The following is a 288,358-nucleotide window of genomic DNA, read 5'->3' on the forward strand; positions in this document are numbered from 1 at the left end:
AAAACTGATTCCTGTCGGGAAAGGATAATCATGGTGCTACCTGCACTTGGGAGGTGAAAATCTTTTGTATTTCTTTTTAGTTATTCCAGAGAGAGGGGTGGTACTTTTGTGCAACTCTCTGGTGGCTGGTCATCTCCTTTGAAGATGACCTGGACAAGAAAGGAACATACATGGCGGCCCCGACTTTCTCTGGTAGGAGAGATGACGGTATAAGTTTGTTGCTGTGAAGTGTATTTTGAAGGGTATGAAATGCATTTATTTATGGAAACAGAACTACAGCTATGACTTCTGACCTAAAGCCAACCCATGCACAGAGATATGAGTCTATATACACACAAATTTATTCCACCTATTCCTGCCTGCCCCGGGTCACAACTGATGGTATTTGTAAAGCAGTTTCCTCTCTGTCGGCTTGGTCTTGAATTTCAGTTGTTGCCAGGACCTGATGCATACACTGGGCTTGTTGGACAAGGCAGCTATTCCACACTTCACCATCTGCTGGTCATCTTAGAACCTGACACAACCATCCTCCTTTCCTGTCTCCCTTTCATGGTTAACCTCACCTCTTTTTCTTTTCTTTTTTTTTTTTTTTTTTAAATTATACTCAGTCTTCTATCAGCTACTTCATTTTCCTTCCTTCTCTCTCTGGCACCAGCTTGGATCCACATTCTCCCTGAGCTTTAGATAAATACTTGCCTCCAACCCTTCATCTGTTCTTATTCTCTGTGGTTCACCTAGTAGTCCTTACTGCAACAGCTGTTGTTCTTACCTGACATTTCTAACTTCATGGTTATTTCTCCTCCTGTGCTGTGCCTGGAACCACCACTCCTCTTTTGAAAACATCCGCAGCCTTTTTATGTCTTTCTGACACAGGGTGTGAAGGTTGAAAAGCTATAAGAATGAATATGCAGGCAGAGGATTTGATGATGGAAGTAAGACTTGTTTGGCAAGGAGGTTCACACTAACAAAGAAAATGATTAAAATGTAACAAATGCAAACATGGCCACAGGATTCCCAGGAATGCTCCACAGCTTAAGAGTAAGAGTAGAAGGTGTAAGTTTACATTGTGCCAGTTCAAGTCATGGCATGGGAGTACTCCTGAATTTCTTATCAATGATAACCTTTTGTGCATTTGTGCAAACATAAGTAGTTCTTTTTCTTATCTCCCACAGAATAGGAGACTGTGACTTATTTTGGTGTTATGCATCTGAAGCCATGACATTCTTTTCTTTTTACATTTACACACCTGCCTGCTCCCTCTGGACTATACCCACTCTTTGCACTTAGACATGAAGCCTTCAGCTCATAGGAAATACCATGAAGTGCAGAATACAAAGTGCACGTTCCCAAGGTAACATGGAATACTATAAACACGTTTGTGGTTTGTTCTCTCCTTTGTCTTCCACAAACTATTTTTAAATGCAAGATCTCAGTTCTTGCCCTCCAAGTGCACTGTTGCTTGTTCTTGAAGATCTAAATAAATGCCTAAACAACCAAGGTAAACATCTTCCCATAACAGAGGAAGTAGAACACCCTTTTGGAAGAGCAAGCTTCCCTGTGTAGGAGACAAAATTTTCCACCTTGTTTTGTCTGAGACTGAGAAACAAATAGTCATGGTATGGGAACACTAAGGAAGACCTCACTGCCTTCTGCTCTAACAGCAATATATGTTACCTCAACCTTTTTTCTCTAACCTAAACACAGCTGTGAGCATATTAGCCCGAAGCTGCACTAAATCAAAACAGACTTGAGCAAGAATAAACGTGGTACTAAACTTGTGACTAGAAGATACCCAGATGCAACAGCGATTAAGGTGCTGTAAGAATTTACATACAGGAAAACATACACTTGGAGCCTCTGAGTCAATATTTATGAGCATTTCAAAGGTTGGCAAGGACCTTTAAGATCACTGAGTCCAATCGCTGACCTAACACTGCCAAGGCCAGCACCAAACCATGTCCCTAAGTGCCACGTCTACACATCTTTTAAATATCTCTGAGGATGGTGACTAAACCACTACTCTGGGCAGCCTGTTCCAGTGCTTGATAACTCTTTCGGTGACAAATGTTTTCCTAATATCCAGTATGAACCTCTCCTAGTGCAACGTGAGGTAATTTCCTCTTGTCCTATTGCTTGTTACTTGGGAGAAGAGACTGACTCCCATCTCACTACAACCTCCAGTCAGGTACTTGTAGAGAGATATAAGATTTCCCCTGAGCCTCCTTTTCTCCAGACAAAATTCTTTGTAGTATTTGGGCTTAAATTTACCATTTTAAAGTAAACAAAGACAGATTTTAGCACAAATACAGTACAATAATTACATCACAAATTTTATAAAATTCTGACTCACAAGATCCATGTGATTCAGAAAGGCTTCCTATATCCTTGGTATGTAGTCTACCCATGCTTGCAAAATTCCAGACAGGCATCAGGCTGCCAAGAAAGAACAGAAAGAATTAAGGAAGAAGAGCCTTGCCCAGTAGTGTGTGGATATGTGAGGAGGCTAAGAACATGTGGACAAAAAAATTGCCTTTTGGGAGCTCTGTGTTGGCAGGTAACTCACGGTCTGCTGACAGCTGTGCCCAGAAGTGTCAGAGAAACTTCTGTTTCTTCTCAAACTGTGGGTGCCCCATGAAAAGGTGGAAATTCTGTGTGACCCAGCCAAAAAGTCAGGCTGTATGTCAGCACCTATATGTGCTAGACCCTGGTGAAGCAGCCAAGAGCTAAGGAAGGCCAAGTGATAACAGTGTTGACAGACTGTGTTGGCCACAGCTGACAGTAACTATGTGTGCAGTCATTTTATGTGGTTTGTGTTCTGAGTTGACTATCTATACTTGCTGGTAAGTGCCTCATACTCAGATCAGTTGTGATATAATTTGAAGATGGCTCTGCTGGCCTTACCTTATTTCCATTAAAACAGAATTGCCTTTTCCCCTTTCCATGAGTCACTAGTTTTCCAGGAAATTATTGAAAACTGAGTAAACCATCCTCTCCTTTGTCACCAGAAAAATAAAGAACAATTGTAAATTTTTGAAATTATGCCTGGTCCCTTTCTGTGCCTTCTGGTTTCCAAAGCTAAGTTAGAAATCAAGTTTGCAGTGTGCAGTGCGAATGTGTTTCATTTCCTATTAAAACGTGATTTTATGATCTCTAAATATTATTAATCTAACAGCATTCTAACCCTTTTCCATCTTCATCCATGATACTGGATGACATTAGTCTTTTGGTTAGTCCATTGATGGTAGCAAATACTAGGCATTTCAGAAGGAGTGAAAATCAGTTATCATATTTTTTATGTTCATTCTTATTTGAAGAAAGTATATAGACTGAAGATCTCTACTGTCAACATGTGCAGTTTCTATTTTGAGGTCAGAAGTACTGTCTTATAAAAAGAGAAGTTATTTTAATTTTGTCCAACATCCCATCATAGTTGGTAACCCTCAGTAGGGCAAAAGCTACACTGTGCCACTCAATTTAAGTAAGGTTTTCTGTGGTTTTATGTTACAGAAAGAAAAAAGATCTATGGACTAACTTACGAATTTGTCTGTGTTGCCTTCTGTCCCCTTGCTGTTGCAAAAAAAACTTTCTTAAACTTCAGTCTGGCAATGCCAAATGAAATACAATTAGGATCCAGATGACCTCGAAGGTGATATTTCTTTCAGAAAGTGACTTATGTGTTTTTTCTTCTGGAGCTTGTTGATTACTTGTGTTATTACTAAAGGGAAAAGAATTCTTCTGGAAAGAAAGGAAGTTTTGTTTGACCATCTGTACAACGTCTATTTTCCTGATTTTAGCACGGAAGCACAGTGGCTTCAAGAATAACCAGAAATGTCTGGGCTATAACGGTGGACCTGCTGACTGAGTTGCTCTGTGGCTTGTAAATCTGTGAGTGCTCACCATTTGCCTTTTCCATTCTTTATTCCTTAGGTAAGGGAGAGCTTCCATGCATCCACTTCTGATTTCTCTCCCCTCCCTTTTGCCTATTTAGGTTGACATCAAATGAAAGAGATCATGCAATGGAAACTGTATTCACATAAATAAATGTGGAAAATGCAAAAGAATACTCTAATTAATAAAAGCTTTGAAAGAAGCACAGGTTTTACTAACTAGAGTGGAAGAGTGTTATTTGCTGTTAGTTTGTTACATCTTCATAGTAACTTTTGAAAACAGAGTTTTCTTACCAAAGCCATTTGAATTCTATGTTCTTCAGTGCTGTATGTCCTAAATTTTGCTTCAGAAAATCAAGAAAAAACTTAGGCATAACATCCTCGTACATATAGCAAGAGCACAGTAACACTGGAATCAGATCTACACAAACCAAAGTGAACTAGTCACCCCCAGGCTTTGAGATGACGTTTTAAAAAGGAATTTCTCCCTCTGTTTTCTAGAAGTCATGGCAACACCCTGGCAATCTTGCCTAGTCAAATCAGTCCATAGACACTGGCATTCACAGAAATTGCAGAAGTCAGGAGGTCAGCTAATCCACTTCCTACCCTTGGACTAGGTTGCCTATGTTGAGCAAACATCATGACAGAGATTACAGAATCAATGAATCATAGAATATCTCAAGTTGGAAGATACCCATAAGGATCATCGAATCCAACTCCCTGCTCCTCACAGAAGCAATCTGTTTTACAAATGTCAGGGATGGGAAGTCTTCATTTCCCTAGGTCATCAGTCACAGTCTGCACAACACTTGCAGTAGTTTGTTTTCTGTTTGCTGACTCACCTTTGCCCTGAAACTAGTTCAATTTAATTTTTCTGTTACTGTAATTCACCATTGCTTGGAGATTATCCTGGGCAGTGCACTAGTATTAAGGTAGAAAAGCAAGAGATGAGAATAGGAAGAAGGCAAATAAAGTGTAAGATTTATTGCAACATACCAATTGATAGAGAATTTAACAAAAGGCTTTGCTCCTCTGAAACCGTATTATCAATATTAGAAATGTGGTTTAAAAAATGGAAGACTTGAAACTGTAATGAATAGAAGCAAGAAGTTTAATGTCTATTACCTTGTGAGAGCAGAACAATGAAATGAGCTCTTAGCTGCTTAGGAATGGAGAAGAGAGGACTATGTAGCTCAAGATAGCAATATTGTAAATACACAAGTCAGTGTTTTAACTAATAGCACAGGGAGCTGATGCTGAAGGCCTGCTGCTAGCTTATCCAAATCATCCTACAGAAATATCAATCTCTAAGGATCTGTGCATGAAGTACAAGAGATGAAATTGTTACTGACTCAGGTCAGTAACAGGTGGTAGGTGAGTCAGTTTTAACTTTAGTACAACCTTTTCCGATATTTTTCTAATGAGTCAAATACTTATGAATAATTTTCTATTATAAACAGAAAGGAACTGGCTTGAATTTATCTTAGCAGATAATCAATAGAAACTATTTTCTATGGATAAATGATTTTAACATAGTTTTTGTGTAAAGCAAATGAGGTCAAATATCAAAAGAACTAAACTATGAAAGTTAGCAAAAATATTGTGTGTGCATGTATGTGTGTGTGTGTGTGTGACATTTAGGCAGAAAAATTTGAATGGAAAATAAAATTTATTTAGGAAGAATCACATTGGCCAAATAAACTTAATGTGACAGTCAAAGATGGAGAGCACTCTGGCTTAAAACCCAGACTGATTAGGTAGAGAAGATGGTAAGGGTGAGATTCAGTTGTTTAAATATAGACAACTACAGTCATCTATCAGGCATCAGAGACATCACCATGGGATAGGCAGGTACAGCACAGTTAAAGGAAGACCTGAAACCTTCTGGAGTGGTAAATTGTGTCTGTGTAGAATACCCTACTGCATTTAAAATGTAAGAAGGCGTCTATACTTAGAAACCTGAATTGCACCATCCTTTAAGGAGAGTGAATATATACGTCAATTAGTACAAATGAAAAACTACATTATGTAGAAAAAGATACAGGTAAAATAGGGATGGCTCGTGGGTAACAAGGATAAATAGGAAAAGCATCTGAGAAAGACTGTTGCCATTATGTACTGATGAGCAGACTGAAATAGAAAAACTACAGATCGCTTCTGGAGCACTGACATTTCTGTTCTGCAGCTGAACAAGAACAGGCCAATATGTCTGTATTGCAGAAGGATGAGAAACTATTCCCCAGTGGATACATCAGCCAGATGATGAGTCAGGCCACAGGATAGTGACAAGCTGGGCTCTCAGCCAGCGGGACAGTCTGCTTTCTTGCCAGCAGTGTGGTGGGATACAACACTGTCTGTTTGGTTTGTCAGGCAGGCATAGGGTCTGCCTTTCTGCCTGGCTTCAATCAAAAACATTACACTCAAACAATATACGGTAGCAAAGCCTTGACATTCTGCTATCATAGCTTGTCTTTGGAAGACAAATTCCTCCAATGTCTTTCAAACAGCTTTGTATTTGATTGTCCCTCTAATACTGCCTCAGAGACACCACGTAGTGCTCAGCAAATCTTTTATAGAGAATTTTCAGACACACTCATCCATGTCTTCTTGATTTTGTAGGTTTCTGTCTCAAGGGCCTGGGATATGATATGGAGAAACTGTTCAGCCCTGAAATCAATGGCTGCTGGCCTGAAAGGATAGAGGTATATTCTCTGAAAGACTAAGCTTTAGGGTCCTATTGCATAATCGGGATCAGTGCCTATATTTCGTCTTAAGATCCACATGCTTTTATTCACCATCTGGAAATCAGTTGAAACTCCTCAATTGTCTTCGAAGGATTTTGAGAAAAGCAGATGTTTGTGAACTCTTCATACTCTAGTGATAAGTGCTACAGAAAATGCATGTGAAGAAATGTTTCAGTTTGACTGTATTCAGAATGAGAAGAGAGTAGAGCAAAGAAAGTATAAGGCCATACATCATAAAGATGCTTATTTAGTGACTGTTGTCTTGTGCACTGACTAAATTTGAAATCTTGTGTGTTTGCAGGTTTCTGACATTCTCTGTGATCTGAATTTATTTCCCTAGAACAATGTATATGCATAACAGATTTAATTCAGATGCCACTGTCTTAAGTTGGCTATTACCTTATTTGAGTAGTTGGCTTTGCTAGACCATTATCCATATTACTACGACAATTTAGATTTATGAAGTCACAATGATTAGTTTGTCACATATCTTTCTCTTTCCATGTGAGTATACTGTTGCCATAGCAAAATATTCAGTGGATAAATTAGCAGTTATTTTTCTTGATTCCTAAAATAGAAAGATCATTAATTTAATTACTGTGCTTTTTTCCCTTCCTCTCCATGGGCAGCTTCACGCTTTCTTGAGTAACTCTTTTGCCAATACCTTCACACCTTTTTACTGCATCAGCTCCTAACTGTTGCTTGCACACTTGGCAGATAGAGTTACAGGTTAATTAGGCTTTCAGGATATTCTTTTTTTTGGTGGAATTTTATTTTCCCCTTCACGTGTAGTTTTTCCTTCTCCAAAACTTTGTAGAGTGTTTTCCTTTTGGAGTTAGAAGATTTTGCTAGATTTTGCTATTTATTTTAAAATTAAGTACTGTCAACATTCATCACTGATAATGCTGGCAAAGGAAAAACGTACCTCTTCAGGTTTTCCCTTTTCCCATCATTACAATATATTGAAAAAAGTTATTGTAGTATTTTTAATACTTTTAGCTGTACTCTGAAAATATACTACTTGTTCATGACTAGTCTACTATTTCCTTGCCCAAACTAAGAAATGTTTCTATAATCTTTCATTGCACTACTTCACTACTGCAGTTTTAAGATTTACATCTTCCTTTCCCCTACTGCTTGCCTCAAACTTAATTACATTTTGGGACTTGCATTGGGCTGTCATATCTTTTAATTCTCTTATAAGTACCTAGTCAGACAAATTTGCTTCACAGAAACCTAAACCTGTCAGATTTTGCTGAGGGGCAGAGCTTTTCCTCAAATATTTTGGGAGATTATTTAAATTGATTATTCAGGTTCTGGAATACATAAGCACTACTTTGTTAAAGCCTGCCCTTTCAAACCACTGCATCATTTCCATACCTTTTTTTCCTTGTTTTAATCTGGAAGGATCTACAGGCAGTTGTTGACAGGTGTTATTGCTCACAAAATTCTGTGGCACACCATCTGTGCACAAGCAGAGCATGCTGTTTCTAGCCCCATCGGTGTTCACTGAGAGCAAGATTAAGCTTGATTTGTCTGACTTATGGTTATGATGACACTCTTGCAAGCACGAACTGATGCTGTTTCTTCAATAGTATATAGCCCCTACCCTCCTTTATCTCAATAACATGTCAACTCCGATGCCTGTCATGAAAGTCAGATGCCAGCCCTGTCAATTGTTTCACTGGCAATGTATTTTAGCAGGAAGGCTGGTTGCTACTGGGAGCATGAAACGAATACATGGAACATAAGGATGGTCTGTCTTGCAGCTGGTTCAGTTGGACTGGTAAGGAGATCAGGGGCATGATTAGTTGTTCGAAGTCTTAACGGAAGTCAGTAACTAGGGCTATACATCAGGTGTCAACATTAGCCCCAAAACTGTCTGACATCTTCATAAATGATCTGGATAATGAGGCAGAGGGCACCCTCAGCAAGTTTACTGATGATCACAGAGTCATGGAATCACAGAATCAACTAGGTTGGAAAAGACCTTTGAAATCTTCAAGTCCAACCTATGACCTAACGCCACCATGTTAACTAGACCATGGCACTAAGTGCCACATCCAGTCTGTCTTTAAATACCTCCATGGACAGTGACGCAGAACTGGAAGGAGCGGCTCATAAAACTCCAGAGTTCTGCTGCCATCCAGAAGGACCTTAACAGGCTGGAGAAATGGGCTGACAAGAACCTCATAAAGTTCAAAAAAGGGAATCACGAAGTCCTGCACCTGGGGAGAAAAAACCCCAGGCACCAGTATAGGCTAGGGGCCATCCAGCTGGAAAGGAGCTACTTGGGGGCTCTGGTGGACACCAAGTTGAACACAAGCCAGCAATATGTCCTTGTGGCAAAGAAGACTAAAGGTATGCTGGGATGCATGAGGATGTGTTACCAGCAGGTCAAAAGAGGTGATCCTTCTCCTCTACTCAGAAGTGAGGCCACCCCTGGAGTCCTGTGTTGAGTTCTGGGCTCCCCAGTGCAAGAGAGAAATGGATGCACTGGAGATACTGCAGTGAAAGGCCATAAGCATGATGAAGGGACTTTAGTTATCTTTCTTATGAGGAAAGACTGATAGAGCTGGGACTGTTCAACCTGGAGAAGAGAAGGCTCAGGTGGGATCGCATTATTGTGTATAGTGGATGAAAAGAGGACAAAGCCAGGCTCTGCTCTGTGATGTCCAGTGACAAGACCAGAAACAATTGGCACAAACTGAAAAACAGGAGGTTCCTGTGGGAGATGAGGAACAAGAAAAAGAAGCATACCGGAAATGGATTGCACCATTAAAAGAATCGTCAGAGGAAGAAGACTTTGTTTAAGGACTACAGACTTGACTTATAAACAAAGGATTTTATGAATTGAACTAGAGTTTAATGTTAAATTAAAGTTGCCATGTTGTATGGTAAAATCCTACCCCCGTTTCAGCCCTTTTACAATGGTTGGTTCCCTGACAAGAGTGTTGCTCCTCCTTTCTTATGCATATTCAATAGTAATCCCTCCCCTTTTGTTTTGTATCCAATTGCAATCCTTCCTACGGCAAACTCCTCCTTCTGTTAGTAATACTCCAGAAAGTTCTCCAGGCTCCCATATATAAGGGGGAACCATTTTAATAAAATGTTCACTCCTGTTCCACCTGTAACCTGTTTTGGACCTCCCTGTCTCCCTTAGCCGAGCTGTGTTAGATTCCCTCTGAACATCAGGAAACACCTCTCCATTGTAGAGGTGACTGAGCACTGGCAGAGGTTGCCCAGAGAGGTTGTGGAGTCTCCATCCTTGGAGATCTTCAAAAGCTGTCTGGACATGACACATGAGCAGTGGGAGTTGGACCAGCAGACCTTCAGAGGTCTCTTCCAACCTCAGCCGTCCTGTGCTTCAGAGGGTGCAGAGAAATAATGGCATGGCAGGGAACCATTCTGCCGTGGAGATTCGCAGGTCTTTGGTTACTTTATGTACATGTCCTGCATTCCTATTTTCTTAAGTCCCTTGCAGTTCCCTGTACTTTCCTTCAGGCCACAGGTGACATGACTGGAGAGAAGTGTGGTGATCATTTGCTGAACTTCTGAGAATTGCGGATTTCAGTGATGAAATACCTCCTGGAATTAATTAGCCACTTTACGTTGTACCGCCAAGATCGCCTAAACATTGTTAAACGACGAGTTGCATATTGGTTTTTGTTTTTCAATAGAAGAATCTACAACATATGATAAGACGCAGTGACAGCAAGCGTTTCTGCTGGTGTTTGGTCCTGGTTAGCCGGACTCGCCTCTGATTCGCGACGTGATTTTTCGTCCAAAGAAAGGCGGGTGGGCGCCTCGATTGGCGCTGCCTGCGCTGAAGACATGCTTTTCATCAGCAAGGGACACGCACGGGCGCTAAACCAGCGGGAGAGCCGCGTACCGCGACCGGAGGCGACACTCGCCCTGGGCGGCTCCCGGCGCTGCCCGGCGCCTCCTCAGCCTCCGCGGGGGAGCCGCGCCGGCAGGAGGCGTCCTGCGGCGGCGGGAGGAGGAGGAGGAGGAGGAGGGAGGGCCGAGGCGGGGGTGCCGGCTTTCCCGGAAACAGCGCCGGCCGGCGGCAGAGCGGTGGCGGCTGCGACGGTGGGAAGTCGCTCGTGATCCTGCGCCCTCGCCGCACGCCGCGTGGGTCGGGGCGGCGTGGCGGGCGGCATGGAAGCTGTGCCCCGCGAGGAGAAGCCCAACCCGCTGCAGGATGCCAACTTCTGCTCCCGGCTGTTCTTCTGGTGAGCGCCCGCGGAGGGCAGGGGAAGGGCAGCGCCGGAGGTGCGGCGCCGTGGTGCCCGCCGGCTGGGAAGGCGCCGCGTCGGGGCTGAGTCCCGCTGGCTTCACCTGGCCCGGCCGCTCGGGAATGCTGAGCCCTGCCTGAGGGCCGCCCGGCTTTCTCTTGAGCACGGCTCCCGGCAGGGTCCGGGCGCGCCAGCGGCGGGAAGGAGGGAGCGGGGAAGGGAAGCGGCGGCCGGCGCTCCCCGCGCACCACCGGGCGCTACCGGCGGTGACTGTGCAGCCACGGCTCGGGCGCGACCTGCCGCCCGCCCCCGCGGGCCCGCAGGGTCAGCCCCGCCGGCCGGGGCAGCCCCGCGCTCGCAGATGGGGCGAGGTCTCTTGAGGTGAACCCGGTGGCCCGCGACTACCGGGCTATAATCCCTGGCTGCGCCGGCCCCAGACCGCAGGCGGGGTCCTGCCCACCTCGGGTAGGGCAGCGTTCAGCCGGCCGGGCGGCGCCGAGCGCGGCCCCATCGCCCCCTTCCAGCACGTGTTTGGTTCCTTCGGGAGATGTGCGGAGGACGGGAGCTTCATCTGCCTCTTGGCCCGGGCGTCCCGGCCCGGGACTGGGTACAGGGCTGCTCCCAGCCATTGTTCTGCTTCCCCGCTTGCATAACGGGTCGCGGGCAGGGATTGCTCATCCTGTCAAGGCGTGCTGGGCTCGCTCGCGGCGAGGGCTTTCCCCTCCGTGTGTGAGGTGGTTTCTGAGCCCCAGAGCTGCGTGAGAGCTTCCCGGTGTAAAGGATCGCTGGGCAGCAGCCTGGCTGCTCCCACCCACGCTTCGGCTGTCTTCTCTCTGCAGGGGCCTGAGGTGTCACGGAGCGAAGGCTGGGGGTTGTGGCGGTGTTGTCGCAAACTTTACGGGACCAAGTGACTACTAGTTCAAAGTTAATGCTTGTTCTCTTATTAGTGGGGACCTCAGCATGAGTATTTGTCTGTACTCAAAGTGGTGAGGAATTGCAGCTCAACAGTTTAGTTGCTTTGAAATATAATAGGAAAAGATGTGCACACTGAAACGGAAGAGCATCAAACTTCTTTGTTTTACCAGGTGCCATTTGGAAGAGGGCACTTACGGAGGTAGCGCTTATCCTACTTCACCTTCTGTAGCCTCAACCAGGGTGCACATGCTGTGTTGTGTAGTGTGATGGAGGAGGGGGAAGGAAGAGACTCTGGCTGGTGAGGCTCTTTTTTTGGAAGCCTCTGAAAGACAAGTAAAAAACTCTTTGATCCAATAAGCAGCTCTGAGCAGGTGCAGAAGTCCCTTTTGGAAGGTAGGGGGATTTTAAAAGCCCTGATAAATTTTAGCTAAACATATTTTTTAATCAAGGATATGTCTTCAGAGGTACCATGTGCAAAATGAGTAAAATAAATAAGTATGTAAAACCCCCAAAACCCAGCTTGTATGCTTGTGCAAAGCTCCCTGTGTTCAGCATTTTGACTTTTAATTTCTTCTTTGACAGCAGGGGTGCCCATGTTGGAAACAGCTTTGCTGGGAAATCCAGGCAGAATGGTATGAATCTCAGTTGACCATGTAGCATTCCAAAGCTGCTTCTTGTCTTTTCCCTTTCCCTTGCTGGGATCTTGTGGTGTTACTGGTAGTTCTGCCAAAACCAATCCAGCTAGATGTGAAAAAGGAAGTGTGCAGTGCTTGTAGCTGGTTTTCTGACTGCTCCTGTTGTTCTTTTTTAGGATTTTTGCATTGCTCTGCATGTATTGCAGAGAAGTGTTCAGCAGCAACAATGAAGTACCTTAAATTTCCAAAGTTTTAGGCCAGCACCTGAAAGATTGCTTTTACCCTAGACATGTTTGGAGGTTCTTATTGTGAAAAGGGAAAAGTAGGTGAAAGTCTGTGCTTGTGGGATGATAGGGCAGCTAAAAGTCCAGAGATTAATTGGGATGTCATGCTTTGCAGTCAGATGCTAGTGTACAGCTGTACACTAAACCCTTTGAAAAAAGGGTTTAGTGGGATATGCAAAGCTTTAGAAGTTGCCTAATGTACTGGTTTTTATGTTTTATAGCAGTATAATTCACAGCAGTGAAAAGACCCTTTCAAAGTCTCTTACCTATGCTGCATGTGATCATGACTACCACCAGTATATTCTTGTTATTTACTAGTCAGCTAGCATTAGTATTTTTGTGGTGAAAATTTTGAGCTGAAATTATATCTGCAGTGGGTTAAATTGAGTAAGCAGAGGCTGTCACTTTTCTGCAATTTCATAGTGTTTTACATAAAATTAAAGGAAGTGTTAAAACATCCCTTCATTTAGCTATAAAGCTAACTTTACGGGTAGCTTTAAGAAATGTTCTTCCTTTCTACAAAGAGTGTAGCAATCTGATAGCTTTGTGAGTACTGCTTCATTTCAGCTGCTGTTTCACACAGGACGTTATGAGATCTTTTCATCTGGAGAACTGGAAAAACAGTGCTTGAGGAGGGCCATCCTCTGAGTAGCCGCAGCCACCACCATGTGGTTGCTCAAGTGTGCCTGCTTTGCTCTCCAAATCCCAGGTGTTGGCTGCTGGTTGTCAATAGGGATAAAAAGTAGGGTATTGCACATAGAAAGGCAAGAGTCCTTCGTATTTTAATTTTGCTTATCTTTTGCTCCAGGTTCAGTTTTGCCATTCTAAGGAGTCATTGATTTTTTGCCAGTGGTACAGAATAAAAGCTTAAATTATTGCCTGGTGCAAACAGGATCAAGCTCACAGGAGAAAGGAAGTCATGTTTTCATTGAGTTATAAAACTCAGATAATGAGTGTGTAGGCTGAAGATGCATTCTTCTCCCATTGTTCAAAGCTTGTCTTCTTGCTTTTGGATTGTGACTTTGGCAAGTATGAGCATGATGAACATTAAACACTCTAGTAGTACATCCATGGGAAAGAGGAGCATCTGGATTGTGTGTTAATACTGTTATTTTTATAATACATGCCTTGTGTAATGTTTGTCTGGATGTTAGTGGAATTAAAACTATTTATGACAGAAGTTTGAAGGTCAGGGCAGTTGCAAAATATTCTCATTTTCTATGTCTCTCACTGAATTATCCATATTAAGATAAGGTTATCGAAGCCCATATCGATGTTCTGGATGTTTCCGATGTTACTCTGTAACCCCAACTTTCAGTCACAAGTTTCTATGCTCACCAAACTTTTTAAAGCTCTGACTGGTATTTCACTTATAGTTTGGGTGTATTTCTGATTTACTTCATCTCTGTTCTTGGGTTGGTTTTGTTTTTGTTGCTGGCTCAACTTGCTGGTGAGAATGAGAGTTCTAAAGGATGAATAGGAGGATTTGCTTTCTTTTTTTATCCAAGGAAGAGAGAATTCAGTCCAGTGTTTTTCATGTTTAAACAGTTACTCGTTATAGAAAGTGTTTAAAAAGCCTTATAGTCCGTGCTTTCTGCAGTTGAGAATAACACTCTTCACATTTTGTTTCTGCTGTGGGTAGTGGGGATTATTAAATTAATAACTGTACATAGTAAGAATTGCATGTTCATTAATTAGAAAGTGTATCTTTATTTGCTTATAGCATTTGTTCCCTTGACTTATTAAAGATGCTCTTCCTATACAGCAGTTGGATATTTATGCATTCTGTTGTTCAGGCATCGAATCCACTTTAGTGGAAAGTTACAAAACGCAGGCTGTGATTAAATTTTTTAAAAACTGGGTAACTTTTATCATGTTAATAACATGAGAAGGAGGGCAAGCTGGAACACCTTGGAAAGAGTATCCTGCATTTTTGTTCAGAGAAGTAAAATAAGTTAAAGTCCTTCTAAATTTCATATAAATTTATAATTTATTTTTAATAATAATAATAATAATTACTTAATCGTCACAGACTCACCACGACTATGACAAGTTCTTGGCTTCTTTGGAGCACCAGACACTTTCAGCATCCTCAGGCTGGATGCCTTTTTACATCATCACTTGACATGTGGCAATTGCCATTACAGTAACAGCATTAAAACATGAATTGAAAACTTGCTCCAAGGCATCCACACAGTTACGATTCCAAGGAATAAACCAATGATTGTTTACCATTATCTCTTGGTGTTTGACAGCATTCTTCTTGGCTTACTAAGTGTGTGCTTGTGGGAAAATGACAAAACCACTAAGTCTTTTTCATGGCTCTGACTTTGAGTGCAGTGGGAGAAGAGTAAACCAAAAATCTTTATCTTTGGTTTTAAGTGTGAATTGAATGGGGTACGCATAGACGTGTAAATCCCAAGATTTTCAGTGGTGACTGCACAGTACGTAGCAGCTCGTCTGATCAAATGCAGTCATGTCACACACCTCTCTTGTAGCAGTGTAAATAGCTTCTTCCTCTTTCACCCTATGACTTATAATTGGAAGGACCACTGACTGATTTTGTTGGATTTCTGAGTAAGCCTAAGTACTGCATTTTAGTCCTCTAACTTAGCTGTCTCAAAAGCATTTCTTGCCCTTCACTGAAAGAACTTATGGAAAGAATTCATCATTCTTCTTGGCTATTCCAGCTGACTCCAGCAGTGCCACCAGTAAAATTGATCTCTCTTCTTTATTATATCAGTGAATGGATTTGACTGTGATGAAGATTTTACATTTATTTCACATGAAAATATCAGGCAGCATCAAGCTTTGCGACTTGCCTGGGATTTTGCCTGGTAAATAGTTAATTCCCACTGTCAGTGCCTGAAATTGGTGATGGTGATGTATCTTTATAAAGATCTCTGAGGTAGCTAGCATTAAGTTAATTTACTGACTTACTGGTGGAGGACAATTTGGTACTGTAAGAAACTCAGAAGAAATGTGTGTCTTCAGTATAGATAAACAGAAAACACATTTTCAGTATTCAAAGACTGAAATCATGCTTCTTTTTTTCTCCTCATTGAAAGAAGACTGAAGATCACACATGCAACTTTTTTTTAAACATAATGCCATGTTTTTTCATTTGTCACATATTTAGTGTCCTGTAGTCAAATTTCAATCATTTGGTTTCTTGAACTACAGCATTCATTTTTAACTTTTGTTTGTTTATTTTTAAGAAAGCTGTATTATGCAAAAGAAAATTTTATTTGAAAATCATTGTTTATGAGCTAGTAAAGTTGAAATATGTTGGTAAGGAGTGCTAGATTATATCCACTGTGACGAGTGTGTATAAACGTTTGGAATGTTAGCATTTGCTATCTACTGTAAATATCTGTGCTTAGATACGCAATTAGATGAACTGAGTATAGTGAAACACAGACAATTTGCCTTTGGAATGCTTATGTAAAGCCCACTCTATCATTTGTGAGGGAAAATGTCTCTCTTCTAATTTCTGCAGAACTTCAAAATTAGGAGTATGTCACACTGTTGTTTTTTTCTTTTTTCCAAAAATAATTTCTCCACCCTGCTTCTTGAAAATTCACAAGACCTTATGCAGAGAGGAGGAGGGAGATAGCCCCATTAGATTTTGGGAGTGGAAGGTGAGAAAGACCAGTCATCTCTTTTATTTTGTTTGTTTTGTATCCCTGGCACCCAACTGCTTGTAATATCAGTGTGAACTCACAGGGGATTTTAATTCTTCCTATTTCCATTGCTTACCAGAAAGCACCTTAATACAGAAATTGCCACTGTTAGGTCCTACTTTAATAAATATCTTGTACTAAAATTTATTATTCTTAAGAACAATCTTCAGACCTTTGCATCAAATCTTTGGTGTTTTGGATATTTTTCTTGGCATTTGGATGCTGGGTTTGGAACTAATATTTTAGTGATAGTCAGGTACAGGTGATGCTATTCCTCCATTCCCTGCTTCTAGACCTTGCAGAAAATGTTAGTTGCAGTATGTTTCCCCCTCTCCTTTCTTGCCCAATTTTTTCTTCTTCTTGCCCCCTGGAATATCAGGAAGTATGTTAGATTAATAAGGTAATTTCATACCTGGCTGATGTGGAGTAGATGAACAGCATGAAAACAGCCTGCAATAAATGCAGTCAAATACCATATGAGTTACTGTCAGCACCAGAAAGTGGGTGTTCAGCAGCTTAGCTGCTTACACTGTGCTGTGGATAAGCAACAGTTTGGAAGATGAGATGGAGCCGAGTATCAAAGGTTAATACATTTTGGTATTGAAACTGAAAGCCTGAAGGGTGTTTTTGAGTTAATACGGCTTTGAAGTAATTTCATTGTATTCTTATTTTTTTCCTTCTGTAAGCAATGAGAAAATCTGCTGTTTAAGCCACAGTAAGCCAGGGAGGGAAGTTGCAACCAAAACATTAGTTGAAAAGCATCTGAAGAAATACCAGAACTTATTCTGTTTACTTTATTGCTTGTGGACAACTGCCTTCATAAGGGGAAGTGGGAAAAGGCAGCTTACTGATGAGAATGGGTGAGCATGTGTAATAGAAGTTTAAAAAAAATAATCACATGATGACTATAAACCGTTGCCAAGAGTATTTATGAATTCTTGGAAAATAACACTGGAGGCTGTCAGTGTGTGTCCATTTTGTAAGTCCCATCCCAGCAGTGATCTTCTGGACTGAGGGCAAGCACATAGCAGTGTTGGAATTGTGCTGCTGCTGTAGAACTTCAAGTCATGAAGGTGAGTAGTGAACAGTACAGAGAAGCAGGTAGACACCTGAGGTAAGCCAGGGGGATAAGCAAAGTGGATTTATAATCCAGAGGGCCTGTGAGGAAACACCTTTTACTTTACCAAAAAACCCCATGTCCAAAGTAGGTGATTAAAGAGAAAGAAATATGTGTTACTTTGCAGCTTAGTAGTTGAAGTAGTGCTTCCAAGCTGCTCAACAAGACGAAATCCTAGTGTTACGGAAGAATTTGAGTAAACAAAGACTCTTCTGTGCAGTTGTTGAAAAATAACTAGACACTGAGTGTAAACAGATGATGCTTGTAATGTAATGCACAAATAAGCTTAAGAAGAATGGGGAAAATGCAGTTCATAAACCACCTCCTTAAGGCATTGGTTTATGAGAGTATACTGGATGTGGCTTTGATTGGGTGCTGTAAAATTTCCCAGAAATTAAACTTCTGCGTATAATTACAAATAAAGACAAAAAGAAAAGATTTTGCTAGTTAGAAAAGTAGTCTGTGTAGTGTAATTTTTCTGATTTGTCCAGTAATAAGGCAGGGGCTACTGTAATACTGGTGAGAGCCAAATTTTTTACTTGTACAGAGGAAGGTACCGTAATATGTGAGTGCCTGACTGTGGGGTGACTGTTGTGGGGCTTATCAAGGCAACCAAGGCTTGTGGGTGCGCCCAGGGCCCTGACAGACACATCTGTTGATCTTAGGACATTTTTTATTTGTGTCAGCTTTGTAATGTAATTGCAGATGCTTCTTGGCTGATGTTATTTTACAGACTTTCTCAGTTCATGAAGAACTTGCTTGGGTTTCTAGAAAGATCTGCAAGTCTGCTCTGCAGTGCAAGAATGGTACTGTTTAAGCGTTTACAAGCTGGACACGATAGAAATCCAGAGGCACAGCAGGTCCCATCCCTGGGTTAATGAACCAGTTGAACTGGACACTGCTATTAGTTTAATGTACCTATCTGTAACGTATTTCTTCCTCGTCTGATAGGAATTTATTCTGGGACAATGACAAACCTAATTTAAAAGCTTCCTTGTTTAGGAAATTTTATTTCATGTATGAAACAGAATAGCATGACTAGTCTGATGCTTGATGACCCTACCTTTTGGATAGCTGGGCCTGTCTCTCTTACATGCTGTCTATGTGAAGAAGGGGATGACTTGAGATGTCCCCTTGAGGTCTCACTTCTCTTAGGAGGGTTAGAAAACATTCTCTTAGCTTTTTCTGCAGATCTTAGAGGCTTTCCAAAATCTTGGTGGAGTTGCTCTAATTACAGGTGGTAAAAACTGGACTTTCCCAAGCAACCAAATAAATTGTAGCTGGTTGACTGTGTTGTAATCTGAAAGGGTGTGTAATGTCAGGGCCCAGGAGTAGGGAAATGCAGGAAGTGAATGTTTATATTGTGATCTTTGTGTATTTGCTGTTTCAGAAATGAATCACTTTCTTTTTTGGTCAATACCCAAGATACTGCTGCAGAGGTGAAAAGCTTTTTAGGGTCAGTGTAGTGAGTTACATTTTGCAGTTGTCTATCTCTTTGGTTTGCACCAGGTTACAGAGTGATTTTTTTAATGTATTTTTTTAATCTTTATTCCTAGTGACATCAGTATTCTGGCAGTAACAGGGACAAATTCTGGGCATCTTTCCAGGCTGATGTCTTTGATCAGCTAATCGCCTTGATAGAACAGAGACATTCCCAGCAGAACGGAAGGTACTCAGGAGTCTTACAGATACTCACATTTTTATGTGTAGTTCATGCTAGGAAAAATTTGGCTAAGCTCTTTGAAAGGCATCGTGTGAACCCTGTGTTTTGAAAGAGTAATAAGATACAGCGATGTTTAAGAAACAAATATTCAAAATACTTAGCAAACAGTAAATTTGGGAAAAGTGAAGACAGTGACTAAGGGGTCCTAGTTTTATTTAAGTTGAACTGCTTCTTTGGAAAGAAATACAGAAATGTAGGACTGAGGTGTTAGTCTTTCTTCCCCACTTCATTGCTTCTGCCTTTCTTCAGGTGAAATAGATTAGTAGTCCATTTTATGTCCATCCTTGGGGAAAGAGGAGTAGTTTGCGTCACTATCTGTATATTCCCTCCATTTCTCTAGGTCATCTTTAATTTTGTTTATTATTTAACCCCTTTTTATGAAAGAATAATGCAGTTTGCACAGTTTTTGGTTTCATAAATCCTATTTTTCTGTTACCTTTTTTTTATACCCCTGGAAGAAGTTGGTGTTAGCTGATCTCTGTTTGGACAAAAGCCATACCACTCTAAAAGAGTAGTCTTCCTTTATGGCTAGATTGAGGTTTCAGGGATATTCCTCATGTAGGCCATTGCTTTATTTGCCAGCTTCCTCTAACAGTACTCTTAACAGCACTCTCTAATTTAACTAAGCCTTCAGGCAAGAGAAGGGCTTGGTTGATTTGCTTGGTACCAGCCTGTGACTTGAGTAACACCAGGCTGTGTGAAGTAGGTTGGTCTCAGTTCTGCTCTAAGTGCTGGGGATTCCACAGGGCATCATCTGCATGTGGTATCGTGGTGGAAACTTCAGTGAGTATGAACATGTGCTAAGCATTCTGTCTGAAAGTAGGCCTTCCAGCATAAAGTTCAGGATGCATCAGTGATGTGGTGAGGCTCGAACTCTTCTCTCTTCTGAGAGTTTACAAAGACCTCATTCTTGGGATAAAAGCTGTTGAAGGACTAAGTGTAATTTGAAATGAAAAAATTTTAACTTTCTTCTAAAGATCTTCAAGTATACTCTACAGTGACACAACATACTGCTAAGCAGCTTTTGTACTCCTAAGGACCTCCATAGCAATAGCTCTTGAAGATGAGTATTTTGGGGAAGACTAGTCAGAAAGCTCAAAAATGGGTGATTTTTTAAATTTTTGGGGCTTTTTAATGCATTTTTTTCCTAACTGTATAGAAGTGTGGACTTGTGCCGAGTCTTTCTCATGTTGTCCTTTATAGTAAATGAGTCACAGAATTAATTACCACAGTTTTCTGTGTATTCTGGCTTGGTTTTCCTTGCTTTCTTTAATGTTAATGTAGAGGTTGTAGTGTAATATATTACTGTTTTCAAAATTATGGTTCTAATTAGCAGAAAAATGTGAAAGGTTTTGGAGTTGCACTAGGTCTCACTGGAACTAGTAATCTGAAAACCATGCACTGTCATCTCGTATCTGCTGCTTAATTTTCAAATTCAGTCACTTAGTGTATACAGCGATTGGTGTGGAGAAGGGGGGACAGAAGGGATTTACTGCAAACCATAAGAACTCAGTGGAGGTGGGTGTATCATCAGTAAGTTGTTTTGAGAGTTTAAGGACAAAGAGTAAACTAGATGGCTCTAACAACCCTGGATACTTGATACCATTGTCCTTCAGCTGCTTGCTTTGCATGGGGACTGCCCTATGTCTGTGGCTAGCACTGTCTGCTGCAGGTGGCTGCAGTGCAGAATCAAACTGCCATCAGGGTAGAGCAGTTGCGTTCAACAGAAGCATTGTTCTATTATTCTTCCTCTTGCCTGCCTGTGGCTTTTCACAGTGTTTCAAAAAGTATAAGTAGAAGAGCGGTGTTCTACGGAGCAACATTAAGAGCATAGTTTTGTTTTCTAAAAGTGTATGTTTTAGTATATTTCTAAAGTGTCTTTTATTTTCCTCTGTCCATTGTGTTATGTGCCAATAATGGCATGTAGCAGTATGCACTGTTCAGCACTGATAAGCCCACAACTGGAGTCCTGAGTCTGGTTTTGGTCCCCAGTAAAAGAGAGATAGGGACATACTGGAAAGAGTGCAGCAAAGGGTCACAAGAATGATGAAGGGTTCTTCCTGTGAGGAAAGGCTGATAGAGCTGGAGCTGTTGAGCCCGGAGAGGAAAAGAACAGGGGGAGATCATCAATATATATAAATACCTGAGGGGAGGGTGTAAGGTGGACAGAGCCAGACTCTTCTCAGTGGTGCCCAGTGTCAGGTCAAAAGGCAAGGAGCACAAATTGAAACACAGGAGATTCCCTCTAAACATCAGGAAACACTTTTTCACTATGAGGGTGATTGAGCACGGGAACAGGATGCTTAGGGAGGTTATGAAGTCTCCCAATTTGGAGATCTTCAAAAACTGTCTAGACATTGTCCTGTATAACCAGCTCTAGGTGGCCCTGCTTGAGCAGCAGGGGTTGGATCAGCTGACCTCCAGATGTCCCTTTTTAAACAACCCTAGCCATTCTGTGGTTCTGTAATAATTATCCTATTTATGTTCCTTGTTAAATGTCAGAATGATTTTTGTTTTCACCACCTCTGGCAGCAATAGCCAGTTGAATCTCATAACCATTTCCATAGATGGGAGAAGGATTTATCCCTGTGTTTTCCTGAAAAGGCTCATCCTGATTCTCATGCTAGAACAGTTGGGAAAGATAACTTTCACTCTAGCCTCTGTGTCTGAAAGGAGACCTGTGGCTTGTTTTTGGAGTACACCGTCGGCTAATGCTGATGTTGCAAGAACCGGAACACTTGGTATCGGTCTCATGAGTCAACTGAAGTCTGCAGATCTTTCCCATAACCTTCTGTCCTGGAGCAAACAGAGTCTCTCTCATCCAGCGGGCAGCAATTATTTGAATGGCCTTGAGGTTATTTGCCTCAATTCTGCTTTTTACCTGTGGTCAGCTGCAAGAATGGAGGCCAGAGAAGAAATGTTTCAACTGAGCAGATTCCTTGTGTCAAAGCAGGCAGAAGTTGTTCTTCTTTGAGACCTGTTGTCAGAGGCCGCAGGGAAGTGTTATGGTGACTTGGGTGCTGATGTATTGCTATACAATCCAGGTAACAGACTTGTCTGACAAGTACTTTCTAATTGTACTTTTAACATACATTGAGGAGTTAACAGCTCACATAAATAGTATTCACTCGAAGAGTTTAAAAAAGGGCTGTTAGGCATCAAAGTGCTACTCTGAAGATAGAGACCTAATTTTTTGAATGAGTCACAGAAACACTGTGCTAGCATGCTAAGTAGTGAAGGAAAAACACCTTTAATCTCGTTTGTTACGTGGAGTTTTGCCATGGAGCCTGGGAAAAAGGTTTTTGCAACAAAAGTTGCAAAAAAGTTTTCTTCAAAGTTTCTTTGAAGAAACTCTCTGAGCCCCCTCTTTAGGGTTCAGCCTGGTCCTCCACCCACTCTAGTCAACAAACTGCTTATAAGCCAGTGTATACAAAATGTAGTTGGAACATGCCTGAGCAAGAAATGTAAAGCTAGTTGGTAAGTGTTCATAACCACCATTGTGGTCATGAATAAATAAATGCCCTTGTTGTAAACCGTCCCAGTTTTGAATTCTCATATGTAGGCCTTCCAGAAAATAATACACTTCACCTAGTGCACCAGATGCTTGTGTAAGAGCTGTGTTGGTGAAGCTGGGGAATAATTATCAGAAACTAAGCAGCAATTAAGAACTTTCACAGGCAAATGAGATCGAACAGCTTGCCTTGAGTACAAGAGTATTTTTTCCAAAACAGATCCGTCTCTGACTTCATGGTTTTGATAGTGTTGACCAATTGAGAAAGTACTTGTAGGAAATAAGCCTGAGTGCCAAAATCCACATTTCTTCTGGAAACCAATACCGTGGATTCAATAGAGAGACAGACAAAGTGGAAAACTGCAAGTTCCCTAACTCCCCTGTTCCCACTAAGCCATGCCTGTTTCAGATGTGTCATTTTATTTTGCTCCATCTCATGAGCTACTTGGTCACTTTGGTGCTTTCTGCCATGCATCTCTGTGCTCTGTGAATCACAGCTGAAACTGTTTGGACCTCCTTGACCTGTGTTTCGGGTTTAAAGAAGGATCTGGATGCATAAAAGCCAATCTTGCTATTCTCTGATAGTGTTATTTGATCTAACAACATAGTGTTTTTCAACAAACCTACGGTATCACCATTATAATTTGTCTTCACAGTGCTCTCATAAAATACAGAGCTTTTAAAAATCTGTCCACTAAGGAAATTAAACTGTTAGACAGTACTTTCCTTTTTTGAATCTCCACATTGTGTCAGCGTGCTTCTGTTTATATTTCCAGACATAGCTGAGATCTAGTAATAATGCATTATTTACCCATTTTTACATTTGAGTGGTTGTCTTTAAATTACTGACCTTTAATACTTGTCAAGATGGCAGTTGAACAGCAGCTGGTTTTCTTGTCAAGTAAATGTTTCAAAAAATGTCTTTTATTATGTATTACAATTTTATTTTTGTCAATATTTTAATGGTTAGATTAAGTTCGGGGGTTTTTTGAGTATAAGGAAACACTGTAAGAAAACAGTTGCCTTAAGGCCAAGAAGAGTTGTGCTGGCTGTCTGGATGCCTCGGAGTAAGGTGCTCTGGGGCATAAGCAGCTTTAGGAAATAGGAAATGCTTTCCCATTTGTAAAATAGGGATTGACTTAATTCTTAAATAAAGGTGCAGTAAAATAAATGGGTCTTGAGTGATTCAGAAGGAGGAAGGAAAGGGGTAAATGAATTAAATTAATATGTAAAGTAATTATTCTTTTGGTCTGCTGATCAGTTTATTAATAATTTGTATTTAACTAGGTGGTTGAATCCCTTATTTATTACTGGCCATAAACGGAAGCTTGAAGAAGATGATATGTATAAAGTACTGCCAGAAGATTCATCGAAGAAACTTGGAGAGGAATTGCAGTGGTAAGGAGAAAAATCATAGAATAGTTTGGGTTGGAAGGGGACAATTGTTCTCTTTCACTGTATTTTTTCTGGTGAAGGTGAGAGTCTTACTTCTAAAATTAAAAGAGGTTGTTGTAAAATTTAACAAGGTTAAAAATTCTGAAGAATTAAGAGTAATAAGAAGTAAGAGAACTTGTTTGCCATAGAAGCTTTTCAGTTTTTTTCAAGTTACACATAATGGAAGTGTATTAGAGTATTTCCATTATGTCATTTATAATTAATTTGATACTTTGCAGAATGCTTGGAAAAGAAGACTTTTCATCAACTGTTACTGCAGTAATTCTTAATAAGTTAGTGTGAGTCTTCTTGCCTGTGCTAAAATACCTGTGGAAACTTTTTAAATTGCTCTGTATAAAAGTGGGTAAAAAGAGTTTTAGGGGTTTTTTTCTTTGTTGTTTTTGGGTTTGAGGGCAAACTGAATTAAGTGACAACTGTGTACCCTGTATATATGTGTGCATATAAATATATTTATATTGAAAATACGCCACTCACTGGTAAAGTGGATAAAATGCCTTGAACAGCTAAAAGCTTGCATTTCAGAGATGTCTTTATTTTGTTATAAATACTTTTTCATGGACTGCATACTAATTCATGTTGGTACAGACCCAGGAGGTTCTACCTTTTTATTTTAAGTGAAATATCTTCAAAGGGTAGCTGTTTATGCAAGTTGAACTATGCAACAGAGAAGGTTTTTGTCTTCAGATAATGTTTAGTTAAATATCAGAGGAAGAGGTGTCTGCTAATAAAAGGTGACCTGTGTATTAGGAAAGTGTGGCCTTGTTGTTTCTTGCCTTTATACTGAAAACAAAGTAAATCAGCTTTCCTGATAATTTGATGGGGTTGGGACATTCTTCAAAAAGTAAAAAGAATCCAGAAATGAAAGGTTTTGACCGGGTCTTACATCGTCCTGTTCTGGATGAGTTAACTGAAGAAAGAGGGTAGGTGATAAACTTGTAGGAGTTGCTGTTTTTAAAGTCTTTGTAGCTGGAGAGCTTTGTCAAATTCCTTATTTGTGTCTTCAGGGAGTTTGCTGTAGGGGAAGATGAACTCTTTGCAATGATTCTTGCAGTAAAAGCACACACTTCCTATGAGTCAGCAAATGGTAGAAAATACAGCATGTAGGAAAAAAAAAAAAGGGTGTACTTGGCCAAGAAGCAGAGAATATAATTCATAAATTTCTCTTGAGCCAGTAAACCCCATAGAATCTACAGAGTTTCATTTCTGATTCTGAAGCCTATAGACAATAACTCTGTAATCCTTGTAACAAAAAATAAGAGGGTAAAAATAAAAAAAAGTTTTCTGATCTGTATGCTTTGAACTTGTGTGCTTTGTTGCAAATAATTGGCTTCACGCCTTAGACTCATTTCAGCCCTCAAACTATCAAGGTCAGAGGGTTGGCTGAAAATATTTAGCCTTCAGAGGAAAGGGGGAGTATCATGTCTGAGAGCAGTGTGTTTTAAGAAATGTGCATAAATTCTGATACTTTCTTGTTAATATCATGCTTTTTATTACTGTCTTTGACTTTTGATTTTTGTGCGAACAGATTGTGTCCTACTTGTGAGCAGATGTGGTAATTCAGAGGTCTTTGCCACTCTGCTGATGTAATCCTTACCTTCAGAGGGATGTGTGGAGTGTTAGGTGACAGAATTCCATATCTATACCTCCTTATTGAATCACGTGGTAGAAAAAAAAAAGGGACAGATATGAGAAAGGGTTGGGCATCACAACCTTTCTGGGAAAGGTCAGAGCTTATAGGAAGATTAAGACACTCTATACTGCCTTGGTTTAGTCCATAATCAGAAGATCATATAACATAGGCTCTTAAGTAATGTGAGTGACTTCTGAACTGAGAGAAGAAGTAAAGAAAGGTCTCCTCATCAGCAAATGTGTCCAGAGTGATAACAGTCAACAGTGGTGAATTGCTTGTGATTAACCAAGAGCAAATAGACCTATAATACTAAGTACTAAGCGTTTATGTGAATAAGACATGACTGTTAACTCTTTTTTTATTTGATTGTATAAAGCTGACCATGGCAATCTGGCTTTAAGTCAGAAAATATTTTATTCTAGGTAATTGCCTTTTGATTTCCATTCTGTCCTCCAATATGTTTGTGCTTTGTTTGCCAGGTACTGGGATAAAGAGGTGCAAAAAGCAAAGAAGAGAGGGAAAACGCCACATTTAACAAAAGCCATTATTCTTTGTTTCTGGAAGTCCTATTTAGTTCTTGGAGTTTTCACAATGATTGAGGTAAGTGGTGTAAAATGCCATGGAACATACTTCATGGCTAACAGTAATTTAAAACTTGACATCATAGATTGGGTGGTATGAACTGGTGACTTAATGCTGTACTATTTAGAAAACCTGGTAATGCTTATGAACTCTCTCAGAGAGGTAAAACAGAGCTATACCCCTGTAGAGACTGAAATAATGAGTCATAACTGCAGGGTTGTGGATACAGCTGATTTCAGTGCATTATTTTTGAGTCATTGCAAGCTACTGACTTCCTTTGTAAGACTTAATTGCATTTTATGTAACTGAGGGAGGTGCCCAATAGAAAGAGGGTTTTTTGCTCTATGTAAATGGCTGTAAAGGACACACTGTCATCTTTAAAAATGGAATTGTAATACACAGTCGTGCAATTTTTATAACATCAAAGGTTTTTTTGGTAATTGAGATAGTTCTCTTTAAGGTTGCAGCTAAATTGATTGATTTCTTTTGAATTATGTGTTGATAAAATTTGGCGTGACACTTTAGAGCACAATGAAGACAAAATAATAAGGGATATGACTTGCGGCAGTATTTGGCACTTGTTTGCCTGCTTACAAAAACTTGGGTAGCATGATTTAATATGAAGTTATTAATACTTTCCCCCCTTCTTTTTCTTTCAGGAAACCATCAAAATAGTTCAACCAGTTATTTTGGGAAAAATTATTAATTTTTTTGAAACCTATGATTCCTCAGATGAGGTAGCTTTGAATTTTGCATATTGTTATGCAGCTGCTCTGTCTGTGTGCACACTTATTCTAGCTATAATGCACCACTTGTACTTCTACCACGTTCAGCGGGCTGGCATGAAGCTGAGGGTAGCCATGTGTCATATGATTTATCGGAAGGTAAGCAAACCTGTTTAGACATATATTTGGTATTTGACAGCTATTTCATCAGGGGAGCCAAAAAATGCAGTTATTTGTTGTATTGACGGTTGCAATTCTATTGAAGTTGCTCATTTGTAGAAATGTAAGGCATGCTAACATGTGTCAGGCCTTACACTCTCTTTGGTAACATGGTGTCTGAACGACATCTTCAGTCTTGCTAGTGAAGGTGGTGAATTAAATAGCACTAAACTCTTGGAGGAGGTGCTTTTTTTATGCCTGCTGGTGCTGTTGAAGAGGAGCCCCCCAGTTACTTGTGGAAGGGTTGTATACTGGAGCTCTAAGAGGCATCAGCATATAGCAGGAGAGGGGCAGAGCTCCCAGGGAGTGCTGGCAGTTACACAGCCTTGCAGTTTGATCCTGAGGGGGATGTTATGCTTGGATGTCATCATCTGCTACAGCACTCTCAGTTGCCTGAGAATTGCTTCACTCTCCAGTTTTCCCCCCACCCCTGTTTTGGTTAATACTGGGATTTATTTATATTGTATTCCATCAGTGCAGTAGAATTAGTAAGTTGCCTCCTTTGCAGATCAGAGGCTGCCCCTCTCCCTTGGGGCATCCATCAGGTTTGCAGCGGCAGCAGTTCTGTGGAAATGCTGCTTCACCCTCCAGGCTGGCAGGAATGCTCGGCATCTTCACCTTTAGTATCCCTCCTGTTTGGGGGAAAAGGGAGAGAGAAGCAGGTAGAGGAGACATGGTTAAGATTTAAGCTGAATCCTAAAGGCAGGGTAGAGCCATTTTTTAGTATAATTTACTGATTTTACTGTGGGAGTACTGCAGGCCTCCATTAAAACCAACGAAGTGTGAGAAGGGATGTATGTTCAGTGAGTAGTGATTTCTTTGCTGTCTGTGTCCTGATCAAGAAATAGTTTTTCTCAACTACAGAGGGAGTCAAGGCTGCTGTCAGAGGGAAAGTGGAACAAGGGAAGTTATGAGTATTACCTTCAGGAAGGAGTTGAGCGATATGCAGTATGAAATGCTCTCCTTGGTGAGAGAGCAAAAATCTCAGCTGACAATGCTGAAAGGGGTAATGCCCTGTGTTTCCAGCTTTAGTGCTGCTAAAACAGTGGCCTGCAAGTTCTTACTTCAGCAAAAAGCTTAATTGAAGGGATCAGGACTGTACAGTTTCTTTGGAATGTGAAGAAATCCACATCATTTTAACCACTAAGCATAGGTACCATCCGCTTAAGACAAACACTTGTACTATTTGTACAGGTCATGTGAAGTTTTTGGGCAAAGCAATAGAGTGAGGAGAGAGAAAATGTCTGCATTGTAAGTGGCGATTGCTTTTCATGCACACATTTATTCTCCTCCCCCTTCTGATACCTTGGAAATGATCTTCTGGGAACTTGGCTCTAACATGGCACACTGATTTCTTGTACATAAACATCTCTCTAAGGTATTAATTTACTAAACTGATTATCAAAATGCAATTTGAAATTCATGAAAATATATATATAGTGATGTTGATTGTTATGTAGATACTAGCTTAGAAGCTTGGAAAAGAAATATTTCTAATATACACCCTTATTTCTAGAGATGGGATTCAATGGAAAATTTATCTCCCCTCATCTCATTAATGTTTGCTCCTGAGGGTGAAGGCCGAGGTCACAGCAGAACATTGAGAAATCTTTCTAATAATTTGTCTTTGTTATCCACAGCTTATAGATAAGTAATACTTTCACTGTATCCTCCTATAGGCTTTTGAAGTAACTTGGATGCCAATTTACCAGCACTTTTGCTGAGTTGGTTAATTGCTGTAGCAAATAAAATCTTGGATTTGCAAGAATGAATAGGCTAGATAAGAGAGCATCCTTAATGGAGAATTCCAAATGCTCATAATTCTTACGTTTTAGACCCATTTTTTTGTTTCCTGGAAAGTTAAAATCTAATTTGCAAAAGCCCTGTATTCAAACTCTTAAGATGTTTTGTGACTGATAAGAAGTATTAGTGATGGACGTAGGGAGCTTGTAACAAAAATTAAAATGAAATCTGTCCCATGACTCACAATCTTAAGTTTTGAAACCAAAGCCGACTTACGGGAAGCTGGGTTTTGTTGCGCTTTTTTTTTTTTTAAGACTTAACTTTTAGAAGTTCTTTGAGGTCAGTGTACTGACTTTGGCTGGGATAGAGTTAATTTTCCTCAGCTCATGTGGGGCTGTATTTTGAATGTTGTAGAAAGGGGAAGGTACCAAAACAGGACTGTTTGGTAGAAATTGGTTATGTAAGTAAAACTGCTGCTTTGTGTTCAGTGTTTCCATTTCTTTCTGTATACTTTACAGTCTAGACAGGTTCATTCAGCCAGGAAAATGTAACGCTTATTTCACTTGAAAAAAAAGAAAGAAACATCAAAAACAAGAAAGAAGACAAGGAGAGACTCAAATTGCATTGCCGCTGACAATGGGAATGGCTGTCTCTTCCTTGAGAAGACAAGTGGGTCACAGATGAGCACCCTCCTTTTGGCTCAGATGCTTGCATGGTTCCTCCTGAGACCATCTTTGTCAAAAGGAACTGGACTCATAGAGTCATACTGAAACTGTTTTTGCTGCCTGTGTCTGAAATAGCTAGGAAGAAGTCAGAAAGGTGATTTGGGTGGCAGGTCCAACACAGACCCAGGCCATGAGCCTCTAGCAAGACACCAACAGTCTTTCCTGATGGCTTAGGTGAACCTCAGCACTTCATTTGAAATGATGCTTTGTATAGTACTTTGATGGCTGATGTTCTTCCACCTATTTCAAAATTCTGGAACAGTATTTTTGAAACAATTAGTCCTTTTCAGGTTTGATTATTGATCAAAAAGGAATCCTAATAATAACTGTTTAGAGAGGGAGAAGTAGATGTGCACTGCCTAAAAATGCAGTGTCTTTTTGAGGAGGAAACTACACCTGTAGAGAAAACCATATGTTTTGTATATTTTTTAATTTGTGCTACAAACCTGTGTTTTCCTTCTAGCAGAAAGCACTGTTTGCAGTGTTAGCAAGAACTGATAGTGTAAAATGAATTACTTGGGTGTTTGTTTTTTGCCTTCTCTCAGATCTTGTTCAAAACAGAATTCTTGCAATTGGCCAAACATTGTTCTGATTTTTATTTGGCCTTCAGGTGGAGTTTTCTGTTCCTGTTTTGTACAGATACTCATGCTGAGGAGGAAAACAATGCACACAAAGAGTTAGACACTCTTTTGCATAGTTTTAGTGACTTGCTATGTCGGTATTTTCCCATTTTCAGTCACTTCAGACATGAAGGTAGTTATAGCACTTCTCACAGTCATTTTCCTAACACTCTTTTCTTCAGGACTTTGTTCAGAATACGTAAACGTAACCCATGGGTTGTCTAAGGTTCCTACTATGCCTCAATACTTTCAGGCAAAAGCTGAGATGTGCCTTCAGCTTTTGCCCCGGAATTGTATTTGTGTATTGAGTTTTCTGTGTATAGATGTACAGTGCTCTATATGCTGTGACAATTTGAAACTGTTCTGACTTTTTTAGGCACTTCGTCTTAGTAATGTAGCTATGGCAAAAACTACCACCGGTCAAATAGTAAATCTTCTGTCAAATGATGTGAACAAATTTGATCAGGTAAGAAGTATTACAGATCTTTCCAATGGGCTGAAGAAATTGTGAGGTTGGAGTTGAGGAATTTTTGTTTACAACTGATGCTTAAATGTTTCTAATGAACATTTCTAGTTGTGTCTTGAACGTAGAATGTTTTGGGTTGGAAGGGACCTTAAAGATCATCTAGTTCCAGCCTTGCTGCTGTGGGCAGGGACATCTTCCACTAGACAGGTTGCTCAAAGGCCCATCCAGCCTGGCCTTCAACACTGCCAGGATTGGGATATCCACAGCTTCACGGGGCAACCTGTTCCATGCCTCACCACCCCCTCAGTGAAGAACTTTTCTAATCTAAACCTACCCTCCTTGAGTTTAAAGCCATTCCCCTTTGTCCTATCACTACATACCCTTTTAAAAAGTCCCTCTCCAGCTCTCCTGTAGGCCTCCTTTAGGTACTGGAAGGCTGATATAAGGTCTCCCTGGAGCCTTCTGTATTCCAGGCTGAACAACCCTAACTCTCAGCCTGTCTTCACAGGAGAGGTGTTCCCACCCTCTGTTTATCTTTGTGGCCCTCCTCTGGACTTGCTCCAGCAGGCTCATGTCCATCAGTGCTGGATGCAGTACTCCAGGTAGGGAGAATCATCTCCCTTGACCTGTTGGCAGTGCTTCTTCTGATGCAGCCCAGGACATGCTTGGCTTTCTGGGTTGCAGGCACACACTGCCAGCCTGTGTTGATCTTCTCATCCACCAGCAGCCCAGGTCCTTCTACCCAGGCCTGCTCTCAATATGTTTTCCTCCCAGCCTGTATTTATGTTTGAGATTACCCCAATCCAGGTGTAGGACCTTGCACTTGCCTTGTTGAATTTCAAGGTTTGCATGGGCCCACCTCTCAAGACTCTTCTGGATGGCATCATAAGAAGAGATATATTCCCTTAAAATATAGGAGCAAAACATATCTTTTTTTTCCCCTTAAATATTTTCCTACTGTTTTTCTAAACTCAGAGAAGTTTTGGTGATGAACATAAAACAAAATCAGCATTTGTTTACTTTCTGTACAGCTAAATGTACATTTAGCTCTCTGGTGCAGAATTCTCACTGAATGCAAAAATGCTTCCTCAATGTTATTAGGGTTAAATTTCTTAGCTAAGACCAAAAGCTGACAGTTGATTCTTAACTATTTGTCTAGGTAACAATTTTCTTGCACTTCTTGTGGGCTGGACCAATTCAAGCTGTAGCAGTAACAGTACTTCTCTGGATGGAAATAGGCCCATCGTGTCTTGCAGGAATGGCAGTTCTGATTATTCTTCTTCCTGTCCAGACCTGCATTGGGAGGCTTTTTTCTTCCCTCAGGTAAGGCTGCACATCTTGGGTTGTATGTATTTTCTGTTACAGGTTTAAAAATATTCATGCTGGATGGAGGTAGAGTACTGCGAGTACTGCTCTGAAATTGGTTTGTGACTGGTGATGATTTTTGCATTGTCTTTTATCTTTGCCAGTGTTTTTTTATAGTTGATAATGCGAGATATCTGAATTCCTGTTTATGGACTTGAAATGGTCTGTCTGGCAAACATGCAGAGAATATCTGCTACTCATTAGATGTCCATTACATTAAAAGAGTTGGGCTATTTTTGTAGCTACCTTGCTGTAGGTCTTGGCATAGAATTGTGTAACTCCTTCCTGCAGTGGTGCATAGGGAGTGGTTACTTGCAAAAGCGATACTATCAGCCCTGCTCTAAGTTTGACTTACTGGGATGACATAGGAGTTGCAGCAGAAAGCTCTGAAAGTTTTGTGTTCAAAGGTCTTGCTGTCTCTCCTTCGTGACAAAGGTGCTGAGAGAAAAATGGGGAAGGAACTGAGAGAGAAAGGAAGAAAAAAATTATGATGGTGGTTTTGATGCCAGTATGAGGCTTCCGAGTGTAAGGTTCTAGGCTGTGAAGAGTTTGCAGTAATTTTCCATTATCAGACAAATTTAATTTGTTTTTCTGTGACTTTGTCCTAAAAAAAAAAACAACAAACCAAACTTGCCTGAGATGGGACTGTTGAGGCAAATTCTTGCTTCCAGGTTTTCTGTTTCTTTTCTGTTTCTTATGTAATTAATCGTGCTATACTTACATAATGAGTTTATAAGTGGCCTTTGCATCTTAATGGAAATATTTTTGTGTTCCTTTACTTGTAAGCATATGTGTACACATATGCTTACAAGTGTTATGCATCTTTGTTTGCATCTTTTGTTGAATGGGTTCCTTCTAGCTCTTTTGATAAGTAAAGCTTATTTTAGTGAGTTAGTGTTGTTTTCTAGTTGTATTTCATGACAAGTTTCCCACACCTGTTGAGTATGGCATTGCCATTGCATGGCTGGGTACGAAGAGACAGCTGAGAATTACAAAATGAAACCAACTTGTAGAATTCCTTCTATTTGCACCGAGTGTGGTAGTCTTCAGTCATTATGTTCATGTGCTATTTCTAAAATAATGTTCACGTGCTGTTTCTCAAATAATGATTCATTCAGTGTTCTCTGTCAAATTCTTAGGTTTTTTAGATGATAAAACCTGTTTGTAGAGCACTTGCAGTATATTCTTAGATGTGCATTTTCACTGCATGTGCAATATGCATGCATAAGTATCAAGCTACTTCACTGTTGATGGTTTTTTTAGTTTAAGTTTTTGAGGTTTTGAGGCTTGAGTCAATAGTTAAAATACTTAGTGCTTAACTAGTGTTGCTTATCCATGGCAGTAAGCATTAATAGCCCCAATCTACAGATGGGAAACTGAGGCACAGCGAGAGTAAGGGACTTGTTCAGGGTCAGGCAACAAGGTGACAAAAATCTCTTTCTTGAAGGTATGTATTTTAAAAATGAATCAGTGGCAATATAATGTTATTTTGGTTTTTTTTTACCCATGGCCACTTGTTTGGATGCAGTACAAGGAAAAGAATTTGTTAACCTGAAAAACTTTCACTGGTCTCCATGTGCACAGATCTTTGTGAGTGTGCAGTGAACAGAAGGAGTTAATGGTAAAACTGGAATAGATTTCAGCTCTGTCTAATGATGAGTGTTTTCACATGGCAGTTGCTGGGAATCTGCATGGATTTAAGGAAATCAGCCTATGAAGAAGTAATTTAAGGATTAAAGCTTTTGCTAAAATCCAAGCACGCTCGGTGTGGCAGCTAATTTGCGCTATTATTCAGCATTGTACTTGTGACTCAGTCTTGTAAGCACATATGCATACCAGTTCATGATGCAGTCATTGGCTGCAGTGCTGTAGGAGTTTGCAGAGATGGACTAAGTATCCTGTGGAATGGTGTACACTGTAGTCTGCAGGATTGCTTTTACTTGCACAAGTACTGGAAGTTTTGCAAAATACACATGACCTAATAATATATTATTTGAGAAATAGTTCAATTATTGGACTGAAGACAACTTAGATATATTTATTCCCAAGAGCACAACCCTTTTACTGCTTAGCCATGCAACTGTAAAAGTCTCATTTAAAGCCCTTATAATTTTTAAGAGAAACACTATATGTAACTGTTGTGTCAGGCATGATTAAAACCCACCAAATATGCCTCATGAAAACAAAAAGGAATTTTGCAGCTTGCTTAATGTAGAATGGTTATAAGTATTATAGAGGGGACTTCTCAGAGAGTTGAAGAATTTTTAGGTTCTTTCCTATTACACTCTTATAATGCTGTGTGAGCATGGGTTTTGCAGTCAGACTGATCTGCATGTACTCTGAACTTAATATTTTTAAAACCGGGGACATGTCTTTCTCTGCTGTAAGTTAATTGTCAATGCACTGGATGTCTGTGTACTTGAAGCCATTATATAATATTACTGATGCTGTGGCTTCTGGTATGTATGTACAAAATATGCTTATTGAGGTGTAGGAGAGTGTAACTTAAAAAAAAAATAGCACTCCTGCCCCAACCTCGTGAACATTTTAAAGGAATCTGAAAGAGGATTGTTAAATTATGATAACATTTCAGCAGGAAAACTGAGAAATTGGTTTATGAGAACTATAGTCTTTTTGATTAAGAAACTTCTGTTAACTTTATTATTTTGAATCATCTTCAACCTTCTGTTATCTGAACACCGAGCCTGGAAGTTAAGTGACTTCCAATAGACTGTAGGTGATAATTTTTGTTTGCTGCTGCAGAGACATGAACAATATGTTGCTAAATTTTGCCCTTTACAGTGGTGGTGTGTGTATGGGGAAGAAATATTGAGCTGTTACGTTCTTTGAGGAATTGTTTTTTCTACTGTTTATTTTTGAAAGAGCAAAAGATGAAGTAGCAAAGATAATCTTGTTCCATCTCAGTAGGGTTGATTTAGGCTAAGTAATCTTTCTCAGTGTTATAAGAGTCCCTGATTGTATTAGAGCTAAGTTTCTACATTCCTTTTGTCAGCTTTCTTGAATAAATATTTTTTAATACCCTGCTTCAGCCATCCTAACATTTATGGAACGCTGGTGCTGAGAAATTTTTTTAATATGACGAGTAGGTGCTTGAAATTCCATCTAGTTATGTTCTTTAAATATGGCTATTTCTTCCAGAGATTTCTATCTGAGAAATCTTACAGGGGGCAGGTTAAGCTGGCAAAGTCCAGTCACTCTTTGTAAAGAGACTTTTTTTTAAATGCTCTTTGAATCTTAATTTTCATTGGTATATGCAAAAATAAGTAATTTAGCAGGTAAAGGTATGTGTTATCAAAATAAGGTCTGCCATAGCTCGCTATGTACAAAGTATGTTTGTCTACATGAATGAATTCAGAATTGTAATAGGCTCCATTAGCATAATTAATGCATTCATTACGTGGCTTCTAAGTTTCAGTGCTTTTTTTCCTAATTAAAACTGTGACTTTATTATTTAATTATATATATTTTCCAGTTTGCTCATCAGCGCAAACATAATGTGGCACTTAAATAGGCATATTTACATTAGTGTTAATTACAGTTAATGATTAAATAATATTTATTTGTTAAACAAAATCATATTTAGATTATCTGTAATAAATTGTAGCTCATGTACTAAGTAATCTCTGCTTCAACTAGAGTTAATCCTAGAAAGACACAAATGAGGCCAGTTTATTTAACAACATCAAAAGAGCCTTATGAGAAGGGTGGTTGTTTTGGCATTTTGAAATCTTCTGTTTTAAAGTAATCTTCTGATTTTTGTTTAGTTCTCATAGTTGCGAATGTTTTAATTTGAGGGTTTTTTGGTAGACAGAGATGTTGTTTAAGGAATGCCATGTCTTTGCACAAGTTAACATGTAATTCTGAACATAGAATCACTTCACAGTTTCCTGAGAACAAGTAATACCAGGAATACAGACATTCCAAGTCTGTCTGCTGTGTGTCAGCTTTAAGATACTGTTTTAGGAAGACTCTTTAGTGCAATTACAATTATGTGAATCATCTTTACATGTAAAAGCAAAAGCTTCATGTATATGAGTATGTTATATGATCATAAATTGTCTTTTTTAGAGAATCTGAAATTTTTTTCCTTTGTGCTGTTTACAGAAGCAAGACAGCTGCCTTAACAGATGTCAGGATTAGGACCATGAATGAAGTGATAAGTGGTATGAAGATAATAAAGATGTATGCTTGGGAAAAGTCATTTGCGGAACTTGTGAATGGTTTAAGAAGGTAATCCTGGAAAGATACAGCTTGGTATATGACTAGTATCAGTTGCCTTTTTTTTTACATTTGAATAAGTGTGTTATTTTGTGCTTTAAAATGCAGTTTAGTTAAATGTCTTGGGATTTACTTTTTTTTAATATACAGCAAGAGTGGAGGAATGAAAATACATTCTAAGGCGATTAAAAAGTGAATAAAACCCTCCAAACTTTGATATTTATAAATTCTGGCTTTTTTATACTTCATTTTATGGTTGTGTTTAAAAACAGCAACTAATAAAATGTAGTTGTTGTATTGCAACAATTTCATCCTCACAGTTCTGTAAACTGATAGCAAGGAACCTATACAGAGACATCTCCCTTCTCAGAAATATATGGAATCCGACTTTCTGTCCTGGATGATAGCATCCTAATGTACTACTCTGCTTCCTTTTCTGTGTTTATGTACTGCTCAAGCCATCTGGGAAAGGTGGAGGAAAGTAAGGCAGCAGATCAGAAATTCCTTAGGTGTTCAGCTGGGAAAGCCAGCTGAGTTTAGTATCCTATGACATTTCATTTCAGAGGTCCACTGGCATCAAATTAAAACATATTAATAAATTGGATTTGCAATCAATATTTGCCTTTTTTCTTGACACTGTAAGAGCATTCAGTGCTAAAGGATAACTGTAGGAGTTTGAGTCCATATTTCTCATAATTTAATTTTCACGTTGTGTCCCTCTCCAGCATGTAAATAGAAGGTTGTTAATTTGCTATAGATTATCTGATTTTTTTTTTTAAATTTGTTTTATTTGGAATTCATTTACTTTAAAGGATTTTTTTTCCTTTCCGTCCATTTGCAGGCTTGCAAACTTGCAGATGTTCCCTGAGATGTTTCTTCTCATGCACGTAATCTTTTCCCCTATTAGATCATAGGATATTGTGCTGATTGAATGGAAAGCTTTGCTGTCTTGCATGGAGCCAGAGAGGCTTATTTCTTTATTGGAAGCTTCCTCAGTGGGCATTGTCGTCCCATCACTAAACTTCAGACTTCCAAGTTTAACACCTCGTTAGGATTACAGGCTTCTTTTTTAGTGATAGAGAGAAATAAGCTCTTGCAGAACACATCTTGAGCCATCTTTCTTTTCTTCAACTGTGCTGTGGAAAACTGTAGTTAAAAGTCTTGAATTTAGCCTGGTGATTTGTTGCTCAGTATTTCCACAGTGCGTCTTGACAGTGGCTAGGATGACCCCTGAACTCCTCCTTTGCTCTTTTTTCCTATGTCTGTTCATACTAATTTCCTTTTATATAACTTTGCCCCTTAAGACAGTGTAATATATTATATGCAGCCTGTGAGTAGGCTATAATTTATCTGATATTTATCGAGAGTAGCACAAAAAACTTGCCAATTGTCCATAGATAATGAGAGGATTATTAAGGATTATTAAAGGGTGGGAAAAAAGAGTTTCATCCAGGGTTGTAGAAGTAATTGAATTAGACCCAATTCAAATAGTTTACATACACATGTTCTTTCTCTGTACTCTGGAGATCAGAGATTGTGAACTCTTAAGCTGAAAAAGTAAGTCTTTGAAACTCTTTGAAAGTCTGTCAGTTCAGCCAATTTGGCAAGTGTAGTGGGAAAATTGCTTTAACTAGTTTTCCAGTAACCCATCCTGCATCCTTTTCTTCATCAAGTGAGCACTTAATTTCCTTCAAATTGTATAATCCCAATTTGAGTTTCTAATCTCAATCTATACTTCCAAGTGGAAGGTGATCAAAATTATGAAGATTTTCCCTGAGAATAGTCAGATTATTTGGAAAGAGAAATTAAGGAATTGTTTTGGGACTTGGATATTTTTTCAGGCAGACAAAAATAAAATATATGGGGAAGGAATAAGTTGTTATGCTCTCTTGATAAAGAAAAATGATTATTTTAATAAGGACTTAAGCCTGATAGCATCATGTTGTAGTGGATGATAGTGCAGTAACATCTTGAGGGTTGGACTTGATGAGTCATTTAGAAATAGAAACTGCAATTTAACTGAAGTGGAAATTGAGAACATATGCATCAACAGCTTTTCAGTTGCTGGAGGGAGATTTATGTGTCTGAGCAGTACTTCAGTCACTGCTTAGCTTGGGCAATGACTGGCAGAACAATTGCCTCACAGATCAGTATTTTCTTAATTTATGAACCACAGTTCCTAGAGCAGAAGAAGCTAGGAGCAGGGTCCAAACTGGGAAGGATTTAGACTGAGATGAAAGGAAATACTCTAAATTCTGTGATCAAGTTCGAGGATCAGCAGCTGAATAATGGCAGATACTTGGGTTATGGGCAAAACTGTTGATCTCTTGGAAGTTGCCCTTTTTTTTTCAGCTGGAGAGTATGTGTTAGTCTTGTCATGAGTTTTGTGACTGAACTCTATTGGATTTTGGTATTGGAAGGATAAGAAGTTTGTGGGTGCTTGGCCTTTTATACAGGGGTTTTTTTCCTCTTTGCTATTGCATGCAACCCAGAAATATTTGAAGCAGATTAGAATCTGAACTAAAATACTAGTTTGACTAAAGCACAAAAAAGCAGTACACCGGTTTTCTGTCTCTGAAAAATAATTATTTTCTATAGCTGCTAAAATATTAAATATAGTAAATTTCCTCACTAAATTTCTAAGCCTCTTGAATTCCTTTTTTTTTGTTATTGTTTACCATATAACGTGGTTTCTTCACAGTTCTTTACGTATGAGTTGGGGTGATGTAAGGGGAGGAGAAAGGATATGAAAGTAAAATCCTAAGAGGGCGTTTACCTCATCTGGTTGTTGAGGGCAACAGTAATGAGAGAGATTGATGTGATTTTTTTTATATTTTTAGGAAGGAAATCTCCATGGTTATGAAAAGCTCCTACCTTCGCGGACTGAACCTGGCCTCTTTTTTTGTGGCAAGCAAAATAACAGTGTTCATGACTTTCATGGCATATGTACTGCTTGGAAATTTTATCTCTGCAAGTCGGGTGTTTGTTGCAGTGTCCCTGTACGGTGCAGTGAGACTGACAGTAACTCTGTTCTTCCCTTCGGCTGTTGAAAGAGTATCTGAGGCAGTGATTAGCATCCGACGAATCAAGGTACGGTTATTGATCTGAAGGGTATTTCTTTTCTTACTCTAACTTTGTTTTAACACCACTGACAAATGCAGCCTTGTTTTAGTTTTGCCGTTTGGGATTTTTAATGAAATAACCTGTTTTGGAAGCTGTGTTGCTGTGTATGCATGTGTAAAAACATGTGCACTGTAGAGCAGGCCAAAATGTAGAAGAGTGTACATGGCAAAGAGGTATTGTAGACATTTCTGAAGTAAGAGGAACGTGTGGACAGATACACATATATGTGGAGGCTTGAAGAACAAAGCAGGCAGATGGGAGCTGTAGGATTCATATTTCTTGTACGCTGCACTACCCTATCATCTGTGGAGGCCAGATGTGAGCCCTAGCTCATGTCCTGTTTCAGTACTGGAGTGAAAACTCAGCTTCAATAAGGATAAACATCAGTAATGCTGATATCTAGTATTAACGGAACAAGAGTGTGTCGTACACCTAGGAGTGCTGCATTAAAATGCTTGACTTCTCATTGTTCCCTGTAACAATACCGCTGGAGTTTGAGCAGTACCTCTGTGCCTGTTAACACCTAGCAGTATTCCTCCTGCCCTTCCGTGGCTCCTGCCATCCTCCTACTGGTTCCTGTTAGTTACTGACTGCTGTTAAGTCTTCAGCAGCTATCTCTCACCTGCAAACTGTTAGCTAAGTACTTGTTAACTAATCTTGGCTTCTAAGATCAAGACCTTCATTATCTTCTGAAAATATTGTGTACTGATGCCTATTTAAGATCTTTATATTCTGTGATTCAGAGCATGTTAGAATTTTTGAGATTTTGTCTTAAAATTGTGGTAACTGTTATCCTTGAAATTTTTCTCTGGAATTTGCCTCTTTCCTTTCTAAATTTGTTTGACCTATTTATAATCTAGCATCAGGCAAGGTGTGCTAGAAATGTGGCTGTGGTACAAAGTGCATACTTGAAGGAAAGGTTCTCTGATTGGGATATAATGCAGAATTTCAATAGTGAAAGTATAATAAACCAGTAATGCAGATATAAGCAATTTTTTTTATTAATGCCCAGGAATTTGAAAGGAGGAGAGGTTCAGATAGTGTTCTGTCTTCTTTTTGTCACATGAAGAATGCTTAATAGGGACAGTGGACAGCTGCTTACTGTGTCCTTATCATTCTTCGGATGAAATAACAAGTATTTGCTATCAGAGCAGTGGAATGATAAGGTGTTGCAGTGGGGATTTTACCTCTTCTGATTGGAAAGGGAAATTAAACAATCTTAAGACTTGTCAGTGTTTCAAGGGAAAGACAGGACAGGTTCTTAAAGTCTATTTCCTTCTGGAATTCTTTACTGAGCAGGTGGTTGTTCTAATAAATGTGCACTTTTGGAGTTTTTTTTGGGGGGGAGCTAGATAGTTAGAGGTACACTGTTACAGTTGTGCATTGCTTTGGAAATGTAATTCCTTGATCAGTTTGTGGTTGTTTTTTCCAACGCTATAATTAATGTTCTGTATGCTGCTATCAAAAAACGTGATTGGGTTCCTTTCCCATTCTTGGTCTCACATTATGCAATTATCCTGTGCTTTTATTGCAGAACTTTCTGATGCTTGATGAGGTCTCACACTTCAAGCCACAACTGCATGGTGATAATGAGAATATCATTCTTCATGTTCAGGATTTGACTTGCTATTGGGACAAGGTAAATCTACTTGTAGTAAATGTAAAGTATACTCGTGCTACAGGCGTTTGAAATCTGAAGTGCAGCGTCTGTGTGTAGTGTGCCGATGTTTTGTATCCTCTCCTTTGAGTACAAGAATCTTTTCAGTACATTGAGCTAACTGTAGATTAGTACTGAAAACACTATGAAGTGCATCTTTAAAGTAGCTATTCCTGACTGTTACACTAAATGAAAAACTGTGTGTTTCTATGTGAGAATATCTCTTGTTATTAAAGAGCACTGTATTTTGGCAAGATACTAAAATTGGAATCAAGGACAGACAGCAAAGTAAGGTGGACCTTATCATGTGGGGTTTTTTTCTGTGAACTGAATGCTTAATCAGTCCATTAGTCTAGAACCAGTACAATATACTTCTCATAACAAATTTGAAAGCTTTGTATACGGGTCAGCATGTATTTGTTACTCTGTATTTTAATTGAGACTGTTCAGCTACAAATTTTTCTCTCCTTAAAACGCGCCAAACCCACCAAAATTACTAGAAAAACAGATGATACATGGGCAATAAATTTATTATGCATCTTTATTGTGTAAGAAAGGTGGAGGTTGTCTGTATCAAAACTGCAATTCCTATGGTAAGCAGCAATTTGTGATAATTGTTGGAGCTATTACAACCTGCCAGCATCCTTGCAAATGGGAGGGTTCAGTCTCCATTACAAATGCTGGAAACTCTAAAACTGAGTTTTGCATATAAAAGTAATGGAAATAAGACATGTCACATATTTCCCTTTTTATACCCTCTTCCCCGACCTCTGCTGTGTCCCAAGGATGACCAGGTGTGAAAACATATCTGAGAATCTACCTACTGCTACTCAGCTGCAAATGGAAATTGCTACATTATTTACTTTCTCAGAGTTCTCTGTGACATCAATATTTATGAGACGTTGACCAAATTCTTAAAAATTACTTGATATGAAAGACTTGATTGTGAATACATTCTAATGCAAAATGGAATGCATTTCTTAATCTTTATTCTCTTCCCAAACTGACTTTGGTACCACTGTTAACAGTTTCTAGGAAATGGTTGCATAATGTGCCCATAAAACATGTTGTTTGTTTTTTTTTTTTATGAGTTGCTTATGTTGCGTAAAGCAGGACAGCATGACTGGAATTACTGGTTTCCTTTCAATTTAAAAAAACCCCAAACCATCAAACCATCCACAAAACTGCTAATGTAATTTTCATTATGATATTTAATTGCAGTGTGCATGGGAGAAAAATAGTTCTCCCAGAACTGTTCAGATCTGCTCAGGAAGTTTATCTTCTGTACTCTTACAGTGATACAAAATAATTTTATAGAACTGCCCACTGAAAAGACGATAAATTCCAATCTAGATGAGTTATGAAAGGAATAATAGGAATGGCCTATCGCATATCAAGTAACTGGCTTAGCTTGTTACCCTGACAAGGTTTCTCTAGACACTTGAGAAACAAGTACAGACACTGTACAGATGGATGATAATTTATTTTTAAAGATTGTGTGCCAGAAGAGCACTACTAAAAACCCCCAAACCAACAACCAATCCACAAATCCAAAATCATGTGAAGTACAAAAAAGGGTTATTGGCAAGACTTTTAGGAAAACAACCTAACATAGTGTATTACAATTTCTCGAGAGATAAACAAAACCAGTTAATTCCTGTTCACACTCTTGCTTTACTAAGGCAAGTATTATCTTGAGTACCACAGGCTAGGATGTGCCTTGAGTTTACAGAACAGTCTGTCTGCTCAACTGAGCAACTTCAGATTTAAATTTCCAGCATTTGAACAGAGGCCAAATTTATCCCATGTAATTTTAGTCCTTATGTGAGGAGCCTAAATAGTGTAATACTTCTGTGCAGTATCCCTGAGATGGGCAGAAGTATTTCATTCCCTTGGCTGTCGGACATGTAAGGTCTGCCCAAACTCACCTGAGGAGCTACAACCCCTGAAGGGATCATTCTTGTGATCTTTTGTCCTCCACTGTGCAGGTTGTTATGTATGACCTTGTGGTGAACCAGGTCGGAGGGATAAAGCAATAGAAAATGAATCACTTTTAATGAGATCTGTTTTCTGATAGCTGAGTCCCATGAACAATCCATATTCAAGGTTAGGCAAAAACAAATGGCAGAAGAAGGAAAGTTAAAGACACAGCAAGCTGACAGGGCGCAGGGGAGCTGGGGCATTTGTGGTAAGGAGCTGTCAGGTAAACTTAGCTGTAATATTAGTCTGTGCTCTAATTTAAGTGCCTCAGTTTAGTGCCTAAAAATAGGTGTGATTAATTCAAGACAAATTGTCTTCAATTATAAAGAATGCTATTTTGCAAAAATACCATTCCCCTTCGGTGTGTTTGGCTGTGCTGTTTGCTTGCATTACTACTTTCGTGTAGGCTCTGTGAAATCTTGCAATACTGCTTTAATATACAGTATGTTGGTAATAGTTTAAAAACTTTGTTAAAATTTTCTGTAATGGTTTTAGGCTCTTATGACACATTTTTTAAAAATCTGAAATTGGAAGGGAGTCTCTTTGCACTTTTGTGAATTCAGAAGCACAGCCTCAAGGGATCTGAAGAAAGGCCTGTGTGTCTGAAAGCTTATTTACTTTTTCCATATAGACGCTCATTTAATAAGAGATACTTCCTACAAACTCTGTATTTAAAAAAAAAAAGAAATCCTTGACTGCCATAAGTTGGTAGAGTTCCCCTGATCTTAGCACTAGCTGAGCATCTTGGCTATGTCCTCTGGACCGGGGAATCAAATTCGGGGTCAAATGCTGATTGGGGGAGTGGGGTTGTGTGGAGAAGAGGAAAAAAGTCCCGCTGATGCCACCTTGTGGAAGTTTATAATGGCAACGAAAGGAGTTTTGCAGAGTTGCACAACACACATGAGTTCAGGTTCTCACAGTCTGACTGATTTTATGTGAACCCTGTCGTGCTTCTGTGAGGTGGGTATTGTGAGCTCTGGGTGCGGTGCTGCCTGGCTGAGTATTTCTCCTGGCATGAGTGAGAACGTGTGTGCTAGCCCAGTTCTCCCAGCTGTCATAGATGTGGATGGATGCTGTACTTCTGTCTCTCCCAAATAATTTGAAACGAATTTCAGGCTTCTTCTTTTTGCACTCCTAGTACTTGGTCTTGTCACATCTTTTGTGCAGGGTTAGGTGGTGGCCTCTTCTTTCACTTGAACTTCAAAGGTGGCTGGAGATTTTAAGTTATTCTTCACCTCGCTCTTTCATTTTTGCAGCTTAAGACTGAGTTTTCATTTGATCCTTTGATAGAAGTATTAGTTTGGGTTTTTTTAAATGCATATATTTTACTGTTTGCATTTTGGTGTCAGTCATGCTTAGTGAAGACTAAGATGTGTATAAAGACAGATTCTGTTATGAGGCTGTTTTGCTTTATTGAGAGGGAGCTGCACCAGGTCCTTAGAAATTGCAGTTTAGCATAGCTATTAAAGACATGAGCATCCTTTCTCTTCACAAGTAGACGTTTTTACAACCTCGATAGAAGAGGTGCAAAATATGTTAGGAAATAAGCTCTTATCAGTAGTGTAACATAAAGGATAGGCATACTAAAAAGGAACATTAAACAAACAATCCTAGGGTAGGATATTTTCATACAAATAGCCCATTACGTTGTCCATGAAAAGTCTGTGAGAATACACAGTATACAAGATGAAGTTCTGTAAAATCAAATGGCATTTTTCTGTTTTCACTTTGGATAGAGCCTTGACTAGAGGAAACACAAACCTGGCTTTCCTGAGGCTCTGAGAGAGCTCCAGCCCTCCCTTTTTCCACCGTTTGTCTTTCTACTTGGAGTTGCTGAGTATGTCGTGCTGTGGCCGTGAATGCCATTGTGGTGGCCAGCGGAGAGAGCTCCTATTTCCGAGGCTGCCACTCCAGCCTTGTGCTGAGCTGCAGCGAGGATACCTGGGCTCTGAGGAAGCACTGCTTCTGCTGCCTTTGGATTCCTTGTTCCTTGAAAGCTGTTTTATCTGTTTCTTGTTTGTGGTGAAAGATGAGGGGCTTTCAGAAATGTTAATGAATTACCAAAGAGACCAACTGTATGCTTGAAATTATGGTGGTCATATGGGTTGCTAGTTTATAGTGATTTATGTACATGATTTTCTATTTCTAAATATTTATTTTGATGGTGTAAATTTCACTACTAAGGAAGCCAAACTTTTTCTCAAATTCACAGAGTTCAGAAACACCAGCACTTCAACAACTTTCGTTTACTGTCCGACGAGGGGAACTATTGGCTGTGATTGGACCCGTAGGAGCTGGAAAAGTAAGTCTTAGTGTTTATCCCATTTCATAACGCTTTTATGAGTCTTTTAAATGTGAAAACTAGAAACTTAAAACTGTAAACTTCCTTTCTGTGTATAAAAACACACTTCACATCAAGATACTGGCATTCAAGAAAGGCTGATGTCCTTCTGGGTGTGGTTTGGAGTTAGACAGTACTTTGTATGTTGGTTCTAGACTGCATCTAGAGGTTACTAGTGGTTTTCTACTGTTAGCAGTAGTTTGAGTGGCAGAGTGAAATATGCCATCGTGCCAGTAAACACTGCTCAGTCTCTGTAATGTCTTTAATGCAACCAAACTTTTTAATTATTTTTTGTTTTAATATTTTCCAGTCTTCTCTCTTAAGTGCCGTGCTTGGTGAGCTGCCTAAAGACAAAGGTTTGATAAATGTTACAGGAAGAATTGCTTATGTTTCTCAGCAGCCTTGGGTGTTTTCTGGCACAGTAAGAAGTAATATACTGTTTGACAAGGAATATGAGAAAGAAAAATATGAAAAAGTTTTAAAAGTCTGTGCTCTTAAAAAGGTAAGGCTTTTTCTGTGTGTTTTATTTCCATGTTCGTTATTTTTATCGTAGTGTTCTTTTAGGCTTGTGGTACATGCTGCAATATGTAATATATGGAATTGATTATTATTAGTAGTATATGAAATAAGCCCTGTTGCTTAACAGAAATACGTGTAATTATTTTTGCCATCCCTTTGTAAGCACCTTCTTGTAATTCTTAAAACTTCCACTAGGGGGAGACGTAGCTTTTGTGAAGCACAGACACGTTTTTGAAAAAGCTATTCCCTATTATTTAATTTCATAATTGCATTTTAGCCCTTTTCACGGATATTTTGGTAGGGGTGTGTGCAAATGCAATAAGAGGCGGAAAACAAATGATCAAGCTAGCACTATTTGTGACTTCCATTTTGTAAATATTCTGGATGGTTTTCTTTAAAGTAAATGTCATGTGTATCATGTGTTATGTGTTACTAACAGCTATCAAAAGAACCCTAGGCTATATATTGGAGAACTTGCTGAACCTAAGTAGTTTTATGAAAAAATATTTTTGAAAGGTCTGTGTGCAAAGGAGTTTGTGACATGAGATATAGAAGAGGATTAAGCCAGATTTGTCAAGAAACAGACGTTTTGCTTGGCAGCTAAAAAGGTTTTATGCAGCATGTTACGATATTCCTGTCAGCAGCGACACAGGTGAAAAGCAGATGGTTGCTGTAATGAACATTTTTTGCAAGGTTTTTACACATGGCAGATAGTTTTAATATCGCCTGCTGAGATCAGTCATATGCTGTTATATAAACTTAAAGTTTTAATGATTTTAAAAGACAGCAAACTGCATTAAAAAAATCCACACTTCATATTTGATGGTAGATTTACTTTCATATTTTTCTTGCAAATTTATGTATCTTATAAAAGCTGTGAAAAAACTTTTAAGAATATGTGTTATAGCTTAATATAAAACTTCTGTATTTCCTGGATAGTGATTTGATATGGAACACCATATAATTTTTTTGTCTTATTCATAGTCCCTACCCCAAAATTAACCAAATCTGTGATGAATGTTGTTTCTGTTGAATACATTGCAGTAAGAATAAAAGTAATGCAGTTTTTATTGACATTGGCAAGCTAATTTACTGATAATAATTCAATTTTTATTTCTTGTGACAGCTAATTTTTTTCAAATAAAAATGAATTAATTTACTGCTAGACATTTTAGTATTTTGTTTGATTTTCTGAATCCCCAAATATTCCTTGTAAGACTAAGAATAGTAGTGCACTTTCCTCTGAAGAAAACATGAACTTCAGGATCTCATCTATTTTTTCAGCTTTCTTAGTTACCTTTTCCTGAAAGTGCAGTCATAAAGTAACTGCAGGTATTTCATTTAGTATGAAACCTTGTATTTTAAAGTGAGATGTTAATACTTTTTAAATAAGAAAATGTTATGTTGATGCAGCTTTGTCGGTCTTTGAAGTTAAAATGATTTAAAAAAAAAAATATTGCTCTCTGTTCTTTCATGTTTACAGGACTTGGAATTATTAGCAAATGGTGACCTAACAGTAATAGGAGATCGTGGAGCTACTCTGAGTGGGGGACAGAAGGCCCGTGTAAACCTGGCCAGGCTAGTGGTTTTTTATTGTTTCTAAAAATTTCCAGACTTCAGTGACTAAAGTAAACTAATGTAAGACTGTGATACTGACATTTCTTTATACCTTTTAGAGCTGTGTATCAAGATGCAGACATCTATCTTTTGGATGATCCACTGAGTGCAGTAGATGCCGAAGTCGGAAGACATTTGTTTGAAAAGTATGTTACCGCTTTATTTTCATTTACAGTGCAAATGTTATACTGTAATTCCTTATAGAAAAACTTGAGAAAGCATTTCTGAGGAGATGGATTTCTTCACAAAACTTAATACCTTCGCTTCCTGCGTTTGTTTTTCCTCTATTTTATGTAATTGAAAGATTTTCCCCAACTGTGTGTCTTTGGTTTTGTTCTTTATTTTTAAAAACCCTCTAAAAATCTGTTTTGTAGATACTATATCTAGAATTATTCTTAAGGGAATTTATGGCATTTTCTTAAGGAAAATGTCAGATTTCATACGTGAGTATTGGGGTTTATGAATAATGTGTTTTATTAATATTAGTACTGAGTGAAGAATAATATGGGGTGGGATTTTAAATCACTTCTTAGTTTCCTGCACTTAATTTGCTAGTAATAAGCACTTAATTCAAGTGGCTAAAGGAAAGGACAGAACTGTCTTAGATTCTTGAATGATTTTTTGTTTTGGTTCTTGAATGGTTGAAATTTCTCTTGATAGGTGAAACAGGGAACATGGTCTGCAGAGTAGATTGCAGAGAGCAGAAATAGAAGGGATTGGTCTCTTTTCCCAGGCAACTATCAGCAAGACAAGAGGGCATGGTCTCAAGTTGTGCCAGGGGAGGTTTAGGTTAGATATTTGAAAGAATTTCTTTACAGAGAGGGTGATCAAACGTTGGAATGGGCTGCCCAGGGAAGTAGTGGATTCTCTGTCCCTGGAGATTTTTAAGAAGAGACTGGATGTGTCACTTAGTGCCATGGTCTAGTAACCGCAGCGGTGTTGGATCAAGGGTTGGACTTGATGATCTCAGAGGTACCTTCAAACCCAGCTGATTCTATGATTCGATGAAAAGAAAATGCATAACTTTGCCATGTAAGAGAGGGATATTGGACCTTCCTCCATTCCCCAAAAAATAGGAGAGTGTTCATTAATGTCAGGTTCCCTTCTCAATGAATTTCCTCTTCTCCGTCTCTCTGTTTGAAACTCCCTAATCTACGGCTCATAATGAGTGTGAGAGTAATTCAGTTACTTCCAGCCAGTGTTTTGTCCTTGCTTCTTCATAGGCTATAACTCTCTGTATTAAAAGGCATAATCTAGAATTTATTAGAAATAGAATTAAAAAATTCCATTGATGGAATTCACTGGGTTTTGGTTGAGGCCTTCAATGAGAACGTTTTCTTAATCATACTTGCATCCTTGGAATTCCATGCTCCAAATACATGAATTAATTTGGTTTTACTGTTGTTCCCTCCTGTCCACCCCTAGACAATCATAAAAATTTATCTTGCAGAAATGGGCATAGAAATTGCCTTGAGTAGCATCGGCATATATGTTCTTTTGTCCCCATAAGTGGAAGCTTTTAGTATCTAAATTTGAAAATTGTGCATCCTATTGATGTTTTCAGTTTCTAATCTGGACTCTCTGAAACTCCATCAACATTTTGTTTTATTTTATTGATTTCTTCAAATGTTTGTTTCCATCAGCTAGTATGGAGTAAGAGATTTATGATGCATAGGCTTTATGTTAATTTTTTACCTGCCATGACTGGTAGATGGAGTTCATTACTTCTGTAGTTCACGTATGCTATTCAGTTCCTTTAATGCCTATTGAAGCTCTCTAGGCTTTAGCTGCTGGTTTTCTGTTTCTGCACAAGATCTCTCTGCAACTCCAGCATCTGACCGTATCGGTGGTTGAGTTCTGAAAGTGCACCCACCTGAGCTGTTAACCTGAAGTCTTAAGGTCTTTTCATGAAGAGGATAACAGGAAAGTACAGTGGTGCCTTGTGAAGGAGTTCAGGCTGCCTCTTGACTTATTCTGTATTTTACGTGAGCTGCGACATTGGCAGCACTACATCCTACTGCAAAACTGGAAGCTAGAAGCCATTGCTCTGTGAGCACAGTGTGTGTTTTGCTGATAAATGTGTGGAGGTGAGGAGGAATAAGGAGGTTATCTCAAAGAATTTGAAACTCAGAGAACCAGCTGAGGTTGTTCTGTACTTTCTTTTATTTTCGTCAGCTGTAGATCGGTTGGAGCAAAACACATAAAAGTAGAATGAAAGCGTTTTTTAGAAAATGGACTGGGTGGAGTAGTAGTGGGAAGGAAAACTGAGCAATGCCTCGCTGTGCAAGATTTTAAAGGAGGGTTTTTTCACAAACAGAAGTTGTCTTCTGAGGCCTTCATGGAAGCTGTAAAAGGTGCTGGGGGTAGTGGGGAGAGTGTTATGTTCAGTAGCTTGCTTTGTAAAACAACTCAAAGCATGTTCTTTAATGCTTCCTGAATAGTGCTAGAAATGTGGAGAAGACAAAGCGCTTGGGCAGGAATGATTTCTTAGAACATGGTGCTAAGGAATGTCTCAGACATCACTTCATGCAGGCTACCCCCCAGGAGTCCAAACCACAAGGCTTAAAACAATGGACAAGATGGAAGAAGCAGGATTTTTTTAATGAGAATCTGAAGTGGATATTGTTCAGTTCACTCGCTCTTTTTTTTTCTTGTAATTTTATATTAATGTTTAATTCCTTTACAAGCGTCTAGTCTGTGTTTACATCAAAGATAGGTATGTTCCTAGTAATTCCCTAGAGCTATGGTCTGTGGACAGCTGGTTTATTACATTTGCTGCTTTCCCTCATTCTGTTTGGCTTCTGTAGTAAACAGTTTAAAATATATAAATATTTTTCAAACGAGAAAGAATGCAAGTAGCACATCTCCAGTGGGAAAACAGTCCATGATATTATTAATAAGGGATTGTGGCTCTTAAGAATTTCTTCGTGATACAGTCAGGTTGTTCTATGGCTGATGGAGCAGATAAAGCCAGTTTTTCAATGCATTCCTCTTTCCTGATCAGGTTCCCTGGGGACTAGGAAGGTATAAGCTGAAGATTTTCTGTTTTCATGTTTTTCTATTTTTATGTTATTTGTAACCTTTTTCCTGTGAGTTGTTTTGATATTTAACAGTAGGCCTTTTTCCAGTAGGGGGGTGCCAGTATTGTTTTATGGTTTGTCACATATTTGTAGGTATATATGAAAGTATGCCTTTATAGATGTATTTAAATAAAAATAGCTTTTAATAACTTTTAAGAAATGCAGTATTTTGAGACCTCTAGTTTTGAAATGAAGGACAGCCATTATAGATGCAGTAGAACATTTCCTTGTATGATGAAGCTCGGAATAGCATGTGATTTCTGAGAAAATCATTCAGTTGCACTTAGATCCCAAGAAATTTTCTACTCTGCCTGTTTATCTTTATAAACATACTTCTATAGATTATATGGTTTCAGATCATGTTTAGATAGAAATTAAATTGTGTCCCATCAGTGGTATTGACTCAGAAATCATGTTCTTAGGAGTGAGATTTATATTTCATTCCTTATTGAAACATGCTCTTTTCTAAGTATTATTCCTTCCCTTGTATCTTTCCCAGTGACAGGAGCCAGTCTCACTTGATGATCAGCCTGATTTCTTTCTGTTCCTCCTCTGTGCTTATGAGAGTGGACAGAGTTACAGGACAGTTTGGGAATCTTTTAAAATCAGATCTAAAGTTCTGATTCTCTGGAACTAGATAAAAGCTGCAGAAGACGTGACTGCATTTATCACAGTATGGTAATGAACTTCAGCATCTATTCAGATGGAATACTTTGGAACTAGGTAGTGGCCTTCAGTAGGAACTCAGTGGACATGCAGCTGGGTAGTGGGGCATGGAATAAACATATGTTGAGGCTGACCGGAGAGTCACCTGGCAAGTTGACTAGATGTCCTGAAAGATAAAAGTCTCTCTATTGCTGTCTGAGGTAACTGTGTGTTCCTCTTCAGGGGGGGAAGGGAGCAGGCATGATTTTGTAGCGAGTGTCCTTCATAATTGCGGGAAAAGGTGAGGAAGAATTGAACTGACAGCAAAGAAGAGCAGAAAATTCCATCATGCAAAGTGCATGGATTAAGAGATCCTAACTTACTCATTGCATTCTTACCTAAGCCCCAGAAGTGCTTGAGGGGAGGAGCAAAATGAAGTAGGGAAAATGAGTAAAAGGATTTATTTTTTTTTAACTAGATATACAGATCGAGTATTTCCTTACTCTATTTAATTTCATTTTTGGAACCCTTAGGAGTCCATGAATGCTTCCAGTGTCATATCTCTCTCTCTAAGTGGGCTGTGCTTGTAAATCTCATGTAACATTTGAACTTGGAGGAAAAAGTGCTGTTATGTTGGTGTAGGTAATTAGAAGCAAGTGAAGCTCATCAGTCCTGTAAAACTAGCAGATAAAAGCTAGCATGTCTCACTTCTGTAGAGGGATTACGGGTACAATCAGTGTGTCAGGGGAACCAAGCAATGATAGCCCTGGCATGTACTTGCCAGTGCTGTGTTTAAGGGCATATACATATTACGTGCTTTGTCCACTGACGACAGATGTATTGGGGAGGTAGTATCTAATTTCAGGGATTTCACTCTACTTCCTTTCAACTGGGATCTCTGTAAACCAAGAATCTCTTCAAGACTTCTCAGTTTGTGTTTCACACCTGGTCTATGCTCGTTATTGTTTCTGGTACCATTGCAGTTGTTACAGCCCCAATGAGAATTTCTGGGCAAATTTGAATGCCCGTACTTCTATTTTTGTATTATAGGTGTTGCTCTTAAAAATGTATTAGTTATATCTTTCAGTTTAGATGATACAGTTGAAATTCCATGAGCTTTGTAGTGTTTATGGTAGGGAATATGTTTAAAATGTATGAACATATTGTAGTAATGTTGGTTAGGGTTTGGGGGTTTTGTTTTTGTTTTTTTCACAGAAAGTGAAATGCACAAGTGTGATCTCTGTACATTGTATGTTTTCAAAAAACTTTAAAATTTTAAGTTTATAATATCACAAAAATGTACTTTTTGTTTGGTTTTTTTTTTTAAATCACACAATATGAAAAAAAAACCCCAAAACACAACACTTGCAGAACCCCAGTGTAGTTGAGTGCTTTAGTGGTCTGTGGGGGCAGTTGCAAATCAATATTATGAATTCTAAATCAGAAATGGGTTCGGGGGGGAAATAGGCAAATTTGCATAGGAACGGTTCACGAAGAGCTACTTAAATACCAAAAATCTCTGGCTCAAAAAGTTCCTAATACTTTGTAAGCTGGAAATCTGTGCCAGAGGAAGCATCAGACTGTGTTTGCTTATATGCTTTCTCCAGCCATCCAGTGCTACCTCGTGCCCAGAACAGGGTGATGGATTTTGTGGACCAGTTATACTTGTGCATTAGTTCAGGGGAGGCTGGGACTTGTCATGAGATGGAGATAAATGATTGTCAAGGTAAACATAGAAATAGAAGCAGTGTAGTAGAAATAGAGACAGCATAGTAGAAGTAGGAGATTGGGAGTTTTGTCTCTGGCAAACATTTCACACTTTTTTTTTTTTTTACTTTTCTAAATTTTGAAATGTACGAAAACAACCGGGGGGATTGTTCTCCCTAATCCACTGAAATGGAAAGGGAAGGGAGAGGAAAGCAAATTTAGGAAGTAAATGAGTATAACAAAGGCTTTATGCCTGTGAGCACTTTCTGCATGTGCTTTAATTTCATTTCAGTGGTTATTTTCATTGAAATGAATATAAGTATTACTAGAGTAAAGTTAAACTGGCATGTGAACTTGCAAAAAGGAGTGGGAAAAAGAATGGTAAGGAAGAAAGTAGAATCATTAAAGAGACACTTTGCAGAGGTGAAAGAAAGCTGGTTCTTGAAGATAAAAACTTAAAAAAGATTAAAGAACAACTTGTCTCAAAGAAAAGCAAACCTGATAGCGAAGGGAGAATAAATCAGGATTCAAAAGCACAAAGACTGCCTTTGCACTGAGGAGTCCTGTGTTGCTGTAGGCCTCCTTCTCAGTGTCTCCTACTTCATGCTCTGCATTATCAAAGCTCAAGCTAATTTTTTTAACTGTATACCAGTTTGCTGTTAAAGTGCAGTTGGCTTTTTAAATGGGCAATAGTATACTGTTACTTAGGTTTATTAACTTAGAATATTGTTTGTTTGCTTCTTTGTTTGTTTTTGTTGAATTGGAAGAATGTAATTTCTAGAAGGGTCTGTCCTGATTCTGGTATTCCTGATGATGTATGAAGGTCATTGGTGCTATATTTTTGGGGGTAGAAAACTAAGCAATGCTAAAGGCAGTTCTGGAGGGATCTGGGAGGTCTTGGTTGCAGGATGTGAATTAATAGACGCGTGCGTGCAGCGGGGATAAGTGCGAAGCGTTGAGTCCACAAACACACAATGACAAGGGATCAGTACTGTGGTAGTTTTATGGAAAAGGAGGTGTAGAGTGTGATAGGTCACAAATCATCAACATCATGCTCATGTTAAGGAAACTGTGCCCTGGGATTTATGACCAGTAGTGTATCTGGCAGTACAAGTAAAGTAATCCTCCTGTTATGTTTTGTAGGTGTAAGGTCTCAGCTGAAATAAAGTTTCGGTTTTGGGCACCTCCAAAAAATGCAGACCAGCTTCACACATCAGTGCAGGTGGTCAAGAACATTCAGGTGTCCAGGGTGGGGAGGAATAGAAGAACAAAACATCAGAAAACTACTTGTCAGTTTAAAAAAAATGTATTTGGAGAGGGTTTTTTTGGTAATTTTTTTTTTGTTTGCTTTTCTTTTGTTTCTGGACGGGAAAGACTTAATGTGTAAACTCATCTACAGACCTTCAGGAAATAGTGGATTGAAATGGCACCGAAGGATGCAAACTTGGACTTCAGAGTAGGATTTTGTAATGGCAAAGGTAGCATGCGTCTGGAATACATTTTCAAGGATGTTGAAATTTTTGTTGAGCTTAAACATGCAACCCATTTAACATCTGCCAGGAATACTTTTAAGTTTAAATTGCTTCTTATTTGGGGAGGAGGATGCAACTGTCATAGTCCCTTCATTTCCCTTTTTCTTGTACTCAAGAAAGGCTGAAGAGCCTTTGGGTCTTCTCTGACAGGATCTTTTCTGACTGTGCACTTGTGTGTGCATTTGTGTGTTTAATAAAGTTGGCAGTGGCGACTGGAGTTTGTGCAGTAATTTTTCATGTTGTTACGCATTAAATGTGCTCACAGACTAACTAACAGAGTATGCCTCTTGAGAGTAATAGAGAAGGACAAGAAAGGTGAATTTTGTAGGGTTTTAAACAGCAAGTAAAAAGGTGGTAGCAGTTCTTGGTGTGCTCCAGCAAATGTCTGAAGCCTTGGACCAGTTATGTCAGCTGCTACGGCAGACCTTCCCTGAATTCTCATATCAACAGTAAGAAAGGGAAACACTGTCAGATGGTGATTCAACTAGAATTGCGTTTCTCACCTAGAACTGATGGTTGTTTTTCTTCAGCTATAAGAGCAGTATCTTTAGCAGTAGATGGATGATGAAACTAAGCCTTAGTGAATCAGATAGAAAAATAAACACTTATGGACTATTTTGGAGTGGGTTTTTTTCAGTTCTAAGACAAGACCAAGTTTTCACTAATAAGGAGTTCAGTGAGCTCTCTGATTTTTGTGCCAGCCCTTTTATGACATTCGATTTTGCTGAGCCTCTCTTTTAACTCCAGGGTTGAACTTTGGCTTTGCTGTTCTGTGGTAGCCAAGGCACTGTATAAAGTTAATGCTCAGGCTAAGCTGCAGAGTGAATGTTGTCGAATAGGAGAGAGAATATTGGGAAAAAAATTAAAAACCGGTTTTGAACATAGAACTCAAGTAGTTTGATGTTTTGAAACAGATGTTAAGTATTTACTTAGTGTTTTAACTAGTTTTTCAACTTCTGTGCTTCATCATGACACAGTATATTAATTGGCAGAATTTTCTATTGCACTATCTGAGCAGTGAGTTGTTTAATAGATCTAAGCATATACTCTTGATTGTGATTTTTCATGCCTGTGCTCATGCCAGTGGATTGTGGCAAGAGTGAACTGATATGTCAGTGGAAATATGAATTTCCACAAAGGTTATTTTTTGCTTACTCTCTTGAGATCAAGATGACCCAGGATACTGTACTTACAGCTCTCACAGTTCTAATTGGTTTGCTCCGATGCTGTGATAATCCGCTTTTTTTCCTCTTCTTCCCCACCCTCTTTCAAATGCAGACATAAAGTACAGTGGGCTCACTGTGGCTCAGGATCAAGATTTCAAGGTTTTTGAGCCATTGGATTTTCTAATGACTGGGTTGTCCCAGTAAGCTGTTAGGCGTACACTTGGCACAAAGAAAATTCAGTGATTGGAGTGGTATAGGGGCTGTGGGACTTAGGTAAGGGAAAAGATAGATAACTTCTCAGTGAATACTTGATATATTCTCTTTTGGCAACTTTCCTGCTAGGCCTTTCCTGTAGCCTCTCTGATGTTTGTCCAGTTCTTTCTGTAGGTTTTGTGGAACGTTATGTTTTGCTGGATGTCTTCAGCTGGTGCTGTTCTTACCTTGTGGTTTGTTTCAGTGACTGCTCAGAGGGTGGACAGTAACTACGTCAGAGTAATGCTCCCATGAAGAACTTGATGTATAAATAATTGCAGCTGCTCAAGTAGTCATGCTGCTGCAAATGCCTTGATTAATTTTTATCTTGGCCATCTAAGAATATTGTGGTTTTATAGTTCCATCTTGAATGCTGCATATCAACCATACAACTTTCTCAGGAAGAGTGTTGCTTTTAACTTAATTTTATTGCCCAGTTTATTTGGAAAACTATAATATACTTTCTGCATGTAATTATGCTAATTAGTAGTATTAACCATGTACTTCCTATAGTCTTTGTAGGAGAGACAAAATAGATGTTAAAAGCTGCATGGGGAGTTAATTGAATGAATGAAACACAGTAAGCAATGTGATATCGCTGCTGTTAAGGTCATGTTCTTTTTCCACCTTACTCTCTTTTCTGCTTATTTGCATTTCTGCATTGAATTTTTACTACTGAATTGCTGTAGTTTTGGTTGGGGTTTGTTTAGGAGAAGAGGGAGAGAGAATTTGTGTGTGTGTGCACTTTTGTTTGTTTTTCTTTTGTGGTAAGTGCCACACTCCTGTGTCAAGTTAGCAAATGGGAGTTAGTATGTTAGCAAAAATGAGCCAGCCGGAGTGGATCTGTGGAGAAAAAGGTGTGGTGCCAAGGTCCCTTTGCAGTTCAGAAAGTTCTGCTCTGAGCAGGCTGCAGCCTGGCCCTTCAGGCTTCATGCCTCATCAGCTGAATACTGAAGAGGGATTTTGCCCAAGTGTGTCTTCCTGCTTGATTTTGTCTAGAAATGCAGTTCATGGGTGCCAGTACCGCTCAACAGCATGAGAAACAACTCAATGGAGTCTCTCTCACTGGAGATACTCAAGAACTGTCTGTATGCAGTCCTGTGCCATGTGCTCTAGGACAACCCTGCGTGGGCGGGAATGTTGGACCAGATGGCCCACTGTGGTCCCTTCCAACCTAACCTATTCCGTGATTCTGTAAACTGGGAGATGATCTTCAAAAAGGCATTCATAATACAAACAAAGATGCTGGTGTGTTGCTCAACACTTCAGTCCTAGACAGTATCGGTTTTCCTTGTTTTTTTAAGTGAGTAGCTGAGAAAGGGCTGTCTGCTCAGAGGGCTTGTCTCTCTGCTTTGTTACTGTGAGGATGAAGGCAATGAGCGCTGGTAGTGTTGGATCTCAGCTGTATCTGCTCTCCCTGTTGTATATGAAGAATGTGCTTACAGATCTCCCCACTTGTAAACCATTTCTAAATGGTTCATGAAACTACTTCTGTGGTTTTGTGTTGTGTTTTGTTTTTATTTTGTGGAATTGGTGTCCTTTCAAGGCTCTACTGAAAAGACACCAGGTATATATATATTCTACTAAAACTACATGGGTTTCACCTACACTTGCTGATGGTTCTAGTGTGTCCAGTCCCTTCTTCACCTCTGTCTCCAAATCCGAAACTTCTGGTAAGGTAGTGGATAGGAAGGTAAGCTCTGAATCCATGAGAAAAGGTCATAGGTGGTTCAAGAATCTCACTTCTTTACCTCAATGCGTACCTGGATGTAGCTTAAATCAGTAGTACTGTTTACTTCTCCAGAACTCTCTGTGGCTCAGTGTTACAGCTGCTATGAAACTCCTCTTGAAGAAGTTACTGTTATTGTCTGTATATGTCCATAATTTTACACAGTATCTTGCCTTGCTTTCTCTTGCCTTTAGTTTAGGCTTTTTTTTAAATGCTCTCTTTGCAATTCACGTTATGACATGTACATTGATGATGAGAATGTTTAAGACAATTTTAATGAAACATCTTATTTCCTCCTCTGTTATTCCAGATCAGAAATATGTAATTTGTTCTCCTTACCTTGAAAACTTAAAAAGTTAAATAAGAAACATGTTTGTTAAGTATAGCTTTTATAAATCTAGTAACAATGCATGGCCATCTTCTTATTTTAAAAACTTCGTAATTCAATAGAAGATGTTTTCCAGAAATAATAAAAATATTTTAGGACTTTTTTTTTTTTAAATTAATTTTTACATCTCTTTGCAGATGTATTTGTCAGGCCTTACATCAGAAGATCTCTGTTTTGGTCACTCACCAGTTGCAATATCTCCGTGCTGCAAATCAGATTCTAATTTTAAAAGATGTAAGTGATTTCAGTGTCTGTACTTATACTTGGAAATTATCCTTTTTAATCTAAGAATTTTTAGTCAGATTTTTATTTTTAGTTTGTAAATATGTTTTCTGTCTAATGACTCTATATGTTTTTAAAGATTTAATAGTTATTAATAAAATAGGTTGATTTTTCTTGGAATATCTTCCCTGAAAAATCTGTTTTGGAATTTTATCATGCATAACAATAATCTGACGTCCTGATTTTTATGTGAATTAAGAACTATTATTTCTTCAAACATTTTGTCTGGTTTTGAAATAGAGTTTTAAATTTCCTTTGCTTCAAGTTTAATATATTGTGAGGGAATTTTGAGACTGTGTTAATGCTTGCTTTTATTCTTGTTTCTTACAATTACATGTGAATTAAGAAGTACGTTAATTTTGCAACAAATTCATTTTTAAATTAAGGCTGAGAAATGGTCCCAGATGCCTTTAAGAATGAGCAGGTCTTCACTGTGATAGTTCTTTCCAAAGTTTGTTGTACTAGATATTCAGAGGTAGAGGGGAAACGGAAGAACTGCAGTTGGGTTTTTTTTTCACTTTCTTTTTAAAGGTTGGTAGTGAAATATGTGAAATTACTTTTGAGGCATTGCAAGAGTGCAGTAAAGGACACTACCATCTTTTTCCTCCCATTGAGATCTCTTTAAAAGTTACAGTAGCCCTTTAGAAATGAGTTTGTCATAGAGCTGTAAGCAGTGTGGAAATGATCTGTGTTGCACCTTGTAGGACTCTGCGAGGACCAGGAAATTAAGGTGTTTACCCCTAGACTGGAGTAATATAAAAGACCAATGCTTATGTATGTAGTGCAATAGATTGACCTAAGGCTGCATGGCTTGGCTGTCACCCACAGCTTCTCCAAGGAGGTGATTCTCCCCTGGCTGCAACTGGAGATTTTGTCATGCTGTTTGTGTGCTGCTTGGCCCGGTTAGCTGCCAGGAGGGAACTGGTTAGAGCATAAAGAGCTTCTAAGTGAGAAATCAACAGAGCTTTCAGCTCAGTTACCGCAGTAGAACGTATGCTCAGCAACTGCAGAACCCCAGAGACAGCAAGGACAGATAGGAAAAATTGTCCTTTATAGAAAGTGTATAATGAAGATAATCAAAGTTTATATTAATTATAGGGTAAAATGGTGGGGAAAGGTACCTATGCAGAGTTCCTGAGATCTGGCATCGACTTTGCTTCCCTTTTGAAAAAAGATGAGGAGATAGAACCTCCATCAGTTCCAGGAACCCCCAACCTGAAGTCTTCCCGGAACCGAACCTTCTCGGAGTCCTCTGTCTGGTCCCAGGATTCATCTGTGCACTCACAGAAAGATGGAGCAGTGGAACAACCACCTGTGAGTGCTCAAAGGATAGACGTGTCTCAACTCTTGTCTGGCTGGTTTTTAGCTTAAATTTTGATGTGGGCTTTCCCTGCAGCATTGGAATATCAGGGGTTATTGAATTACATTATCAAGTGAGAGCTCACCCACAGTGGACCTACCCAGCTGTGCTTGGCTGGCAGCCCACAGCTCTGTACCGTTCTGTTCCAACCCAGCGGAGTCAGTTTGTGCAGTTCATCAGCTCTGCTGGATGCCAGAAGCATTCACTGTTGGTGTCCAAAGACACTACACCGGGCTTCCTTCAGCCTGTCCTCTGACAGTGGTGCTTTAAAGGGCCAGTCTTGCTGTATTTGGTGGGTTCTGTGTGTTGGTTCAGTGTTGAACTGAAATTAACACTTTCTTTGAAATCCTGAGTTCTGGGAAGTGTATGCAGAAGCCTTACCTTTATGCAAAGTCTATATTTGCATGGCTGGCATTAATGTATGCATAAACATACCCACATGATCTTGAGCTGGCCCTGAAGGGGTAACCCTGGGACACCACTGCCTTGCTCTCCCCAGCCCTTTTGTTGCTGAAAACAGAAGGTGTCAGTATGACTTCCAGGTGACTTGTTATCTTTTGGGTCTGCACAGTGCAAAGCAGCCCTAAAATTTCTGTACCAGAGATGGCCTTCTGCTCGTTTGTTTGCATTCACATAGAACAGTGCAGGATCCCTGTAACCCTGCTAGGCTTGGGTTAGCGCTGCATCTATGGAACAAGTCATCCCTGTATATCTGTGATGATTGTCACCTTTATGCTATGGGTATATATTATTTCTTTATAATGAAAAGCAATGAGATTTAAAAAAAAAAAAAAAAAACAAACAACAAAAAAAGCTACAGACTTTTTCATATTTTTTGGAGGAATGATTTTATGCTCAAAAGCATTAAACTTACCTGATATTAATGTCCCAGTGGCAACTCCTCTCTTAAATTCTCTTAAATTTGCAAAGGTGTTCCAGACTTTTTAGCAGCATTAGAACTGTTGGGTGTGGGTGGAGGAAAGTGGGAAGGGGGAGTGTGTGGAGATACAAAAAAAGACCAAGATAGCTTTCTCACCTTATATGGGCAGGTAGGTGGGATTTTTCTTTTCACATCTGAGTCAGATCTGTTGATTCCACTGCTCATTGTTCCCCATCCATTGTTTGCTTAGTATGATTTCTCATTTGCCATTTTACTTGTTTTCCCTATTAACAGATGCTTTGTTGGTACATACAAGGAGATGATTAGACCTTTATTGTTAATTTTTAAGTCCTGGCATATGTTGATTGATCTTGGTACATACTTGTAGAAGAGTATTTGCTTTAAATACTTTTCTGGAAAGTAAGGGTTGCACGTACTTGCGTTCTGAAAACAGAATTTTCCCCAAGTAAAGGCCTTAGTTTCTGGAGCTGTTGTGAGTGAAGGTAGTGTATAAGAAAAAACTGGTTTAGTGATCAGGATACGTATTTCTGGCTAGATCTGAAGCTTTGTTATATTTGGTGATGCAGTGCCAAATAAAATCCTCACAGTGTCGCTTTGCAGAATAGTTTCAGTATTACTGCACTGAGACTAATTTTTTTTTTTTGTCAAAGCTGTAGTTCGATATTTAAAGATTTTAGTGCATAATCACTTTATCTCCTTGTTTAATTGTTTGATAATTCTGAACCATGACTTTCAAGTGGCTTAGTCTGAATCTGTAACTGCAATGTTGATGGGTTTTATTCTGTGGTTTGTTTTTTTTTTCAGGCTGAAAATACAGTGGCTACAGTGCCAGAGGAGAGTCGCCATGAGGGAAAAATTAGCTTTAAAATTTACAGAAAATATTTCACTGCAGGAGCAAACTACTTTGTGATTTTTATACTCATAGTATTCAATATTCTGGCACAGGTAAGTTGTGGAGGGCCACAAATAATATTAAATGTATTTTGGCTTTGCCTTTTTTCCCCCCTTTTTTTTCTTTAATTTTCTTTAATTTTCTTTTTGACATAATGTATACTTTTTACTATGATGTTTCATTTAAAATGTTTGGGAATGTTGCGTTCTTTAATAATTTTGTAGTGTACTCAGTCAAATTTTATGTGTCAGCATAGAATATTGGTACAGCATTGAGAAGTTTTGCACTGATCCTTACTTCAACAATTTTAATATTTCAGTAAAATAATGATTTTGATGACAACATGGCACAGAAATTATAAACCAGTCTGGTTTTTTGAAACAGAGAAGAAAATAGTAAGGTATATAAAGTAGTGTTCAACAAACCTGAACAGTCATCATCTTTCCAGTTCAGGAGGGTAAAGAGGTTTATTGGGTATGGGAGTACAGACTCTGACAGAAGTGTTCAAAGAACAGCTTGTCTGCAGATTACGAGAAGAGCTAGAAGGAGGGTCACTGTTTAGCAAAATAAGAAAGCGAGGAAGGGGATAGGCAAATATTTTGTGTAACACAGACTGGAAAAGGTATGTAAAAGAATTTTTAAACAAGGAAAACTATTTTGATACTTACTGAAAGAAATGGTGAGTTGAGGAAGCTGCATGAAGGTACCTTATTGCCTTTTTCTTCATTTCCTGCTGAGAAAAACTCAAATTCATTGCATGGAAATGATTTGGCTGGGTTGTAAAAGAAAGTCTATATATTTTAACATGTTACTTAATTTTTACTTGTCCTTGATTCGAGTCTGTTGGAAAGATAGCAAAACAAGATCAGATCTCTGTAGTAGAACACCCACAACTTCAAATTCACGTGAACAGGGGTGTATGTTGAGATAAATAACCCATTTACAAGTTTGAAGTCACTTCTTGTCAGAGAAGGAAGGTGGCAGTAGGAGTTTTTCCCTCCCTCTTCTCTCTCATCCTCCTTCAACCCTGTTTCTGGTCATTATCTCCCGTAAACACAAATTTCTGGACTGGTGACATCAGAAAGTTTGTTAATCAAAAAGCATTTTCGAATATCTCTAGTAGCAAATTTAGGAACTGAAAAAATGAGTTCTTTAATGTGCAATTAACATACATGAGGAAGAGCTACTATATTTTGTTTGCTAAAGTATATTGCTTTCCTTTAGTTTGCTATCATGTAAGGTAATTTAAGGTAACTTCTTTCTTTGTAGAGCACCTTCTAATGTGCTTGTCAAATTACTGCTGGTCTTGAAAGACTGGATGGCATACTTTCCTGAATATGTGATGTTTTCCCAGAGAGCTTGAAAGAATAGCAAGGAAATTTAATTTTCTAATTTTTTTTTTCATTTTGTAAGATGGTTCTTGTGTTTGTCTCTTTTGGTCAAGGTGGCCTATGTGCTCCAGGACTGGTGGCTTTCTTACTGGTAAGTTGATGATAATAACTGACCAGTCATTTCTGCCAGTCAAGTGCTGTTTGTTTAATAGAAATCAGTGTTGTATAGGTTTTTGGGGTAAGAGAACCTGTTCTAGGAAACTTCAAATTACACTTCATCTTCCTCTGCCTTCCACTTGTTCTGGGGGGAAGGGGGGAATTAAACCTTATGCTAAGTGCAGACTGTGATTGCATCTACTCGTGATGCATGACAGCATCAATACATGAGATCTTTTGAAGATTTTGACAGAGTTGAATCTAGAAACAACTAAACATACTTATTTGATGATAGTTATCTTCTGTATGCATTTCCACAGGGCAAATCGTCAAGGAAAGCTGAATCTCACAACAAATGGAAATAATGGAACAAATGGGACAGAACATCTGGACCTTAACTTTTATTTGGGAATTTATGCAGGTATTTACACATACATCTGTGTGTGTGTCTAAGAACTATTTATTGTCTGATTTATTGTAATAGAGAGTTTTGAGAGGTGCTAAGCAATGGCAGTGTGGGAAAATGTGATTTCTAGCAGCAACTGAGCAATATCTTAACAGATTAGGAGCCTGAGTGTTGCTTCCTGATAAAAATAATTGCAGTAAAAGTTTAAAAATCTAAAAATCTAACAGAAGAAATAGCTTACATGCAGGCTCTTAATTTGCTTTGCCTGGATTTTAGAAAGTAAACTAAGAATTGAGTATTCAGAGAGTCAGTCACCATAAGGTTGTGGCTATTGTCTGTACTAATTGAGGTAAATCTTCAGTCATTATATGGATGGGCAAGAGACATTAGAAATAGATCTTCATTCTGTGCTGTTCTAAAACTTGACATGGCTACATTCTTTCTGAAGTGCCATAGCAAAAGAACCGGTTTTTAAAAAACATTCTAGGTGGGTATGCAAACCAGATTGTTAAAAAACATTTCAATGTATTTCAATAGGTAGCCATATATGCTTCTGAATATTCAGAAAAGGGTGTTGATCCTTGTATTCAGGCATCCAAACATCTTGAAATACTGCTCTGAAATATAGTAAAAATTGCTACAGAAAAATCATGTGCATGCTCTCAGACTCTGCTGTTTAGCACTCCTAGTGATGTATGGTTTTGTACGGGATAGTAATTTCTTGATGGAGTTGTAAATGATTGGTGTGAGCAAACAGGTGGAATGCCAGAAGGATATGCTTTGAATGTACTCAGAAACATCTCCATGGGCGAGAGAATATGTGGAGGATTTTTTGTTTGGTTTGTTTTATGGAATCCACATGATCTAAGTGCTTGACAGAAAACACTATACTTGGCCTGGGAAGCAACAATTTAGGAGCCAGATAAACTGGGCTCTTATTTTCTCTGTGTAATGTCTTATTTCGTGAACTGTTCCAGTGGACTGCACAGTGTGATTGAATGTGGCAAATGTGACTTTCTCTGACCATATAATCTAAACCACATTACAGAAAATTTTATCCTTTAAGGCATATTTTGTTCTAGATAGCAGAACAACAGAAAGTACCTTTATATTGAAATGTTCAAGTGACTTACTTGCAATACTTGAAGAGGCAGCATTGACTGACACAAAATTGTAAGTGAAGTTGACAAAGTTATAAAAAGATAGTACATCTCATATGAAGTACATAATAATCCAACTTACCTTTTTCTATAACTTCTGAAACAGTATAAAAAAATTTAACATTTTTATTTCTGATTCCCAGTGTTTGGAAAAAGAAAAAACTCGCCACGGTAGTTCCTTCCAAGTCTTTGTTTTTATTATGAGACAAAGATTTGGAAGAGTAAAATTTCTGTTAATGGGAAACCCTGTTGGCCAGAACTGAGGGACCAGTTCCATGCCTTTTTTATAAAGCGAATGTTCGAAGGGCCCTTGTCCCTTTCCTGCAGAGGTTCTAAACTCCTGAACAGTGAAAGCAAAAACCTTTGGCTTAAGACAGATCAGGTGAAGGACTTGAAAGTATGTCTCATTTGTCGAAAGTATGTCTCCCCAGCCATTAGCTCTCTTAAGGTGTTTTGTTTTGTGTGGATCATGCCAACATGTTCCAGTGGCTTCCAAGCCTGAGTAACGTTGTACAGAAATGTGGGGTTCCCAGGATGTGGTCCCTCTCCTCCAGTTGCTCCCACAGACAGCTTTTAGGAATGGGCTGTGCCACAGCCTCGTGCTTAGTACCTTTCCTTCTCCCTTTTTGCATGACCCAGCTTTCCTGTTTCGGTACATTACTTTCGGAAAAGTTGTCTTTTACCTTCTTTTACTAGAATAGCAGTTGAGACAAGGCACAGAAGCTCCCATCACAGCCATGTACTTTTTTCTTAAAGACAGAACCTTACAGAATGTAAGCAATAAACTGCAAGCAGACAAATGAAATAGTGACACTTTTTCTTGCTCCTTGGGAGCATACAGAAGGAAGCAGGATGGAATAACTTAACCACATCATGTAGCTTAAACCTCCCTCTTTCCCACTGTTACTATAGCTATTCTTGAATTTTGTTCAGTTTTAATCTGCCCTTAGAATGGGACATGTTTTCTGTTGATAGGGTCTAACTTCAGGGTGTCCTCAAGGCCTGAGCATATGGGCTTGTGGTAGCTATGCTTATTTTCTGAAGCAGATCACCTGGAGCCTGGAAGCACTGCCAAATGTAAGGTTGACACCTTCCCTGTTCACCTATATTGATAGGGAATTTGGGCAGCCACACTGGAGATTATGCACAGCAAACAAAGCAGCAGCAATCTCATTCTTTGTTTCCATTTTTTGCCCTGTAGCACCACTGTCTTGTAAGTGGAGTTGTGCCCAGAAGAGAGACAAACAATCTGCAGACCAGTTCCCCAGAAGGGCTCTCTTTCACATGGCATAAACAGTGCATCTTGTTAAAAGAAATACACATAATTTAAATGAATTGGTGTGGTTTACAAGAGGGAGAATGGCATGAGTGGTTTGGGCTGACTGGGAGTAACTCAAGGTTGTCTCTAAATAGCCATGTGTATATTACTTGGTTAGTACCTGCTGGCAAATGTTGAATCTTCACAGTGACCTCTGCAAGCCACAATTATACACGGCACTGTGAAATGAATTTCTTAGTAAGTCTGTTATGCAGAGGGTTTTAATACAGATTTATTTCATGGGTTAACAGACATTTGCTATATTTCTATAAAGTGTCAATTCTTTTAAACCAAAAAAGAGAAATTGATTAAACTGATTCTGTGATAGTAACTGAAGCTAGTGACAAGTATATCTTATGTTCTGCATTCAGTCTGAGTCCCCCTAGGCGTAAGTTTGGATTCTTGCTATATGCAAAAGGCAAGAGAATTTGGTTTTAGTTCAGTTTTATGTTTAAGGTTTTTTTTCTCCTGAAAGATTCCTATCTTTATGTATGCTCTGTTTATGTTTTTTTTATTTCAGTTTTAACAGTGGCGACAATACTATTTGGCATAATCAGAAGTCTTCTGGTATTTCAAGTTCTTGTCAATTCTGGTCAGAATTTGCACAACAGAATGTTTCAATCCATTTTGAAAGCTCCTGTCTTGTTTTTTGACAGAAATCCTATAGGTAAGTTTTATAGTAAAAAATACCTCAATATTTAATGTATCCCTGTGATTACAGTTTCTGGGCAATGACAGTTTGATAGTGTTTTTGCACATTTATTGGGTTCTTTTTCTTCTCTTTAAATTTTTACTTAAACACTCTAAATTTAACAGTATAGTCTTTTTAAATTTACAAGTCAGACTGCTTATTGATGGTTCACCTTATTGTCTCCAAATACAGCCTACAGAACAATGAATTATCTGTAACTTTGGTGATGTACATTGACCTGTGTTTGCGTTGCTGTTCTGATTCAGTTACACGAGGTGTCTTCAATACATTTTGAATGTGTATGCCTTGGCTTTTTGGGCATGCCTTTCGTGGGCTTTTCTTTGAAAGCTTAACCCCATGAATTATTTGCCCTTTTAAAAAATAATTTTAAACATGTGTGGCAATGCACAGTTTTGAGAAACTGCCTAGCTTACTGTCCTTCCAGAATGCACAAAATGGTAAATAAAGTATGCAATTTAAAACTATAATCCAAATCCTTATGTTCTTCAAAAGAAATGAGAGAGAAGCTGGAGCAGAGTGAAGAGAGTTGGAAGTGGTACTGATTGATCAAGCCACTGGTTTCTCTCTTAGATGAGAAACAGAAACCTGATGGTCTTGAGTCCCTTGGAAAAAAAAGGACATAGGCTTGTTCTCATAGCTCCAGGAGGCATTTAATGATTGTAAGGATATATAGGAATGGCTTCATTGTTTCAGAGAAATTAGTAATATTTTCAGGAAAAAAATACTCATGTGAGAAAAAGGTTCATGACAATGACATGATGAATGAAATAAGTACAGTTTAATCTTAAAAAAACCCTACAACTGCAGAAGTTTAAGCCTGTGTTACATGGCCTACTAGCACTGGGAGTCTGTGGCAATGTAAATTCAAGGCCACTGCAAAGGATTAGAAGGGAAACCATAAGCTCAAGTGACAGGTTAGTGGAGAGCTACTGAGAGCCCATACATCAGAAGAAATCATAGTGCTGATGTGGGCTGTTGTCAGATAGGCAAGGATTTTCCTCTTCTCTCTCTCATGTGTATGTGTGCAGCATATGCAGTAACTGTATTTTTGAGGGAATAGTCATCATGTAAGAATGCCCATAAACCTGGCTCATCATAACAAAGTAAAAACTACAGAGTAAACATCAGCAACAACGTAGAGTAATACCAGTTTGCTTTATAACATACTGTGAAGCTCAGATTAGCAGTGCACTGTAAAACTGACATTGATAAAACCTGCCTATTGCTGGTATTTCACACACTGTTGTGACTTACAGATGTATGTTTCTATAAATCAGCAGATATTTTATAATAGAAGATTAACTTCAGGATACGTATATTTCTTTCACTTCATCTTTCTTTTAGTCATGATTGCATGTGAAGGTTCTGATGTAAACATCTTTTGAAAAAGAAAAAAATAAAAGGGAAAAGATGACGTGAGACAGTGCTCTTGTTCAGAACTGCAGCACGTAGCAATTCTGAAATCCTGTTTGTAACATTGCATTTCATTGTCTGATTTATATGGGTTTTTTAGTGCATAGTTGTTTTTTAGAACTTCACGTGCTGTTTTTTGCATTGAGATGAGATGTATTTTTTGTGGTTTTTCCCATTTTTTAATATGCCTGACTATGAAAGACATACTAAAAAGAAATTGAAATAATTAAATGCTCCTTTTTCTAGGTTTGTGTTTGTAATAGTCAAGCCAAACTATTAGTTATCATATCCCATATTGCAATGTCAGATCTGTCATTTAAGCATCCAGCATGTTCTCAGCATTTGTGTGAGGTCTCAAAGACCTTAGCAAAAGCAATTGCCGAACTGATTTTGCTGTTTTATTTATCAAAAAATAATCAGCAATTAAAAAAATGCCATGACTAGTATTTTGAACACACAGTGATCTGTGTTCCAAAGTCGAGGAAGGAAACTTAAATAAATAGATATCTCAAGCTCTTGGTAGTTCTTACTGGGGAAACATAGTAATGAGCAGCATCAGGGAGTCGACATTAGGAAATGGAAATATGTGGTGAATCATGACATGTCTGTCAGCTCCCAACAGTGTAGATCCAATCAGTCTTGGTGAATAAATGAGATGATTTATTTCTTAAAAAATTATGTTTTCTGAAGCAGTTTAGGCATGAGCCCAAGATATCTCTTTACAGATTGCATTAGCAGTATATAGGGAGGGGAAGGTTGTAAAGGGAATAGTTACCCAGATGATAGAATAATTTCAATGTATTTTTGGAACCTGAATTACATAGCAGAGAGAGAAGAGGAATATTAGGACCCCTGTCTTTTCTCCCTTCCCACCCCAAAATATTTGTGTGTACACCAATTTCACGTTTCTGTAATTTGGCATAGGTCTAAAAATAGTTAAACATTACTGCATGTTTTGCATCAGAAGAACCTTATTAATAAATGACTGTCAATTTCTTTCTTTCTTAAACGTTTAACCTAACCCTATTGATCTGATAATCCTAAGTGACTACAGTGTATTGTCTTACCCAGCATTCAGAAAAAATTACCAGGTATTTCTGACTAAAATTCAAATTTATCACCAGATATCTATACAGCATCAGCTATAGTGAAAAACAGCTAAAGCTATAGTAAAAGCTTGATGGGTAGTTTGAGATTAACGTTAGTGTTTTGGGCTTTATCACATCTGACTCATCTGCATTTGCTGACAGAACTTATTTTTTTTTGAGTGTAGAGTCTGGCTCTCTTGCAACTTGTTTGCTCTTCTGTCCATATGCCAGTAAGGGAGTGGCATGCATGTCAAAGTATCTGTAAGGCAGGAAGATGTGGACGTTTTCTCTTTCGTAGTGAATACTTTATATATTCCTCTTCACATGTCACTTGCAGGAATAAAGGGGTTGATTTCTGTGCATGTCTAGCACAAGAGGGCAGCATGATCTGTTTTATCCCAGTCGAGCATTACAATGGCTTGTTAGAAGGATAACAAAATTCATCTGTTACGTTCTTAGAGATGATATTTGAAGAGTGAATTTTCAACCTCTCTGCTGAGCAATAGTAATGTAGTTCAATTCAGTTGTCTTTATTATTTGCAAGTATGGTATTTTCTTCTGGTGTTTTACACCATAAGCTTTTCAGCTTCGTGTAGTGCTGAGTTCAGGAACTTCCTTGGTTTTTGGAATTAGTGGCCAAAAGTCAGATAGCCCTGTAGAGTCGGATGAGTCCCGTCGGGGAGACCTTCTTCAGCCATTAATCAGGGAGACCTTTTCAGCCATTATTCCTTTTAATTTCTTTTTCAAGATGTTTGGAAAATTTCAAAACTAATTTGTTATAAAGCTAGGTAAAAGGGGCCAGGACTTCAGCAGCAATGACTCAGTTTGGGACTTCCCTCTTTTGAAATTAGTTTCTTATTGATAGTTTAGGAGATCCTAGTTCTGACAAGCTTCAGGATTTGATTCAAGATTACTTAGCTTGTAAATGAATTGTTCTTTTCTGGGATTTAGGGACAGAGATTAGAGAAGGATGCTAATGCATAACTGCATCACTTTCAGTAATGGTAATTTTAGTGGAGGTTGTGTGTAATTTTGAATTGCATTGAGTTTTGGAAGATGAAACCTACTGTTATTTTGCTGATGGGTGCTGTAAGAAATAATGAATGATATGCATTAATTTGTTCAGATAAAATAGGAATCCCTTCCCCTTCTAGAAATCTGTCTAAAATTTAAATTGAACCAGAATCACTACACAAATACATATGAAAATACAGCTTTTTTCTTTTTTTTTTTAAGTTGTATCACTCCAAACTCTTGGTTCTGACAGGAAAAAGAAATATTTTGGCAGACTTTGCAGCATTTCTGGCCTTCTTAGAAACTAGAAACATTGAATTGTGTGATGTTGTCCTCCACCTGTTATATTAACAGATTTTCCCCCTCCCCTCCACCCCCCTCAAATGCTTTGTGGAAGCTTTAAATAAACACTGATCCCTTTGGGTGAGTACCTAGACTTGGAGATTTGAGCAGGTTATAAAGAGAAATGTTCTTTTTTGGTTTGGGCAGTCAGAAATTACATTCTGAACTGATAGCTAATAGCAGCGCATAAAAGCAAACTCCAAATATAAAAAGATAAAAACGTGAAAGAAAGCTGTTGTTATAACGAAGAGTTTGTTTTTCTTTAAGGCACAAGGATTTTAATTATGGTGTTCATAAATCAAGTGTTGAAATGTCTATAATTTGACAGAGAAAGTTTCTTTATAGGATTAAAAGCATGTTCATCAATGCGCAAGTGCATTTTATCTGACAGAAGTGTCAAATGGGCAATGTTGTTTAAAGTGTTTCAACCATATAATAGTTGCAACGAATATGATATTTCAGCAATCTGAAAATTACAATGCTGATAATGAGGTTGTTAAATTATACTTTATCAGTTGGATAGTGAAACTGTGCTAGTTAGCCTACATTAATGTATGCTTGTTCGCACAAGTGATTCTGCTGAACAAGTAGCATGTTTAAACAAGAAATACTGGTCTTAAACTGTGTGATTTACAGTAGGTGGTGTTTTGGCATATCATGCAGTTAACAAGGCAGAGCTTCATGTTAAGATATTTCGTTTGTAGTCTCATTCGTCACTGATATAAATATTCAGTAGCAATGCCAGGAAATGTATTGTATTCCTATTTGACTCAATGACTCAATTGCTTTCTTATTTTTTTTTTTTTTTTGGAAATGAGATCTCTGCTATCTTTCTGATGCAGTTTTCAGATATATCCTTGTGGTCAAGATGAATTCTACAGGATTGTGAAAAACTACACCAACTCTTTTGACAGCTTTCATGTTCTCTTAAGCTAATACAAAAAAATACATTGTCCTTAAAGCAGCAGAGGCTTTGTTTTTGACTCTCTGTGCCAAGCGCTAAGGCACGTTCACATATGCGCAGGTTTGTTAGTTTATGTTGAAAAGAAGTCCCTGTAGGACAGCCTTTTGTTGTAAAATAAAAACACAGATTCTCTCTTCTGTGTTGGTAATCACTTGCATTTGTTGTTATTAAGATGGCAACACAATGGGTTCCATCAATCATCAAGATCCTTAACAATCACACAATGTTGTAAATATTATGTTTGGGTGTTTGAGTGGAACAGCTCGTCACTGAAGTAGGTGTGGTAATTAAAACCTGTTAGGTTGCTACATGTGTTAAAGAAAAACCCTTTAATGTTTTTTTCTTATAACAATGGTGATATGTACTTTGAATCTTATCAGGGTGTGATTATTAAATGATATTTTGTGGGAGTTGCTCATTTACTGTTAGTATTATCATGGCTTTGTTAGGAGTTTAAATAGCCTTATGCTTCCATGTGTTTTATCACCATTATGATTCTGTCAGGAGTCTTATAAAGTTGATTGCTATAGGAGTAGTCTTTAAAGTTAGTAAATAGCACTCTGGAGTTATGTTTACATTTATTATCTATTAGCATAATTCAACTCTATCTTATTCTTTTCTGCAACAATAATTGAATGAAACTTGGCCGTAAACTGATGAGACAAGCCCATTACATTTTCAGTTCACCGAGTCAGTGCTCACCCTATTTATGCTTAATATGGGAGATAAAATTAAAAGGTTTACAGAAAAGCTGTTTGTAGGAGGGGATGGGACATTATTTGATAGGGAAATAACGTGAAGCTTGTACTGACAACCACTTCCAAGTGCAGTCTCCTGCTTTCCTGGCACAAGATTTCACGTCCCTGCACAGAGATTTTCTGTCTTCTTCACATTAAGATTCCCTGGTGGGGAAAATGGCCTGCTGCAAAACTCATTTCTGACCATATGCTGACCTGCCCAGATACTGTGAAGTCTAGTGTTTTCATTTGCTAAAACAGCTACAGAGAGAGCTGCTCTCACCCTCCTCAGCTGAGCAAAAAGGAGGCACAGAATGTTGACCAAGGTGGAGAAGCCTAATTAAAAATAATGGCTTTAGAAGACCGTATGCTTCTTCTGAATAGAAGAAGCTATTCAGAGACATCCCTTTCCTGCAAGTGTAGTGGGAAAACAAAATGGAAGTTTTGGTTTAGTCTTTCATAGATGGCAGGCTGTTTTGATCAGATTGTGGCAAGGAGGAAGGAAATGTTGGTTGGAGGCACTTGAAAACAGAGGGAGAGACTGCTATAATATTGATGGAAAACTGCAAGGGGCTTAAAAAGAGGGCCTAGCTGAGGTGGTAAAGCTACCAATAAGCTTTTAGAGGTAATCCAAAATGGTCTATTTTTTTGTTTTGATAATAACTATTTTAAATATATACTTTTTATTTGCTATTTATAATCCACTTTAAAATTGCAGGTTACTGCTATGACTGCTGTTGGTAGTGGGGATTGGATGCGCCACATGGATAGAGAGAATCTCCTTTCTTGCTCTTCATGGATGCCTGTTCTGAATGGGAATTGAACATTTTTGGGAAATTAGAAAAAAGCCAAAACTCACTTTCATTCCACCTTGGAACAAGGCATGAGCATTTAAAAAAAAAAATTCTTTTGGAGAAGAGCAGAATAGGGGTAATGAATAGCCAGGTAGTGAGACCATGTATGTGGAACGTGGGGAAGGCAGGCCAGATCTTCTCTCTCTCTGATATAATACAGGCCTCGAACAAGTGACTCCGCCATCCCAGGGGAAAGCCATGCGCATCAGACTCTTGGCTCTCCTGGGCTTTTTGCTGTACCATAACCTTTCATGACTGTCTCTTACGGACACAGCTATGGTGTTTGCAGAGAAACCAGCTTGTTTTGGTGGGATATTTGTGTTTTAGTTTTTTTGTGTGTTTTGTCTGAGTAACCAGAAATTAAGATAAAACAAATACTGTCACAGTGCAAACTCATTTAATCAGTACTGTTCTGCTTTATACTGCACAGAATTCTTTCTCCCAGATGATCCTAGGTAATCTACACTGCAGCATCTGGGTGAATTAATTACTTGGGGTTTGGTTATTTTTTTTCAGATTGCCAACATCTTGCAGATTATGCAACAAGTGAAGATTAGTTTGTGCCCGTGGTGATCTTGTAGAGTGTTTGGAACAAAAGGCGCTTCTCCATCCAAAATTAAAATTTTAGTGTGGAAAAGAATGGATGTTGTATGTGAGTCTGCTGGCTTTGGCAATCCAGAATAAAACCCAAAGAATAGAAATAATAGTGGATACAGAGGTATTGAATTGAACTAGACATCATTGTGATGTTCAGTTTAAAAAATACAAACTTGATAGAGTTCATTACTTAAGTTATTTACAAAAGTACAATACAGCATTAGTTGCTTGCTTCCACCCTGCCTTCCCCAGATATTATTTTTTTTTCTCTGTCAAAATCATTAGTACTTTGTCAGAGGCTTTTTGTTATGTATTCAGGTTAATACATATGCAGGACCTCCTTCAGATGTTGATTTTTGATGTAATTTTGTGGAAGATAATGTTATATTTGGAGGAGGCAACATTATGACAAGCTGTATTTGTTGACAGCTACCAGTCTTACAAGACCTTTTCAAAGTGTTTTAAAATAGCATCTAGCATATGAAGAACATTTTTTTGTTTGATTTATTAGTTTCTGGATGGTAGTCCTGTAAGTAGAGTGCCAGTATGTCATGGACATTAAATGACTGCTTATGACAATACCAGCCTTGAGGTAGGTACCTTGAAACTGGAAACTGCAGGTTAATGGAGGTTTCTTTTAATGTTCATTTAAATTTGGGCTCTTGCTGAACATTTTTCTAGGTGATTCTTATTTGCACGTTTTGTTACCCATAGCTTTTGATTTCGTCTTGAGTAGAATAGTTAGTTGTTACGATCCCAAAAGGAGGCTGTGGAGTGAGGAGATTTATGAAAAGTCTGGAGAAGCTGGGGCTGCTTTAGCTGTTACTCACCTAATGTTGAGTAGGAAATTGTATTCACAGAGCCAGCATGCAAAGCAAGCGGTCTGTCTACTGTGTGGCAGAAAGGTGTCAAAGTCTTAATTCTCAGCTGTTTGGTTCAGAGTAGAAGGCCTTTTTTGCTCAGGAGGTGATTTTGCTTTTGTGTTGGACTTTTCAGTGTTAGAGAAGACTAACAAATGACTACTGACCTGTTTGCCTTCTAGTTGTAGGATCCCCTCATCCCTCCTCATTTGCCAGTTAAAAAAATAAAAAGATTATAGAGGTCACTACTATTTCTTGAACTTGAGCTTTTATCATGTGCTATTTGTGCAACATTTATCATATTAGTAAACTCAGGAAGTTTAAACTCCTCATAAGTTCATGAGGTTTTTCTGTCCACTGGCATGGTCCTTGCCAATTTTCATCTGCTGTGTACCCGAATTCATCCTCTGCTTTCTGTGTCTGAGAATGCTGCTTTTCCATCTCTCCCACCCCCTTTACACTGTCTTCTGTGAATGTCCTGCCGTCTTTCAAGCATAGATCTTCATTAGCCTGAGTTAGTGTTGAGGCAGAGAGTGCAAAATAATCTGAGAGTGCTTGGAAATTGGAGAAGGTGAAGATTTGGAACATGGACATTCTTGCTGGCAATTATAAGGTATAATAGGTGGAGGATAGATGGCCTAACTTTTCTTTTCCTCAGTATTCTTTTTATCAGATGTGATGAGATTTCTGTGTGTGGTAAACCTCTTTTTTTCTTAATGAAGTTATTGACTGTTTAATATGCAAATGATGCAATGCAGAATATTTTAATTCGTGTGTAGGCAAGAAAAACCCCTCTGCTTTGTGGTAAGCTTCCCTTCATTGGGAATACATATTCCTTTGTCCCTGTGTGTATTCATTTCTCTTCATAGTTTCATGTTCTTGAGTTTGAATGTTCACAACCCAAAATAAATACACTTGAGTCTAAATTTTAGGCAAAAATCCTGTGTGTGTTCCTAAGATGTCATAATAAATTTCTCATATAGAAATAGTGTTCCTACCCCATCCTTTCTAGGACATTCCCGGAGGACAGTAGGTGATTAGATGCCAGGAGCATTTTCTCAGTAGTTTTTCTCTTCCCCTCTCTCTCTCCTTTTCATTATGAACAGTTAAAGCTGTAAACTTTACAGTATCTCATTCATCTCTTCTTCCAGAGCACTTATTTTTTGTTTAGAATCTGTCATGCTGATCTTTAGAGAAAAGGTGATGTCTGTCTTCAGTTAGAGAGATTTGGTTTAGAATGTTAAATGTTTTATGTACAGCAATCTTCTCATTACATAGAGTAATGAACAGTTTCAGAAGTACTGTTGCTGTCTGTCACTGGTGTTTGCTTTCTCTTCCCTCTCAGGGAAATAGGGGAATATATCTTTAATACTGGGAAACTTAGTGAAGAACCTTCTATTTTTGGTATGACCTGTAAACATGAGTAAATCTGTGCATCACCTAACAAGATGGTAACCTAACGTTCTTTGAGTTTACAGAAGGAGAAACTAAAGGCAAAATGAAGTGCTGAAGTTCTTGTCCCTGTTCAGATCAGATTTGTTGTATGGTGCTTACTTGGTTAATTTGTTTTTAAGTATAAAGTACAAATGACATCTTTGTTATGGTGAGATTATCCTATCAGTAATAGAAGTTAAGGGTTTGGTGAGAAAAATACACAATTTTCTGGCATGAAATAATAGTACTTCTTCAAATCCATTTTCTATACATTTTCCAAATCTATTTTCTATACATTTAGGATTCCAGTTTGACAAGCATGTGTAATGGGGAACGGCCAGGCAAAGAACGCTATTCACAAAGGTGAACATTAGCCTAGGTTTACCAGGTATGTGATAGAGAGGTAGGCTCTTCCAGGGCATTGTTTAGAACAGCAATGTTAGTTTTTTCCTCTAAATCTTGCTGGAGAGGATCTATCTTTCCTACCCGCTACAGTGGGGGGGTTCAAGGTACCTAGCTGACTGTATGCTTAAGGATGGGTATCTTAAAATCTTCAAGATTCTGAAAGTACCACTAAATTTAAGAGAAAATGAGAATGAACCATATTTTTAATATTTATCTATGTACACACACATATATATTAAATATATATATATATATACACACACATCCATATGCTTTGCTGGAGGTTAGTATAATGCTTCTTTCTTTTCTCCCTTGGTTCCCAGTCTCCTCTTAAAAGAACAAATCTCCTCTCTCCTGTCTAAATGCCCAGCCAAAAGTAAACAATTACTGTTAGCTTTCCAGAATATTTCTGGTATTTCCTGACTGAAAAATGGTAAAATGGTTTAAGGAAGAGTTGGTAGTAGTTACCTTTAATCCACTGATGTTCCCTTACCATTGGGGAAAAAAACAATTATTTGGTGCTCATTTAAGACAAAAGATACCTGCAGAAACCTCTGCAAATTGAAAACCCCAGAATTGTGAACTATAGATGACTTTAGCTTTAGAAGTGTCATCTTTTTTTTCTATTAAACTAACAATATATAGAGAACATTTTTTTTTCTTCAATATTTTCAACAGAAAACTAGTTATGCTAGACTTATTCTGATATTCAGAAATCTTATCTAAGTAGCGCTTTCAAAATAAAGCCAAATTTGAGAGAAAAAAGTGCCTTAAGGTTTTTATAAAGCTGACAAGTTTTAATATTCCAAATATGTAGTGACAATGATCTTTTTTCATAATTAAGCTGCAAGTATGGTTTAATATTGAATTCAAAGCCATTCTCTAAACGCTGCTTACATTTAAACCCTCAAGAATCCCCAAGAGAAAAAAATGGAAAAAACAATCCAAACACTTTTTTTTTAATTCAGATAAGAAAAAATAAACTCTGCTGCACCTCAATTTAATAACCAGTGTGGCTCAGCTACTACTGAAGGCTTAAGGACAGTGTCTAGAAGTGATTGTTCAGAAATAAGTGTTTCTCAAAGATTATGAGGGCTTATACAGATGATTTTGTGCACCTGCTGAGTGTTTGAGAGTGCAAATGTCCAATCTGACGCTTTGCAGAAGTGTTTATTTGCTCGAAAATAGAAACATTCCTGTGGAAAAATAGGATTTAATTAATTGTTGTCCCAACTTAGCCACACAATAAAGCAATATTGTTACATACTATTAATAGAGACACGAATGTTTAGTGACATGCAAAATGCCAAGTTTGTGAAATGATGTTACCAGCTTAAAATGTAGTGCTGTGAGCACTGCTTAATTTGTTAATACCTTCATACTCTGCTTCTGTTGTTTGTGCTTCTTATGAGATGCAAGATGGTCAAATGCTTATTGCGTGGTTTTTATTAGTTTTTAAATAGTCACGGAGGTATTTTGAATAGAAATCTTCAATTAAATGGGCAGAAGAAGAAGAAGTTAGTACAACTGAAAGACAGTAGGTTTAGATTAGATATTAGGAGAAAACCCCTTTGCTTTGAGGGTGGTGAGGCACTGGAACAGGTTGCCCAGAGAGGCTGTGGTTGCCTCACCCCTGAAAATGTTTAAGGTCAGGTTGGATGGGGCACTGAGCAACCTGGTCTAGTGGAAGATGTCCCTGCTCATGGCAGGGGGTTTGGAATTTGATGGTCTTTAAGGTCCTTTCAACCCAAACCATTCTATGTTTCTGTGATTCTGCGGGTCTTGAGAAGAATACATTCATTCTTTTACTCTATGAGGAGGAGATGCAAAAGTACAATTCCAGCTAGTGACCTGCAGCACATTGTAAACGTTGGGTTGCATCTGAATTACTTGACTTTCAGCATGGAAGATAAAGGCTTTAGACCTTTCACGCCTCTCAAGATTTGTTGTAAAGCAGGGATTTGAGCTTGTCTTTCATCTCATTTTTAAGGGGATGGTGGCTCTTCATAATGGAGCTTGACCAGCAGGGTAGACAGAGTATGCTGCTGGTGTAAGAGGAAGCGTGGTGGGTGTAGCATTTGGTCCTTAGACCAAATTTTCCTCTTGCTGTATGCCTTTCTGCTATAATACCAAAGCAACTCAGAGGAAACAGAGCAAGGAAGGCAATTATTTTAATTAGTGAATTTTGTCCTTGAAGACTCTTAGATCTAATTCGGTCTTCTGATTTTCTGTTGATTCTTCCAAATGCTTCAGACTTACTCAGACAAAAGCCTTTTTCTTCACAATTGTCAAATTTCATTGAATCTCAAGTCTTGGTGATAGAGCTTAATTGTCAGCAAAATAAGTCTTGGTTTCTGTAAATTGTTTGATCCTCAATTGGTTTAGAAGTGACAATATACTTTCATTTGCAGGGTTTAGATACTGTTTCTGTCTGGCATATGGAGCAAAGTTGGACCAACTGAAGACATTATTTCAGTTGTTTTCTGTCAGGAAGGCTTAGACAAAGAGCTTAGTCTCAGATCCTTTAAAGTTCAAGCATCTGCCACTAGGGGCAAAAATTATTTTCCTGTAGGCATTTATCTTTTATTGTAGATTTACTGTGCTGCTTCACTTGGTTGATAATCTAATTTAAACCTTGAAGATGAGTCATACCTCCTCAAGGGGATTCACAGCTAGTTTAAATTCTCTGATGTCAGAACCTTTCAGTTCTTCTAGGATCTGAACATAAGGATCCTTTGGGTGTCAGAATGCACCGAGAAGGAAAGAATATGACCCATTCAAGTTCTAACACTTGAGAGAGAGTTTTACAACATACCTCAGATTGTTTTTCAGTGCTTATTTGGATTTATAGTTCAGGTAATTAGTGATGTCTTGACTTAATTTAGTTTGTAATTGTGCTAAGTGGTCCGTTGTGGACAGACATCTGCAGGTATGAGTGTGGTACCCTGTTGAAGTAAGGTACCTTCTGGAAGGTAGAATAGACCATATGCTGTACTAGAGACTTTAGTTTCATAAGAGCAGCATTTTGTATACCAACTGTGATGTGATAGATTTCCAGAAAAACACTGGATTATGAAAGGTTACAAAACCTTGTTGTCAAGAGGTATTTCAGTCACCTTCCTTCAGAAAACCAAAAGAAACAAACACACACAATCTCAGTTGTGCAGAAAGCCCTAAAAGGTTTTATTGTGATCCAAACACTTAAGCTTGTTCTTGACCTCTTCCTGAAAGCATGACCACTGTATAGTTGACCACTAAGAAATTTAGGAATTGAATGTTCATATTTGGAATGTGAATTGCTATATAAGAACTTCTTCAGAGTTAGGGAAGGACAACATAGACATTCAGAAAGCTAAGAGACATTGTAAGTACCATTCAACTGTGATGAAAAGTTTATTGGCTGCTTTTCATATGCGTTCAAAGTTACGCTACATTTTTAAAACTGTCAGAACCAACATTTGTACTCCAGATATTGTAATTAAATAACTACAATGCTAAGTTGTTACTATAATATTTATAGTGGTTGGTTTCTTGACACAGTTTTGCCTCTCATTTTTTTTTTTGCTTGGAGGTATACTTTTGTTTCCTATATTTTAGTGATGTATCTGCAAATTGATCCAGAATCAAGTTCTGTACTGTTTTGTGAAGAGGGAAACAAAAACACAAGATCTTTTTCTGTCATTTACTTTCATTATTATATGTGTATTTTTCCATTTTAATCCTGCTTTAGCAGAAATTTGGGTAGTGTCTTTTTCCGTGCAGAATAATGGCAAAGTAGGTTTTTTAAAACAACCTTTCCTAAAATGTCTCGGGTCAGACTGTGTTCAGTGATTATTTGCAAAACTTGTATATTACAAAATGTAACTTGTGCTTTAGGTCCCTGAGAAGATTTAGTAGTGGTTTATATATTGAATATAGATACTTGAATGATAGGTATTTTTGTCATAGTCTTTACATGGCTCCTCAGGTGTCCAGGTCATTGCAGTCCTGGAACATCTTTCATCCTAATATATCTGATGTAGTTTCAGCAGAGAAGCTGTTGGTTTAAAAAATGAACAAAACCAAATTGTGGTGAAAATGAGTGTCAGGAAAACAAATGAATGCATAAATAAATGAACTGTTAGGACTCAATGACAGACATGCTTATTTTGAAGGAAGAAAGAAAACTTTTACAGATAATTCTTTTGCCTGAAATCTTAATTGGTCTTGTGAAATCTTAAGACCCTATGTGAGTGAAATTAAACAAACTAATCAGAGTTATACTCTAAAGGCTAATGAGACATAACCCAGTTGTTGCCCCTGCAGTTCTGTAGCTAGCAGAGTGAAATATGCTCCTGTAAGAGCAGTTTAAAGCAAGAAGTAACTAAAATCCTCTGAATACTTTTCTAAAGGTATCTCTTTAAATAGGTAGTAAGTGTTTCCTCGTCTGTCAGAGTATAACCTTGTGAATAGTCTGTATGTGTCCAGTGCTTATGTTTATATGCAGTATATCCTGGATACACTTTACCATCTTCCTTCAGGTGACAGTGGCTTTTTGGCTTCCACAGTTTTAGTTTGGGAACTATTTCAGAACTTGATTGCTCACTTGCTGTAAATATTTCTCATGTTTTTCTGTTGCCTTTACAGCTCATTTGGTGGTGTTGTAGTTACCCTATCTGGCTCTTTTTGTCACGCTGCATTTCCAAAACATCGGTTCAACCACTCTCCTGGTTTAAGTGTTGCAATCCTCTTCTGTTCACCTTCTATTCTCACTTTCTTTGTCCCCAGCTCTTCCACACTTCCTAGCCTCTGCTTTGCTGTGTTGGGCTTCATGTCTTAGTTATGCGTGGGATGTTGTTCTCCCCTCTTTTTCAAGTGTACCTATTTGCACCTAGAGCTTGTGCCATTCCGTGGTGAAGGGGAATGGAAGAAGCAATGTTGAAAAAAGAGGGAGGAGAGGAAACAGGGAGTGGATATGCAGGGAATGAAGCTGAGGGTGAAGGAGAGGACATGTGCAAGCAGCCAGTCTGCACAGGGCAAAAATTTAAGTCAGTATGTACACAAAGCTCTCTCGGTATCCAAACATCCCAAATTCGGCAACTTCTGTGACTGTCACTACCAGCTAGTCTCTTGACAGTTCTGACTTGCAGCTACTCCCCAGGGCCAGATGGAGAGAAGACTTTTTATGGCCCCAATGTACTGTGAGGGAGTCTAATAGGAGCTGTAGAGAGACGTGTGACTTGGTTTGAGCATTAACCCCCTTCCCATGCAAAGCTTTTACTGTTTCTGGTAACCGGAACTTTTGGCACATTCCAGTGTTTTTAACTCCTTCCCTCATCATTTCGCTTCCTTATCTTTCATGCTTACATCTTTGTAACTTCCTGCATTCTGTGCAGTAAAGTTCATCCACAAACTGGCTCTTCTTCATCTTAGAATCATCCCTCAAGATACATCAGTATCATTGTAACCGCAGTATATACACTGACAGTAGTTAAACATATGGGTGGAGAAACTCATTAATTCCATGACCCCTTTGTGTTTTTGTACTTAAAAAAAAAAAGGCAGAAAGGCACACATCTTGTCCTGCAACTTTCTGTTCCAGCTTAATGTTGCATCTTCTCTTTGCTTGTTGTTCCTTTTATAGTCAATTGTGTTGGTTTCTCTTAACTGACACAACAGACTCTTCAGGGCAGGGCTACGTGATGGTCCAGTATGCATCCTAGTGAGGCTCTGCCTCCCACTTCATATGTATTAATCCTCTTTTGGGTGTTTCTGTCATGCAAATAACAAATGGCAGTGTTCTCAGGAGTCCCTGGCTGCGAATGGCACTCTTCTATTTTAGTCTGTTTATTTATTGAGGAGTTCATAGTGTAAATCAGAGCTTCACAGTGAAGTCTGTCTTTGATCTTAACAAAGACAAAAGAGTTTGTGAATTTTATTCACTTCTGCTTGAATGACTGTTCAATGAAGTAATTTTTTTCCTCCTTGATGTTTGAATTTTTTTCTCTGTTTAAAGAGAAGTGAAGAAATGTTGCTGTTAACTTATTTATCATTCTAAGTTTCTTTCTTATTATTTAAAAACCATGAAAAATTAGAAAATTATACGATTACTTTTCTCTTTAATTTTAAGTGACATATGTAAGTATATGCTTTTAAAATAATTTAACCACTAGCATTCAGCTGTCAGAAGATCTAGAGGGATGAATTTAAGGTATATTTATAAATGAACATTAAAGGTTCTTTGGTTTTGATTTATGCACTACTAATGTTTTAGTATGGTCAGCAGCTACTTACTCGTCATTTGCAGCTGCTTATTCCTAGTATATTTTTAATTGTTTCTGAGATGAAACCTTCTAATAGTTGCCCAGCAGAGGAGTACAGTAGAGTCATAGGCAGTGCAATATAACTTTACAAAATGCTTAGCATTTAATAATTTAATTATTAAAACGTGATTCTTTTAATGCAATGAATAGAATATACAGTAGAGAAGGGGTCATATTTGGGGGTTTTTTTCAGTGTTGTTAATTATAGTTTAGGTTTATAGTGATATCTTTTCCCCCCAGAAGCTGATGGCACAAAGAAATGCATTGTCAGACTATCTCTATATTCTTTTGGACAACACTTTTTGCCAGAATAAAACACTTGGCATGTGGTTGCCTTCAGCTTTTCTGAGACAAAGGATTTTTGATTGTTTCTCAGGCGAGATTTGCAACTGGAATTCTGTGCCAGTCTGAAAACAGAAGAGGAGGTGAAGTCATCCCTCCTTACACTCTACATCTTACTCCACTGGAAAGGATCCACTGCATGCCCTAAATTAGCCCCCCCTCAAAAAAGAAGGATTTGATTCCAGCTGTAGTCCCTCCCATGCTGATTGCTTTAGCCTTCAGGCACACGCTCATTTGCCTTTTTCCTATGCCATACACATTTACTGACAAATCCAAAGCATGAGCAGCTTCAAGAGCAGGCACTGAAGGAGGCCTACAGCAGAAGTGCCTCTAGTAGGACAACTGACACATTCACTGGATAGGTGAGCTACCCGCCTTCATGCATTCTCCATGACTGGTAAAAATAACACATTCCCTTGCATCTCTGCCCAGCCTTTGGCTCTCATATAAGTGCCCAGACCCCTGGGCTTGGCTGTACCTTTATAAACAAGATGCCAGGTTTCCCAATATCCTTTTCTTTTATGGTTTTGTGAATGGTACCTAAGTTGTGAACATAGTTGGTTCCAAATTTTATGTGACTTTTCTCTAACATGTGGTTTAAAATGTCCTACACTGAAGCAAAATTTTTATGTTCATGGGGGATGGGGGTGTGGGGTGTCTTTAACACACAGCAAATTTTCCAAGCAAATGCTTTGATTATATGCACAGCAGACTAAATGGGACACAGTTCTAATTTTCTGATAGCAATACCAGAATTTCTTTTGAGTTCTGTAGTAATGACATTTCATGTGAGACAGGAAAAAATCTATTGAAAATTATCCATTGTGAATTCTGGATAGCCAAACCCATGTTGCGGTAGCTTTTTTATAGTAGGAGTGGTTAAAAAGGAAAAGGTATTTCAGGAATCATTACATGGGTAAATAATGAATGGAGTTTAGAGAGAGACTCTCCTTTTCAAACAATTCACATTTTCCAGAAGAGGAGAGAAAGAAAAAGAAAGCGAAGCTAAAAAAAAAAAAAAGAATGATCAAACCAAATGAACATGCCAAGCAGAAGACAAGGATTTACAAAGTCATATGAAGATGTGAAATGCCTTTGCTGTTTGGTGTGTCCAGAGGCTTTATCCTCAGAATGGATGGGCTAGGTAGAGGCCAGAAGTCCTGGCTTGGCTTTCACAGCAACAGTCTCTAAAGAATTCCCTTTCATGGTTCCAAAAAAGGAAGAAGATGGATGGGCTACATCAGAATCATTATCTTCTGTATGCAGAAGGGGATCTGTATATGTATGTATGATTGTTAAAATACAGGATAATATTTGGTTTTGGAATGATAACTGCATTGCCAGATAGCAGTTTCAACTTATATTTCAGGAGTCAAATGCTTAATATTCAGTTATGTCTTATTTGGACTGGAGTGATGATTGAGCCCTTCTGACTTCAGCACCAGTTAAAAAGTGGGGGAGAGAAAAACATTGAAAAGAAGCAAATTAAGATTCTTTTTATTAGAATTATCTTCAGGAGATGGTAAGAAAAATGACAGATATGAGCAGATTTGCAGGAGCTATGTGAGATCCCCACGATATTTTCTGAAATGCAGTATTTGAAGCCTATTATGAATCTAATCTCGATGGTATGAATAGCAAAGGAAAACTTCTTTTTGTTGTTGGAAAAAGCTTACCAGAAAGGTGACATATATTTCAATGTTTATTTTAATTCCTGCATTGATGTATATTTATATATAGCCCCCAAATATGAAAATAGCTCTAAAAGCTGTTTTTTCTCCTCTCGTGTAAAAAGTTCCAGTAACAAAATACTCTTCAAATATTTCAGTTCATCCTGGTTTGTAGTATTCAGTTTAATTCCTTGTAAGCCCCTCCTCCAGCAAAACAGCACTTGGGACATATTTTCAACCCAAATTGGATTTGTAGCAGAAAGGAAAACTAGACTGCACAAATGCTCTTTCAGAAGTGGCTGCATTTGTGGCTAAATATTTTAGCGAAGAATTAAATTCATAATCTTGCTAGTAAAAAGTCAGTACAGGACTACATTGTTTACATAATGTTTCAGCTTTCTATTATAATGATGCTTTGTATTGTGTTGAGAAGCTGAAGTAGGTAACTTTACTTACATCTGGAATAGAAAAAAAAAGGTGGTGTAAATTAACAGAAAATTCTGTCAATAGTATATGATTTGACATCTTTTTAAAGGTCAATTGATAAGAACTTGCAAGTGGCTATGATTTTTAATTTTCTTTTTCCCTTTAGGAAGGGGAAGGAGGCCAGTTGTAACTCTTCCTCTACCCCACTCCTCTGTAGAAATACTTTTTTTGTTGTTTTTGTTCAGTTGGACTGTGTCTCTTAAAAATGTCATGTTGCTTATATTGTAGTATACAGCAGAAATTAAGTTCTGCTGTATTTTGGCAGTACATTAGATTTGGTGGCTTTGTTTTAAGTTGTTTGGGTTTTTCTGTTTCATTATATTTAAATATAAAATTTATTCCTTAAACTCAGGATAACTTAAAATAGCTTCAGTGAATAAGAATGAGTTTAAAAAGAAACAGAGAGGATATCCAGAGCTTAACTTTTAGAATTGTTAGAACCTTTCTAAGGCTATAATCATCACAGAATTATATATAAAAAGTTTAATATTATGAAGGAGATATGTAGCTTTGTACTCAGGTTATAGGATAAAACTTTTATATATTGCCAGAAGTTTGTACTTTTGAATGATTTCAGAACTTCCTTTCACAGTAAGTTGCAACAGAAAAAATCAGTTAATATTAATTATTGGGATAGGGGTATCATTGCAGGGATCAATAATTTGGAAGTTGGCAATGAATATATTCTCTCAGCTCTAGCATGCTTTTCTTAAAAGTGATCATTTTGTTAGCAAGTAATGAGTAGTAATAACAGCACCAAAGTTAAATTCTGTTTGGCAAATTCTGTTACAGCTGGAATTGTAACCAGCTTGGTTAATTGGTAATGAAATACAGTATGAAAGGCAGTTACAATGCAGAAGGTATTTTGAGATTTGTCATGAAAGCAACTTCAGAAAGAAGGAAAGTTATACTCTCCCTATCCCCCTGCATAATCAAGATGTTTTTCCTTTGTGTGCTTCTGTTTTTAATGGAGACTTTATACATAATTTCTGCATTGTATCTTAAGTGAGGAGACTTTGGCTGGTGATTACTGATGTTAATACGCATGCTCTTCTGAGCACACTCAGGAAAATAAACAAACCAACTGTACCACATAAATTAGCAAAGGGATAAGTCAAATTGTATGGAGCATTGACATCTATTTTGATTTTCCTCAGCAGGGTAATTCTAATCAGTAGACTGTTAAAATAGTATATGTATGGACTAGAAGGCTCAAGAAACAGCTGTACAGTTAGGATCAATGTATTCATACTAGGTAATGTGGATGTCTCCATCAGCAGTAAAAATAGAAATTCATTTCTGAAGAAGCCTGTTTTCCATTCTTGTCTTTATCATAGTTATCCTCATTTCTTTAAATCCTGCACTTAAAAATAAGATTAAACACAGTGTTCATGTTTTCTTCTCATTTCCTAACTGTTTTCTTGTTTGACAGCATTTGTGTAAAAAGTCCTTTTCAAGGAGTAAATTATTTTGGATAGAAAGCATCCCACCTGCATTCATTACATGCTGGCAGTTTAGATAAATGGATATTATGATTTCAGCATATTTTGGCCCAGCACCACTGTGCCTCTTTGCAAATGTCTAAGAAAGTGATAATATTCCTATCAGTTTCAGGCTGCTAAAGAAAAAAAATGGGGTAGAATTTCTTATTTATATTTATAGGATGCCTGTGGGGAAGACAGCAATGCTGTATATGGCAATTTGTGTGGACATGTGGTGCTAAACATATATTAAAAAAAGATAACAGACCTTTTGACGTTTCTTTGTAGAAATGTGGAAGAAAAGCCAGAGTAAATCAGTAATTGACAACTATGCAGGAGATGCATTTCCAGATTTCTTTCTAAAGAAATATTTCACAAACTTACAATTCCTTTCAAAGTTGGTAATCCATCTTTAATTATTTTGTTGATTTCATAGTTGTATTTTACAAGGTTGATGTAATGTCTGCTTGCTGCCAACGTTTGATATGGACAATCCACTTTGTCATTGCTTTGATGAAACAGCAAGCTGCTTGTAGTTGCAGTACATTTTTTTTCTTTTTTTGGTATATGTACGTGAACTGAGCATAGGTAAAGGCTTATCAGTTGCTGAATGCTGTAGCTTACCAGCAAGATATGTGGGGAGCTGCCAGTTTGTACCACTGAAAGAATGGGAAGCATGTTCAATATAGTTAAATTGATGGGCGTTTAAAGGTGCCCAGTTCTGTGCAGCTATTTCTTTTCCTACCTTTTGAGTAGGCTTTTATTACCACACATACACTGGAGAGCATTATTTTGCTACCATGCGTTCATTTAAAATGATTTTGGTTTTGCAAGCTGCAGTTCGGCCTGTGGAGTGCCTGGTTTCTCTCTTCAGGGTAAGCTAGGACAAGCTGCTCCGTAGTCTTGCAGGGTCCGAGCACAGTGATGACACCCCGCTGTGGTGACCAGCCACCCTCACAGCAGTGCTATACCCCCCTCGCTCAGGCGGTGCCACCATGCGTGGTGTCCAGAAGGTGGGATGCATGAGGGACTTCTCCTCGCTGAGCGAAGTCAGTGGCTGTGAAGTCTGCACTTTGGGCTGTCTAACATGGATTCATCTATATTAAAGCTGTCCTAGCCTGGACAGGCTTCTCTGTGGCATGACTGCCCTCAAGCATCTGTGTCATCCCAGTCAAGATTGCTTATGTTTAGTTATGTGGAGAATCACAGAATATTCTAAGTTGGAAGGGATCCACGAGGATCATTGAGTCCAACTCTTATGTGAATGGCCCATGCATGGATTGAACCCATGATCTTGGTGTTCTTAGCGTGATGCTCTAAGCAACTGAGGTGATCTCAGGGTATCATACATGATTACCTTCTTGAATCCATTCCTAGCACTAAAGGTTGCCTTCAGACAGGTTTCTGCCAGTTTGCAGTGAGGAAAGGGAGATAATAATGTTTAATTTGTTACCTTTTCTTTATGGAGGCGGGGCAGTGGGGAAGTGTTCCAACTTCACTGTTGCAGAGCAGATAAAGAGATTTTGATTTTTTTTTTCCCCCACTGGTAAATGCAGTACGTGGAAATTGTTATTTAGGCCAGTTGCTGTGGAGGAGTTTAAGTTACTATGCAAAGCAGTATTTATTAATGCCATTTGCATATTGAACTAAAAAGTGTGATGCAATTAAAATTCCCAACATTGAGGACTAGCCTAATCTCGGAGGGGAAAAAAAATCCAGGAGTGTGCACCCGTGCACACACATGCAGACACAAGTGGCAAAATCTTTCTATCTGTAGAAGGTCCTTCTCTTAAACCCTTTTTCTTTTCCAGAGGCAAATCAGTGAACTAGAGAAGTAGCGACAAAGTATTTCTACGATGTGTGATGAAGCAAGTGGGTATAAAGGTTTTGTAAACACTTTGCAAGGTATAGAAGTTCAGTCTACCTACTCTATTGTGTTACACAGAAGTATTTCAATGAATGGCCTGGCCAACAAAGTATACTAGAAATGCCAAAAACATTTAGAAATAATGTACTGCTGCTCTTAGGGTCCTTGGAATTTAGGTTGCACAACACTGAATGATATGGGTGGCATTTGACTGTTCCAATGGAGGATCCTACTTTCGTGTTTAAAAAAAAGAAATCCTTTTCTGGTGTTTACATCTTTAGTGTTGATTCAGTTTGGATTATATTTCTTTCATGATAAAGTATGTATAAACATTTTAAGTAGGTGTGGCACACTGTCAAGTGTTTTCATTATTTGGATGATAGGTTTGAACATCTATTCCAAAGTATCAGTAGGCACCTGCAGAAGCAAAGTGGGTATGTAGCACCTGAACACATTCCGATTTGTGCAATTAAAGCAGTTTACAGAGTGAGAAAGAAAAGAATATCACATACTGAGGTTTGATGTCTTTTTCATGGTGAACAAAAGAGGTTTGATTCTTTCACTTCAAGTTTAGCCTAACTATTGTGTAGGGGAGGAGGTTTAATGAATCATTGTTTAACTTTGATACTGCCAAGTATTTGACCATTAAATAGTCTGAAATGTGTACATAGCACTTCGGTGACAGACCCTTATTTAGCTGTGATTAATTGGCATTAAATAGTTATTTAATTACTTCGGAAGAAATCTAACTACAGTTTGTGTTCTGATTAAGTTATTTGATGTAAAAACAAACATAGGACTGCTGAAGAGAGCACGTCCCCTTTTTCAGCTTGCTACTGACACTGCACACCAAGTGGAAGTCTGTGATTAAAATAGCAGATACTGTTCACCAGTTTGCTGATATTGACATACTTTGTTCTTGATTTTGTAGAAGACTTTTTTTTGTTAGTGGTTTCATGAAATAGATTTAGTATTTTCTTTTTAATTTTTGAAACTGGGATAAGTAAAGGATGTAGGTCTTAAGTGAGCATAAAAATTTTTGCGAATTTGAAAGACTGGACTAGATCTAAGAATTACTGTTTCCTGGCAGGTATCTGTTTCAGAGATGCTTACTTGAGGAATTTGAGGTTTTTGGAAATGTGAAGTATTGTGAGAAGATGATGCTGATAGTCTGTAAGTTTAGGAGAGAAGGGTATTTAATGTTTTGGAGAGAAAAATAATTTTTGGGGTGAGGGGGCAGGTAAATTGTGCAGCTTCTGCCCTTCTGGGATAGCACATGCAACAGTTTCTGTAGTATGAAGAACCATCCTCGAAAGTTAGGTTTGCAAATGCTGGTAGAAACTGTAGTCATAACTCTAAGCATTTTGAGTCCTGACTTTTGTGTCTGGAATGTTTTCTCTTGCATGCTTAATAATGCATGAGCAAGCCACTAATTTACTGTGCTTCCAGTAAGTGGAAACAGTTGTTTCTCCATACCTTGCGAAATAAACCTCGTGTACCTGTAGACATCCTTATAAAGTAACAACTGCTCTGGATGCAATACCGTAATGGCTATGGGGCATTTTGTGGATATTTCCAAAGCATAGCACATTTTCTTGGAGATGCATTTCTGTCTCTGCTTTATGGTGACGGAACTTGCTTGCTTTAGTGGGTTACCATGGCTTCCTTCTATGTACAACATGCTAAGTAAAAATGCCCTTTCGGTTATATCCATGTGAACAGGATCTGAAATATAACTCCAGACTTCTGTTTTCTCTTGTACGGTCACTGAGGTAATAGAATTGAAAAACAGCAATGACAAAAGTAAGCTAAGGGTTGTGGCTTTGTATCTTGATTTTAGCTGTAGAAAAGCATTGATGATCACTGGATAAACATTACAGGAGGGAGATGTGGACCTGTTAGCAAGAAGCAAAGTATTTTCCTAGCCTTAATGTCTTAAGGTGTCGTGTTCCAGAATTTCTGTGTGCAAACACTAAATAGATTAGTTTTTCAGTATGTAGAAAATTTTTTAAAAATTATGTTCTGCTACCAGAGATTCACTTGTATGTTTTTTTGGGAAGGAGATGATTATTGTTGCCACCATTTAAATTGCTTTAGTTGTATCAGGTGGACAGTTTTCAAGGTTTGCCTTTTTCATATATCATTTCTATTGTTCACTCAAATTTTAGTCAACGTCATTTTGTAGAATTACTGTATTTACGTTTTGAAGAGGATTAGGCAGATTAAAAGATGTTTTCATGTTTTATTGATAACATGAGATTAATTTCCACTTTCCTAGTGGCAGCTCATAGCTCTGTCAAAACAGAGATGCTAGAAACACTGTTATACTTAACAATTCCATAGGACCATTGCAAAAAAATATAGTTTTGGTAATTAATTGGCAGTGTGATTACCAGTGGGAACTGGAGCAGTTGGTGGTTAGTGGATACATGGAAGAAGTAGTATACCCAAGGATTACCAAGGACCACTCAGGTGGGCTAAGTTTTCTTTCATGGCCACGTTCCTAAAGAACTTCACTGGAAAAGATACTGCTGTGGAGGAGAACATTGCCACAGTCACTCGTAGTGTGCAGTCTGAAGGCAAGTATTCTGCAGCTCTTATTTATAATCTATGCCAGCTTTTGGGGTTAGATAGCATCAGGACATATATGTATCATGCTTGCAGCCTAGAGCTCTCCCTGTTGCAATGAAGGATTGGACATGCCCTTAATAACATGCTGTCACTTTTGGTCAACCCTGAAGTGGTCCGGCAGTTGGACTAGATGATCGGTGTACGTCTCTTCTTACATTCTGTTCTATCAATTGCTGAAAAAATCCAGAACCAAACCCCATACTCAAAATCTGCAAATTTCTCTATGAGCAACCTAAACAGCTAAATCTTCACTGGAATTCTCAGGGGAGGGAAATGACTGCTGAACTCAAAGATACTGCTGAAACTGAAATGACCAACAAGTTAAATCTCTTTTGACACCAAGCCCGTAAGGCCTTGTCCATATTGTACAAAATGAAAGTAAGCACGGTGCTTTTACAGGAACAAGTTTGGATGCACTTTTCCACTTGGAGGAGGAGGGAGATGGTGAAGGCATTGCTTGATTCCTCGAGGTGCCAGCATTGGTGTCACCTATGCTATGGTCGTGGAAAGTAGCCAGCCTGAGTGACCTTGCTACCTCCTGGCAGTGTCACATGGGATGACCTTCCTGCAATACCTTCTTATAGAAGTCTGAAACCACTACAAATAAAACTTGGGGTTAAGAGGCAAAGGGTGATTCCCATGCTGAGTTAAGGTAGGGTTTGCTTGCTGTGGGAATAATCCTTTACCCTTGCATACGACTTGTCATTGGTGGGACTCACAGCTTTTCATGGAGGGGCTTAGCACTGTCACCTCTCCTTGCTGTGCTCCTTGCTCTGTAAAATAAGGTGAAGTCACTCAGAAGACAAGTGACAAAGCTGTGAATAGATTTCTAATACCCTGAGCCCAATCCGTTATGCAGTCTAGTTTCCCTTATCTGCCCCTCCTGGACAGCCCACTAAGGAAAACCCTGTCAGAAGGAAGCATTTAACCTCTTTGAATGGCTTTCTTTTTGTCAGTGAAGTATTGGTTCATTTGAAAATAACCTGGAATGTGATATTTAGGGATATTAAGAAGTCTTAGAGCATGTATGCAGCATGTGCTAGATCAGTCTTCTATGGCCAGTCTCTATGTAGGGGAATCATGGGAAAAAGAAACTAAAAAACAAAAATTGCCATGGACTTCCTTCTGATATATCTACCCCAATATGAAATACGTGAAAGGGAACATGCCCACATGCCATTCCCTGTAGAAACAGATGAAAGAGATTTGTCTAAGTCTTGTGTTGCTGTATTCCCTTCCTCTCTACGTACAAAGCCTAAAATAGGATGAATTCTGCTGCTGTCTACCTTAAGTAACTGCCTTTCGTAGTAGTAAGGTACTGCAGAACAAACTGTTTGCCACCGGTATCTCTTTGGAGTCATGTCCCAGACCCGAGGAGAGGATTTTTTGTGTATTGTTTGGTGTAGAACAGAAATTCCCTTAAAAAAGAAATTAATACTGCGCATCAAAATTTGTAATTCCAAGAGAGCTGTGAGCAGAAAACTAGCATAATGGTTGCTACAGAATTGATTTCAGTATCTCTTATCTCTAAATTATGTCTCCCCTGCACTCCATGGAAACTTTAAACTTAGCTGCTTTCAGTTTAATGAGCTCCTTTGAAAAGGAGAAAAAAAAAAGTCTTTTGTTGCCAGTGCAGTGAATGTGTTTGTACCAGTTAGAAGTAATAATTGAATCAAGATATATGCAGATAAAAAAAGCAGTGTGAATACATGTATGGGCATTACACACCTTAGAAAAGGCCAGATTCCCATCCTTGCCTTAGTTTCTTTCTTGGTGAGTAGAGATATTGATTAATAGAGAAAGATACTAATCCACTTATGGCTGGCAGCGTTGTGACTTTAATTATTAAAGAAGTCTTGATATAACTGATTTTTTTCACTCAAGTAGAACTTGGGAAAATAGAGAAATGTAAATGCTTCACTGACAGCAGATTAAAAATCGTTTTATTAGCTTTAATAAAGATCAGTATTGTCAAGGTTTTGAATAAGTATAAATGTAAGGCTACATGAATGCAAATCTATCTCAAATTTTATTTTAGAAAAAACTACAATTGGAATCCACATATAATGGTTGAGGGGTGAGAAAGAAATGCTGAAAAAGATCAGTTAGATCAAGTATGATCTGTCTAAGACGTGCATGCATTAGCGAGTTTCAGTCAAGGACAGGAGCAGATTCTGGCTGATGTTACTTGATGAAACTTGCATTGTTGTCTGAACTGTAACCTTTACCTGCACATGTTGAGCATAAAAAAAGTATGTGTTTCACCTGTTAAATTGTGGTGACATCTTATCTTCAAAGCCCATTTTAATTTTTTTCTAGCTATTTAAGTAAAGGTTTTATATTTGGGTAAAAGGCATTTGTAAAAAGGTATTCTTCTTCAAAATATATTGTAGTGGTTTTAAGAGATTCCCTTCATGGTGATTTCAAAAATTGTCTTCTTATCTTTAGATTCCAGCTGTTTTCTTTTAACTGTTCCTGAAATGGTAAAACACTGTATGTTTAAGATGTTTCGATCTTTTCAAGTATTATATTTACTTCCCTTTTTTTTTCTTCTCCAACCCTGTTTCTGTAGGAAGAATCTTAAATCGTTTCTCCAAAGATATTGGTCACCTGGATGACTTGCTTCCCTTGACGTTTTTGGACTTCGTGCAGGTAATTCAGTTGCTAATGTCAAAAGACTTTGGCACTGCATTCTGAATTTAGATTCCTGTACGCTTTGCTGAATATCAGCTATTTGTCACAGATGTAGCTGAGCTGAATGAAAGTACTTGTTTGTGAAAGAAAGGTGTGGTTGAAATTTAACATGTCAGTAAAAAGCTAACATGAGTAATAACTGACAGGTAGGGGTGGCTATATGCAGGTTGCTATTATGTCAAGATTTCAGTTCATAGTAGCTACATGCTTGGTAAATTGCTTCTGATTTGCCTCCAAGCATTCTGGCAGGCTTATGGCTGTTACAAGAAATATGTCCATAGTAAAGAAACAATCAACTCACTTAAAAAGATAGCACAGATTAACCTAATTACATGTCTACTTCCACAAAGAATCAAATGCTTACCACACCATTTTGGATTAAAATAGGTGTGGCTATTTACAAAGAAAAGATTAGTAGTAATAGGGTGACTATAATAGCCTTAATAGGAACAAGTGAAATAAGTTGCTGTAGAAAAGAACGATGGACAAAGCGTTGAGATTTTGATGATGATGAAATTATAAAGGATTATATATGATATCAAGGTAATGTTTCTGTTGCAGTTGCTATTAATCCTCCTTGTAAAAAATCACAGAAGGATAAATCTGCAAAAAATGATCGTAGTTTGAAAATAACATATGTCACAGAATACACAGAATCGTGGAGACTAGATAAAAAAAAAGACAATGGGTTATTTGGATCCACTTAGTTGATCACTGTCATGCTCTCAAGTCAAAAATGTTTCTTAAGGTGCTATTGCTAATGGTGCTTCATCTCTCAGAGATAGCTTATTCAGGATCTAAACCTTGTTTTGACTTGTTTAAAAAATAAACAAAAGACATTTCAGGTTGAGCAGTTTAATCATGTTGTCCTTGCTGACCTCTTGAAAATAGGGGAAAAAAATTATTCCAGTATATTATTCCCGTAAAAACACTTCTTAAGATAAAGTCTCTTTTCATAGTTTAATAAAGTTGTTGAAATTTTCAAAGCATTGCACTACCACATGTCACTTTGGGGAAGAGGGGAACGTGTTGTATTTTACCTATCAATTAAAGCAATTGTGGTTTTTTGTGAGTTAGGGAGTTGCTTATAGTGAATATTAAAATTTTTAATTCATAGGCATTTAAGACCTTGCCAAATTCTTCCTGAAAGTGCAGTATAAACATCTTTCTATAGAAACTACTAATTTTTTACTACTTGTACAGATTGCAGATTTTCTTCAGTCTGTTTTATTAGGCAGAATATCTTACTTTATTTCAACTCTCTTGAGACTATACATATGTACCTTTCTTTTTGACTGGAAGCTCAAGTTATCCTGTGATCCTTATCCTCTTCTCTTAGGATAGGGTTTCCATCCACAACTTAGAATAGGGTTAACATCCACAAAGTCACACCCATTTCTTCTGCATAATGTCCTTGCCCATTGGACTAGAGGGGTTTGTATGTGCATAGGTTTGTCCCCTTTGAGGCAGACTGCACTGTGTATGTTTGTACTATGTTCGACTCATGACCAGAGCGTTCCCTGGGTCCTGTGATCTGGAGATAAAATGATTAACTGTTTTCCTTAGTTCCGTGCACTTACAACAATGTGAGAATTGTGTTGCAAGACCACTTGCATGGTGTTTTTATAGCAAGAAACTGAGTGGGTGTTTTGCATGCCCCGGCATGTGGTTTAAAGGCATGCAGGGTTGTCTGAGGATGCAAAATTTCCTGGGAAAATGTTACAGAAGTCTGCGAAAGCAGAGGGAGCCAAAATTGGTGTGATCTTGTCCATACTTCCTTTGGGACCCTGAAGCAAACTGTCTTGAGAACTGTACTGTCTTATTTTTGACAGAACAAACTGATTTGCTTCAAAAGAAAGCTCAGAAAGTATCTAACCTGTATGCATGTCACATACAAAGGACTGAATCTCCTACTAGCAGATTGGAAAACCTAGTTATTTTACCAGTGTGAGATACTTCAGGCAGGGTGTGCTTTCCAGAACGTAACTGGTTTGGAATGAAAGAGTGAAGGCTGTTTCTGTAGATGTGATTGTTTTCTTCTTTCAAACTCCTACTTTAAACTGCATTTTGTAAACATATTCCTTCATGTTAATTAATATATGCATTTCTTTTAAATTGGCTATTGAATTATTTGTCAAATTCTGAAGTTTGTTTTTAAGTGAAAAGTTTTTCTTTTCCAAAAGGTAAAGGAGATTTTAGAAGTCCAGTACACTATTAAAAAGATACTATGTTTTAGAGCTTGCTTGTTCTATTTGGTATCAGAAAAGAAAACTTGCAGTCTTACTGTTGATTAATAATGCATTGCTATACATAAGAAAAAAGGACTTCCGTCTTCACAGGTTTTCTAAAACTTTCTGTTCTTGACCAGCAGGCTTGTTGGTTAGTGAATGCCTTTTGAAATTCAATAGCAAAGGTGTATTTATTTCTGACGAAGCACAGGTTTTTACAAAGGATAACTGTTACCAATTATGATAGAGATCTTTTGTCACTTGTTTTGTTTGCAGGTGTCTTTTATAAGGCTTCTTATAATCCCTTCAGGAAGAAATATTTTCTCCTTTCTAAAAACAGTATTAGCTGAATATGAAAGCTCTGATCCCAGCCACTATTGTTGATTCTTTGAGAGACATTTCCCAACATTCATTGTTTAAATGGTTGTCAGGAGGAATCAAGTGAAACTTAATAAACAATGCAGTAACTGGTTCATCTTACTTTTTGTGTAGAGGCTTTTCTTGAGCGGATTTGCACTGAAGAAGTGGTCGTTTTTCAGAGTTATTGCTAGGATCATTGTGCAGCATTCCACCCTTTTACTGTATTGGCAAGTGAGTGTATAATTTCAGCACAAATAAACACAATGTGATTGGACACCCAAAAACTACAGTTATAAGACCATTTAAATACCGATAAATAAATAATACAATCTTCTAGTTTCAAGAACTTCATAATTACACTGAGTACAGATTTTTAAGCAATGCTAAAAATCGATAATATTCTTTTTAGAGTGCCTAATAAGATTTATACACTGCACTACAGCCGTAATGAGCATTATTAGTCTAGACAGCTATACTGGATGAAAATTAATTCCTAGAACTGAAAGACTTGAATTTTTTACATCTTCCATTGAGTCGAAGGAGTCAGTTTTCTTCAAGATGGTGGATAGTCACTGTACATGTATTTGTTGAAGCAAAAATAAAAGGTATGTGGCAAGCACAGAAGCACATCCTAGACCTTGTGTATTCTTTTGAAAACCTGGTTAGATTTTACAGAACTGTTGCTTTTCAATACCTCCTGAAGCAACAACTCTCACCGTGTTTAAGGTTTCCTGCCATCTTTTCTTTCTTTGGTTTGAAGTGGACCAAAATATGGCACAACTATCTTGAGACTGGAGGCCGGAGGGGCAGTCTTCACCTGAAGGAGACAGCAATTTTTTTTCTTCTTACAAATTTTAACAGCATGTCAGACATTTTATATTAGTGCAGTTGACTTGTCTCTTTGTGGAAATTACTGCTGTATCCACAAGGTTTATAAATTAAAAATAAGTCTCTTATATGAAAACATATTTACAGCTAAGTTTGACTACGGCTGTTGAACAGAACTCTGTGGGTAGATGTAAAAAGAAACCAAATGTTCGACTATCAAGATATCTTTAATTTTATATTTACAGACCAGTTCAAAACTCATTAAAGTAGAAAATAAACTTTACAGTCTGTAGTCTAAGCCTGGGCCTTATCTTCTGTAGTGGATTCTGACTGACCATGAGGTTCTATACCTGCTCTCCTAATAAATAAAATAGGAAGCAATGCTGTGTTCACTATGTCACTTGTCATTTCTACCAAATATGGCACTAAATATTTTTGTAAAATAAAGTAGTAATTAATGTTTGTAGGTTGATTGAGGTAGTAAAAAACTGAATGTACTTGTTTGGTGAAGATGGTGGGGGGGGTTTTGTGATCTTGAATGTTTTTAGTTAGTTAGCCTCCTTAGCCTCAGTTCTGCATCGTGCTTTCTTTTTCTTAACCCAAGTTATGGATTCTGGCAGGTGTTTTCCACCTAAGTTACAATCTCCTCAGGTAAAGGATGACTTGTGTGAAGGCCATTACAGTGCTTTAAAACTTTCAAAGAAGGTTTAAACATCTACTTTCTTTAGATATATATGCTTCATTTATTTATCTGTTAGTTGAATCAGTGACAGTCCTGACAGGAACCTCAAAGAGCTAACCAAATGCAAATGATTGCAGAAATGCTTTCTTTAGTTGGTACAAACTTGGTCATCCTACAACCAAGTCAGAAGGGACTTAAGGAAGTCAGGTGCTATTTAGGATGACAGGGATTTTAGTACTTAATTTTCTTAGGCTCCTCTGAAAATACCAGCTGATTTTCTCAGTGTTATAATCAACTATTGTTCCTCCTCCTGCCTTAAACTCTGTGGGAGTACAAGGTTCTGTTGAGGTGGACTTCGCTGGTAGGTGTGGGATTTGTAGTTTAGAATCATAGAATGGTTTGGGTTGGAAGGGACCATCTAGTTCCAACCTCCCCCGCCATGGGCAGGGTCACCTTCAACTAGACCAGATTGCGTAAAGCCTCGTCCAGCCTGGCCTTACTTACAAGGATGGGACATCCACAACTTCCCTGGGCAAAAAATATCATGAGTAAAATGCACAGCAGTGTTTAACTCAATGCAGCACAAATAAAACACAATGCACTAATTGGGGAAAAGGTCAGCCAAGGAATAGAATAAAACAATTTAACGATGGGAGTTAAAATTCCAATACATTTAATAGTGTTTTATGCACATTAGCCCAGGTATTCCTAAGTGGCTAGTATTTTGGATGCTATATTTTTGAGAGCTCATCAAAGGCTTCTTTTTTAGTATCTGAATCTCAGTTTGATTTAAGATAAATCTGCAGTATTAACATCTTTAAACTGTGGTCTCAGATGATGCAGGATGGGTACCCAAGCTGATAAACTATGGCTTGAAAATTGTATCTATAAACTGATTGAATACATAGGATGGTGAAATATATTTCAGAGTTTTGATTTTGTAAATTATTCTGATGAATTTTAAAGAGATGGTTTTCTCTGTAGTTCCTTGCCCTTTTAATTCTTTGATGATCTTATTACTTGTTAACAGAGTTGATTTGCTGCTTTAGTTTCTAGTGAATTTGAGTAATTAATGTGATGGCCCCTTCGTTTTGATTTCTTGCCCTATGTTAGATTGAGGGGGGGTAAAAAAATCATGATCTGTTTTGTTTTTAGAGAACGCTGTGAACATGTGAACTATCTGCATCTGCCCTTGAAAAAGGGCAGTGATTTATTGAGGAAAACTGAATTGCAAAACCTTTTCCTCCCCAAAATCAACAGCTTGACTGAGTTTAAATAACTGACTTTTCATATCCTTTCATCACACACAAAGACCTAATCCTGAGACTACTTGAGCCACCAATGTAGGCTGTGGCTGAGACCACCACTGAATGTGCCATTCCCTTCTCACTACACACAAAACACATTGACTGCAGCTTTATGAAGTGAAAATACTGAAGAATAGGAAAATGTGAAGGAGGTGTCCACAGTCATTTCTTTAAAAAAAAAAAGAAAGGAAAGGAAAAAAAAAAGCTGCTGCATCTGGATATTAGGAACAAAAAGTGCCTCAGACTGGAATAATAGCTTGGGTCACTTGCTTTCGTATGTGCACAAGAGTGGAACTGCCATTCCTTGTTTCAGTACCACTGACCCCTGCATTTTATTGTGTGAAGATGTCAGGGAAAGCGTGTAGAAGGAATTCCAGGATCTTTTAGTTTAACAATGACATTGTTATTTTGTGGTTTCTGTGAGAGGTGGGATTCCTGAGGTGTTTGTTGTGTTGTTTTGTCCAGTTTAGCCAAGTTTTGGATGTATGCATGTGTGAGTTTCAAGAGACATTTTTATTTGTTAAAGAACGGTTCTTTGTGCATGTTTGCATGTGTATTTAAAATATGATCCTAAATACATTGTGAGAAAATAACCAGTGATGGGGTCTATGTTAAATGTCAACCTATTCTCTTTAGCCTGGTACATAGAGCAGACCTGTGTCTTGGAGACACCTTTTGGCTTATCTTCTGCTGAATCATGGTAGTTTTGCTGTGCTGAGGTTTAAATGAAAAATAAATAAATTAAAGAAAATCACAACAGTTGCCTGTTGACACTTGAGTACTGAAACCTTACAGAACCTTTCCTCTGTTGAACTGATGTTCTAACTGTACCTTTCCAAGTACTGCATACTACAGTGCATCTGGCTAGTGCATAATGAAAGACAAGTTAAAACCTAAAGAAAAATAATAGGGATATATTTTTTTTCATTGGTTACTTTTGAGCTCTAATTTCAGGAAAGGTTAAAATGATCATTACAGTAAAACCCTAAATTATGCTATGGTCATATGATATATGTATGTGCTTTCAGTTTTGCTATTTTCTTTGAAATAAACCCCACTGTTTTGTTAAAAACAAACAAGCAAACCAAAAAAAAAGGGTGGGAGGTAGTGGAGGAAGAGGAGGCTTGGGTTGCATTTGTTTCTCCAAGACCAACATGCAGGAGCTGTGAGTTTAGCACAGACACTTGTCTAAATAATGCAGTTTTTTATTGACCTTTTGTTCCCCTGTCCTTGAATGCCTTGATTGTTAAATCTCAGTAGCCAATTAGTCTTGTTGATGGTGACCAGCAGTGGGAGATAATCTGTGCGAAAGCTATTGCTGTTCTTTACTTTGTACCTGTCATCCCATTCCTTTGAATGTGAGTGTCTTGCATCATACAGACTGCATATTTACTCAGATTGGTGATACGTGTATAGGATAAAATGTGTAAAGTCTGGAGTCACCGCTAATGGGTGAATTCCCATTTATATATGGAGCTCAATTTTCTAGGGAAGGCTAAAGGGTTGTTCTTACTATAGTGGTTATATATACCCAGCCCAGTCCTTTCCATCACTCCACTTTTTTTCTTTTCTATTTACATTTGTATGTAGAATTTTTATAGGAACTGGTGTGCATGCCATTCTCCACACATTAGTGTCAAGGCGACTGAGATCACTACAGTAGCAAAACTAATTTGTATAGAAACACAGTGTAACTGTTTTAATACTTTGGGGGGGTGTATTTACTTAGTGTTAATAAAATTTGAATATATAACCCCTTATCTGACATAGGAAAGAAGATAAAATAATACTGAAGATGTGATTTCATTGCCTTTTTGTCATCTTGCCTCCTTTACCACTTTTCTTGTTTTTCTTAACTCCTTTTTTTTCCTTTTAGTTTTTGCACTTCTCCATTTATATGGTAAATGTAGATAATACTTTTGTACTGGGCTGTTCTTTCATTTTCTCATTTAAATGTGGCATATGAGTGTTTTGAATTTAGAGCTCTGAAAAATAAAGCTAGTTTTCACTTAGTGGAATTCTGTCTTTTCTTGTTCTAGAGCACATGAACATTGTGAGATGCAGTCTTTCTCTTACTTTATCTAACATTTTGAGTAGATTGAGGCTTAGTGGTAGTTGTTCTTGCAGTATTTTGGTATGTTGGACTAGAACCTGTAAATAAAAAATTACAGTCAGGTTTAAGTCATCTCTTCTCCAAATTGGCTTCTCTGTTTTCTTTATCTTTTCTTTATTACTTTCAATACACTTTCAGCTACTAGAAAACAGGATAGTTTCATGGAAGTCCAGTGATATGCCCCTTGTTCAGTGTGATTTAGCAATTTCCCCCCTTTTGGTTAAGGTAAAAGTTCCAGAAGGAGATTCCGTTTATCTGGGGCTCTTCATATCTTTTGGAAGGTATTTTCTTGTTTGCTTTTCTTACTGTGAAAGAGGGCAAAGAAATATTCTGATGTAAGTGAACTTATGTTCTGCAATTTTCTCCTTTTCCTTTTGGTCTGTCTTTCTATATATACTACTGCTGTTTTTAGTGCCAAAGTGGGATTTTTTATTGTTATTGTTTATAGGTATTTCCCTGACCTTTTAAGTATTATTGCAAGGTATCACATCTGTAGCTCAAACTGATGATTAGTTTTAGGACCTGAAAATCATTACCATTTCTAACACTTCACAGTAGCTAGAAATATTTTAATTCTCCTGTCAGTCATAGAGTATAACAATCCTGTTCCAAATGGTGATAAGTACAAATCTTCTAGATTGCCTTAAACTACTGATATACTATAGATAGGACAGTGTCTGCTTACAAACAAATTATGATTTCACTGTTCGGCAAAAGGACTGGAGATTTCACTTTTGATTCAAGAAGGAAGGACAAACTTGGAGTAATTTGAATTACTAAACCATGTAGCTGACGTGTGTGTATGTGTTAAATCATTATGCATACTTATGCCCAAACAAACATGTGGGACAAGGAATTATCTTTAGCAAAATAAGACTCCATTTCACAGAAATGTACTGCCAGAGTTATGTGTGCATCTGCACAACATGAGAAGTTTTTTCTTGCTGAAGCCAATACTGTGGGTTCTTGGTGAACTCTTCAGCTGATTTGAAAATTCCGGGCAATTTTGTTCATTAAAAGGTAGATACTGCTGTATGGGCAGTTTTATACAACAAAAGATGAGAGTTCAGCTCTGGTAGCTGAATCTCATATGTCTCTGGGAAGCTTATACCTCTTTGTGTTACATCTGTGTTACAGGACATTTATCATTTTTAAAAACTTGATTCATTTGGATTGCACTCGTGGAATACAAAAATCTGTGTATGTAGAAAGGCTCTTTCAAGGGCTTAATAATATCTATTCCTGCACTGCAGAAGAATAGGATGCTGAGTGATTGCATTTTTTCCACAATCACATCCCTAAATCTTTTCCTTTCTGTTTTTCTTAATGGGTTTTGAAATCAGTCTAATGTTTAAATAAGCAGAGCTCTCTTACTATGAAAGTCACTTGTATGCTAAAATAATGGGTTGAGATTCTTCCCTTCTAAAACTGCTGGCTTTGGTACCTAATTCAGTTGTCCACCCTTCTGTCAAACACAACATAATACGTAGAAAAATAATTTTTCATTTTTCTCACTGATAGAAAGTCTGGATTTTGGTATCAGACGTGGTATCAATTACTTACATTAGTAAGTGTTCCTTTGTTGATGGTTTGTGATAAATAAACTTCTAAAAAGTCTTCCTGATTGTTTGCTGCACATTTGTAACAAATTAAGAATGAGCACACGCTTACCATAGTAAATAATGTTTAATCTCTGCCAAGGAGGTTTCTTTTTACTCACAGGGTTCTGTACATGCAGAGAACGGCTGAACTGGGTTAAACCTGGTGGTGGTGGTGAGAGACTGGTGCTGATTTGTTAAAATATGGTTGCTGAAAGCATCAGACAACTGTTAAGTTTCCTGGAGCTGAGTGATTATTTGACATAATGTAATACTGAAAAATTAGGAGTCAAGAGTTTACTTTGAATGGGAAAGTAGTATTTTATAGTCCTATCAGAGTGGAAAAGCTCTGGGGAAGTTAGGAAAAATAAAATGAGGATAGGTTAAAAAGCATTTTTTGCATGTCTGCTATGAAAGAGTGTGACCAGAAAGAAAGAGAAGGTAGTTTTATTTCTTAGGATAGCTGATGCTGTAGTCCTTGATATTTTTCATAGTTTGCATTTAGCTGGGGCAGAGGGGCTGCTGTGGTGTTTACTGAAATATGAGTAGTACTTGTTTCCACCTAAAAATAAATACATGAATAGTGTATTCTTAAATAGCACGAACAAAAAGTAAGATGCTTAAAAGCTTGTACTTGCTGTAAGGCTGAACAGCTGTGGTATGGAAGAATTGATACTCTCTTTAACAGAAAAGTCCACAGTTCAAATGTAGCACAAAGCTTTTAAAATTGTTGAAAGACCCAGAATTGACTTCTGGTGAAACAATTAGACTTGGCTGAGCAGAAAAGGTCATGGAGTTGAAGATGAGTTATTCTTGGGGAAGGTGCTGTGGCATTATGGCCATGAGGGAAAGAGACCTGAGGCAGGAAAGTACGCAGAGCTCAAAGACAGAGTTTGCAAAACAGTGACGTATGTGGCAGCAGCATCTGTGGTAAGTAAAATTTTGCTAGAAGTTTATAAGAATTGCAAAAAAATGTGCACAGCATGCGTGAAAAGGTGGTGTCATCATTGGCTCAGATGAATTCCTCATGGGAACAGTGGATAGTATTTTAGCAAATAAATTAATGGACCAGACCTTAAGAACATGAAATAATTCCATGCAGGGTCACAGCAGTGGTCTGTCTAGGCCAGTGGTCTTTCTCCAGCAGTGGCAATAGGAGATGCCATTCGGGGAGAGTATGAGAACCTGACTACAGGTGATACAATGAGATATTTGCTGATGTTTTTAATATTGTCCTATGTATATATTGTCCATAATTATCACTGAAATAAAATCTGCTTTTAGAAAGGTTGTAAGTGAGATAAGACTGACGACAAATATCGGTGAATCAGCCTCTGCTGGTAAAGTGCTAAACATGGGAGTAAATAACAAAGTAGGAAATAGACCATTTTTGGCAGTGCTAAGGAAAAAAATACCCATTGTTGAATCAAATGTTTTGATTTCATAAGACTCTGTGCTCAGTGGGAGCACAGAGTGTCTTGGGCTTATATAGCTGGGGAAGCATTATGGAAATGACTTCTAAGAGATAGAAGAGGAGAGTTGTCAAGACATTCTTTTTTTTCTTTAAAAAGACAGCAAGGCCTGATATAGGAGATAAAAGAATGCATTGCTGTGGGAATCTTGAAGCAAGTTGAACAACCAGCAAAGCGACCACACTTGGCAATGATGGTGGATATTGGAGTCACAACCCCCCTAAATTAATATGATGGAAAAGGGGTGCTTTCTGTTACCTGAGGAGTAACTCTGGAAGTGTTGAGTGATGCCAGACATTTTTCTGCATTGTTTCAGGCAGGTTCTGGCAAGAGCTGTCAAGAAAGCAAAGCATGTGTGTGTGCGTGTTCTGCACTTGCTGATTAATGCTGTTTCCTCAAGCTGCCATGTAAAATTGTGCTTGGCATCTGAGGTGTTCCACAGGAACATATTCGTCATGGTAGTATAGTTTTTGTGTGTGTACCTTTTTTTCCTTGAGAAAAGAACGGTGTAAGAGTATAGCCAGGGACTATTTACAGGAGAAGTGCACTGCTGAACAGTAAAACATATTAACTGTTTATATTATTTGTACAGGGAGATCACAGTAAAGTTATAAGTAACTCCCTGTAACTTGAGGAAGAAGACCTCTCACTTATCTGTAAATCCTCTTTGCAAAGTTGTGCCTTGCCGCCCAAGTCACTGAGAACACTTCAGTGCAGAAGGGCCGAGGGGGCACAAGGTGCAATAAAAAAGAGCACTTGAGAAAATCAGAGGTCCTACTCAAGTTTTTACTGCTTATAAATAGAAAAATACATTGTCCACAGCCATTTTACAAGAACAGATGTTGGCACTGTCGTTCTGTGTGTGACTGTATTGGTTTCCATGTATAGTGGATATGAACAGGAGCTGCTTGGAGAGATGCACAAGTAGAGCCTTTGGCTCTGATAAAAGCTTGTTTTTTCTTGGAAAACCTGTATTAGGTGGAAGTAACTTATTACTGTTGCTGAGGGCCCCTGGCAACTGACTTCTTACATGAGTGAAGATAATTTATTATTTAAAGGAAAATAACCTCTGTATGTTGTAGGAATGTAAGATGGAGTCTTAAAGGATGAGTATTTTGAGTGTCTGTCAGAATCACCAAGTCCAGAGCTTGATTACATGCTTGTTTCTAAAGCATCGATATCTGGAAGTCCCAGGCAACACATGAACTGTGATTTTTGAAAACTGCTATTGGGATCAAGTTCTGCATAAGACAGTTAAGCCTCTTGGCCCAGTGTGCCCAGAGAGCCTATTTCTATCCCTTGTTGTAGGGTAAGAGATTACTGATAATAGGATGCTGTTTAAATACAACAGAATGGTGGCAGTGCCAATGTATTAAAGAAAACACCCTTTTTATTATAAGGTCACTTGTTAAAGAACAATTGCACACAGTTCGCCATGACCTCAAACAAATATTAAGACTTCTCACTTAATGACAAAATGTATGCCAAGTCGAATGAATGAGCATGTTGGTGGCATAGAAAACATCTGCCCTGAGGAGCTAAGTACATACTTGTTTGCTTGGAAAAACCACGATCCAGAAGGACTTTCTTATGGAGATGAGAACAAATGGAAGGTGCTAGCATTAAGGATGTGATTGGAAATTTTGAATACATTTCTGTGGTGCACCTGACAGATGTGTTCAGCCCATTGACAGTGACATAGTGGTTTAGTTAGGTAACCTCTTATCAACTAATTGCAAATAACAGGATTCATTGGAGAAGAGAGCATCTTGCAGAAGTCGAGGTTGCTGGTTTTGAGGCTTTTAGAGCTGGCAGTATTTAGTTCTTTTTGCTTTCACTCAGTTTATCTGAAATTGCAATTTTCATTTCTTCTTCAACTATACCTTTTCTTTACCTTTTCAGTGAATTGGTTCTCTTGTCTTTAAATTCCAAACTTTCAAGTGGATGCACATTTTCCTGAAGCTGAATTAAGACTGACAGAGTGCTGTCATTCCTGTCAAAGATCGCTGTCCCTGGTTGCTTCAGAAAAGGACAATGTCTGAGATGTCTTTTAAATATTGTATGTACCTCACTTTCTCTTCTGTACTCATAAGTCTTCATTGCATTTTCGCTGAAGACAAATGTGTTCCTGACAGTTTGATGCAAACAATAGTATAAACAGCCATATGTACTTTTTTAACTAGTTTCAAAAGAAAACCCATAATTTTTTTTTAGAAAGTAGTTTGAAGACACGACTACTCACCTCAACTTGGCTGCCTTAAGTGAGTAAAATTAAGTGGCGTTGTTTATGTACTAGGATTACAGTACAAAGATAAAGGGTTTCTCTTTGGATGTTTCCTCTGGTTTTTTGTAATGAAGGAGAAAAACTGCAGAAAATCTACAATGTGGTTCAGTATACTCCTCTGGGTGGAGTTGGCCTGAGTGAAATGTTTATCGCTCTGATCTTCTCATTGCAGTGTCATCTCTCCAGGGAAGCTCGTCCGCTGATGTGCCAGTGTAACCAGCCGCCTGTGTAGTTGTGCTTTAACAGAGCTGCAGGACAGTCAGTCCAAACAATCTGGTTTGAAAAAGTGTGTTAAAGGAAAAAGCATTCAAGGATAAATAAAGTGTCAGAACTGGATTAGGGATTGATTGTGCATGCAGTTATTTAGCAGGCTCAATGAGAAAAGAATTTTAATCAGGAGTAAGGGAGGAAGAGTAAGGGTGATGCCGAGCAAGTGTGAACAGAGTGGGGTTTTGTAGTTTCTTGACCTGGCTTTACTTCAGACAACATAGCCTGACTGAGAATGGCCTAAGTTAATGCAGTGAAGGTTCAAACTTGACATCCAGGACATGCACCATTGCTATTATTAAAATAATATGGCTTTGTGGCAGTTCCATGGGCTAATATAATCCTCGGGAGTGCATATTAGGGTCCATGAAGTAGCAGGTGGGAATGGGGTTTGGGTAGCTGTATTTGACTTCTGCTTAAATGTTGGTAAAACCGGTCCTGGAACACTGCAGTTCTTGGGTGGGATTTGAATGCAGATTCAGCCATCAAAATTTAGATATCTGCTTGATGGGCTTTAGATGTTTACTTTCTTGTAGTCAGAGGGCATCTAGTAAATACAGTTAGGGGACTGTAGAGAAATATTCTACCATATGGTCACTAGGTACGCACTTACAGGTTAGATGAAGTCACCATCCCTGGAGGTATTTAAAAGATGTGCAGATGTGGTGCTTAAGGACATGATTTAGTGGTGGTCTTGGCAGTGCTCTGTTAATGGTTGGACTCAATGATATTAAGAGGTCTTTTCCAATCTAAACAATTTTATTACTCTATTCATCACTTTTTAAACTTGTAAGCTAGGACAGGAGTTTTGCTATGTAGGTCACATGTAGACTCCCACATTCAGGTTTCCAAGTCTCAAATCCCATCCCCTGGGCTCCATTCATTCATTTGAGATCCTACCAGGTCAGCAGCTGCAAGTCCAGAAGAGTGTGGTTCCTATGGTAGTAGGTCCTATACCATTGCTGTCAAACCCATGTGGATGACTTGGCATTGAAAGCCAGAGAGACACACACGACTGCTTAGTACCCCTTGTTTTTCTCTTATGGAAGAAGGTGGAAGACCTCAAATATCTGATACTTTTGAGCTTATCAGAAGGCAGAAAGGTATTTTATAGATACTTTCAAGAGAAGATAAAGGACTCTTAAGTTCTCACTAGAGCAATGTGCCAGCAGATCTAAGGGGTTCAAAATGGGGTGCTACATGAAGGTGTGGTGCCTTTTTATAGAAGTACTTAAGCCAAACATGAAATATTGATCTCAGCATATAACTTATACCAAAGAGCAGTGATCTATGGGGTGGAAAGATATACATTTTTATGAGACGTCTTGAACTTTAAATTTTGCTTTGCATTTTTGTTTTGTCAACTTTACTAAATTACTTTGAATAGCTTACAATTTGTCATAAGATTTCTAACCTTATATAAATGGTATAATTTCTGTAACAAAGTGTAAGACTTACAGCTTGTGATAGGTGTATGGCATTTGGCTTGTAATGGCCATGTTTTTTTCAGATTTTTAGGGGGGTTTTTTCTTATGGTTTCTTTATCTGGCATTAAATGCTTTTCTGTTCTGTGATTGTGGTACAGAAATACCTGTTATTCCTAGATCAAGACCTGTTAGAGATAAAAATTTCAGGATATCACTCTTAGCACCTATAAGAATTATGAATATGTAGGTTGTCAAACGATAAAAGGAAAGAATGTTTTGCAAGTGAATGTCCTATCAGAACATTAATTTCCCCAGAGGGTTGTAGGAAAATCTCTCAGGACTCTTGCAAGAGCATGACTCAACAGAAACAGCATGTGCTGTTCTGCATTCTAGGGATAGACTGTGTGCCGACTGTGTGTGGGAGATTCATCTTTCTCCAGGGAAATGGAAATAAGTTTGAAGGTGGACATTGGACAATGTGTCTCCATTTGGAAGCCATGGTCTTTTCCTGGAACCATCCAGATCTTTTTAGTCTCAGTAGCTTGTGCACCTGTTGTCTTTTGTGTAAGATGACCTTGTTTCAAATACTGTGCAGATAGCTGTAAAATGTAATTCATCGGCTCCTGTTTTTTGGTTTTGGTTGGTTTTTGTTTTTTTGGTGTTTGGTTTTTTTTAATTTAATTTGACTGTTATTTTCTGTGCAGTCATTACATTTTGAATACTAAAATTAAGAAAACAATAAGAAGCCCTAACAGTAAAAGATACTGGCTGTGTAGACCATATTTCTTCAAAGTAGGAAAATCTTGCCTGCTTAGCCTTGTGATGCAATTTTCAATTGTAAGCTGATTCTGCTAGGCGAAGTCTAGATACTCAGTCCTGAGCATTTCTTGCTACACAAACTGAATACCTACCTCACTACTTGTCTCTGGAAGGAGAGATGTCAGATTACTCATTAATATTGTCAGCCTGGTGATGATCTTGGGTCCTCCAGCTTGCATGCAGTGAATCTACTAGAAGTTGGGGCAGGCTCCAGCCACAGAGGTTGGTTGTCTCTTGTGAAACTCAGGAGCTAGAACCTTCGCCTTACCTCACGCAGTAACTACATGATTACAGTCTACAAATAGTTGTGTCTGGCTTTTGGACTACTTCATTAAGAGTTAATTTATATGCAATTTTGGTTTTCAAAAAAAACCAACACACATGACTGATCCACCCTATCATAAATTTTTATAATGATAAGGTGGTGCAGGCTCATCTAAAATTCCTTCCAAAGGCGGTGTCAGATTTTTACTTTAGTCATCCTAACCATCTTTTCCTTCCCTGTATTTTTGCCATAGCAAGGCTTTGTTTACATAGGCTGGATCTTAATAGTTTTACTCCCACTCCCACCCCCACCGGCACTTTGCAACATATTGTAGGTTATCATCACTAAAACTTCAGTTTAGCTTTTTCATTTTTTATTAAGAAGCATGTGTTTTCCTCAGAATTCTTTTTCTTAAGACAGCTTTCCTCAACATTCCATTTCAGATTTGTGGCTGATGGTATGAGGAGACTATGTACTTCAGAAACAACTTTTTTGTGACTGTGTAGGAAGTGACGGAGTGAGAAGGAGAAGGCAGCAGTTGTATAATGCAGATTTGGGAGTGAGTTTGTCAGAAGGAAGGAATGGACTTCAGCCTCTGCTGATAAGGATGGAGGTGAGGGAGCCTTTAGAAATTAGCCAGCATGTGGATGGCTGACAGACTTGGAAGAGATAATGAGTAGTACAGAGGAACATGGGAATCTAGACAGGAGCAAATTTGTAGGTCTGGAATCTTTATTTCCTTTCTCCTCACCCCACAGTAAAAAGGAAATATGCTTACGGGGTTCTGAAGAATGCCAGAGAAGTGGAAGGTAGAGAAGGGCTGGCAGTGCTGGTGAGGAGTCAGGGTGCTTTGTTTTGCTTTGTGCTGACATAGCCATGTGCATAATTGATCTAGGTGACATACCATGCACTCTCATTGCCACCTTACCTCCTCCTGATGAAATCTAGGTAAAATGTTTGTGATCTACTGTATGTATCTAGAAGGTCAAACAACATAATGCTGTCAACACCTTAACCCACAGATGAGCAGTGTAGTGGTAATGCAGCTTCCTTCAGAGCTCCTACCCTATAGCTATTTTCCTTAATTGAGTTATGAGACCCTAAAATGTGCTTTCAAGATCTATGAGATTGCAAGGCTGTTACAGTCTTAAATCTTCTATCATAAGCTAAGACCTTGTCTAGAGCTGAACTTAAATTGTGCTGACTCATGCAGTCATAATATATAAGGTGTGTGGGTTTGCTGTTTGGTCAAGTGAAATTAGGATAAAGTCAGAGAAGCCCGAAGAGAAAAAAAACAGATTTAGGGGTACAGGTTGTGCTCAGTTTTGACTTCAGAGCATGTGTGGGGGGGCTACCAGAAGTGCAACAGGAAATGCAATGTTTCGTAAGCATTTCCATTGAAAGTGTTTGAAGACCCAGGTGGCTCTCTGGTATCTGATCTCAGCTGATGTGTTTCTGTGTTGCTTAACTTTTCCAACTCGATGCACGGATAAAGGAATGGAAGCATTTTTGCTGCAAGACATGCATTTTCAGCACCCAGTAGTCACCAATGGGATCTAAAAATCAGGCAGCCACAAAATTCAACTGGAATCCACGTATGCATTGTATGTGATGATGAAGAGGTGGCTCCTCTACAGTCCATGAAATGGAAAATTTCTTAGAAAAAATTTCTAATTAATTTGTTAATGAGAGTAATACAGGAATTTAGTCCTGAGCTAGGATTTCAGTTGTCTTGTTTTTGTACAGGGTGGGTTTATTCTTTTATGGGTTTTTTGCCCGCTTTTTAAGGAGCAAATGAGCACACCTTAATTACAATATACAAGGATCCTACCAAACATACATGCACAGCTAGTGTTCTGAAATAAATTTATGTGCAGATGATGGTTTTGATTGTGTGTTCAAACTGAAAGTTTGATGAAGGATATGAAAGGGTCTGCAGGAAATGTGGGATTGAATTCAGAAAATTGGGCCAGGATCCACTGTCGTAAGCAACAGAGCTTTTTTCCACATTATATCTAGTTTTCTAAGAGTTAAGTCAGGTTTACCCCAGCTATTCACATCATACTGTTTAGTAAACCTGGTAAAACTAGCCTTTAATGATACTTTTTGCAGTGTGTAACAATTTGGGTTCAATTAAGGTTAGTTGTCTGTTACATTAATCATCTATTACTCTGTTACAGCAGTCACAAAATAGTTTACAAAGAAAGGCAGTAACGTTCAGTCAACTAGTTTTGAAAAGACATTTCTTAAAGAAAAAATAATGCAGAAAAAACCCATAAACTGCACAGTTAGTCAATTTAGGTATTACTGTAAATTTTCCAAGTTACTTAAAAGTAGATGTTGCTCATATGTTATACAGTGCATCCACTCTTGAATTTGGTAATTATGTTTAAATATTTAAGTGTTTGAATAGCATGTTAAATGGTTTTATACTTGTTCTAAATTAAATTCTTCTGGCAAAGAGTTTTTTATTTTGTTTCTGTTGTGCTCCAGACTCTCCTACAGATTTTTGGTGTGGTGGCTGTGGCTGTGGCAGTGATTCCTTGGATACTCATCCCCTTAATTCCACTATTTATTCTTTTCATTTTTCTTCGACGATATTTCTTAGACACTTCAAGAGATATTAAACGTCTAGAATCCACAAGTATGTAGTTTGACGGGACTTAATGTTAGTTTGAACCCTGCTTATTATTATGTGAAATGCTACTATTTTATAGACAGTCCATCAAAGTTTTTTTTCTTTTACTATGCAAATAACTTCCTTATTGCCTTGGTTCTCAACTAGTGAATCACATGCTTAACTCCTGTTTTGCATAATGATAAACCTTGTGTATGTTAGTTTACCTATCTGTAAATAAAGAACATGCTAAGCTGCTGGTCTTTGGGACCTTGCATGAACATACTAATGATGTTTCTGACCTTATCTGACTCTTGTGCCTGACTTTAGCTTGACTACGATATGAAATACTAAGCATTTTGAATAACAAACATGGGTACCTGATGTCATTAATAAAGCTTAGGGAATTTCTTCAGTGACAGCAATTGTTAAAAATGTAAGGCATTTTTGTATAAATTAATCTGCCTGGCTGTCTGACTGATTCTAATTGAGTAAGAGGACATTAGTTAAAGATACTGCATATTTATTCTAAAAGGATGCAGTAGAGTAACTTGTATGGTTAAATATAAAGTAGTAGGATTAAAGATTAGTGTGGTACAAAAAGAATTAAATGTTGTCCTTCAGCTATTGTTAAGGTACTCTTATTTCCCTTTGTAGCTCGAAGTCCAGTGTTCTCCCACTTGTCGTCATCCCTCCAGGGTCTGTGGACTATTCGGGCTTTGAAAGCAGAGGAAAGATTTCAAAAACTATTTGATGCACACCAAGACCTCCACTCAGGTTTGTGATGAATTGACATGAAAAAGCAAATACTTTGCACTGTAGGAGGCAAATATCTTATGCCCTCAGCGACATGTGTATAATGTGCATTAAAATCAGTAGGAGCCGTGCGTTTGTCTCTTTAGGGTAAAATTTCTCTATTAGAACAAAAACGTTATTATCTGTCTAGATTTAGGGAGTTTACTTTGGGCTGTAATGTAATTTGAGATACGCACGCGTATGTCTTAACAATGTATAAGATAAACATTTGAAAGTATGCCTGCTAAGAATACTTAAAGAATAATTTTTCACTTTTTCCTGGATTCCATCTTTAAAAAGGGAGGGGGTGAAACAAGCTATATTATGAAGCATTTAATATTTAGTAGTGCTAGGAGTGGGCAGAGATTATTATTATAAATCACCTTGGAAGAGTTTTATGGATCTCACTTATTTTTTCACTTTGAGCAGCTTTCAGGGCTTAAATCTAATATATGGTATTAACATGACCAGAAGGTGTAAAATATTAGTATTCTGCAAGCATAAGTAATGTAATTCAGGCTTGCACTGTGATTCTTTACCTTCTGTCAACTAAATGTTCTCTATTACAGTGTTTTTTAAGATGCAGCAGAGTGCAAGAGTGCAATTTTGTGTTTGGTAGGTAAGATTGTGAATTTTCTCTGTCGTAACATGTATACAAATATGTTCTCTGGCTTTTTTGTAAATTATAGATGTAAAAGGTAAGACCAGTTGATCTTTTCTGTGATAAAGTAGTTTATCACAGGTTGTAGAATTGTGCACACTGACCTCCTTGTTGAGCCCAGTTACCTGTGATGGGTGTATCTTCCAGGGAGGCACCTCTGGCTTTGAATTTCCCATTTCTTAATATTTTTGAGTTGCCAGTTATCTGACCAAATCAATGTAACAGTAGCTGATAGTGAGGGAAGACAAAGTTGTTTTTGAGCTTTGTATTAGAAGACATCTTTAGTCAATAAACTGCACATACAAGCTTCACTATACAAAAAAGAGGACCGTGACCTTTAGAGGAAATACTTTTCGTGTATTTTAAGGTGAGATCTAAGGAACACAAACACACTATTTTCCAGTCAATTTTATGCATCTCCCTATCAAAACTGTCGATAACACCCCTCCCGACCAGATCAGGAACCTGCTTTTGAGATCAAGCTTCAATGCTTATTATCATACTCTTTTGCATACCTACACGCTTTGTCTTGGTGTCTTTCCCAGCAGAGTATTTGGGGTACACCAACTTGCTTAGTGTGTGTGAAGTTTTTGGTCCTCACAGGGAATATGAACCAGCAATGTGCCTGGGCAGCAAAGAAAGCCAGCAACATCTGGGCTGTATTAACAGGAGCATAGCCAGGGAAGGAGGAAAGTCATCCCTCTCAGCACTTGTTAGCCCTCAGTGGAGGTGCCAATAGGATAATGTACTAACGGAAGAGATCTCTCTGTGGAGAGAGGCTGAGGAAACTGGACTTGTTCAACCTGCCAAAGAGGCACCTTACAGATGATTTAATAGCTGCCTTCCATTACCTGCAAGGATGTTGACAAAAAGATAGGCTCTTCACCATGGTACATAGTGGTAAGAGCAACAAATGGGTATAAGTTGTAATAAGAGAGGTTTAACCTGAACACAAGAAAAACTTTTTCACCATGAGCGGTCAGGCATAGCAACAGATTTCCCAGAGATGTTGTGCAGGCTTCATCCATGTCAGTTTTCAAGACTTAAGCTGCATAAAGCATGTAACAACATAGTCTGGCTTCAGAGCTGACTGTGCTTGAGCAGAGGTTGAACTAGAGATCTCCTGAAGTTGTTTTCACACCCTGCGATACTAAATGTGAGCAAGCAGTAGCTGATATAAGAGGATACCTTTCATGCTAGCTCATAAAGTTGGAGTCTCCTAAAGAGTTTTAAATTCTTTACTGAATTGCAGAAGGCTCTCCCAACCAGCAAGGGTTTTGTTTAGCACTTGTGGCTGGAGTAGTGTCCTCCTTTATTTAGGCCTGAGCCTAGGACACAGGACACTTGCTTTGAACCACTTTCATGCATGCCTATGAATTCAGTATTAAATAAATTTTAGGTAACGAACATCTAAAGGGCATCCTGAGATTTGATCAAACTCGGCTTTCCTTCCTGCCAGTGTCCATCTCTATAAGCAGGCTCATGAATCTTCAGAAGTTATACCATGATGAGTCTTTGTTAGTCCCCATGATTGTCATATTCCTTCCTTTATGCACGGTGACCCCACTTACATAGGGATGTTGCAAAATGACCCATCTCAAGTTTAGGGTACCTTCCCAGACAACAGGGTCAATGGAGCAAAACCTCGGAGATGAAAAATCTACAACCCAAGCGTCATCCCATTTCCTGGCCTTACAACTACACTGTTGTGCCAAAAATGACCTTTAATGTCACCAGGAAGCTGCTGTGGATTGTTTCCAGGGCCACTTGGTTTCTGGGTTTCAGAGAGGTAACTAAATTATGGTGAATTCAATTTGAGATTTGGTGCAGCACTCCCTCCTGCCTGTGTCATTCTGTGTGCCCAGGTGTATGACCATGTCAAATGTCTTGTTTAATGCGACCAGCTGCTAAATGTGTGGTCAGCCTTATTGCAGTTAGGGTTGATGAAAATGGGACTAAGAAGTTACCAGCTCTGTACCTTAGCTGGATGCCTCTTGTCATCCTCACTCTTACCCTCTGCTGCTCTCTAGAAGTTACATGGAGGTTTCTGTTGGCTGAATTGATTTGATCACTCCATAATCTGGCTATCCAAGATGATCAGGCTTAAAAGCCGGACTTGCCTACTCTTTATTTTATAAAAGGGAGATTTTTTTTATTTGAATCTTTCCCAGCACTAGGCTAAGGAACATTGAAACAGTTGAAACTGAGTTGATCTTTAACATGGAATAATGACAAGCAATACAGAAAGGGTTGGAATGGTAACCTTCTGCTGTGACTTGGTAGCAGCTGGAACAATTCATCTGACTGTAGCCTAAGCAATAAATAATGTCATACTTTGTTATGGCTACTTGACTTCTGGTTTTGGCCCTGAATGCAAACATTGTCTTCTGGATTGCAGTGTCTTTTCCTCTGTCTCCTGTATCTTGTACTGTAGCATATCTATATGGGGTGGAATTTGGCACCAAATTGTGAATACCTGGATGTGAGTGCCCAGTGGAGATGTACACCTGTGAGCTTCCCCAAAAGTAAATATGTACACCTAGTCATTTGAATAGCTCTGTAGCTAAACTGGCTGTACTGAGTAGCTCTTACAGGAGCTTAATCAGCTGTAGCTGCCCTCTAAAGACTTGGCTCTGACAGTTGTGTTGTGATACGGTCTAGCTAAAAGCCTGTAGACTCTAGTACACCTATGGTAAATGTAGTTGTGCTTAGGCACCCTAAGACTCCTGAGTCCACTAGAGTTCAGAAGAAGCTTCAATTTTAAAATAAATGGACCATGCTTGACCATGACTTGACACCTTGACTGTTTTTGTTCCTATTACTGTATGTTATACTAGCTGTGGTTGCCATTGTGGTTGCTATTCGTGTGAAAACAAAGTTAGACCATTTCAGGAAAATTGATCAATATCTTGATCATTATGAGTCCATACAGACATGCACTTGAAGATGGCAATTTTTTTTTTTTTAATCAACTTGTAATATTATCATGAATTAATTTAGTAATAATTATACAGCTTACTGTTCTAACAATCCGCTGTCTTATGTCTTTGTAAAATACACTTTAGAGGCCTGGTTTCTGTTTTTGACAACTTCAAGGTGGTTTGCTGTGCGTCTGGATGCCATCTGTGCCATTTTTGTTATAGTTGTTGCTTTTGGTTCCCTGCTTCTCGCCAACAGTAAGTACAGATGTTAGAAAAAGTTCACCTAGTAATTACCATGTATAGTATTGTCTAATTCTTTTTCACAGATTTCTGTTTCTAATTGTTTAAAGGCTGTAATTAAGTTAAATGTTCCTTTCTAGATCATGATCTCTTCCTCAGTCTAGGGCATTGGGGCTGTATCTGCTTTCCTGCAAATACATCTTCCGAACTGAGGCATGCATCTGTCATCATCCCCAAATGTGCAAACAAACCTGAAGATCTCTAGTCTTCACTTCTGAGATTCTGGCTTTCAGAGCGATAACAACAAATAAATCCTTTTCATTTTCCCCACCTTCGTCTATCTTTTTTGGGTCTACAGGGCTTTGCTTTTCATACTGAAACACTCATGGAGCTGCCTCTTAACAACTTGCTTTCCTTTCTACACGTGGTACAGTAGGTCAAAAGGCAAGCTAAAGTTCCTAGGGATGCTCTTCTCCTATCTTGGATCAGTGGAATAGGCCAGTTTCAGAAAGAAAATTGCCTCGTAATAATACATTTTATGTTCACTGTCACTCATGAACTGTCATTAGAGCATGCATCATCCAGGATGTAATTGGGTTACATGTACTAGAATGAGATAGTAATCTAAAACATATAGGAAGAAACAATTATCTTGGACATGAAAATTAATGCTAATTTGCTGGTTTTGTTTCTTTTCTTTTTTCTTTGGATAAGTTCTGTATATGCACGTGTGTTATAAAATTTGAATGCCATACTGCACAACACTGCAAATTTTGAGCTAGGTTTGATGTTAGTAGAATGCAAAAAGACAAGTCAAAACAATGGTCCGGAATTTTTTCCTTGCCTCTGGATAAGGAGTAGCTCTCTTGAAGTCAATAGGACTATGTTAGGATAAAGTTCAAGTAAGTCAGAGGACAATCATGCTTAATATCGGGGCAGACAGAATCCATATATTTTGTGAGAGTAGACCCACTGAGCACAGTAAATGCTTTTATAAAAAGGGGAAGAAATACTCTACCCTGTTATTTTTATCTGATCACTTACAAGAGTACAAAGTTGATGTGAGTGTTCGTAACTAATTTTGAAATAATTTTATGCTAATTTTTTGCTTAGGTTTAGGGGCTTATCTAATTCCCTTAGAAAAAAAGTGAAGAGTTAACTAGTGCTCAGCCAGATAGGGATGACCCTAACAGGCTATGTAAGTCTGGTCTTGAGACTGAACCTCAGATAAAATGCTAGGCCAAGGAGAATTGGGATTATCTTCTCAAATAGATGGTTTCCAAAATGTATGAAAGAAATGCAACAAGTTGCTGTTCTGCCTGGAGCTGGTCATTGTACAGATAGCAAGTACTACATAACCAACTAAAATTCTGTCTGTGATGCTTCCGTCATGTAAGGAACCTCATGAAAGTGAACTTAACTGGGATTTTGTGTAGTTACCAGTGTACCTATCTGAGTCTCTTTTTCCTCTCTTCTGCAGCTCTGAATGCTGGGCAGGTTGGTTTGGCGCTATCCTATGCAATCACCCTCATGGGAACATTCCAGTGGGGTGTTAGACAAAGTGCTGAAGTTGAAAACCTGGTAATGTTTGTTTATTCCTTTTCTCCTGGTTACTTTTCGTCCTTGTGACACGATGCTTAAGGATGAGATTCTTCTTATTTAACTTAGGGTAATAATATGTTAGCAGGCAGTTGAGGCGCTACTCTACAGCCCATAAAGAAAAATAGCTTATCTTAGGGCATAATTTGTCTGACTGATTTTGAATATTTTTCAAGAGGAATTGTGTCCAGGGACTGTCCTTCTCCATTCACAGTAAGGGAGGCTTTATAATCTCTCTTTACAGCAAAAAGAAGACTGTCTAGTTATAGTGTAGACAATTGCATTGCAACTTGCTAAAATTACAATAAATGAATTCCTCTCTATAAGGAAGATTTAATTTTTTTTTCATATTTGATATTTGTAATTTATTATTATTTATGATTGCAATTTAGAATTTATATTCCTCATGGTATTTTTAGAGTCCTGTGATTTTGTTGTAAAGGCTCATATCTTCTTAATTTGTTTTAGGTTAACACATCTTTGAAAGTATTTGTTTATATTCACCTGAGAAGGTTGTGTGTTTTCCAAATATATAACATAAAACACCTTCTACCAATTCACAATATTTACTAGCATTTTCTAGTTTGCCTGTTTACTTTCTAAAGTTAATATATAAGAAAAATAGACTGTGAAAAGAACATGCTGAGCATAAACCTGGGATTTTTTGTGTTGTGTTGACAACTGAAGGTTACTTTGAATTACAATTTACTGTCCATAGTCTAGGAAATATGTGTAGTCCTTCTGTAGAAGTTACAAAGCCATGTTTAATAACTAGTAGTGACAGACTTTGATGAGAAATGGGAAGAAAGCTTTCAGTTTGTTTCATACCAGTTGGGAAGTTTTGGAAGTGTCTGTGGAACTGTCTTATATACTGAGTTGCTCTCTTGGAGGCTGTGATTCAGGAATACTTTGGAGGAGAAAGGCTTAACATTCACTAAGCTGGCTTTGATGTGGAATGGTGATCATTTTATAGAGCTGTGATTAGCATCAACTTCTTTGACAAGTGGACATCTATCAAAAATCTCTTGTTATTAAAGGAGTCAAGAACGTTTCCTCTCTATTCTGTTGGGAGCCGGTCAAGGGAAGTGATTGTCCCACTCTACTCTGTGCTAGTGCACCCTCACCTTGAGTTCTGTGTGCAGTTTTGAGAGCCACAACATGAGAAAGATATAAAGCTGTTAGAGAGCATCCAAAGGAAACCTACAAATATGGTGAAGGGCCTTGAGGGGAAGCCGAAGTCACTTGGTCAGTTCAGCCAGAAGAGGAGACTGAGGGGAGACGTCATTGCAGTCTACAACTTCCTTGTGAGGGAAAGAGGAGGGGCAGGCACTGATCTCTGTGACAGGACCTGAGAGAATGGCATGAAGCTGTGCCAGGGGAGGTTTAGGTTGGATATTAGAAAAAAGTTCTTCAACGTGAGGGTGGTTGGGCACTGGAACAGGCTCTCCAGGGAAGTGGTCACGGCACCAAGCCTGCCAGCTCAAAAAGTGTTTGGCCAATGCTCTCAGGAATTTAGATTTGTAATTAATCCCACTGATTAGAAATGAATGTTTATGTATGATTTTATGTATCATGGTAGATCTGGATCTGTAGTAGGACATGAGATGCATTCTTTCCACTTTTTCAGTTTAATAAAGAGAGCATAGAATGGCACAAAATACTCTCATCTGTGATTAAAAGAAACACGGTGGAATAATTTGCATTGAACCTATGTAGTCAAAATACATTTATATGTGTGCAATATCTGCTATATATGCAATAGGATGAAGTTCATGTATATATGTGTTCTTTCCTCCCTGTAGATGATATCAGTAGAACGAGTAATGGAATACACAGAACTTGAGAAGGAAGCTCCGTGGGAGACCAACAAACATCCTCCACCGGAATGGCCTAACCAAGGAATGATAGCATTTGAAAATGTTAACTTCACTTACAGTCTAGATGGACCTTTGGTCTTAAGACATTTGTCTGTTTTAATTAAACCAAGAGAAAAGGTATGTATATGGCCGTCTTCAGATATTCACAGAAATTAAGCAAAGATGGTAAATTGACAGGAAGCTGTGTGCTAGAAATACATTATAAAATACATGGATGTTTGGAAAATAGTAAGTGTTCTTTTAAAAAATAAGTTTTAGTCATATTTAATAACAGAAGTTAGAGCCTGTTTATTTCCTGTAAGTGTAGCATAAATGAATCCAGGAGCATGGTATTTCTGTCTGTTAAAACAAAGGATTAAATGTATCTGATAATTTTCTAAAAAAATCTGGGATTCTTCAGAAAGTGACAGACATTGAAAATATCAGCTGAGCCCAAAATATTTGTTCAAATCCAAAGCAAATGGAGCTGCATTAGGAAATTTGGGATTCAGTAGAGATAACAAAATTGTAACAAACAGACAAGGTGAGCAAAACCAATTGAAAATAAGGAATATACCTGCCCTTACACTGAGCCCCAAATGGAAGAGAGAAGAAATACAAATCAGTTGCATAACTTTAGAATTTGGAATTTTATTTCAGTTCCTTTCGGCTACCAATCTAATTAACTATTGCCATTAATTAGATTGGTAGCCAAAAGAAACATAGAAATAAAACTCTTCCTCCTCTGCAAATTTGACTCTTCCTCCCCAATTTAGTAGAAAGAGTGCTGCAGGGAAGGTCTCCCCCACAGACAACGTTAAATTAGAGCCCTGCAGTGTTAATTTGTGCTTTGCTACATTTCAAATGCACATGTACTTTTTGATTAGGATGTCTTCCCTAGGAGACTGGTTCAACTCTGGCCTCATTTCCCTGGCCTCATTTGTGACATGCATTTCCATTCACAGCCAACCCTGTTTCTTTCCTCAAGTGGACCTGTTAATAACATGCATGTTACAAAAATTCAACCCAGCCTTGCTGCATGGAGTTGATCTCCTGAAATAATGTAGGAGTTAAAAATGGTATCTGAGAAGAGCCATATGGGTCATCTCCTTAGCTGTTATATGTAATTCCAATGTAATAACAGACAAAAAGTTTTACGTTTCTTAGAGAGAGACAGAAATAAAATAAAAAATGGAAGCAAGGGATATTAGCAATGTATGACTCAGTCCTTGGTGGAGGCAGGAGAGGGAGGGATGACAGGGGGTATTTATTTTTACTGAGCAGTTATGCTGTGGTTTTGTCATCCTGAGGTGAATTTACCCAGCTTGAAACTATAGCCAAGACCTTTGTGTTGTTTTCTGTGATGTCTTGCACAATACTGCAGTAGACTACCACTGTATAAATCTCGCAAGCGTCTGTCCTTATATTGGTTTTATTTATGGAGAAGCATCTTCTTCACAACCGGGTTTACAGATCTGCTAGAAATTCTGCCCATGGTGCTGTCAGTGAGAGCTCTTATGCTTATTCAGGCCCCCAGCTTATAGAGAATTCTGGTAGGTGCAATGCTACTGGCAGGATGAATGAATTTTAGCTTCTACTGTGCTTGTAGTTTTTCTTGTTGGCATCCCAGTGCCCAGCTTGGGAAGCTGTAGGTACAGCAGGAATGAAGGAGGTGATTGCTAGCAGATCACTCATGGGTTAAGGTCACTTTTGATCTGCTTGTGTCAGCATTCAGCATTTCCCTACAGTGAAAGCAGGCTAGGAAGGACTCTCTGTTTTAACCATCTTTGCTAATGTAGTGTAGTCTGACAGAGAAAGACCAGTGAGAAGCAAAGAGCTGTGCCATCAGCTGGCAGTGATTAACCTCTTTTGCTACTATAGCTGCAACCGGAGAAGGTCAACATGTGTAACACTGGGTTTTAAACACTACTGTCTTTGTTTAAGGGTGCTTATTTGCTAATATACTGTTAAATGTACCTTTTCCTGACAGATCCTAATTCTATGGGCTACATGAAAAAGTTAGGAGGGTGAGGGTCCAAATTTACAGCATGGCAGCTGTTCACGTAAATACTCTCACAGCATAGCACAAAAGGGAGGTTGCCTGAGGGGCAATAAAGACATGAGCATTTTCAATGGAGTAGCTGACCTACTGTAAATCTCACTTTTTTTTTTGCAGCTCTAGTTTGAAGTATGGGTGACACTTGAGTAATAATGAGCCCAGCATAGCAGGTGTACTCCTGTGCATGCACATGGCTTATATCAGGCAACAAAATCCTGGCCATGTGATTCCTGCCAGGTGGGTGGGACTTCCATTTGCAGACTGTCACTGCGTTTGCACTGGCTGTGAACATGGGCCTCTGAAGAATAAAATGTTTTAAAAAAAAATAAATGTGTATACCAAGAGCTGTTTCAAATTCATGTCAATTTTCAGCAGCGTGTAGTCAGTTGGACCAAAGATACAAATGCATTCTTCTAAACGCTGAAGAGCATAGCCCTTTCATTTGATGCCAAACTGAAAGTGGGATTTTGACAATATGCAGAGCAGCTGCATTTTTATTTTAAGTATCAATGTATTTTTATGTTTTTTTTCTTTATATCCTTAATACAATACTTTATATCACTGACATTTGCAAAGAAACAATTGAACTTTTGTTTTCACAACTCTGTCTGTGTTCTTCATTCAGCATTTTCTTTCTGAGCTGCAGTTTATCTGTTCAGAACTGTTTTTCTATTGTTTCACTGATATAATTTAGAATACTAGACATTTTATCATTTATTGTAACAGATTTGCTTAAATCAGTCTGTTTCTTTAATAATAAGCACTGTAGAAATGTTAATTAGTTTATATACAATAGTAAAATAACGAATAGCTGGCTGAAATTGTTGACTCGGAAGATAGAAGTAGAAAATGCGTTTTAGATTATGTGGCATAAGTTGCTCCTCAAAGTATACTTTTTTAGTGTCTTGTGTATTTTTATCAAATGTAGGCACTGCTGTTTTGTCGGAACTTAAGTGTCTCTGACTGTTCAAAAGTTTCTCCTTGCTCTTTGATGCAGTTTCCTGTGCTTAATTTCATTTCAGCAGTCATTGCTGCATACATCTGAGTCTCTGGCAATGGGTAATTGCCCTCTGGTGTCTGTATGTATACTCATGAAGGTTTTCATGTTTCTTCCTCCTTTTTGCACCCCAATCACTTTGCCAGGCCATATTATACATGTTTAATCATCATAAATCCTTCTTCATCAAATCAGTATCTCCAATCCATATTAACTTTAAGTTGCTTTGCTCTGAACTCTTTCCAGTGTGTTGATTTCTTTCTGGAAATATAGCAGTTATAACAGGAAATACCAAATTCTACCAGATCAGATCTGTGTAGAGGGTTAAACCCATTATCTTCCCTGATACAATTGATTACTGTACGTTGTTTGCTCTAAGAATCCTTTACCGAAGACAACGTTAAAAAAGAAGAAATATTTGCAGGTCTTAGCCCCTTGTCATTAAAGTTATCAATCCCATATTTTGCATCGTTTCTTTTTTCTGAAAGCTTTGATTTTTTTCAGATTACATATGTCTTCCAGTTTTTCTTTGGGAACAAATAGAAGCCTGTGTCTCTGTGATGTTATTATTCACTATTTGTCTTGTTTGGAAAGGAATTTCAGCTTGCTCACATGGCCTTGTAGTTTCAACACATGTTGAAGATTTAAGAAGTATGAATATGGTTTATAATCCTGCTACTTTAAAGTACTTCACCTTGACCACGCTAACCAAAATCAGTCTCAATTATTTAAATTGGGAATACATTTTTCCCAGAGTGCTTTATGGGAGTCCTTTTTTGGGTTGAGAAGTAGATGCATGCCTGAAATGATTTGCCTAACATCACCTAGCAAATCAGGTTTAGTATAAAAATCAGCAGCCTTGAACACATTACTATGCATTGAGCCACTTTATCTTGTTTACACAACAAGACACCACACATTAAGGGAAAATCTTTCACCTTTGAATATGATCCAAGAGATTGTTGTGTATCCACATGTCACCTGAATCCAAACTGATTTAGGGGAGAGAGGGTTTTTCCTCTTGAAAGAATGTTAATTATGAAAAAGTTTTATTTGGTGCTTGTTCTACTCTAAATCCTGTGATGTTGTTAAAATGTTGCTTGACATATTAATTTATCCTGAAAAGCTCACAGTTTAATTCTGCAGGCTTGGCTTGCTCTGTAGGTTGGAATAGTGGGAAGAACTGGAGCTGGGAAAAGCTCTCTGATAGCAGCCCTCTTTCGCTTGGCGGAACCTGAAGGAAGGATTTGGATTGATAAGTACTTGACATCAGAGCTAGGACTCCATGACTTGCGGAAGAAAATTTCAATTATACCTCAGGTAAGAGAGTGACTTGGTCTGCCGTAAACATTTTCAGAATAATACCGTAGTATTTAAAGTGCTTTGCTGAGATATGTTCCCCCTGCATCCCTGTATGCAGTAGACATAAAAACTGTAGCGAGGCATTATTCTTACTTGAGTCAGGTCTTGATTATTTTAAGATAAATAGAATCAATTTTGGGGACTGGAGCATTTTCTTTCTAGTTTTGTACTGTCTGTTCATCTGAAATACCTGTGTGTAGGTGTTTGCAGTATGCTGTCCTCCTATAGTCTGGGAAAGGCAGAGAAATCTGATAAGTCTATACCAATCTTCAGCAGTCCTCTGAAGTCACTTGAACCTTTCACAGCAATTCCTGCCTGATGCGTTGCCTGAAGCTTCCTTAATAAGGAACTCTGAAGGACCACTTTCATCTCTGTAGTCAAGCCAGTACAAACTGACTGATGCTATATCTAGAAATAGCAAATGTGCCACCTAGAAGTGAGCTATCAGCTTTTGCATTATTGGGAGAAAGTTGGACAGGAGAAGACTGGGGAAACAGACAAAAGAGTGGGTCGTTATTACCCATAAACAGAAACTTGAATTTTAGAAGCTGAATGCAGGAAAGGCTGCAGTACAGGAGTAAAAACCAACTAAGACCATGTTGGGAATAGCCTCATCTCTCATGCTGGTGTAGAAGAAAGGATCTTCAAAGAAGTCCAGAAGGTCACAGGTCTTCTCTTTATGGTCTTACGTTCAAATAAGTCATTGAATCAGAGATGGGTTATGTATAACCTTAAAACATCAGAAGGCAAAGTCTGTGCAGGTTACTGTTTCATGAGGGCTCTGGTCTCTTCTGTGATCATTTGCTGTCCACTGGAGAGGGAGGAAGAGGGAAAACTCACAAACTGCAAATGTGAAGTCATGTTTTTGGAAAATAATTAATTTGGTCTGTACTGTCAGGTAGACTGAACAGTAGGCTGGAAACCAGAGGAATTTTTTTGCCATGTTCAGCATTATTTCTCAGATCTTTGTGTCTTATTATGGAAACTGTATTTAAGAGTCCTTACACCAACTTTATGTCTGAAGCTGTGCTAGCTCGTTTTCAGAATGGCATTTAGAGTGTTATTTTCTTTAAATTGAGAATCTAATACAAATTATAATGAACAGTGGTTCTACACCTCTCTTGATTACCTTCCTTTTGCTACCCCACCCCCCAAGAATAAGGGTCAAAGAAAAGAAACAGATATGCTATTTTAAAATTAAATAAATTAAAAAATAGGTACTTGCGCAGCAATTACATTGTTGCCTAATGTTGCAGGATGTCTTTCGTTTGTGCATGCTGAAGGCTTATTTATTGCACAGTGGAAGTGCTCACTGGAACTAGTCATCTTTTGTATGTAAAGAACAGTTTACATAGATTTAAGTTCTTTTGTTTGTTTTTTTGTGTGAAGTGTTCCTTTCTTCTGAAAGCAGATGATCATCAGTTCATTCAAGCTCTACAGCTTTTTGAAAGCCTTGCCCTTAGTTATTGTGGGTGATCTTTATGTTTTGAAGAATTCAACTAAATTTGAACAAAATAGTGTACTGAGAGAGGAAAACTGCAGGTCAAATACAGTTTCTACATGTTGAGTGATATAGATGCTCAAAGTTCACTGCGTTTGATTATACATGAGGGGTTTTTTCATGCACAGGTCTATTGGCATAGTTTTAAAACTGTTTTAATCCAGTGGAATTCTGTAATTTTTATCAAAGTTTATATCATAGTCCCGAAAGGTTTTAGGTGTCCTAAGGCTAGTAAGTGGCATTTGTTTTCAACGTAAGGGCAGACTTGTTTCTACTTAAAATGTGCAAAACTATGAAGTGGTGGTAGTAAGAAGAGGAGAAGGGTTTGGAATAAGGTTTCTACTATAGTAAACTGAGTGATAGGCATTGTCTTGTGTTAATAGTAGTGCCAATAATAAAAATAGCCAATAAAAAACAACATCAGGTAGTTGTTTTCCTGCAGATATTTTCATAATTATGTGGGAAGCTAAGAAACCAGAGGGAGAGATGCTTATTAGAATTGCTACATTAAACATGCTAAACAGAACCATTCCTAGAGAGTGATGAGGCAAGACTGAAGTTTTCTTGTGTGTAAGTTTAAATACCTACCTGGAGAAATAAAAATGTGCTTAGGCTTCTAATTGCTTGCTTGGATGGAGCTGTGTAAAGGTTGTGTTTGTAAATCTTTTCTATGCAAATGTTGTCTGCCTCTCTGACTGCAAGCATTTTTACAACAATTATTTACAGGTTTGTCTTATTACTTTCTTCTCATAAACCAGCCTGTTTTAAATAATAATCTGTGTCAGAAGTGATAATTAAAAAATATCCTTATCTTCTGTTGCAGTGCATGTCTGTTGTTAGGACTTTTATAGTAGTTATGAACACTTTATAGATTCAGCTCTCATTTTGCCAACCTATAAAAATGGATTGAAAAGGAAAATAAATGTAACAATACCTTCAAAACACACCAAATGGTGTATTAAAATGTGTATTATAAAACAAATTATTTTCTAGATGTTTTTGAAGAAAACTTTTTTTAACCTGGAAATATTTTGTTTTAATTCCTTTTGTTCATTCAACAGGTTTTTAGTGATATGTTGCTGTTGCAGCAGATGCTTTCAAATAATTGGCATGTTACATGTCTTTGTTAATTCTTTTATAGCACTCAAATGATTTAGAAATGAAGAGACAATAAAAGGCTTAAGGTCTGAATTCTGTTCTGATTTGCTGCAGGCTTTTGGAGTGGGCATCCCTAGGGTTAGATGGGGCGTAAGTCACGACAGAGGTTAATCTCAGAGTAAGCTGAAATTATCCAGTGTAAGTTAGACTTTATTTCTTAGTGGAGGAAAAAAAAAAGAAAACATTTTGCCTAAAATGTTTAAAGTTTAAAGAAGGCTGACAACATGATGAATGCTCTCCGTTTTTGATTAGCACTGTTACGGCTTTTGACTTGTCTTTATGTGTGGTATTAAGATGAGTTTAACCCTAAAGTCATGTCACTGCATGACTCAGGTCTGGCAACTCATATTGCTTAAGGAGTTCTGAACCAAAAGTTATCTTCTCACTTCTTAAATACTACATTTTTCAGTGTAAATTAATTTGTGACAGTTTGATTAATTATCTGTTATTTATTTGACCGGGAACTGAAGTAGAACAAAACTTGCTTCGACCACAGGTAAACCCATATTGGTACCTGAGTGGGAGGAGGTACTGATTTGACTCGCTGGTGTATTTTGAGTGAGAGCTTTGCCCAGCAGTGCTCCAGTTCTAAGTAAGTTTGTTCTGATGCTGTGGCAATATAGATTAACTTCAGTGGGTATAGATTTTAAATGGTGAAAGCTGTTCCTCATAGCCCTAATGGTAAAATGGAAGGGCTTTTATGGCATGAAATAAAACAAAAAACAAAAAAACCAAAAACCCACACCCAAAAAAACCACACCCAAAAAAACAAGCAAAAACCCAACCAAACAAAAAAACTCCACAAAAAAACCAAAACACAGCCAAATAGAGAAGGAAAACCAGAAAGTCATTGTGAGCTCTTTGATTCATCTTTGGTTTGTGTACTTCAAAAACAGGTTTTCAAAACTGCCCAAATGTAATTTAGGAGTGTGAGCTCATTGACAGTGCTAGCTGTTGGTTTTCGTTAACAATACCAGAAGAATAGCAGCGATTTCATGTAAGTATATATATAGCTTGTGGCATCAGGACAGTGGCATGTAAATGCCCATTTAAGTACTGACATAACTGTGTACAGCCATTTGCAAACAGACCTGTCCTGTTTGGTAAATTATCTTCATACAGAGTAGTTGAGCATTTACCTCCCCCCATATCCCCCTTAAGCACGCTATTGTAAAATACGTTTTTGCATTTCAAAAATGATAGCTGCTTGTTACGTGTTCTGTGCTATTGTTGATATAGGTTAGCTCTGATTATCATTAAATTACCTATTGCATTATAAACCCTGTATTTATAATGGAATGCTCATTTTCCTGGGTTTTAGGAGCCTGTTTTATTCACTGGAACTATGAGGAAAAACTTAGATCCTTTCAATGAATACACTGATGAAGAGCTGTGGAATGCCTTGGAAGAGGTAACTTAATAAATCTAATTATGTACATCTGATATTTACAATCCAAATAACAACAACATTACGGTGCTTGCGTGTGTTAGGTTTTAGATGTTTTCATCAAGTTTGATAAGGGTATAGCTGTTGATGGAAAAAGGTACACTGTTGTATGTGCATTTGTATATGTGCGTGTTTGTGCGTGTGTGTGTAGACAGGTATATTGTTATATAAGTCTCTTATGAAAAAATTATCCTTTGGGATGATGCTTTGGTTATATTTTGATTCATATCTTAGTTTTAATGAACATTAATAGATTCTTAACAATGTGCTTTAATGTTTTTAGAATTCTAATAACTGACACACTGTGTAATCCAACTTGGCGCTTGCTCATTTTGTGTCAGAATATAAAAGGCAAACCTTGCATACTTACTGTTGTGTCATCAGATTCACAACAGGTGATTTAAAAGGGAGTTACTCATCCTACAATATGTTGACATGTCAACAGGTGCAACTGAAGGAGGTTGTGGAAGATCTACCTAATAAAATGGAGACGCAGCTGGCAGAATCTGGGTCTAATTTTAGTGTTGGTCAGAGACAGCTGGTGTGTCTTGCCAGAGCAGTTCTAAAAAAAAATCGTATTCTTATCATCGATGAAGCAACAGCAAATGTGGACCCAAGGTAAAACCGAAATCTGTCATGTTAAAGTGAGCTGGATTTTCTTCTAATATGTTCACCTGTACTTGTATTACATGAAGTTTGTATTGCTGTTTTTAGGTTTTTAATGATACCATCATATTTGTGTATTCAAAGTGTGGCCATTGAGCTTTGGCTATGGAGCAGATGCTATAAACTAAGTGCTGAAAATATACCTAATTTCAGTGCCTTCTCTAGAATAGGGAAATTAATATTCAAAGTTCATTTGTCCTGCAGCCATAGATTAGAAGACAAGAATGTTCTTGGAAATGCATCTCTGTAACTTCAGAATAGCCATGAAACAAGTTTCTGGAAGAAATGTCTGTTGGAAGTAAATAACTAAAAAATAATTAATTAATCTCAAACTCCCCAACCCCCCTAAAACTAGAAGGGTGAAAAATGGCTAAGCAAAACTGGATGGATACTTTTGGTTATGAGATGCTATCCTTTCAGATGGCTCAGATGTTGGTGTATTAAGTTAGAAATAAAATAGGGGCAGGGGTAGAAGATAAGCTGTCTTAAACACCATAGGAATTGCAAAACAGATTTGGAGATGTTTAAATCTATAGGAGGGACTAATTTGTCATTCGTTATTTTGTCTTGTATAACTCAGGCCAGCAGAATTTTCCTGAATTCATTCCTGTTTGAACTACAGTGTACTTCTAGAAGAACATCCAACCTCAATAGAAAAAAATTCAATGACAACCCTTGTTAAATTGTTCCAATAGCTAAGTACCCCACTGTTAATTTTTGAAACATTTGAAACGCTGATGGAAATATTTTGGAAACAATACTGCAAACGTACTGCATCAATTAGTCTGAGCTGAATATATAGTTCCAACAAACTATGGCTTGAGGGAGAACTCAGAGTCCAAGGAGGACAATAACACAGCAAGTCCCTCAAACAGATGCATTAAGGATTTTGTATGTCATCTGGGCGTGACTCATTTTTATAACATCTTCTTGGGGGAGAAGCGGTGCCACTAGGGTAGCTTTGCAGTTCAGCTAACAGCGTATTTCTAAAACCTTCCCAGAGGTTCTCTTTTTTTTCTTTTCCTTTTCTTTTTTATTTTTTTTAGTATTAGTTTATTTTTGGCTAAGCTCTGATAGATTAACTCTGATTAATCATAGTTGCGGAAATTTAATACCATCTTACTCATCCTCCCTATTTAGGCATCTCACATGTGTGTTCTCAACTTGCACTATACATTTAATTGATCTTGATTAATGTGTACTGCAATATATATTATAATAAGGTAAATGTTTGTTTGTATGAACTCTAAGCATAACAATACAAATAATAACTTGGAACTTCTTCTTTGAATTCAGTTTGCATTACAGTCATTATTACCTTTTCCTTAATGTGTTGATATAATTAGAGCCAAGTATTTTTTAGCTGTGCAATCTGATAGGACCATCATCAGGAAATGCTGATGTGGGTTGCTTTACTGAGCAGTTAAGGGAGGCATTTTTGGCATGTAAGGAAAACCTCCTCCTCTTCTGATGCACAACCCCCATACCTGGCACCCTTGTCTCTAGCCTGGCGGCAAGCAGACATCGTATCAGGCACCTGAGATAGGAAACCACGGGGAGCTGCTGTTAGCTCTGGAGATATTGTTTCTTTTTTTGTTTGTTTTTCTGGCTCTTGATCTCTTTGCCTCAGCTACTGCTGCCACCGTGTCCCTTCTGCAGCTCCACCTGGAAGCAAGTGTGAGAAGGCAGGGTTTAGGGGTGGGAAGAAGAGAAGGAAGGTGATGTGAGGCAGTGGATGGGACAGCAGGGTGAGAGGAGAGGTGGGCACTTTACCCCCCAGGGCTGAGACTACTCCCCACCGTGTTTGTCCAGCTCAGCTAGGCCATTCTTATCTGCTATTGGGAGTGAAGGGAAGGAATTTGGAATTCATCCTTCTCCCTCCTTCTTACATGTTCCAGATCCCATATATACCCGTATTATCCTCCTTGCTCCTCATAGCTACCACCTGCTCTGCATGCTGCAGGGGTGTCAGCACTTTTATGAGGGGGAGGAGGAGCTTACCATAGAGAAGGTTGCCCTAAGTCAGACTACTTGAATGTTTTATGTGATGACTGACAGACATATAATTTGATTTTGTCTTCTTGGTCCATTCTCACTCTGAAGAATAGGGTCATTGTAAAGCAGTTGAAGTGTTCTGGAAAGTTGCATGAGATCTGGAGTGAAAATGCTGAAAATCTTTCTGTAGTCGCTTTGGTGATACACTAAAACAAGATCTTTAGTAACTGAGACTTCTTTAAAATACTAACTTTGTTTAACTTAATGAGCTTTCTGCTCACTGACTGCAGTATTATGCATTAACTTGTATTTTTGCTGCTTACAGAGGACAAAACTCTTTGGGACCAGACCACTGCCATGTTTTTACGTTGATTGTTCATTGAGTCTGGTAAAAACAGACATTGCACATAGTTCAGTTCATTAGCCAACTTAACCTTGTAAGGTTTAACCTTTTGTTACATCTAACTGCTATCTGTAACTCTTTCTCTTTTGGAGAAATTATCTGAAGTCACTCAGGAGTTGTGTAGTGTGAGATACATTTCCAGGACAATCCACGGGAGAATATTAGGCAGAAGATAATGACTTATCTAGTGTTCTTTCAGCAGCTTGGTTGCTTCTCATTTAGATCATATTTATTCTTGCTCTTTAGATAGTTTTCTTTTTACACAGTCAACTAATTCAGGTTACACCAGATCTTGGGTTGCTGTGAAACTTGGTGTTAGATCCTCAACCTGTGGTGCCTGTGGGAAGCTATACCACCATTTTGTGCTTTCTTATGGTACTGTTCCTTGCAATAGGGAGTATCGTGGTTCCCATTTTTATATAATCAGATTAGGGTTGAGCTTTTGTCATCCAGCAGCCCTGGTTTTGGTATTCGGGTTGCATCTTTGGTTTTTAATGTGCTTGAAAGATGATGGGGTTTGATCTACTTAGATGGGTGATGAAATCACTTGACATATGCCTGGCCATTTGCTCAGTGTGGGCAGGCACCACAAAGAGTCCATTTATGCCCTGAAAAAGGAACAGAAATTATGCTTCCTTTGGTACTTTTCTAGCTCTTGTTGGTATATGATATAGTCTCCACTCTGTCAGCACATAATTCTGTATACAGATACTTTTCTTGGTCTTCTAGATTTTCGTGCCTTTTCCCATCTTCTTGCCGAGATTCTCTTGGAGCTTACTAATGGTGCTTCTACCTGCTGTCCCAAAAACTATGCTCCAAGATCTACCATGAGCCTTAGAGAGGATCCAGCCAAGTGCCAGTCAGCAGACACATCTGCATGAGATTTCATATGGTGATATTTGAAGATGGAGCTATTAAGTCTGTTTCTGTTTACTTTGTAGTCTCATTTTAGAACATTCGTCACACCCACAATATGGCCAGCAGTTTCTTATTAGTGATAAGCTTATATTCAAGAAATATCTGTTTAAGATAATAGTTGGATAGTATCTATCTAAGAAAGAGAAATGTTTTTTTGTTGTAAATGTAGGAAGAGGTAGTGCTTTAAACAATACATGTAATACAAGGAGCTATAGTAAATTAATGCAGAGGACAGGGATGTTCAAGGCTGTTCAAGGCATTCTCAGAAAATAGTAAGAATAACCTGAGTTACAAATAATTTTGAGCCCTTTAAAAAGTTGTTTTCAAAGTTTTGAGCAAGCTGTGATTCTCTGTGCTGTGTAGTAGTTCTGCAGGAAACTTCACCTTGAGCTTGACTATAAGGAAAGAAAAACGCCTCTTTTGCACAATTCTAGCGAGTATTAAACCTTTTGTTTCTATTTTGCTATGTTAACTGTTGCAGAGAAAACATCCTGCTGTCTTTATAAGGTTCTTCCATAGTGAGTGTTTCCATGTATGCCCCTGGGTTTTTTTTCTTCTTTTGAAGGTAAGAGTAGTCAGGTAATTGAAGCGTTGCTGAGAAGACAGCAAAAAAATATACATGCATTAACATGGGGGTGAAAGCACTGCTATTGCTGTGATGTGGAACATGATGAACAACTTCCTTTTTAAGGAGATAACACACAGAACTAAAGAGCCTGGGTCTATCCTGACTTCTCCTCCCATCTCTTTCCCTGATTGCATACTGGCCTTGGTTCAAAAGGAGTTGAGGAACACCTGCTTCGCACCTTTTTCTTTCACTTCTTTTAGGAAGTAGGAGCAGAAGGACCAAGCCTTCTCAGATTGTGGCCCAGAACAAGCTCATGACAGAACTTAAATGTTTCTGTCCCCAGATGAAGATAGCAGTCAGCATACATGGGAATTCTTACTAAACTTGTTTATATCTTCCTCTTCTCTGATGATTCGTCCTGTCATCAGCAAGGATCTGTCTATTCCTTTGTCATGCCGATTGCTTCTACTAAGTTTGTAACAGAAGTTACATTTAGTCCTTCAGAGCATGAGCTCCTATTCCTGTTCTTCCAAAGTTGTCTGTCCGCTTTTTATTGCAGGTGCCCCTTGACATGGTGACATCAAAACAATTATTTGTGTGTAATTCATGAAGTGATACCAAATATTTATTATGTGCAGACAGATTCAATGTGGAGCGCTACTTCTGTCTAAAAAAATAATACTTAGAGGAAGACATGCTGCATGAATATTTTATGTATTTTATTTTCCTATTTTTAACAATATGAAGAATTAAGGCTTTACAAGCAACTGGTTGTAGCCAGCAGGTCTGCCTAAGTATACTAGTTTATCCAGATACCTCCTTTGTCCTGTTTTAACTGCATCTGCAGCATTTTATTATTCTTCAGTCATATGTAAAAGAACAAATTCATGTTTTAATAGAAATCCTGGAAATTAGTCCCATGCCTTCAAGTGCCTGACTTGTAGGCTGGAGATTCCTTAGTCCAACTAACCCCAGTATATTTTGAGTTCTTTGTGGCATCCTTCCATCTTGGATTGGAATTTTGGTTTCTGTACGTTTTTCTCCATTGTTACTACTCATTAGGGTTTTTTGAAGGCTCATGGGAAATATGTGAGTATTCACATGGCCTGGCTTTGTGCCCAGATTGGGAGCCAAGGCTACCTATGCAGTGTGGGCTGTCAGGTGCCTCTAGAGGGCATTCATCACCTGATGGCTGCCTAATTCAGGTTCTGTGACTCACCCTCCAGCCATGCCTCTCCCCTTTCACTGATAAAGAGAGGACTGTCACGTCTACAGGACTATAGACATTAACACCTGACTGGTGTTCTCTAAGTTAGGCGGTGTCAATGCTTCTCTAATACAGTTAGTTAATTGAATAAGCTCCACTTCTTTTACCTTAATGCTTATTTATACAACTTAAGAACATCTTAGTGTATTAAGTATCTTTCCATATAATTTTATTTCCTTTTCACTTTCTCAGCTTGATTTATGACAGGTATCACTTCAGCCTTGTACTTGTGTCTATGTTTTAGCTTCGTTTGTATTCTTTACGAGTCTTATGTATCCTTCTGGTATCCTTTTCTTAGGTGGTTAATTCATATAGTAGGCTTGAGACTCTTAACTTGAAATCTTTTATCCCTTTCCTTGGGTTGTGTGTTCCAGTTAACTCTTTTGATTTACAGAGTATGCCAAGTTTTCTTTTTTCTGTATTCAAGTTCTTGAGCTATTCCAGTCCTAGTTTAGTTTACCAGCCCTCTCCTTTAATTAATCCCCTTTTGCAGTTGAAATCAAGAACCTTAGTTCTAGGCTGTCTTGTGTTTGTTCTTCAGTTGATTTGCAATGAAGGTTATTTACTTTCACCAACTTTTCTTCACTGCTTGCACAAACTAAAGCTCCAAAGAGAATAACAAATTTTTTGGTGTAGAAATCTTTAGGACTATCTGAATCTACAGAATTTTCCTCTTTCTGTGTTCAAAGCCTGGGAAATTAGTCTTCTGAAATGAAACCTATTGCTCTGCTTGCAAGAAGAAACTCCTTCCTCATAAAGCATTAGATGATAGATTTTGGAGTATGTTTATGATAACCTCAAAGTCATCTAATATAACAAGAGGAAGAGGCACTGTAATAACTTTATTAGCATATTTCCTGCTATACAGTCATGTTTGTTAAAGTCATAAAACCTACCTGCCATTCAGTTATCCATGCAAATATCTTATTCTTGTCTGCATTGCTCTTGCTGTGTTTCAGAACAGATGAGTTCATTCAAAAGACGATCCGTGAAACCTTTGCTCACTGCACAGTGCTGACCATTGCACACCGCTTGAACACCATTATTGACAGTGATAGAATTATGGTAAGACAGTTAACAGCTTAATTTTTTTTTTCTTTCCTGAAGAAGAATAATGTTATTGACTCTTCTTAATTTTGATACAAAAGTGGGTAGGTGTTTAAGTCATCCTTTAGGCTTAACCTAGTTAACCTAGTTATCCTCATTGCTGTGATTAGCAAGTCACAAAACTCTAGACATAATGACCTGAAAAGACTTCTTACATTCTTTGGCTTTCCAGCCCACAAGACATGAACCCATTGCAGGTGAGGTGCAGCAGCAGACCAAATAAACTCTGCCTGTACTAGGAGCCTGCGAAGACACACCCAAGAGGTTCTGGACAGAGTCAGCTGGATTCGGCCAGGCTTATTAATTCAGTCTCGGTGGGCTGAGGACGGCAGTGACAATAGTTGCTGTGGGATGTGTGAGGAGGAAGTGGTAGAGGTTCTGGGGCAGGAGACATGGAGGTAAGGAGACAGCAGCTGCCCTGGGGCAAAGGTAGTGATGGGAGGAGTGGAACTAGGCTGGTGAGGTAATGAACATGGCCAGCTTTCTAAAGCAAGGTTCAAACAGAAAAGGTGAAGCACTACCAATTCAGCAGCCTCTGCCATCTTTGTTCCAAACAGACCAGTGATATACTCGTATCTGCCATCTTGTCTGCCACACAGTGTGTTGCACACGCATAGAAATTAGGAAATACTTGCTGACTATTTTCATAAAGGCAATGGTGTTTCCTAGGCTCTCAGGAAATCAGGCTGGTTTATGTCCTTGAAATGATGTGCAGCCTGCAGTTTTACCATTTTCTGTAATAAGAACATGAGCCCTTTGCAAGTATTTTCTTCACAACTAGTCAGTGAAATAACTGACGTAGTGGGCAAACTGTGTTCATAAGTGGAGCTCAGATTTAGCTGACCTTCAAGCAGAAATTACCTTTCACCTCCTGGTGGTAACCTTAAAATATACCCTCTTCAGCTTTTTTTTTGTTTGTTTTATGAAAGTGAAGCCTGGTAAATCTTTCCATGTTTGTTTTTTTTTTTTACTGGCTGCTCAAAAGATTTTAAAATCTTTGATAAGAGTTACAATGGTTGTCTGAAGTACATAAAATGAAACAGTTTCATCTGCTGAGCTGAATGGTGTTCTGAGGAGTAGAATAGATTGTGAGCTGAGTGATTATAGTTTACTTACAAAGAGAGAAACCAGCAGAACTGCCATAAGTAATCATATAATTGCAAGCATTTAACGTATAATAAATAAATATTTTCTTCACTGGTGAATGCCTCCCTACAGGTTTAATGGATATGTTGGTGTTTTCTACAACTAACATGAACAAAAGATTTGTGAGGAAACAACTGTGACCTAATTAATAGCTGTATGTGTTTGTTAGCTGTCCAAAGGGGTTTCTGTGGGTTTTGGTTCATTAGCCACCATTAACATGTTATGCACAGAATGCTCTTTCCATGAAGATATTTTCCTAGTTTTACCTTTATTATCATGAAGTGCAATGAAAACTAGATGTTTATTTACAATTTTTTTGCCAAAAATCATTGGAGCAAAGCATAGAAATTCCCCTTTTCTCCAAACTTCTCAGGATAATTGCCAGCTACATAGCTACTCTACTGCATTTTTAGAGTCTGTACATTATTCTTACCCTTATGTTGTTTCAGTTTAGCCACTATTAAGATTTTTAGTTTCCTATTTGTCTAATAGTCTTTTTTTAATTCCTTTGGTCTCTTTAGAGTAGTAAGAAATAGATTGGCAAGAAGATATGTCTGAGTCTGCAAACAGTAAACATTTTTCATCTCTTTACTTTGCTGCATATTGATCTTCTTACAGATTTCTGTAATTTCTTGAGAGAGGAGGTTGAGAAGCATAGGATAGAAAAAAGGGGAAAACTGATGTGACTTCGTAACAAACCTGTTTTCTTGACATCCTTAGTTAGTGATTCTGTTTATGGACAAATCAGAAATATGATCACATATTTAGAATGATCAGAGTTATGGCAGGTGTGCTTTTGTTACACTTTAATTACTTGGTTTACTCAGGCATGTAACTTCTAATGAGGATATAGCAGAATTTTGGAAGAATAACATGTTAAAAATGCCAGGAAAAAGAATATTCCTCTAGAAGACTAACAATTAATGAGAGTTATTAATAAAAACAGCATTCATGGAAAATTAATCATTTACTTCAATATCACAAAAATCGAGAAGACTCAACTAAAGAAAGCTTTCAGTGTGTTATATAATTTGGTTAGTCAATAATGTGTTTTAGTAATTCACGAAATTTAACTTGATACGGATTCTTTTTTAAGAGTCAGAAATGCACAAACAAAGTGCATTGTTATTCCATTACCTGGTATTATTAAAAATCCTGGTTTTGTTTCTACTTTAACTGAGACCTCTAGGTACTATGATGCCTTCATTTATAAGGCATCCCAAATCTCTGTTTTTTGCTATCGTGGTAAGTTTCAGAGAATGGAGGAGAAAGAACAAAGATAGACCCTAGCAGTCAGAATATTAACCATTGTCTTTTGACAAATAATGAGTAAAGCTTTTGAAACAAATTTTGAGCAGACTTGTTCAACACTTAATTCGATCACAAAAGTCCAAGCCCATTCCTGAACAAGTATATATAACCTAGGGCTTTGCTCCCTTCCCACTGAATCAGACTGAAAAGAACCTCCTGCTCAAAGCAGGGTCAGCACTAATTTCAGATCAGGTTACTCAGGGCTTTTTCCATTTGGGTCTTGAAAAACCTTGAAAAATGGAAATTCCACAGTCTCTCTGAGCAACCTGTCCCATCTGCCATGAAATCTTTTTTTTCTTATATCCAGTGAAAGCTTCCTTTTCATTTATGGCAATTGTTTCTTGTTTTCCCACTCATTAAAGAGCCTGCTTCTGTCTTCTCAGTAACTCCTCTGTAGCAATGGGAAGGTTGCTGCTAAATCCCCCGAAACCATCAGTTCCCCAGGGTGAACATGCGCTGCTCCATCAGCTTCTCCTCACAGGTCAAGTGCTCCAGTGCACTGGACACCCTGGTAACCCTATTTCAAACTTGCTCGAATTTGCCTTCCTCTTTCTTGTACCGAGGGTCGCCATATTCCAGATTTGTGCTGATGAGCACTGAATAAAGCAGTTCCTTTGGTCTGCACTCTTGTTGGCACCCATGGCACACTGCTTGACTCCTGTTCAGCTTACTGAACACCAGGACACCACCTCCTTTTCAGCACAGCTGATGCCCAGGCAGTTACTCACCAGCTGGTACTGATGCAAGAAGTTGATCCATTCCAGATTCAGGACTTTACATTTGTCATTCTTGAGTGTCATGAAGTTCATGCTGACTTATTCCTTTCGCCTGTCTAGACCTTAATAGGTCTGAATATCAGCTTTGTCTTGAATGTGTTGACTGCAGTCTCCAGCCTGGTGTTGTCCACAAGGTTTTGATTTAATTCAGTTTAATTGCTGGTTAAAGTAGAACTTCCAAAAAAAACCTGTATGCCCTTAGGGTTAATCTAAACATTAAAAAAAAAAATAAAATAAAAAAAATTGAATACAGAAAATGATTTTGTGAAAGTCATGAGAAAATGTCAAGTTGGATGAGTATGGAAATAGGAACTGAATGTGAACTGTTGCATGTCTGCTCACACCCACCATAATAACCGGTTCTATTTTAGAAGAGAAGAAAAGCCTACTGGAAGAGGGTAAAAAGGAAGAACAGAATCTATTTTATACAACTGTAGACAAATCTGGCCTCAGGAGTTGTTTTAATTCTCGTTTGTTCCATTCCCAAAACCATACCTTAGCTTTCATAATCCAGGTCACGCCTTAAGAGTATTTCCATTATATCTGTCTTAGTGATAAACACATTTTATCAGAACTTCAAATGCTTAAAATCATTGAGGGAAGAGCTGTATTGTGTAATGTGATACTCTCTAACCCAATCACCTCGATGAGTAATACTACATTGCACTTGCATAGGACCTTTCATCTGGAAATTGTAACACTCTTTATAAACATTAATTAATTAAACTTCAAACACCTGGGTGAGATAGGGAACTATCCATACAATCTTTGGAACCAAAGTTGGAAAGACTTGTTAAGTCAGACCATCAAATAATACTACCATAAAATTATAATCCAGTGGTTTTCAAGCTCCTTTTTTTTTTCCCTCTGTGCTGCTCCAGCATATAATAGGACACTTTCTCATTCCTTTTTCTTCATTACTTTGAGAAACCAAGTTGTAACTCCTTTCATCAGGTGCTAGCAGTACCTTTGGCACAGCAGGCACTCTGCTCCCTGGCAGAAGGGGAGGATAGGATAAATGCTGCAGTTACCTCTTCCATGATGGCAAATCCTGGCAGAAACTCAGCTCAGGCTTGATTCATTGGCCCCTCACTCCAGGTAGCTTCCCCACCACCACAACAGCTGCTTGCCTGTCCTGTACTCACCCTCTGTAGAGGGCAAGGACATTTTATGTAAATTGCATCTGCACCCTGGGGCACCCAAGAGGCACCACTCCCAAGAATTCCAGTGGGATCTCATAAAATCCCTGTCACCGGTTCCTCCCTCTCCTCTCTGCTTCCTTCTCCAGGTTGAGAAATACTTTTCAGAAACTGTTTTAACAGAGGAGAAAACAGAAGCATACGGAAAGTGAGCCTCACCCAGGGACGTAGTGGTTCAATAGCAAATAAAGTATATGCATCTGCAAGAACCTGATGCAGTTGTTTACTGTTATGCTATGCTGGGCATCTCTAGAGGAAAGCCACAGAGTAGTCAAAACTTGTGCATTTTCCAATGACAAATATGTTTCTCCATAGAGAGTTTTCATATCAGTGCAATACTTCTTTGAAATGGAAACTCTATATGCAAGCAGAACTTGATCTAGTAATTAAAATCTGTCATTCAATAGGAAGTTTTCTGATGAGAGAATCATGGGAAGAGATTTGATTTATTTATGGGAAAACCTGTTGTGGTTACATCGTGAAATGACTAATATTCAGGCTAACAATACTATGTACTTCACTGCCAGACCTGAGTTGGTTTTTTGGTCAATAGGAAATGACTTCCCACATCTTTATGGTAAACCTCCCTTGTTCAGTTATTCTCATTTTTCTGATGTTGCGTTTACCGTGGTGGAACATCTGGGTCTCATAAATCAGGCACCGTGTTTCGTGCATCTGTCCTGCTGATACCTTCATGTGAGCTTTCGCTTCAGTGGGCCAACTTCAGATGGAGATGTGGAGAATGTAGGAAGGTAGTGGTGGTACATTTAAATTAATAATTCTGAGTTAAAGTCACAAATGCTGTGGTCTGTTGACTCTTCCTTTGGTGTGTTTTTTTCCCACTTATTTAAATATCACTGTGGGATAATGAATCTGTTTTACAGTAAATCTTGATATTCAGTTTAGAGGGGATTCCATAAGTCACAAGATACAGAAACATACAATCCTAGTTGAAGAACAGTTCTTTGTGAAAACCGCATGTGCTGCCATTAGTGTTGACTCTCTCATTTTAAGTATGTACGTATGGGACTGCTTCATTGGTGGAGAGCTACCCACTGTCAGATAGAGGCCCTCAAGTGCTCAAGATGTCTAGGAGAGTTGAATTGGTGAGACTGTAAATATTCTTGGAGCCTGGGACCATAGAGCATAAAACTTTATGAAAACAAGAAATAATTAGGACTACATTTAGAACTTCTCTTCAGTCCTTCAAAATTCTAAAGCAGGACAACTGCAAGGGTATAAAATGGTTTTGGTTTGTTTGTTTTTTTTTGCTTTGTAACACAAAGCCAAGAGGGATTTGACCTTTTTTAGCCAGTATCTGGAGTGGTGAAATATTATTGGATATTATACTTGTGCTGTTGAAGTCTGTTCTGTTAAAAGAATTTAAAGGGAGCTTAATGCATTATAGTAGCTAGAATGAATGCCAAATTTTTGGAACTACCTAGTTGCAGTTTTTCATAAAAACCTCAAAGTACCTTGTGGATCTGAATCCAGTATTCCAGTAAAATTTCTACATTCATATTAGTGCACCTTCTGTCATTATTCAAAAGGAACAAACACTAATAAAACTCCTTTTCTGACTTAGCCTCTGTCTTGAAAATATGGACTAGGGAATATTGGAACTAAATTTACTATTTTTAATTCAGCCTAAGAAAAATCCCAGTTGTCTTGTGGGACCAAGTGGGTAAAGAAAGGCGAAGATAAGAATATGAAGGGTACTCATAGAAGGGGACCTGCATGGAGAGGAGAGGGCCTGGGAACCATTAGGTTTCTCCTATCTTTTGTTAAGTCAAATCTTTCAGAGTTTCTGGAAAAGCTGGGCATTTAGCAAATGATTTTTCAGAAATGGTCAGTTTTGTTTGATTCTGAACAAGGCAATTTTCACTGTTGCCAGATCTTTTGAAACTAGGTTGATATTTACCAACCACAAGGGAAAACTAGATCCTTCCATGTTCTTTCTTGAGTTTAATGATTTAGTTCCTCAAATATCAACAGTGAAAATATTGCTTTTAAAGCTGAGTAATATATGCGTCTTTACCATTAAGAAAAGATATGGTAATGACGTATAGCCGTGTTTTGCATAAAATACTGAGCTGTGCCGTGGTTGTGTATCAGAGCAAGTCTTGTCAGCTGAAAAGTGTCTTTGACAGTAGTAAGTATCACACCTGGCCCGGCTGTTTCTAAAATGAGTACAAAACCCAATGAGCTCGAAAATATACTAGAATTGTTGATTCTCTTTGCAAGTTTTAAGCCACACCTCTCCAAAACCTTGGCATCTTCTGACTTCTTAAAAAACTGTTCCCATTTCAAGAGGCTGCCCAACAAGGTTCTTCTTTGCCTAAATAAAACAACTAATTACTGAGGCAGTACTTCAGCTGGAGCATTCAAAGGAAGAGCTGGATTTTGAATTCTGCAGGAAGTGAAGCCAGTTTGATGAACCTTAATTTCTCATTCTGTCAGGCATTTGTGTGTGAATGTGTTACCATCAGTATAAGAAGAGGATGGTTTGGATGATGTTCTTTGAAGACAATGATATGGAATCTAGACCAGAGTAGAAATACTACCACATCTTTAGGGAATTGTTTTTACTCTCTCAGAAATAGCGTATTACTGTTGAAAAGCAAATTAGTACAGGTCATGCTGGTGGCTGATGCTCAGAGCAGAGTTTCTGATAAGGCGAAACTGTGTGCATGGCAGCTGAGCCACAAGTTCATTGTCATCAGAAACTGATAAAACTAGAAGACATGCTCAGTCATCTGCAACAATATTCCGTAACCTCTTGAAAAGTATAATATCCGTGTAGCTTATCTAACTTTCTAAGGCCCTCAAAAGCTTATTAAAGAGTGGGATTTCTTAAAACTGAAGTATATCTTCTATCTCTTCAGGGACACATTTGAACCATTTTCAATCCAGTTGAGAAATGTGGCTTTACAGTGATGGAAACAGTCATTACTGATTGACCAAGGGAGAGTTTTGTCAGAGCATGTACAGCTGTTGGTAAACACTGGCATGAGATCCCTTCATAATCTCTGAGGCAGGGGTTGAACTTACACTGATGTAGATGTTTTGAGGTGGGGAAACTGTACAGTACAAGAGACATTTGCAGTGCATGGTTTTTACAGGGCTGCTTTCTCCAACAAGATAACAGAAGGAGTTAATATCAAATGATTAGCAGTAGAATAAGTCTCATTACTACACACATAATTGATATTTTCCCCACAATGTTCCAACCAGCTTACAGTGGTATGCCATCCACTGGACAAAAAGATAAATTTTTTAATCTCTGAAAGAAACTTAAAGAAGACCTACTACAAACAATTTCCAGCAGTGCTGGCTTGCTCAATTTCCCCTAAGCTATAGCCCAAGAGTAATTCAGTTTAAAGAAATCCACTGTTTGTGATTACAGAAACAAAATGTCTGAAGTTGCCTTTTCTGTGAAGGTGGGTAGGGGGTACATTTCAATCCCAGTGGCAGGTTTGGCATTGTTGCAGCATAGTTAAGCTCTGCTGAGGTGAAATATTTTGCAAGTTTGAAAATAATAATAATTCAGATTATAAGAAGGTAAGCGCCCAAGTGTGCTCTGCTTTGTTTGTATGCATGATACATGAAATATACGTTATTTGACACCAAATTTGTCTTCAGTTACTGGTAGAGTAATTTGTATAGGAACTCTGAAGTAGCTTGGGGACTACTTTGATTAACCTGAAGACTTAAAAAATTTTAAGAACAAAAAAAACAAAAGAGAGCCAAAAAAACCCTCCACCACCAAAAATAAATAAAAAAAGGGGGGGACACTTTAAAAAGAATAGAAAAAAAGAAACTCTAAATTGCTCTGATTTATATCTGTGGCCTTCTCAATGTTCTTCGATGTTTGCAGCATGTTTAGATAGGTTGATGTTTATAAATGATTCTTCAAAGAAGTATGTGCTTGTTTCTGGTCTGTTTTGACAAACCATGATGAGACAGAAGAGACAGAACATGCTTGCATCTGAACTTAATGCCAACTGGAGCACAGGCTGTGACTCTTTCCCACAAAGTTATGTATTGTCTTGGGTAATATATTTCTTATAATATGATGTACCCAGAAGCATCTCCTGAATATTCTCCTCTTCCCAGGACTTTATTGAAGATCGTCTTGATGTATGCTCTCTGAGGAAAACATTGTTCAAAGTTGTACTCCTAGCAGAGTTTTGAACTTTAATAATAATTTTGTTGTTTGGTGATGTCTTCTCCAAGTCTAAATTAAATCAGATGTATTCCCAAGGAGATAATTTGCTTGAATTATTTTCCTTTTGAATAGGAAATAAAAACATTTATGATCAACTCTTAAATGTCCCATTTCCCCTCTGGCTTTATGGTGAATATGAACGTGAATAAGAATACTAACCATTCCTCAATAATAATTGAAATAAATTCCCATGCCCCCCTCCTCTGTTGCTGAACACTTCCAACCTTGCGCTGTTTTTTTCTCAGAATGTTTTATAACTATTGTTCTCTTGGTTTGTCTGCTTTTGTTGCTGAAAGTTAGAAAACGCAGGATTTAGAACTTTCTTTTTTGTGTCTATGGAAAGCTGCAAGTACTTGGTGTTTGTTACAGCATTTGTAAAGGCCCTTTTTCTTTCTCTTTCTGTGGATAATGACACTTCTTTTACGTATATTAATCCACAAAGAAAATTTTAAAATTCACTTACAAAATGAGTGCTTGCTTTTCCAAAATCCTATGCAACAGAACAATATAGGTTAGTTGTAGGAATCATGAGGGAGAAGAGCTTTCTCCTGGCTCTGCTGGAAACTGGACTATCTTGACATAATATCCTCATCATTCATTGCTTTATTTCTCTCTTTTCTTTGTGAAATGGATCTCTGATTTCTTTTTCACCATTTTATGTTTTCCTTTATGTCTTCCTTGCCCTACTTTTTTGTCTTGATTAATACATTAAACCATGAGGCTATGGAATGAAAATACTGCAAAGTTTGGGGATTTGGGGAGGGACCTAGGCAAGATGGGGGGAGATACCCTTTTAGGTTACAGCTGAGGCAAAATGTAGTTGTCAAACCTTACTCAAATTTAGTTCAGCAACATTTTTGTGGCATAGGCAAATACTGCTTCTGTTCTAACTAGAGTTAACATAAACAACACATTTAAATGGCTAATACTCTTTTCATGTTTGCCATTTCAGGTCAGTCAAGATCAAATACTTATTGTCTGTTTCTCTGTCCTTCCCTGCCATATTTTTTTATCTCACTCTTTCTGTGTTACTCTGTGCCTCAAGTATCAAACAAATTGCTGTACAAAACTATTGTTTTCTACCCATCACGTTGCTTATCCTTCTGAAAAGATCACAGCTGGGATGAGAAGTCACTGCCCCAGACTATTCACCAAGAATGAAACATTAGATGGAGTAGAATTAGATGGCATGGGAGGATTTTACTCAAGAAAAATATATCATTTGAGCTCTCTTTGAACTTAAGATGTCTCTATATAATACTACTTGAGTAAGGCTAATTTGAATAGCTATAGGTAAAGAGTGGTTTCACCTTACTCAGGGAGGTGAGCAAATTCCATTGAATAAAAATTTTCCTGTATGCTTTCTTTTACGTGATCGCCAGCAGCCAATTTGGTAAATTTTGTACTCTTAGAATTACTCTTTCACTAGAGAAAATCCTGTTGAAGTCATAAAGGTGGGTACTTCAAAGGCAAGAACAGTGCAGGCAAGTTAAAAAAAGCTGCCAGTCCAAGAGGCTGGAGAATCTGGCCCTGATTTATGTATGACCATTTTGGGTTTATATAGCTTTTTTGTGCTTGTTTTTATTTTACTATGGGCTATCTGAATATTTCAGAGACAGTTAGCTCCCACAGAATGATTGAGTCTTTTCTTTATTTGTTGTATTTTATAAAGAGTCAGACCAAGGAGCTGAAAACTTGAATGTTTTGTGCAAAATCCCTCTCTCTGAATATCTGCGTTAAAGTCTATGATGAAATCCCAGCCTGATTCATAGTCAAGCGCTCCTGTGTGTGTCCTCTCTAATCTCCCTGCTGATCTGATTTCACCAGCTACAAGCTTCTCTGGCTTTTCTGTATCAAGTTCCACTGGTACAACTGCCTTGGAACACATCTGGGTTCGATTCTGTTGGATTGTGCAGTGATAAGCGTTGCAAGTTGATCAGAAAATATGTGGCTGGTAAACACCAGATTCCACCTTTCCTGAATGATTAGTTGGCTTTTTGAAGTTCTAATGATTTTAATTTGGCTTGGAGTCAGTGAGTAAGAGTATGCAAAGCCTTAGCCAAAGTACCTATTTATTTATTTAAATTTTATCAGCACATATTTCTTCAAAGAAGAGTACCTATCTCTTTGTCTAAGCGCTTTTTAATAAATGTATAAGTATATGAATGTATCCAAGTAAATCAGCTTAAATTTTCTCCATTGTCTCGTAGATGACAGCAGTTAGTAGAAAGTGGTTTTTCTTGGTAAACAGCGTTTATAGAGTGTTTCTGACTTGTAGGAATGATATTATCTGTTCAGTTTCATTCTTTATTTTTCTTTATTTTTCATTTCAGATTTTTTTAAAAAGTAGCACAGCTTGTTTTCCTATAGTTGTTCTGTCTATTTTCGTAACATAAGATTGTTTTTATTCTCCAAGAAAGGCTATGAAAAGGTTAATGATTTGTTTAAAATGTGAATGGGGTTTTTCTAGATAGAAATTACTCGCTCTATCCATTCATCTTCTGGACTTGGCTTTAAGTTTAAAAAGTTTAAAACTTTTCAAGGAAGAATAACTTTTTCCTTTTTCCCAGGTTCTCTGGAGGGGAAAGATGGTATTTGTGGTTTTTTCAGATATTTGCAAAATGAATGTTAAAATTCCAATACTGCAAATATAATTTTTTTTAAACCCTCTGCTTTTCTGTTGCAGTTTTTTACTTGTAAGAGACATGTTTAATGAAGGTGCTTTTTGTTTCCTTTCTTAAGGAATGATTGCATAATGTAATGCTATGCTGAAAAAATCTTTACTTATTGAAGGCACCAGAGATGTTCTATGCTGTGGCATAGATTTAAATGTTGAATTGTATATGATAATTTATTGCATTTTTAAGGAAGCTGTCCCTAACTGTGACATACTGTGGTATAGAAAAGATTGTGATTAAAATTATGTTTGTAATTAATCATTAAATATTCAGATTAAATGGGATAGGACTAATTACACTGAAAAATAAACGTCTGTGCAAGTATACCTTTGCAGGTGAAATATTGCAGCTATTGTATATTAAATGACTATATATTGTGCTGTGCAATATTACTAATATTTCAACATTTTTCCATGAGAACTTTCTTCAGCTATCATACCAAACAGTACTGAAAATCACTTGCAAAGAAAAATCATAGTATAGCCTGGATTCTCTAAGTTATGAGCTTTTGAAAATAGCAAATATCTTCTTGTAGGTTTCTGTGCATACAATTTATAAAATTAGATGTAATTATGCTGCTGTTGTTGGCTGAGTTATTTTCCATTCAAATGCCATGTACTTAACTGAACCGGAAGGGAAGGGGTGGGTGCCTCTCCCCAGGTGTTGGGTCCCTGGTGTCAAACAAGTCAACAGTGATCTCTGCAGCACCTTATTTTCACTGTGGTGCAGACAAAGGGATCAGCTCAGCTGTGCCCCTTCACTGTGGGTTTTGACATTAGCCGGGGTCTAGGCCACTTGGAGATCTGCTGTGCCCTTGGCCATCAAGGTACTTTGTTTCAAGGAGCCACACAGGCAAAAAAAAAAAAAAAAAAAAAAAAAAAAAAAGCCCCCAAAGGGCAGTTGGAAAGCTTCCTCACAGGACGTAGGATTTACCGCCAAATTTATTAGAGATTCTTCTTTCAAACAAGTTTACGAACTATTTTTGTTATTTTGGAAGTTGTCCTCATAATACCTTTTATTAATTTCTTTCATGAAATGAACAGCTCCATTTTTTTAATTACTTTTTTTTTCCTCACAAATATGTACACCAATTATGGCTTGAGTTATGAGTCCTTGAAATCCTTCTTTGGGGCAATATTGTCAATAGCATGCCATCTGTATTCAGTTTTTTATTTATATAAGAATAAAAATATTTTCTGAATTACTTTGTTTTCTCACATAAATTCTTTTTCTCTTTTTTTTTTTTTTAAACTTCATTACTCCTACTCATGGCCTAAAGTACTGAACTTGTAGACTAATACCCAAATCTCTTTCTTGAGTCAATACCATTAATTTATAAGCCAGTTAGGTATTTGAGTGCATTGCACTTGTCAATATTGACATTTCTCTGCTATTGTGTTTCTCATTCTTTTAGGTTAGTTAGGTGTATCTGAATCTGTGGCCTAGACTTACCTGCACATTTTTGTGTCATTCGCAGGTTTGTCACTTCTCTGATACCTCCTTTTCTGATCACTAACACAATCATAGCTACCATATATACCAGAATCATGTGGTTCCTACCTGTTCAACTTTCTACAAAGAAAAGTGTATTGTGTATTTCTGATCTCAGTTTCTGTCCACGTTCTTGAAAACATTTGCCCCTTGTAGCACAGCTATTTAGTTATACCAGATATCTTTTGGAAATCCGTATAAATCGTATCTCCTTTAGTTTTCTTATGGTGCATTAAGAATTATATCAGATTTGTGATTGCTAATGCTGTAGAGAACAAATTCTACCTGTGATCTGTGTGTCTTTTTCTGACTGTTTTAATGACTGTCTTAACTAAATTGCTGTCCTATCTCAAAATATATATGCTAGTCTAAAAGTTCTCTGAATTAATCCCATAAGGCTTTTCAAAATGTAAGCACAATATTTGCTATCGTACAGTCTTAAATTGAGTCACTAGTGTGAGAATATTTTCTTAGAGGTTCAATCAGATTATTCCTGGGGTTTTTTTCTGATATTTTTGGCTGTGTATATTCTCTGTAGCTTGCTGACTTAATGCCTTTTTAATTTCTCTGTTGTTTTCTTCTTTCTCCCTTCCCCTCTTTATGGGTACCTGTGCCTGTGGTGGTGGCATCTCATCTATTTTTATGTAGAAAGAATAGGTTCAGGGATAAGTATCTTTCTAACACGTAGTTGGCAAAACTGATGCAAGAAATTGTTTATCTTTTCAGCAACACCCTCATTTTCTTTAATTACATCTTCACCTCCTCTAATTCAAAAGACCTACTTATTCTCCCTTAACCGTCTTGGTGGTTATTGCGTGGTTTTTACCCACAGCTGTTTACTTCAGAGCCCATTTTGGACCTCTTTGTTTCCTTCTTACACAATGAATCTTATAAGCTGTTTTGTTGGCTGCACCAACATTTTATTTCCATATTCTGCATAACTTTACATTGGATTCCTATAGGTGGAATGGCTGTAGGGCACTCTAAAATTGTACAACAGGTCTGTAAACTAAGAAAGTGCTATACTAGTTTGAAGAGGACGTACTTCATTTTCAGGATACAAAATTCATTTTAGTACTCAATTGCATGCATTTCCCCCTTGCTTGTAGTCGCCTACATTTGGGTTTTAGTCTCTAACGTGTAGTTTTTAATTTTCTTATGTTAATACATTGGTTTCTGCTGATTTAACAGGTTTTAGATGCAGGAAGACTGAAAGAATATGGTGAACCTTACATTTTGCTTCAAGAACAAGACAGCTTGTTTTATAAAATGGTGCAACAAGTGGGCAAGACTGAAGCAGCTTCTCTGTTTGAAACAGCAAAACGGGTAATTTTAGAAGAAGAGATAATTAAGTTTGTCTGTGTAGTTTGTTTATCTCAAGTTAGCATATTCAGTGTTATAGTAAGCCTTCCACTAAAGGATATGTCAATTTTGCCAGGCAAAGCCATCATTTTCAGTGGGATATACACAGACTTCCAAATTGGAAGTGTATTTATATACCCGAGTCGAAAGATAGTCTGGATTTCTTGCCTCCTTTTGTATGTACACAAAACAGTAAGTGTAAATAATATATGACATACCTGTGCTGGGCATTGATCCTAAAAGAACTTCCTGTAAAAAAACATGTTAGGGCTTTTTTTAAGGACCCACTGTATTATAGTTGGGTTTCAGTACCTATGCATTATATTACGGTCTCTGGGGGTGTAATCATGTTTTTACTGTTCTGTATTCTCTTACTTTCTTCTTGTACTCTTGCTCTGTTCTGCACATGGGATGAGCAGGGCTCAATTAACAAACAGCTGTTGAATGTTTTGTTGCCTCCTTCTTCCCTACAAGGCTCTGTGCCTGATTTACTGCTTACTATTCCAATCCTACTCTGAGTACAGAATTATTAATGTAATTGTGAGCATTCCTCTGGCAATCAAAGTGTTTAAGAGACATCAATGGATTAATTTTCATAATATGCCTCTGAGGTGAGGCTATACCATCTCCACTTTTCAGATGGAAAGCTGAAGCAGAGATAAGAAGATTAAAGAAATGACCTGTAATTGAAGAGCTCTTTGACTAGCATTGGCTTGCTTTCTTTTTTTCTTGATAATTTACCACACAGGATGTCCAGAGCAAGATTTTAATTCGGTGCCAACGAAGTTTCAGCATTGCTTCAGTTGAGACTGGCAGTGCTCAGTTTGGCAGCTGCGTGCTTCATGCTCATGCAGCTGTACTTTCGGCATTCAAGTAAGGCACTGATATTGAGCATGTAGTGACTTAAGAAAGCCTTTTAGAGACAAGAGTCAAAGGTCTTCAGGTTTTATGCTTTCCTTTCCTCAAGACACTGGATGTGTGGAGCAGAGCTAGGGGATCACAAGGTCCAGACTGTTACCTGAGGAAAGAAAACGCCAGTAGACGGGGAACAACACATAAAGACAGGAAACAAAATGGCAGGTGCCTGACTATTTTCCAGCAAGTTGGAAAAAAATGGAAGACTGTGCTGTCATGGAGGCTTCATGCTCATGTCTGGATGCTATTTTACAGGACCTTTTGAAGATTATAGAAGAGATTTTTGTGTCTATTCATACTCAGAATTTTTTTTTAAGGAGTTTTTCAAGTGAAGCATTGTAGCTAAGAGCATACACTATAAATTCTTGTGTGGCGCAAATTGCAGAACTGAGGAAACAGCTTTGTCCGGAACAAAGCTGTGTTATGAGTCCTGCTGTCCCTCTCCGTTGCTGCAGTTTAGCTTCATATATTTTTATTATTAGAAAGGAATGGGTTAGCTGTGTTTTTTGTGATATGTGTATGACAATCTGGAGGTTATTTAAGTGATGTTTAAAAGGATAACTTCTAATTCATGTGACCATTGTTTGTCTGTAAAATGAAGGCCAGCTTCCTAAGGCTTGGTCCTTGGAAAGGCAAGAGGTAAGGCTGTCCGGCTGTCATCTGTAGAAATTTAGCCATGTCATGCTGTCGTTCCTTCCCTGCAGCCCTCCCCAGTTGCACAATTACATTCAAAGATAATTCAAAATGTATAAAAGTAATTGCCTGATGTTACTTGCCCATACAGTCATCTGCAGTTACCACATCAATGTTATGTGATTTTGTACAGGAAGGGAAGAGATCCAGGAACCAGTCTCTGCTGAAATGTGGTTTGATGAAAAAGTTTGCTAACTCCCAGGCTAGAAGGCAGATACAAGCTTTAGCATCTGCCAAGAATGCAAAGCATGGTGCTTATCCGCACTCGGCCCAAAAATATGGGAACCGAGAGACTGTATCTCCAGTCAGCAACTACCCAGAAGCAGAGTTACAGTTCTTTCTGTTTGAAGGACTTGGATAATTCAGGGTTTTTGTTATTGCTGTCCCTTGTGCTTCGTGCATACTTTCAGAGAAATTGCTTAGTCAGAAGAGCTGATTCCAATGGCTTTTCTTTTTAAACTAGTAAGTCTGTTGCATGCATTGCTGTTGGTCTCCTACATTCCTACTGTGGTTACTAAGAACTGTTTCTACAAAAAGCTTTTTTTCTGATTTTGGAAAACAGTATGCTGCACATAAAAAGAAATAGTAATATGACGTATATACATACTTTTCAAAAGGAGTTACAGTGGGTTGCTAAGTAAAATGGTTTGGAATGTGGCTGTGCTTTGGCAATGATTATTTGATATATTGCAACTTGGACCTGTACAAAACAAACTTCTACCAAGAACTTCTTTCATTAAGGTGAGACTTTCAATGCATTTTCTGGAATAGTATGGATTCTGCATGTATCCTTCAAATGCAAATAAGAGAGACTACACATCTGAAATTGGAAGACTAACTTGGACATATTTGAAGAAACATAATTTAAATGAAACGTCTTATGGGCATCTTAGCTAAGCATTGCAAGATTGAGCTGTTGCTGCAGCCTGAGGCTTCTGAATTGATCCAACATCACTGTACATTGCTATTTGTGCGTCTCTCTTGGTCACTCAATATCCCCATTTTCTGTGCAAATGTCAAAGAAAACAACACAGGCACAGCTCAAATTGGAGACCAGTGAGTATATATTAACTAACCTGTAAGCCTGATGGCAGTTGGGTTGTGCTTGACACCGTGAGACTGTGTTTTTTATCTTTGCTGAGTTTGCAAGAAGCTACTAGGAGAAAGTCCTATAGGAGAGTGAGAAATAGTCTTCAAGCAGTTAAAAGAGAAAAAAAATAAAAGCGCTCAATTATTCAGATAAACAGAAGTTGGTGTGTTCTCCTCACTCTAGGCAGCATTGCGAGAGGCTTTTCTGCAGGCTTTAGTGGCATCAGGATAGAGCTGGGTTTCTGTCAGTTGCGTTTTGAGCACTTTGAGGGAAAAATAAGGGTCATTTTATTTTAAAGCTGTGACAGATGTGTAAATATTAAAATACTAGGTGTTATCTCACCTCAGTGATTACTTTTAAAAAGGTTGCAGCTCTGTTGGCAGTGGAAGAAACTTGTATAAAGACTTGGGCATTTAATATCTTGAGGAATTGGGCTCAGGGGAAGAATTGCAATGAGACAGTTGAAAAGCAGCTGCCATTTCATTACATCTCTAGTAATGTGCCAAGGTTTTCTATTAGCTTTCCATTAAAAAAAAAATCACATTCAAAAGCTGCACTAAAAGTATGCCAAAGTTTTATGTTTTAAACCAGGAACGGGATGGGAATCCACAACTGGGGCTGCCGTCTGCAGCGTGTGTGCAGGCAGCAGCCTCATTAACTTTCCTCTGTTGCATCCGATTGTGACTGGTTACTGAGGAATGCCTCTTAACAGGACTTCCAATTCTTCTGTTGATTCAAATCAGACTTTTAATATTCTTTGAAACTTGTAAAGATGCATATATCCTGTGTTAGCATGTGTGCACAAAAGATGACAGCGGTACTTACAGGAATGATTTTATAGAATGACTATTTCTTTTTTATCGTGGGTGTCTTATACTTGTGTTCATGTATATGAAAAGGATATTATTATCAAACAAACTGAACTTTGTTGACAACACTCTCAAATATAAATTGCAGAAATGTTTCATAAGCTGTAGTCAAAGCAGTCTGACTGTGAAACCTAACTCATGACACGTGTCAGCTTCGGAAAGATAGTGTATTTTCTGTTTTTAAAGACTGGAACGAAACTTTTCACATTCTTTTTGGAAGAAAAAATTGCATTTGAAGTCCTTTTTCACCCAAACACATTTTTAGATAAGAGCACACAAGTCTTGACATTATTTCATTTTGTTATGCGCATCTGTCAAGGAACAGAGATATGATACAGCTGCTAAAAACAGATGATTGTGGAACAGTGAAACTTGACAGCATTTCATTTCCTTTATGTTCTGATTATACATTTATCAGGAAACCTGTATCTCTTCTAGTTGAGCTAGAAATTGGTAGAATTCAGGAACTCAAAGGCTTGGCAAAGAACTGTCCTATTATTTGGTATCATCTTACGTTTTAGAGAAGTTGCTTGGTTGAGTCATTGTTAAAGCTTTTGCTTCTTCTTTCATTATTGTGGTTCGCTATCCAGAGATCACATTTCTATAGGCCCTATAACTGCTCTGCAGCACAAATTAAACGCTGAGGTATTTCATACATATACTTTGAACTTTCAATGGTTGTCAATCATAGTTTGTAAAATATAGGGATTACAACCTGATTTTAACATCCAAATCCATTGTGCTCATTTTATGTGTGAAAATGAGAAACCCTTGTGCAGACGCAAGATTTCACAGCTTCTTTGTCACCCTGTTTTTAATTTATCTCATGTTTTGAGCTAGTAAAATGATTTTACTTATCAGTTTAATGTAAAGCAATAAAACATATCTATTTATCTGAATTAACAAAATTTGAGGGGATCTACAAGTTGTGTGGGATTTTCCTCATGTTTTGTTGTAATGGAAGATCATATAGTAATTTTACTACTTTTTCAGTGACATACAGTTACTGAAAGCCACTAACCTGAAGTTCCTTTGGGATTCCTTAAGGATATGTATTTATCTCTACTCTGTTTTATCTTCACAAGTTTTGTTTGAAGCTGTAAGGTGTTTGAGGCATAATTGCTCACAGAATCTAATATTTTTTCTAGGTATACTTCAGTAAGAATTACCCAGAAGTTGTTCAGAATGGTCAGCTTGCCACAGACTCGTCCTTGGATCCTTCCTCAGGATTATGCGTAACCGAAACTGCACTGTGATTCCTAATAGCCTTAACTGTTTCCTATAGAATGTAAACCTGAGATCATCTAAACTCAGTGGCAACGTTTGCAAGTGTCAACAGGAGAGGAAAGGGAGGGGGTGATTCTTTGCACTGGACATCCTTCTTATTTAATACTGAGAAGAAAATTTTTACTGTCCGTTTCTTTAATTTCAGTGCAATATGTTTTCCTTTCCAACTAATCATGTTTGTATTGCTAAAGAAATTAGGCAGATTCAGTTTTTATTTGAAAGTTATGTGGTAGAGATCTCTTTTATTTAAACAGGTGCAGGACACCTAAGTCTAGAGTGCATATTTGGAACCTATTAAAATAATTGGAATGTGTCCTTTTTTTCTTTTAGAGATATTTTGAGAGCAAGCAAAACCAAAATTTTTTCAGTGTCACTTTTGTCATGACATCTGTGTCTAAACAGCAGATTTGGTAGTGTGCAACTTAGTTATCTAGAGCAACTGTTTTTCTACCTGCTATAAGTAGCTATGCAGGTTGATAGAAAAAAGACTTGAAAAAGCCAAAAATACTTTTTGTTTTTTATAGCAAAAAAAGTACTCTATACTTATTTTTTGATAAATAGTTCAAATAATGCTGTTCAAGATGAGTGTAAATACTAATTTTATTTTGCTAAAATCCAAATACTGAAAAATCAATCTCAGTCTTCTATACTGTAGAAGAAAATTACCACATTTGCACTGAAAAAATATTTAAATAATTTAACATACATTCCTCTTTTTATCCAGGTTATCAGAGAAAAAAAGGTATTAAAATAACTTGAGGAAACGTTTGAATGACATGTCATTATACCTAAATACCATGTAGTACAAAGTTATCTTCAACACAACACATTGAAATGTATACATTATTTGCATTTATTGTGCCTTAATATTTGTGCCTTCAAGCCAAAGCTGTAACTGCAGGGTACACAACAAATTCATTAAACATATGTTAAAAATATGTAACCTTAGTATGTTTAAAGTTTTGCATTAGGGGTTCTGTTGAACTTAAGCTGTTTGAAGTTACCATCCTGCCAGAATAGGTAGGAAAGTACAACCTGTAGTTTTGAATGGCTGTTGCTAGAGGAATGCAGTGAGAGAGAGGGGTTCAGTATTCATAAGTTATGTCCTGATTCAGCAAAGCACTTTAACACAAAGGCACTTTTCCCATGTTTGAAATATAACTCAAGCAAGTGCTGTGCTGCTTCAGATTTTTTCAAGTTTAGTGAGCTACTCTTTGAGATCCAGTAGAAAATGCATCTATTCATCTTGCTGTTTAAAGGGCACAGGAGAGACTAAAAGGCAAGAGATCTCTTCGGGACATGGTAAATACTGTGCTTTTTAAAAAATACTGAAGATGCTTGCTATTACCTTTGTAGTGCCAAACAATTGTTATTTACCCAGTGTTTGCCCAGTGGTCTATAAGTAAGGCAAGCACAAATGTTTCTCATTTCAAGCAGTTCTACCAGAAAGTAATTGAATCAAATACAAAGTTACCCTCTCCTTATTGGGAAGTAAGTTGAGGCCAAAGCCTGTGCCTGAGCACAATCTCTCATCTACAATGACTTTCTCCTGCTCAGGAACCAGTCCCATGGTGAGAGGCAGAATCCTCGTTCCCCTGTTGCAGCATCTTCCCTGCACTGTGGTTTGCTGTCCTACTGTGAGATCCCAGGAGAGAGGGGATCCTACCTGCAGTGCCACCAGCCAGGTAGAAGGGGGACAGGGGTGCTTTGGAGGTGGTGGAACAAACATCAGATACCTAATTTTGCTGGTAACATCCTCTCACATCATTAGACATTGTTAGGAGGAAGTTACAAAATGAGATGCTCTTGTCCCTAGCCTTTTTTTGTCAAGTCCTAACACTTCTTTGTTGTGTGTAGCAGCTTACACTGTAACAAATTCCACTAAGATCAGTGGAACTGAACTTCACACAGCGATGTGCAGCACGAGGCTTGTGCTACATCTGGTGATAAATATCAGACAGTCAAGGGCAGCTACCAGTTCCCAAGCCACATGGCACAGATGGGCTCATGTAAGGAGTGCTTATGGCTTCTTCGAACACACCAGCCACATCCACTCTTCTGTGCTTCTGGTCCTTGGTCTTCCCTGGGCTCATGCAGTCCACTTATGATCCTAACACACAATTATCTCGTGTGTTTCGTTGTGATTTTCTTTTCAATTAAAGTTGTCTGAATTAAAGATAGGACTGTTCTGCAGCTCAGCAGAGTGGTGTTTGCATTGCACAGGTATGTGAAGATGTAAAGTGCCTCAGTATGTGAAGTCACGTGGGATAATGCTGGGGGACTGTGTAGCATGAAGAAAGTTCAACCTCACATGGTCTTGTCTGTAATTGCCTTTTTGGCAAGGATCCATGGATCCATGTCCAGACTCTTCTCAAACTTTGTCTTGGAGAGACCTGGTTGGAGTGGTGTGAAACAGAGCTAGGGTGAGCTGATTGGTAAGGCAGTGCATGGAGTTGGGAGCTCGACCTCATTTGTTTATCTTCTTTTTTTGAGCAGTGTGGATATATTCAGAGTCTAACTGTGTTTTACAAAAGTGTATTCTTTTTATTTCCAAGTAGTTACTTCTTACAAGAGAGTAAGTATGATGGATAATATAGAGACTTTTAAATAAGAGAACAGTACATTCTCCTGGCCATACATACCTGGAGTTTATATTTTTTTATCAGAACCGAGGAGATATGCATGTGTAAACCAAGGGTATAATTACAGTTTTAGTTAATTTCAGCTCTGAAATTAATCTATGGTAAGTTGTATTTCAGATCAGAGCTCCAAAACGCTGGCTGCTGCAGACTCACTGGTATGAGACCCTGACAGATCTAGCTATCAGTCTATAAGCTAGAATTACTTTGATACTGTAGCTTTTTGAATGCGCACAAAAATGTTAGGTATGTCTGAAAATGCTGATTCTGCTTCTTCACATGTTTTGGCAGGGCACTACTAGCTGAAGGTATCAAATATCAATATAAGATGAAAGAAACGTTTTACAAAATCACACTTGAAACCCATAAATTGCTGAGTAGAACAACTGATAGTCATTCATGTCTGTCACTGGCATTATATAATTTTTCTGGTTTAAAGTAACAAAACTATTTTACTCAGGAAATTGTTGTTTAGTTTCTTTTGTTGGTATTGTTGTTGATACAACTATCAACAGATGTTTTGTTCTGATGTGGATTAAGATTGACTGACCCAATTAATTTCATTTGAGTAAAAAGATGCAATGTACCTGAATGGCAAAACTCAGATCAGGGATGAAAAAGGCCTTCCTGTAGTGAAAGTCTTGGTTTGTTAAATGATTAAATTACCTTTCCGGCAAGGTGTTTTATGTTTCTTTATAAAGAAAAATCTAAATAGTTCTAAACTTCCACTTTGAAAAATATTGTGCTTTATTTGGAAATAGCAAAGCAGGTTACTGTAAGTCACATTTCTTCCTGGGGATCTCGGAAAAAGAACTCAGTCTTATGAGTTATTCAAGCCTTTAAAATGTTTTTTCACCATGAGGTGCCTTACAATATTCCAGAGTCTTGTTTCTAATAAATATAATTTTATACAGTGACACTGAAAATCATCAGTTACAGAACTGTTGTTTCTTTGGTGTAAAAGTCTAGGAACAGCCTCTACTTCTGTTTCAAGAATTGGTTTTTTGGCTTTTGTTCTGATATCTCTTTGCTCCACCCTTCTCAAAGGACCACTGGGAGCCAGCAAAACGTGGTGGCATTTTCAAAGCCAACACAGTTAGCTGGGATAGGTTATTTCATGTTTTGCTTATTTTAAGGACAAAATTCTCTTTGGTGAACTGAACCGTTTGCCAGATGGGCATAATCTTCTGTGATACCATTCATACTGCCCTTTGAAAGAGGGAGGACCTTCTGATCAACCTCAGTAATGCTGGTTGCAGGCTCTTTTAGCCTTGCCAAAACATTTGAAATAACATTGCAAAAAGAGTCAGAAGAGGACAAAAGCAACTAGCTTCAAAATAACTCAGTTTAAAGTTTGGAGGGGGAAAGAAAAAGTTGAAATCACTTCTTTCCTGTGATAGTGATGAGCATCTGACCCTTCAGCGGAAGAGTATGGCTTTCTGTGTATGTTTTACATTCTGTAACAGTGCACTCCATTTTCCTCATTTTAACTCTGGTTGTGGTTTGATTTGGTTCAGTTCTTGCATTTGTGTAATTATTTGATTTTGTTATTGCTGTGGAATGATTTCTTTTGTGGACATTCACATGACAACTGCTGTCATACAATAAAAGGCATTTCTCAGAAGCGTGCAGAAGTCTGTTGTCATTGCAAATGTGTGCTTGAAGGCAGAAATGCTGGGCAGAACTAAGTTGGGTCATGTCTGAAATCTCCAAACACCTCTCAGTGGCATCACTAACCCAAAGAGCTAAAAATCCTCCTCTTGGAGGTATAACACAGAATAATAGATCCAGCTTGGTTTTACCAGTCATCTCCAGTGTGAAACCTCTCAGATCACATTATCAAGCTTTTTGCTTCAATTGCTAAAAAGTATTGCAAATAGTTTTTCAAAAATTATGATGGAAGAACCACTGCAGACACAGTGTGGTCTCTGCCTCAAGCAAGCTGAATGAACTGGGCAGGTGGAAGGTTAAAGGACACAAAAGTGAGGTGGGTTAGCAGCACAGCTCCAAAATCTGATGTCATCTCTCAATCCTGTATTTCCGTCTGATGAGTTTGTTGCTTAATTCATCAAGACAGTCTAAAACTGTTTGTTTCTGAAGATGCTGCAGAATTTCTCCCTGAGTCTACCAACTGTCTCACGTACTTCAGTCTGCTGTTTTGGTGCAGGTTTTTGGTATGGGATGGATGAGTTGTGCTTTTGTCAATAATCCTCCTGTGCAGCGAGTTCCACAACTTGATGCAATATGAGTTATCTGTTTTATAACAGGGAATATGTGTTAAGAATTTCTCTCACAACCACCATGCAGCTATCTTAGTTGCCTCTAAGTGGATTTGGCTTAGGTTGTCACAGCACAAGTTACTTGTGATATGTACACTATCCTCCCAGAGCAAGCACTTGCCAAATTCACGTGCTCCCATTTAATAGAGCAAATCCATTTAAAAGTGGATGAGGAAGATTTGTTTTTCTTGCCTGAAAGAGAGCTGCTGATAATAAGCAAAGCAAAATATGTGTTTTAGGCATTTGCCCACAAAACAAACATTAATTTCATAATCTTGGCATTCAGAGCTGGTTCATGGATTTGGAGCAGTATTAATGTACACAAAATCAGGACCATATTCTGATGTATGAAATCGTGTTTCCACTGCCTGCACCTTGGCACCACTTAACTCCCAAATTTGCCTGAAATCAATAGCCTCAACTGTTTTGAGATACAAAATGCCTTGTGGATCTTAGCCACAGATCCAGCACGTGCTGAAATAACCTTGAGAAGAAACTGGAGGTAGTCCCACAGCCATTCAGGAGCCAGAGCTTACTTTTAGGTTGCTGGAGGGGCTCAAGGCAAGGTACTGGGATCGTACCTGTTTTCTTCGAACACATCTGAGTTAAAAGCTGCACCATAACTCTTCTCTCTCCTGCATGGGATACACTGGTTTTTTAGAGCATCCTTTTGAGGAGTGGGAGATGGGTGTTGTAGGCTTTCCTTGTTGTAGCCCAAGACACTTGGGTCTTTCCATCTACTGCATCACCGAAACATAATACTGAGAATCTTTTTGATGGAAATATTTGTCATGAGTAAATGACGTGGGGGATTGTCTGCACTGGGACAAAGGAAAATCCCAGATTTGAGTCCCAGTTTCAGGGAGTATTTATGCATTTTATTCAACAATTGTCAGTAGAAATACCAGGAGGAGCTGGGTCTTCTCCTCCAGGGTTCTCGCATCAGCATAGCTGGGGTCTTCTTGGGCAGCAGGATCCATGTGCTTGTAATTGCTCCTGCTCTCTTGCCCCAGGGGGGTGGTGGTGGCCTAGGCTGCAGTTCCCATGACATCGGTCTGCTGTTTGCAGCCAGTGCTTTAGATGTTGGGCAGCTCCACCGAAGCAAACCTGCTTCTCCTGCCTCCCCAAGGACGTTGTTGCCCCGAATACCATCACTACCATGTGGACCTGTGCTCTGGACGGGATTCTCTCTGTGCCCAGCTGTTCCTGCTGCAGTTGCTCCTAACACAAGGACTCTGAAATACTAGCTGAAGTTTCTGCGTACACTATACCCAGAGAATAACGCTGAATTTGATGTCTGAAGTATGGCTGGTGGGTTGTGTCAGGCACATGAGACTTACAAAGGAGCTGTGGTGCATTTTGTTTTATCTTTTTGCCCTTTTGCAGTTTTGGAGACTTGCAGTGGGAAACTAAAGTAGGTGGAACAGTGCAAAATAGTTCCTTTTGTTTAATTCCAGTAAGCTTTGTACCTCACAGTTCAAGCACAGATAGCAAATGAAGGAAGGAGTTATTTTATCCTGAGCATAATTACCTTATGGCATTAAATTGAGTTGGGTGGGAAATGCAGCCTCAGATTTATTAATTAAAGTTTCATTGTCAACAAGAGCTGCTTCTTGAATATTAGAGGCCCGGATTTTCTTTTTAACGTAAATGCCAAGCATGAATAGGGTGAGCGCTGTTGAACTGTGTTTTGAAAACATTGCCAGGATACCAAAAAAGAGGATTTCTCCCTGCTCCCTGCTCAGCTGAGGGGATTTTCCCTCATTCTGTACCAGGGGGAATGCAGCATTGTATCAAGAATATGGACCACTCTGTGTTTTGGTTGATTTAACATGTATGCACTTTTGCAGAGTAGTGATTTCCTTGAGTGGAGTTATGCAAGTAATTCACTGTGAGTCATTCATGCAGTGAATTAAGTGCCTCTTCCCTCAACCAAGTCGTCTCCTGACAATCTTCTTTTTTTTCCTTTTTTGAATTACTTAACAAATCCTTTTGCAATTACTTTTAAGCATTCTGTGTCGGTCACACGTTTATGTAAGTGGTCAATGTTTGTTGATTTTTTGAGTCATATTCATAATAGAGAAACTACATAGTGTTTTCTCTGTATCTGTTGGTACAAATGTCCATACCTGCAAATTTAAAATTTTGTTTTCATCTGGTTTTGGGTGTGCATGCATATGTTCATTTCTGTGAGTATCCCTGTCAATAAAACTGGATTTACTTGAATGGCATGTCACATCATGCATACACATCAACACAAAAGGGAAAGGAATCTGCATTTTTCAAATAGTTTTATGGAAAAGTCTCTGCTGCCATTTCTAGCAGCAAGTGATAGAGACTGTCATGGCCTTGGGAGAACAGGAGGGTGCCTCTGCACATGCTGAAAGAACGTAGAGAGCAGCAAGTTGCCTGCAGTCTGCTGGGATGGAGCAGGGCTGACAGGAGTTTCCCTGCACTGGTGTTACCTGTATAGGTTCTTTGAGTATTTATGTGCTTGTAAGAAGTTACAACAGACACTGAGCAGAACCAGTTCACATTGCTGAAAGCAGAAAGTGAAAGGCCAAGTGCTGCTGGTAAGCAAGAGCAGATGTTTATCCTGTGCCAGGAAGGCTGAAACCTGTTCCCCACAGGAGCCGTCCTTATGAGTGCGCTGGCTGATTGCACCTCTGCCCCATTTAGTAATTTGGCTTATTTTGGAGGAGGAGGAGCCTTCCAAAAAGGAGAAATTCTTAGGGAGAGCTTCGTAGAGCATGAAGGAAGCAATAGCAAGGTTTCCCTCAGAGGTCTCCATCTCAGAAAAAAAATGGCAGTCTTCTGCTCTTTTCAAGATGTGCTGGATCCTGCAAGGCTCATGAGTGCTCTGCAAGGAAGATGTAACAGCTACAGTGCTTAGGAGGACCTCCTGATGGGCTAGTTAATTGGCTAATGGGGATGCCTTTCCTGCAGTCAAATGAATGTGAGTGCAATGATTACTTAATAGAGAGGTGTAGATCTTTGGGAGATGACTTCACTGGGCTGCCAAAAGGAATGGGCAACAAACCAGTTGGAGCTGCTGATGCTGTTGTCACAGATTTACCAGAAAGTCTACTTTTCCTTCCAGCTTTTTTTTCTTCGCCTTTTTTTTTTTTTCTCTAAAGAAGCGATTATCAGCTTAACCTTTCCCAGGAACTGATACTAAGGCAAATTTCTATCAGATATTGCTAAGTGTAATGTGCCTTTTCATGACTTCTCCTTGGAGCGTGGCAGCTGCCAAGCTCACAAAGTATTTCAGCCCTGTTACTGTAACTGTGGCTACTGTTGTTGGTAGCTGTTCAGGACTTTCATTTGCCTGTCCTAAGGGGACTGTAATAAAGACTGGCCCCTGCTGTTAAATTGTTTGCATAATTCCTTTTTTCTTTTTTTTTTTCATTTTTTATTTTTTTGACTGGGAAAGTTGATCTTAGACTGGGAGAAGTATCAGCTGTGCTAGAGTTTTAACACCAGATCATATCTGAGTGATTCGAGATGAGTGTGTCCCTCTTCTCTAATCCATTGCCTTGAAGTTGAAGAAAGTGCCTGATTTCCCACTTTGATTTCTCTGGACGACCCGTAATCCCGAATTTTAGTGAGGAGCTGATTTATTGACTAACATCAGGGAGGGGACATTAATTCCTTGTCTGCCACCCAGCATGCCTGATTGGAAAGAAAGAAACCTCCTCTGCTGTAGGTAAGATCACAACCACAGAGTATAAACCAAGCTGAAATTCATATGTTCAAACAGCTTGTCTGGAAAATTCAACTCTACTGCCACTTAACCCTGTAATTGCCTGGAAACCTTTGAAACACCTGACTCTTTACCCTTGGAGCTCACCCAGGTGCCCAGAGCCACACTCCTTGGGGTCCCCAGAGCTGCCAGAACTGGCAGTCTAGTGCCTCTTGCCTGCCAAAACCTCCCTGGTGTGAAGTAAACAAGAATTTTACTTGTTCAGGGGATTGGTGGGCCCTGGTAGGTGCACCTGGAACCTCCCCATGCAGCACCATGGCAGCTCCAGCTCCAAAAGACTGCAAACATGGGAGCAACCACAGAGCAAGGGAGGGAGGGGCAAAGGAGGCCCCTGCTTGCTACCTCCCAGGAAAGTGGCCTCAGGGGTAAGGATGCCTGGGGGAGAGACCCTCTCCCCCCATTGCAGTGCCACCTTGCTGAAAGCCTTTCCTAGAGTCATGATGCCAATGAGAGGAGGAATTTGGATGCCAAAACCCACAGTCAGTGTGTAAATCTCCTGGAATAAGGACTGTCGGGGGACTGAGGAGGCAGCTCAGGGCTCTCCACTCCCTGGTGACAGGCCTCAGAGTGAGATTTCAGCATTAGGCAGTGCTTTTCGCTTGCCATCCACCCTCCTGAGTCTGAAATTCCTGGCTGGAGTGTGGCAGTTTCAAAGCAGGGGTGGAGGAGGCTCCTCCGCCCAAGGTAGCCTCCAGCCTGGCTGTTGGGGCGCTCTCATGGGATGTGGGAGCTGTGGGTTTGGGCCCCTCGGGCTGAGGCGGGAGAGGAACCTGGGCCTCCCACTTCCTCAGCATATGCTTTGAATACCAAGGCATTATATAATAAAAGCTATCACCACCTTTTCTTCTTCCTGCTTTGTTTTTAAAAGACTGATCTGTGTGGAGTCTTTTGAAAGAAAGGGCGTAGGTACCAATCTCCAGGAGAAGATTCCAGACAATGGATCCCAGGCAGACAGGATTGCCTCACTCCAGCCTCAAGGGGCTTTTAGTGCAAGAGAGAATTGCAGATACACCCTTGTCCTCCACTTTTCCTGTTGCTTGAATGTAAGCAGCTACATGCTCTCTTCAAGAAGATCCCGCTGTATCCTGCCAGCTCTGTTGCGTTCAAGTCTTGAAGCACCCAACTACCGCCATCAATCGCGCAGGGGGTCTGAGTGCGGTTCATGAGCTGCTGGAGGCCGGATCACTTAAAAGTCAGGAATTTCGGTGCCCAAACCTCTCCCAAATCTAACCTTAAATTCTCTAGTTAAATCAGCTTTTCAAATCCAGATGAAATGACTTGCCTCTTTGAAAAAATACTGGGGATAGAGGCTAGATCAAGCAGGATGTGCTTATATAATTGCATAAACAGGTAAGACAATTTTTGTTGCTTTGAAAACTTTAGAAGACTTTAGACTAGAAATAAGTGTCCACAAGTAGCCTTAATCATTGCACTCTGTGAGTACTTATTTGAAATTGTCTGGGCAATCAATTCTGATGTAGCTCTTTGCCTGGAAAAGCCCAGACAGTCCCAGATGTCTCTTTGATGCAGAATCACACAAAGACTCAAATTTCCATTGCTCTGATGAAGCAAAATGTCCCCTGCCCTAACTGAAGGGGAAGAAGTCCCTTTGTCCCAAAATATAAATGTGTTGCACATGGTGCCTATTAATCAATGGAGTTAAGTCTGGAGCAGCATCAACTCTTATAACTTGTACTCAGTGGTGCAATTATACAAATCCATATATCTCTCCATATGGCCCTATATCTCTCCATGATATATGAAAAATCATGGCAGTCCAGTGAAGTGCCCAGTGACTGGAAATAGGGAAATATTGCAACAATTTTTAAAAAGGGTAGAAAGGAGCACCCTGGGACTGACTTGTCATCCTCGCCTTTGTGCCTGGGGAGATCATGGAACAGATCCTCCTAGAAGCTATGCTAAGGCTCATGGAGGACAGGGAGGTGATTCGAGACAGCCAGCATGGCTTCACCAAGGGCAAGTCCTGCCTAAACAATCTAGTGGCCTTCTACAGTGGAGTGATCACATCAGCGGACAAGGGAAGGGCTACAGATGTCATCTCTAAAGCCTTGACACGGTCCCCCACAAAATCCTTCTCTCTGAATTGGATTTGATGGGTGGACTGTTTGGTGAATGAAGACTTGGTTAGCATACAGTCACATTCAGAGGTTACAGGTCAATGGCTCAATGTCCTGATGAAGGTCAGCAACAAGTGGTGTCCCTCAGGGGTCCAGGGTTACTGTTGGGTACTGTTAAATATCTTCGTCAAGGAGATGAAGGGATCAAGTGCACCCTGAGCAACTTTGCAGACAACAACAAGCTGTGTGGTGCAGTTGACACACCTGAAGGAGAGATGCCATCCAGAGTGACCTAGAGAAACTTGAGATGTGGGCCCTAGGGAACATGATAAGGTTCAACAAGGCCAAGTGCAAGGTCCTGCATGTGGGACAGGGCAACCCCCAGTGTCAATACAGTCTGGGGTATAAAGGGATTGAGAACAGCCATGCCAAGAAGTAGTTGTGCGTGCTGATGGATAAAAGGTTGGACATGACCCGGTAGTGTGTACTCGCAGTCCTGAAAGCCAACCGTATCCTGGGCTGCATTAAAAGAAGAGTGGCCAGCAGGTTGAGGAAGGTGATTTTTCCCCCTCTACTCCATTCTGATGAGACCTCAGCTGAAGCACTGTGTCCAGCCCTGGGGCCTCCAACATAAGAAGGACATGGGCCTCCTGAAGTGGGTCCAGAGAAAGGCCACAAAGACGAAAACAGAGCTGGAGCACCTCTCCTATGAAGACAGACTAAGAGAGTTGGCTTTATCCTGCCTGGAGAAGAGAAAGCCCCAGGGAAACCTTACTGCGGTCTTTTGATAATTCAACAGGGTTTTAAGAAAGGTGGGGACAAACATTTTAGTAGGGTCTGTTGTGATAGGACAAGGGCTAATGGCTTTAAACTGGAAAAGGGTAGATTCAGACTAGATGGAAGGAAGATATTTTTTACAATGAGGGTGGTGAAACACTGAAACAGGTTGCCCTGGAAATCTGTTATTCTCCTCTCTTTTTCTAGGCAGAAAACTCCAGAGGACATAGAGTCTCCATGCAAGATGAAAGTCTGTGACTTATTGCAGTAGATACTGCAAATCAAAGGCAATGAAAATGAAGAAAAGATGTCACTGTCGTTGCCACACTTTTGTCAAGAGAATTCACCAAAGGATGGCAAAGGTCCCCTGCAGCCCCTTCATTCACATCTTCATTATCATAATTTGCCAATGGAACAATCATTGTGAGTGACACCAGCTCTGGTAAAGGAGATTGAGGCTTTCTCCACTCTTTGAGAAGTCAAGAAAGCTAAAAGGCATGAAATAGAAACCTTCCCCAGGATGTCCTGAGAGGCTAAGTGTACATTCGAGGAAGTCCAACTGCAGGAGAACTGGCTGGTTACCCTGAGGCTGGACTGACTGCCCAGATATGATGCTTCATGGACCCTTAGGTAGGTTTTGCCAGGTGGTGTGATGAGATGATGCTCTGATACCATCAGGAGATGCTTATTGCAGAGAAATAAAAGAAAGAAGGTATTATAGAGGATCATTTCAATACCTGACACTCTTACACTTGGCTAATTGTATTTGTTCATTAAGATAAGGATCAGCGTTCAGCTGCTTCCTCATTTAGGTCAGCCCTTCCAATACATTTGCACTTGCAAGGGAAAGCTGCTTTAATGAGGCATAATGAAACTTGCTACACATTGCATCATAACTTCTGTGTTCATATCATTTACACATGATAAAATGCAAATAGTATTGACCGTCAGTGCACAATCATGCTTAATCCTCTAAGCCCACACACACACATGTGCTAAAACTAATATCCCTAAAAGTAAACAAAATATGCATCTGTACCTCTCTCCATCCTCCCAAGAACATTCATTTTCCCTAAACTATAAGGTGCATCAGCTTTACCCACACAGCCAAGCAAATAGATTACCACTGGCTCAGAAGGGCTCTGGCTTCTGTAGGTACCCTCATTCTCTGCAGTTCACAAAAACATGACAATGCCGTGGCCTTACTGTAAACAACCAGTGTTAAACAGATCCACGCTCTGCATTATAGGCATTCAGAGGGCATTTATAATGCTTAATTCCAGTTGACTCTCCCAGTGCATTTTGGATGTCCAAGGTCTGCTTGACTATCTTCTGTAGGCACCCTGAATTTTGAAATAGGCATCTCAGCTACATGATAGCCAGGAAAGATGCTCAAACTCTTCTTCATTTGGGATTTTCAGTGGTGGAAGGGTATTGGTGTACTCTTTTACATCTGTGTTTTGGAGTTGGAATGTTGTACAAAAGGCAACGCATTAAGCTGAAGTGGGATCGGTTAGTGACTAGCCACCTTCAGTGAATAAATATTCCCTGGAGGTTAAATGGGTCCACATGTACTTCAAGAAATGCAGATTAAGCACAGAGGGAAAGTTAAATTTAATTGTAATTCTGTTGTGGGAAGTTCAGCTCACGATGTCAGAATCACCAAACCACTTTCAGGTATCTTAATAGCACATGGGTGTTCATATTTCTGAGAGAAAATCCTCTTCATGTTGCATACTATTTGAGAGTACTACCTCTGAACTTTATAATTTTAGTGACTTTCTGCATCTCTGATTTCCTGAGAGTTGCAAAACTTTTTAAATCAACTTTTCTTACTCTTTGAGTGTGAAATACTCACATTAGTTCAGGACTGGTGAAAAATTCTCTTTGGAAATTTCTCCCCCACCTTATGAAGCACAGCGTTGCCGCAACTGTTTACTATTTCTCGGTGCTATCGGCAAAGTGCTGCTGTGGGTTTTAATGATCCAGAAATATGCAACAGACAGCAGTTGTCTGGAGAAACCATAGAATTGTATAGGACATGATCCTTGGGGAGGCGTCCCATTGGTGAGGAAACCCTGAGGAGCAACTGAACAAGCTCAGTACCTTTCAAAGATACCCTCCTCCTTTGATTGCACAGGCTCTTATTTCAAAAGGGGTGCTTCATGAACCTAGTAAAATTTAGCTTCACAGTGCCTACCAGCTGTCTCACCGTGGACAATCAAAACTGAGCAAAGAAGATTTGCTCTCCAGAAAAGGGAAGTGTCCCAACCTTTGTCACTAGCTAAGCCTGATGTTCACAGAGCTGATCAGAGAGTGCTCAGTCTTGAATATAGATGTGCTCTTTAGACATTTTTTGGCCCATTCAAAGCTTGGCATTATATTTTTGTGCCTGCTTGTAATCACATTGTATTCCCTCAGCAACCATAAAGTGAAAACTTTTTTTTATTTAATATTGGTGAAAGCAGGTATTATTCAGCATTTACTGTGCTTTCAGTGCCTTAGCAGCTGGAAAGACCAGTGTATGCCAGCAGTGTGTGTCAAAAAGCAGAGACCGTACATCCAAGGTACAAAAGAGTGCAAATGCAGGGGACACATCTCCTCCAAGCAGAGCAGGCAGCCCACTGTCTCTGTGTCAGTCCAGGACCTCAAGAGACACGGGCTTCTCACAGTAGCTGAATGTGGACTCCTCAGCTGAACAGTGCACTCAGTTTGAGGACTATGCATGTTAGATTCTTACTTTGATACCTTCACTCAGGCAAAGCTTTGGCTCTGTCAGTTCCAGCAAAGTAAAACTTGGGTGAATTAGCCTCCCTCAGACCATGTAGCTTGATTCACGTGCTAGGAATCCAGCCTCTCCTAACCAACAGAAGCTCTGGTAGTGGAGCTGCATTTAGTATCAACTCTGTGAGCATTTTTGCATGCAAACCTCAGGGGGGAACTCCAGCTGTCAGGAGTGTGCCCTGGATTGCTCTGATGGGATTTGTAGAAGTGAAGCTGTGGGCGCAAGGGGTGGGCTTGTGCTCGTAAGGAAAGAAAGTGAAGATTTTGACTATACCAGTAATTTAGATGGTGTGAGCTCTGTGCTGCAATCAGTTACACGTTTTGGTGAGTGTGTCCCTGGCATGGCTTTGGCCACTGAGAGCTAACAACCTCCTATGCAGCACATGTGTGGCATGGATTGGACACTGCTCTTCAGGGGCTGCATGGATGAGGCCAAGTGTTTTGGAGGGGAAAGAGTGTTTACTCATGCATGTGCAAATCATGCATGACATAACAAGGATTTGCCATCTGGGTGCTAGAAACTTCTTTCACAACTAGTAGTGTGTGTGCAAACATATGCTAGACTGTGCAGTATGGACATGTGAGACAGACATGCATGTATATACATGTACTCATATGTTTACATACATGCACACACATGCATACGCTGCACTTTTATGCAATAACCAATTTTAGTTCTATAATTACCTATACTGCAGACTAAGAACCACATCCTCTTGTTCTGTTTCTTTTTTGGAGAAGGTAGGTCAACCCACGCTAATTTTAACAGGTTTCCCATTCTGAGCATCAGTGGGCTTCAATGACCTTAGCACAACACTATGGTGAGCTTTTTCTCCCTGAAGGGTGATGGGACTGGGTTGAATAATCATAGTGGTACAACCCCTCTGCATTTTCTGTCCAGAGTGAGGTTGTTAAAGTCTAGCTCCGGCTTCCCTCCCATCATCATACCATTATGTCTGAGACACCTGATTTTGTTACTTGCCTTTTGTGTAATTCCAGTAAAGACTCACAGGCAAAGAATGCTAACCATGCTATTTGCCGAAATTCTCATGGATGAGAAAATTAACACCCCCCTCCTTTTTGTTGTTGCCATGGTCACAGGAAAGGAATTAAAGCATCAAAGCCTTCCCTTTCCTGATGATGGATTAAGGAAATTATTAATTTGTCTTATAAAAAGGCAGGTTGTGTCTCTGCAATTAATGTTGGAGAGCTGTTCATGAGGGGAATTGCAGCCTCCTGGGCGGAGAAGGCTAAAGCATCTGCTTATTCACTAGCTCAGATAGATGGGGCTGCTATGGAGGTCTGTGCCATAACTCCTGCCTTCATTTGTTACTCCAGATAGGATTTGGCTGCCAAGGCAGTGGTTTCTTTGGGGCACAGGATTAAAAATTAAAAAGTGCCCCCAAAAATTAAGTATTTTCCTTTATCGATTTTTTATGCTCCATCCATGATCTCTCAGAATTTCTTCCTTTACAGGCTGAGGAAGAGAAAATGCAAGGAAAAAGACCCTACTTACATGTAGTTGTCTGTGATATGTTTCTATTCATCTCTTGCCCTGCTTTTCTGGCTCCCTGGTGCCCAATGTCTACCTACTGGTGAGGCAGCTGTTTATATGGGAACTCTTCACAAAGATTGGTTTCACAGTGTGATGTGTTCTCCTGGGAAGCTGCAGGCTTGGCCATGGCCACCACACCTGACCCAGCATCAGGCATAAAGACTCAGTCCCATATAGACTTTCTGATGAAGCTGGGCCTCTTTTCCCAGCTTCATCTCACAATGTTTCTTGGTGACCTTCCAGGCTGGGATACCTGCAGGGAACAACTGAGATGACCATCACCTTTGGGCTGCCTATGCTTGCGGGACAAAATGGGGAGGAAAATATATACCTGGTCTGGTTCTGGTATCAAAAATTCTTTTGATTCACCTTTTGTTCTCCATTTCCATGTTGTATTCTAAACAATTGGAGAAAATATGGTTCTGAATAGCAGCGTTTGTCTCCAAACTTCAGAGAGGAAATAAAATAGCACCGAGATATGGAGATTTTGATCTTGATATTCATCAAAACTCACTTGGCTCCACAGAGAGTCCCACTGTCCCAGGCTTCTTTTCGTCATTCTCTCTGAGCCTAAAGGTGCTGCTTTGACCTTCTACCACCGGCAGCGGTGTTGTCTGATGACAGAAACCAGCACGCCATGCAGACTCTTTTAAATTCATCCTTTCATATTACTTCTTGGTGCGTTCAGGTAATTTGGCCCTTTTATTTACTTAAGCTCTTTTACTTCTTCCTGAAAGGAAACTTCTTAATGCTTCCCATTTAAACCCATGGAAGTAAATTGTTGCAAGATAACACCTGGTGAGCAAGTGCTGCTGGGGTGAAGGGAGGCTGAGCAGTGCTTGTGACATGGAGCGGTGCCTCATGCTAACCTCGTGGCTCATCTCTTTGATATGGTGTCTGTCAGGCACTGTGCTTTGCCTACCTTGCCGTGGGAAATGAGGGAACTTGTTTGTCACTTTTCCCTACTCTGAAAGGGCACAAAGGAGGAAAGGATCTTTTCTCTGAGTGGTAAGCTCCCTTTTCCCTTTGATCTGCCTTATGGGAGTAACTTTCCCCTCTGAATAGAAAGAATGCCAGGAATACTTCTTGGAAAAGCCGAATGCAATTTGGAAACTCAACAGGAGTTTGCATACCCGCCATATTCCTATGAATATACAGTGCTGCTCTCCCAGCGACCACATCCAGACCACACTCAGCTCAGATATCTTTCTTGAAGACACTGCTGCAGTCAGAAAGGCTCCTTCAGTTGATTGAAAGATATGAAAACCTTGTTCCTGGGCCTGATGGGTGTAATTAAGAGCTTTAAAACCAATGTTGTAACTCCATGAGGGATGTTTCTTTGGTGTTAAACATGTCAAATGTCCTAGTGCTCTCAGATGCTGAGCTATAGTCCTTAAGGTCTCAGTTATTGGGACCCATAACTGAGAAAACCCATATTTACCTCTATATGTGTGATGATCGTGAGTCCTGGTGACATTGGTGTCACAATTGCACTTTGACGTGCAAATAGACTGATTTGCAAACACAAACCTACAAAGTCTAAAAAAAGGAAAATGTTATGCCATGTGTACCCTGGATGTATTTATACATTAGTGAAGCTCACCTGGGAGTGTTCCACAGTGTACTGATGCCATTTATTTTTCCTCTGGTCAACAATGTGCACACAATGTGCAGGATTTCAAATTGGTGCCAAAAGAGTTTACCTTCTCCTCAGATAGTGTTTGATGACTCAAAAACAGATACCCTTTTCTCTGTCATGTCTTTTCTCTCCAGCTGTGCTGAGTAATTGAGTTGGTAGCCCAGGTGGCACCTCAACACCTCCACAGCCCTTGATACTGAGCTCCTTTTGGCCAGCCTGCACCAAGTATGTATTGTGCTATCCTGTTGATCTTTATTTTCTCCCTATTCAATACTAGAAGGTCATAATGCTCACCATAATCTCTCCTTATGCTAATGCGAGCATCCAAATGCTGGTGGCCAAATGCAGATATATCTTGGTGTTCGACGTCAGGACTGTGGGGAGAGAAAGAAAGGGAAGAAGGAGAAGCAGACATCATGCAAAAACCCTTTACCCAGGCCACAGTTTACATTCTACTGAGAGAAGGAATTAAACTTACGTGTAAATTCCTTTATATGGACACGCCCGCTGCTTAATTCAGAAAAAACTGTGAAAAAAATTTATAAATCTCCTCTGTCTTCCTATTTCCTTCCTTTTAGACTCTTCAGAGACCCACCACAGGTGGATATGGGAAGCTTGCAAATGTCTTTTGCATTTTTTGCATTTGCATTTTATGTCTCGATTGCATCAGGCAAAGCACTACCAGTCAGTCAAGAGAGGGGATTGTCCTGCTCTCCTCTGTTCTGCTCTGCACTGGTGCGTCCTCACCTTGAATATTGTGTGCAGTTCTGGGCACCACAGTATAAGAAAGGGATTAAGCTCTTAGAGAGTGTCCAAAGGAGGGCAATGAAGATGGTGAAGGGCCTTGAGGGGAAGCTGTGTGAGGAGCGGCTGAGGTCACTTGGTCTGTTCAGGCTGGAGAAGAGGAGACTGAGGGGAGACCTCATTGCAGTTACAACTTCCCTGTGAGGGGAACAGGAGGGGCAGGCACTGATCTCTTCTCTGCAGTGACCAGTGACAGGACCCAAGGGAATGACCTGAAGTTCTGTCACAGGAGGTTTGGGTTGGATATTAGAAAAAGGCTCTTCACTCAGAGGGTGGTTGGGCACTGGAACAGGCTCCCCAGGGAAGTGGTCACAGCACCAGGCCTGACAGAATTCAAGAAGAGTTTGGACAATACTCTTGTGTACATTGTGTGACTCTTGGGGATGGTCTTGTACAGGGCCAAGAGCTGGACTCTATGATCCTTGTGGGTCCCGTCCAACTCAGTGTATTCTGTGATTCTGTGATTCTGCTCTATGGCATTCCTGCTGTGAGCAACATATGCTTTCTAGGGAATATGGAGGATGCTTTGCACCACATAAACTTTTCTTTCTGCCTCTTTTGATTTCTTTCATGGACTCCAATGTGAAGATTTCCAGGTCATGCTATACCAGCCTGCTCCCCAAGATAGAGGAAGCTGAGATCAGAGACTTCAGTCAAGGAGTGACTCCAGCTTGTCTTTGACTCCGTAGGTGCTGTTGATGGAGGCACACAGACATGCAACTATGCCCATATAGACCTGGTAATCCATTTCCACAGACACATCATCTTTTGTAAGCCTGTGAAAAAACAGAAGAGGAGTTAATGTCACTAAACTTATGCTGTGGAAAACTCATTAGGAAATGTGTTTCTTCCTCAAGCGCTATGGAAGAAAGTACTCAAGACAGAAATCATGATAAGACAGCCTTATTTCTGGGTAGCCAAAGGTGGGAGGGAAGGGAGGGAGGCAGGAAGGAAGGAAGACAGGCAGGAAGGCAGGAAGAAAGGCGGGAAGGAAGGAAGGAAGGAAGGTTTAGCTGAATGACTTTTCAGTATAAATATTAGAAATTGTTTGGTTGCATCAAGAGTAAGACAGGTTGCATAGGAAGAACTATCTGATATATTGAGAAAGGATGATTTTTTTAAAATTTTGTAGAGAAAAGAGATAGAATTTATTTTTTTTTAAACCCCACAGAAAATTACAAAAAAAGAGTTGTAGCCTGATGGGTTAAATATATTAGAGGGGGAAAAAATGCAATTTCCTGCTCAATTTGCTACCAAGAAACCAGCTGGCAAAATAATGGCAAAAACTATAAAACTGCAGGAAGACTTCTCGTAGCACATGGGATGCCACTACTGAGGCGTGCTAGGCTTTCAGCAACAGGTGGGTGAAACTAGTTCCTCTCCTGCACCATAGCAACATGAAGGACGTTATCAGAAAACTGCCATTTTTTGTGATGGCTTGAGCAGGACAGGCAGTCACTCCTGGAGTTAACATGTGAGGACCAGGATGGAGGCAGAAGTCATGGTTTGTCACGCACCTGACGCTGCTGTTCCTGTGGAAAGGCAATGGGGCTGGTGGGAGAGTTTTGACCCTATGCTGAAACAGAAAGTGTGTGGCATAAAATAATTGCAGCACTGAGAGGCGCACAGAGGAGTTGTAAGCAGGCAGAAGCATGTCCCCATCTGAGGGGAGCTCCCCCTCATCTGCCTGCACATAGATTTAAAGGTGAGGGTTTGAGAAGGTGTAGTAAGGAAGGACAGCTCTGGAAAGGCTGCTGCTTAAGGAAGGGTAAAGAAAAGTCATTCCTGAAGGATGGGAGACGAAATAAAAATATGCATGCTGTGGACACAGATAAGTGCTGCAGCTGTAAGACTGGGATAGCCAGTTTAGAAATATTCATGTTGCGCAAGATGGATAGAAATATAATCTGGTTAACACCCTGGGTAGGGGGAGAGACTGAAGATGAAGCTGGATATAGGATCAAACACAGTGGCTGTCATCCTACTTTGGCAGTATTAAAAATTCCTTCCGTGGCATTGCACTAATGCAGACACCAGTGTTGCTGAAGATTTAAAACTCCAGGCAGATCAGGAAAGCCAGGACAGGGCTGGGTATCTGTATGGTACCAGGAGGAGGATATCAAGTACTGCAACAGCAGAAAAAGCCAGTGAAATTTAGCTAGACTGAAGATGGACTAGCGCTGCCCTGCCTCTGCCCAGCACCTGAGTATACAGCCCAGTTCAGGTCAGGTGCATCCCTATACCGGGATAGCTCTCGGAGGAGTTTTTCCACTCCAGGTGCCTTTGGTGGGGAGAGAGCCAGGCGCCTCAAGTTAGGCGGGTTGACTAGGGATGCAGCTATGTGAAATATTCAAGGAGAGGATTGCCGAATCCCGAGGAACGTGAGTCACTGTTTCATATTTGGCACTCTGGGTCGCACCACAAGAGCGTGCTTCAGCACATAGCAGAGAAACTTTCATGTCTTGGGATGCGGCAGAGGGTTGCAAAAGACTGTCATGGATATTATCTCAATAGCAATTTCTGGCCACACCAAAGTGGTTGTTTTTTTAAAAATGGTTATGATAATAGTTTACCAGGTTACTAATTAGTCTATTAATTTTGAAATGGTTCAGAACAAGGTTCAAAAATGATGATTCATATGTATTGTTTATCAAGAATGATTTCAGACGGGACAAGTACTTATTACAAGCATACCACATTATGAAATCAACAGAAGAAGAAAAAATAAAAAAACCCACAGAAAATAATAAAAAACCTAGGAACACTATTCATCTACCAGGATAAGACAAAACAGATCAAATTATATGTTCAAAAATTAATATGAATGGTATGAAAATTAAATACAGACATAGCATTCAGTAAGTGTTTTAGTAATAGATAAACTTATGCCTCTCATCTTCTGCTCTTACCATCAATTACATTTGTTTTTTTCCTGGTGCACAACTGTACACAATTGCCTTTAAAAAAGGGTCATCTCCCTTCTTCTTTAGTCTCTTATCCTAGTCCTATGTCCAGATGTAATGCCATTTCTCAGTTGGATTTCTCAGTGATTAGAATCCCTCCTCAGAGACAAGTTCACTGACAAACTCAGGAATTAGGGCTTTTGGAAGATTTCTACTTTGATTCCAACAAAGTGTAGCAGTGTTGACAGTGGAAAGCTGAACGTGGAGCTCTTTTTACACCTCCTGATGTACTTTCATGACAATAAGGGCTCTTATTCGTGATCACTGAAAAAAGCTACTATTATTTAGTATAAATATAGATATTTATTACAGTATAATACTAAAAGTACAGTATATAAAGTATGTAGTAACAATATTATTTAGCCCACCTAATGCAGAGGAAAGTCATGAAAATACAGCTTATGACACCTAGTAAATGTAGCTTTTTTACAACTTCACAAAATTTTCCTGATTTCCAAAAGGGTTTCTGTCTGGGCACAAGATGGCCTTTCAGATGGAGTAAAGGGAAGAGTGCCTGCCTGAAGTTTTGTGGGTTGGCAGTCACTGGCCGTCATTACAAACCCTCCGAAAGGACCTGAGCAGCATTTTCCAGCCTCCAACAGTCATATGTGTAGCCTGACCCTTCTCCTTCCCCGGTAAACGTGCTCAGCAGCCACTAACCCCATGACTCTTAACCAGATCCTTCCTCCAGTTACCTACGAGGCTGCCTTTTAGCCACCACCAGGCTCTGGCTTCACCATGCTAAATGATACTAACTGCACCTCCCACAGAATCACAGAAACACAGAATCAACAGAATCACCGAACGGACAAGGTTGGAAGGGACCGCAGTGGGGTTATTTGGACCAACCTCCCTGCTCAAGAAAGGTATTCCTAGAACACACTGCACAGGATTGCATCAAGACACAATCCCATTCCTATTGCCCCCATTGCTGGAAAATGCTGCTTTGCCTGCTGTGCAGAGCTGCAAAGGGCGGATGCCCTCCCTGGCTGGAGAACCTGACTCCCAGCCCAGGTTTCCCTGCCTGGTAAGTACACTCTAATTTACATTCCTCCCGAGTTAGTAAGCTCGAGCTTAGCCTTGAATCCTTCTTGAAAATCCTGGACTGATTCATTTTCCCCCTGAAGAAACTCCTCATAAACTCTGGCTCACCCCACATACATACATTTCATTTTAATTAAAAAATACCTTGCTGGCATGACAAGCTATACAAGTTTTGCTAAAATATTAATAATAATAATAAAAAACCCCTCTGAACCCTCAGGTCTCTGTCACAGAGAGATACAATACATCAAACATCTGTCCAGAACTGAACTGAGGATAGTCATAGCATTTGGAGGTTTAACTTCTTTCCATTTATCATTGTGACGTGTTTTGAATTTGGAGATAAAGTTCCTTTGCAGCACGATCATAGGTCCCCTTTTTCTTTTCCCCCATAGCTGTACAAAGGTTTTCCTCAACATTTTTTTAATGGAAAATCTTTTACTACTTTTAAATATTTTTTTAAAGAAAATCTCCTCCTCACATTTCCACCTGTTTTGGGCACAGAAATAGGATGCTTTTCTCCATTTCAATTCCTCTCCTATCACATTAGTTGTGCAGTGATTTCTTTTTAGTTCTGCACTGTGCTTTGCCTCTTCCAATTTCAACTCCTCGTTTACAGTCATTGATTCTTTATATGCTGAGGGCCTACTCAGGGCTGTCACATTTCACCCTGTGAAACTATCCATTAGTCTCAAAGCACTATTTAAAACTCTTCAGCAACTCCGTCTTTGGGGCTTTAATATACCTGTGACAGTGACCTGTATATAGTTTTGCTGTAGGGTTAGATCTGGGGATGGAGACATGCATTTGCTCCGTGTAGTCCAAGGTCCCAGACTCTCTGTCTCAGTGCTGGGGGAGAAGGTATAATTCATAGAAAGTCGTGTGATGTATTGAGAGCTTTGTAAGCAAGCCCATAGAAATACAGAACAATGAGGCGGAGCATGGGTACCACCTCTCCTATGTGGTCAGGCAAGTCCTGCTGCTGGGGTTCTTAGCCAGCATCTTTTTAGGATGTTGGGAGAGCAACTGACAGCAAGCAGTCAGGGAAAGGCATTCTGTAATGTAAACCAGCACAGGGACACTACTGAATGAGTGCTAAGAGATGTGTTGAGATGTTGCTCTACCCGGACAATTAACTCTGATGTTATAAGCCCTCTCTGAAGATGTTACCAAGGCATCTTGGCATTGTGTTGTGCAAGCACATCAACCTGAGGGTTCAGAAATGCAGCAGAGGCATAAGGGACCTGGTAATTCCTAGTCAGTTATTTCTCCTGCTTAGTGAGTACCTTAATTGGAAAGTGCTGGGTGCACCTTGGAGTGGAGCGTCTTCCTACCTTCTCAGTTAAGGCAAGTTACTGTGAAGAGAAGTCAACAAATTATGCAGGACCAGGGAGGTAGTGGGCAAATGCCAAAGGTAGTATATGCAGTGCCACTGGGCAAGTCATTGGTTTTGTCAGGTGTTGGAGTCCTACATCTGTTATGTGTTGGATCCACAGTTGTGGTGGCTCTCCTCTGCTTGGTCCCAGGGCTCTGCTTGGCTTGCCACCTGTTGCAGCTGCTGGTGTGCTGGAGATTCAGGGCTGAAACCAGGGGCAGCACAGTTAGGTCAGTACAATGCTGTGTTTGAATGACTCAGTTGCCCCTCTAAGCCGAACCTTACTGACAGCTATACCACTCTCAACTGCATCACTACTTTATTCGCTGCTCATGTAGGAATCTCCTCACTGTACTTCAGTTCAAAGCTTAGGCATTCCTGGAGGTGTCCCCGGGGAATTTATTTTTGTACCAGGGTGCATGTTGATATAAATTCTTAACATCCAAACTAATGTTTTAATCAGTTTTTGAAGGTCTTTTACAGTGACAGTCCTCTGAAGTGCATTTCTTGGCCATATAAATTCCTTTGCTGCTCATCCATGCACTTAATTTCAAGAGTAAACCACCTGCGTGGCAGAGGCATTCCACCTCCGAGCCATTTTGCTGAGGTATCCACAAGTGTGGTCTAGTAGATTTCATATTTATTGTTATTTGTATGGCACTTAATACTTATTTATTGCCTATATATAGCAACAAATATGTTTGAGGCTTGCAGTAGTTCAGGAAAACAAAGTCCAGTTAGACAGAATAGACTACGTACAAGAAGAGGAGGAGGAAAGGCATCAAAGATGTCACCAAAGTGTGACATTTCTCATGTGTTTTTGTAGTGAAAAAAAACCAAACCAGAAACAGTGACTGCAGGTAGTCTTGCCCACAGTCTGAAATCCTGGCCAGCACTGTATATGGTGGAGAAGTAGATAAGAAATTGCATTGTGGAGAATTACATTGTTAATTGTTAAGAGAGGTTTGCCTCTGAACTCTCATTACTGAGTTAGAAAAATAGTATGGGCTGTAAGTGACTGCCAGTGTGGCTATGACCTTCTTGGCTTCTGTCTTCTGCTGCAAGTTCAGCATCCTGTGGTCCCTTAGCCCCCTTCAATGCCCTCAGCCATAAGTGCTCATCTAGAGCCTTTTGGGTGCCTAGAGAGGAGGTGGGAAGGCAGGTTCCAGCAAAGTCGATGCCTTACAGCAGAGCAGGGAGCTGCCAGTGAGCCGTCCAGAGGCATGAACCCATGTGGGCATGCTCAGCCCGTGCCACTGCAGAGAGTCTCTGTACCAGCCTGCCTAGCCATCTGTGGTGGTGCTGTTTGAGGCAGTAGCCCTGGCTCTTCCTCAGACACTGCAACCACAAGATATGGACATAATTTAAAATAATTTTTTTAGGTAGTTTTCTTGTATGACTAGCCTCCTTCTGTTGGAACATATCCTGGTTTTTATTCCAGCTAATGTATCATAATTCTCAACATCCACATAAATACCAGCCTATTTTTAAATCCTCTTTTTCTAGCCTCAGTAGTATCTGTGGCTTAAGGTCCCACACATTAATTATATATTGTGTAATGAAGTATTTCCTTAGCAGCTCCTTAATTTATACAGCAGAAAATGTCTACTAGGTAGCATTTCATCTACCTCACCTGTGTTTCCTATTATTAATTTCCTCTCAAAACAGGCATCCCAATTTTCCAGTTAAGCATTCATTCTCTCCCTTCTTGTCCCTTTTGAAGTCAAGAATTGTCCCTGAGCACAACTTCCATTTCAGTGTGTGCTTCTAAGTCATAATTTCAACATTATTTCCTAAATTGAACTAAGTTTTGAAACAAGTTAACCATGACTTGGTCTGATGTTCCCCGGTCTCCCAGTTTTCCTCTTGCCTGTTCCTCTCCCCTCTGCCACGGACCTTTCCCTCCCCATCACTCCAGGGTATCCCATGTCCAATACCATGCAGAAAGTGCTGTGTTTTTTGTCTTCTGAGGCTGCTCCAATTGCCTCACGAGTGACAATGCTCCTGAGACCCAAGGTCTTCCCATTTTTGGAGAAGCTGTCAGTAAAATCTGAGATCTCTCAGGAAGAGGGATGAAGCAAGTGCACCCTTCTCAAAGATTTGAAGGGATTTATTGAGGAGTGTTTTCGATCCTCTTCTCCAACCCTTTGGGGTTTAGGTAGTGGATGAGAGTTTCACAACTTCTGTTTCATTGTGGATTAGATGAAGCTTTTCAAAAGACAGTGGGAAACACATGCTTGTTGCTTTTTTTCTAAGGGAGATGCAAGAATTTGCCCCATTTGCCACTTTACACTCCTGTTCAGAGACAAAAAACTTCACATTCTTATCAATTATGTGGTAAGCAATGACAGGTACTGATGAATTTTTTAGGCCCAGAAGAGTTTTCTGTGCTGTACTCATGGTAACATTCTCCTCCATGCTGCATGGGCTTGGCTGACAGAAAGACAATGTGGCAGGTCAGGTATTTTAGCTACTTGTATAAACCTTTGCAAAAATACAGTCTGGTGGTGTTTTCTTCTGTGGTATCATTTTCATTCTTTTGCCTCTGTAGGTGTTTCCAATTAAATCAATTTTGCAGAGAGTTAGGATAGCCATAAAAATATGCTCACTCTGCAGATATATAAGCTGTGATGTTCCCATCCAAATGGAATTTTTTAGCATGAATTTTTGTGCAACTGTCAGTGCAGGAACTTTTTTCCTGGGTTTTCTTAGTACTGAGAAATTTGAATATGTGACTCTGTGTGTGTGTGTGGTGTGTGTGTGTACACGTGCATCTCTGGTCTAGGCTATTTCAAAAACTGTAGCATTGAGGAAGTCTAGACACCTTATAGACCAAAGTTCACAAGGATTTTTTTTGTCTTTGTCTCTCTTTATCAATTTTATTTATATGTATAGTTTTAATAGCTTCACTCCCAGCTGTAAATAAATAAGTACATAAACGAGTAAATGCTGGGGTTTAGTATGCTGGGAGGTGTGTACTGAAACTGGATTTGTGTGGCTGAGGATCTATGCACTGAGCTCAACATAATTGCCTCTAGTTCCTGTGCACAACATCTAATTTGTGGATTTAAAAGTCCATAAGTGCTCATTGTCATGATGGATCATAACAGCTTTTGAGGCAGTTTTCAGCACCAACATGGTAAAAGATATTAATTTAAAATTACTCTGCATACATACATTTTTCTCCATCTGTGACAGACCATCAGTACTGACCACTGTAATGAAGAGAATGTATTACAGACTCTCTTGTGTTCCCAGAGGAGAAATCATATAAGACAAACAAAGAGAACTGTGTGCACATACACTAATTTTTCCTATTGTACTGATAGTTTTGAGCTGAATAAGACAGGAAATCGGATAACCTGGTACCTCTTCTGGGCTAAGAGGCTGCAGTGTGGGAGCTTAAACCCAAACTGGTGCTGTCTATCCTCTCTATCTCTCCTGTTTCAGGCTGTGTGAGACAGAGGTGCTGAGGGGTTTTGTAAGCCTGCTCTGACTCATTACATCTGCGCTTAGGTATTGCAGATAGTAGAAACTTCCATCAGGGGTCTCTGGCTAGCAGATGATCTTTACACATTATGCCAGCAATACATAGGAATTTGGAGAAGTCTGAGGAAGGAGCTGTAGCTTTTTCACTCTTGCTATAAGGTGTGAATCTACCACATGGGGACACAGGCCCTTGGGCACAGCAGAGATGTGTCAGTACAGTGACCCCTTGCATGGACATCCCAAACACACCACACCATAGTGCCAAGCTCCCTGGAATGATCCCACCTGTGAAAGCAGAGCATAAAAGCACCAGTTAGAAACAAAAAACCATCACAATCTGCTGGCTGGGTCCACACTTGTAGCCAAGCTGCTGAAAGTCACCGACGCTGGATACCGTGAAAATTACAGGACCAGGTCTGGAAGAGGCTCATGAGAGGTGGCAGGCAGCCGCCTTCCCTGTGTCTTTTCTTATGGTAATTGTGTCTGTAGGATTAGGAGGGTGACTGTATGTGTGTTGGAGGGCGAGGGGGTTGGATACCAAAAAAGCACATGCAAAGCTGCAAACTGCTGCTGCTGGTAAGTGCTCCCCGTTTAAAAAGGGGTTTGCTCAGAGGATCTTGGCTGCCTCTTGACTAAACAAGCTTTGCTAAGTCAGGTGAGGAACAATACACCTGAAAATCACAAATCTAAAAGCTTGAGGTCTAGGTTTTTTTTTCAGGCTCTGAAGTGTGGTAGCAGGAGAGGTGAGGAAAGGGGTCCTGAGAAGGCACAAAATCCAAGTGACAAAAAAGCCAAGCCCTGCTCTGAAGAGGATCTGTCTTCTGCTGTGCATAGGCACAAAAAAAATCATGAAGATAGGTGGTAGCTTGAGACAATTTAGCAACGTGCTTCCTTCTACCAAAATTCACATCCTCTCCTAAGCCGGTAAAAGCTGCTTACAGTCCCCCTCCTTATCTGCATGGGGATCCTTTCTATATAGTGTGAAGTGAGAGGGAAGGAGAACCCGGTTTTCCCTCAACAGCTGTTATTTCAGCTTTTAATAAATACCAAGGGTATGTGTACAAAGCATGTTAAATATATGTACCACATGTTTAATGCATAATCATAAGTTAGTGAGACACCCATGACAGAAAATAGATACATATAGTGTATTTGTAGTTTATGTTGCACAGCTCAATGTTATAGATACATATGGTTTATTATCTGTACACTTATCATGTGTATGCACTTGTATATTTATATTTTGCTGTAGAAAAAACCCCAATATTTAAAATTCTGTATCATGGGTATATTATATAATACGTACAGGTCAGATAATTGTTTTGATAATTTTACAGTTTTGGGGATTAAATTAGAAAAATGTAAATTGCCTAGAGCCTGAGGAGTCCAAGTGTCATACTCAGAAGTAATTTAGGAGCAAAGTCCCCACCATGTGAATGAATTCTGTACTGGCTTTTCTGAACCGAACTTTATTTATATATATAAGTATTAAGTATTGCAAATGCTAATTTATGATCTCTCTCTGTCTGAATGTAATAATTTGAATTTTTGAGACACACAGATAACAGCTCTAGTGGGACTCTAGGCATCAGTCCCACTGCCTAGAAAATGAAACAAAAAGACACACTTGGCAACCATGACACAAAACTGCTCAAGATTCAGCTTAAATCTTAAGTGTTGTCTGCCTATGATTTTGTGAAAGTGTTTGTGATGGGAAAATAAAGCTGTTTAAGGTCTCTCTGTTGTCAGACAGACCTTCAGTGCATGCAGGCTTCCTGTATGGCTGTGTTTCCGTGAAATACTTCTTTCATTTTTTTCAGTGATGCTTTGGGTCATAAGACATGGGTTAGTGCATCCTTTTCCAAACAAGTGCCAGCAAAACCTTTATACTCTGCCCCAACATGGACTATTCTGTAAATGCTACCTTTTATTAAAGAAATATTTTGGAACAATCGCAGAGAGTTTTTAATAATGTTATTGGCACTCCAGCATTCTGCCTCTAAAGCCAGATGACTTAGGGTTGTGTAAACACTGGCAAAACTGTCTTCATGTCAGTAGCCTTATTGACTTCAACTCTGTAGAGAACCTGTAGCAAAACTGAGAGTGCACCTCAACCACATGAATAGGGATTTTTTTTCCCCTTTAAAACTTTTCACCGTACATCATGCTGTCAAAATTTTATGTTATAAGAAAGCTCGGGAATTTCCAGGATGAAAAGTAAGCATCCTGTAGGAAAGCAAAATTCTTCCCTCGCTCTGTGGAAACCTCTCCACTCCCAATTTACCTCACAGAAAATCTTCAAGCTGGTGTTGAGCCTTGGCTATTGCAGTCCTAGAGAAGTCACCAGGCTTAAAGCGAGGATTTAGTTCAACAGCCTTGGGTAAATTTCAGTGAAGCTTCAGTAGCTTTCTGTATAGGATTCCCAATCTAATGCCTGCTGTAGCCAGGAGCTAGATTTTGGCTTGTGGCAGGAAACATGGTGGTGGTGATGGTAGTGTTTGTCTCTTGGGCTAGGTGAGGGCATAAAGTACTGTAGACCTTTAACCGCCTGCAGAATCAGGGATTTTGTGGGAAAGGAGGGAATTTTTACCTGGTAGTTCAAATTAAGAAAGAAAAATAAATAAACGGGATACATTTTTAGTTGTCTTGTGCTTGAGAATAGAGAGAGCAAAGCTAACAGAAGGGTATGAGATGGGATGGAAAATGCAGGTGACTATGTCTGGAAGGCATAAAAAGATAATTTAGTGTGCAGCTTTGCAATTTATCACATACCGAGCACCCTGAATGTGTTGTGGATGAGTGTGTGCAAACGGGCGGGGGGATGCTGAGAGCATGTGGATACATGCGGGCCCATGTGCACACAGCGGAGCCATGGGGAGCCTGCTGTGATACCCTGAGTACCACCACCATCACCACCCCCACCATCATCTCGTGGGGGTTGGAGGCAGCCAGAGGTTCCCGGGAGATTTTACACCAGCACAGCAACAGGAGCAGTGTACTTTGCTATGTTCCTGTCAGCTGGCTTAGCTCTCCCGAGCCAGGGAGTGCAGCGGGCACTGGCTTTTCCCATTCACTGGGGTGCAGGCGCTGTGGTAGCAAGCCACTCCCAGCTCCTGCCTTGCTGCTTCCAGGCTCCCTCTGTGCAGCACTGAAGAGGCAGAGCCTGTCCTTCCCCTTACTCAACATTCTGCTGCTGTAAAGAAAATACATGCTGCCAATTCTTCCGACCTGGCAGGGCTCCCTTGGCATCTGTGCAGCTCCATCTGAAAGCAGTGGGGCTATGCAGATTTGGGGGTGTCTGTGGAGAGATGGCAGGGTAACTGGCACCTTCTGGCGGGTGGCATGCAAAAAGCTCCTAGTCTCCACATGTTTTTGACTAATCTATTTTGTAGAGCAAAGACCAAGACCAGGACTGGGAATGGGGGTTGCCTTCAGTCTTGTTGTTGAACAAAGCTGTGATAGTGGAAGACACATTTTGGGGTGTGCTGCTTTGGCCCTCCTCTTTCTCCACTGTGAGGGAGAGAACATCCTGCATCCCATGTCCTGCAGCCAACACCCCATATCCCACATCCCTCCTTCTACACTGTATGTCTTGCATCCCACACCTGCACCCTGCGTCCCATATCCCACATGGAACCCAATAGAAGGCAGATCAAGACCCTCACCCATTAGCACTGGGTACACTCTCTTAGCGCTGGGAAAACTAGAGGGGTCCAAAGCTGCTTTAATAGCAGGCTGCCCTGCATGATCAGCACAGTCACAACAAAAGGCATGGTCACCAGTGTCAAAGGAAGAACGCTGTGGCAGTGCTGGCCATAGCCAAGCACCCAGTTTCATGCCAGCTCTGAGGAAAACAACCTTGAGTGCATGGACAGGGCAGCATCCCCAGGGGTGCATCCTACCTGGCCCAGCCAGCCAAGGACGGAGATGTGCCTCCTTTGCAAGCCGGGCTGTAAACAAGCACCTGAGATTGTGTCTGGCCTGAGTCAGCCCCTGGCTTCCCTCACTGTCGCCAAGGTTGGAGGAAATTTGGAGTCCCTCCCAGGACTGCCAGTCCCTTTGTTGGGAGCTGGGAAGAAAACATATCAAAGTTGAGGAGGAGGAAAGGTGTGCCGAAAACTGAATTGAGTAGAAAGGCAATTTTGACTCAGCCAAAGTGTCCTGAATCTCTTAGCTATGAAAATAAAAAAGCACACTGTGAATCTGCAGCCTAAGAGCCTTCCTAAAAGTGTCAATAATTTCCATATACAAAGAATTATTTTAGCCTGGGATTTCAATGTAAAGTGATTCGACTACGGTAAGTAGGACCACTTTATTGCTGTTCACAAATTCACATGCATTTATTCTGCTGAAAATTTGATATAGGGCATTTTTTGTATTCCCATTTATCGCTTGCCAAAAAATAATTAAGAATAGGAGCTAGAAGATTAATTTTAAATAAAAAATCTTCTCAAATGAAAATGTCAGGTCATAAAAATTCCTTTTAAATCATAACAGCATATAAATCTTTGAAATTAACCATGTAATTACAATGTCTATCAACTTTTACCTTGAGCTTTGAGCCTCTCTTTTTAATCTCCCATTCTTTTTTAATGAATAGCTATTTTGAAATTAAAAAGTACTGTTCATTACACATGCCCCACTATAATAGGGTTTTTATCATATTTGCTCTATTTAAAATACTTGCTACTTTGTAATTATTCACACGCCGATCCCTTCCTATATTGAGTAGAAAATAAAAAATGAAATAGAAGTCAAAGGTGCTTTAGAGCTGAATGATTTACACAATTCATTAAGGACGGTGATTTTTCAGTTAGCATCAGATTAAATGGTTACTTACTCTCAAATAGCCCTTGGGGAGTTGAATTGCTGGGTAGCAAACAGATTAAAGTTTGCATTGAAAGAAAAATTGAATTCAGAGGTAATCAATAGCATAATAGGGCAGTGAGTGGTGCCTGCTGCCTGAAATGAAATTACCATATTTTTAATCTTAATTTTCCACTCTGTTTATCTGACAGTGTGGATGTGCAATCCAAACAGATAATGAGAGAGTGGGATATTGACACTGCTGTCCTCTGGAGTGCTTGTTTTCAGTGATTAAATGCTGTGATCTGTGATTACTTTGTGCAAGGATGTCAGAGCTGCTGGCCAGGACTATGGGAGGGACACTAGCTCAGCAGCTGTAGCTCTCTGGTCTCTCAGGTCCTAATGTCTGAAATTCATTTTCTGCCGGCTATATGGGGAGGGGGGGAAATTGCCTCTTTATGTATATACTTCTGCTGCACAAATTACAATAATTAATCCCATTACTATTGTTGTCCTGATTCAGAAACGTTTAATTAGATCAATATGTAGTGCACTCTCTCTGTAAGTGCTATATTAACAAGTCGCCAGACTTGTGAGGGATAGTAAGACGTGAGTTATTATACAAAGCATGACTAGCAAAGTTTGGAGGTAAAAGATTTGCTACAAATCTTTGCAGCAGAAGAAGACGGATAATGGAAACTGTGATTGTACCAGAGATCCAGCAAAGCCAGTTGGTGCAGATATATGAAAATCTGAAATGTAAATAATTCCTATTGTAAGTATAACATGCGCAGTCTTTTAAAATGCAAATTTAATGATAGAGATGTTTTTGTAAAAAACACAGAAGGAATTGGGAACAAAACATGATTTAAAAACTGTAATACATTAACATAGCTAACACAACTGGAATGCAGAAAAATATAATGCAGCAAACTGTTCTTAACAAACAACCTCGAAGAATTCTTAATTCTACGAGGTATGAAATCTCAAAATATTCCTGGTATTTGTTGCTTAACCCAAATGCAAGGTGATCCACTTGCATTCTGTTTAGAACCAGTGAGATAGTATGTTCAGTATCAGGGCCTGATCCTGTCTGATAATGGGATTACTGGCTTATAGGGAGGTTGTTTGTGTCCCTCGGACTTTCAGGAGTCAGGCCCTGAAAACAGAATTTAGGAAGTTTTTAAGTGTGTGCATATGTGCCCGTGTGATGGATGGGTGGATTACTTGAAATGGAGTATGTCAGGTCTTGGCAGTGTATTTATCAGCGACAGCTATCACGTTCTCTGGAGAATTAGCATCTCTCTAGAAGAGAGTTTCCACATTTGATTACAGTCTTGTATTGGACTTCTTGCTTTTCTAACATTGCCACTGGGAGAATCTCCTTGTACATCTTCCCAAACCTTTGTAACAAGGGTTATTTCGGTCTAAAAGAGGTTATAATTTTAGACCGGTTATTTAGCTATTTAGCTATTTTCAGGTATTTTTAGGGTTTGGGGGGTTTTAGGTTTGTTTGTTTGTTTGCCTGTATTTTTTATCTTTGCTACAATACAACATAGAAGCCAAGGCTTTATTTTCACAAGCTCTAGATTCTCACAGCTACTGTTGCAGTCATTAATGTCTGCAAGATTTTGCTCCTCCTGAGAATGAGGTGTAGTAAAAAGAGCTGAAGGACTCCTGAGCACAGCTCTGAGCTATGAGCACAAGACCCTCACTCTGTGAGTGTCTGCATCTTCATGAGCGTCACGTTTCTTGAGCTGTACTTTTACAGAAGGCAGGGAGAGTACACCTCACAGTAGATAGTTCAGAAATGCCCAAAATTCAGATCCTTCTTTCCTTGCATGTATAGGTGTAAACATGCATACGCTAGATGAAAACCAGCTGGATTTCCATGGATGAAAGCTGTGGTCCACAAGCATCCTCAAACTTTGCCCCTTTGTAGTAATTTCTACAGGCTGGAGCAGGGATATGGTGCATGAGCTAATGTACAGCTGTTGCTGTACAGCTGATCGGGTGTTCCTCACCAAACAGGGTTGTCTTTGGCCTTCCCCCTACAACTAATTCAAAGAGATGCCATAATGAGCTGATTCATTCTTAATTTTACCTTCCTGTCTCTTTGAACACAATTTGGATGCTCAGGTGGAAACAAGGCAAAAGAGCTTCTTTACTTAGAGACACCAAATTTGGGAGTTCTGTAAGATCAAATCCCTGAAGGCTCAGAGAACTCCCTGTGTTACTTATAGGGAACAAAAATATTAAAACAACTGCTACAATTTCTGTGGAAATTGCCACAGAAATAGCACTCCACTATGTAAACAAAAGGAATACTTGTAGATATAAAATATATTTAAGATATCAAACTGAAATTGATGACTTGAAATTTCCTCTATTGCCGTCCTTGAAGAAGTATTTTACTGTTTGGTAAACTAGTTCCTACTCCAGAGAAACTGATATTAAAAGGGACTGCAGATGGAAATGAAAAAGGAAGATAAGTCAGAAAAAGACTTCAACACATGTCTGCGTCCCATTTTTGGGTGCTAAATTACACCCTGTGAAATTCCCAAAGGTACAGATCTGGAATATTTCAATTTAGTTGCTACACATAAGAATTTGGAGTTTGATACGAAGAAATATAATATAGCAGCATGTAGCTCAATGCATGTGAACAGAGGTATCTGCAGGTATTGGTTAATCCCTGTTAATGTTTTTCTGCAAAGTAACTCATGATTGGCCATGTATCTTGCATGGTGCTGTTCCTCTGCCCTCACTTAATGCTTATGCAGATGAAAGTTCTGATGTAGCACTACTGAAATCAATGGAAGTTTTATCACCGGCTTCTGTGGGGCAAGACGAGAATCAAAATTGTCATGGAGATTTCTACAGTCTTAATTCCCTATTTGTGATTAACCCAATGAGAAGATGGATGAGACTGGGACAGAACCATGAAATCAGTTGCTTTTTCAAGGGCGCTGTTAATTTTTGTTGCTTTGTGTTTGTTTTTGGGGCTTTTTTCTGATTTCAAATCTTGATGTTGGCTCAAATGAAGTAATTATACAAGTATTTCTAGCACAAATAGTCATGAACATTAAATTATAATGCCTTTTAAAATGAATACTTAAATATATGACCTTGAAATTAGCTTTTTTTTTTTCTTTGCAAATATTTATGTCAGTAAAATTAAAATACACTCCATTGCTTGGAAAGTGAGTATAAAAGAGGTGTGAGGTAGAAGCAAATACAGTTAAATGTCTGATCAAACATTCATGACAGTATTCACCCATTTTTAGTAAGAAGACAGTATCCAAAATATTCACATAATTACAACCCATACCTTCAGCAGACATTCAAGTTGACATTATTCTCATATTAATCTTTGAACAGTGCATTGAGGTGATACTTTGTCACTTCCATATGGTCAATGACATGAGTTCCCCTCAGAATTGCCAATATCTCACTAAGTCACTTGCTTTACCATATTTCTTTGAAACTGTTTTCTCCTGAAATTACTATATCTGCTGTGTTTGTCACATCCATTAATATAAAATAAAATGAATTTATATTAGCAATATTTTTTTAAATTGCTAAAAAATTTTGTCATGAGAAACTCCTTTGATTCAAGATGTGGGAGTCAGATTTGCTCTCCTTATTCCACAAACTACTTTAGATAAAGATGACAGGAAGATAGGTGTTTTCCACAGTTACTTAGAGTTTACAAGCCTGCTGAAGTTGAGGAGTTCGCTTGTGGCTAGTGAAGTAAGAAACTGTTAAGAAGAGACGTCAGTGGTAGGAGCAATATGGTTGCAGTTGTTTCTCATGTATTAACATGCAGCTACCATTTATGGAAAATTACAGACTCAGATGTGAGCAAGACAGTCCTCTAACTTTCCTTAAATCAGGGACATCTATAGTCATTATTGCTCTTTGCATTGTGTTATCTGTGCATGCATCAAACTCCTTATCAGCACTTTAAAATGCTGATCTCTGAAACTGAGCATATTTCTAATAAACACCCATTGAAATGGAAAGTGGCTAAAAAACTGTTTGAACTTCTTTCCTGTCTTCTGACTATAGAGGTATAGTCCAAGTGAACGCTGGGATTTATAAGAGTACAAAAGCTTTCTTCTACCCATGTACCTGCAGTCACCACTTTAAGTATATTGAGCTTCGGAGCACACAAAGGAGAGGCAGAAAATCCAAACCAATCTCTTCTCTATCACTCCGTAAATCCTGACATGCTCCATCACCTCTTCAAAATAGTGAGCTGCCCTTCCCCAAAACGGAGAAAAGAAACAAAATCAAACGGAAAACAATGAAGGAGGGATAATCTGATCTTTAAATAAGGAGACATGTTGCTTGGGGCTTAAGCAGGGTAAAGTTTCACAATGATGTCACCTTCTTCTGAGAACGTGACCCCTGTGAGAGGTGAAGGGTGAAATATAAATACCGCTAATCCATTGTGTTTGTATATCTCTTAAATATGTGCCAAGTTTGGCATGACTGACTCCACCAACTGTCTGGCAAACTAGGAAGTCTTCACTACAGGCTTTGAATGAGCAGTATTCATGGAAAGCAAACGGCTGCTCTTTTTTTTTTCTGAGTGAAGTACAGCTCATTGATGTATTTTCTTTAAAAATAGATCTATTTTTTGGTCTCTTTTCTGACAAAACTCTGATTTTTCACGGACAAAAGCAGAGAAACCATTGCTTTTCATGCAGACAGCAATATCCTCCCAATATCCTTGGGTTTCCATAATCCCAAATTAAAATTCATGTGTGTGAAGTTCATTGTTTGTTTGTTTTGAAAATCTACTTCAATCCAAACAGGAATGCATTCAGGAAAGTCATGTTGTCCATGTGATAGAGGCTCTTGGAGTGGATGACTGACACCATGCTCTCTCCTTGCCTCTCTGTCTATGTGTTGATAAAGGTGGAAGAGGGCTACAACAGTAGATATTTCTATTTTTAGGATACATAAATAAAATATATTAAGAATAGAAAAGTTTTAAGAATTTTAAGGATGTCAGTGATTAACATTTTTTTGTTATTGGAATATCCTTAGAGAAATCCATGTGTCAGTGTAGTGGAAGCAGAAGTGGAAGCTGATTGAGAAACCACTGTCCAAACTCTTTTTATTGTTCATGTGATATCTGTCTACTTTTAAGACCAGCAACATATGAAGCACAAATACAGACTACATTTTAATAATATTGTTATTTAAAAGCTTATGGGCATAACAGCTGATAAGAGGACCAGAAGCTGCTGCCTCAATTCATAGAATAGAAGCAAAATCAGTTGGGCCAGGGAATTTGTTTAATCTAACATTTCTCTGCAGAGAATTTACTGAGAGGGACACAGAGAGAAGGGGGATGAAGGAGAAGGGAGAAATACTTATCTGTTTTTAAGAAGAAAGACAAACTTTGGAAAAAATGTTGTGCCCTAGGAGGCACAGCTTTTCCATGCAAGGGAAGATCCTGCAAAATCCTTTTCCGTGAACTTGAGAAATATGTTTCTGCCCTGCTCCCACCTAGTCAGGTTGGCAGGCATTTCTGTTGTCTCTCACTCATTCTTTCTTTCTTATTGCAAAAAAAAGTTTCCTCTTTTCACTGCTTAGTGCTAACACAACCTGTTGTCATCCAACCTTGTATCTTTATTTTAAGTAGGTCCCCATTGGTTTTGACTGGGCAAAATGATCGTCTTTTCCATGCTAAATTTGTACACAGGTACTCTTGAACTTTTTGCAGTGCCTCAAAGAGTTGCATGTGATGATCTCAAGATTATCAGTCAAAACTGATTCTGTTTATTTCTCCAAGTTCTGATTTTTCCTTGAAACAAAGACATTGCTAGTTTCTGTAGTCTACACAGTATTCATCATAATCAAATCCTAACCCAAAGATGAGGCTCCTGGTTGGTCCCATAGTATCAGTTCAGTAATACCTAAAACATGAAAGGCTAAATATTTGTACATCACTTTGATTCTGTTCCCATGTTCATGCATGTACCAGTCTTCTACTGGTATTTCACTGTATTTCACTGTCCCCATGTGCAGGAAGATGGGTAAAAGTCACTTAGTGACTCCCTCATATGCCTGAACATTTGTCTAGAGTGATTTTACATGTCTTAAAGCACTGAAGACATTCATGTGGGCTAGGAGGTATGATACAGGACCTACAGAACCCTCTGTGGAGAGGCCATAGAGCCCAGGTAAGATGGCCCAAAGCATCTAATGTGACCCTGTACATCTCTTGATGCTTGGGAATGTTACCAGAGCAACTCTTTGTGACCTGTGCTAGACAGCCATGTCAGGCTGGAGCATGGGTACTCCTCTACACAGGCCAGAAAGCCTGCCAAAAACCAACAAGAGTACTCGAGGAACATTAAAGTTTCTGCCTAACTTTTATTTAGCTGTTAATTAAGCCACTGGCTGTGTCTAGACTACAGGACCTGGGAGTGCTGCCAAACGTCTGTGCATGGTGCATACCCACCCTGCTGCATACTGGCTCCAGCCCGGGGTGGGATGCCCGTGTTTGCTGCCCACAGTGCCTGGTCCCACCAGGAGCCCAGGCACACTCCCATCAGCACTGCATTTGGGTGTCCATGACCATCACTCTGGGAGCCTCACAACACACAGCCAAAGGTTAGTGAGGACATGGCCTCTGTCATCAAAATAGCAGATGACTTTATTTTCCAAATAGTTTTAGGTCCCCCTCAAATGCTGGTAATTAAATAATGTAGCCAAGTCCTACTAGCTTTGAGAAATTTTACAAGCAGCTGAACTCAACCTATGGTAAAGTTAAACGATATTTAGTGATTTGAACAGACAGCAATTATCTGCATTAACAGAAGGAAAAGCCAAAAGTTGTAGCTCTGTTTGCTGAACCAAAGGTATGGATCAAGAAATCAAATACAAGGGCATCTCATAAGGCATAAAGAAGAGGTTGATTCACTACTTAAAATTCAATAGTTTTCACTTGTTGACTCAAGCTGCACATCTGGCTTGGTACAAAAATGGTATTTTCTCTCTTGTTTTGGGTCACTATACATTTAAGTATATCTCTTGGGATGGCCTCAATATCTGAGATACAATATAAATAGCTTCACGGCATGGTTCACTCTGTACATGGACTAATACAAGAAAACTGTGAAGAGGAGAAAGAAAACCTTGCCTGGGAAGCAACAGGAAATACAAGAACTGATAGCAGGATACAATGGCAGTCCAAGGAGAAGGACAGGGCAAGTGGCAAGAAGCAAGAAACACTTGTTGCTTGAGTAAATTAACTCACAGAACTTTTGCAAGGTTGATGTACAGTTCTCAATTTAGAAGTGGATGACAAAACCAGTGCAAGTTCATAAGGTCAGAGTCACTTTTCTCTCTGAAATGTATGTGCCAGCTAGAGGTGGCATTTACCAGGACAGAGTGAGAGACAGGAGCTGTTTAAGAGATTTATCTGATCACAAAACGTACATCTAAATGAACATTTATCTAAAAAGTGTACATTTTTCTCCTTTCACTGAGATGAAACTTCAGAGCAATTGTCTCATGTGCAGCCTTCTACAGGTCAGGAAAAAGAAAGCTGGTGCAGCTATTTGCTGCCAAGTAGAAGCTGCCCATAACCTCTGCAGCTTCTCCTTGTAGTCAGATCTATGCATTGTGCAAAAGCCATGTACTACACCAGGATCTCTCCTTTCTGAGGACACCCAAACAAGGACACTGCAGCTAACACCTTCATCTTAGCAGCAGGTCCAGACTTTGTGTTTGTTTTGAGGAACAGAGACTGTCATGTGGTCAGGAAATCACTGAGATAACACAGACAAAAGGATGTCCAGTCATCACTTCGTGGTTAGTGGTGTGATAACATCAGCCTGGAGCTTTGCAGGGCAGTCTCCAGAGGAGACCAAATCAGTCACATCATCTCAAGACACTCCAAGTACAACCCGTCTGCCCCTGTTTTTGGATAGGCAAGAAAATCTGTCCCTAAGAATTGCCACCTAATTTCCAGCACTGAAGAGTTGCTATACTTCAGAGATGGACCCATTTCAGAGATGAAAGAAGAAAGCAAATTTCCTCACTGTTCATACGTCTGTTCTACCTAAGCCCTGTATATACCCATACCTGGTATAACACAGAATTTCTGGCAAGACAGACTTTTTTTTTCCTGGAGTAAAAGCTTGCTATCAATATAAGAAAAACAATCTGGAACTGAGACACCTGCCATAATATTATTTTCATTTGATACTGTATTTCATTTGAGCTTGACTTTAAAAGGACGTGTGTGCCCGTGCGTGTCAGAAAAATGGTAGATTTAACTGTAGAAAGTGGAGTCAGCAGTCATGAAAACTTTTACCATGTGACAAGTATATAATCTTCCTGTAACACCAGACCATAATATATAATATATAGCTGAGAACTGAGCAGAAAGGAGAAAATCAGTCATTTATAAGTAGTCTCTTGTGTCTTACCTTTATTACAGAAGGGCTTTGCATAAAGTCTGTCTTGGCAGCTTTTAGTGTGCCATTCTGCAAATAAAAGAGAGAGGAGGATTGCCCAGGCAGCAGGCTTTCTGGACATAAGTTATAATTTCTCTCCCTGTTAACAGTGAGTCCCGTGTAGAAGAAAATAATTCACCCAGTGTGGGGCATGTAACCTACTGTGTGTGCACATTAGCAGTGATACAGAGAACCCTGATGATACCGGTAAATGAAGAGTTAGAGCAACTAACCCAGATGACTTCGGGTCTTACAGGTGTCACTCACATTTGGATCAATATGTAACAGCAATTCACATGCATTTGATGGACCAGGATCTTTAAAATTTTACTGACTATTGTTTTACAGCTATAGGGGACAATTCTTCCCAGGCACTAGCAGTGGTAGTAAATATTTATATTTATATTATGGTGGTGTCCAAAAGAACCAGGAGGGGAGCATTATGCATAGAACTGTATAAAAAAGAAAAGACATAATCCCTTCCCTGTGGAGTTAACCATCTAGAGGACACAAATAAAAGGTAGAAGAATGGGAATAAAATGTACATGCAAATGAGTATAGCAACGAATTGTGGCAGCTTTGTGAGTTGTAAGATTTTTTTTTTATTATTCATATAAGGAAGAGATAAAGATGCACAATGGTTGCTATCAAGTCACTGGGACATTCTAGGGGTCTGGAGTTCATTTCTGTTTCAGAAAAGTGAGGTTATTAAAATTTTCTACATTTTTTTTAATAAAAGAAGGGGGAAAATGTAAATCAGTAATTTCTGCTTCTTTGGATGTGCAACTATTGGATTAGGATTTTGTCATCTGTAATATGCTAAGGAATGAGCCATAATTTACCAATCATGTGCAAATAGATGACACATAAGAGATCCAACTGCTGATTACTGTCATACCTGGTTTTAGTGTGGATCTCACATGAATAGTGCATCAGCTACATCCCCTGGGAGGGACATCCAACCCTCTCCTCGTAGGGCTGTATGGAAAGCAAACCTACCACAAGTGTACATACACACCTGATGAGCAATTCCTGTTCCCTCACAGAAAAAGGAATTAAAAAATCAAGGTTAAGTTATACCTGCCTGCTTTCCAAACCCTGGTGGAAGAGAGGGAGTAGGAGGGTCACCCTCGGGAGTCTGTAGGGCCAATTGCCGTTGTTCCTGGATCGCCACCTCTGTGGTGTTATTGTGTGGCTGAGAGGGGTGAGCAGGGAGGGGAACTGCCCCTCTCTCAAACCCGTCCCTGCTGCCCAAGGGAGCAGCTCTGCTGCCCAAGGGAGAAGCTCTGGTGGTAGGTAAGCCTCAGTAGGAAAGAAGAGCATTAAGATTTGATATCTAGCTCCTGAGTTTCTCTCCCTGAATTGCTGAATGTTTACCAGTTAAAGTGGAGTTCTTGGGGTGGATATTAGCAAAGAAGGAACTAATTAGGCAACTTCTGCAATCCTGTCAACACTGCTCTGGCTTGCTGGTACAGGCTGAGGCATTTTCACATTTTATTCTTCTTTATTCTAAGCATTTTCTGGGTAACAGGGAAGGGGAAGAAAATTACAACCTTTTAAAACTGCCTCCCTATAACTAACCTTGACAGAGAGATGAAACTGCTTTTTCTCATGTTTTTCTGTCATAATACTTGCCCTCTTTTCCCCCTTCATTTCATGGCAACCTGTAATCCTGGAACCGATCTAAAGAGGTCTTGTTTTGCACATATCTGTGTCTTATAAAATGTATTCTTCATCACTCTTCAGGAAAAAAAGATGTCCTAAGACACTGAGAGCAAAGCAGGGCTTCAAGCGACGCAGTAACAGTTTCATTGTTTAACTTAAATAATGAAGGCTTTAGGGTTCTGGTTTTTATTTTTAAATGTTGGAAGTGAAATATGGTAGTGATGTTTGAGTTATGAACAATGTCATTTATTCTTTTTCTGCTTAAGAGTCAATATTACAGCAATGTTCTGGGCTACAGTGCTCTTAGCTGTAGGCAATATTGGTTAGCTAAATTTGGGGCATAAATACGTAAAAAAGAAGGATGGCAAGGAAATCTAACACTGGTTTGTGTGCTGCTTTCTGGAAAGTTTAATTCTTGTTTCTTGTAGTCTGTCCTTTTCCAACATGAGAGGAGTAAGAGTTGCGTAAAGAAACAAAGAACATGCACAAGCATAATATAAAGCTGGCAACATAAATTTACATAACTGAAGTTCTTAGTTTAAGAGACATAAATAAGGAAAAAAATTCTCTCCAGGAATTCAAACAAAACTTTTTTGGATTTTGTATTTTCAGCATTATAAACAAAATCCTCATTGCTCAAAAGCAGAAAAAACTTAAAGGATATAGTTGCAGGAAAGGAAAGAAGGAGGTTTAAGCTTCTGAGACATATTAGAAACGCATTCTAAGATCAGAAGGACATACATTATTATCTGTTCTGACCCTAAATGCCTTTGTCTGATCATTTGTTTCTTTTGTGATGCTGCAGAGAGCTGCTCTCTTGGAGGAGGCTGTTTAGCAACTACCAGTGGCTAAATTACTGATGAGGACAGTCTCCTGGTTGAGTAAGGTTAGAAATGGGTCTCCTCATCATTCCCACTCTGGATGTTCATTTGTTTCTCTGCTTTTACTGCTGTTTCATCTTATGGCATGAATTCCGTCTCCCTCCCCTGCAATATATTTTCATTACATCTGGGTTTAGTACTGTATTTTTAAAGTTCCCTTTTTTTCCTCACAGTTTCTTGTTTAGTCTGTGCACACAAACAATAACACCTCACAGCTGAAAATGTTACACTGGACCAAAGAACTTTCTGTTTTCTAGCTCAGAAATAAAATTCTACAGGTGTGTCTGCAAGTGTCAAGCGAAAAAAAAAAGCACAAAAACAACACAACAAAATCACATGGAAATGGCAAAAACAATGGCAGCATTAGAAAGGTTTGATTATTCATATGATAATGGGCAGCTTTAATGTGAACTTTTTACGTAGTTGAGCCAGTGAGATCAATTTAATCCGGGTGGTTTATTCTTCTCTTAGTGTAAAAGACCATTGATTCCTTCTACTGGCTCAGTGAGGGACCTCTTCAGCACAGTGGCGCTCTGAGGAAGCTGGTTGAAAGCCACTGAAATCAGCAGGAGCTTTTTAATTGACTCTGAACCGGGTCCCAACACTGTACATAGCTGCTGTCCTTCTGCAAAACTTTCTGTTTGTTGAATACAATTGGATTACCTAAATAAAACTCAGTTTTCCTGGTTAAATATTCTGTGTCAATCAATTCTTTATGGAGAAAATATTGTTGCCTGCACTACATCTGCTGTGTGTTTAAAGTCTGTAAGTGTTGCCATTTATAATTGCTTCATCATCCTTTGTTCAGGTGACTAATTATAATAAAATATATTTTATGCATAAAACAGTATGAGACTCGTTTTTATACATTTCATTTAATTACTTTTTACTGTGACAAATCACATTGTTAGAAATGTACTAACAGATGGGGTGGATTTTAAAGTCAGTATAAATTATGACTCCTTAATTTTTGCAAGTGTTGAAGAATTTAATTGTCTCCATTCAGATTTTTGGCTTAAATCCTGTGGTTTGACTTGTTAGGATTCCAGACATGCAACACAAGGAGCAGAGAATTTCTGGACTGTGTGGTGTCTTTTGGGGAAAAAAAGTAAAAAAAAAAAAAAGAAAAAAGAAAAAAAAAGAAAAAAGAAAAAAAAGAAAAAAAAAAAGAGAAAAAGAAAAAAAAAGTTCTAAGAAGGAAAGGAAGTCAGGACAAAAGGAAGGTCTGAACAAAAGTGCTCAAAATGGCCCATCCCAGAGCCAGGGTTAGGATGTCGAAGCGCTCTCATTGAATAGCCCTGCTTGTTAGGGGCAGCAGAAGCAGGACTCTCTTGTGTTGTCCTCAGAGCAGCTGCAATGAAATAAATTCTCTGAGTGTAACCCCAGTCCAGGAGTGGGGGAAACTCTTATTTAAGTATACAATCAGAGCACGAGTAGCTGCAGCTAGCTGTAAAACATGGCAGAGAAACACTGTTTCAGTATGCCATTTTTGCTTTTCTTCTTTCCTCTTTCTTTTCTTTTCTTTTCTTTTCTTTTCTTTTCTTTTCTTTTCTTTTCTTTGCGTTTCTTTTCTTTTCTTTTCTTTTCTTTTCTTTTCTTTTCTTTTCTTTTCTTTTCTTTTCTTTCTTTTCTTTTCTTTTCTTTTCTTTTCTTTTCTTTTCTTTTCTTTTCTTTTCTTTTCTTTTCTTTTCTTTTCTTTTCTTTTCTTTTCTTTCCTTCCTTCTCTTCTTTTCTTTTCTTTCCTTCCTTCTTTTCTTTTCTTTTCTTTTCTTTTCTTTTCTTTTCTTTTCTTTTCTTTTCTTTTCTTTTCTTTTCTTTTCTTTTCTTTTCTTTTCTTTTCTTTTCTTTTCTTTTCTTTTCTTTTCTTTTCTTTTCTTTTCTTTTCCTTCCTCTTTGCCTTCCCCTTTCCCCCTTCCTTCCCTCTTTGCCTTCCCTCCCCTCCCACAAACCTGGGCAGGTGGGCTACCATGGGCAAAGCCGTATTTTTCATCCACTTTTCCAAACCCATCACAATTCCAATTCTTCTCAAATCTTCCCAGACACATCCTATCAGTCACCTGCAGCTCTTTGTGGTGCTCATGATGGTCTTCAGATTGCCCTTAAGCTGCCTGAATAGCTCACTTCATCAGGCAACATCGGGATTCTTTGAGAAATGGTTCCTTGATCAGGTGATGATTATAAAAATGTGTGAATAGGAAACAGAAATGGCTAGGTTTCCCAAATTGAGCGTGACTGATCCAACTGCCTCCCATCAGCCCCTCAAGAGATGCCCCAAAATGTTTTCCTTCCTGGCACTCATTCCCCTTTTGGATCCAAAGTTCCCTTGTAGTAATCCCCAGACGTCTCCTCATGTCCTCACCTGAAGAAAGGCTTGCGCCCACATTCTCCAGTGGGTGGAGGATTTATGCCTGTGCTCAAAATGAAGAAGAGATGTTATTTACATTGGCACTTGCTGTTTTCAGCACCACTGATTTCTGCCCACGAGGCTTCATTCATACATAGAGTACATGTGATGCAGAGCAGGCATACAGGTGTGTGGAATAAATTCCACTACGTGTGCCATTCTACTTCTGAAGATAAAAACCACATTAAGTTAATGAGGAATGTCATCAAGTCCTAGCAAATGATTAAGCTCATAGATCAGTGGCTATAAGGCTGTGGTATTGACTAGCAGGCTGTTGTTTTTTCCATGCCTGCCAGTTTTGAACTGCTATTACAGATTTTGGAAACCCTGGATTTAGAGTTTGATTTTGAAAGTTTAGCTGATTCAGAGATTCGGAAGCACTAGTACAGCATCTGTACCCATTATCTCATGATTTAAATGTTCTCTGTTTTACATTAGCTAATGATTTAAGTGCCATTAGATATCTTTGTATGACATCCAATATGAAATAATCAACTAGCTTAGTGTAACATTGGTCCCATCAATCAAAATCTCTGTCCCTCACACAGCATTGTTAATGAAATGTTGGTAAGAAAACCAACAGACTCGAGTGTGGCATTAAAATTAAGCGGGTGAAAGGTGACATTTCATTATTCAATTTTTTTTTTTTTTGGTCTTGGAGTCCCATTTCATTTCAACAAAGAGCCTAAAAGGGACATTTGCTCAGAAAATGTTTTCTAACTCCTAAACTATCTGTCCTGTTATTGGTGTTTAAGCTGATTTGCTGATAATATAGCAACATTCAATGGAGAAAAAAGTCGTCATATCTTTTAAAAATATACCTGATGCTGGAGCTTGACATAGTTTCACTGAGAGAGGATCCTGGTAGGTCTTTGTATCCTTATGTTCCCTATGATGAGAAGAGTGTCAGCTCAAGAAGTCATAGTTTTAGTGGTGATAAATAAGGATATTGTTCCTTATGGTTTTGCCTGTCTGATTTGTAGGTGAGGGTGAAAATGTGTGCATATGAAGAAAAAACATTGTCACATGCAGGACCACAGAGCTGCTCTCAGGCCTTTCAGTGGAGTTCTCATTAAAAGATAACATACCAGTAAATTAAAAGCAAACCCAGCATCTTTGCATACTGTCATAACAGAAGTCTGAACAAGACGGAAGTGAGCAGCACGGCAGGGACTTGGACCATTTAGTCACCTTCTTCTCCAGTGGCTGAAGCCTCCAGATGGACACAGAAATCTGCTGCTGATGTAGGAAGTGACAGGGTAATAAGGAGAGGCCTTTGGAGGGGGAAAGAAAGAGGAGAAGAGATGAAGGAAGGCCCACAGTGACCCAGGGAGCAGTTAGTCAAGAAGGGGCCAGTGTTTGTTTTGTGGAGTTATGTTTTGTGAAGTTAACAATAAAGGTAAACCCCAGGAAAGGTGTGAAGTTGGAAAGCAAGCCTGTCTGCACCTCTTCTGTTCAAAGCAGAGCAGGGACTCCAGCTGCTTGGAGAGCCACCTTTCTTTGAAGCCATTTTGAGGTGACAATTTCAGCCCTTTATACAGACAATTAAAGCTTTTCTAATTCCCCTTTAATTTGGGAGTGCTCAGAAAGCTCTCAGCACTTTTGCAGGTAGCTGGCAAGCTCTTTGCCATTCTTTAACACTGTCTTTTCTTTTGCTGAGAGATCAGGATTGAATTATTGTAATATATATGGAAGAGGGACATCAATTAATTCCAAGGAAAAGATGATTTTTAACCTATTTTTATAATTATAATCTAAAGTACACAAACCTGCAGCTGGGACTGAGTTCTTTTAGGACTGTTTCAGATTATCATGAAGTCTTTTTCAATCAGGCACAAGCCCCATTCAGTGCTGTGAAAAAAGCCAAAGTCTCCGCTCTACTGCCTTGTCCCAGTACTGTACTACGGCACAGCCAGCTGTAGTGGAAAGGCTTGAGATTGCTGGTTTTCTCCTCTCTGAAGATTTATGTGGTATTAAATAGGCAAAAAACACATCCTTCTGCTTGTGAATACGAAGGACATTATAATAGGTTCAGACTTTTTTTTGTGGAGGAGTCAAAATGTGGCACTGAAATCTGAAAAGTGTTTAATTAACAGCTTGGTTTTGCCAGACTTTTCTAGTGAAGAACTAACTTAGCTTATGGACTATAACTCCAAAAAAGAACTATTGATATGTTAATTGTATATGATTATGAATGGTTATTTATGGCATTGGATCTCTCTGCTAAACCAATTATGCTCTATTTGTGAGATTTGCATTATACTGCATCTATGGCATTTAATTAAACTTCTATTTCTCTTCTTTCTTTTTGTTTTCTTTTCCAGCCTTAAATGTATGATAAACCACACTAACTCACTCAGTGGTTAAAGCTGAAATCATCTATTCATTCGATTGCCCTCATGCAGATCCTACTCTGTTCTGCCCAGAAAATCTTATTTGTGTCCCCTTAAACACTAACTAGCCAACTCACCAGCAAAAGTTCAATGAATTTTTATAATTGTATTTTATGTACTTCTAGAACTAGATAGAGCAGTCATCCAAACTCTACTGGTGAAAACCATCTTCTCTATTTTAATATATGTTTAAATATATTTATACAAACATAAAGGAGTTATTTAAAAACAGTGTAATGGCACAGTGTGCTATACTCTGAGTGTTTCTTTTGGTCTCCTTCTGCCAGCTAATAAACAGCAAGTAAACCAATGCTCTAATTCAGAACATATCAAAAGGTTTGTGTGGGCGAGGTAAATTGGCCTGATAGTGAGTCAGGAGCTGGCTGGATCCCTCATTTGTTCATTCAGAGAATTTTTAATGTAGAACTAATTTTCAAGTAGTTGAATTTCTGCAAAGAAAATGAAATCCTTAAGGGGGCAATTTAGCTGGAATCCTCTGAAACACAGTTCAACGTGTATTGCCTTTTCACAGCTGTTTTGTGTGGAAAAGGATCTTAGGTTTTCATTCCCTCGACACCTGCTTTCTCTTTCTTTTCTGTAAGTTATTACAGTGCACCTACTGAACGAGCTGATAGAGGTTAGTGGAGAAGGGGGTTAAATTGTGATATGGGATATACTTCTTTTTTACTCCTACACAAAGTGTCAGTGCCAAAAATGTTGTTTTGGGGCTTTTGGCAGTTGAAGTGTTCAAAAATGGGAGTAAAGGGAACTATACTCATCCTCCCTGCCTCCTCTCGTGTGTACTGCTTGATGCAGTATTTCTGGGGCAGAGTGTTGGGAAACCAAGAGTTCAGAAGTCAATCTTCCAGTCCACATATATATACACAGATGTGTACATAAATATATATATAATTCCACTGTCCCTGTCAGGCAGTGACAAACAGCATAGAGCCAGTTCTTCAGTTTCAGAACATAATATCTTCCTGGCCACAATGCTATTCATCACAGCCTTTTGCCAAATAACAGGCCTAAGTGGCCTGGAGGTCTTTCTGTGGACACTATTTCAGATTCAGTCTCCCAAAGAATATTTTGAAACATGACAGTCCTGAAATATTTTCAGTCTTACTCAGAAAAACTCTCACTAACAAAATTCGACCCTCAGACCTTTGTTCTCTAAGAGCCTGAGTTGCTTCTGTCTCAGTTGAAATCTCAACAGAAACAGTTTTAACATCTTGCTTGCTTTTTAAGTGTACCATTTAAAAGGTTAAAAACACAAAACAGGGACAATTTGAAGCTTTTTTTCTGTGTGTAATCATAAGGATCAGAGAATATAGTTGGAATAATTGTATCAGAAGGGAATAGTTTTAATTAAGTTCTTTCTACTCTTACACATAGCAAATAAAGCAGGACCACTGCAAAAGCAATGATTTAGCCTGGCTGTTAGGGCAAGTACAGAAGTGTTTATCATCATGACATTACTAAAGCAGCCATTGCTAGAAACTAGCTTGAAATAGCTGAAGAAAAAAAAATGTAGCTCTTATTCAAATTGGGACAATTTGCAAATAGCCAAATCTTCTATTGTTTGAAGGGGTTATTTTATGACACAGAACCTATAGCTACTGCACCCCAAAAGTTCTTTTTTATTATTAGCTGAAGCACAGACAAATCATGAAAAGACAATTGTACACTTTCTTGTGTTGCTTTATGGGCTTTAAGTGCCTACAAAAAAGGATTCCTTATGCTTTAATTTCTCTTTATTTTTTTGACTGTAAAGACCCATGGGGTAAATGCCAGTCCCACAATCCTGCAGTTATATGGTTACTGTCAGCCTGCTCAAATGATGCTTCCTGTTCATTAGGCGTCCTTTCATCTGACAACAATGTACTGGCTTTGCTGCAATTCTTAGTCAACGCCCATCTCTTCAATAGCCTGTGAATAGTATTAAATAGTGTTTATGCTAGCTATTGTTGCCTTTTGTGTGGTTTGTCTAATTCACAGAGAAAAGTCTGCTTTTGTGGTCTAAGGCTGGCTACGTCATGGCACGCCATGTGCCTTCTGATGGGATCCATTCCTGCTGAGTGATAACATTACAGGCCTGAACTCCTTTGCAATACAATCCAGCATTCTTAACACAGTCAATACACTCACAGGCAATCTAGTTTACTCTTTATATTAAGAGGTTTAGAGAGACAAAGCTCATCTAAATACCTACTCGGAAACAAATAAGATGAATTCAACCAATTCAAGAATTACTTCCCAGCTCCCATACAACTACAAAATGAGCGCCAGAAATCAAAAATAAAAAAAAAAAATACTGAAGCTGTTTAGGGAATGCCCAGATATCCCAGGAAGAGTCAGTCTGCAAACACACACAGCATATTTTAGCAAATAAGGTGTCATTACTGTTCCTAGTTATTGTTCAAGATGAGGTTTAATACTAGAGTCAAAGCAGCTGCTTTTCTTTGCTTAAACTACTCACAAAAGGGAAAGGATATTGTACAGGTGATTACATTATCCTGTAGCTCAGGAGCCTTTGCAGGGCAGGTATGTTGCTATGCCTTAAAAGGGCTTTTGATGTAAGCAGATCATAGAAGCTCAATGTGTAAATGATCCTTAGCTGTCTGTGCCTTTTGGAGTATATGGGTTACTCTTGTCTAACCGTATTCTCTCTGTTCTAGGTATCTAAAATTGTGTTGTTCCCCTCCCTCCATCCAGCCCTGTCACTGCACAGCTAAAGCCGATTTCCAGCTTTGCCTTGGGAAGCGTACGAATACATACAAATGCAACTGCAAAGTGAGGCTTACACTGCTAAATAGTGCCATTGGTTTGTCCCAGGAGTTGTTATCCTCTGTGCGTCATGCTTTGAACAAGATCAAGAGTAGCTTCTAAAAAATATGGCAATGAGAAGAATGCACACAAATAGTAATTACCCTGTAGCTACTCAAGCTATAATACTGTCCATGGCCAGAAGCAAGCAGGGATGCAAGGGACGGGGTGGGGCTGGGAGTAGGTGGAAGCTGAGCTTTGTTCTCTGTGCATCATAGGAGAGCATTGCAGATTGTGCTCCTGATCAGCATAACAAGGGAGGTCCATCATACCTGCACTTCTGTGAGGTATTGTGGGTCAGATCCACAAAGGCATTTAGGACTGTAAAGCTCCGGGCACACAAGGGGCACTAGAGTGAACACTCATAAATAGCCTGAAGGTAGATTTCTCTACCTGAAGTGTCTACTCTTCCAAGTCAAATGGAAGATACTACTTACTTCATCCTTGTATTGTCCTCTGACATTTGTCTGTTGAAGTACACCCTACAAGCACTTTTTTCTTGCTACTACTAGTAGAGAGTGGGATACTCAGCACAAAAATGGACACTGTAGGCATGTATCTAAAGTTTGGAAAGGTGTAACCTACCCACATTTACTTCAGTGTTTTTGCGGATCTGGAGCTCCAAGTTCTGCTATCCTCAGACTAAAAGGTGCTTTTTCCAGACAGATAGCATGGAAAAGGCATGAAGTCCTTATTAATTCTCTTTTTCTTTTTTTCTTTTTCTTTTTCTTTTTCTTTTTCTTTTTCTTTTTCTTTTTCTTTTTCTTTTTCTTTTTCTTTTTCTTTTTTTCTTTTTCTTTTTCTTTTTCTTTTTCTTTTTCTTTTTCTTTTTCTTTTTCTTTTTCTTTTTCTTTTTCTTTTTCTTTTTCTTTTTTTCTTTTTCTTTTTCTTTTTCTTTTTCTTTTTCTTTTTCTTTTTCTTTTTCTTTTTTTTTTTTTTTAAAGCTTCTGAGTGCCTCCAAGCTACACAGAAGGCAGTCATTCTTTCCATTTTAGAGTGAAAAATGAATACAAAAATCTGTCTGTCATAACAACATGAAAGCATTTCCTGAATTACAACCCTGACTTCTGAATGAGTGTGTTCGCCTGAAATGAGTCAGTGCAAATGGAAAGCGCATTGCCAAGAAACAAGGAGAAACCTGGCAGTCCAGAGCAGTTGCTAGATAAGAGCTTTTCCCCTGTATTCAAATCACCTTCCTATGGAAACAAGTTGAACAAATGCTCACCCAGAGCCAGTAAATGAAAGAGTCTATGCCCTGCACAAACCTGTTACCTTATTTTACTCCTGAAAATGAATGAGGTGGGCTTTGACTAATGCTTTGAGCAGTGGGCATTGGAAATGAACTAGGGTTGTCAGGAAAGCTCATTGATTTTGCAGGACCCATGCAAGTTGTACATTATAGTTTGGAGGAAGAGCACTCCCTTTTCAAAAGATAATTTTTCAATGTACTGCCCATGTTCGTGCTTTTGTGCAAGCAATAATGGTTTCATAAATGTTTTATGTGATCAGCATTTAGCAATACCTGGGAAGTTGGCAATTCTGACTAGATTTTACAGATACCAACCTTTTTTTGCCATTAATACTTTTTTTTCCCTTTCTGTTTATGTTCCTAGATTGATTTCCAATAGTCTAAATTTAAACAATAACAGCAACTTCAGTTTTCAAATCTGCAAATAGGACAGACAATGTATGCAACCTCCTCATTGATTGACTCTTCTGTTTTTATAGATTCACCCTCTTGAAAGAATCATTAAACACCAGAGAAAATGATTTGTTGCCATTGATTACATGACATACTGCTCTGACATACACAGTTTTTATATCTAAGTTATTAATTATGTCGTTAATGTAATTTGCAGACCACAAGATAAATCATTCAGCTTCTGACTGGATATTACTGGATATGTTGCATATATAAAAACATCTTTGGGTGTGAAGGGAACTGTTACCAAGAATAATAGATTAGAAGGCTTCTAGTTTGCCTTATAAATCATTATGAGCTAAGGAAAACTTCTTCTGCCTGTTTATTTGATTATCTTGGAAATGCTGAGTTTCTCAACCTCTCTGCTGTTTATGTGCAACAGCAATACGCATAATCACTTAATTTCAATACAGAGGAAATACTTGCATTTGTTCTGTTCATGCTGTATCCTCATTCTCTCAAGAATTTCACGTTTAAGGTTAACAAGCTACAGGACGTAAAAAGTCAAGCTTAATTTGTGTCTTCCCAAAGGCTTCACTAAACAATTTTTTTCCTTCTTCTGGTGGTGGATATTTTGTGCTAGCTCCATTCTCTGTAACTTTCTTTTCCCAGCAACAATTGCCAAGAAATTAATTATGACAACCAGTGTCATGAACGCACGCCATGGAAGTCTGCTGCCACTAGTGACAGACTCACGCGCTTCAAGGTGAAGGTGTCTGCATTTGTACCAACAAATAGGTTTTAGAAGTTCCTCCTGCTTTGTATTTCATTTGAACAGGTCTAGCTCTTTCCTTAATTTCAGAAGGATTTAGCAGTAACTATTCAGCAGTTACCCTGGGAGCACACTGCAGATTATGCATGCTTGCCTGACATTTGACAGATGCCCTTAAAAGACTCAGTTTACTTTTCACAGGGGCCAGGGGGTTGAGGAGGGTGGAGGGCTAGAAACATTTTTGAAGTGAATGATGTATGTTTAAATGTCAAGGTGGTCTTACTGAATCACTAAGCACAACCCTTATACATTGAAATAGAGACTAACTGGGAAATGTCCTTTGTAGCTAGAGCTAAGAATTCACATTTTTTAATATTCTTGATCCCAGAGATGACATAGTGCTTCATTTGGAGGGGAAGCTGAATACTGAAGACTAAATTTTGTTGCCAGTATATGCTAAGACTCCTTTGAAAGTCTCACCACATGCTAATAGTGAATAAAACATGTTTTTTAACAGGTACTGCTGCAAATGTGAAACTCAAGGAGGTAAATTTTCTCCCCTCCCTGCTCAGCTCCGTCCATGTGGAGTTTGACATTGAGTGATGGCACAGTAATGATGAGCAAAGCCACAATTGGAGCTGGGATATGGGATGAGCATAAGGAAGAGAAATATTCATCTTTAACAGCTTTCTTTGTTTAAGAAATGTTCATCGCCTTGATAACACTTCATGATACAAAGGTCTTCAATACCGTAGTCGAAATTTTTAAGAGCGTTAGTGCCACGGTCATTTCCAAATTGAAACAGCAAGGCAGTCTCAAAGACAGGAGGTGCTCCTGAGTTTGGATCTGGGTGTACAGTCTGGTGGAGTCCTGTCCACAGAAAAAGTCCTAACTTCTTCCCCTTCCTTTTCCATGGGGCCCATGAAAGGGAAGTCATATACTCAAACTACATGCAAGTCTAAGTTCAAATGTGTCTTCAAATCCCCAGTGCAGATGACTGGTAAACCAAGTCAGGAGCATGCTCCCAATGTTTCAGCAGGAAAAATATGAAGATCCTAAAAGTTAGTAAATTGTATTTGTAAATGGGCCACTTAAATATAACAATTATTGAGTGTAGAAATCCTCTTTAAAACCAATAGAAGTATTCCTGTTCTCAATGAGGATGCAGGTTTAAACCCCTCTAGCAGACATTACGTCTGTTTTTAATGAATTATTTTGAGGTATTGTATAAGCATTTCATGCTCATATGAAACAAGCAACAGTTTAGTTGCTACAGCAGTCAGAGTACAGAATGGCGCAGGCAGCCCTGGTTCAAGGTTCAGTGCTCAACAGTCCTTATCAATATCAGACTTGATTTGTTCAGAGTAGATATTGCCAATTATGTCATGGTATCTGAGGTAGATAGATATCTCCTTGGGAGAAAAAAAAATGGCCAACATAATTTTGACTTATCATCTAAATTGAATTTGAACTCAACTCTCTAGAGAAACACGACCACTGCATTAAACAGCTGAGGGAATTAATGCTCTCATTGATCCTACTCATCATTACAGTTGTGTGCGTTCCCATCTGCATCTGACTTCTCCGTCCTAGGGAGCCAAACCATGTCTCTGAATGGGCAGAGTGTGCTGATCTTTCCAGCTGTGCAAAACATTGCCAGCCCTGCTGGGTTCCTCTGGGTTCAGAGTGATGTGAATAAGTAGAAGCAGAGGTTGGGTGATGGATGAGATGCAGAGGCAATTTCCCTTTATTTGCTTCAATGTCTCCTTTTAAGTGCAAGTAAAAAGCGGAAAATGAAAACAACAGTGTCAGTTAACATTGATGAACAAGTTTAAAATGTAAGTTTATGGTATAAAAGACATATCAGCACATTTGTGTTTCACTATACATTTGTATGACACAAAGTTTCTAAGAAGAGTGCCTTTAATATGTAAATAGTTCCTGACTATCAGATGATAACTGAATGTTTAACGGGGACCACAGCTATAGTATAGTACAAGATACAATCCAGTATTCACTGGTTGCATCTCAACTTCCCAACTTGGACACTATGGAATAAAGGCCCTTAATTGTTATATGTTGCACCTACTCACAAAAGAATTTTACTTTTTTTCTGGAGAGTTTTGTTCAAGACCATTTGGACGCAGAGGATGAAACATGGAACACTTCAGGGGCATCATATTTTTATTCTTGATGCTTTGAAATTTTAGAAGGTTTTATAAAAGGTCTTTATTCTGACCAATCACATATACAGATATGTAAAAGATTTAGCCGCTAAAGACTTCTTTTTTCTGTTTTGTTTAGTTCTTCTTATACAGAAGAGCAGATTTTTTTTAAGGGAATTAATCAAAGTAGACGTTGATTAAAATGTACGAAAAAAAAGTTTCAGAAAACTAAAAGCAACCTTTTACTATATCAGTTTATTCACACAAATTGACTTTGTGACTGATAAGGAGGGCGGGAGGTAGATAAGCGGGGAGGAAGGAACAGCAGCATAGGAGTGATGACAAAAGGTGCTGGAAGAGTCTTACATTATCAGCACAACGTAGGAAGGTAGTGGAGGACAGCATGCAGATATTCTTTCCCATGTGCAGGTTGTGTGAGGGCTGATGGATGTGAGGAATGAAGCTAAGAAAACATCATACTGACAAGCTGTGCAAAGGGGAGGTGGGTCATCAAAAAAGCCCAGGAGACTGAGGAAGAGAGACGGTATCATGGAATCATAGAATGGTTTGTGTTGGAAGGGACCTTTAAAGGTCATCTAGTACGGCTTCTTTGTCATGGGCAGGAACACCTTCCATTAGACCAGGCTGAACAAAGTTCCATCCAGTCCTCTGGATGGTCCTCCTCTGGACTCACTCCAACGGATCTACGTCCTCCTTATGTTGGGACAATTTCTCTTTATTCCTCACAGGCTACTTGTCTTTGCTTCCATCCTCTGTAGGCATCTTCTTTGTGTTTGAGTTTGTTCAGGAGCTCCTTGTTCATCCATGCAGGCCTTCTGATGTTTTTGACAGTTTCCTTTTTGTTGGGATACATTACTCCTGAGCTTCGAGGAGATGATCCTTGAATATTAACCATCTTTCTTGAGTCGTTCTTCCCTGCAGGGCTTTATCCCATGATCACAGAATATCACAGAATCACAGAATATGCCAAGTTGGAAGGGACTCACAAGGACCATGGAGTCCAACTCCTGGTCCTGCACAGGGCCATTCCCAAGTCACACCACGTGCCTGAGAGTATTGATACTCTATGCAGAACCTGGAAGAGGACAAAGTCTGCTCTCCTGAAAGTCCAGGGTAGTGAGTTTGCTGTGTGACCTCCATGCTGCCCTAAGCAGTGACTACTTTATGGTCCCTGCAGCCCAGGCTTCCCCTCACATTCCCCACCAGCCCCTCCTTTTTAGTGAGAACAAGCTCTAGCATAGCATCTCTCCTCATTGGCTTCTCTGTCACTGGAAGACAGAAATTAACATAAATGCATTTCAGTAGCCTCCTGGATTGCTTGTGCCATGCTGAGTTGTCCCTCCAAAAGATGTCAGGGTAATTAAGTCCTCCATGAGGACCAGGGATTGTGAAGATGATGCCTCTTCTATTTGTCTGTAGAGGGTCTCATTGGTTCAGTCTTCCTGGTCAGGTAGTCTGTAGCAGGCCCCCCACTATAATGTCACCTGTCTCTGTCCTTCGTTTAATCCTGACCCATAAACTCTCCACTGGTTCCTCACCTATCCCCAGGCAGATCTCCGTGCGCTCCAGCTGGTCACTGACATAGAGAGCAACACCACCTCCTCAACTCCCCTGGCTGTCCTTCCTGAAGAGCCTACATCCATCCACTCCAATGCTCCAGTCATAGTAGCCATCCCACCTTGTCTCTGCCAACAAGATCCTAGCCCTGCATGTATCTGCACATCTCTAACTCCTCTTGTTTATTCTCCATGTTATGTGCATTTGCATAGAGGCATTTAAGCTGGATCCTGATGTAGCTGACCTAGTGTTGGAGTGGCTGAAATTCCTTTGTGCTGCTCTTCAGGTGCTCTCCCGCTGACCTGCGATCACTCTCTGGACTACTGGCTCTTACCTCAAACTGGTAAGAGTGGGATGTACCAAGGTTCCCCTCCCCCAGCAACTTTAGTTTAAAGCCCTCTTCACCAGTTTGGCAAGCCTATGACTGAAGTGGATCTTCCCTTTCTCTGACAGGTGGACCCCAGGAGCCCCTCAAATCATTTAAGACTAGTATTGCTTAAGTCCATCTTAAAACTAGTTAAATTCTTAATTACTGTTCTTTCTCCGTATTACATGATTACAAGTCTTCATTCTGAAGCTGCAAAACTTTCTTTAAACATTCAGGGAAAATCTATTCACAAGCTATTTTCTAATCCACCTTGAATTATAGCTAAGAAATTAAATCAGCCTCCAAACCTCCAACAGACTTCTCTTCCCTCACTGTGCACTTCTCACTGAGGAACTGGCAAGGCAAACACAGTGTTGTCTGTTAATAAAATGCACATAGATAAAAGACATAAAATATCACAAGATTATAAAAGCACAAATTTTATTCAGTCTTCTCTTCCAGTTGCCTTCCTGTCAGTTACTAATTTGACCTTTGCAAATATTCTTTGCAGTATGTCACATGGTTACAAAGCAAAAAAGCCTTCAGAACCGCACTCAAATCTCCAAAAATACTAAAATAGCCTTATAGTGTAAAGTCAAACATACAACTTCTGGTAATGCAATTTAAAGTCTATTGGTCTCTGTAGGCTTAGAGAGTAGAATTTTGCCAAGCATGGAGTGTAGCTGGAGCAGGACACAGCTTACATGACCTGTAGGTTCCCCAGCTCTAGGGACACCTTCTGTCTTCTTGCTACTCATTGTCACATTTTCCTTCATTCCTGATTTATAACCTCAAGCTTATCTGGGGTAACATTTTTAAATTTTAGGCAAGTCAAAAAAAGGGATAGGTGATATATTCCTCAGCATGGGAAAAGTAAGGACGCCCCTCTGCTGCAGAGGGACCAAAGGAGGGTCACAAAGACAATTAGAGAGCTGGACCGCCTCTGCTACGAAAACAGGCTCAGGGAGACGGTGTTGTTCAGCCTGGAGAAGAGAAGGTTCCAGGGAGACCTTACAGCAGCCTTCCAGTACCTAAAGGGGGCCTACATGAAAGATGGGAATAAACTTTTTAACTGGGTCTGTTGTGATAGGACAAGGGGTAATGGTTTTAAACTAAAACAGGGTCAATTCAGATTAGATATAAAGAAGATTTTTACAATAAGGGTGGTGAAACACTGGAAAGGGTTGCCCAAAGTGGTGGTAGATGCACTATACCTGGCAGCATTCAAGGTCTGGTAGGGTGGGGCTCTGAGTAATCTAATCTGGTTGAAGATGTCCTTTCTCATTGCAGGAGTGTTAGACCAGATGACCTTTAAAAGTCCCTTCCAGCCCAAACCGCTCCATGATTTTTAAGAACTCTGTAGCTTATGGTTTCTAGACTTTCCTATCCACAAAACACACCATTAATATTTTAGCTAGAGAGTAACTCACAGAAGTAAGATTGCTCTTCTTTATCACCAGTACATGCAGAAAGAGTAAGAAAACTCCAGCTGCTAGTACCTTATGCCATCCATCTACTAGGCCGTGGAGGACCCCTGCAAACACCATCTGTGGGTGCTATTTGTGACTCTGTGGGTGGGTTCAGTTCAGAGGACAAGAGGCAAAACTGATATTCATTTGGCATGCCTGTGCTGAAAAGCAGTGATACGGAGAGGGTGGTTCTTGGATGCGTCAAAACAAAGACAAAAACGTAGTTTCCATTCCTTGTAATCTGATGTCAACTAGTACATGAACACCACCACCATCTTAATGCAGTTTAACCATTTGTGGCTTCTCAAGCAAACTATCATAAATGACATGGGACATAGCCTGCAACAGGGGCAAGGTAGGGTGTTCCTGGGAAAACATACACAAAAGGAAACTGCTTAACAAGCAGATTGTTAAACCTGGTGAATCAATTCCATTCCAGCACGTGCCCTCGGACAGCCCTTTACAGCAAAAGAAAGGGCTCCACCAATGTAGGAGGTGTGCTTTAGGGATGCTGGATGTAGCATCCTGGGAGATGCAGTCCCGAGTGTACTCCCACACACATGGGCAGTGAGATACCCCATGGTGGTCAAGGGAGTCACGTGTTACTTTGAGGTGCATATGAAAGGTGGTGGTTGCTTCCAATAAATGGATTTGGTTGGTGAACCCCCAACTGGCGACGTCCATATGGGTTTATTTATTTATTACATTAATAAAGCCATACACCAAGTCTCCAGGATCCACACAGTGAGTGCAAAAGGTAGCTTCGCTTATTACCTTGCAAATCAGTCCTGGAGTCCTCCTTTTACATTTTTTCCTAAATCCAAAAACCTGGGACATAAAGCTGTAGACAGGCCTCTGCAGGCACTGATGGGCCTCTCCTGATCTGCCTGGAGGTGTTCTGCATAGATGCTGTTACCAGCATCCCTCTTTGCCAGCCCATTTGCCCATTCATCTTCTTTTAAAAAGTGTTGCAGAGCAGTTAACAGCTCTGTGAGGAACTGTTGTCGTTGCTAATGTTTACAGATTAGAAAATGTTAGTTCCATGCAAATTATACTTAATTACTGTCATAGGATAATAATTATTTTTCATTAATAGAATGCCTTAAATACTATATATCTCATTATGTTACACAGTACAAAGCCAATGAAACCCTTTCATTAATTCATTAATGATTAGTTGGAAAAGCAATGTGACAGATTATTATACATGCTACAAAGTAATATTAGTACACTCATATACACAGCTTAATTTAGAACTTTAATATTAGAGTTTTAGTTCTTCAACCATGGAAATTTAGTAGAAAATTACTATGAAGATAAATTTTCATTTGATATTTTTTCTTCAGCCACACTTTCTACCACATACTCCTCTTTTTTACAATTCACACACAATAAGAAAAAAAGTAAATATGTCTTTAACGTGGAGGATTACTTTTTTTTTTCTCTAAAGCTAGGTCTCATTTAGTTAATGGATGTCCAGTTAGACAAAATGTTAAAATCAGCAGTGCCCTACTTTTGAAAGCAGTGAATCCTTTCTCAGCCCAATTGAGAGACCACGCAGAAGTGCTTAAGCAACTAAGCCAGATCTTTACTTTCGGACTTCTGCACTCTCCCAAGGCACAAATGCCAGGAAAATGAAATTAAAAGTTTCATGGAAGGAAGTTAATGAACATTGTCTTACTGGAGAGAGAAAGAGAGAATGAAAGTGAGCAATGAGTCTTGTTCTCTTCACAGTTTTGCCTCAAGTGGAGACAAGAAAGAACACCTAATATATAGTGTGTGCTAATACAGAAGACTGGGATGGGTAAATAGCACACTAAAAGCATCTTTATCACCTTGTGACTATTCTCTGCAGGTTTACACCTCAGGTACAGACCACTGTTTGGGTAGGAAAGCTGGGACCATGTGCTGGGTAGTGAGTGCTCTCAAAGACAGGATCTGAGTCTGTTACCCCCATGCACATGACCAGACTGTTCAGGTCATTGGGTCTAATTTAACTGGCATTATCACTACACATAAATAGTAGATAACTGAAAAAAAAATTTCTGCCTAAATGCACTATTTCAGCAAACCAAGCCAAGATTTAATGCACATGCATTCTTGGTCTATTTTTGTGAACTGCATATGAAACATGGAGAAAATGTCTTTAAATGAAAGCTCTGGAAATGTCTGTTGGCAAAGAAGATGTTTAGTAGGAAATTGTGCAGTAACTTCTACTTGGTGGACAGGATTCTTTTTCTACTCTTAAAATGGAAGGAGAAATGCACAGACAAATTCCTCTGCTTAAATAGGATATTAGGGGGAAAAGCAATGAAACAACTCTTGGAGGATACCTGTCAGCCACCAGGTATTTCCTTCCTTTCCTATCCCTGCAAGTTGTTGGGTAGTCTTTGGTGGTTGCAGGGCTCTACTCAGTTGCACCTACACTAAATGGAGAGCTCCAACTTTCCCCAAAAACTTTGTCAAAATATAGGCCTTCCCTTCCACAAGAAAGTCCAGCCTTTTGAAATGTGCTTTGATCACACTGCAATACCATCAGGGAGCTGCTATTACACCTGTGCCAAATAAAAAAACAAAGAAAACCAACAGCTTTTTAAAAATATTACAACTATTTATTCAATATATTTTCTAATGTTCCATTCAAATTTTTAATGTTAAATTTTAATACAGGAAATCACTGAAAAAATGAAATCAGGACTTGGTGGCTTAAACAAGAAGTTGAAGTTTCAACACTTTCCCATAGGAAACTGTCAGTGTTATGTGCCTGCAAAAAAATTGAACTCCTCTTAAGTCTACTGTCCAGTAGAAAGATCTTCCATCAGAAATATTTTGTATTCACGAAGTTATTCTGAATAAGCAGTTTCACATGCTCTAATGAGCTGTATGTGAAGACAGTAGACATGTGTTTAACCAACAATGTTTTTCTCCACCCCATACTCAACAGAATGCAAAATAAATTCCATTATTTGCTTCATTTGCGTCTTTTGAGGACAGTAATACATTGTAAACATTATTAGCACTTTACATTGACATCTGTCTGTGGAAGAAGTCAGAAGTTAGTCTTACCACAGGGTGTAAATTATCGCTGACCCTCTGAAAAGAGAGTCCCAGACTGTGGCTGGGAACACCAGGAGTGGGGATGTCCCTGCAGGCCAGCCAGTCTTTGAGAATCTTTTTAAATGTTCATTGTAAATCCTGAAGATGTACAGAAAACTTCAGTTTCTGTGATGCTTTCTAAACCACAGGAATATATTTAACACATTAATAAAAGGCAAAAAAGCCAAAAAAAAGTAGGAACAATCCAGTTCCTGTCATCTCTCATGATTTTTCACTTAGTAGACTTCTTTATGGATTAAAAAACTTTTTTTCTTCTTCTTCTTGTAAAGAGTGTTCATTGAAGCTTGGCCAATAGATGGTATCACCCTTTCCAAAGTCTATGCTATGGGAGGCCTATGGAAGCATATCTGCTCAAGGCATTCATGCAAATTATTACTTACTGCCCTATATGCTCATAAATTAATAGCTTCTCTGTGGATGAAAAACAGAAATTAGACAACCATTAAGGTTCAACAATGTATAAAGAATATTAAATATTAATATATGAAATGAAAAAATATTGCAAGAGATATGAATAGATATGCCAGAAGCATAACAAGCCAAACCTAGGAATGTAAATAATAAAAACATGTTTTCAGCTAGATATTCTGGATGGTTTAGTATTCAAATTAAAGTTTGTTTTCCCATTCAATAAAAACAAAAAAAAAAGTATTTACCGTTGTTGCCTTATTTACATGAGAGTTCATTTTCCTCCTGTGAACAGAAATACATCTTTAAGAGGAGGCGAATCAGGATAGAAAGGCCACTTTCTCGTCAGTGTGTTTTTCAAGGAGCATTTCAGTGACGTGTGGATGGCAGCATTGCAAGTTCAAGAGCAAGAATACCCCTTACAATTTAAAGTGCTATTTGAATGGATAATTGCAAAGCTAGCTTGTGCATTTTAATGACTTGTGTCGGCAGAAACGATAAAATTGAAATGGAAATTGGATGAAGTGTTTACTTAATAGTAGGATAAGGCTGCCTGTTGCTGAAGTATTGCAGCTGACTGCATGTGTCACTTGTCTCTGGCAGTGATGCTTTTTCTTAGAGCCCTATCAGAGCTATGGTACCTATCATTTCGTATAGTGCATCAGTTATGAGAAAATAATGTTCAAAAGATCTGATTTCTTTGTGGATCCAAGTTAATTTTTAAAATCCGTTGCACTTTGACCAGCTTCAGCTTATTTCCACTAATGCTGAATTGAATACTACTGTTCTCTGTCCCTAGGAGAATTATTGCGAAGGTGCTCTGTATGGATTTTGACCTCAACCATAGATTGCTTCAGCCAGACCTTGAATCAGCTTCCTGTTAGGTCCCTGTGAGTGGCAAGTACTCCCATTATAAATATCCATTTAGCAAAACATCAGACTGAGCATGTCCTTGTTCCCATACTCAGTTTTATACAATTCCATTTAGCCGTTATGATGCTCATTTCCCAGAGCTTGGGCTGGACTATATCACAGGATGCTTTCCGAGAACTCTAGATCCACTCCTGCCTAAAACCTTGGTGTGATTCCTACCAAGATCCAATACTCTTAAATTGTGTATGTAGAGTTGTACAGACTTCACTTCGGTTATGGTACTTAATCTGGGCTGTTCCCATGCTGTGGGCTCTTTTGTGGGATTCACAGGAATGAGAAAACAGTAAGAGGGAATCTGGTATATTTGGAGCAGGCAGAAAATGTTTCTCAGGATAGTCTCCAAACAGTCTAATGAATATAGATATCTAAGGATTTCAGATACAGATGCTTGGTTTAATCAACACACGCATGCATACACACACACACACACACACACACACACACACACACACTCAGCGCACACCCTGGCTCATAAAAATGATTAATTACTAAAGCTTTTGATTGATATCTATCATGGAAAAATCCCAACATTTTTCTTAGGAAGGAATGCTCTTATTTCTGCCTGTAGTTTGAAAAAAATCTGAATCATGGCTACATCTCAATTCTGACTGGAAAAATGTTTCAAAATAACTGCTGTATTTTCATAAAACACAAATTTAACCACACAAGGCAAGATACCAATCCTTCTAAAAGCATATGAGTGTAAAGTCTAGCTGTCACAGTGCTTGGGGCTGTGTCCAACATTGAGAAAACCCAGAATAACATTGCACAACTGTACTATCAGGCATAAGGTCAATCAGGTTCAGCTCCAAAGGAGGTGGCATCTGTTACCTTCCTCATGTTTTAGTAAATAGTCTGTTTTTTATGTGACAAGTGAAAACACAGATACAAATTAATGGGAAAAGAAAAGCCCCAATTGTCCATTTGTGTCACATTGCAAACTGCTGGGTGAAAAACAGCCTAGCATCATTTAATCATCCTGTTTTCCCTCTCCTTTTTCACTCATTACATTCATTACTGGTCACAAAAGACTGCTCACAAAACAGCTAGTGATTTTAATTTAATGCATCCTTTCTAAAACCTGCAGGGAAATTAAAGGAGGGAGCAACCTGCGGAGGGCTGGGGAGCAGAAGGGGGAAATGGCACATCTGAAGCTTTAAACGCTAATAGTCAAATATTTCCCAAATAGATCTGAGCTGACCCTAAACACATTGGGAGGGCTTAACTCATTAGTTTGCAAATTGAGTCAAATTGACACAAGGAGTTTCCTTGCAGTGCCTTTAAATCTCTGATGGAGGCTGGTGAGTGACCTCACAATCTGACAGGCCAACAGTTGCCAAACCATCTCAATATCAAAAAATCCAATAAAACAAGCTACTCAGGCAGACCACCAAGGGCTGGCGGAAGTTTTTTTCCCTATATTATGCAAAAGATTGTTGTTGCCACCTCCAGCTAAATATACAGGCATCATTGTTTTACAAAGGGATAACTAAATAAAAGAGCAGTAATCAACAAATCTAATCAGGACATGGTTTAATATTTGGGAAGCATGACAATATTTGGTTCGAGCTGTAGAGAACCCATGGAGCACAGCTCACCTGGGGGGCATTGGTCTAGCAAATGGCACCCTTCCAAATTGTTCCCCGCTAGCCAGCGTGGAGACTTTGATGGTAGATTTGCTCTTCCAAGTCCTATCTCCTCCTCCAGTGAAATCAATAGAAAGACTCCCACTGGCAGTAGCAGGGTGACAAGGGACGAATATGCACTGTGAGAGAGGCTGGAAGAGGCCGCAAGGACAATCTGGGACAAAGTACAGATCACCACAGCTGGAGGAATGAGACTTATCTCCCCAGCGGGTGTTTAAACTGGGGTGTCTGCCCTAGAGCTGGGTGCCTACACTGGCAGAACCTGGGGAGCTACTGCTCTGCCCAGACAGAGGTGCCTGCCTCTCCCTGAGCTCCCCTGATCCCTCTGAACAGATCTCCAGCAGCTGCCATGGGAGCCTTAGCGCTCAGCTCATCCCAGGCTTCCGCAGCCTCATTAGACTGAGCCCTGACATTCTGAATGGGAGCATCCAGTGTTCTGCTTTGCAAGCCCCTTGTGTGAGCTATTTGCCTCCTCTTGTAGAAGATGCTGCAATCACTAGATGCCTGACCAGAAATGATGCGGGAAGAAAAGCCCTGCTCCCACAGACAAGCTCCAAAAGACCTTCATGTTATCTAACACTGGGAAAAGCTCTTGCTGGCTGGTTTTGTCAGCAGATTGTCAAAGATGCATCACAACAAAAGTGGAGACTTCTACTCCACTTTCAGAAATAATATTACAGTAATCTGGGGGGAAAAAAAGATTCCAAAAGTCTAGAAGGGCTGTTGAAAAATGAGTTCAATAGGGCAAATCTACCTAAAGCATACGGAGTAAGTGTCCTCCAACACACTACTGTAAACACCATTGTTCTTAGGATGCAGTCCAAAGTCTATTGGTCTTGACTTGACTTCCAAGTCACTTGACTTGGTAATTGGTCTCAGTTCTTATTTTTCTCTTTTTCATTTTTAAAGTTTGGTTCTGGTATTTTACTCAAGGTTCTCCAAAAGATTTAATTTGTATTCTCACACCTTCTACTTCCTTCTGCCAGAAACACATTTTCTGTGATGCCCTTAGTCAAGTGATTCATGAGTTACCAGTTAAATGCTCACTTGTAACCATAATCATTGAATGAAGACAAATGGCCTTGGGAGACCAATTAAGCCATGTGGTTCTTTTGACAGACCATGTCCTAAAGTACAGCCTGTTGAACACAAATGGGAAAAACATGTCCTTCAGAAATATTTCTATGTGTCCTAGCACTCGGGATATGGCTATGAGAACTAATTATTGCTAGTTTTAATTTCTTCTCTCCCCACAATAAATTCTCTCTCTCTAGGCTGGCTGTTTACCCCTCACTTACTGAGGAGGAAACCCTCCTGCACGTTATCCCATGGTAAGAACTGATGCACTGGTTTTTATCGCAGGGCAGCTGACTTACACTAAGTTCTCACTTTCTCTTCCCTCACTAACTTGTTTGTATGACTATTCCATAAACCTAGAAAATTAATTTTGCGGCAAAAATAGCCATGGTGATCTAGGTGTAATAAAGGACTTCAGCACTTCCATGCCTAACTGTCTGCCCAGTGTTGAGATCACAGTCTGGAGATCTAGGAGTCCAAAATCTTACCTCAGTGTCACCAACACATGCAATAGCAGGCACCACAGTTTGTCCTTTTGGTAACTTGGTATTGTCTTTGGGTGACTGCAAATCATTCTTTCTGTGTTGTAGCATGAACTGTGCCCCTTTTAGCTTGACTAATTTACCCAAAATATTTATTCTGCAATGCGACCTGGGTTTGTTATCCTGGGTGGAGTTCCTGTTTCTTCATAAAAATTGATTTTGATAACTAACTAGAGACAATTTATCTTTTTGGAGAGCTAAAGGAGGGAAGGTCGTAGGAAATGAGATTTTGGACACTTGAGTCTGATCTTCCTCATTGTTTATTTGCTCTCTTTTGCCTTTTACTACTGAGTGTTATACCTCCATTTGTTCTTTCATTTCTGTTGTGTTGAAGAACTTCTTTCGGTTGCCTATAATGTCCCTTCCTATTAGAAATGCATTTGTCTTAGCTTTTTTGATTTTATCTCTCTCATATAACCCTCGGTTTGGCGGAAGAATTTTAACAAGAGGGTTTCCAAGAGGCTTTGCAGCTTCTCCTGCCAATGCAGCAAACCATTGCATTGTGAACACATCCAGAGCTGCCTGATGATGGTGGGTTATTGTTCTCCTCATACTAATTACCCTCTGTAGGGAGATAGTGTGCAGAAACATTGCGGAAATCTTGTCTTCTCTTCCTCCAGCTTTTTGTTCCATTCTCACATCCTTGGCATCCATCTTTTTGCTACTTCTCAGCTTCTCAGGCATTGAATATTCCTTTTTCTCTACCTCTTCTTTTACAGTAAATGAAGAGTCTGTTTTCTTAATCTCCCTCTCCTGATGAAGTACCTGAGGCCCCCTCTCCTACCTGTTGCTCTTTTCTACTGCTCCAATGCCCATCTTGTAAAACAGCACCTGATATAAACACACCATTTCAGGTGTGGTCTTACACTTTTCCATCTGCTGCGAGGATCATGTTCAACAATGCAGCAGCTCCATTGGGACCCTCATCCTGGTCACCCAATAAAAATCCTTTTGTCTGTGCAAACATGGTCAGTCACCATTTGCTGCAAACAGGAACCCTTGCACACAATTATTTTTATTTCCCTATATAAAGTCTTGGCATGTTAGGATAAGAACTATTCACCCAGTCTCTCTGCAATAAGATCCATCACGTTATGTCTGCTGTCATAAGATATAATAATAACAACTGTTAATCTGAGTGCCTGAACTAGAAGAGCTGACTTACTTGTATGGCTGAGAGAAGCTCTCTCAGTGTTTGAAAATCCACTTCTTCACATGGATAAAATGAAACCTGTAGGAAGAAGCTTATGTATGAAGTTTTAAAATTTTAGACCTCTTAGACAAATCAAGGGCCCAGCCTTGAACTCTCTTCTTGAGATAATGCCCCCTCCCCCCCAAAATCTGGGACAAGAATAACTCATACCAAGGACACTAAATGAAATCCCATGTAGTTTTTAATGGCTTCTTCAGTCTCCAGAAGAATTGTTCAGTCCATAGGTAAAACAATGTATCCAGGTCTTGGCCTTGTCTCATCCCAAGTGAGACCTGGCCATTTCTCCCCATCTACCTTCCTCTTTTCCCCCTCTGGCTCCAGGGAAGGGCCTCCATGGCACTCACTGCAGCAAAGAGCCAACACAGCTGGGATGAGTCAGTGCCTGGAGCCTTTTTTAAAAGGAGGCTGAACATGAATACCTCTCCCGTGGAGAATGTTTTTGGCTTGCTAGCCTGGATTGTGGGGTCTGGGGGCATGCAGGCTTCTTTTCTGCCTCGCTGAACAGCAGTCAGCTTCATCAAGAATTTGAATGATGGAGTTTGGGGGTAAAATACCCTGCTGAATGGTGACAGGGATACCTGATTTTTGATTGTTTTTACATGTAGGAGTACGGAAATTGTGAATATAACATGCAGGAACACCTTCTGTATTTCATTATTTGTGGCATGTATTTAAAAATTAACAGAACTTTCAGAAAGATCTGTACACATTCAACATCTGTTATCTTGTTTCTAATCCTTTAAATCCCTTGATTTACTCCAAAGTTGCTTAAACTGTTATCAACCTCTTTTGAGGGCTCTACATCTTAATCACAACTGTATTACAAATATTTGATGATATAGTATGCATTTGGCAGATACTTAGGACTCAAATGATAATACCAAAATAGAGGTTTCATATGATTACAGAGACTAAGGGATTAGAAACTAGATTTAAATGGGTCCAAGGGGCAAATTCAAAGACTTCAAACATGTTTTTAAAAACAAGATGCCATGGTTTGTAAAAAAAAAATAAAATCTAAAATGAATTTGCCAATGATCTCTCCTCCAGAAAAATTCTATCACTTCATCAGACTTACTTATTCATTTAAACTGCCTTTGAAGCTCTTTTATTTCGAGGGGAAAAAACCCCTGAGTTCAACTGCATACATTACACAAGGGGGAAAATAACACCCGTGTAAAACCTCAGTGGGAACTTTCTCTTCTTCTGTTTTGTGAGGAGCAGACATTTCCCCAGAGCTGCTTTTGAGTTTTGCACTAAATTGAGCCTCTAGGTAAATCTTTACAAGACAGAATGAAGTGCCAAGAAATGGCACATAATGACAAGCTGGGGGGGTGTTCTCCATGTTGATACAGTGAGCTTGTGGACCATCCACGTGGTAACTGGGTCTCAGTGGCAGCTAATCCCAGTAGAGGTCCACTGCTCAGTGTGGTTGCCCACATGTGGATGAGTGGTGCCGTTCAAAGTGTCCAGCACACCCACCGTGTCCCCACTTGTAGGTGTGTGGCACTTCAGGGAGCCTCTAAACAAACATAGCAAGCTGTGATACAAGCTCCATTGTTCTTCTCCTACAAAGGATCCCAAGCAAGGAAAAAATGACAGGAAAACCTACTGAGACATAGGGGCAGAGAGCACCACCTCTTTATTCCTTTGGGAGGAGAGTTGTTGGTTCAACAGGAGCAAAACCCATGTACTCAGGATGCAATGGGAGATGGGAAGACTAATGCTGGAGATGCTAAGTATGCAGGTGATGTGCTGGGCCTCAGCACTGATGCCTACTCTTCCTCCTTGCTGCATGTCTCAGTGGGTTGCCATTAGCTCCAAAACTGTATCAGTTAGCAATGCTCAAGGATCCCAGGCACATCAGAAAACCTGAAGAAGGATTGGGGCTGTCCAAGGAGAGGGATTTGCATGCCACATGATAAAGTATAAATTTCCAGGGGGATTTCTATTTGGACTGGCACTAAAGGGGTGTATAGCATGTACCCTTGACCCAGCTCTTCCTACTATGCCTTTTTCCAGACAAAAAGCCTGGTATTATAATCCTCACTTGAAGGGATTTATATACTGGGTAGCTACTACTTGCCAGGACTGGTAGTGTTGGGGTTTTTTCTATAATTTTCTTCTTTTATCTCCCTGTATGAAACCTTGAAATGAAGAGTCATCACATATATCAGGAACACAAGAAATATCACTGCCTGTAGTGGTACACTTAGTACAACAGGGATCTGAAAGAGTATATTTACATTTTATCAGCTTTGGAACTTCTATCTTACAAAGGGGGGGAAAGAGTCTTTGCCAGCTGTGTGCTCCAAATGGAAAAGTCAGGAGTTTATGGCTTCAAGAGGCTCTTTTGCTAATGGTATGACCAATGCTTAGAATACTATTAAAAAAAGAAAAATCTTTCAAGCAGAAGACAGGCTTTGGCTTTCATTCTCGCCCATGCATCTTCCAACGTCTCCAGACAAATTCAGCTCAGGTATCTTGGGCTACTGTAAACTTCAGAGGCAAAGTTTAAGAAACAAGATGAATTCAAAAGAGTTTGTGTTGTCAGCTACAAGAGTAAAAAAATGTTATCAGCTGTTTAAGCTGCTGCTAACTAATGTATATTCAAAAGCAAATCAACACAGTCGCACCCACTCTTCAAGCATCAAGGAAACCAGATGAGACCAGTGTCTCAGAGATATGGTGTCAAAGGATTTGGTGTGTTTTTTTCATTTTTTAGACAGTAGATGGAAGGGAGAAATTGCATTAAAATGTAATGTTTGTCAATGGCAGTGATAAAAAAAGAAAACTTCCCTGGCCATTGCTGGCTGCTGTATGTAGCAATCTGAATACATTGGTAATGTGAGGGACTGATTAGTCCTGTAAGGCTGCCTACAGGTTAGCAGGCCTCATTTCAAATCTCTGACAGCAATATGTGTCGTTTCATGCTTCATCCTCATTCCCCATGTTCAACACAAACCGGGGTCACTCTATATATGGAAATCACTGTCTTCAGGGCAAAAAAATTAAAAAAGGTGAGATTGCCGCTTTAACCTCACTGGCCTCAGAAAATATGTTTTAGTCTGATACATTATACTAGTAGGAATTATTTATCAAGAAGATACAAGCTCGATATTTCAGAAATAATGAGATGTTCTGGTTTTGCAGCTGAAATTTTATGGTCCAGAGAGCATCAGCTATGAATTCAGAGAATGAAGTAAACTTGCAATGAATGATACACACCATGCAGCTGAAGTAAAATGGCTGTGCAAAGGGTAATATGAAAGTTATAACACAGTGCAAAGCTCACTATGTCTTAAGTGCCTTTGTTGCCAAACAGAGATGGATGTTTCAAAGACAGTACAGGCAAAAGGTGCTTGCAGCATTTATTGAGGGAAGTTTTGCTTGGGAGAGGAATTGCATGATGAGAAAGTTTAGTTGTTAACCCTCAAATCCCACAGCTTAGAAGGCCTACTGAAGAATTCATGGTGAGATAATTTGAGAGCAGAAATGCAATGTTCAAGTACTTGGTGTGGAGAGATTAGGTAGGCTGCAGCAAAGGCTAGCGATTCTCTCCCAGTAAGGGGTGAATTTCACTCATATCTTGATTTTACTAGAACAAAAGCAGGTATATAAATCCATAAGTGTTGTGTTACATCACTGTTCCTAGCAAATGTGATTTTAATGAGCTCAGTATATTGTCTGACTTCGTTTAGTTTGCTTTCTTGTCTGATCAAACAAGCTGAGTGAAGAACTTGCATTTGGTCTTTTATCAGTCTTGGGTTAGGGTTCAGCAGAAATATTTAAATGCCAGACACAGAATCAGTTACCACATGTATAGTGCTGTCCAAAGTAATTAATTTGTTTGACATGGCTTGTGGGGATTATAAACTCCATGTGACTTAATGTGAACAGAAGCATAGCCATGAGGAGTGATAGTCAGCTGTTGTAGCTACTCACATCCCTACAAGACCAACATGCAGGTGCTTGGTAATTACTAGAGGTAACAGGGCTCAGACCAGGGACTCACCCCATGGCAGTGCCATAGAATCCTGCCCTTGAATCACCCAGCCCCCTCCCACAGCTCCATCCCCTTTCTGCTGGCAGAGGCTGGATGGCAGTTGACGATCTCCTTTCTAGTGTTTTGCCATCTGTAAAATCAAAAAACCAAAAAACAGACAGCAAGTTTCATAGGCTGAGACCTACAACTGTTCAAGTTGCTTTTTACTTGACAGCGCTGGGAAGCTAATCTGAAAAATGAGAATCTGAAAAAATCCAAAAACTAAGATTTTGCAATCTGCACCCCTGTGACCTTGGAAAGGAACACAATGAGTGGCTCCTCTATTTCTTTTGCCATTTCAGGGTGTTCAAGATCATTTCCAAGCAACTCTTGGGTGCAGGAAAACACTATTCCTTCCTCTGGATTTGGGGCAATAAATCAGTCTCTGAGCACCAGAGACCATCTCAGCCCTCAGCAGATTTGGGTTACTGAGTCCACATGGCACATGCTGGTGAATGCCCAGGAGCAGTGCTACCTGTGCAGCACATCTCCCTCCCAACAGCAGGAACTCTAGTTCTGTACTACCTCATCCAGCCCATGCAGAACATTGGGATATCCAGTATGTCTCACTGGCACCAAATTCTTCAATGAAGAAAATGTTTGTACTATGGCTAACTATCTTATGTCTTCAGGCCTTTTTATTCAGCACAAGTATTAAGGAGCTCTTAAATCTGTGCAAAGATCATAAGAGTGTATGAAACAGAACCAGGCCAATGTAAACAAGATGTGGCATTTTAGGCTGTTACAGCCCACATCCTGCACAAATCTGTGCTAGTGCTACAGTTGCCTATATCTAGACTTTTCCCAGGTACGTTCCCAGCTTCTGACATTCATTTCTGTACTCCTGTCTTTGGACACACTTAGCATCTACAATGCCTCCAAGCCAGATTCCTCTTCACAGAACCCCAGAAATCAGAGCAGCCAAGTCTGGATGAGCAGGGGCAGCTTTTCTAAGAGGGCATAGGGTGCTTGGGCTGAGACCTTTCAAAAATGGAGATATTTTTTTAAGTTTAATTGCAGTACATTTGTCATCAGAGGAACACAGGTCCTTGGAGATGTTCTGAAAGATCTTGTTGATATAGATCTCAGACTGAGAGATAATAATGAGAAAGAACAGAGCTTAGTCTAATGTTAAATTATTGTAAAGTATAATTCAAAGCTGCTCTGTGTGACTTAATCCAGGGTAAAAGAGACAAAGAGCTGCACCTCCACTTTTTTTCCACTGTAAATACACGCATACCAAGCATCAGTGTAAATCTTGGATGAGTGTTGAAACCATAAGTCTCTAAGGTTGGTTCAGGACATACTTTTGAACAGCAATCAAGAAAAATCTGCATCCCTTCTGACTCACTGATTATGATGAGTTCTGTTTTATCCTGTATATATTAATAGGTTGAATAGCAGGCCAATATAATTCAATATAAGACACTGTAGGCCTCTCAATCATGACAATGTGCAGAGTCATCCATCAGCTGCTCCAGCTTTGGAAAGAAGTTCTGTTACTGCTCTGGCTTTCACACCAATGACTTCTTCTCAGCAAAGAGATTCAGGTCTCAAATCTGGGAGAGTTAAGCCTGAAAGACCTGGTAAAAAGCAGCCTAGCACACTGATAAAGCATCTGTTTTCCTGGACTTACTTCTGGATTACTTATTTCTAAATGTGTATCGTCACTGCAGAGGTGGAACAACTTCCTGAGTACACTGATGTAAATTGGGCACTTGGTCTCTGCATCGTCTGTGATTGTATATACAGCTGAGATGCTGGGAATGCAAGGAAGGACTGAGATTAAGCATTTAAAATGGATATATCTGTTTCAGATTCGTCTGGTCTCGTTTTAGGCACCCAACAGTTCACCCAGTTCAGGAATCCAAATGTAGTGACTTTTAAACACAGTCAAAGGGGAGGAGGAGAGACTTCCGGAGAGGAGACTCAGCCTGTTCAGCATTCTAGCCTGGCTGTCTCCATTTGGTGGGTGACCTCAGGTGATGTGAGGGTGGATTCCCTCCTCTCTCCACAGACTGACAGCAGCTGACTGTCACTGACTGCAGCGTGGCCTGTTGGCTTTACCCAGCTACTCAGCTATGTGTTCAAACTCATCCAGCACTGAGCAGTGTCAAGATGATACCACCTGTAAGAATAAATGGAGCAACCACATGGCTCTAAAAAAAATGTATTATGGTCACATGCTTGTCCAGCTGCAGCCAATTGTCATGTTCTTATTGCTGGTAAGTACTTCGGGATTTGGCCGTAATCACTGACACAAATAAACACAAAGTTGATTTTGACACTGAAAGAAGAAGAAAAAGGGAAAACTATGTACAAAGTTATGGCAAGAAGAAGGAAAACAAAGGAAAAGTTCATCTGAAGGTGACTGAATGCTATTTCATAGCTCTTGGTTACTCTTTGGATCAAACTTTTGTATTAGTTAATGACTCATTTTCCTTTTTCTTTACATTTTCTTCTTATTTTGAGTCGGAATTCTGTGCAACATCTCTGCAGAAAAAAAATGTATTTGTGGAATGCTGATTTTCTGCAATTAGTTTCTGATTTTTCAAATTTGTCCTTCACTCCAAGGCTTTTGAGCCTCCATCAAGCAGCATTTTTGAGAGACTATGGGAAAAAAAATCCTTACAAAACAAAAACAGTATTTTCAGAATTCCACTCTACTGCTTTCAGACTATTTCCATCAACCCTCTTATTCATTTTGATTTATTTCCATCCATAAGCAGACTAACGCTTTTCTATGCTTTTATTGTTCTTCAAGAATAGGCCTTCTATTGGAGAAAAATAATGTCTCTACGACCACCACTTTGCTCAATGCAGATCTTCATTAATCTGCAGCCACAGTACAGGCTTTTAGCAGCAAGCACTTTTGATGGGAATTGAATTTGATACTGCATTATGGTTGTAGGGCTTCTCACAATAGACTGTGTTCTTTTCTGTGTCTGTGCACAATCAGAGAGACCCAATTAAATAATTTGGTGCAATAATGGAGAACAAAAGAGTATGAGGGCTTAAAGTGAGGGCTTCAGCATTTGTATTCTCCTTTTTCTGTATCATGTTAATTAATTTGCCTGAAAACCAAAAGAAAGAACATAATGTGAAAAGCATAGCTCATCTACAACATGGAGGCACTTTAAATGCAGATACCATACCAAATCAACATGTAACAAAGGAACATTCATTGCATTTCCATAAGAAAAAAAAGTTGCCAGCTAATGTTGAGTGGTCCTAGTCGTGGCCAGTGGAAATAAGGGTAGCTATTTGTGTAGGGGAAAAACCCTCCAAGAGTTAAGGGCAAGATAATACTTTGTGCCCCTGTGATAACATCTACAAATAATGTTATGTTTTGAAACCTAATTGCTGGGTGGAAAAGCACTGGACACAACAGAGATCTCAATCTTTCTGGGCCTTTAACTTTTTTTTTCCCTAATCTTCTGGGCTTGACTCTATTCTATTCCTCCCATAAAATAGCTCAAAGCAGACACTTCCGGAGAAGTGCAGCCTCGCTCCTCTGTTTGAATTAGAAACTCCAGCAGTATTTCAGTGGGCACTAGTGCAGTCTCTGCTCTGCCTGCAACTGAGTTTATCCGGCAGAAAAGATCCATTTACTCCCTGCTGAAATAAATACTATGATCATACAGTCTTTATTCACTCCTTGGAGCCTGGACATTGAGGTCACCGAGCTGAGATTATTTGCAGCTCTGATGACAAGAGTTACACTGCACTCTGCAGTGCTATCTCATCCACAGTCCCCCTCTAAAGGCAAGCTGAGATCTGTAAAACTGGCAGTTACGCATTTTTCCTCTAATAAATCTTTTAAGCTATTAATTGTTGGAAGTCCTGAAAGATGCAAACCCAAGGATTATGCTATTGTCTTTTGCTCATTAGCAAGTAGAAAAAGAATATTTGCAGAGCTGTGATCCAATTGCATTCATTATTGCTACCTGCTAAATAGTACTTCAGAGATATTAGGAGAAACAATTTACATAAAGGTTATGAATCTTATTTCACAGTATATTAAGAAAAAGAATCACATCTGGGTAAAAATATGATCACAAACTGGGATTTCAGTCCGGTTTAGAAATTTGCACAATCAATGTCTTTCTTTTTAAAAGACAAAGATATATGTCTTAGCTAGCTACAGCTAGCTTCTTTCTAGCAGGAAAAGCTGTTTAGTTTTGGGTTTGAGCATAACTGCAGCTGGTAAGCTACCTGCAGATCACTCACCCTATTAAAAAGTACTGAAAATGATCACCTCATCACATCTCATCAAGGTGTATTACATACCTTTGCTGCTACAGTATTGTACTTCCCTGCAGAGGTGTCTTTTTATATTAATGTTCCTCTGAATATTGCTTGTGTTGAAAAGTTACTAGGTTGAAGCCTGGGTGGGAGGATCTGGAGGTATCATAAATGGCTAAGATATTTGCAGCTTTTAATCATTCCAATTATTTGTGCATTTCCAAAAAACTTTTTTTTATTTTTTAGGAGCTAGGGGTCTTATATTTCTCCTTCCTCCTTAAACTTACTAAATATACAACAAAATCAGTGTTCTGTTCGTTTATCACCATACACTCTCACGATCAACTTTTCTGAGAAACACCACCACCAGCAATCCTGGATCAACTATAGCACAGGAGGCTGCAGCCCTACTTATCAGCCTATTTAGTATACATGTGAGCTATCATGATAAGTGCTGTTCATTTTGGTAGGTCTTCAGCCCAAAATTAAAATACGTGAGGCTTACAGTTGTAATGTTTCTACTTCCAGCATGGGAACATGAAAACAGATTGCTGTCCTCGGATTTTAGCAAGTTAGTTCTGATCCAACATGAAAAAAAAAAGAAGGCATTTCTTCATATTCTCAGTTAATTCCGCCTAAAAGTGTCACACTTATTCAGCAGCAGTTAAAATAGTCTGTGATGAGAGCATGACAATTTCCAGCTAAACTAGAGGATAATTAGAAATGCCCCGTAGCAGGCAAGTCAGTGCTTCAATTTATTTGCTGTTTATTACCAAGTCCCTGCCCCTTGGGTGTAATGACTGTAAAGCAGCACCTGCAGCTTCCCAGTGTTTGATTTAGTGCTGTAAATGGTGCTCAGAGAGTAGATTAAGCTGGAATGTGATCAAACCTTATTTGCAATCCGATTATACAAACTGCTCCTTGCACTGACCAGATTTAAGTAATTTCCCTATAGAAACGTTACACTCACTTTGGTGTAAAAATGATTAACATTTGCTGACTGTAGGTCAGCCTTTCACTTTCAGTGTAATTCTTTATCAGGCAGGATGCCCACCTTTTTCTTGTTTGCCACATTTGTGTACCACACGGCATTTAACCAATGGATATAATCAACCTCCCTTTTTTTTCAGGTCTTCTTGATGAATGATTGTAATAAATAAGCACTCCAGCATAAGCAGATTAAACCATTTTTTCCCCTGTTTGATTGTTCACCAGTATTGACATGCTTAATGATCTAACAGAGAACAGCTACAGCATGAAGGAATTTCCATATTTTACTGAAAATGGCTATTGAGGTATTTATAAACAGCCAGTACATACGTGGTGCTTTAACTTCAGTGTTGGGCAGGATCGCTGGGCACCCACATCAATCCAAGAACTATCCTACATTTCTTTCAAAAAGTGCCTAAATACTCACTGCCACTACTAATCCTTTCACTCTTAAATAATCAGCAACATAAGGCTTCTTGGTTCTCAGTAGCCTTTTTTTTTTTTTTCACTGTATCAAGAATGCTGGATGTGAAAACTGTTTCTCAGACAATTAGCCTCTGGTAATGAAATGCAACCAAATATATTCTGCACGCTGAAAGCAAACACTTGGCTCTCCATATATTTCTGTGACAATCAAAGAAATATTTTAGCCTGAAATGCATTATCAAGCCTGACTCAAATACCAGCAATAACATGTTTTGTTGTATAACATTTTAAAGCTGATTTTCTACAGACGTTTTAGTTCTAACCCTTTAGAGACCACAGTCCTGAAGGTTTCACAAATCACCATGTCCACACTCAGTCTCCTGGGCTGTGAACTGGGAGAATACAGCTCTGGTCCTGGTCAACAGCTGTCAGAAGGGGATTCCTGAAACAGTTTGCAATGTGTATTGGGTGCAGCCATGGAGGCACTGTCCAGAAATCCCCAGATACGTCATGCAATTTTTTTTTGTTGAATAGATATGCTTGCCTGGTGACAGCCAGCAATTCACTCCCACTCAACTCCCGTGCAAGGGCTGTGTTGAGGCAGCATCACATTTGTACCAGCACAGCTCAGAAGGGCCGTTCACGGGTTTCTCTGACATATATACCTTCTGACCATTTTTATGATACCTGAAAGATTAGAATTAAGTCATGCCAAAAATACCTATTTAACTTCAGCATTTTTAAGCTTCCTGTACAAGTATTGAGGAGATTAACATCTGCAAGACAGTGGGCTGAGTTATGGGTTTATTTATATGCCTTTAGTTTTACTCCCTGATTGGAAAGACAGAAAATTGTGTCTGGATGGATCTCAGTGTAAAAGTCAATTTTATCTCAATCCTACTGGAAAGAAGGGCATCATAGGGGGCATCAGATTAGTCTGTTACCCTGCAAAAGGAGGCTTTCATTCAGCTTGTTTTCTGAAGATCACAGGAATCACTTAGAGCAGAATAAAAGGGCTGAGTGTCATGAGAACAAGTGGTCACAACACAAAAACTTGTAATACAACTTTCCTTTAGTTTTATGGCAGCAATTCACTTTGCTTTGGAGAGTGCCACAGATACATTAGGATGGGACTGTGCCATGTAGGCATATGAGGATACATTGTCAACCATTTGGTTCGTAAGGATAGCTCCTAATTGTAAAGCTGAGGAGAAGCATTTTGACAGTCCCAACTTAAATGTAATGCAATCATGGCTTAGGGTTTCACAAAAAAAGCTTCTTTCCTCCTGGTTCTGTGATGTCAAAAAGAAATAATGAATAGTTGCTCTTGCACCCTTAGAGGGAGAAAACCAGAGACCCAATGACACCCCGATTCCCTGAGTCTTACTGAATGGGGAGGCAACGAAAAACTTATCCATATGGAAAACAGGGCTGAGGGGACAGGGCTGTTATGCAGAACAGCACAGTGAGTCCAGTCTCAGGGGCAGAAGAAGATGATTTGGTATGTAAGTGACTGTAGCAACCATGCAGAGCTGTGTAACATACATGTTCTTGTAGCCCAAATAGATTCAAAAAATGTATTTCAAGAGACTCATGTACACCATTTACAGGTTGAATCATTTTCTAAGCATAGGAAATACATTTTCTGCTTTTGCTGTTTCTTTATCTTAATTCTTTCTCTGTCTTTTATTTCAGTCAGTAAAAGAATATAATTCTTTTTTTAATGGACATGCAAGCTAATTTTTAAGTGAGAAAATGGGAAGGTAAGTTAACTTTGGGAACGCTTGTTTTCTTTAAATTTGACATTTATTGTGGAGAAGGTTTTGTGCTTAAGTAGCACAGCAATCTAGACTGCCACATTAAAATTTCCTATTGTGTTTCTCCCATGGTGTACCAACTGTCTCCCAACATCTCACTCTTGCAGTCATTTTCTATGTTTTGTCTATATTTATTTAGGCTGGCAAAAGAGACTTTGCAGTGCTAACAACAATCCCCAGGGCCCTCTACAGCTGAGGAAAAGCTCGTACTTACCCTTTTGAGGAGGTTCAGGAAAGCCTCTGGAGGTTATGCCGGGGGAGGGAACCGCTTTTCCCAGGGGACTGCCTCTTCCATTACCCTCTCGCTCCCTCCAACAGCCAGGAAAGGTGGAAAGGGAAGTGACAGCATAACAGCCGCTGCAATGATTTCATTTAAGGCAGTGATCTATTGTTTCTTTAGGAAGCAAGTGGAATACACCAAGTGGCACGTTTAATGGGATGGTTCTTCGTACACCAGCTGTTGTTAACATCTGTGGTAGTTCTCTTCATTGCCTCTGTTTTTTCCAAACTAATTGGAGGTTTTCTTGTGTTTACAGTGTAGTATATTGTCAGTGAGGAGGTATTGAAATACGTCAGATAAATGAAGACAAATGTCCAGGTGAGGGTTTTCAGGTGTGGCTGGAGGCTGAAGAGATACAGGATTGGTCTGGGGATATGCTAGTGTTCTATCTTCCAAAAATTGTCCCTATATGAAACTGTTCACATGAGGCACCTCAAAACTAATTTTGGCAAATCAATTCAAATCTGACTTCAAGAGGTTAAAAGTCTGTATTACTTAGGTTACCATGAGCACCACTAAGCTTTACAGTCCCTGATGAGACCCCCCGTCCCCCAGGGGCTGTGGGGGGACCCTGCACCTTGTCCCTGCTTCATGAGGCAGTTTTACTTTTCCTGTGCCCCGGCAGTGAGTTCAGGTTCCTATAGGTGAGTGGGTGGGTAGGTGACCCAGGGGAGCTCCATACTATGGGTACACTCAGAGCCCTGACAACACCAACATCTCACACAGCACTTCTGCTGGCAGTGAACTTACACCAGAAGAGGATTTCACAAGCTCTTCTGTTAGATTTTGGTGTCTGTACCTGCTGCTTTTGGATGGTTAGGAAGTCCAGGTAAGAACAAAACCATATGGGTTCACATGTGCAGAGTTACCTACAAAAACTGTTTCAAACTGACCGTGTTTTCCTGGGGTGATCCTCACTTATTCCCAAACTACGCTGTGCACTTTGGCATGTACAAAATGCAGAGCAGTTCTCATGATCTGAAAGCAGAAGCTAGGCGCTGCCAATTTAATTTTTGATTCTTGCTTAAGCCAAGATTTGGATGTTATGGCCAGAGTTTTAGAAATAGTCTTAAATTTAATATCAGTTACATTGGAAATACACTCTATGTCTTACATGTATTGAGGTCAATGCTATTTGGCCGAGAGGGTCATTGGCTCTATTTTAACACTTGTCCTTCCTTGCATAGCCAACATTTTGGATACTTATGCCAACAAATGGCCATGGCTGAAGAATAGTCACCTGATCCCATGAAAAAAATTAAAGCACTTTAGTCCAGTGTGATGGCAATGTCAGAGCTGCTGAGAACTCAGATGCTACAATTCCTCTGTGTCAGTCAACTCATATAAATGAGCAGTTTTGTATCAGCCCACTTCATTACTTCTAGCCAGGTTGAGTCCAAGGCCTGGTTGAGAGATGGTTATCAGTTGCTAATAAAATATTTGGAGTTGCAACCTGCTATAGTTTAATTGCAGAGGGATCTGCAGAGGTTAGGTCTCATTGCAAAATCTAAAAGGAGCATTGATAGAATGAAAGACCACCTCATAATGCACTGCTAACCCAGAGAATCTAGCCCTCTGCATCTGCTCATAACTTATATACGAAAGCCTCTCCTACCCTCCTATAGAAAAAGAGGGAATGCAGCAGTGGTCCTGGTGAGTTGCTTGCTTTTGCTTTCCTTTAAATTCAGGACTGAACTTTCCAGCTCTGTGAACTCAAGGACCTAGAGGAGAAAGAAACACCTGCCCTGGAGTGCAGATAGACCTTCAAGGAAGGCTGATGTATTTCTTGCTTGGCTTTCTCCTTTCTTCCTATGGTGGACCAGATTGCTACATGCAGCCAGCAGTGCAAAATGCAGAAAATATTAATCTTGAAGGAAATAAATTATTGAAGAGATGACATCAGCTCAGCACCATCACAATTTGATCGTTGGCCTTATTTGACATCATTATTAATACTCAGGGATGACTGGGATATCCTGCAAAACAAAATAGGTATCTTGGTGCAGAATTCTGATGAAGAATGCAATAGAAAATGCAATGGCAGGAGCTGGAGGGATTGCTCACAAGAATTTCTACTGACGGCTTGGAGATTCCTATATGGAAGAAAGTGAGGGGTGGAAAGACTTGGATATGTCTGTCAGTCAGAGCTTCACAACTGAGCTGCCAGTTGTGAAGCAGCCAAGAAAAAGGCAGGGAAAAAATAAAAAACAAACAAACAAAAAAACCCCAAACCCCAAACTCAACCAACCAAACCCTCCCCCCCCCCCCCCCCAAAAAAAAAGAAACTAACAAACAAAAAAACCCTAACCAAGAAAAAAGCTCAAAGGCAACAGCCCAAGGTATTGCAGATAAATGCAGGGAAATATGAAAGACAAAACAGTGTAAAAGAGCGAGGAAAGAAGTGTCACACTGGGGCAAATAAGCCCATGATGCTGCAGCTGCTGCCATCATTGCCATGCAGGCAGTAGGGATGCTGGTCTCCTGGACAGTGGGCAAAGTGTCAAGGGAGAGGGAGGCATCAGTGCTCAGGAACAAGTACAGAGGAGGGGTCCTCAGATGACTGGGATAATGGAGATCCTTTTTAAAAGGAGATATGACAAGTGCTTGTCTTGCTTGCTCCAGTAAAACAAAGCTGATGTGGCATGCAGAAGGGAAGTAATATGCAGGACAGGAGAAGAGCAATTTGAAGGACAACGTTGGCAGAATAATAAATAGTGTTGAGTTGATCCTTTCTAATTTTCAGCTGAAAGTCAAAGTATTTTGAGGCATGAAGTTCTGGAATAGCAATAGTTGGAAAATGAGTCCCTTTTTAAGAAGGAGCAGAATAGTTTTATAATATGTGAAGTGATGCTTATGGAAGAGGAAGACGCGGTGCCCCTTGTTTTACGGGGTACCACCATGGTTATATGCTGTATGGATATACTTGCAACTAAGGGACCCTGACACTCAGAGGTGGAGGGTTTGCGGCCAGTTCCTTCTCTCCTTGAAACATGTGAGCCCCAACACATGCTGGCAAGCACCCGAGGAGCCTTGCCCAAGAGGGTGCCCAGCAGGAGACAGGTGAGGCACAGTATCCTCCAGCTAGAAGCAAAGCCTGGAAAGGAGAATGGTGTTTCTTAGGCTGCTGGCTTAATTCATGTGTTATTCAGCAAGGTGGTCTGTGGGCACTGACTGCAATGTGGAGGCTTAAGTAAGCAGTGTGGAATAACGTGGATTTCTATGCTGCAAGCTCAAGAGAAGCAACCGATATCAGTTGTGCTTCGCAGTACTAGAAAGCCCCTGTAACTGAGACAAACTGCAGACTTATGGATGCTTCCGCTATCTAACAATTCTCCTGTGCTGACAGAGTCCTATTCCAGCACACATGGCAAATAACTGGGGAAGCACAGACTGTGGTAGTCAGCAATCTGGAGGCACTTCCCAAGATGACGCAGTGTTGACAGGCCCAGAGTGAAAGACAGGTAATAAAATGAGAACAGGTGGAGCAGAAGATTCATTTGTAGTAGCTACAATGCTGAATTATTACTCGCCCAGCCCATTTGAGCTTTCAAATGCTAGATAAATCATTCCACTCTGACATTAAAAAAAAAAAAAAAAGGCATATTTAACCTCATCCAAGTAAGTTTATAGAGAGTAATGCAATCCCTGTCCCAATGAGGTTACAGGATAAGAAACTGCTGTTAAAACCAGATAATTATTATGAATGTAACCAGATAATTTCTCAGTAGCATTAACACATGTTTTTTGATCCCTAATCTGTTGCCCTCAGAGACTATTGTCACTGCAACTCTGTAAAGACTCCATCCCAAGTCCAGTTTTAAATGGCTTTTAATGTGCTCTCAATATGGTTTCAATAGCCATCATCATATGTTTTCCCCATCAAAACACTGAAATGCCTTCAAGGTGGAAAAGACATGGAATATCTTACCCATTCCAAGAAAGAGAACTAAGGTGGCTTGTAAGAAGCCAGTGCCAGTAGAAGACTGTTTTGCAGTAGATTTCAGAATGTGAACATTTCACAGGTTTCACCAAAAATTGTTAGAGTTGTCCTTGCTATTGCTCTACTTTCTCAATTTGAGTCTGCGTCCTGTCAGAGTTCTCATTCCTAATGGCCATCCCAGTCTTGTACGTGGCAAGTAGCTCATCTTGCCTGTCAAGATCCAGGATGTGGCACAACAGTGAACAATTTCAGTTTGACATAATCTTTGTGGGTGTTTCATAAGAATGGATTTTCAGGACACACTTGACAGAGGAGAGGGGTAGAAAGGCACTACAAACACTAACTGGTAAGAGACATAGTGATGTGTGGGCCAGAAAACAATAGAGGGATTAGCAAGGCCAGTACTGCTGGGATGAAGGGTATGAAAAGGAATATGTCAGGGAAAAAAAAGCCTGAGATACAGTAAGGTCAACATGAAAATTTTCTGCTCAGTTTTGTTAGAAGCTGGGGTCAAAGGAAAAGATTTGGTGGAAGGTATGAAACAATCTGTCCAAGGAGGTTTCTTTAACAGCAGCAGGGCTCAGATAGAACTGGAGGGTGTAATTTAGGTGTCAAAGAATAATGCAGACATTATGAGGGATTTTAAAACTGTGGATAGATACTTTGGCTACTGGAAGCAATCTGAAGTGCATTATTGAAATGAAAACCAATAGAACACGGAGACAGTGCAGGTGTAGCAGGAGGCAGAGAGGGAAAATTAAGGAAGTCTCCATGGCTCTCTGTCTGCATAAAGAAACAGAAGGGGGGAATTTTCAATAAAAAGGGAACAAGTGGTGTAGTAGGAAAAAAGATTACAAGTGGGGGTTGGTCATATTAGCTGAGAACTGCTGGATAATATAGGATAGTGTTTCAGTGGAGTGGGAAAGCGCAACGGACTGAAAAGAGGGAAGGTCCTTGTGTTCTTAATGTTATCTAAATTCGTGGAAATGGAAGGCATTGCTCAGCATGATATCTTTGGCATGCAACAGGGAATCTTGTAGGCACCACTGACCGTACTGACTAGTGGTAGGATTCATCTGCCTAAAATTAGGCAACCAGAGTAGTCTTCATCCAGCTGCCTCTTCCAATATCCAGTAATCCTAATCATATCTGCCAGCACCATGAAGATATCTTGGACACTTTAGTGCAGGTTCAAAGGACACTAAACATTTATGTGTCTGCAGTGACACATTATTGGTCATTATCTTCTTTACCACATTGAGACCTGAAACACTCAACTTACATTAAACATGAACATTGTAGACTTTTACATTTGAATGCCCGTGATCTGGAGCTGAATTTCACATTAGATAGTTCTGGTCAATTGAGATGAAGGGAGTGAACAGGGCTACCTACTACATATAGAATTGTGAAGATTATTACCTTCAAATCTTCTTTAAAAATGTGAGATTGGATGAAAAAGGATAAATGTGTTCAATTTTTTAATTTATTTTTTTAGAAAAACAGAGACCAGTTTGGGAGTGGATTGATGTTTGGCCAACCTGTTCCCTTTCATCTCTAACTCATAATACTGTTATCTGAAACCAACTATAATGTGTGCCTTTTCAAATCCTGATTTATGAATTTCACGGTTTGAAACAAGTATGACAACTCTGCTATGTATACATAAATGAGATACTGTAGTATTTGCAGTTTGTGTGGTTATTTGTTAGAGGATCGTTGATTTCAGTGCAATTCCTATTTGATAGGTGCCTAGAGTATAAATGTTAAGTGGCAACTTATTGTTTTATCTCTCCTGGTGAACCAGTTCAGGTGATTGAATCTAGACAGGAACATATCTTACATACACTGTGCCATTCCAAGTGAGAGAAAAAGTGTGCACCCAAAGCACCTTCCACTGATCAAATATTGAGGTCATAATGAAGGCAAGTGAGACATTATGGAACATGTCTCACCTGCTGTATCATCAGCAAGTATTACTGAAACTCAAGAGTCATCTGCTTTACACCATGTGAAAGTCAAGATACCTTACAAGCTGGTGTCTGTATATGCTATAGATAAATATTCTGGTCTTACTTACTCCACACTTGACTCAGTTCATTCATTAGTTTAAAAATGGAGATATACCTTCATTTAAGTAGAAATTAGAATAGTGTCTCTTTTCTTAAGTGCAGTCCTGTCATTTCACACCTCCTCATTTAGGGACCCTTAAAACTCTAATGAAAATCCTGAATATATAGAGAGAGACAGGTCATTGACTTGAGGAACAGGCAAAGCAAATTTCTAGAAATCCATTATGCAAAGAGGCAAGTAATGTCTTTTTCTCAGTAGCAACATCTTGAACTAAAAAGGAAAGATAGCCCACCTAAAGATGTAGCTCAGAAAAGCAGAGGGTACTGCAACTACCTTTCATAATAAAACACATCTTACAGACACTGGTCATTCAAAATTAAAGACCAGATTAAACATGACAACAAGGATTTTTTTTTCTATATCATGAGACACACATTTCTTCATTTATGAATAAATGGATTAGCAGTATGACAAACCACTTACTGCTCATTCTTGTTGATGGAACTGTGTTGAATAATACTCCATTCTTTGAACTCTGTAAGTGAAATCAGAGTGCTAAAGGACTTTACAGAAATACGTTTGGAAGAATAGCTAGATTGGGAAGATGCAGAAACAAGAAAGAAAGATTTTAGTCACTGCCCTCAATAAAATAAACACTTAAGGAAATTCTGACTAAAACACATAGTTTGGGCCAGTAAAGCCTGTAACACTGCCGTTCACAAAGCTAAAAGGGGTGTTAAGTTATAACTATCATCACCGCCTGTCCTCAGTAGTACCAGTCTTGTTTTCCCTTTGTCTCAGATGATATCTTGTCAAAGAAAAGTGAAGTGAATGGGCCAGCCTGTTTTTTTTATTTAAGATGGTATGTATCAAATGAAATAGAATTTCCTCACTGAATAATAAGCATAAGGGAATGGGCTAGAGTATCACAAATAGTTGCAGGTTATCTTTAATTTGGGCATATATGGACTTTCTCACCCTCCTTTTTATAACTGTAAAATTTTCCTGGCATAGCTTATTTGTGTTGAAAACACAGGAGAGAAATACAATGACATATAGTTGGCCTGGCTTTTAGTGAAATCTATATAAAATACAAAGTAAAATTTCCATCACTAATCCTATAACAGCTTGCACACCTTAATCAGAAAAAAACACTAACAAAAATCCATTGCAGAAATGCAAACATCTTGTCTGCATTATCACACACAGGAGTCTGTAGGCTTCACATATGATCTGTATTAAAGCAGCATGTAGGCTCCTCAGTTATGTTCCTGCATCTGCTGTTGCTGCTACCTACGTGCATCAGTTACCTATGTGTCCTCAAAGGCTTTGTAAAGGGGAGTCAGCTGAGCCTCCCTACACACTTGACAGCTATAAAAGTTAATGAACCCCCCCCCCCCCCCCCCGTCCCCCTTGGATGGCATTTCCACAGCCAGGCATGTGCTGGTAGGTGCAAAGATGAGGGGGAAAAGCCAGCAGTTATGAGTTTGAGCAGTCCCCCCAGCCCATAAGGAATGACTTTCTAATGATGGTATTATCCTTTGTTTCTTCTTGGCTTCGGTTGTCTCCTTTTAATTCATTGTGACTCAGGAAAAGAGTTGCTGTGAGTCCTGAGCTTGGGAACTATTGCCCTGGCCTCCATGATTTCTCGGAAAATATGGATCAGTAAGCAGAAGATAAATCACAGTATAGTTTTGAGTGACAAAGAATTCCTGTAGATCTTTAAAAGAAAAAGTGGTAGGTCACAGGCCAAGAGGAGAGAGTAACTTCTATAGTCTGCTGTTCACAAAAGGAGAATGCTACCTGGGAAATGTACATTAGCAAGCCTTGATAAATGTTCTCTACTCTTCCCAGTTGGGGAGATGTTAATTTTCATGAGTAAAGACAAGTCTCATCTCCCTGTATTTGGCTATATGCTACAGTAAGAAGTGTTTGGCTTCTCAGTGTATTTTTTTTTTCTAATGCTTAGCTTTTATACGTTTTCTGGTCAATTTGCATGAGACAGTACAGAAATGGATTCTACGTGACATAAGTTTTTAAACTGCAATCCATGAACATTAAAAATACATTCATCCAGGAGTATGTATTTCATGTTCCTAATTCTCAAAATGTTTGCCTTGTGAGGCTTTATTAGTAAATATTTGAGCATGTACCTATATCACATGAAGTTCCAGCTCCTTCGTGGTTTGCCTTCACAGCTAACCTCTGAAAAGAGAGAACAGACTATGCTTCCTATAGGTTTCATTTATAATAATGGTTTAGGACAAGGGAAAGAAGAAGAGGGATAGGGGAACTTAGCTGGATGATGGATGAATATGGAGTAATTTGACTTCCATGGAATGAATAGCCACCATTCAGGCACAGATTTCATGGTACAATTGACTACACTAAGGTAAGATGACATCTCACCATTTTTTTGTTAGTTTTACAAACCCTTGGCTGTGACATCCTAAAGTATTCCTATTTCTCCCTTTCCAAATACTTAAAACACCATCACCTAGTACAGTAACAGGCAAAGCAAAATTGTCACACTGGACCTGCTCCAAACTTCACCCTGTCCAGCAGCACATCTCTGACAACAGCAGGCATTCAAAACCCCAAAGATGTGTCAACAAGTTCCCAGTGTGCAAATACAGACTAAAGTGCCTTGCATTGTTTCATTGCCTCCTTTAATAGTTAGAGATTGGCTTAAGACCCAAAGCATGACATTTAAGTCAATTAAGTATTAAACAAAAAGTGGAAGTGCAAGCTCTGGGTATTATTTGTATTTCTTGGAGAACACCAAGCACAGAGACACATGGAGTGGGCTGATTCCAGGGCAACTTGTACAAGGAAAAGTCTTTTCATTTGCTGTCCATGGGCTCAGGATCAGCTTTGACATTAATGTTTTGGATATATAGAGCAAGAACCAGGCCACTGTGCAAGCAAGAGGAATCTAGTGCCAGCTATGGTCTGCTTCTTTGTGTGCTCGTGAAAATCCCTCTAGTTAGATGTGTGTTGTAAGAGTTAATTAATGCAGCAGACCAATGATTTAAAGAGTCATAAGTGATGGAAAAGGGAAATTTATTAGTATGTAGATATTCATATCCCTTTTCTCTGTTGGATTTATAGTCAGAAGTGCCCGGACAACTACTGTGTTTTCATTTATCTATGTGAGGTAGTTAAGGTATATATTTACAGTAGCCATTTATAGTTAATCTTTTTTTCTTTGCAAACTTTAATTTAATAACTCCTAATATCTTCAGTTGCTTTCATACACAACGTGCTTACTGAACTAATGCTTTCTATTCCCTTCTGAATAGAAACCACTCCTGCCCAGACCTTGTGCAGCGAGGGATTTGAGTGCGGTAGACAATTTCAAAGACTGCTCTTTCTATTTAACAATCAGTGCATTAGGCTAAAATATTCACACAGATGCACCAGCAATTGAAAGGGTGTGCAGTGTAGTGACAAGGTCCTTCTGTTACCTGGACTGTAGAATGATGAATGAGCATTAGTGGAATATTCTTTCAGCCTTTAGGTTTACCTTGATCTTCTCACAGAATGCAAATTGACATTATACCCACATTTCTATAGTATTTATTACTGTGGTCATGATGTGAGGGCTTTTTAAAATATGAATAGTGTAAAAGGGGAAACATATTACTGCAAAGAGACATTATTGTGCTGGGAATGTATAAACAGCTGAGAAGAATAGAGCGACATGCTCATAATGGAAACTGAAAGCTCTTCATTTTGTCCTGATTGTCTACCCTTCCTTTTTAAACAACCTTCCTTTTTCCTAGCTATCAATACAAAGTTCTTTTTGGTAAAATGAAGTGCATTCATGCTGCCTGAAAGAAGCTTTTAAAGTTGATCTGTGCCCACACAAAAGGGAGGCAGTGTTTGAGCACATCAAGTTGAGGAAGCAAACTTGGTCAATGTTCATTACTCATGGCTTGACACTCTGAGCCTCCATATCATTTTGTAAAGAATCAGATAAACTTTCCTCATGATAAACAACTGAAATAATTTTTCTTAGCTGTCAAGTCCTTTTTTCCCATTTCCAGCCTGTTCTCACACTCTTCCCAGCTCGTAAAAGCAACTGAGCACAGCTCTTTGGACTGATAAATGGGCTCCTTTCAATTGGTGGCAGGCTTCAGGAAAAAGAGATAATCCTGGATAATGTGGACACAGTTTTCATTTCATGTCACCCAATTAAACTGCAATTATCCGGAGTGCAACAGCAGAAAAACTGGAAAGAATGGTTGGAGAATGAGGAGCCCTGGCTCCCTGGGACTCTTTATACTACACACATTAGCCTAGATTTGTTCTATTCTGATAATAAAGTGCCAGTCTAAGCACTTAGCAGCACACAGTGAGAGACAGACCAGCTGCAACCTGTAGCTCAGAATGAAATACTATTGCAAGTGCTCTGGGAAACATCAATTTGATCCAGAGTAACTTTCCGGGAGATTATTTGCATCAGGAATCCAAAGCCCTGTGCTGTGGTTAATTACAACCAGAGCAATATGGTCAGGAGGTGCTCTGAACAATGCAATGAAGTTCAGATTACAGGTAAAATCAGGACAAAAACCGTCTTTTCTTAGCATGACTCACAGTAGCACTGCAAGCCAAAATAAAGCAGGTATCAACCATTTTATTATGAAGGCAAACTGCATTAACGTATCTTATCTCTTCAGCATTTTGGCTGAGATCTAGGGCAGGATGAATTTAATATGTTAATATGTCTTATTAAGTTACCGCTCTTGCAGTAAAATTAACTGGATAATCTAAGAGATCTGTTTTATCTCTAATTACCATGATCCTGGTAAACTGCAATTAAATAAACAGATGGAGTTTTTCAGCTTGTGGCCTGGTGCATGGGAACATTTTAGTAATTGAAATGCATGTATTTGCTATTATTTCTTTATTTCTTTTGCTCAACCGTATGAGTGCATGGTGCCTGTCCTATAGGCATGGGATGTAAATACTGACAGATAAAGTGCCTCCTACAACTAAAAAGCTTTGTTCCTGGAAGTCCCTAATCTTTGCCATTGAATTTTTTACTTCGTTTACTCCTACACGAAGGACCAGGCGGAGCTACCTCAGGCTGTGAGACAAGTCAGGCAATTTGGCCTACTTTTCCTCTTCATGAGAGGAAAGATGGGCTTTAGGGTGTTACATTGCTATGTATTGTGAACATGCAGAGAACCACTTTTGCTTGGGCTCCCTTCACACACTGGGGAGCAGCAGCAAAATGGAGAACCACTATCTTCAGTGGCCTCACCTGAGGCTGTGTGCAAGCTCCTGTGCCAGGTGGTATGGGTGCACTTACCCCATATGAAAAGGGGGCAACGAGAGACGGAAATTCCTAGGTCAGACTTAGAGCTCCCCAACACAACTGTTGGAGACTCTTAGGTATTACTTTAGCCCTCATCAGGCACCAGGTTTCACAGGTTTTGTGTAGGTCGATATCAAGCAATAAAGTATTTTTACAATATTTTTTTGTTAGCAAGTCATGTAACAGAAAAGCGTGTGATATTTTTGCAGGAAAGGCAAAGCAGATCTGAAACTGTGCTGTGATGAAACACACATTTCCCAAATGAGGTACAGCTATTTCATAAGCAGTTAGTTTTTGGACTGGAAATATTCTGTTCTACCTGAATTTTTCAGTTTGGCCCTATATACAGGTTTTTATCAAATGTTAAAATGCACTTCCCCATCCCACCTGGGAAAACCCCAGGTGCAGAAACATTTGGATTCTTCAGAGATGTTAATAAAATTGGGATTTCCCTGTTTCCAAAATAATACCATGCCTCCCACGCTCTTTATTCCATCCCTTCACATTCCTACCTGAAGCAGGTTCTGGGCTGCTTTGAAGATTGCTTTTCTGTTTAAAACTTGAAAGGCACCTTGTTCCTCGTGGAGCCCATTTAAATAGCAAAAAGCTGCACCTTGATGTGAGAAGGAGCTGTAGAGTGGAAAGAGGGGCTGTGGCAGGAGTACGGGCACTCACACGTGCAGATGATATTAATGCAGAGGTTCAGGTCCTCCGCAAAAGGGTGGAATTTATACCAATAGAGATAAACATTTTAAAGTGCGGTAACTTTCTTTTGACTATTTTGTGTTCTCAAGGACCCTTTAAGCAGCTGTCCTATAAAGCAGGGCAGTCAAGAGCCCTAACTGGGGGCTAGTTTTCTGGCAGCAAGAGAGGTAGCATGATTTTAAGGAACAAATGTGTTTTGCTTTTGGATGCACCATCTAGGGGACAAGGTTAGTTGACCAATGATTTGTTCCTATTAGAAGCCGACACCTTTTTTCAAAGCTAGTCCTAAGATTTCAAAGATGACTAGGGCTGAAGAAGGAGGGGAGGTGCAAAGGCTGATATGCATATGTAGGTAAAGAAAGGTGATTGTATTTGATTTAAGGAACAACGTTTGGGCAACAAAGTAAAATAAATCAATCTCTTATGGTTCCAGGAAGAAGAAGGTTAAGTGCTTGAGCAATGTCAAACCTGAGATCTGTCTTGATGAGCATGTCAAGGCATTGATCTTATTAAATTGCATTTATCTAAGTAAAACCAGAAATTAGATCTTGTGTACAACACAGTATATAGTACATTAGTCTTTTAGCAGAGTACACAGAGTGCGCAGAGTGAATTAACATTGTGCATTAACAGCATATAGTGCAGTGTAATGGCAAATGATGTTGCATAAACTCATCACATTGCTTATGCCAAGCAGTGTGCACGTATTAAAAGAAGGTCCCTTCCCAAGCAGATCTGCTGTCCAAAGAGGCAAGAGAGACAAACTCGGACACAACACCTTGGCTTGCTGGGATTTCCAGCATTTAGGTCAGTTACCTACCAGGAACTAGACAGTGCTGGGTAGAAGATATGCATATCAGTCACATAACTGTTTTATCATCTCTTTTCTTATCTTGGAAATATGACAAGAATTAAGATCATTCAAGCCAGATGCTGACTTCATTTACAGCTAGGGAGCAAGGAGAGTCACACCTTCATAAATGTTTCTATTTCCTCACTTCTTTCTCCAAAGAGAAAAGCTATCATGTACTAATCTTCAAGAGAGGTAAGTAGATGACATCTGTAAATCTCTTTAAAAATAGATGTATGCCATATAAATACATATATTTTTAAAAATATATATGATGCCTTGAAACATCTCTGTGAATGATTTTTCATTCCAATGTGAGAAAGTTATGCATTGTAAGGGACTGAATTTTAAAGGACTGTAATCTCCATGTGATCCTTCTCTCCATTTCTATCTACTTGCAACTTGTTAGGAAGAAACAGAAACTCAGGGATGGCTGCAGTTTATTTCCTTTTCTACTGTTCCTCTTAAGTTGTTCTGGAAGGAGAAATAGTAACTCCTGAGGATGTAGCTTTACCAAAATATCAACGTGTACTTTTCGTAAGAGTTTCATTAGCTGATGGCATTTTGCTTGATTACCAGCAGTCATTGTTCCCCTCAGAAAAGAGCAGTGTCAGATAATTTCACCCCCTGCTTTCTCTTTGGTTGCACAGTGGCCAGAAACAGGAATTAGAGACCCCCAAACCAAGCGGAGGCCAGGGCTCTGAATGGAGCAGCTCTGTCTGAACCTCATGCTAATGAGATCAGGAAGGGAGGAAATGTTGAACTCCAACCCCGGGCTGCCAAGCAGCTTGCCCCTGCCTCTGCGGTGGGCAGAGCCAGCTGGGAGCAGTGAGGGTCCGAGGTACCCAGGGGATCAGGATGCTACTCAGCTGGCAGGAAAGGGAGCAAGAGTTTCACTTATCTTAATAGCTCCTTTTGTTCAGGAATCACAGTAGCAGCCCTTATTTGCAAACTTGGATAAGTATAATGCGCTCTGAGCTCTTGCACAGGTGCTGGGCACTAGTGATTTTTCTCCCTGCCTGCACAATGCCTGCTTTTTTTCCAGGGCTGCAGGAAGGAACTGGAAAGACTCAATCAGACAAAAAAGTGCTGGCTGCACATTTGGCCAAAGTGTTGACTGGCTTTTGTTGCTGTGTACATAGTGCCATCCATGAGCCCAGCGATCATGACCTAGAAGGTGATCTGACAATGAATGTTTCTTTTGGAGAATGTGTCAACTAGTGTAGAAGCTTGCACATTTGTAATTAGACTGACTGATTCCAACAGATAATTGCCTGGCAGTCTGTCGTGATAGCTGTGTAGATAAACAGTGTATTTTCTTTCCTTCCTTCAAAAACATAACAAGGGAGGCAAAACCAGGACCTGGAGTATTTGCAGAGATAAAGTAAAAAAAGATAAATCATAGTAAGATGGAGAACTTAAAAAAAGCAACACGCTCTTGTTGAGCCATTATTCTGAGAAGTTACGCTCAGTGAGGAGCTGCCTTACTGAATTAGGCAGTTTTATACCACGTCAGTGCAACTTTACTGACTTACTTTCTTTCATAATCTGTTATTGGACTGTTTCAGTAAAGACTGCCTGCCAAATATGGTGGTTTCCTTCTCTTTTATTTTTTTCTTTTTTTTCTTTTTTTTTTTTAATTTCTCCTGTTGTGGTTTACAGCTTGCCCAAATCCACAAGAGGAGGTGATTGATGTTATCATAGGTTGGTTACTGAATGTAACACAGTCCAGTTCATGAATAACATCCTCTTCCTCTTAAGTTCTGCTGTTCTCTAAGTTCACTAGGTGCTGAGGGACCACAAAACTTAGTAGGCTGAATACCTGAGGATAGAGTGAGACTTATAGTACTTACCTCTTCAATATGGATAGGGCACTTGTGGATTAATAGTTTGAGGAACCTTAGAACACCTGACTCTTTAAGATGTTAGTGCTTCTACATAGGCTTTTTTTTTTCCTGTGTTAACCTCTGCTAAGTTAACAATTTAGGAAATGGAGCAATCCACCACGTGATTTAGGACAAAGTCAATTAACCCACCATTAGAATGCTTGAAACTAAGTCTAACCTCACACACAAATATAGTCCCTCTTGTTAAGACTTCTAGGAAGCTAGCAAGATGCTTGGAGCAAAAGAAATCCTCACTGTTAATGAGCACATCTTTTTCCAATAAAGAAGGAGGAAGGATACAGTATATCCTTAAGGCTTTTGCTGTTTGCTTTGTTGTGATTAACCTTCTGGTAGAAGATGTTTCTTCTGTTATGTGACAGGCTGTCATCGTAATAACTATTCTCAGACATTTCTATTTTGTTAAATTCAGATACCCTTGATCAGTATTGAGCACCTCTTGTTCTACAAACCTATGAATAAACGTGCCTGCTGGTGTGATCCACAGTGGATTATAAACCTTTTGCTTAATTATTTTAAATTATAACATTACTAGGTGCTTGTAATATAGATTATTGAAAGACCCATTTTTCCTTTCTGGAAGCACTAATTGGAAACTTAATTTCCATTAAATTTTGTTCCATTGGATTTTGCTGATTGAAAAAATGTCAACAAACTAAAAATTTTCTTATTAGAGAAAACCAGAAAGACAAAATATTTCCTTATTCTTAATGTAAATGTAGAAGGTAATATAGTGATTCATAACCTTTCCAAACCAAGTTATAATATTCAGTGACAAGAAAAGTAACCAAAAGTAACTCTATTAAAGAAAAGTATTTGGGAATAGTGGGTTATATTTTTCCTATTCTCTTTGCAAGAAAGATGGGAATGTAAGGTAACAGTAAAATTATCCACGGTGGCTTTAGTCTGTAGTTTATAATTCCTAACTCTCTCAGGATCCAGAGGACTGAATTCAATTTTACTTCCTTCTTAAAGATTTGAGACAACACCTTTCACAAGGTTCTGTCAGTACTTCAATTTATGAAACATGGAATGCGTTTCTTACTCTCTCCCATGGATTCCTTCTTCAAAATAATTTAAATAAATATTGGACAACTGGAGTAAGACGTGGACCCTGGTGACCTTTCTTCATTTGAGCTACGAGGCACTCTGAGTGTGATCTCTCAACTCTCACCATAGTTAATCAGCTGGAAAAACGTTTAACCAGTCATCGAGCATGCGAATAAGGAGGACTCTATGACAGGTGAATTAGTGGGGATGTGGGAATCGAAAAATCAATAACTTGTACAGACTTAATTAGGATCTTATTGCAATGTTGGAATGCAGAGGACTGTCTACCACTGGATTTTATGTTCATCTGACCTTGCAGACTCAGACATTACAGTGGTACATTATCATGACCTTAGCATCAAACTCAATGGTGGTCCACCAAAACATCCATCCCACCCAGTACCTGACGGCTGCCTGTGCCGGGCACTGGCACTGTAGGCAGCAGCAGCTGCAGGGTGCTGTGCACATAGTTGTGGTAGGTATGGGAATGAATGGTAACTAGGGTTGTTGCTGCTGTTTTTATTTTGGCTAGTTGGCAGAGGTCTCATTATTCTTTAGCTTTTGAATTAGGATGATGTAAAAGCCCCACCACTATGCTAAACACTACACTACAAGGTTTATCAGAAGAGGCTATCAGTCATGGGAGAGTTACCCATAATCAGAGAATTAGGAACAAATTCTGTGGGTAGCCAAGAAGTTTGTGGATTAAAGAAGTGAGTTAGTTCCTAATCATCTGTGACTCTGGATGACTGATATTCTGCAGGCTGACCATGCTAAATATGTGGAAAGGCAAATGGGCATCTACTTTGTGTGTGCATCCATGAAGGCCGTCTGAGGCACACCTGCAGCCATGTACAACTCTCCTCTCTGGGTTGCCTGTCCCAGGAGTCTCTAGCACACATTGTTAAATCTGTATGCTTGAGCTATCAGGCAGATGCATCACCCCTGTATGACCCTGGCTTTTTCTAAAGTGGGAGGAAGCTTGCTTGGGTGAGTGTATCTAAAACAGAGAAGCTCAAATGCTGGTTGTTATTAACATACCATGCTGAAAACACAGGCTGCTTCAACCTTGAGCCCTCCAAGACACCAGGTCTGTAATGTGTTTGATAACTCCCGTTCTCTGAGCTCATTCCCTGGGTCTCACACTGACTTCCTGCATGACTTCAGTTGCTGTGTCTGCATCATTTTCGAAAATAGTTTTGAGGGGCTTTGAAAATACAAAACTCATACAGGGCCAAATTCAAAGATCAATGAGAGTCTTCCCACCACTACTGGTGGGCAAGACAGGAGTGGCCCCTCCCTTGGTTCAGAAGTCTTGCCTCCTAGTCCTAAAGGGGACTCTAATTAACCTGTGCCACATGACCTAGCTTCGAGCCTAGCCTTTTTTAAGCACTGCTTCATTTTGTTTGTTCCAGGCTTCCAGTTGTCTCATGTGGGAGCACTCACCATCCGCTCCTCTCCCCTATTGTTTGCAGCCAGTGTGCAGTGCTGTGTGCCACAGATGGAGTTCCTCGGGAGATTAATGATGTGCTGAACAATGCCTTGTAGTTGATACCCTCTTGAACTCTGACACCTGACACTGGACACCTTCAGTAAGAGTCAAGGGCTGAGCAAGTAAGCAAATTCCAGCTAGATAGTGATTTCCCTGGAAGTATCTTCTGCGAATAATAACATTTCTTTGACATATTTGTCACAGGTAGCTTTGCTTTTACTGGTTGTCACATAAATGCTGGAGAAAAGGGTATTTTTATGGTTATACATAGAAATAGTATATTTAATTCTGCCAGTTTGTGCCTCTGGCCCATCTCTCTTAGAGGTGGGAGAAGCAGGTAATTTAAGTATTTGTATAACAGTTTGTTGTGACTGTAATCGAGAATACAGACAAAAATACCAGTTCCCATTTATTATTTAGCAAGAGCTCCCTGTGGTCCACTGTCCTGCCTGAGGACATGCATTAAAGTAGTTATCAATGGCTCAAGAGTTTAGCCCTGCTCAAGTAGCCTCGTGTGCTCCCGCTTGCTCTCCCCCGGCTGGCCCTCCCCGTTCGTCAGCCAACTGCCCTTTTGTGACATGAACCCCATAGTCGGGAAGGCACTGGGTATTGTTAGCACTGTTCCCTACAGTAGATTGGCAGCCAGGAGTGCTGGGGAATGACAGGTCCCATAATGCACCCTCATCGCAAAGATGGAGAGCGTCACCTCTGTAACATTCCCAGCTTTCATTAGCCTGAATGCAATTGTGCTAGGTTTAATTTTTGGAGTGTTTGCAGTTTTTCCAGCAAATAGCTGTTTGAACACAGTGTCCCCATTATATCACCACAGTCAAAGAGAGGAAAGATAAAGGCATTGTGCAAAGTTTCTGTGGCTTTGCAGACAAGGATTTATGTACTGGAGAACTCTCATCTGGCAGTCAATTTGCCTTTGTCTTTCAAAGTATTGGAAGTAGCAGGGGAGTATGCCTGAGACTTTTATTTGCTATTTACCAGATTACTGAAGTATTAGGCATCTTTAGATTTGTTGTAAAGACAAATGCTTTCAAAACAATTTTACAAACTTCTGCTGCGTTTGAGGGAGGAGGCAAATGAAACCCTTGAAATGTTGTCCTTTGAACTGCTAGAGGGGTGCATGACTGAGGAAGGGACTTGAGACTGTATAGTTGCATTAGTTTAAAATGTGATCTGTCATAAAGGTCTGTCCATCAGAGAGAGAAAGGAAAAATGTATCCACCACTATCTACTTCAGAGGGGTAAGTAACCATGTTAGTAAAATCAATTTTCTCTGAAAAATGACAGTTCCTGGTTAATGAATATAAGGATAAACTGAGTTTTAGAAAAAAATCAACAATTTCTAAACAGACAAGGGTGAGATTCATTTATAGCTTTCTTAGAAGCTATACTTAGTTTACAGCTCAGCTCACAATAAGCAAGAAGTATTGCAGTTAATAGGATCTGTCCTGGCTAACATTTTCCCTCTCCATCTTACCCCGCTATTTGATTCTGACTGACACAGCTAAAATTATAGTGAAAGCAGAGTCTGTAAGATCAGGCTTTATTGTCTGAAAGCAGAACTGAATGGTATTCATCTAACACTCCTTAAAGTGGGTGAGTGCTGAGGGGAAAGCTGCTTACAAAAATACGTAATTTAGCACTAAAATCAACTACTGTACTGGAGAGCCTGCATTATAAATACCTTGGTCACTATAGACAATCCTGGAATTTATGGAACAACTAGCATTGCTAACGTGATAATTAACTGAAATAGTACAAAGTGATTCCCACGATGTTGCAGAAAGAAATCAGAACAGAATCTGCTGAGAGAATAAGGGCCTTTATATCAGAATAAAATATGACCCACTGATTAAGGGTTATCAGTAGGGACCAGTAAATACCCTGGAATGTCTAACCAGCTTGAAACCCTACCAGTGCCTATAGCCAACATTTACAAGGTTCCAAAGAAATAGTTACCTCCATGCCTGGCATCCATGAAGTTCTTGTAATTTCTCATTCCAGGTAAAATATTATGTGAAAGACCATTTCTGTAGCTAGCCTTGATAAATCTGAGAGCTGTGAAGTATCTCCTTAAACAATGCCTATCTCCTATGGAAGATGTGAAACTAACTTTCTGCTGTGTTTTCATTTTCTCATTTGAGGAGAGGTTTCCTAACTTATTCTTTCACAGGTGTAGGTGGTGTCTGTGTTTGTTTCTGAGGAGCTGGTTTCTAGCCAGATTGCTGAACTAGACTCAGGCCCTAATCCACAGTGCAGAATATGGCCCCTTTTAAAATATAATTCTAAGGAATTTCCTTTGGCCAAGGGGACTGTCCCTACTGTAACATGAACCTTTCTCCTCCCAGTGCAAGCAATGTCCTGCTTTAAAAAACAGCAATGGTCCTGCTGGGAAGAGCATCTTTTTGATCCATCAAAGGCTGCATTTCAGCCAGATATGAAGAAAACACCATGAATATATGCTGAAGGTCAGTATTGTGCCAGTGCTGACATTATTTCAGTCATACGCACAGTGCTGACGTTTTCTTCTATTGGTCTGACAGATTCTTTCTCCTGGGAAAGAGCTGGACAGGAGAATGTTGACCCCATAATTTCCATGTGTGGCTGTGGAAGCTCTGCTATGGTACCTAGGGTGTTTTCCACTGGATCAGTACAGCACTCACTGAATCAATCTACAGGCATCTGCAAAATGTGAGAAGGTCTAAGAGGGGCCATCCTTTAAGGTGCCATCTGAGGCTTTGGAGATGTGGGAGATCGGGCTGGGTGACAGATCTTTACAGTTGATTTAGCTTCAGCATTACACCATCTCTCTGTAGGTCTTTGTCCTCTGCTCATGTTGCCCCTTTGTTTTCTCTGTCTAGGATATATGTGTCACGGGGCATGATTACATCTCTCTCTGTGGTCTTACAGGGCCTGGTACTGTGGCAGATCACTCTGGATACTCCCAGTAACAGCAATAAGAAAAACAACTGTGATAGGTTATTTGGCACATGATTTTGAGAGAGAAATATGTACAAGAGATTCTAAAAATAACTCGTTGCTTTCTTTATAAACACTGCAATATCAATGACAACAACTCTCTTCTTCCAGAGCACACCCTCAGTTCTTAGGACTGAACTCTCAGGACATTCTTCTAATAATGGCAATAACTTTACACTGTTACGAAGGATGATGCAATTATTGTCCCATTTTTATGTATTTTGGACCAAAAAATTTAACTACCCATCATCAGGACTGCCTCTTTGCTGTAAGGTAATCTAATAGTATAGATTACCTGGGCATCAGGTGAGCATCACATTTTCTGCCTGGAAAATGTGTTGCTTTGGCAAAATTAAACTGTGGATTTATAGTATAGGCCTGTTTACAAAGACCTAGATCTGTATATGTCTGTAAATACACTAAACATGTATTTCTCATTTCAAAACTTCATAATAGAAATTACTAAAAAGGTATTTCAGGGAATATATATATATTATAGCAATACATACAAATGTGCATTCATGAATATGTAAAAAGGACTTTCTGTCATGGGTTCAGAAATGCAAGGAATATTACACAGATGGAGAGGCTGATTTATTCTTTTTGGAGCAACTTTAAGGTAGTCTGGATTTCCTCTCCTCTGCTGTTCAGAAACAATGCCAAACAAGAAGTTCAAGAAGGTCTATATTAAACTGCAGCTATTGATCTGTCTCCTCTCTGGACTTGACCCAGGTTGAACACATCTTACATAATTTGATTATTTTAAGACTTAACATCCTGGTGTGAGCAAATGGATGTCCCCTATATCAGGCCGAGGACTGAAGAGAATACAAGGTTTATGCTTAAGTTTCAGCATATTTGTAAGTGCTTTGTTGAATAAGGCTTTGCCCCAGCATGTGCTTATTTCTTATTCAAGGGCTCAATCTATTTAATGGACCTTTAGATAAATGCAATAAAAACAACAGAGGCATCCCTTACCTCTCCTCCCAAAGACCTCAAAAAAGCCCTCATTATCTAGATAAGAACAAGATTTATTTCAGCAGAATCAAAAGCAAAGCTTGTGAGAGCCTGTGTAACATGTGTCCATGGCACTAAGTACACAGCAGTGTCAGTGCCCTGGGCACTGCTCCCTGGTCTTAAATCCTCATAAGATCCAAATTCACATATGTGGAGCTGGCTAAGTGTGGAATCAGCATATTTGTAACTTGGTCTCAATTGGCTATGAGTATATTTTAAGTATACAGTTGAGAATCCTAATAATTTCTACAGGCTTTTCCCCAAAAAGTTCTTTGGTTTTGTTTTGGGTTGTTTGTTCTGTTGTTTTGGTTTTTTTTTTTCAAGAAGACCGGGAGGATGTTAACATTTGTTGTTTGTTTTATGTCTCAGCTCCATCTCTTTGGGACATGCATACACTATCTCCTTAACTATTTGGGGTACTATAGCCCAAGTCTGGGCTACCGACCAGAACAGAATCTTGTGATGTTGCAGCACAAACAGCAGGTACCAGCACTGTGCTATGATTCACTCATTACTTAGTTTTAGAATCATAGCATTTTTTAGGTTGGAAAAGACCCTTAAGATCATAGAGTCCAACCATTAACGCAGCATTGCCAAGTCCACCCCTAAACCGTGTCCCTAAGGGTCACATCTACACATCTTTTAAATACCTCCAGGGTTCATGACTCCATTGTTAGTGACTCCTCCAATCAGCATCAAGAAAGGGACTGACCTCCAAGGCCTGAGGTGTGAGTCTTTGGTGGGTCTGTAGGGGGCTGATGGAGCCAGGAGTGCAGCTGGAAATGGAGTTCTTGTGGGGTTAATTTTGCAAGGGTTTCTATTTCTAGGCCATAGAAATACAAGACCAGCTGCAAAGCATGTCTGATGGATTCAGAAAGTGATGCTGCCTTCTCTCTCTTCCATGAATCTGGAGAGTCAGCATAAATCAGCTCCTCTGTTTCCACAGAGCACTTCTCTGATCCCATATAGCCAAGCTCATGCTTGGCAAGGAGGGGGTGAGTCAAACCTTTTTGCATCTGGAAAATCACCATCCTGCTCTCCATGCACAGGAGGAAGTAAGGGGAAATAACAATCTGCTCCTCACCATCAGTTAGCCCTTATAAACGTAGTTCGGCAGCCTGAATGACAAACTTCTCCAGGTCTTTTATAGTAGTTGTCAAGCAAGAAAAGACAAATGTCCTGCTGCTGAGATCCTGAGGAGCTTTGCCTGGAGAGGATGAACATGCTACCTCTCGGGTTTACCTTCCTCAAAAAGAAAAATACGTGGTGCTAGTGGGGGGAACAGTCAGATCTGGAGGGCCATATGCTGGTTTTGGCTCACTGAAGAAAGCCAGCATCTGGTTCAGCTCTGTTTCAAAACTAAAATTGTTTAAATGGAGCCAAATATTTAAATATTATTTATAATTTTATTTCCTGAATATTAACTATGTTATATGGTAAAATGACTGCTGTACCTGCAATAAAGGCCTTTTAGGGCTTGTGAGCTGCTCAGTCTCTCTGTCAGTGTTTACACAGTTATGCAAGCCAACTATTCACTGCATGGCACACAGTTTCAGCTACACATTCATTGCTTAATTAAAAGTACTGCTTTTAAAAGAGCAATAGATTCTGCTTTGGTTTTTTTAGTAACTGCGATAGTAAACTCCATACTAAAATGCTGAGTGCTAAGAAGTAATAAAAATTTATGAAATGCATGCAAACAATAAAATATTAGTTAAAAATTCATGATATGGTATGTCATTTTGTGTCAGGATGCACACAAACACTGTTCAGAGGTATTTGGGGGCACGGAGAAAATAACTCTAACATACTTTGTGGAGCCAATATTCAATGCCAATTTCCACTAATTATATGGCATTCTCTTTTTTTTTAAGTGGGTGAGAGCTTTGTGAAAACTTTTCAGGCTTCTCTCATGAACACCCTAAGTTTGAAACTACCTGAATTTCTCTGAAGGGTGTGGTATGTGTGTAGTGTTTGGAAGGCGAATAGAAGACTCAGTGGGATCCTGGTGTTTATCTCACAGAGGGCATGTCAGGCAATCGTCTCCAGAACATCTCCAAGATCCCCTTTCCCTCTATAGTGCCAGAATGCTGTGGTTAGCCTAAGTGATCCTGGTAATGAGAACAAGTCTCAAAGCAGTTTATCCCAGAACAAGGATGGCAGCAACAGAAAACAGAGGATGGAAGTTCCTACCAGGTTTGTTTCCAGAGAGGATTGTCCTGGCTGAAGCCCCCAGCTTCAGAAGTAACATCCCATTGCAGAAGCCCATAGGGAGGCAGATGTCTCTCACTGGCTGTGAAGAAATGCCCTCGCAGAGCAGCAGCTCTGCCATACCTTCCTTCCCCAAATTTGCCGCTGACTAGCTCTGGCAATGCTCTTCTAAATTTTCTGGCTTCTCTGACTCGCGTTCATAGATTCCTTGTTCTCTCGACAACTCTCGACTACCCGTGGGTGGTTTATCCAGGTGGCTGATAAACCATGGATGTTGGGATGCAGAAGCTGCTCAGGTCTAGCCAAGTTTGTTAACTCTTATGTAGTGTTGCTCTGCTGCTGTTTGGGCTAGCTGGGATTCAGGAAAGAAGCAATCACCTCTGTACCAGGTGAGACCAACTTTAGGTACCTGGAGCCAGACAGGCTCACCCTGCTTTGCCTTCCCTGCCTTGGGGACAAGTGGGATGCAACCAGAGAGATATACAGACCCTCCTGCATGGAGAGAGGACCATGTCTGAGCCAAGCTGCTGTGTCTGGCTGCTCCAAGGGAATCCTGAGGAGTTTCCGGGATGTCTTGGTGCTGGGATCCCAGTGATTTTGCTGTGCCTGTGTTGATTTTGTTCACCATGTCTCACTTCAGCATCTACGTTTGCAAATCCTGCATGCACTGACCAAGGTTGCAGAGCAAATCAGCACAGCCTGAATTCAGGCCGTCTGCCCCACTGCCCAGGTAAAATGAGTGAGAATCTCACACAGTAACTGGGAGCTCTGTGGGGCTCCCCATAGGGTGCACTGGCATGGGATTCAGCTGGAAGTGTTGCTGTTGCTATATTGTAAATGTAATTTGAAAATTTTAGGAAAAAATTATTTTTAATTCTCATTTACTCTCAGTTCTCCCATTTCCTATATTTTATTTCTCTTTAAAGGACAGGAAGTGTACATCGATCCCAGAGAAAAATACCAATTTAAAATATCAGACTCAGACATGCAGTCCAGAGCAGATGCTGACTACTCATAGAGCAATTGCATCTGGATACATTTAATATTATGTCCTCGCATTTTTACGCTCAGTTTTTACGCTTGTCAGCAGACTACTTATTTCCAAAATGTGGTATTTCTGGGTTGAACCTGACAGTCGTAGCACAGTGTATGAAATCTCCTTTAGGAGCATGGGATGCTTAAGCCATGTGCCCCACAAGTTAGCTTCATGGGGTGATACAAGAAAAAAAATATACACAAAATACAGGTATTTCACACCACATAGCCAGGGAAAGCATAGGTCTGTTTTTATCAATGAGTGTCTGGGCTGCCTTCTGCCTGGATAGCTTAGAAATTTTCTATTTCACCTCAGTGCCCAATGGTGACCTCAGTGTTTTCAAGAAGAACAGAACAAATAGCTGATAAAAAAAGGAGTTACAGTAGCCTTACTGAACAAATAAATTGGCAAGTGTATCTAATAATTGCATGGGTTCAGCATTTTTCTGCGATAAATGAGTAAACTTTAAATGTATCTCTGAGATGTGCTATCACAGGCATTGCCATGGGCAAGTTTTATCCAATGATGAAACAGCAAGGCCTTGTGAGATAAAGATGATAGAAGGGGTACTATCAGGTGGCAGCTGGGTAATTACAACTCTCTATTTGGGCTCTGTAGTGATGCTGCATGTGATAAGTGGAGAATAATGAAGAAAAAGGAGTAGTGATAATACAGGAGCTAAATGGTAGAAAATAGCCTATCATAGCCCACAGCCCTCTGAGTGCCTATGGGGACTTTGAACTATCTTCTTCAGTTTTCAACCACAGAAAAAATACTCTCTCTTTCTTCTTCCTTTGCTAAATTTATGTCTGGTGGGACAAAAGGGAAAACTGAAAGGAAATCAAGGGTATGTGAAGAGAATATGACCTTTGCAAATAACACTGAAGGTCACTGTGTAATTATTCTAAAATAAAAGTATCCTGTAATCTTGTCTGTACCCACAAAAGATGTAAGACCATTTTTAATGTGATTCTGAACAATTTTGTTGGGGATCATGGTTTATGAAAGGTCAGCTAAAGTATTTCTAATTATATCTTGTCTAGCTTTTTGATCAGAAGAACACAAATGCCATTTGTTGTGATAGAGTCAAACTCTGATTAAAGAGAAAAACTGTCAAAAGACAAACTCATCACATGTAAACAAAAAATCCTATTTCCTGAGTGAAGATTGGCTTTCGTAGCTTTAAAATAAAAACAAACAAACAAACAAACAAACAAACAAAACACAGGAGAAAATATCCTGGAGCTGCTCACTGAAACTTTTACCCCAGATTGTTCCTTTTTATTTTTTCCCTACAGATAGTAATACCTACTATGGCTCCTGGTGAACTTGGCACAATTTGCTAGCTATCTGAGTAACTCTCAGTAATTTTTTTATTCCCCTGGGTAAGACAATAATTCCATGACACATCTTTCACTTGGGAATCTGATACGTAAATGCCAGTTATGCTGGATGTCATTTAATGTGGATGTGATTTAGTGTGGATATGATTTAGTTTATAAATCATGCAATTATACAAGAGGGAAATCATGTAAAATATCTGCTGCTTAAAGATAAGAATTATATTGTTTTGCCTTTTGTTTTTTAACGCTTAGCTAAACAGGTAGAGTAAGAAGTGTATTGTGCATTATTCATGTATGTTCATGTCCTTTTTCTTCTTAGGACACTGACTCTGCACTACCACAGACCCAGTGTAATGGGGCACCTCATGACGCAGAAGGTGATGTTTCATCAGCACACTGGCAGGATGCAGAGTGAGTCTCTGAGGAGCAGAAAGATTCAAAATGAGACTTTTTTTGGTACAGCAAAGTGTGATGTTTATTGATCTAAACATTAGTGAGGCCAGTAGTAAAACCAAGGAAATTTTACATAGTGCCTGGATTTGGGAGACTTGTAGCTGTTGGTAAAACTGAGAAAAATCAAACTCAGTTTTATGGGGAAAAAATGAACTGAACTCTTGTTCTGATCATGACAGAACCTGACTAAAGTATGACAAAAGCATTTATACATTACAGAAATAAATGGCATGTAATAAAATATTTACAGCTGAACAGAATGCTGAAATGCCACAACTGAATAAACAAGGAAATCCACACACGTGTTAGAAAAAAGCTTTTTTTAAGTATATACCTGATTCCAATGATTTCTGTTATATTATTAAATCATAACATCTGTTTCAAATTTTAAAAAGTTCAAATTGTTACTACGTTTGGTGAGGCAATGAGATGACTCACACCAAGTCCAATCCTTCCTTTGATTTAAGATAAAGATCTTGGTAAAAAATTAGATCACAAATCAAATTCGTTGGTGGGAAGAATTATTAGGCCATCTCAGCAAAAGTAGTTTCTCATTATTGACTGACTCCTACTGCCCTGGAGTAAGGGAATTTTGTCATTCATTGACCTATGAGGCCTTACTTGTATGCAAGCCACTTAAGACTTTGGCCATGTATGTGAAATGCAACTGTGGCCATATGACTCTGCAGTGGTGCCCCGACAGTGAGGTTTCCTGGGATGGAGCTCAACTCACCTACTTCTACACACCTAAAAATTCATCATCTAAGTCTGAGTTAGCCACTCTGCTTCTTTTTTTAGACAATGGGGAGAAACTGGTACCTTCTGAAAGAAAATTAAGCGACCTGTGTCAGACATCCACCTTAAGAAGGGATCAATCACCCTCTGGAAATACCTGTTTCTCCTGATGGAATACACAGGGAGCCTGGGGTGGCTGGCTTAGTCATTTTACTTTTAGATAACTGAAGACAGGTAAAATGAATTTCATCCTGCCTTTAAAGGAGATTTGTGTCCAGTGGGATCAAGACAGGTCTCTATATTTGGACATTTCTTTCATTTTAAATCATGCTAAGTGCTTTCCAAACCACAGGGATGAATAACATTATCATTCATCTTAGTCAGTCTGGCTTGCATTTCCCTCATTTTTATCTGCACAAAGCTTACACAGAGGTTTTCAGGTGGCCATGATGACTCCGGTGATCCTCTGCTCCTTCTCCTAAACCCCATTCTCCATTGATCATTTGTGTGGTCACACAGTGAAGCAGACCAGGACACTGACCTGGCTGAAAATTGAGTATGGTAAAAAAAGATGTTGTCTGTTCTGGCTCAAATGACCATACAATTATGTCTGAAGTATGGAAGAGACACCAGAAAAGCAGCATTAGGGCTAGGGACTGCTCCAAACAGCCTCCATTGTATACCTTTCCTTTCTGTCATTCATTTTTCTGGTATCAACACTAAAATCCTTACCAAGGCTTCACCATCTTACCTAGATCCCTATAGTTTTCTCCTCATCACCCATGCTGCTCTTCTTCTCTTGTCTATCCAGCAAAAGCAATCCCTTAGGACGAGCTCCCTCACTCTATGCCTTCTTTAAACAATCTACTCACTTTGAGGGGCAGCAGAAAATAACTGCAGAAGTAGTTTGTCAGTCCTACGGTTCAGACAGATGTTTGTTGGCAAGGTCCATCATTTCCCAAGACTGAAGATTCACAACTTTTTCTTCACTTGTGATGATGATATAATTACTTTCTCTGCAGTCATTCTGGCTATTTTGGTCTGCTCTCCCATTGCCCCTCAGAACCCAGATGAAGTTCACAGTTCATAAACAAGTATGTAAGCAAAAATGAGGGATCAAGCAGTGACTGGGAGGAAAGAGAAGGATGGGAACTCCTTAAATGAATATTCTGACTGCAGAATATATACTATCTGGCCCTGAAAATCCAGGGGTTTAAGGCAAAACTGTCACATGGATTGAAGTTTGTATTGGTTAGGGAAACTATTTCTCTTTGAGTAACCAGTTTCGAAGCTTAATATCAAATTGGCCATGACGCTGTCTGTTGAAATGGTGTAGAGAGCAAAACTTGGCACTTTCTTGACCTAGAAAGAAATTAGCATTTTATTTCAAATCAAGACTGCACTTACAAAGTGCATTTCCTAGTTGCCTTCACTTGGGTGTTGGTTCACTTCTTTCACATCACACATTGGCATGCATCAGCTGTATTCCTGTTGGAAATACACCAGGAAGTGTTCTCCAGAAGTGCACATACGGTGTTCCCACTGCTTAGAGGCATTCAGTCCGAAGGCTTTTGCCACAGCTAATCCAGATTCACCCTTTCTGAAACGCACAGAGTGTGCATATGGGGTCCTCAGCACCAACTGTTTTGCCCTATCAGACTGCTCCTACTTGTCTAAATTACTTTGCTAACAGAGATGTATCTTATTATTACCCAATGTGATAAAAATAATTTCTCTCTGTTTCAAATTTGCCCTCCTGCCAAAACCTCAAAACAAAGTCAGAAACCAATTGCCACTTTGCAAAATGAAACTGGCATCAGAATCAGCCTTTGAGGCAGACAACCAAGACAGCTAACAAGTTTTATCTTTTTGGTCTTGATATGATCCCTGTCAAAAATCAGAAGTTTTCCCATGGCTGTTTGTGGTCTTAGACTGCACTCTTACTCACTGATTTCTAGCACCTTAATTCATAAAATGTACATCCATTATACATCACTTTTATATCTGCATATAGCAGTTTATAGGTATGAAATCCTACTCCTATACACTTGCTCTCTCCTGCTTCCTGACTTCTTCTCTTCTTACCAGTCTTCTTTTACCTCCTGAAATTGCAAGGCCTATCCCCGGGAAATGAAGCCAGAAATTTTCATAATTTTGAAGTGTATTCACACAGACAGGGAATAATCTCTTCTTCATGTCCCTGGTAGATAGGACAAGAATTGATGAGCTTAAATTTCTGCAAAGGGGATTTAGGATAGTCGTTAGGAAAAACTTTCTCATTAAGCCTTGGAATAGATTGCCTAGGGAAGATGAAGGATCTCCATCACTGGTGTTTTTTTCAAAAACAGGTTAGACAAGTGTCTGTCAGGAATATCACAGGTATAGTTTATATTGCCTTGAGGGGGCAGAGTGAGTAGATGTCCTCTCAAAGCCCTTTCCAGCCTCTTTTTCCTGTGATCTTCCAAGGTATTCTGAATGCCTTGTTTATCTATATCAGTGCATCTCAGTATTTCTAATACAATGTTTATCCAAGACTGAGATTTGAAAATTCCTAATCCTTCAGGACTACAGATCACTCAGAAGTATGTGTCTTATTATCCATTGATGCTTGACACTAGTGCAAACACTGCTGGTCAACTACTGACTTTGTTTGGAACACTGTCTATCACATTTTTTCTTATTCCCAATTTTCCTCATAAAGTGTCATCTGTATTTGTAAATCAGACATATCATCAAACCTCTATTTCAAATGTTAGTCAAGATGAAAAGCCTGTTGATAACAGTATTAAGACCAACTAGCTTATTTATACCACCAAGTTTTGAAACCTTCCTTTTGGTCAACAGAAATACCTTGTCAGCCAGCGGATCCCTAAAACTAACAAACTTGAAATATCAAAACATATTTTCCTATTAAATACTGAAGAGTAATGGGTGATATGAGGATTTTACACCCAAGAAGATCACACTAACATTACACCACAGACAGAATGATGTTCATTAACAACACAAACACCTGAAACACCTTAAAAACCAAATGTGTTTGGTTTTGTACATTGACGTTGTGTCATGATACAGTGGTCTCCTTTTATTCATTTCTATGTGTTGGTGCAACAGGGTACTTCCTTCTTACTTCTCCCTCCTTCTTATTTCCTTCCTGCCTACCATTCCTTGACTGACTATTTGGTCTTACACGAGTTCATGCCCATGAACTCAACAGCAATCTGGTTTGGGAGATGAGAAAAGCTGTCCAAAACTGCCTGCTGAGAATGCAATGTAGTGTTGGAACTACAGAGGTACATGGCACTGAAGAGCTTCTGTCCCACACAGCATTAATGGAGCAGTTAACCAATAGCCACCATCCTTGTTTTGTGTCCAGCTCTGACACCTGACTGAATTCATGGGTTTTTCCCCAGTCAAAGCTTCTGATTACACTACACTGTGTGATAGGATAGGACTCAATGAGGAGAGCTGCTCTCCACATCTCTGCGAGATATCTCCTATCTTGTTTGAAAGCTGATATTACCCTCTAACTTTGCTGGAGCTATTTTAGTTGAGCTATAATAACTCAATTGGCTAAATCCCTACTAGTGATATGTAGTTAGAGATCAACCAGAGCTGATACTGGGACTGCAGATCTTGTCCTTAAGAAACTTTAAGATCTTTCTCAGAAATATCAATGGAAAACATAATAAAGCAAAAGATGGGCAGGGACTGATTTGTCAGCAATGACATCAATTCAAATGTGCATCAAAATGCAGTGGCCTGACAGAGATGAATGACAAAAAACCAGCTCTCCCACAAAACCTCACATTCTTGCTGTACAACAGGCAATTATTTTGCTTAATCAAATTTTCAGCTAAGCTGCCTACAGTATCAGGAAGCCACAAAGTCATTTAATAGACAGCAGTTTGAATGGGCTGGAAAGGAAATATTTAAGCTGAACTGATCCTGATGGGATTTCCCAAGCTCAAGAAATTCTCACATAAAAGACATTATGGAGAGGAAATAAGTTGGCTTTTGAAGGACCAAATTTGCAATTTTTCCCCCCCTAGATTTGAAATCAAATGGTATTGGTTGTTTATGCAATGAACTCATTCTACATATTTACAAATACGTAGAGCTTCAGTAATTGCTGTCTATAAATGGATTTCCTCTATTACTTTAAGGTCCAAGTCTGAGGAACCTCTCAGATTCTGATTTTCTCAGAAATGTTCCTCTGTGTTGGACAGAAGGGAATAGACGTGTCCATGACATGATATGGTAAAGAGTACTTGAATGATACATATTTTGAAAGTGTAGACATGGAAGCAAATGAATCACCTCACAAAATACCTGCTTCCAAATTCCTGCCCCGCAGTAGATATTCAGTCCATGAACAATGATTCAGAGAGCAGTTCAGGTTTCTAAGTATAAAGCCATTTTCAGTTCCTGTTTGCTGTACTGCTCAGCCTTCAGCTCTGGCCCATCAGACTGTGGACCTCCTGTAGGTCCTGCCTGCATCTGCCATCTCCATGCAGACATTTTGGATACCTTCAGATGTTTACAATGGCAGTAGATGCTTATATTTAGGCCTGTGAATTGCACCCTTGATTTGTATGTGCTCCAGTTTCCTATCTGCAAAATGACAAAATAAGCCTTGCGTCTTCCCAGCTTCAGACTGTGCCAGCATTTGTGGAGCTGTCATGAGTATTGACAGGTCTGAGAATGCCAAAGACATTTCCAGTGCAAAACCCTCATGGATTAGGTTTAAATCTGTGCACAAAACTTCTTATGAGATCCTTACAGGCAGCAGCCTTCTGCCTGTCTGCTTTTTGTGGGTGGCTAATTGCTTTCCCTGACGTGTCTTTCATAGGCTGATCATGGGCCACGTGGTCTGGCCCTGCACACTGGCAAACAGTGATGACATCTTGTCTAGAGTAGCTGCAAACCCTCCTTTTGGAGGGCTTTTCCCTATTACATGTATGCACAGGAATGCCTGCAGCATGACCTTAGCTAGAGCCTCTCATGATTCTGTAATAGGACTAAATTCTACCACCTTCCACTCATTAATTGCTCAATGAAGGGGTTTGTGTAGAGCAACACAATTTGCCAATAATACAAAGCTATTCTCTACTTGACATCCAAACAAAAATTCTGTTAACAGTCTGTTTTCTTATTATGTAAAGATTTTCAGTGAGGTACCTATCATTTTAAAAAGTCAATCTTTTCCTTATTTAAAGGTATTAAGCAGCCCTTCATTCTGGTGGCTGCTTTTCAGATGCTTCAGGCTCTCTGATTATCAGAGATCAAGAATATCACCCACTATCCTTTGGAACTGAGATTTGCGACAGCCCATAGTAAATGGCCTGGAAACAGGAAAACATTCCACAGATAATTTAACTGCACCAAATTATTTTGGAAAGTGTTTATTTAGGAGGACTTTGCACTTCAGTCATAAATTTATTGATTTGATATAAAGTATTCATTTTCTGATTGTATTATTTTATCATGTTAGCTGTCTATTGAATTTTACTATTTCTTTCCCAGGGAATTAGTTCTCAAAACAAATGTATTTGGTACTCAGTTTGAAAGGGTTTTATTGACTTTCTGATTGTGTTTTTCCCTCCAGTAGACTTCTATTTAATCCTTTTGATTTAAAGATTTCCCTATGGAGGAATTGACCGCCAGGAAGGACTATAACATCAGGATACATTCTACTCCATCCATTTTTAAACATTTCTCCTGAGTAATTAATTCAACCACTGTAGGACCCTGTCAAGAATGTTCATATGCTTCCAGACTCTGCTTTCTTGCAGTTATGAGTATTTACATTTCTTGGGCTTGCTGGAATCAAGGGGGCCAAAAGCAAATGTAACTATCATAAAATTGAGGAGCTGCTCCCAATTCTGATACTGGCCTGCTCAATATTCTCAAGTCAGTGGCCACCCATCAATGGGAGCTTAGAAAGAATTTCAACCCCTTTGCCTCAGACTTACTAGTAAAGCATCAAGGAATTTATAAATTGTTCCATTTCTTTTCATACTTTGCCTTTGGAGAGATCTCCAAGCCCAGTGTATGAGAAATTTGAGGTACTGCAGAAAAAGGCATCAGCCACTCATCTCCTGACAGCAGACACTGGGTAATTTGGGCCTCACCTGGAGTTACTGAAGTCAAGAGTATGACTCAGATATGCCTACATGTGTTACAATCACATCTCTAATTACAAAGTAGATAATCTCTGTTAGTATTCTCTGAGGAAAAGTTCATTTACCTGCCAATCAGTTTGTAGATTAATCTTCCAGCTCTGTCATGAATTTATCCTGAGGAATACCTCTACTACTCCATGACCTAAAAACATTTACTGGTCACAACATCATTGCCAAGTGAACCTGCCCACTCTGCAGTGAATTGACCCTATTGCAGTAGGGTCATGCGGTAGTTTTAATAATATACTGCATCTATATTTATATGTATCTTCTCTATTTTCCATCATTGTAGTTCTGGTATACATACTGTATGTACAGAGTAGCCCAGGTTACATCTGTTCCTTCTACAGGCATAGTTGTAATAACTTACTTGTGAATAGGCTCCAGTCAAGCTCATTAGGGATGAGATAATCTCCAGGACTTTCTCACATGCAGGCCTGGATGGAGAAAGAAGTCTTGATGCATGAGTTATGCTTGGTCAGCTTGGACGAAGCTTCACTGTTCGTCTTGCTTTTACTGAAGTCAGACATGTCTGCAGCTCTGTTATACACTACCTGATTTTGTAAATATGTATGTAGATGTTCCCAAGCAAAATCTCCTTAGTCATAAATCTTAAGACACTAAGTCATAACTAGGAGTTATTATTTGAGAGGTCTTCATACACCAGACATCTAAATGTATTTATATAACTAAGTACTAAGAATTTTTAAAAGATCATTTGTGTCACCACTGCTTTCAGATGACCTGCGTAGAGTGCGAGATGAGGCAGGCTAGATAAGCAGCTGAAATATGAAATTAATATGTAGAGATGAATTTGCATGGACAAACAGAAGCAAAATCTCTCATTCAACTTCAGCACTGGTTCTTGTGAGCAAATAGTACTGAATGAGGAGTTTGTTCAAAATCAGAACCTCGGAGTGCTTCAGTGTCCTTCCCATTTTATTCAACGGAATCAAGAGGTTCCTTAAAGGAACCAGCTATATTCTGAGAGCTGATTGGTCAAAATTGATGGGGTGCTACAACACATACAGTGTTTACAGAAACTATCACATTTACAGCTTAGAGTGTATATTGAATTTGAAGTGTGCCTGTGCAGCTAATTAGGAGGATAGCACGGGAAGAATTTACACAGACATGACCTGATATAATTAAGAGATCATGGAGAATGCTAAATAAAAACCAACACACTCCATGATCCTAAGAAATACAATCTCACAGGTACACATCTATACATACACATTTAGATTCCACAGCCAAAATGAACTATTAGATCATAAAATTTGATCTGCAGTATGTTAGACCTATTACTTCATCACCCAGTTAATTCTGTATGGAGCCCAATAACTTCTGTTTGATGAAAGGATAATTTGTGTTTGACTAATGCATAACTTCTAGAGAATATCTAGTCTTGATCTTACAATAGCAGGAGACAGAAAATCTATTGCATGGTAGTTAGTTTGAATGGTTAATCCCTCTCACTGTTTGAAAAAAAGTATCTAACTTCTGTCCTGGATTGACTTAGCTTCAGATTCCAACCAGTTTCAGTCTCCATTAAATTCAAAATCACTTCAGTGGTCTCAGGAAAGGGATTTATATACTCTCATCAAATCCCTTCTCAATTTTCTTTCTGATAAGATTAAAAAAATTTTTTTCCCAGTTCTTAAATCACTTACTGCATTTTTTCAGAACTCTCTCCATCTTTTCAACAGTTTTTGAAAAATACCAAAACCAAACCCCATATCCTAGCTGTTGTCTTAGCAGAACAACATCTGCAAAAGTACTACTACCCTTCTACTCCCATTCATTACTTGAATGTTTGTACAGGCAGATTGTGTCCCTCATGGCATAGCAATGCATTGGGAGGGGCTGTTGAGTTCCTAGTCTGCTAAGACCACACCTTTTAGGACACTATCAACTATTTTTCTTTTACTTGGTTTATATTTGGCAAAGCAAAAGAAGCAGCTCCTTTTCCTGAGGTGTTTGCTTTCTTGTTCTGAGCATTCTGCTTCCTCGGTCTTCCAGTAGCCTACCTACAGTGTGTCATGGGACTTCTTAGGCCCACTCTTTCCTGTATTGCCACTCATCAGAGCAGTTTGGATTTTCCTTATTAATGCCATTCCCAGGTATCACAGGGATCTACTTGGCTAAGGGTTTTCTACTTTATCTGGAAGGACTCCCCACTTCCCAGGCTTGGTTGTTTCTCCTGGATGCACCCTGACTCTATGTCATGTGAGCCTGCACACATACCAATACCCTTCTACTGCCATCCCTCTGGTTTCTGTCCCAAGAGGTCAGCTGTCCTTGTTGGAACAGTCCCACATGCATCTAAGCTGAGTCTGTGCCAGACTATGACCCCAAAGAGCAAGCTGTGCACATCAGAAGGCAAAGATAGCTCTTGTCTATCTAGGTTGCCCCAACACATGTAAGTTAGAAAGCAGTAAATTTCAAGATAAAATATCTGCTACATAAAACCCCTTTTAAAAAAAAACAAAAACAAAAACAAAAACCAACAATAAACTCAATACCCAGTCTTGGAAGTCACACTGAGGAGAGCAAAGGAGGCAAGAGTGAAATGGAGGAGTGAATATGGCATTGAATTATCTTGAGACTTACAAATCAGCAAAGAGAAAATGCCTGAAGTAGAAGTTGGCAGCTGAAGTCTGTACTAGGAATAACAAGCTATTGACAAGCCAGAGAGAAGAATTATATGAGGAAGAGAGGTCACTGTTAGCCAAGGGGAGACATGAGAGATGCTAAAGGGAAGAATTATATTTGTTCTGAGGAGGGGGAGCATAGACAATCGAACACACGAAGACTGCCAACAGTAGAGCCTGGGAACAGAGACGACAGTCTGGCCGTACAGACCATTCCTACTGTTCTCAGTTTACGGTAGTGAATCCCCAGGGAGGAAGAGTTTATAAGTCCTGCAATTCAGAAAATTCGACATCCACCTCTGAGCCCAACTATGACTCAGATAATAATTGCTCTAATATCAAACCTAAGATCCACAAAACAAAAAGTAGCAGCCACCTCAAGGCATTTTTCGGTAGGAAGTTAAGTGGTAGCTGAAGCCAGCCAGAACTGTACTCACCCCTCATATATTTTTCAGTCAGTGTTGAGGAGTTTAGAATTCACCAAGGAAATAACATATTCGACAACTAAATTTCTTTTTCTCAACTAGCCATTGCGGTTCCTTAGAACAATGGGTACTGTATTGCTTTAGCCAGAGAAGCAGGTCAATATTTGACTCTTGCACTGCTCAGTCTAGGCAAGCAGTTTAGTTAAAGCACTGAGAGAGAAAGATGGTGAAAGCCAAAAATCACCGTCAAAGACAGTAGGTCACTGTGATAAGAGAGAGAGAATCTTGGTTAACAACGTGGTAACATTTTATAAGCTCACAAAAACTCACAATACTCGTCAAATGCCAGGAATCAGATGCAAAGCAGATTAAAGAATGGACTGGCTCACCATCTGAAAGTAGAACAAATGCAGAAGGTTTCATTTTGGATCAGTGATCTCCAAAGTAGGCTAAAGCCTGCTGGAGAGGGAGGACCAATCCACCAGCTTGTGTTCCTAGTGCCAGGAGGGCACCACAAGCTGCTGATGCTCAGCTCTGGCAGGGGGAAAGCAAGTCTGCATGAGGAAAAGAACTTTTTGTTGTTTTGTTTTCTTTTCTGAAAACCCACAGTGTAATAGTATCCCCAAACTACCAGATGATTATCAAAAGTTCAAGATACATGCAATTTGTCTCCTTGGAGTACTTCACAATTTTAGGTGAATTTAGGTTTCAGACTGTTGAGTGCTAAATTACTCATCACAAACAAAAGTTGTACTGCAGGATAGGTGTTGATAATAATGCCTGATAGCTGTGCATAACGTTTCTTTTGGCAGAAGGTAGTCTGACTACTACAGGAAGCAATTGGCCAGAGGATCTTGTTGAGGCATAAATAGTCAAAAAGCAAAAATTGTACAAGTGAAAAATTTGCACAGAGAAATGTGAAGCTCTGTTTATTAATTCCTTACCAAATAAAAAAAAGAGCTTTTCCCTTACTGATGGATTTGTCTCCTATGCAATGCAAAGAGAAATATGAGAGACTGAATAAAGACTCTGAAGACAGACTCTGAAGAGAGATGGATATTTGCATGCAAAACAGTTGTGCTTTTAGGAAGTTTTTGCCCTGTGGTTGTCAGAAGGTAAATGGGAATTTATGTGGGTGAAAAACAACTTATTAAGGTAAAATGTGAAATAAACTGTGCATACAGGACAGAATGGAAGAGGTAAAAATCAGAAAAACATTCAAGGAAGTATATCCAATCCTAAACTGAAAAAAACACGAGATGTCCTTCCGATCATGAAGGCACCAACATGACATGATTAGTGGGACAAGGGACCAAGAAACCAAACATTTCAAGAAAAGCATTTTCCAGCAGACAAAGAAGTTCCCATCAGAGGCCAAGGTGAAAAAGACCCTTCTCCTATCTTTGTTCAGTTCCTGGTCTAAAGTTCCCTTTCCCTTAAAACTCAGATCAAAAAAAGAGCTGGATATTCTGTCCTCTTTGGGAATCAGCGCTTATAGAAGAAAATATATGAGAAACTTTGTGGTGTAGGGAGCCAAGAGAATTAAAGAAATATGCATAACATGGCTGTTTCCTACTCTCAACAAAGGGAGAAACTCTGTGAGACATGGTCGATGCCAGACATTTTTCAACGCTTGATATGTCAGCAAGGTTCTGGCAGGTGTCCTTAGGAAAGCAGAGCACTCGTCTGAGCATGTTCAATATCCCCTTGGGAAACACTGTTTTCCTCTGTGAAGCACTGGGTGCATTTTTACTAAAAAATACAACTTTTTTCATAGTAGATAAACCTCTGAGATTTATCCATTGGATTCCAATGTAAAAAAAAAAATAAAAAAGAAAAAAGAAAGAAGAAAGAACACAGCTTTGATACTCTGAGAAGCTTTAGGGAAATTCAGTTCTTCTGCACTAAATTTCAGCAAAACATAGACTCTGTGGAAGGGAAATTGCCTATTGCAGCTGGTCAGAGTATGGCACAGGCTATCTCATCACTTCTGACTGGAGAGAGAGGGACACGAGGACGGGACTGTGAAGGGAACAACTACGTGGTGTAGGTGCATGACTAGCACCCAAGGAGCAGTAGCACGCAAAAACAGGCAAGGGACATAGAGTACAAGTCAGGGTAAAGAGAAACTGAAAGAATTAAATGAATCTGTGTTCTGGAGTAAAGACTTCTGAGGGTGAGCTCAGATTAAGTGGTGTCCAGATGCTTTCAGGTAGGTCTGGACACAGATCTCCTACACCATCATAGCCAAGACTGGGGTTTATGCATTCCATTTGCTAACAAGTGGAGTGTTAATTTACTCAAGAAAAGCAAGAGGAGAATTAGTCTTAGAGCGTAAGTGTCAAAAAGTTTCATGTTTTTATATATGAAAGGTCAAGGTTAGCCTAAATTACCATAAACCACTTTTTGTCATTGCCAAAAAGACCTGTCAATTTTCCCATTTCCATGCATTATGACAGAGGTTATTTTTGCAGGTATAAGTGTATCACTTGCAAAGTAAATATCAATGAGGAGATATTTAATTGTTCAGCCATAATCTTTATGACATCTGACAAAAAGGCAGGAAAGTCTATGCTTAAAAAACTAATTTTTTACACACAAAACCCCTGAATGTTTCTGTTTTAGTTGAAAGCTAATTAATTAATCTTAATTAGTTACATGAATTCATTAAGACCAGCCACACAGACACAGCCCTTATTATCAATGTAAGAATGACCTCTAAAAACTGTCAAAACTTAGCATCCATAAGTACAAGTATTTTGCAGTGAAGTTCAGGTTTAGACATGCAACTGCTGGTGCCACCTGTCTCAAACCTAACAAACATCTGAAAACAGCACATCTCGTGAAAGAAATAAAATGATGGGATCATACTCTGTTCTGCATTTTGGACTGTTAGGCACCGGGACAGCACAAGAAAAGATGTGCCTGTCTTATGGGAATACCTGAAGTTAGTAGAAAAATTAAAATAAAGCAGCGTCAGAGCACATATCTGACTGCAGATACAGAAGGGGAAAAATGAAACAAAATAAAGTCAATCAGGTTGATGGTCCTGGGACTCTTCATGAGAATGACACTGGAATTATTTATGCTCAAACACATTATAAGCCCTGAGGTCAGATCAGGTATCCTAATGTCAGTGGAATTCAGAGACGTTGTGGGGTGCTGAATTGCGAATTTTTCCCAGACAAGTCTAAAATTGGAAACAGCTGCATCATCTTGATACCTCTGATTCCTAAACATAAAAATTTTGGGACAGATAACCTTTCTACTGTTCAGTAACGTAGGGAAGACTGCATACAAGGATTTTGAAAAGACTCACTAAACTGACCAAGCTAAAATTCAGGCATTGAGTGGAGGGGATCTCTGCCAGGTTCTTTGGCTCAGTCATTGCTCAGAAAAAATATATACTTCTCCTATGGCAAACCTAAGTAAGATAACTGTTTTCTCTCTCTGTAACATTGTCTGGATCTTCTGACTGAACATAGGTTCTTTGCCCCTTTGAAGAACTTACTGCAGAGCACACAAATGGTTTTTCAGTAGAGACAGCACCATCTTTTCTCTGTTATATTTCTTTTGTAGAGACAGCCAGCTCTTTCAAGTCTTACTGTTGCAGTTTTCTCTCAACAAAAAAATTCTCATGGACTCTTGGGGATCTTCCTTTCATTTTCTTCACACATACATCCATCTACATAGAACTAATTCTGGTTATATTCTCTCCTCTCATTTTACTTCTAGATTAGTTTTGAATGCCTAGATATTGTTAATTGCCAAAGCTAGAGTTTTTCCACAGCTGCATCTCTTGCTTCTTTACTGCAGTATTCCATTAATTTTTTAAACTGTTATTCAAGATTTTAATGGCTCTTTTTGTCTTTTGAATAATACCAGTTTGGGCTTTACCATTGGCTTTCTTCTCCATTTGCTTCTCGGCTAAGGCTAATTTCTTAAAAGTCTCTCATTCAGTGGCAGTCAACCTGCATCCTAAGCGAAACCCCAAAAGTTAGTCCCAACCTAGTCTACACACCATGTCCCTGAGTGTAATTAATAACAGTGCTGCTGCCAGCTGCTGCCCTGGACATTGTATTCTGATACTGAAAGGGCTCACTCCAAAGCAAGTCTGGGTACAGCAGATGTGCGATCCAGCTCTTCTGTATTATGGGCAGTGCTCCAACCCCTAGGCTGCAAGGAAAAGGGGCACTGCACATCCTCTCACAAGAATCAGCCATGCCCTGTGTAAATATATACTATCCATATATTCTATAGTTGAAAACAGAGAATAAAATCTGAAACAGAATGGGAGAATTATGAAATTAAATATTGCTTAAATTCAGCCTTTTTTCAAAACTGGTATTTGTGTGGCATATCAGAAACACTTAAGTCCACCCAGAACTGAAACAATAACAAATTCTCAGACGTCAGCATTTCTTACAAAAATTATGTTCCATAATTCAGCTGGTCTTGTCTAACAGGATTTTCTCATTAGCCACCTGAAAAGATAGCATTAATACTTCCATGACGACTTTTTTCTCTCTTCATTACATTTCTTTAACATGTTGGTGTGCACATATTGACTTAATAATTAGCATTATTACGCTGAATAAAATGAAACAACTAATGATGTCTTATTGGAGAATCTTATTCACTGTCAATTTTTTTTTTTTTGATATTAAAGCATAATGAAAAAATTACAAAGTCATCTGGTCCATCTAATCCTGCTCAAAGCCTGGTTAACTTCACAGGTAGATTGAGTTGTGCAGAGCATTGCCCAGCAAAGTTCTGAACATTTCTAAAATCACCTAGGCCTATATGATGTGAAAACTTGTAAAGGGCTTGGAGTCAGGATCTGCATCTCCTATTTACAGCACCAGTACATCCATAGTGCTGTCAATCATTCTGATGTGTAAAGTACATAAGTCCCCTTTAAGACTTGCATTATCTAGTTGCACACGGTTGACATGCACAAATGACTGACATCAATGTACAAAAGGTGAAAACATAAAAAAATGTACAGCCACTGGGATGGTTAACACCCAAAAGAGAGGAAAAAACCTGAAACAACTGTGCTCACCAAATCAACCTGTTTTTTTCTTGTTCACTCTGTTTATCCCCTAACTTTGAATTTCTTAGGACATCCATCTACCTTTCAGACTGCAAGGATTTAGGGCTCCTGTGTAGCTTTCTGCATCCTGCAGGGTTGATAAATAAAGGCTAAATAATAATGAAAATAACTGAAGAATCAGTATCAATACCTCAATAGACTCTGTAATTAGCAACACACCATTTGCATGTCAAAATTTTTTACATTAATCAAAATGAAAAGAATGAAGTGGTTATCTCTGTTACTACATTTTCCTCCCATTTCCAGAGGTATTCTCTAATAAAATCCTAAACATGGTGCAGGCATGCACTGGTCTGTCATGCTACTGTTATGTTGCCAAACAGGTAGCATGAATTTCCCTCAGCAAGCTATAAAAAGTGCAGAAGTCAATGAAGCCGGATTTATGGTTAGAGAAATAGATTACAGAATGAGACTTAAGCACATGCTTAACTGCTTTGCTGAGCTAAGGCATACATGGGGACACTGATAACTTTAACACTTGCAAAATCCTTCATGATAGAAAACCACCATTAACCCTAAAATGATTACATCATGCCAGCAGCTTATTAATAGAGCTTTTATTTTTAATGGAAATGGAACTGGTTTCCTACTATATCCTATTTCTCTGTTTCTATCATGTTGTTGCATAGCTAATTTAAACTGATATTAATTTTGTCATGACAACTCAGTTCTGCAAGATAATATTGTACTTTTATTCCTTAGGAATAGATCATAAACTCCAAATAATGTAGAAAAAGTATATGAGAGGATTTAAATTTCTGTCTTTTGGGGGACAATGGATGAAATATTTAAAGGAATACATTTAATTAGTAATTATTCTCTGGAAATGGTACGTGTCCTATTTGTTAATTCTGATTTTAGAATAGATTATAGATTATAGATTATAGTATAGAAGTAGTTTTTCATAAAACAGTTGGTTACAGTTATCATAATAAAACAAGTTTAAGAGGGGAAGTGGTATAATTATACGCATGGCTTTCCAGCTCTAGGTTATTGATTCATATCCAGGTCAGATAACTAATAGTAAGAATTCATTCTCAGGAATTATAACTGATTCTGGTACTGTTCAGGACAAATAAGAAAAAAGGTGACAGTGTAATGTTTATTCAATACTCTACCATTGTAAATTATTGTATATGTTGTAGCTTCAGAACAAATCAATCCTCTCATAAATTTGATCTGAGATAACATGTGATGAGAAAGTATTTCACTCTTTAGCATGATTATTCTAAGTATATATGGCCAGGTGGTCTCTTGCATCAAGATTCTCACACACACAAATTCTGTGATCCTCCCCAGTCCTTGATCTGTTCCACAAGATGGTCTAGGCTTATGGATCTGTCTACAGATTTGTAAGATATCAGATCCCAACAGTAATTGGTGGCTGAACTCCAGCCTGCCGTGCTTATAGTCTTTTCCTTCCCAAAGCTCACAGATTTAGGCTGGAAGTCTTCAACTCCCCAGCTGGGGACTCCCAGCTACCTGGGAAATGTGTCCATTGACCTTACATGTAATGAAGATCAAGTCATAAAATATTGCCTATAAAAAAAAAAAAAAGGAAATTATGTCACAAATGGAGAACTACTATTGATTTACTGGCACAGTCTATGTTGTCTGGATATTTAACTACTAAATCAAAGCTACTGGCATTCCTTGTTTGAGACATATGAGAGAGATAGCTTCCCCTGGGTATCTCCTCCATTTATTTCAAATTTCCTGTTGATTCCAGCAGGTAATGTGCATAAAATCTACACTATATATGTACACTTCTGAAAAAGCACAAACTTGATCAATGCACCGTTTCATCTTTCTACCTTTCTATCTTTTCAGCCTTTTTTCCAATGCAAAGGAAAAAGGAGTGCAAGAAGATTTATAAGATAATCACAGCACAGCTGAGGTGGGAAGACACCTTTGGAGATTGTCTAATCCAACTCTCCCGATCATGCAGGGTCACTTACAGTAGGTTGCTCAGGACACTATTCAGTCGAGTTTTGAGTATGTCCAAAGTTGGAGATTAAACCTCTCTGAGAAACTTGTTCCAGTGTCTGACCACCTTCACAGTGCAAAAGCCTGTTACATTGCCTGTATTTCAGAATGTGCCCATTGACTCTTGTCCTCTCACTGGACACCTCTGAGAAGAGCCTCGCTCCACCCACCTTCAGGTATTTATGTACATTCATAAGATTTTCCCTGAGGCTTCTTTTCTCCAGGCTGAACAGTCCCAGCTCTCTCAAGCTTTGCTCATAGGATGGATGCCCCAGGCTTTTAATTGTTCTCGTGGCCTTTGCTGGACTCTCTTCAGTACGTCCATGTCTCTCGCACTGGGGAGCCCAGAACTAGAAACAGGACTCCAGATGTGTCTCTCCCATGCTGAGTATAGGAAGGATCTCACTCAACCTGCTAGTGATGTTTTCCTGCTAGGATGATGCTGCTAGCCTTCTTTGCCTCAAGGATACATGGCTGTAGTGTGTTGACCTTGACTGGAGGCCAGGTGCCCACCAAGCTGCTCTATCACTCCCCTTCGCAGCTGGACAGTGGAAAGAGAATAAGATGGACAATGACTCATAGGTTGAGATAAGATGGTTTAATAAAGCAAAAGCTTTCATGGGCACAAGCAAAAAGGAAAATGACAAGGTTTATTCTCTACTTCCCATCAGCAGCAATGTTCAGTCACATTCCGGGAGGCAGGGCTTCAGTATGTGTAGTGGTTTCTTGGCCAACAACATTGTAAACAATGAATGCCCCCCTTCTTCCTCCTTTCCTTAGCTTTTATGTCTGAGCTGACCTCATATGGTATGGAATATCTCTTTGGTTATTTTGGGTCAGCTGGCCTGTTTGTGTCTCCTCCCAGGATTTTGCCTTCCTCTGGGAGGTGGGGAGGAATGCTGAGAGACAGTGCTGATGCTTTGCCAGCCCTGCTCAGCAGTAGCCAAAACACCAGTGTGTTATCAAAACCTTTCTAGCTACCAATGCAAAGCACAGCACTGTGAGGGCTGCTATGAAGAAATGAACTCCATCTCAGCCAAGTGACCACCAGGACTCCCAGGTCTTTTTCTGCAAAGCTGTTTTCCAACTTGTCCCTGGAGCATGAGGCTCTTTCTTCCCAGGTGCAGGACTTTGCATCTCCTCTTTGTTGAACACCATGAGGCATCTGGTCATTCTGTGAAAAGTGAGTCTTCTTCCAATTATCTGAAAAAGGCAACTCATCTATTTCTCCTTCCTCTTCAGGTGGTCTGTAGCAGACACTCATCACAGTGAAACTCATCTTGATTGCTACCTAGTCGTGACTGATAAGCTACCCATTAGGATGGCTCACCATCCATCCCCAGGCAATGCTCTGTGCACTTCTACTGCTCTCTGAAATAACAGGAAACTTCCTCTCTTTGACTTTTTTTCTTGTCCTCCCAAAGAGCACATATCCATTCATTGCAGTTGTGTGAGATATCCGACCATATCTCTCTGTGACCCCAAAGAGGTAATAGTCCTGAACTGCACACAGACCTCAAATTCCTGCTGTTTGCTCCCCATGCTGCACAAGCACTTGAAACAGGCGCCATGTCACACTAATTTCCCAGAAAGAAAATCAGAGCTTCTTGCTTTCATTATCTCGGATTTTGCCCAAATTGCTGATCTACTGCAGCTCCTTCACTTGATGACACAGACCCTTCACCTGTGCCTACATCAACAAGGGTAGGGAGGGAGTTCACCTCCTGCTGCCCCAGCCTCAGTGAGGAGTCCCTGGCATTCCGTCAGCCCCAGCCCCAGACCCAGGCAGCTGTGTCCTCCTTTGGGAGCTCAGCCTGGGTTGAGGCCCCTGATATACTGGGGTAACTGTTCCAGTAGGTGCTGAGGACCATGCCCTGGGGTATCACTACTGCCAAGAATAATTTCTGGCCCTGTTTCCTGCACTGTTCTGTACAAGGGACTGTCCAAAGTGCTGTGCCTGTTGGCTGCCTCGGTCAACTGCACTCTCAAGCAGGAAGGATGAAGGATTCTTGAAGAAGGTGAAGCTATCTGGAGTTTTCCATAGGACCACTGTAGATTGCACAGCAGGAATAATCCTCATGTCAAAGAGAAGGCCAAGGAACAGCAATTTGAAGCTGATGTTTGGAAAGGGATAACTACTGTGCTTCAAAGAGACAGCAAGGCAGTTGCAAGCCACCGTGTTGGTAGAGAACAAAGCTCCTGTACAAATAAACAATGCTGACATTAGTGAATGAAGAGTGTGACTGTAAAAAAAAAACAAACACAAAACCAAAACAAACCCTGAAACAAATGTCTAACAACATCATTCTCACTAGAAACATGGCAAGAACTCCCCTTTCCCTCTCTCTCAAGGTACTTCTATGCAACATCTGGACAGGCAATCATATATACCCCTAATGACAATTCAAAGATGTGCGCAAAAGCAGCAAGAAAAGAGGAGTTGTAAACGGCAGATCTGAAAGATGCTTTCAGCATCCAACAGAGTAGTTTTTCCCACAAACCAATTGCCAACATCCTGACACACAAACACCTCTATATTTATACAGTATGTGATTTATATCTTGCCAATTGCAATATACCTCTCTTTAGGGATGGCTTCTATCCATACTGGCACCAGCAAAGAGCTCACAATATTTCTGTTCTTCAGAGATTAAAAAGAAAATAACTACGTGGTGTGTCAAAAGCAGGTAACAGAAGCTGGATATATGTCAACAGAAGCCTTTTAGCACTAAAATACTGACAAAGTACCTGATATGCAGATTGTTCTGAAATTCATCACTTTTGAAGATAAAGCATGCAATTAGAAGGTTTTTCTTCTCTTTATGGCATGATTTATAGCATTACTTTCTCTAAGAAGACATCATGCAAATGCTTTTTCTTCTTATGGGATTTTACAGCTTTAACACCATGCAACTAATACACACCAATCAACACACCTGTTTCCTTCACCGGCTTAGTTATCCAACTGCAGTGGGGCACATTCTCTGTGACAATGCAGAGGCAGAGGCAATCTGTTCCCACCACTATGTCATTGCAATATCATGAGGGCAGAGCCTCGCACATGTGTTAAAAAAGGAAATTTTCTCATCAGAAATGGTCAGGACTTTTCTTGCTTTAGTTGGAGAATGCCAACTCATGAAAATCTAACCTATTCTAAGGAAGCGTCTTTGAAAGTCTCCTGATTTGGGGAAGATGTTTGAAAATGATGGAAGAAATCATATTAGTTGGTTAAATTAAATTTCACTATCTCTATGTGAACTGTGTTCAAAAAGAAGACACATATCAAAAGTTAAATTACCCAGTAGCACACACTGTGTTTGACTCCAGTGCTATTTAGAGTAATGTGCTTCACATTATTTAAGCACAATCCTTCCTTTTGAAGCTGGGCCACTTTCCAGTAGGAATACAAGTGTCATGGGAGTGGGTGGGAATACTAGCAAGTAAACTAACAGTTCTTGCTCTGAGCGCTCTGGATATGAATTCTGGTTTCTAAAGATACTTGCTACAGATATGGTTTATTCTGCTAGTATGCAAAAACTGTGGGCTAATTTCACACTTTCCTTCTCTTGTGTAGAAAACCACCAGCACCAAGAACATGACAAAATTCATGCAGAGAAACCCCGAATATCCTGTGGCTTTGTGGTTACAAGCCTTACGAGCGATGGATTTTTGCCTGTGTTTCTTAATAATTCCTTACGAAACTAGATGAATACTCTTTATCATCACAGTTTATAGGGATGAAACTAGACAGAAAGCTCTAAGTGGTGTCTGTTACTGAAGAGAGGACAGCAAGGATTGCACTTCAAGAAACCTTAGGGCTGTGATGGACAGTTTGTCTGGTATTTAGCAATGGTGCCAGCAATTTACCCATACTTTGGGTTGTGGTTTCCATCTACCAAGGAGACACTGAAAGCAACTGTGTCAACTTCAGCTTGACCTAGAGTGATGAATATCCACCAGTTAAACTTTATGTTAAAACACTGGTCTTGAAACTGCCAAAGATGAGAAGCTTCAACCATCCCTACTCATACGCACTAATTTCTAGCAGAGGAAAAGGGCAAGGTTGGAAGCGATTTGCTGGTTTAAATGCCTCAACAAGAATTCTACTGCCAGTGGCCTTATCTGTCAAAGTGCATTTCTTTAACTCTACATGATCAAGGACTATCTCACCATTTCCAGGATTGCTGAGCAAAAAAAAAAACAACCAAAAAACCCAAAAAAATCCACAAACCAACCAAAAAAAGGGCAAAACTAATTTCACCACTTGTGAAATTTAATTACATAAGTCAAAGCCAAGAAATGCCCCTTCAAAACTCAGTTTTGTGATGTATGCAAGAAAAAAAAATAGAGCCAGATATCCTGAAAAGAGCAAAATAAATCACAGATGCTAAAAAACTTCCCCAAACACAGAAGAAATTTTTGTTGGGGTAAAGCCTGGTGAGCTCAGCCCTGATCTGCCCTTTACTTCTGACACAGGTGGACACAACAAAGAATCTCAACCTGCCACTTTTGTGGGCCATCAGGAGACAAAGGGACTTTGCCAAACGTTGCACATACATATGTGTGTGTGTGCCTGTGTGTGCCCTATTTGGCACTATTAATGCATCATTACTTAATATAACTGATAAGGTACATTTTTCAAGATCTCTTTAAAGATCATCTGCATAATACACATAACAAAGATCTGTATTACTTCTGTAACACTACTGGATAAATCTAACACACTGATTGTCATTAAGAGAAAATGTACTCTGCAGCCACTACAAATATGTCAAAATTAGCGCAAAGGTTTCTTCCCCCACATATTAGGGAATGTTTTTTTGACAGTTAACAAAAACCTGTGATTTGAGCCAAATGTTTTCTGCATCTGTGTTCAATAACATTTGTATTGATGGATTTGGATTTGAATGGAAAAAAGATGCTTATAAGTTGTTGTAAAATACATTCATGTATACAAACTTCCATGTAATAAAAATTAGAAATCTCTTATGTACCCTCATCCAATTAATACTGTAGCTAGAACCTGGAGATGCAAAGAGCTTGAATGTAAAAATAACTGCAGATGAGAAAAATAAAAATCATATGCATTGTAAAAAATATTAATAGATAAATAACAGCTGATTCCACACACACTAAAAAATTACACTCCCAGTTTCATATATGTATGTTAAAATAAATAGTGTATCTAGTAGCCCTTTTATATAGTGTTTACATTTCATACATACATGTACATGTATAAATATACTCTGATTATTTGTCATTTGTGTGTCACAAATTTTACTTAAGGTTGTTCTCTAACATAGATGCACTTGATATAAATCTGACAGAATGAAGAAAGAATCCCATTGTGTATATATATATATATATATATATATATACACACACACAAAACATGCATGTTCTGTTCTTGTACCTCTTTCCCGCTGAACTTGTTAGGATCAGCACCTGGCAGTGCTGATCTGCACATCTGTTCACATTGAAAAAGAAACTGCAGATACTGTAAACAGACAGTGGGATTGTTCTAGACCTCAGGTCTACAAATATTTGGGCTCAGAACTGTAGCATCATGAACACAGCATAAAAGTAATAAAATTGAGCACTTTATTGAAGGTCACAAGCAATTTGGTGAGAGCATCTTGTCCTACACAATACACAAGGTACCAACTCCGCCGATTCTGCAGCATTAGAGACAAAAATGAAAGAAGATTCCTATTTCCAGTGGCCTTTTCTGAATGAGGTGGGCTGGTACGATGCTTCAGGAGTTAGTTACCTTCAGGGCTGTGGTTTGTAGCACTGCACACACACGAGTCCCATGCCATTCTGTGTACAGCACAGCTGCCAAATTTAGATCTTCTCTAAGTTGCAGAACAAGAACATCTTCTTCCTATTTCTACATTTCTGGCCTGGTTGAAGCAGAAGGATTTCACATTCAAGTCATGCTGTGTTCACACCCCAACCTGTAATCAAAACTCTGAACATTGTAAAAAAAGCACAGGACAAAACTCCTCCACAGCTGTCAAATGTATAAACATAAGAGCTGTTCCAACAAAACAATTTTTTAAACATTTCATAAAAATTAAATTAAGAAAATGTTATTCATTACCACCTGGAGTAAGATTTCATGGCATGTTATTCTGAAGTAGTTACTACTTTGTTACTGATCCGGGTTGGTGAAACAGCACTCCAGCCTTGATTCCCTGGGCTTAGGTAACTGAGCAGTGAGTGGAAACCTGCGAGTCCCTATTCAGTTTGGTAAACACGGTCTTGTCTGTCACTTCTCATTGTTCCTCTTCAAAGTACAGTCACCACCTTATCTGGCAACAGCTTTCTTGAAGAGTGCTGCTGATGTGAAATAATCTTTCACCACCGAGGCCAGCATTTCCCTTACACAAGAAAAAACATTTATCTTGCTGTTAATGGTTAATTAATTTTGAAAATGTATATTACAACACAATAAAAAAAACGAAAAAAAAGGCAGGCCGGACAATGGAGCAAAATGTCCCTTCCTCAAATTGACTCCTATTTAGTTCTTCCAATGTCATCCAAAACACAGATAACTTTTCTTTCATGAATTGTTCTCCTGAATGATTTATACATGTTGTGTTATCTGAGGCCCTTTCCAGATCCCCTGTGGTTTCAGCCAGCCATCAGCTGCATAATTGTTAATTTTAACACTATAAAAGGTTCTGATGCCGAGGAGATAAAGCATCGGAGGAAGAATTAATTGAAATGTATCTTCCAATCACACTGGTTCCCTACTTCCAGTTCCACAAAAATTATACATTGGATTTGAGGTTAAAATAAATTTACATTTGTGCTACCCATAAAGCTTTCGGACTAGTAGAAAATAGATAAGTTAATTGTTTTTAAAACCCATAAAGGGTTTATCCTGAGAATAATTCAGAGCAGTCTCCTGTTCATAGCCCACAGCACCGTGAGCAGCCGGATAGAGGATTCTTCCCAAGCTACTGCAGACATAATTGGTCAGGAGACATGTGACAGGAGTCTTTTACAACAGCAGATGATAGACTGACAGAAAAGGAGCTCAAGCTCCACCAGTATTTAATCTGGATATTAAACACTCTATGCTTCCTAGAGCTACTAATACTTTTTTTTCTCCAATGTTTACTCTCTGCCTGTACGCTTCAAGTGAAGTACTATGAAGTAAACCTACTGGGTTTTGATTCTTTCATTTACATTTTTATTATAAATATAGACAAAATGTGCAAAATTAGTTTGAAAGGCTATTTGGAGGAATACAGGTGGGGCATGTGAATTCATAGATCATGGGATTCATATTTAATTTCCAGTTAGATGATTGCAAATGGTCATTCCCATTTAACTGAGTCCCCGAGATAGGTTAAGAATACCAGCTATATCCCTGTTAAGCCTTTGTTTAAACTCTATCACTATTAACAAATGTATTTTGCCAGATTCTTCAGAAATGGAGCAAAATGTGTATTTCCTAGGTGCAGATGAGAGTAAAAGTGGTAACAAGGTCTGATGCTTTACTTCTTCACCCTCTGTTCAGCTGTATCAGAGCACTAGCTTCTCACCTGAAAAAACCCCAGTTCAGTCCCTGTACAGGGAAAAGAATTGTGGAGGTTTCATCTCAGTACTCAGCAAATGTTTGTCCACACAGTAAAAACACCACATTTCTGCTGTTGGGAGAAATAGTTTGCAAAAACACTAAACTGCGATGAAGGGGGACTGGGATAAGCTGGGAGGGCAAGCTTGCACAGCACCTGCCCACACCATACTTGGAATTAGTCCATTTCTTGAGTCCTACTTTCATGAATACCAAATTTAACAAATACAGTGTAAGAGAAGACCCATATTAGAATCTACTTTATGCTAGGATGCATTATCACTTAAAGAAAATTTTATTGCTGGGTAAAATACTCAGTATTTTCCCTCACTATTAGGTCTGTCTTAGGAAATCATAGCATGTTAGTTGTTTCAAGTTACACTGCAAATGCCAGGATTATACATCTTATATTTTAGGACTCAAAGGCACGGAGCCCCAAAGCAAACAAAGATGCCAAGTGAGCTGAGAACATACTTTTATATTACACAGTGTATTGTATTAAAAACATAAGAGTGTCATCAAAAGCTCTCGTCAGCCAAGCTGAAACCTGGCAAACAGGACCAGAAATGGGCAAACTTTTATCATTATTAATCATAGAAAATAATTCCTATTTCCCAACAATCTATGTTTCTAATTGCATTTTCTGTATAAGCTGAAGTAGGTAGAACTGTAGGCAGAATTACAATGCAGCAACAGAGCACTAATGATCTCCTAAGCCTGGGATATAGGGTACTTAATTTTGCTTTTAAATCCATACTGTGGTGGGCACTTAGGCACACAGTAGAAAAGGAGACATATCCCAATCAGTTTACACGATAGTATGAAGAAAACGTATAATAGAGCAACCAGATATTTATAAATAGAATAACACAAAGAAATCTAATCTACTGCAAAGCTATAATTCAGTCCTTCTACAACACGAGAGCACAGCTAAACAGGCTTATGAATAGCACAAGAATCCATATAGCCAAAATTGTATAGCCTGTGTCATCAAATCAAAACCCTTGAATTATTGCTTATCGCTGTTATTTCATTTTAATAAAGGAAAAAATCTAATGACTATGTCAAGAAATAAGCATTATTAAATTATACTTTTGTACTGAGCACATATGAGGAATGATAAGATTTACATGCTCTCTTTCCAGTCCTTATCCCTTTCTTTTTTTCTCCATACGTTTATGTGTTCATGTTAAAGGCGGGGAGAAATGAATATTGAACATGGGAGGCAAATTCTAGCCTGGCTTATATCTTGTGCAATTCTCCTGATTTCAGGTCAGTAGGGATTTGTCTCATACCTTTTGACCTGAACAGTTAATTGAAGTTCAGGATCTTGTGATTTTTTTTTCTTTTAGAAAGAGAAACTTCAAATGGAATCAGATCTCTCTGATAAAATCTATTTATTTACAAAGAATTTATGAAGTCTCAGTTCCCTGAGCTCGGGAAGATTCAAGTATTCAGCTCTAAGACTTCCTTTCTAGTTTTTTTTCTGATGGACATGGTCTTAGCAATTTGTTTGGGCTCTACCTCGTTTTTCTGTATTTATTCTTGCTGGGCCTTTCTTTTCCTCTTCCACACACACAGAGACATGCATACACATCCTGCTCCATTTAAAACAATAGTCAGCCAAACCCCTCTCCTACACCATTCAGCCGGCGCAGTCTATGTGCGTACCATGGGTTTGAACAGTACCATGTGTTTTTGTTTAGGGAGGAGGTTGCTCTTATTTCATAAAGCAGATTAATTGTTCCTTACAGTTGTGTTAAAAGAAGGTAGTGGCTACACCTGCAGCTTCGTTGACATTTCATCCAACCCACAACACCAGGAGTGTAACTCAGAATAGCCTAAGATGTAAGAGACAAGTGAGTGCCATCAGAGATGTAGAAGAAGTACTTCTACCTAATTGACATAGCATATGACAATTATTTTCAAGAACTAAACATTATTCAACATAAATAAAGACCATCATCATCTGCGAACTACTATGAAGAGATCATTGGTAGAAAAGTTATGTGACGGTGCACTTTGTCTCTCTGGAGCGGCTGATCAGGTGCTCTATCTCAGCCCCTGGCCATTGCTCCATGGCTGGTGCAAGACACAGGCACTGGGATAATTATTGTGTTGAGCCACACCTGAGAGAGACAGGAAGGACAGCTGTAACTTCAATCAAGAGTAAATATATGAGCTTTGTCTACCTGGAGACAGTTGAGAAAAGTGTCTTGAATTATTTGGGGTTGTAAGATTAATGCACATAAACTACTTTACACTAAACCCTCCTGTGGATGCCTTCATTCATTTTCTAGAAGCACCTCCTGTGGAGTTTCACGTTGAAGGTGAAGGACTAAACAGCAGTGAAATCAAGTCATTTCACTTGAGCACCTATGTGCGAGTTTCAGAAACTTCAACTTTGTACCTTTGTTTACACTATCTTAATGTCCTATATGAATGAACAGCAATTTTTTTCCTATTTCCTAATTTTTTGAAAGGTTGTGTTCAAGATCAGAGTGATTTCTTCATGGACACAAATGTGTGTTACGGACAGGTTTATCTGGTTGAAGTGGAGAACCTATTTTAACAGTCTGTCCTTGAAAGCTAATGGTTCCAGTTTGGTTTTGTGTGTCACTGATAAAGATTGTAGTGCAGCTTACATATCCTTAAGCTTCTTAAATTTGTTGTCATTTTTATTGAGGCAAATGATCTTGGCACACTATTTGTGGTTTTATCAATGACAGAGACAATGAGACAAATTGTTGACTAAGATAAACAAACGTGGTGCCAGGGATTTCTCCGCAGAAATTTGCCAGCTTAATGGGGATCTGATTGAATTCTTCGGACACAGAGGCTATTCATGAAACTCAAACATCAAGATATAAGAAGCTATAGCAATTTTCCTGCAACAGGTTTCAATTCTGTGGATAAGTATGTTCCTCTCTACTGTGCTTTTTTTAATTCTGGGAAGGTGTCTAGGAGAGTCAGGAGGAGCCAGAAGCTTGGAAGCGCTCATGAATCAGATGACTTTGAAGAGCCTTGAGGAGTTCATGGGGAGAGAATTATGGGAAGCTGCATATCACAAGTTTGGGTGTGACTACAATGTGACCTGGAGTTTTGGAGATGTGTTTGTGAGGAAGGTGA

General features: G+C 39.2%; 1 protein-coding gene across 8 annotated transcripts; it reads left to right on the plus strand.

Moving 5' to 3' along the window:
* The first annotated feature begins 10,680 nt into the window (after window positions 1-10,680).
* On the plus strand, window positions 10,681-159,041 carry ABCC4 (ATP binding cassette subfamily C member 4). Of its 8 annotated transcripts, none has more exons than XM_032679067.1 (32): window positions 10,717-10,866; window positions 24,025-24,135; window positions 26,302-26,422; window positions 27,064-27,141; window positions 27,238-27,288; window positions 30,813-30,902; window positions 32,062-32,225; window positions 36,393-36,518; window positions 39,347-39,596; window positions 41,164-41,268; window positions 45,479-45,568; window positions 45,918-46,109; window positions 47,610-47,704; window positions 47,803-47,889; window positions 58,380-58,476; window positions 59,623-59,838; window positions 61,590-61,730; window positions 63,122-63,159; window positions 63,485-63,585; window positions 66,569-66,715; window positions 93,820-93,899; window positions 112,085-112,235; window positions 112,866-112,985; window positions 116,730-116,840; window positions 118,306-118,406; window positions 120,227-120,418; window positions 124,501-124,656; window positions 128,679-128,768; window positions 129,250-129,422; window positions 135,581-135,686; window positions 149,749-149,883; window positions 154,635-159,041. In XM_032679067.1, the coding sequence occupies exons 1-32, from the start codon at window positions 10,793-10,795 to the stop codon at window positions 154,740-154,742; spliced, it is 3,897 nt and encodes a 1,298-aa protein (XP_032534958.1). In that variant the 5' UTR covers window positions 10,717-10,792; the 3' UTR covers window positions 154,743-159,041. The 8 variants fall into 8 exon arrangements, with proteins under 8 accessions (XP_032534954.1, XP_032534962.1, XP_032534960.1 ...); XM_032679066.1 differs by adding an exon at window positions 11,955-12,082 and having other exon boundaries at window positions 10,817-10,866; window positions 27,064-27,288; XM_032679065.1 differs by lacking the exon at window positions 10,717-10,866 and adding exons at window positions 11,794-11,833; window positions 11,955-12,082 and having other exon boundaries at window positions 27,064-27,288.
* The last annotated feature ends 129,317 nt before the right edge of the window (window positions 159,042-288,358 follow it).

This window comes from Chiroxiphia lanceolata, chromosome 2 (genome assembly GCF_009829145.1).
Source record: "Chiroxiphia lanceolata isolate bChiLan1 chromosome 2, bChiLan1.pri, whole genome shotgun sequence".
NCBI classification, from domain to species: domain Eukaryota; kingdom Metazoa; phylum Chordata; class Aves; order Passeriformes; family Pipridae; genus Chiroxiphia; species Chiroxiphia lanceolata.

Bases quoted from the DNA above. Each gene is read 5' to 3' on its own strand.
- ABCC4 (XM_032679063.1), top strand. From the start codon at position 10,793: ATGGAAGCTGTGCCCCGCGAGGAGAAGCCCAACCCGCTGCAGGATGCC. The intron at 27,289-30,812 runs GTAAGCAAACCT...TGACTTTTTTAG, and splicing joins GTCATATGATTTATCGGAAG to GCACTTCGTCTTAGTAATGT. The intron at 63,160-63,484 runs GTAAGTTGATGA...GCATTTCCACAG, and splicing joins GACTGGTGGCTTTCTTACTG to GGCAAATCGTCAAGGAAAGC.